General features: G+C 39.1%; 1 protein-coding gene across 1 annotated transcript; it reads left to right on the top strand.

The window, feature by feature from the left end:
* Nucleotides 1–76,481: 76,481 nt before the first annotated feature.
* Nucleotides 76,482–245,571, top strand: LOC118831926 (CREB binding protein). Its single transcript, XM_036739408.1, has 31 exons — nucleotides 76,482–76,654; nucleotides 101,977–102,689; nucleotides 134,461–134,637; nucleotides 155,404–155,653; nucleotides 166,628–166,741; nucleotides 185,216–185,458; nucleotides 186,678–186,777; nucleotides 191,078–191,224; nucleotides 192,187–192,304; nucleotides 192,735–192,927; nucleotides 193,621–193,674; nucleotides 199,406–199,530; nucleotides 200,188–200,376; nucleotides 202,028–202,447; nucleotides 203,047–203,226; nucleotides 203,919–204,105; nucleotides 208,771–208,889; nucleotides 210,128–210,367; nucleotides 211,687–211,775; nucleotides 217,509–217,589; nucleotides 219,322–219,378; nucleotides 222,418–222,495; nucleotides 222,860–222,927; nucleotides 229,989–230,139; nucleotides 230,448–230,594; nucleotides 232,148–232,261; nucleotides 232,746–232,911; nucleotides 233,672–233,839; nucleotides 237,865–238,026; nucleotides 238,559–238,840; nucleotides 240,445–245,571. Exons 1-31 carry the CDS (start codon nucleotides 76,570–76,572, stop codon nucleotides 242,566–242,568), a joined length of 7,341 nt encoding a protein of 2,446 aa, XP_036595303.1. The 5' UTR covers nucleotides 76,482–76,569; the 3' UTR covers nucleotides 242,569–245,571.
* The last annotated feature ends 42,787 nt before the right edge of the window (nucleotides 245,572–288,358 follow it).

The following is a 288,358-nucleotide window of genomic DNA, read 5'->3' as shown; positions in this document are numbered from 1 at the left end:
AATGAATGTATGTCACCTTCTGGCTCAGGCCACAAGATTTCCTTCCCTCTCATACTTATTAGTGAGGGATAGAGATTAAACTTAAGCACCAAAGGGAAGGCATATTGTTGAAGGAGCAGGACTTGGCTGGGAGGTATTAGAAATGGATGGAGCTCCTTTCTACTGCTTCCCCAAAGCTCTGAGGCTATAAATAACCTGGCTGCTACCCCAACAGCTGGCCCAATAAAGAGCCACAAGGAGAATAAAGTGGGAAGGTTATATCATTTGAGGTTGGGAGGAATAGGGAGAAGGCAAAATGAAAGTGATGAGGAATGGGAGCAGAGAATAAACAACTGAGAAGGCTGAGAAGAAAGTACCGTCCCTCGCTTCTATCTTCTTCCCTCACACCTACCCATCTTCTCCTTCCCCTTCTGTTGTGGTCTGTATTGCTGCCATTCGATGAGGCCAGCTATGAAAGGGACAGGGAAGTGGATCTAAATTTTGAAGGCCCAGATGGGTTTGAGTGATAGGGCTTTTGAAGACAGATCGCCTTTGCTTTGGGAAGCACTGCTCTAGCCCTGACCTTCAGTTCTTCTAGCTTGGTTTAGTAGTCTTCAGTACTATACAGAATAAGGCTGCCCTTGGACTGGGTCTGCTTAAGCCCTCCATCCAAAGGCAGCCAGCAAAGTTTCTCCTTGAGCTAGAGCTGGAGAAGACTTTAAAAATGATTTACTCTAATACCTAAGTTTTGTGGACAAGTCAACAGAGGCCCAAAAAAATGAAATTATTTGCCCAAGGTCACAGGGCCAGTAAGTAACAGAACCAAACTTAGCCTGCTTTCCCAAGTTTCCTGACTCCTAGTCCTAGTAGTCTTTTCCATTCTACTGCTCTGCTTCCTATACGGCTCCTTAGCAGGGAACCAACCCAAGTATTTAGGAATGGGCTATGCTAGGCCTAAAAATTAAGTGATTGTGTGGACCGCTCCTATGCGGTCTTAATACTGTTCTCAAATTATTTCATGTATTTCTCCTTTTGTTCCTGGCTAGATTATAATCCCCTTGAGGACAGAAAATGTCTTGTGAAGTAATATCACCTATCTGGAACTTAATCACTCAAGAACTTATCTATCAAGAACACAGTTGAGAACCAGATGAAACCCAGAAAAGGCCTCCTAGCAGCCACAAAGTTGATGTACTCAAAGCTTTGTATGTTTGACTCCTAGAGTTCCTCACTTTGAACTGATTTACTTTTGTGTTATACACAAGTCAAATGAGTTTGGTTATCTGATATATAAATCTCACAGCAGATGAAAGACAGAAAACCATAAGGAATAACAGCAGCTATAAATGGGAACAGCGAGAGCAGCAAGAAAGGACAGTTGATAGCCCAACCATCAACCCACCCATAAGCATTTGTTGAGCACTTCTGTGCCAGGCACTGTGTTAAGTGCTATGGATACAATGGCAAAAGTAAACTAGTCTCTGCCCTCAAGGAGCTTACATTCTAGTAACCTCAGGTGGGTAGACATTAACAATTGAGGGGATGAGGAAAGGTAGAAGGTGGTTCTTGAGCTAATTCTTGAAGGACACCAAGGATTTGTAAAGGCAGAAGTACAGAAAGAAAACATTCCAGACACGGGGAAGAGCCAGTGCAAAGGGAAATAGATGCAGCATCTTATGTAAGGAACAGAAAATACGTTGGTCTGGATGGATCACAGTGAGTGGAAGGAAGCGTTGTATAAAATTAGAAGGATAGAACGAGGTCAAGTTATGAAGAGATTTAAATGACAGAGCTGTTTATATTTAACCCTAGAGGTGATAGCTATTAGAATTTATTGAATGGGGGGAGTTACATGGTCAGACCTGTCTTTTAGGAAAACACAAACTTTGGCATCTGTGTGAAGGATGGGTTTGCCGGGGGAGAGACTTGAGGCAGGTAGATCAGTTAAGAAGCTTTTGTAACCAGCCAAGAAATGTGACGAGGGTCTGAATTAGGGTGGTAGCTCTCTGAGAGATGTGAGAAATATTGTAGGAAGAGAAATGACAAGATAGAACAAACGATTTGGTATGTGGAGTGAGTGAAAGTGAAGAAATTGAAGATGACACTAAGATTGCGGACCAGGGTGACTAGGAGGATTATTACACTCTCAAGAGTAACAAGGAAGTTTGGAAGAGGGTGGATTTTGTGGGAAAGGTAACACATTCTTTTAGTTTGAGATGCCTACTACATGTCACCTAGTTCCAAATGTCCAACAGGCAGTTGGTGACTTGAGACAGGAGTTCAGAAGAGAGATCGGATATACAGATATGAGAATCACCTGCACAGGGGTGCTAAGTATGCGCACTGGAGCTCATGAGGTCACCTAATGAGACAAAAAGGAAGAGAAGGTCCAGGACAGAGCTTTGAGGTATGTTGGTATGACATAGACGATAACTTAGCCAAGGGTACCGAGGAAGCATCAGATAGGGAGTAGAAGAGCCAAGAGAGGGCAGGGTCACAAAAGCCCGCAGAGGAGAGAGCGTCCAGGAAGAGAGGCTAGAAAACAGTGTGAAATGAGGAGTCAAGAAGGATTAAGAAAAGGTCATTCGATTTGACAATTAAGTGACCCCTGGTGATTTTGGAAAGAGCAGTTTCATTTGAGGGACGAAGTTCTTTTTTTAAAATTTATTTATTTTTAGTTTTCAACATTCGTTTCCGTAAGATTTTGAGTTCTAAATTTTCTCCCCCTCCTTCCTTTCCCCCTTCCCAAGACGGCGTGCAATCTGATATAGGCTCTACGTATACATTCATACTGAACATATTTTCGCACTAGTCATGTTGTAAAGACGAATCAGGAGCAATGGGAGGAACCACGAGAAAGAAGAAACAGAGAGAGAGCAAACAGTCCGCTTCGATCTGTGTTCCGATTCTGAAGTTCTTTCTCTGGATGTGGAAGCACTTTCCATCGAGAGCCTTTTGGAGTGACCGATGACATGCTAAGCAGGATTGTAAAGCATTTAGAAGACAGCGTGAGGAAAGCGTGAGGAAAGCGAAGGCATAGAATGTATCTAGATAGAAGACAGATCACTAATGAGGATGAGCACATAGCAGTGGGGGATTTTTGAGGTTAGGGAGAGTTGAACATGGCTGTAGGAAGCAGAGAAGGAAAAAGTAAGTTTATAGAGAGATGTTAAAGATTGACAAGGTAAAAGATGGAAACAAGACCTCAACAAGCACTGCGGCATCAGTGGCAAAGAGCCCTGCCCATCTCAGGAAGGCCCGGCCCCGCAGACGTCTCTGGACGGACCCCGCAATGCCAGCCAGCCCAGTGACTGCGATTCATGATGACAGCCTCGGCTCATCAAGAAAAGATTGAATTAATAGTAGTAGCATTTCTGTCTTATTTATAAGTGCTTTTAAGGTTTGCAAAGCGCTTTGTAAACATTATATTATCCTAATGACCCCAGAAAATAGATGCTATCATTATCCCCACTTTATAGACAAGGAAACAGAAGTGACTAGCCCAGGATCACTAGCAAATGTCTGAGACTGAGTTTGAATTCAGGTCTTCCTGACTCTAGGTCCAGCATTCTATGCACTGTGCCATCTAGCAGCCTCTGTGATCACTATACTCTGTTTAAGGGAGAAGGGAAATGTATTTTAAAAAGATTTCTCTTCAAAATGTCAACAAAAGCATTTTTAAGGTGTTTAAAGAGACAAACCCTAACCTGTCCAAACAGCTCAGCCCTTTAGAATGACTCATTCCCCAGGGGTTCCACACAGCTGAGGTGTTACTAGGGGCTTTTTTAAAAACTCCCACACAGCTGAACATTTATTAAGCACCTGTTATAGGCATTCATATACTTGAATTTAAATGCGCTTCAACTGGGCCAAATAAATCTCTCATAGTGGTTTCATGGTGCTTCAACAAACTCCAGGCAATACATATACTAGATCCAATAAAATGTTATTAAATTGAACAAAAATGGATTAAATCCCATTTTTCAGAAAGATAAACTGAGGCCCAGAGGTCCAATTACTGGCCTAAAGATATGGTCACTTCTGGACAGATCTAAATGAAGATTTCTTATATTCTCATTCAGAGGATGCATCTTGGAATACAAAGCTCTGGACCAGAGCTAAGTCTTCAGTCTTTCCACACACTGCATCCTGCACCCAGCTTTGCGTGAAGGTTTGTTGCTAAATCTTCAGGAAGCAAATAAGTGCTCTTGTTCTGGTTCCTTGGAAGGAGGCCAAAAACAAGCTAGTGGCTTAAATCCTTTCTGTTGGAGCACATTTTTAGCCTGGCTAAGTATATGGTGGTTGGCTCAAGTACTAATGCTCTGAGTTAAGGAACATATTTTGTGGCTTTTTCAGAGGAAAGGAAGAACATACTTGGTCGTCTTCCTGGATGCTGCTCGCTGCTGTTCTCTGTCTCCCATTTTAGTTTTCTCCATTCGTACCTACCGCCAAGCATATTTCTTCTCTGACCAAATATGAATATTGCCCGCCGGTGGAAGAACAGGCAGGTGGATAGAGGGTGTCCTCGAGGGCAGACCAGCCTGCAGGATCCTAAAGCCTTCTTCCCTCCTGTGAAACAAAAGATTCAAAAGGACATCCAAGGGCCAGCACAACCTAGGAGAAAGGTGGCAAACAGAGAGTTCCATTGGACCCATAACACTCCTCAGTGCCACTGAACCAGAGTAAAATGTAGTTGGGAAATATTTAGCAAAACAGATAAAAATACAAAACAGATAATATTACATTTTAAAACTTAAATTAATATGTGGCCTGCAGGGATCCTTATGTGCAGTTTAGTGGCTCCCATTTCTATGATGTCGTGGAAATAGTTCTGGAGTCAGTCTAAAGATCTGGGATCAAATCCTGCCTTGGCCACTTGTTTAGCTGTGTAACCTTGAACTAGTCATGAAACCTCTCTGATCTTCAGCTTCTTCCTCATCATTAAACAAAGGGTGGATACCTTGTCTCATTGGGCATTCCACTGGATTGTGAGTATATATGTAAATACTCTATGTAGGCAAGACACTTCACAGCCTCGAAGCACTCTGTAAACATAAGCTGCCATTAGTGGTGCTGTCTCCCCTGAAGCAACTCATGCCATCACCACCTTTGCCAACTTTTGGCATGAGGTCAGCGATGGCAGATACAGGTAGACAGATGAGTGAACAGAGAGTGGTAGCGTGCAGGCACCCTGATGTTACATCTATATAGGGACCAAAAATACTCTAATAGCAGCATCTTACACTTGGGTGGTATGTTTGCCTTCATTATCTTTGATTCTCATGATAGCTCTGAAAGCAAGATGGCAGGGATCGTTATCAACCATTTGACAGATGAGGAAGCCATGGCTAAGGAACATTAAGAAACTTGTGTGAGGACACACAAAAAGATCGGCAGAGCTGGTAACAAAACCCAGGTCTCTAGATTCGAGGGCTCTTTCCAATATACTGGGGGACTAAACAGGCTAGGGGACAGGACTGTGTTTCTGAGGAAGTAGCATTGTGTAATGGAAGTCTAGTAATCGGGAGACTTGGATCATTGGTCTTGGTCGTTCATGAGCTGTGACCTTGGTAAAGTCATTTATCCCCCTTGGGAACCTTAGCTGCCTCTGTGAACTGAAAGAATTGGATTGAAAAATCTCTAAGGTTCCCTCCAGCTCTATGATTCTAATTAGTGGGTGTCCCCTACTTAGGATAGGGGCACGGGGGAGAGGAAAATGAGTAGGAGCCTTGAGGTACAAGGGTTGGTGTTTGTGTCCTAAGGAAGCAAACGGACATTTCTCTTTGGAGTGGTGTGAGGGCACCTAAGCCTAATACCAGGGTGGGATTTGTCTCATACAAAACCATGTAGGAATCCACGAGACAAGATGGGGCATGGTAGCCAACTCTGAACACCTCCTTGCTTTTCCTCTTTCCTTCTCATCTCCACTGATTTGCCTGGTGGTTTTTGGGAAGACAACAGTGGGTGAGGCATTGTACTCTGGTGCAGGGGTTCTTAATCTTTTGGGGGATCAGGGAGACTTATGGCAGCCTGCTGAAGCCTACTGACTCCTCCAAATGTTTTCAAATGCATAAAATAAAATACATTGGATTATAAAGGAGATGAATTATATTGAAATGAAGTTGTCACATTTTTTCTTAAAAGTTCACGCACTCCAGGGTAAGAACAACAGAATTAGGCAATTACAGTTCTAATGTTGGCTTTGCCAATAACCATGTGACCCCAGTCACTTAACTTCTTTATCTGTCTAAGGACACAGATGACTTACCTACCACTCAGAGCTGTGGCAAGGATGCATTGAGGTTCTCTATGTGAACATCTCTTTCGAAAATAATTAAGAGCATATTCAAACGGAAAGCAATATTGCTGTTTTGAACTGTAGCGACTTAATTCCCATGGCTCTTGAAGGACTTGTCAGAAGCTAGAGAGCCAGCTGCTAAATTGGCGGTCTGTGTAGTTCTGAAAGTTTCTTTTTCAGAGAATCCAAAGACCAAAAGCAAAAAAAAAGAGAAAGTTTGATTTGAACTTAGAAATGTTCTTAGTGTCCTCGCCTGGATTCCAGATAATTGCCTACATTTGGTGAGATCTCCTGAGTAGGAAGAGAGGTGCCCAGAAGGCAAAGAAAGCTAGCCATTGCTGTGGTTCTGACAGCCCCTTCCTTCTCTTTGCCCCCTCCCATCTCTCACTTACTGAAGGCAGCCAGACACGTAGTAAAAAGTCCAGCTTATGTTTATGTGACTGCCCGTGTTCCCCAAGAAGAAGGCCTTGCTTCTTCTTTTTTACTCTCCTGGCAATGCTGATCTCTGCCTATAGGGTTGCTGGAGCCTTGACTAATCATAGAATGTTAGAGCTGGGAAGGATTTTAGGGCTCACTCCTTCAATTTACAGTCCAAGAAGCAGGACAGGAGAGGGGAGTGCCTGGCGCAAGGTCATGCAACTAGGTCATGACGGAGCCATGACCAGAACCCAGGTCTTCTGTATCACAGTCTAGCCATCTTTCTAGGAGTACAGACCACACAAAGAAAACTACCAACTCTTACACCAGCCCCAATTCCATTTAACTCAAGCAGACTTGGAGACAGAGAACATATATTTTCCTTCACAAGATGATATAGATGTAGTAAAGGTCACAGAGTTACCTGCACTGAATTCACAATCTCACTACTGAAGGTCATGTTTGTACCCTTTTGTAAGCACAACCAATGTTGGTGGGTGTGGTATGAGGCTTACACCTGGAATTCTTGCTGGCTGTGGAAACCTGGTCAATTAACCAATGGACAAGCATTTATTAGGCACTCACTATATGCCAGACTAGGCCTATAGAGTCACAACCACTCATTAGGCAAATCTAGTGACTAGAAGTCACGAAGGAGGTGCTGAACTGCATTGGTAGAGAATTTCCTCATCCCGTGTTCCCTACACAGATGAAATTGTAGGCCAGCTTCGCCCCAAAAGTCTGACACAACCAAAATCATTCTTTATTGGAACTATACTCTCCTTAGCTTCTCACCAAAACTTCTGTCTGCTGCCGACACAGTGTTGGTAATACTCTGCTGATGGTTTTTAGGAAAACTAAATCTGACTGGAGATAATATACTTTACTATCAAACTACAAGTGACCTGGGCATGGTGGCACATGCCTTTGACCCAAGGTGCTTGGGAGGCTTGGATAGCTGGAGCTCAGGAGTTCTGAAGTGTGCTAAGCTCTGCGTTGGGTGTCTACACTGTCTAGTACCAATACTGAAGGGGAACGAGGAGAAAGCAGGCTGTGTAAGAAGGGCCAAATCAGTCCAGGTCAGAAGCTTTCATTTCCAAGAAATGGTGGGATGAAGGCTACACTTCTTGCCTGAGACAGGAACAGTTTCCAAACAAACAAACAAAAACTACAAATGAGACTCCTACAATGAACTGGTTTTAAAATAAGATATGGATTAGATAAAGGGACAGTAATGTATGTATTCCTTGTTTCCTGAAATTAGCCCAAATTGGAACTACAGCTCTCTGTCTCTCTCTCTCTCTCTGTCTCTCTCTCTCTCTCTCTCTCTCTCTCTCTCTCTCTCTCAGTCTCTCTCTCTCTCTCTCTCTCTCTCTCTCTCTCTCTCTCTCTCTCTCTCTCTCTCTGTCTCACACACGCTCAAATGTCTCTATCAGTAGTATGAGGTTTGCTGCTGAAGCAAAGTAATTTACTCCGTTGGGAGGGGACCCGTGTGGGACCTGAACATACTCAGCCATCTATTGCCACCTAGTGTTCATCGTTCAGGCTGCCAACCCTGGAAGAGCATCATATGGTAGCTGACGACCCTATTCTCTCCCGGTAGCACGGAGGATGAAGGAGCCTCTACCAACTAAGGAACCAATCACTTGGCAGTCAGATTACCTTAAAATCCCAAGCATCAGCATGGCGTCTGCAGCTTCAATAAAACCAGCCTCGTTAGGGAATACATAGTGGAAGAAACTTGGATTTGAAAGGGAGATCTCTCTGTGCGCCAAGACTGAAATGATAGATTTTTCCTGTGGAAGAAAGATTAGACATAGCGTTAGCCCTAAATACAAAACTAGGGTCAAAGGGCAGAAGTTACAGGGAGGGAGATTTAAATTCATTTTTTTAAGACACAACCACAGAATTGGAATGATCCAGCAACAGAACTTATTCTCCCCCCTGCACCCGCTTTTTTATCAAGAATGTTGTAAAAAGGACTCAGGCTTTATACAGGGGCTAGAATGTGTAATGCACCTCTCAGTTCACTTCTAGAGGGAAGAGGGAAATGGAATAAGTGTTTCTGAAGTGCCTACTATGTTCCAGGAAGTGTACTGAGTGCTTTATAAGTTTCATCTCATTCCATCCTTATAACAGCCCTGAGAGGTAGGTACTATCATTGCCTCAACTTGACAGTGGAGGGAGGTGAAGCAGACAAAGGTTAAGGGTCATACAGGTAATGAGTATCTGAGGCCAGATCTGTACTCGGATCTTTGGGATACCAGCCTCATCACTCTACCCACTGTGCCACTTAGCTGTTTGTAGTCCTTAGAGTGCTTCGGCCTTGTTGTAAGAAGAATCTGAGCCATCCACATAACTACACAAAACAGATGGATGATCCAGCAATGATTGTGTCATTCATTGTATGTTTGTATTCTAAGCAAGAGGACTCTAACGTGAAAATATGAAGGGGAAGGGAGAATACCAACCATACACACCGGCTCTAGCAATGCAGAGGGGTTGAGGGTGTCTTTCTAAAGCTACAACTCATAAGCTCTCTCTGGTGCGCTTCCCACCATGATTATCGGTTGATATCAAATAGCTTTTTTGAAGAACTGGATACTTAAAGTGATGTAGTAATAACAGGTGTTACAAAACACCTCCTCCCACTTCTCCCCTACACCCCCAAAGTCTGTGACATAGTCTCCTGCAGGTACATACAGAGTCCAGAAGAAAGGGAGCTCGAGTTTAGAGAACCCATGTGGCAAAGGAGTGATTCATAGCTCCTGGTTGCTGAAGGTTCTTTCCTTCCCTTGGTGAGGAGGGTGTATTCGTGAAGATCCTCTCAGGCACTTCACAGCCTTTCTGCTGGGCTGATTGTAGAATACTGAAGCTACCGTTCCTCAGTGTCTCCAATTTGTCTTCAGCTACCGATGATACCGTACTGCCAAGCACTATTGTTCTGCCAGCCACTACTGTTCCAGGGACATCACTATGGCACTGACGAAAAATACCAAATCCTTCTGACCTCCAAAGTGGGGTGTAATAGGAGTGAGGTGGGCAGAGAAAACTGAGGTTCTCTCCTCCCCCAAGCAATTCCTTCTTGGCTGAAATATCTCTTTTAACTTCCAGACACTCAAATTCTTGGGTTCCAAATTGGCTCACTATTTTATACAAAGCCCAGAGGATATGACCGATCCAAATATACTACTTGTACGACCAATGGGAATATACTTAACTCTATTTTGTCTCATGGGCTTTCAAAGATTGATCAGTGGATAGAGGACTTGTGGTCCAAGTCTGGAGCCTTTGATTGACCATTGACTTAATAGAAATGTCTGGGCCTTCCTTGCTTGTTCATTCTTCCAGTTGATTGATTGACTCAATGGAGACCACTCTACTTTAAACTAAATATATGTAAGGGTCAGCATCATATCAATTACTTTAAATGGGATTGATTGATTTTATTGATCAACTCAACCAACCCCCAGCCTTAAGAATATAATTGAGACTCGCTTGGGTACGACCCATAACTATAAAAAGGCAATAGAAATGTGGACTTTATTCAAAAGAAATAGATTAAATTTTGTTAAAAGGATGGTAGAGTAGTATTGAGTATCAAAAAAATATAACATTGTACGAAGATACGCAGACAGGACAGGTGAATGTGTTGGAGAACTTCTGGACAGGGATCAACGCATGGGGTAGAACACATTAGCCCAGAGCTAGTTTCTCTCTCAAAGCTCCACAGTTCATGCCCCTGAGATTTATTCTAGAAATATACACATTGGCTTTATGTCTAAAAGGATCCTCAGCTCCCATGCAAGCACTCGATCTAGAAATATGGTGAATATAACCGTGTACTTTGAGTTTGGGGATTGCTTTTGTTTTGTTTTAGGGAAAGGGAAAGTGAATAAGCATTTATATAACGCCCATTACGTGCCAGGCACTGTGCCAAGCACTTTACAAATGTCATCTCATTTGATTCTCCCAACAATCCTGGGAGGTAGGTGCTGTTATTACCCCTGAGGCAAAAAGAGAGTAAGTGACTTGCCCAGAGTCACACGGCTAATAAGTATCTGAGGCCAATTTTGAGGCCAGGTTCTCTTAATTCCAGACCCAGGGCTCTATCTACTGTGCCACCCACTGTGCTTTTAACATGCCCACTAAAGAATTCATGAGCCCATTTATTATTCATACAATTCCCTTTCCCTCTCAGGTGGGCCTGAACCTTCCCTAGGTACCTATGTAGTCCTCCATACTTACACTAGTATGCTGGATATTGGCCCCACCCCCCACAAAGGAGAAAGAACTCAGAGATGCTAGGAAATCAAAGAACACTATAATCTATATGACATGCTGTAGCATAGGTTTGGGTCATCCCTCCACATCCGTTAATTTCTCTTCTGTGTGAATCCTTCCCCCCTTACTATGTCTGGTAATGTCTCCTCTCCTGGAGAGGAGGACGTAACTGTTTTCTTCCTTCCAGTCCCGATATATGTCTCTGACTCTGATTCCCCATTGGCCTATGCCTCCCTGTGGCACAGCTTCTCATCTCTCAGGATAAATGCGGTTCCCTGAAGAGAACATGATAAGAATTCTGTGTGCAGCACTATCTGATTCCTCCCGGTGGGTTTCTATGTTTTCTATTAAAGACCCAGCCCAAGAGTTGAACTTAGTTCTTCCTGATTCCTCTGCGCCACTTGGCCGCCTTTACGGGCAGCCTCATCAGTGCCTGCCAATATCTATTCCTCTACCATGTATTGACTATAGTAAAATTGCTGAAGCTATTTTCCTTTTTTAAAATTTTTTAATTAATTTATTTTTAGTTTACGACATTCAGTTTCATGTGCTTTTAAGTTCCTCATTTTCTCCCCCTCCCTCCCTTCCCCCTCCTCCCCTGTGCAAGACAGCGTGCAATCCTATTTAGGCTCTACATACACATTCACATTAAACATATTTTCACATTAGTCATGTTGCAAAGAAGAATTAGAACCAATGGGAGAAACCACAAGAAAGAAGAAACAAAACAAAAGAGAGAGCAGATAGTTTGCTTCAATCTGCATTCAGACTCCATAGTTCTTCCTCTGGATGTGGACAGCATTTTCATCATGAGTCTTTTGGAGTTGTCTTTGACCCTTGCATTGATGAGAAGAGCTAAGTCTATCAAAGTCAGTCATAGCACAATGTGGCTGTAACTGTGTAGAGTGTTCTCCTGGTTCTGCTCATTTCACTCAGCATCAGTTCATGTAAGTCTTTCCAGGTTTTTTTCTGAAGTCTGACTGCTCATCATTTCTTTTAGCACAGTAGTATTCCATTACATTCATATGCCACGAACTTGTTCAGCCATTCCCCAATTGATGGGCATCACCTCAATTTCCAATTCTCTGCCACCACAAAAAGAGCTGCTATAAATGTTTTTGTACATGAGGGTATGGAGCTATTTTCAACAAAGGTTTAGTTCTAGGTAGGTGAAACCGATTATGAAAATAATGTCCTGCAGTGGAGTGGAATTCTCATCATTTGGTTCACCTAATACTGATACCATCAAAGTTAATGGGATGTTGGAAGCTTGAGATAACTGATGTGAAAATGGTCTGACTTTCACTGAAAAATGGAAAACTAATAACACTCTGGGGATGGAAATTTCAGTTAAAGATTAGATTTGTCAAAGTTTGAAAATGACATCTGATACTATCTTTTCACCAAACACAGGAAAGAAAAACTAGCAAAGTCTCCTTACAAAATGTTGGTCAATGAGACAATCTAAACAAGAAAAAAAATGAACTCAATAACCCAGTGTTCAATACAACTGAAAACATAGCTACTTGGAGGAAGAAATCCCTATTTGACCAGAACTTCTGGGAAAACTGAAAAGTAGTGCAGCAGAAATGATGTCTAGACCAACATCTTATACCATATAACACGATGAATTGAAAATGAATATGTGACCTGAATGTTAAAGATAATACCATAAAAAATTAGAAGAGAACTAGATTATGCCATTTTCACAAACAACAGAGAGGAGGTGAATTCTTAAGCAACCAAGAAATAGAAGAGATTACAGTTATCCCTTCCACATCAGCTTTGCTGTATCTCAGATCAGCATAAGAAATTAAGTGGAAATTTTGGAGGCATTTTGCAGAAGCCACAGACAACACATGAAGGCCAGCAGATAACACAGAGCCTATGACCAAATACTTAACCCAAATTTTACAATAAGGTACTATAAACACCCCATAAAAGAAAAAGAAAAAAATCCAGACTTCTCTGCTATGAAGGGAGGGCCAAAAAATTTGACATGGATTTTCCAGTCCATGGGGGCCCCAGGCCACTAACCTGCATAGTGCGGAAGGGATAACTGCCTAAAACATAAAACAGATAATTTCAGTTGAAGAGCTTTGAATGAACAAAACTAATACAGTTAGGATAAGAAGGGAAGTCTGGGGGAAACCCTTTGTAGCAAATATCTTTATATTGGTCTGATAACTAAGATATATAGACAACTCAAAAATATAAGACCAAAGGCCATTTTCCAATGGAAAAGTAGGCAAAGGATATGAACAAATAACTCTTAAAAGAATTACAACTGTTAACAACCACATGAAAGAATATTCCACCTTAGTAATAAAATAAATGCACAGAGAAACAATTCCGAGGTTTCACCTCACACTCAATAAATTGGCAAAGATGACAAAAGTCAACGTTGAAGAGATTGTGAAAAGACAAGCATGCTAACGCACTATTGGTGGATGGGTGAAACTGAAAATTGTCCAACCATTCTGGAAAGCAATTTAGAATTATGTGAAGAAAGTAGATAAAATATCTTTTGACCCAGAGATTTTACCACCAGACATGTGCCCCCCTTACAGGTCACTGCCAAAAAGAAAGATCACATATTCAAATGTTTGCAAAGACCCAGAAACAAAGTAGATGCTCATCTATTGTAGAATATTTAAATAAGTTGTGGTACATGAATGTGATAGAATATTATTCTGCTCTAAGAAATAATAAACATAATGAACATGAAGAAATATATGTATAGATATATATATGTGTGTGTGTGTATATGTATGTGTACGTATGTGCATATGTGTATGTATATGTATATAATATATGCATATAGGGAAGACTCCTATGAACTGATGCAAAGTAAAATAAACATGACTAGGAAAGCAACATACACAGTAACTCCTTCAATGTAAATGGAAACAATACAACAAAACAGAACACTGTGAAAGCATAATGACCAAAAGTTTAACCTCAAAGATGAACTATCAGACAGTATCTCCCCCTACTCTTTTGCAGAGGTGGAGCATTATATATATAGAACCCTGCTTACAATGTCAGATATCCAATGTGTTGGTTAATTTTGCTGAATTGTCTTTCCCCTCCGCCCCACCCCACCCCGCCTTTGTAAGTAAGGGATTTTTTTCTGGCAGGGGAGGGAGAGAGAAATTCGGAAATGTAGATGTAAAAAAACAAATATAAAAATTTACTGAACAAAAAGTAATGGCTGTACCTTAGACATGGCCCAAAAGTAAACCCATTATCTTTTCCCCAGAACCCACCCCTCTTCTAAGTCCCCAATTTCTCTTAAAGGCATCATCATATTTCTAGTTACCCAGGTTTACAATCTTAATGTCATCAGCTCCTCTTCTCTGACCTCACATATCCAATTAGTTACCAAATCTTCTCATTTCCCCCTTCACAGCATCTCCCACATTCATGCCCTTCTCTCCACTCCTATGGCCACCACCCTAGTGTGGACCTTCATCACCTCTCCCTTGTCTTGTTGCAATAGCACCATAACTAGTCTCCCTGCCGCAAGTTTCTCTCCAGTTCATCCTCCACGCAAGTGCCAAGGTGATCTTTCTTCTTAAAGCTCAAATCTGACTGCTCTTCCTCTACTTAATATATTCCAGTAGTTCCTTAATGCTTCTAGAATAAATCAAGTCCTCTGTGTTTAAAGCCCTCAACAGCTAGACACATTAATCCTCTCCATATACACTATAATCCTACCAAACTGACCTTCTGTTTCTGTTACATAATATGCTATCTCCCACTTCAGTGTCTTTCACTAGGTGCCCTTTATGCCTGAAATAGTATGAGAGATATTTCTCTGCTCACCGTCATCTCTCAGAATCCCTAGTTTCCATTGGGGTTCACCTCAAGCACTACCTTCTACCTGAAGCCTGGTCTGATCCTCCTAGCTATCAATGCCCCCGCCCCAATCCTCTTGTATTTGTTTTGTGTATCTATTATGGCTCCCCTGCTTAAATGGTAAGCTCCTCTAGAGCTGAGTCTGTTTCACCTTTGTCTTTGTATTGCCAACACTTTGCACAGTGGAACACAGTAGACACTTAATAAATACTTATTGGTTGATTGGCTGTACCCCACCATCCATCAATAGAGACCATATACTACATAATTATTGGTTGGAGAAGATGTGGCTGAACAATAGTTCATCAGGTAAAAAAGCAAAAAACAAAACAAAACTCAGAGCTGTTAGTGGACTTCCAGCTCAATATAAGTCAAGAAGGAAGCCAAAAAGCTACTATTTTAGGCTGCATTAATATAGGCATGATGACCAGAACAGGGGATATTTTTCATCCTACAATACTCTGTCTGCTGTGAGTTAGACCAAATCTGAAGCATTCTGTTCATTTGAGGTGGGGGGGGGGCATTTTTGGGGAAAGTCCAGACAAATTGCAATATTTCTAGAAGAGAGTGACCAAGAAGGTCAAAGGATTCAAAGATAGGCCACATGAGAATTGATTGAAGAAACTGATGGATAGCAGGAAAGAAAAAACTTAAAACAGATATAGGTTCATGAGATGTAGAGTTGGGCCATACCTTAGAGATCATCCAGTCCAATGCTATCATTTTGCAGGTGACATCTGTCTTCAAGTATATGACAGGCTTCCTAGGAGGAAGATATAATGGATGTCCTCTACTTGGTCCCAGACAGGAAAACTAGGAGCAATGGATAGAAGCTTCCAAGAGGCAGATTCAAGCTTGATATGAGGAAAATCTTTCTATTAAACAGAGCTGTCTAAAAGTCAGATGGGCTGCCTTGAAAGGTAGTGAGTTTCCTTTCACTAGAAGTCTTCATGTGGATTCTGGGTGACTTCTTGCCAGGGATGTTTACATGGGTCCCTACTGTATCAGGAAGGCGAGATTCATGATATTGATGGTAACCGTAAATATGCCTGTATAGTTTGGAATCACGAAGTATAAGAGACTCTCTTATATAGGAGGCAAAAGAAGTAAAACATTTATTCAGACACCAGAGGATCAAATCCCAAATCCAGTAATTCCAATTTGACATAGCAACAATTGTATTCCAAAACTAGTAAGTCCACCTCAATGTAACAGCAAGAAGCTTAAAACACAGTATCACAGCAAGGAGCCAAGCCATCCTGCAACCTTCCCCTCTGCTGTGGCCCTCCCATAAACACTCACTCATGAATCCTAACTGTCTGTTTGCCTGTGTCCTCTCGCAGTTCTCAGAGCCCTTCCAGTTCTCCGTCTTCTTCACAGCTCTCTCTACTCTGAGCTTAATGACTACCCATAAGGTACATATACCCTGTCTAGGGCCCTGAGGCTTAGCACCTGCTTAGCAAAGGGTGCAGGCCTGGAGCTTAGTACCTAGTAGCAAAAGGGTGTGGGCCTGCCTACAAACAAGCCTCCCCTAATCAAGCTTCCCTTAACTAGCTCCATTTGAGGCCTATTGAATGGGTGGGGGAAGATCTTTGATCACATTAGCACCACACTTGCTCAAGTAAAGGTCAGACTGGTTGACCTCTAAGGTCTCTTGCAAGGCAATTTGATCCAGTAGAAAAGGAACTAAGGTTTAGGAGACCTTGGTAGCGCCTCATCTGCAAAATGATTAGGTTGGATGATGAGTAAAGTTCCTCCTAGCTCAGGTGATCTGTGTCAAGTTGCAGAGAAATCACCCAGCCTGCTAGTTCCCTTAAAAACTTCCAGACCCCTTCTCTGTGCCTGATGGCAGTTCTGAGCTTCTGTGCAACCTTTTCCCTCATCATCAATATGTCAGTGTGGGCTCTAGTCTGGTTGTACTGTTCCAGTCTGGAAAACCACTCATTTGGCTGGGCCTATGGGCACAGAACTCTAAGTCCCTGTGGGGAGATTGTTGGGGAGACTGAGGCTGATGGATCCCTTGAATTTAGGAATTCTGAGTTGCTGTGGGCTAAGGCAATAGGAGGTCCAAATCAGGGCACAGAGATGGTGAACCCCTGGGGAACAGAGAGCTAGTTACTAGGCTGCCTAAGGAGAGGCAAAATGGCCTGGGACAGAAAAACAGCAAAGCTGATCACTATTGGAACCAGTCTAAAAATAAAATTCACTAATTTGTTCCTACCTACAATAACGTCTTCCATGTGTAAAATACTTTCAAATTTTTTGTCTTTCACATTTCCTCTTTAATTTTAGCCTCTCAACACCTCTGTTAAATAGTCTGGGTAGGTTATCTCTACAGTTGAGGAGCAGAGAGATGATCATATTTAGGACCATGGATTTAGAGGCCTTAAAAGGCCACTGAGTCCTTCATTTTTTAGATTAAGAAACTGAGGAAATTTTAATGACTTGTCCAGGATCATACAGCTGGTAAGTATTTGAGGCAGGATTTGAAGTTCTTTCTTCCTGACTTCAAATCCAGCACTATCCACTATGGGCAGCTAGGTGGTACAGTAGATAGAGTACCAGGCCTGCAGTCAGGAAGACTCATCTTTCTGAGTTCAAATCTGGCTTCATACACTTCCTAGCTGTGTGGCCCTGGGAAGGTTCACTTAACCCTGTTTGCCTCAGTTTCCTCATCTGTAAAATGAGCTGGAGAAGGGAATGGTAAACCACTCCAGTAACTTTGCCAAGAAAACCCTAAATGGAGTCACAAAGAGTCAGGTGAGACTAAACCACAAAGCAACAATTCATCCATTATACTATATAATTTGCAGGAGATTACACAAGTATTAAGTGGAAGACCCAGGACCTGAATCAGATCCCCTGACTGCCAGCCCCCCTATAGTGACTTTTTCTCCCCATTAAAACTACAGCTATTCCTCATCTTATGTGTACCTAAGCTTAACTCTAGGACTGAAAAATAATGTTAATGCACTAACTTGTGAGACAGTATTTGTAGTTAAAAAAAGGAGCACTTGTGGGCAGGGCAGTTTGGCTCCTACGACTGTATTAAATTGAGTATGCACTTTTAGAAATCCATCCATGCATAATAAAAACTCATCTCTCATACACAATCCTCTTTTTAGTTCTTCATATACCAAATATGCATATTTGTTGATGACTGTTGAGTTCATAAATAAAAAAGAAAATCTAACTTAAAAAAAATCACTGAATGTGGAATCAGAAGCAACTTGAGGTCAAATCCTGCTTTTAAACCTTACTAGCTATATGACCACCAGGTGGCCCCAACTTCCCTGACCCTTGGTTTTCTCCTCTGTGAGACCAGGACAATTATAACTAGTATTTTCCTCACAGTGTTGGGGTAAATATCAAAGGAGACAATGCACACAAGGCACTTTGTACACCTGAAAGCATGAAAACATTTCTCAATGTCATCTATTATCATAGAAATCTCACTTTGGGGGTCTGCTTCTTAAACCACTTTCCTTCAGTCTTTCTATTCTCCACTTCACAGTGAGAGCTAGCCTCCAATGAAAAGGGGATGCTTGGAAATCATCATTTTTCTTCTTAGATATTTGGGAGACTGGGGGTGGGGTGGAGCCAAGATGGCAGCTGGAAAGCAGGGACTCCCTTAAGCTCTCCCTCAAATCCCTCCAAACACCTGTAAAAAACGGCTCTGAACAAATTCTAGAGTTACAGAACCCATGAAATAGCAGAGGGAAGCAGGTCTCCAGCCCAGGACAGCCTGGATGTTGGCTGGGAAGGGTCTATCACATGGTGTTGGGAGCAGAGCACAGCCCAGTGGGTGCCAGGACCAACCAGTCCGGGAGTCAGGTGGAACAGGGCTTAGGGCCATGAATCATTGAGCTGTGGCAGTTACCAGATTTTTCAACCCACAAATGCCAAAGACCGTGGAGCAGGTTAGTGAGAAAACTGCTAGATGGGGTGAGAGCAGGGTCTGGCCCCAGCCCTGGGGCTGGTGGAAGTCGTGTGGTGTGGTGGCAGCAGCAGTGGGAAGCTCCTGAGGCTGCTTCTGGAGCTCCAGTGTCAGCTGCTTCCAGTGTTCCTGGCTCACACGATGGGAGGAATCAAGCAGCGGATTGGACAGGGAGTACAAGGAGCTCTTTGCTGGTACAGAGGCAGGGTTCTCTTGCTTTGCCTTGCTTGGATCTGGGTCATGGTCCTGGTTGGTGGTTCTTGGGGGAGGAGGAGCGCTGGTGGGGCAGAGCTTGTGGTGACTGTGGAGTAGAAGTACCTCTTAAAATAGCAGCACAGCCCCTAAAGCTTGGGACAAAGTACTCTCTACTCTACAAGCAGTCATACCCTGACAAAAAGCTCAAGGGTCAAGTAGTTGGCTGGGAACATGAACAGGCAGCAAAAAAGGACTCAGATTCAGACTCAGACTCTAGAATCTTTTTTTGGTGACAAAGAAGATCAAAACATACAGCCAGAAGAAGTCAACAAAGTCAAAGAGCCTACATCAGAAGCCTCTAAGAAGTATGAATTGATCTCAGACCGTGGAAGAGCTCAAAAAGGATTTGGAAAAGCAAGTAAGAGGAGTAGAGGAAAAATTGGGAAGAGAAATGAGAGTGATGCAAGAAAACCATGAAAAACAAGTCAACGACTTGCTAAAGGAGATCCAAAAAAATACTGAAGAAAATAACACCTTAAAAAATAGACTAACCCAAATGGCAAAAGAGCTCCGAAAAACCAATGAGGAGAAGAATGCCTTGAAAGGCAGAATTAGCCAAATGGAAAAGGAACTCCAAAAGACCACTGAAGAAAATACTACCTTAAAAATTAGATTGGAGCAAGTGGAAACTAGTGACTTTATGAGAGATCAAGATATTATAAAACAGAACCAAAGGAATGAAAAAATGGAAGAGAATGTGAAATATCTCCTTGGAAAAACCACTGACCTGGAAAATAGATCCAGGAGAGATAATTTAAAAATTATTGGACTACCTGAAAGCCATGATCAAAAAAAGAGCCTAGATATCATCTTTCTAGAAATTATTGAGGATATTTGGGAGACTGAATATAAGGAATGAGGAAGTCCCAGTTCTACTGGGAAATAGCAATGGTGGCTGAGTAGTATAAAAGAACTTCAGTAATAACCAGTAAAAAAAAATACCCTTTGAGAGGAAACTGAGATGAAATAACAGAACTCACATATAAAATCCTGCCTGGTCACGTTCCTCCAAGTAATGGAATTTCCCAGTATCCACTGCCACCACTCCCGAAAGCAGATACATCCTCTAAGGCTCTAATTTAAACTCGTGGTTGATGTGTCTAGGCCTACCTGTACAGACCCAGTTCTTAGGAAAATGCCATTTTCAAGTCAATTCCATTCTACCAACTGAACACCCAACATTTATTAAAAACCTACTAAGGAAAGCTGAGCACCTTTCAAACTGTGGTGCTAGAAAAGACTTGGACAGCAAGGAGATCAAATCAGCCCATACTTAGAGAAACTAATTGACACTATTCACTGAAAGGTCAAATACTGAAAGTGAGGCTTAAATACTTTGGCTACCTAATGAGAACTCATTGAAGAAGACCCTGATTTGGGGGAAGATTGAAGGCAAAAGGAAAAGTGGACAGCAGAAGATGAGATGGACAGATAGTGGCATGGAAGCAATAACCATGAGCTTGGACAGACTTAGAGAGTGAGAGGATAGAAGGGCCTACATATAGGGCTATATATAGTCCATGGGGTCACAAGAGTTGCACATGACTCAACAACAACAACAACATGGACCAGATGCTGTTCTGGGGTGGGCATACAAAGACAAAAATCTCAGGAGTTTATATTCCATTGTGGGGAAAAAACATGTAAATAGAAAATTACAAAATATATATAAAGTAATTACCAAGAGTAAGGTACCAGTTCTAATTAGAAGAGAAATTTGACAATAGAATGAGACTTCTATATTAGGAAGGCAGAATTTATGATTTCAAAGAGAATCTCATGTGTGCCTAAAAGGTCTGGAACCACAGGATATAAGGAATTCTCTAGGCAGAAGGCAGGAGAACTAAAGCATGTATTTACACTCCACAGTAACAAGCCCACAAACCAGCGTCCCCATTTTGATACTTTCATCCAAAGCTTCCAGGCCCAATAAGTCCGCCTCACAAGGGTAACCAGGAGGCCACAGAGAAGTGAGATGGCATAAGGCAAAATCATATACATGCTTCCCCTCTACGGTAAGAAGATTACCCACTAGCCTCCAGTCAGCTCTGCTACCGGCAGCTCAGCTTCGGCTGTAGGCGTCTCTGGCTCCAACCGGAAAAGGAAAGGAGGATCTTCAAGCTGTCCTCTCCCCTCTTATAGAGTTTTTGACATCATCAAGCGCTGCCTGAACAACCAGGGCCGATTAGTTCTTGACTTGGCCCCTCCCTCTAGCGTAGACCAGGTTAACACACCTCCCCTGAGCCAGCCCCATGACTCATCACACAGGAAGTTCTCTGATTCCTGGCATGGTCGCTGGGCTTCCTGCCCCAGAAGAGCAAGCCCCAGTGTCCAGGGAAGCTCCATGAGGTAAGCTGAGTCATTCAAAGAAAACAAAGTCCATTCTGGTTAGAACTTCCCAAAATCACAATTTGTTAGTCAGTGTGCTAAGGGCTGGGGATGCCCTCAAGGAGCTTCCATTCTAACGTATGTAGGACTCACAATGAACCCCTGATTCTGCTTGGTGGTTGAGGCAGGATGTCTGTAGAACTCTGGATGGTTATAGAGGGTTAAGACTTCATGCTGAAGTCCTTCCCCTCCAATCCTCAGCCAAGTCAACTCTGCTCCAGGGCTCACAACGCTGAGTAGATTCATCTCTCTGGGGGAAGGAGCCTTTAGTGGATTATACAGAGAATTAGATGTGACTCAGCAGATCCATGTAACCCAGAGAAGGTTACTTAATTTCCTCACCTTAGTTTCTTCAACATTACAACGGGAGTTTTAGCACCATCTCGTAGGGTTGTGGTGGGAATCACGTGAAACAATCTACGTGAAGCACTTTACAAACTTTAAAACATGATATAAATGTGGTCTGTTGTTACTAATATTCATCCCTAAAGCAAAACATATCAGGGAAATATCTAGAGTTCCTGGCAGTTGCAGAAGGAAATGGAACACAACCGATGTTTAAAATGCATTTAGCATTAGTTTGCAGCCTCCTTAGGCTTCACGTAGCCAGGTTGAATTGCTTCCTCCTTGTACCTCTACTTACCGATTGTTATTTCTGATAGCTATCATTTAAGTTTCGTTAGTGAGTGCTGGCTTTGATGTTCATTCTTTAGTGTGACGATGGTAGGGTGACTCACAAGAGGGAGAAGTGTCCCCAGGCATATGTGTTTAATTGCCCCAGAGTCCATCCTCCTTAGAGAAGACGAGTCTGAGAGTAGACAAGGACGTCAGAAGTCATTATGATCCCATACCTGAACAGGAACCATTTACAACATTCCTGACAGATGATGATCCAGCCTCTGGTGGAAAACAAAGAGTGAGGGGAATGCCATTATCTTCCAAGGCAACCAATCTAATCCTTAGAAAGGTTTTTCCTTACCTGGAGCCTAAATCTGCCTATCCCCAACAGAAATTGTTCCTTGTTCTGCCCTCTGACCCAGCCAGAATAAATCCAGTTTCTGTCTTCCACATGATATCCCTTTAATTACTTAAAAATAGGAGCCATCCTTTTTGTGGCGGCAAAGATTTGGAAACTGAGGGTATGTCAGTCAATTTGGGGGGAATGGGTGAACAAGTTGTGCTATATGATTGTGATGGAATGCTATAAGAAATGATGAGCACCATCAGAGTAGTATGAAAGATTTAGTGAACACTTTTGTTATCAGGTTCATGCTCACTTGGCACTTAATGAGATATGTCATTAATAAATGCAGATTTATTGGTTAAAAAAAAAAGAAATGATGAGCAGGATGGTTTCAGAAAAACCTGGGAAGACTTATATGAACTGATGCAAAGTGAAGTGAGCAGAACTAGGAGAACAGTGTACATAGGAACAGTAATATTGTATGATGAGTAACTGAATGACTTAGCTTTTCTGATCAACACAATGATACAATACGATTCTGAAGGACTTATGACGAAAAATGCTATCCTCCTCCAGACAGAACTGATGGATTCTGAGTGCGGATTGAAGCATAATTGTTTTCACTTTCTTTATCTTGTTTGTTTGTTTTTTCAAAACGGTTAACATGGAAATGTGTTTTGCGTGATTTCACATGTAAAACTGATATCATGTTTCTTGCCTTCTCAATGGAAAGGAGAGGGGCAGGAGGAAGGGAGAGACTGCAGAACTCAAAATTTTTCTAAAAATGAATGTTAAAATAAATAAATAATAAAATTGAAAAATATTAGGAACTATCATACCCTATCTCCTGGATATTGTGTCTTAGACACAGTTTGTTGTCACACCTTGCTTACTTAACATTCAACCAGCCATTGAATAGAAAGAGTTGTACTCGAGAAATGGCAAAGAGAAAGAAATGGACCAGTTGGGAAGGCACTCAGATTGGCTCACCTAAAATGTATACCTCAAGTTCATCACATGCTACGGTCTGTTCCTCAACTTTGCCATTTCAAGAATGTAATTTTATCAGTTTCTCTCCAGGAAGACAGGCTATAGAGCCGAGGTTCCCAAACTTATTTGGCCTATCGCCCCTTTAAAAAAAATTACTCAGCACCCTCCCCCCACCCAATCTACTTTCTTTAACCCTTTAATGTTTTTTTAAATGTGCGTCTTTTCAAAGAAATAGAAAATATATTTATATTTTAAAATGATGCATCTTAAATTTAATAATTTATTGTACATTTGTGGGTTTTTTCCTGCATTGAAATTTTGATGATGCTATATTGTGTAGAGTAACCCTATAGTATATTGTAAACAAGTCGTTACAGGTGCATATTCCTGCCAATGCATGCTGGACTGCCTGACAAAGGGAGACACATTCCCCTGCCAACACTTGCTTATTAAGACCTGTGGCAGACTTGACCACTGATCAGTTATAACTTGCTTTTTGTGTGTTTTTATTTTTTTGGAAAATAACGTAATTACTATGACTTTAACTCTGTTACACAAACATGTAGGAAAGGTTTTTAACTTCTCTTCTTTCCTTATGCTTCTACAGCCTCCTTATTTTTATTCAAAGTCCCACAATTGCACCTAAGGCTACTACGGCCTGGATCATTCTAGCACCCTCCAGGGGGGCAGTATTGTCCAATCTGGGAAGCTCTGCATAGAGAAATGATTCATGATACCCAAATTCTCAGGCTATACTGATTAAACTAAAATATCAATTTGTTCATTTATAATAGGAAATGGACCTTTACAGGGCCTAGATGCTTATATTCGTCCTCCAGAGCACTGCCTTCCTGATATGAAGTTACCAAGAAGACTACTCATGAAAAGTGGCAAAGTGAGCGTGGAATAAAGGCAGAGAGAATAGAATGGCCTCAGGGGAAGCACCTAAAGAATTATTCCCGCCCCATTGGCAAATACATTTTTTCTAGTGACCAGATCTTGCCTTTTATCAGATTTAGTCTTTGTCTTTGACTTTCCTTTTTCCTAAATCTATTCCAACCTCAATCTTTCTATGATGACATTATATAGAATGTATTATAATTAATTAAAGAAATTTATATTATAATTTAGCCTCCAGGCTGAAATTTGGAAAATAAGTCCCTCAAGCATTTATTAAGCGCCTGCAACATACCAAGCATATGCAGATAAAAACAAGACAATCCCTTCCCTGGAATAGCTCACGGTGGAAAGCTGGGTGGGAGTGGGAGAACAAAATACATAAAAACAAAATACAATTCATACTCAACTACTCCAACAATCTATGTCATCAGTTTGCATGTTCCCTCATGCAGATCACCACTCCTCTTTCTGCCCACCCTGTGAGATTCCCATAACTTTCCAAGAATGGGTCCACCTAACATGCTGGAAGCCTTCCTTGATTTCTTCTCCAATGTCGAGTGCCAGTAGAGTACTTTAGCTGCTCCTCAACCTCAACAAATAAGCAGCTTGTTTTATTTTCCTATCATACATTTCCATGGTGATAGGGCCTTCTTACCCCGGAACATCTCACTGCCTCTCTAGTCCCCTTCTTCCATCAGTCAGCTCCTTTTGGGGGCCTCCATTTTTGGAATGGGCCCAGGCTGGCCATGTTTTGCTCTCCTGGCTGTGCTTCTGACTCTGTAGACTTCATCATCATCCCTCATCTTCTCTCCCCACTCCTGCTCTTGAGCACCACTTTGGGGGTTGTCTTCCCTCCCCTCCCCTTTTGTTGGTATTGTTCAGTCATTTCAGTCATGATTGACTCTTCAGAACTCCATTTGAAGTTTTCTTGGCAAAGATACTGGAGTAGTTTGTCATTTCCTTCTCCAGCTTATTTTACAGATGAGGAAACTGAGGCAAATAGGGCTAAGTGACTTGCCCAGGGTCACACAGCTAGTACGTGTCTGAGGCTGGATTTAAACTTGGGAAGAGAGTCTTCCTGACTCCAGGCTATCCACTGTACCAACTAGCTGCCCCACATTTAATAATAATGAAGATGATGATGATAATTCTATCTTCGTCCATTAGAATGTAAATCCTTGGAGGACATGGACTTTTTTGTTGTTTGTATGTGTATCCCCAGCACTTAACACAGTGTCTGGTGTGTAATAAATCGTTGGTGCCTGCCTGCTCCATATCCTTCACTCCTGTTCTTCTCTGCAGTTTGTTTGGTTATATGTTACATATAATTCATACCCACTATGTGCTTCCCCATCGCTTTCTACAGTAGTAATTTTCAATTCTTCAGAGATGTTCTATGTCTTAAAGGTGGGTAGCAATGCAGAAGGGGCTGTATGCTTTCTTTTCCCTCCTCCCAACTAGAAGGGAGAGAGCAGAATTTCACCTAAACCTCGAACCCAAGCCATTCTGCTCTCTTTCATCTCACATCAGAAACTGGAAATCTAAACAGCTACATACTATTACAATAGTGCGTCTGCTTTTATCCTAGAGGTGGTATATTGGTCCTCCTGTTCAAATGGCCCCTTTCTCTACTATTTTATGGTGTTTTATCAGATGAAAAGTCATTTGTAAAATGACAGTAACTCAGAGCCCCCAGTTAGGAAAATAATAACATTCACACAGAGATTAGGCACCTAGGTGGTGCAGTGGTTAGAGTACTAGACCTGAAGTCAAGAAGACCTCAGTTTAAATTCAGCTATAGACTCTTACAAGCTTTGTGATCCTGGACAAGTCACAAAAGCCTCTGTTTGCCTCAGTTTTCCCATCTATACAATGGGGATAAATAACAGCACCTGACTCCCGGTGTCATTGTGAGCTTAGAATGAGGTAGTATTTGTAAATGCCCGGCACAGAGCGGAGTAGATTCGACTCTCTGTCCTAATTTAAAGTTTTGGGTTTCTCTAGCTAATTCCTATCCCTGTCTGCGTTTGAGGAAAAATCAGGATGCGTGATACGTTTGGGTGAAAGAAGTAAGGAGAGAATGTTACACTGTCTGTTACTACCCAGGCATTGGAAGGGAAGCTGGAGATAGAGCAGACTGTCCTAGGAGAGGTGTGAGTAACTGATGAGTGTGTGTGTGTGTGTGTGTATCATCTGAGTCCTCTGTTCCTAGATGCTTACAGGGCCTAATTGTCTGACTCAGTATCTCCCTGCTCTGCTACAGCTTACCTTTCTCTCAGTTGCCCTTTTTGGTTGTTGCTTCTATGCCAGCCACCAGTTCTTTTCATCCCAGCTCCTTAACGCTCAGGTGGTGGTATTGGTAATTAAGATGGGCTTTTAACACTTATTTGATCAAGTGCCCTTGAAGAATTTGGCCTTTGTTTCCTTGATGGAAGGAGTCCTTGGTGACCACCTTGCCTCAAGGGAAAGCCTGGTTTACACGGGTTTGAGCAACATGTTTATGACATCAGAGGCTTTTAGACCCCGTGGGTTTAAGTTGCATTTTTGTGACACTTTTAGGTCATGTGGGTGAGTCACATGTGTGACTCACCTTTGACCCTGAATGAGATATATAAACTCAGAGGCTGGTGTTCTCCCTTGGGGCTCTGAGCCACAGGAGAAGTGGCACGTGACTCTGGGCCAGCTGTTGTTATGAGCTCCCTGGCTCCTGAACTCAGATGTTGGCTTCTTGGTAACTATGAATTGCATTGGTCTGTTTATAATGTATGTTTGTAATTTGCTTGTATTTGCTCTGAAGTTCAGGGTGCTGGCTTTTCCCCCTGAACTAAGTTTGTATGTTGGATGGAAATAGGATTGTTAACCCCCTAATGCTACTTTCCTTAGTAAAGCAGATCAAAGAACCTGTGCTGGCAGCATTCTTGTTGTTGGGCTTGTGTTGGTCTTTCACCTCCCACAGCAGCTACTAGCCAAATTGTCACAACAGGTGGTGCTCAGAATATAATTTCTTCACTGTTGCTGCTGCTACTACTCAGCTCTTACAGTCTCTGATCCTTCCTTCCACCTATCTCTCCCAGACTATGTGTGTCCCTTTAAGAACTTCCAAGTGTAATTAAAGTCCACCTTTGGTTCCAAGATTGAAAGAGTCCCAAATTTCCCTCAAGGTCAAGAGAAAATGCTTTTCCCTCTGAACTACAAATCCTAGGATTCCAGTCAGTTCTCAAAGCCATATTACATTCTTCCCTGGGGTTTGGAATTGTGAAGCCCTTGCAAAATCAGCTGTAATACACTTGATATCTGGAATTATACACTATAGCATTAAATTATATCAGCAATAAACAGAACAAGGAGGACTAATCTGTTGTCCCAGATGGCACCTTAGGGTGCCATTCACAGAAAATACATGTATATATATATATGTGTGTGTGTGTATGCCCCTATAATATATAACAAATTATACATACATACATACATACATACATATATACCAAACATATAATAGACCCAGTACAATGCATAGTATTGCTTGACAGGCTGCTTTGACGACTAAGTTCTAAATTTTATGCAAGATATGTTATATGAAGGTGTCTCTGCAGTACACGCATATCCATATAACAAACAAATATCTGGAACATCAGCAGAAAGTTGAAACAAAAATTACATTGGTAGGCTATCCAAAATAGTCAGATTACCACACACCTGTCAGATTGGCTAATATGACAGAAAAGGAAAATGATCCATATTGGAGGGGATGTGGGAAAATTGAAACACTAATGCATTGGTAGCAAAGCTATATACTAATTTGACCATTCTGTAGAGCGATTTGGTACTATGCCCAAAGGGCTACAAAACCATGTATACCCTCTGACCCAGCAATATCACTATTAGGTCTGTATCCCAAAGAGGCAAAAAATATGTGCAAAATAGATTATGCTGCTAGAAAAACTCAGTATAATTAAGCAACTACACAATATAATGCATGTTACTAATATGAAACAACTTCTGAAACTGAAACTTGTAGGGGGCTAGCAACATTACTGTACTCTGTGGAGAGTATCTGTACTCCAGGTGTCTGTATGGCTGAAGTGCTTGGTATAAAAGGTGCTATCTCTGGGTTCAGTCCATTCACATTGTCAGTTAACAAGCATTTTAAAAATGCTAACCAGACCTTGTGCTAAGCACTGGGGTGGGGATGAGGGAGGTGGGGTTGGTACAAAGAAGGCAAAAAACAGTCCTTGTTCTCAAGCACCTTATAGCCTAGTGGAGGGATGGGGGTGAGAAACAACATAAAAACTATATACAACAAGATGTATACAGGATAAATTGGGGATCCCCTCAAAGGGAAGGCAACAACATTAAGGAGACTTGGGAAAGGCTTCTTGCAGAAGGTTGTTTGAATTAGTTGTGCATTGCAGTGTAGTATGTGAAGTCTTCAATTAACATGACTGCTTCTGAGCCGCTCCCTGAGTCAGGCAGACGCTGCATGTGTGGCAAGCAGTCCCTCTTGCCTAGGTTCCGCTGAGTTGAATGCTCACTGCCAGCACAATTAACTCACCTATTGGCAATAAGTGAATTGTTTTCGCAGTGGCTCTGTTGGCTTCTAGGACTATCTTGCGAATAAGCAAGTGTAGTAATCTGTCCATGACTAAGTAGGAAGTAGCTTTGCATTGAGCTGCTAACTCATGTGTCCCATGAAAACTAAGATTTTCCAGTATAATTGTTTGGTCCTTTGCTTAAGGTCTTGACAATAAACTTAGGCATCCTATCATCATTTATTTCTTTCGAGGTGCTCCAGGCTAAATAGCGTCCAACTTGGCACTGGTTGGAATGTCAGGGGATTATTGTCAGTCCACTATATGCCAATCCATATAGTCTTTGAATTCTCAGCAACTGCCAGTTTATAGCTTATGAACCGGGTAACACCTCTTGCTGCTGCTCAGGTGTTTGCTGGCAAATGAAACTGTTTCATACGACCATCACTTTCTTGATACAGAACTGCTTCCAACTCGTCCAAGATGACATCTAAATAGAGGGCAAAAAGCTTGTTTGGCTCAACACAGATCAGTGCCAATGCACGGGCGAGGTGTTTGATCAGATCTTTGAAAGTGGGTTCACATTTATTTGTCCATCATTCCCCAAAGGGCTTTGTAGCTTTTAAGACGACTTTGTGTTTCTTATCTTTTCTGTTTCTCTACCTTCTGGCTTCTCTTCTTTTCCTTCAAGTCCTAGTCAAAATCCCCCCTCTCCAAGAAGCCTTCCTTTCTTGATCCCCCTTAATGCTAATGCCTTCATTCTGTTAATTACCTCTGAGGTATCCTGGATATGTTTTGTTTGTACTCAGTTGTTTGCTGTAGTCTCCTCCATTAGATTGTGAGCTCCTTGAGATCAGGGGTTTGGTTTGGCTGTTCTGGTTGCTATTTCGTTTTTAAGGGTTTTTTGCCTTTCTTTGTAATCCCAGCACTCATTTAATATTTAATATTAAGTGCCATAGAAAGCACTGAATAAATGCTTGTTTACTTGACTTGTTTTGATGCATTCCCAGTCATAGATGCTGAAGTGAGATCAGTCAGTGGGTTAGTAATAGCAGCCTACTCTTAAACAAATTTTCAATAATAACCACCAAACCCTGGAGAAGTCCTTTGGTCTTGAGGGTTCTTTGGGTGTAGCCAAGTCAGGTATGCTTCTCTCTGCTTTGGGTCAGCAGCACTCATACTGTGTTGAGATGGGACCCACATACTTCACTGAGGCGCTACAAAATTGGGACTCATCAATGGAAATTTTCAAGCCATTTTCCTTGAGCCAATCTAACACTTTCTTCAGTCTTTCCTCATGTTTTCCTAAGGTCTTCCCAAAGACAACGACACCATTAGCAAACATTTGAAGATAGTTCATGTCTCCAATGGCTTTCTTCATTAGTCTTTAGGGAGTAGCAAGGAAGGAAAGCACTCAGACAGGTAAAATCCTTCTGGATAGATGAAAACTATCTTCTCCATTTCTTCCCATAGTGGGGCTCTGAACAGGTCCAATATAGGAAAAGATTGGTGGCCTAATAGGCAACCCAGGGCACTTTGACCTCTTAACATGGCATATTAGCCTACTTGAGTCTTTTGCTCAAAATGCAGTATCAATACAGATATATATCTCTCTATTCTACTAGTATAAGGCTATGTATGGGCTATTAGACACAGGGATTGTGCCATTCAGTAACAGTCCTTGAGATTTTCTCTGAGGTCATTCATTGCAGACAAAGGAATTTTTCTAGATCTTTCCCAGAACAGCTGAGGGTCAGTGGATTGTATCTTACGGTTTATGGCTTCATGTTTGTCCTGTTGCTGAGCTACTACTGGGTCAACCTCTCCTCCATTCCTCTGGTAATGGTGAGCCTTCAAAGTCAAATTTCTCTGGATCCCCTTCAGAAGCCGACAGGTCAGAGGGCACATCATTCAACTCTCTTATGGCTGTAGTCACCATTCTTATGACTTCCCAAACAATATAGCACCCCTATAGGCATAACCTCCCACTATTTAGAATGTAAGCTCTTTGAGTATAGGGACTGTCTCACTCTTATGTTTGTACACCTAGTGCTTTGCATGCGCTTGGGACATAGGACACAATAAAAGGGGTTTTTCCCATTTCTTCCTTATTTTTGCTGTCCATTACCACTTTCATTATTGTTTTGTTTAAATCAGCCAAGATAGAGTTGTTTCAGTTACATTAATAATAATAATATCATTATTATTCACTTTCTTGGCTCTAATAAGCTAATGGTGTGCCTATGCACAGATAGCTGATTCAGGGCTGACTCCTACACCAATCATGAGTCGTTCCCTTTCTGTTAAAATATAATCAATTTCATCGGTCTTTACCAGGTCTAGCACCTACGAGTTCTTTTTTCTAAGAAAGTGTTCAAGATGGAGAGGCATAAGACTTCTGTGAGAACTCTGAGTTTTCGGACTTCTTGATTCCTTCTTCCTAACCTATGCCTTCACTCATCGCAGCCTTTCCACTGAGGTGACTAAATACCAAAGCATATGCTAATTTAATTTAGACAATCTTAAGTAGTTCTTTGAAGAGTTTCTTCATCCTCAGCAACAGATGGGTGCAGGTAGCTGGTGCAGGGGTTAAAACACCAGGCCTGGAGCCAAAAAGACCTGAGTTCAAATGTGGCCTCAGACTCTTCCTACCTGTGTGACCCTGGACAAGTCATTCAACCTCTGTTTGCCTCAGTTTCCCTCTTTGTAAAATGGAGATAATATTGGCACCTGCCTCCCAGGGTTGTTGTGAAGATTAAATGAGAAAATAATTATAAAGTGCTTAGCATAGTACCTGACACAGAGCAAGAGTTCATGGTGATTTTTTGCAAATATTTATTATGAATACTCTAGTAGATGACCAAATGCAAAATATATGGAAAAATAAATACAAAATACTTTAATGAGAGGTAGGGAGAGCAAGTACTACTGAATGGAGAAATCAGAAAAGGCCACTTAGAGGAAACAACATTTGATCTGAACCTTTAAAGGAGGGTGCTAGGGGTTCCAAGAGGTAGAAGTAAAGACAGAAAACCTTCCAGATGTGGGAGACACATCTGTGCCAAGGCACAGAGGAAGAAGATAAACTATTGTGCATAGAGAACAGCTAGAAGTTCAGTTAGTTAAACTGTAAAGGGAAGTAACATAAAATAAAATTGCTTTTCTTATTTAAAAATTAATTTATTATTTATTTTTAACATTAATTTAAAATTTTTTTGATTCTGAATTCTTTCTCTTCCTTCCACCCCTCCCCACCCACTGAGAAGTCAAGAAATGTGATATCAATTATACATATGAAATCATGCAAAAAATAATTCCATATCATCCATGTTGCGAGAAAAGCAAGAAAAATAAAGAAAATTAAAACAATTATGCTTCAATCTGAACTCAGACTCCATTAGTTTTCTCTCTGAAGGTGGGTAACATTTTTCATCATAAGTCCTTCAGAATTGTCTTGGATCAGAATACGTAAGTCTTTCATGGTTGATCATCATACAATGTGGCTGTTACTGTGTCCAGTGGTCTGGTTCTTCTCACTTCACTTTGCATCAGTTCATGTAAGTCTTCCTGAGTTTTTCTGAAACCATTCTTCTCATCATTTCTTATAGCACAATAGTATTCTATTACAATCCTATACTATATCTTGTTCAGCAATTCCCCAAGAGATAGCATTTCCTCAGTTTCCAATTCTTTGCCACCACAGAAAGAGCTACTATAAATATTTTTGTACATATAAGTCCTTTTCCTTTTCCTTTGATCACTTGGAAGTGGTATTACTAGGTCAAAGGGTGTGCAATTGTTTTATAGCCCTTTGGGCATAGTTCCAAATTTATAAAATAGAATTGCAAAGATAAGTGAGAACCAGATTGTGAAGGGCCTAAATGCTAAGGTAAGCATTTTCAATCTTAAGTCTTTGTGTGCTCCTTATCTTCTCCCCAACCAGCCTGAAGCTAAGGGACCAAAGACCTTGCCCTGGACTACTTAATCCTTTTCACTCTGAAACTTATCCTGGGAGACCTGGCTCCCTTGACTGAGGAATGCCTCTCAAAGCCTACTATATCTAGGTTAGCTCTAGCTGTGCTCTGGAACCATAGTGACTCAAGCAATCAACAAACATTATCTAAAACAACTTTGAAAGAACTCTGATCAACACAATGACTGAACACAGTCCTAGAGGACTCAGGATGAAACATGCTACCCAACTCCTGAATAAGAAGCAATGAACTCAAGAGGACAGATTGAGTCGTATAATTTTTTTTTCTTTTTGGACATGGCCAATGTGGGAAGTTTATTTGCTTAAATATACACATTTGTAATGGGTTTTGTTTTTTCTTGCTTTGTCCTTGAGGAAAGGGGTGGGAGGAAATGAGGGAGAGAATGTGGGCCTGAAAATTAAATAAAATTGGATTTAAAAAAAAAGAAAGCTCTTTGAGAGCACAGACTTTTTAATTTTTGTCTGTATTCTGAGTACAGTGCCCAACACATAGTAGGCATTTAATAAAGGATTACTGAGCTGGGAAAAAAACAAGAGGTATCATACTTGAAGCCCTAATACAACCCAAACCAGATTAAAATGTAATTGGGAAGTATTTAGCAAAATTTTTTAAAAATTCAATCTAACATAGATAATGTTAATCTGTGGCTTTATCCGTCAATATACAGCCCTCAGGGATCCATTTCTATTTTTTTTGTCACTACTTCACCCTACCTAGATGTTGGAGGTACTAATATAAGGAATGCAACATTTCCTACTCATAGTGAACCTACATTCTTACAAGGGAGATAGCAATTAGATATATAATTATATACAGAATAAATAGAAAGTAGTTAAATGCAAAGGATGTATCAATCCACTCTCCTATGCCTCCACTCAACATTCTGTTTGTTTTCTATAACCAAAAGACCACTCCCCTATGTATGTTATTCCCCATTAGCATGTAAGCTCCTCGAAGTGAGGGACAGAAAATTTTTGCATATTGTTAGCATTTAATGAGCACTTTTTCATGCATTTGTTTAGTCTCCTAGAGATAACAGAAAAGCACTTTGAAAACCTGCAACTGAAGAAAAGAAAGGGAATGATGACGATTATTAAGCACCTTGTATATGCCAGGCACTGTGCTACGCACTTTACCAGGTAGGTGTTATTACTGTTCATCCCCATTTTACAGTTGAGAAAACTGAGGTGGGCCGAGGTTAAGTGACTTACCCAGGATCACGCAGCTAGGAAGCATCTAAGACCAAATTTGAGCTCAGGTCTTCCTGACTCCAGGCTCTGCAGTCTATCTACTGTACCACCTAACCGTCTCATATACTATATAAATGGCATTATTATCGCTTTATTTTATCATCATTATCTTGTGCCCATTTTTTTAAAAAATGGGATTCAGATAGAAAAGGTCCCAAGTCCCAGGAACCATCCTACTATTCCTCTTGTATATTGTCCAGGTGGATAATAGGACTCTGCTTTTTTCGTAATTAAATAATCATCGAGATACGAGGTTATCTTTTGTAGACTCACCAACAGTGTGTTCAAAATGGCTCCGATATCAGACAAGATGGCGGCTATTATCGTGAATTCTAAAAATAACAATAACGTCTCATTTTCATCTTTTGCAATGGCATTTAAATAGGAATCGTCCTGGAACGAGTTGCTATAATGGCACCATTCCTTTATGTTTAATATGCTGAAGAAGATTGCCCCTTTGAGGAGCTGGATTTCAAATTTCAAATGGTTATAATGATAGATTTTGGCTGCTCTGTGCGTTTTCCCTAGGCATCCACAGACATCCAAAACTATAGAACTCTAAGCATGTAGAAGTTCTGTACAGGATTGGCAAAAATCCTTCTGTCCCTTTAAATGGACTTCCTGTTGCTTGCTGGCCATGTTCAAGTTTTTGTCACTTGTTTGGCAATTCCTTTTCCTTTCTAGAACAGGTGTCCCTTGCCCTGAGGGCGTATTTCCTCTCTATCCTTAGAAGGGCTTCAGAGTCCAGCTTTCGACCCTGCGGGCACTTCTTCCTGGACCCTGCCAGCAAATTCTTTTTCTTTATGTGCCATAGCATGCCACAGCTGAAAGAGTGTAGGATTTTAATCAGAGGAGTTGAGTTCAAGGCCCAACTCAGCCACTTACTACTTTTGCGACCTTGGGCCTGTCACTGAACTTCCTTTGGCTTCAATTTCTTTATCTATCAAAAGTATGGTGGGATAGATGACCTCTCTGGTCCCTTCAATCTTTAAACCTATGATCTTATGAGGCGGCCAGGCAAGGCTTTCAACGCGTATAGGCCTATGCATGCAGAAGGCACATAATCAATGCTTACTGAATAGATGCCAAGTGACAGTAAAGTGGGATCATTTTTTATTTAAATTAACATTTCAGGAGATGTAAAGCTGTTCATGATAATACTTTACATTTGTATAGTAGTTCACCATTTACAAAGTGGTTTCTTGTTTTCACATGTACTTGGGGAAAAGTTTTTAAAAAACCCACAAAATGATTTTTTTTTCAATTTAAATTTATTTATTTAACATATTTGGTTTTCAGCATTGATTTTCACAACAGTTTGAATTACAAATTTTCTCCCCATTTCTACCCTGCCCCCCACTCCAAGATGGCTTATATTCTGGTTGCCCTGTTCCCCAGTCAGCCCTCCCCTCTATCACCCCCCTCCCCTCTCATCCCTTTTTCCCTTCCTTTCTTGTAGGGCAAGATAAATTTCTATGCCCCATTGCCTGTGTATCTTATTTTTTAGTTGCATGCCAAAAACTTTTTTTTTTTGAACATCTGATTTTAAAACTTTGAGTTCCAAATTCTCTCCCCTCTTCCCTTCCCACCCACCCTCCCTAAGAAGTCGAGCAATTCAAACTAGGCCACACATGTATCATTATGTATAACCCTTCCACAATACTCATGTTGTGAAAGGCTAACTACATTTTGCTCCTTCCCAACCCATCCCGCTTTATTGAATTTTCTCCCTTGACCCTGTCCCCTTTCCAAAGTGTTTGTTTTGATTACCTCCACCCCCATCTGCCCTCCCCTCCATCATCCCCTCCTTTTATTTTTTTTTTATCTTCCTCCCTCTTCTTTCCTGTGGGGTAAGATGCCCAACTGAGTATGTATGGTATTCCCCCTCAGGCCAAATCTGATGAGAGCAAGGTTCACTCATTCCCCCCTCACCTGCCCTCTCCCCTCCTCCCACAGAACTGCTTCCTCTTGCCACCTTTATGTGAGATAATCCACCCCATTCTATCTCTCCCTATCTCCCTCTCTCAGTATGTTGCTCTCTCATCCCTTAATTTCATTTTATTTCTTTTAGATATCTTCCCTTCATCTTCAAGTCACCCTGTGTCTGCTCTCTCTCTTTTACATATATATATACATATATATATACAAAAACACATATATATACACACATACATACACATACATACATATACACATAGATATATACATACATACACATTCACTTATATATACATAAACATATATATATATATGCATATTCCCTTCAACTACCCTAATACTGAGGTCTCATGAATCATACACATCATCTTTCCATGTAGGAATGTAAACAAAACAGTTCAACTTTAGTAAGTCCCTTGCAATGTCTGTTTCTTGATTACCTTTTCATCCTTCTCTTGATTCTTGTGTTTGAAAGTCAAATTTTCTATTCAGTTCTGGTCTTTTCACTGAGAAAGCTTGAAAGTCCTCTATTTTATTGAAAATCCATATTTTGCCTTGGAACATGATACTCAGTTTTGCTGGGTAGGTGATTCTAGGTTTTAATCCTAGCTCCATTGACCTCCGGAATATCGCATTCCAAGCCCTTCGATCTCTTAGTGTAGAAGCTGCCAGATCTTGGATTATTCTGATTGTGTTTCCACAATACTCAAATTGTTTCTTTCTGGCTGCTTGCAGTATTTTCTCCTTGATCTGGGAGCTCTGGAATTTGGCGACAATATTCCTAGGAGATTTCTTTTTGGGATCTATTTGAGGAGGCGATCGATGGATTCTTTCAATTTCTATTTTGCCCCGTGGCTCTAGAATATCAGGGCAGTTCTCCTTGATAATTTCTTGAAAGATGGTATCTAGGCTCTTTTTTTGATCATGGCTTTCAGGTAGTCCAATAATTTTTAAATTCTCTCTCCTGGATCTATTTTCCAGGTCAGTGGTTTTTCCAAGGAGATATTTCACATTGTCTTCCATTTTTTCATTCCTTTGGTTCCTTTTTATAATATCTTGGTTTCTCATCAAGTTACTAGCTTCCACTTGCTCCAATCTAATTTTTATTTATTTATTTATTTATTTATTTGACATATTTAGTTTTCAGCATTGATTTTCACAATAGTTTGAATTACAAATTTTCTCCCCATTTCTACCCTCCCCCCCACTCCAAGATGGCTTATATTCTGGTTCCCCTGTTCCCCAGTCAGCCCTCCCCTCTATCAGCCCCCTCCCCTCTCATCCCCTTTTCCCTTTCTTTCTTGTAGGGCAAGATAAATTTCTACTCCCCATTGCCTGTGTATCTTATTTTTTAATTGCATGCAAAAACTTTTTTTTTTGTTTTTGAACATCTGATTTTAAACCTTTGAGTTCCAAATTCTCTCCCCTCTTCCCTTCCCACCCACCCTCCCTAAGAAGTCGAGCAATTCAACCTAGGCCACATGTGTATCATTATGTATAACCCTTCCACAATACTCATGTTGTGAAAGGCTAACTACATTTTGCTCCTTCCCAACCCATCCCGCTTTATTGAATTTTCTCCCTTGACCCTGTCCCCTTTCCAAAGTGTATGTTTTTGATTACCTTCACCCCCATCTGCCCTCCCCTCCATCATCCCCGCCTTTTATTTTTTTTTTTTAACTTCCTCCCTCTTCTTTCCTGTGGGGTAAAATACACAACTGAGTATGTATGGTATTCCCTCCTCAGGCCAAATCTGATGAGCGCAAGGTTCACTCATTCCCCCCTCACCTGCCTTCTCCCCTCCTCCCACAGAACTGCTTCCTCTTGCCACCTTTATGCGAGATAATCCACCCCATTCTATCTCTCCCTATCTCCCTCTCTCAGTATGATGCTCTCTCATCCCTTAATTTCATTTTATTTCTTTTAGATATCTTCCCTTCATCTTCAACTCACCCTGTGTCACACATATATACACATAGATATATACATACATACACATTCACTTATATACATACATAAACATATATATATATATATGTATATATATATATATATATGCATATTCCCTTCAGTTACCCTAATACTGAGGTCTCATGAATCATCCATGTCCTCTTTCCATGTAGGAATGTAATCAAAACAGTTCAACTTTAGTAAGTCCCTTGCAATTTCTGTTTCTTGATTACCTTTTCATCCTTCTCTTGATTCTTATGTTTGAAAGTCAAATTTTCTATTCAGTTCTGGCCTTTTCACTGAGAAAGCTTGAAAGTCTTCTATTTTATTGAAAATCCATATTTTGCCTTGGAGCATGATACTCAGTTTTGCTGGGTAGGTGATTCTAGGTTTTAATCCTAGCTCCATTGACCTCCGGAATATCGCATTCCAAGCCCTTCGATCTCTTAATGTAGAAGCTGCCAGATCCTGGGTTATTCTGATTGTGTTTCCACAATACTCAAATTGTTTCTTTCTGGCTGCTTGCAGTATTTTCTCCTTGATCTGGGAGCTCTGGAATTTGGCGACAATATTCCTAGGAGATTTCTTTTTGGGATCTATTTGAGGAGGCGATCGATGGATTCTTTCAATTTCTATTTTGCCCTGTGGCTCTAGAATATCAGGGCAGTTCTCCTTGATAATTTCTTGAAAGATGGTATCTAGGCTCTTTTTTTGATCATGGCTTTCAGGTAGTCCAATAATTTTTAAATTCTCTCTCCTGGATCTATTTTCCAGGTCAGTGGTTTTTCCAAGGAGATATTTCACATTGTCTTCCATTTTTTCATTCCTTTGGTTCTGTTTTATAATATCCTGATTTCTCATCAAGTCACTAGCTTCCACTTGCTCCAATCTAATTTTTAAAGTAGTATTTTCTTCAGTGGTCTTTTGGAGCTCCTTTTCCATTTGGCTAATTCTGCCTTTCAAGGCATTCTTCTCCTCATTGGCTTTTTGGAGCTCTTTTGCCATTTGAGTTAGTCTGTTTTTTAAGGTGTTGTTTTCTTCAGTGTATTTTTCAGTATTTTTTTGGGTCTCCTTTAGCAAGTCATTGACTTGTTTTTCATGGTTTTCTTGCATCCTTCTCATTTCTCTTCCCAATTTGTCCTCTACTTCTCTAACTTGCTTTTCCAAATCCTTTTTGAGCTCTTCCATGGCCTGGGACGAGTTCATGTTTTTCTTGGAGGTTTCTGTTGTAGGCTCTTTGACTTTATTAATTTCTTCTGTCTGTATGTTGTGGTCTTCTTTGTCAGCAAAGAAAGAATGCAGAGTCTGAGACTGAATCTCGGTGCGTTTTCGCTGCCTGGCCATAATCCCAGCCAACTAACTTGACCTTTGAGTTTTTCAGTGGGGTATGACTGCTTGTAGACTACAGAGTTCTATGTTCCACGTTTGAGGGGGAGGTGCCAGCTCTGCCGCACCAGCACTGCTCCTTCCCCAAGGACCCCCAACCTGAACTGGGCTCAGATCGTCGGCAGGCTGTGCACCCCTGCTGTGATTCGCCACTTAATTCCTCCCACCAGGTGGGCCTGGAGCCGGAAGCAGCAGCAGCTGTAGCTGCCCCACCTCCGCTGCCCCCGGGGCTGGAAGCCGGAACAGCGAACTCCTTCCACTCCCGCAGCTTTTCCCACTAACCTTCTCAGCAGTCTTTGGTGTTCGTGGGTTGAGAAGTCTTGTAACTGCCGCAGCTCACTGAATCAGGGCGCTAGGGCATGCTGTGCCCTGTTGCTGGTCTTGTTGGTCCACGCCGCTCAGGCTGGGCTCTGCTCCACTCCGTTCCCAGCTCCCAGCTCCAGCTCCCAGCTCCCAGCTCCCAGCTCCATGTGGGATAGACCTCACCCAGAGACCATCCAGGCTGTCCTGGGCTGGAGCCCTGCTTCCCTCTGCTGTTCTGTGGGTTCTGCCGTTCTAGAATTGGTTCAGAGCCATTTTTTATAGGTTTTTGGAGAGGCTCGGCAGGGAGCTCAGGCTGGTCCCTGCTTTCCAGCCACCATCTTGGCTCTGCCCCCTCCAATCTAATTTTTAAAGTAGTATTTTCTTCAGTGGTCTTTTGGAGCTCGTTTTCCATTTGGCTAGTTCTGCCTTTCAAGGCATTCTTCTCCTCATTGGCTTTTTGGAGCTCTTTTGCCATTTGAGTTAGTCTGTTTTTTAAGGTGTTGTTTTCTTCAGTGTATTTTTCAGTATTTTTTTGGGTCTCCTTTAGCAAGTCATTGACTTGTTTTTCATGGTTTTCTCGCATCCTTCTCATTTCTCTTCCCAATTTTTCCTCTACTTCTCTAACTTGCTTTTCCAAAATGGAAAATCACAAAGTGATTTCTAATACTTTATCTGACTCTTACAAAAGCCCCGTAAGGAAAATAGGAGCAGATATTGTCTCCAGTTAGGACACTAAGGCTTAATAATTAGCAAGCATTCATTAAGTGGGTACTATGTGCCAGGCACTGGGCTGGATGCTGGAAAATTATATTGATTATAATAGTTGGGAATAAGATTACTGACATGGTAGTCAATCCTGAGTCACCTCTGTGTACAGTCAGACCACTGACTTGTTAGAGGAAAGATCCATTAATCGGAAAGTAGAAGAAGGAATAAAAATGAGAAAAGGCGATGGTTTCCAATTAAAACAACTCCAGCTTGACATTATATGATGCCAATAAAAAGTGGGAAACACATGGAAGAAAGGACATCAGCACTTGTACAAAAATTCTATTGCTGTAAATCAACTGCCATGACGACAAAAACAAAAGTCTAAAAACCACTTCAGTCAGCAAACATTTGACTTAAAGTCAGAGAGCTGCAGCAGCTAAGGGTAACACCAGTTTCAAAACATAAACATATGTAAAATCTCATGGAAAAGGAAGATGGGTATATAACCTCATAAAACATCAAGAAGGTAAAATAAGTTTAAAGAAAGCTTGGCAGGAGACCCACTCTAGTCAAAGTCCTTCCAAGAACATTTAGGAAGGAAGATGCAAAAACCAAAAAACCAAATGAACAGACAAAGGAAGGAAAAGATCTGCAAATAGTTTTTATAATAAACTATTTTTCACTGCCAGAGAGTGAGGAGCCACCACATTTGGACATTAACATGACAGTCATGATATACTTCTTGAGAAAATGCAAAGAATACTGAAAAAAAATAAAGATAGAAAAAGTGGTTTTACTAGACCATAAGTATAGAGGAGTTACCAACTAGAGGTAACACAGTTTTGATGGTGTGGAGAGATTAATTCTCAAGGTAGCAGAAGGAGAAAAAGATTTTCAAAGGGAAGGGGGAATCTTCGATCTTATTACCAAAAATAGATAGATGAATAAATTAATTAATTAATAGATGAATAAATAAAATTAATGATAGGTGAATAAATTAATAAACAAATAAGGTAACTAAGAAAACTGTAATGACTACTGAAAGGTGTTTATTTTCCCATCTATATAAATTTTTTCATAGAAACGATTTATTCACACATCTAAGGCATCCTAGCTAAGGGCATTAGAAGGGAAAACGGAGACTTTTGTAAGCAATATTCCATGATAGACCATATCTTTACCATCACACAATTACCTGAAAGGTGTAGAGCAGAAAGGTCAAACAGTTTGCCTGCTGGAGCACCTCATGGGGCCCACAGCACTGTGAGTGCAGCGCTTGAACCAGATTAAAATGTAATTGGGATATATTTAACAAAACAAAAATACAATAAAACATAGATAATGTTAATATGTAGTTTTCTAAGTTAATATGCAGCCTGCAAATATCATTGTGAATGGCTTAGTAGGCATTTCTCTATCTGTGGCACAGTGAGTAGAGCACCGGCCCTGGTGTCAGGAGGACCTGAGTTCAAATCCGACCTCAGACACTTGACACATTTACTAGCTGTGTGACCTTGGGCAAGTCACTTAACCCTAATTGCCCTGCCTTTCCCCCTCCAAAAAAAAAAGAAATTAAAAAGTTTTTAATTCAGCAGAGCAAAACAATGCTTTGTTGTGATTGGTAAACTCAAGCACAAAATTCTGAACGTGTTCAATTTGTTGGTAAGGCCAATAATTATCAATAAAATGGATCTTTCAGCTCTTTGGTAAGCTAGAGGGCTTACTAGCTTTGAGAACCACAAGAGAACAAAGAACAGAAAGCATCACAGAGGGAAGACAGTATGATTGGATGGAAGACTGGAATCGAAGGCCATCTTGTTGCTAGGGAAAGCTAATTGGTGGTGTCCACCTGCTGGCTAGCTAGTGTCATAGCTGCATCAGACAAGACTTTCTTGAAGGACAGTCAGTGTTGCAGAGATAACTGACCAGACTCCCTGGGATCCATCTGCACCCTTCAAGGATAACAAATTTCTTCTAATTGTAAAGGGCAGCTGGTGGTACAGAAACTACAGTTTTCTTTCAATTAAAGTGATTTATATGGAAATAACTCAGAGAGGAAAACTAAACTTCTGGACTTGTGAACTTCTGAACTTAATTCAGAGACAAAGAAACGTGACTCAGGCAGTTACAGAGTAGAATCAGTTACAGAATGGAATCAAATATAAAATACTAAATCAATATTTGATTTTCTCAGCTTTAAGGGTTTTCGAGCAAAGTGCCTCTCATGCATGTCAAAATAATACAAAATTCTTTGAAAGATGTAACAGCAGAGATAACCATGTTCTATGACCCTCTGATTATTCATTCATATCAAGTAAGGCATAAAATAGAGATGTATTCTCACCAAAGGCATTTGCCACAGTTATAGAGGAGATCTGTTGTAGAGCACAAGTCGTAGACATCACTTTGATTGTATCAAGCCCCTGAACGTTACCAAGCCTTCTAAAGATGTACCATCTCTCAAAAGGATTTGGCCTAACTCTCTACACAGAAAAAAAACCAAGTGAATGAAAAATTTGTGTTGTTCAGACTATGATATAGGGTTGAATTGATGGACAACCTATAGAGTTTATATATGTGTGCATGTATGTGTATATACACACATGTATGAATGTATTGTGTGCTTACGTACATATATGTTGTGTATGTACATATGAGTCATGGAGTACTACTATATGATACATAGAAATACATCATTAGAAGAATATTGATATTAAAAATGTAGGCCTTTGTTTCAAGAAGAAACTTGGCCTCATTAAAATAATTTTGCACTGGCCCAGAGGCAATGCAGCCTTCTTACCTCCTCTTTTTCAATTCTCATTGTCTATTTACATAGTCTTTCACATGTATGTATGTTTTTCACAAATACATATATATACATGCATATATGTGCATATATATTTATTTATGTATACACGCAGGTGTGGAGAGGTATGCTATAAAGGGGACTATATAGGAAAAACAGTATAAAGGAATTAACAAAGAAATGTATTTTCAAAAAAAAGAAAATGGGCTAATCACAAGGCTAGAGTAGGGACCAATGGACTGCCCAAATACTCCATTACTATTCTCTTTAAGTCAAGACAATATAAAAAAGGTCCATATGATGGTCGGGCCCTTTGTAGTGAATGAATGGTAGGACACGGACAAGAATTGTGTGGGATAAGCAGACATAGATGGGTTAAAATCTGCATTGTCGAAGGAATACTAGTATCAGTGAGATCGTAGATCCAACGCAGTATTAGAATAACCCCAATATCAAGCAGTCCTGGGGGACTTTTCCCTGAAGGGAAGCTAAACAGTCAAAAAGACAAATTAGGCATGAAGAGAGGACTCTTGCTAGGCTCCATAAGTGGCCAAAATACTCCCCCAAGAGCTATGAACACAACCTTGTGGAGAAGAAAGAACCCAGAAGCAGCAATCCAAGAGAGAAAGCACGGGTGATGGTAGAAGGGCAGTAACGTGGTGCAACTCATTTCCTAGGAAAATCATTTTGGTTGATGTGTGAGGGATGGATAGAAGAGAGAAAAGACGTGGAGCAGGGAGGCCAATTAGAAAGCTGCCTCCTGTCAAGACAGGAGGCATTAAGTGCGTAAACTAGGCTAGGGACTCTGTGACTGGAGAGAAGGGAATGGACGTAAGGAATGTGGTTGAGATATCGTCTGCAAGACTTAGCAATGGATTGGGTATATAACAATATGAATAACAACAACAACTAATATTTATCTAGTGCTTACTGTGTGCCAGGAGGGCAGCTCCATGCTGGGCTTGGAGGCAGGAAGACCTGAGTTCAAATCTGGTCTCTGACACTCACTAGCCATGTGACCCTGGTCAATTCACTTGACATCTGTTTGCCTAATCTACTGGAGAAGGAAATGGAAAACCATTCCAGTATCTTTGCCAAGGAAACCCCTCTTTCCTCTGGTGAGCCTCACATTCCCAGCACTTCCCAGACACAAGTGATTGATGTATGGCCCTGGGAGTGAAATGCCCCCCATGCAGGGAAAGAATTCAAAGTTGCTTTAGGGATTCAGACAAACCTCAGGGCCTATATAATCCACATAACTTACAGAACCAGTAAAGAAAGAGGGCTTGGCTGCTCTTTCATATTGTGGCTCCTTACTGTTGTGATGCTTCTTGAGCCCTACTGTTTGTGGTTGGTCCTCCTGTCCTTGATATTTATATGTCAAACATCTTTATTAAAAGGCAATCTTAAGGTGGTAGATAAGGTGTGTGATCAGTCAGTGAGGCAAAGAGAAGCCAGGATGTGGAGAATTCTCTCCTTGTCTAGGGAATTCAGTACTCATCAAGGAAACAGAAGAGGAAAGAAAGTCTTATCTCCTATACCAGGGCTGTCCACCTTAGGTTTTTATTGAAACAATAGACAATCTGTTTTGATTTGCCATTTCAGTGAGAGCTTCATTTACTAAAGCATTTCCATAAATTTCTATGCTTGTAGGCGGGCACTGCAGGCCACAGCTGCATTTTGGACAGCCCTGTCCTATAGCGTACTTGCTCATGCCCACGACATATACGTATGCCTATACAGGCACAGACCTATGCCTATGGCTATGCGCATGCACGTGCATATAGACATAGACATACACATACATTTCCAGTTGCTACCAGAGAGATCTTACACCAAATTCTTCTGTACTGGTTTATATATTTTTTTCATACAAATGAATGAAATGTTGGACTCCATTAAGGTCCTTCTCTGATGACTCATCTTGGCATGAAAAGGATTGTATGTTGTAGAAGGTTATAGGAGAGATCTGGACATGTTTGTAGGTGTCAGGGAAATATAAGGAGAGGTTGAAAATTCAGGAGAAAGAGGGGCTAGTCAAAGGGTCCAGCTAAAGGATGAGGTAGGAAACGACACAAGTACATGAGTTGGCATTGGCAAGTAAAGGGCCTACCTCTTCTTCCTGGGCTAGAGCAACTAGTGGGAGGTGATCTGAAGTATGGAATTGAAGAGAAGAGGAAAAAGATGATAGGTAACCTTGAGTGAGATCTTCTGATGAGAAGGTGGTGGGTGAAGGTAGTGGCACATACAAGTGGTTTGAGAAGAGAAGAGGAGAAGCACAGCCAGTAGGGGAAGTACAACAGAAATCAGGCAAGTGTAAAGAAATCGGTGTACAGCATTAAGGGCCCAGGTGAAAACTGACAACACTTATTTCTAGAGGACAACTAAGCCTGTTTGTGGGACTGTCTCCAGTGGCATTCAGAAACATGTGGACAGGATCACTGGAGCAGTAGTGGGAGTAATGGAAAGGGGTGAGTAGCACAAGGACAAGCAGGGAAGGAGGTTCAAAAGTTGAAAACAGAGTAGAGTTCAATTGGTTAACTAAAGGGACCAGATTTGGAAGAAAGAAAAGTGAAGTCAGAACACTGGTGATGGCCCAGGAAAGCAAGGAAGAGGGGCTGGAGAGGAAAGGTTGGAGATTGCAATGGGAATGGGCTTTGTAGGGGTGAGGCATAAGGAGAGCTTAGATGCCCAGAAGGTTATGATCGTGTATGAGAATTTTAAAGTTAATAGATTGTGGGAGTGGAACCTGGGGATCATAACAAGATCAAGGGAAGGCTGAATGAGATTGGAGAGAATGAATAATAGTAATAAATGGCATTTAGATAGCACTTCAAAGCTTACAAAGCACCACACAAATATTATCTCATTAGATCCTTACAACAACCCTGGAGGTAGATTATCTCCATTTTATAATTGAAGAAGCTGAGGGACAAAGATGTTCATTGGCTTGCCCAGGTCTGCACACTGATATTAAATGTCTGAGTTCAAATTTGAGCTGAGGACTTCTTGAAAGTCGAATGCTTTATACTACTGTGCATTCCAGAGGCTTCACTAATTAATGGGTAGGATTTGGATAGATAGTGGGGAAAGTAGAGGAGAAAGTGTATGTTACAACAATTCGGCCGGCAGCTGCCATGGGGGTGAAAGACCACACAAGCCCAACAACAAGGACACTGCTGGTACAGGTTCTTTGATGTGCCTTACTAAGGAAAGCAGCATTAAGAGTTAACAATCTTACTTTAATCCAGCATATGAATATCATTCACTTAGCTCAGGGGGAAAAGCCAGCACCCTGAACTTCAGAGCAAATACAAACAAATTACAAAGATACCTCATAAATAGACCAAATACAATTCATAGTTACCAAGAAGGCATCAACATCCGGTTGAGCCTGGAGAGGGGCTGCCCAGAGTCCCAAGCCTCCAGGAGTGAGAGACTCAAGCAAATAGCTCTGTTTTCTCTTTTTATATACTCTTTAGCCATCATCAACCAGCACTTAGGCTCCTACTATTGGCTGTGGTCTTAGCAACTCCCCTTAGGACCCTGAGGGCTTCACACCCACATAGGCTTAGCACCTAGTAGACAGGGCTTTGGGCCTGGGGCTTTGCACCTAATGAGGCTCAATCAAAGATGCTTAATTAATTTATCATTCTAAAATAGTAAAAAAAAAAAAAAAAGTCCCAACTTAATTGATATTACAACATAACAGAAAAAAAAGTAGGGAAGAAATAGGTGAGTCCAAAGAATGATCAGGGGAAAATGACCACATGAGTTTGATTAGAGCAGACAGCTCATAAAGATGAGTTCTGAGAGAAAAAAAGGGAGAAGGAAATGAAGGACGTTTCTGGATGTGAGTGTCCAGGGAGATCTATTCCTTTCTCCTTGTACCAGCTCCCTGGCCTGATGCCTTATTGGAAACCCTTTTAAAGTTGCTGGGGTTTTTTGGTTTTGTTTTGGGTTTTTTTTTTTGGTGGAGGGAGTGAGAAAGTAAATATTAGGCTACACTGAAACTATACCACTCTGTCCCATCCCCACATTGTGATCCCCGATGTTCTCTTAACTTGTTGGGACTTTCAGCATCCAATTTAGGTAGGTTCACCTTGCCCCCCAAAAAATCAGTTATCGACTCCTTGTCTTCCTCTTTCCTGATCCCCCTTAGAGTTTAGTTTCTAATGATTAGTCTAAGTGAGTTTAGTCTAACCCAGGGATGGGGAACCTGCGGCCTCAAGGCCATATGTAGCCCTCTAGGTCCTCAAGTGCAGCCCTTTGACTGAATCCAAACTTCACTGAACAAATCCCCTTAATAAAAGGATTTGTTCTGTAAAAATGCCAAACCTGAGGACCTAGAAGGCCACATGTGGCCCGAAGGACACGGGTTCCCTACCCCTGGTCTAACCTACTCAAGAAAAAGCCGCCCTTTCCCCTACAGCCCTTTTTTTCCCCACAAGGGGGTAGCTTAGACTAAAAGCCAGTTTTAGAGTTCATAGTCATGTCTTGCATGACTACATATATAACTTAAGTCAAACTGCTTGCCTTCTCAATGAGGAGCAGTGGGAAGGGAGGAAGGGAGAGAATTTGGAACTCAAAAAGTTTTAAAAATGAATGTTGAAAATTGTTTTTAAATGTAACTGGGGGAAAATAAAAATAAAATACAAAATAGAGTTCAGTCATAGATCATCAGAATCTGAAGTGAGCATAGAACATAAAATGCTGGTGCTGAAAGGGAAATCATCTGAGTGCAACCCAAAACTCTGGTCCAGAGAAGTGACTTAAAAAAAGATAGGGGAAGAAGGGAAGAGAAGGCAGCTTCTCTTCTTCAGGCTTTCAATCAGACCATGAAAGATAAATATGGTTTCTCTCTATCTCCCTTAGAGGCTGCAAGAGTGCATAGTACATAGTAGGTGCTTAACAAATTTTGTTGAATGAACCCTGACCTAAGAGTTCAGGATTCCAGTTCTGGTTTTGCCACTGACTGGCTGTGTGACCTTTGGTAAGTCACTTCTTTCTCTGAGGTACTCAGTTAATGTTGATAGATTCTTCTGTTATTGGGATCTAAGGATGGACCTGGTGAAGATTTTTCCTTTGAAAGAGCAAGTGTCTACCTCAATGGAGTCATTCCTCTGCCTTTGTTCAGTACTATAATATAGCTAGGTCCCAATTAGTGTGAATTATTAATAATGACCCTTCTGAAATGGTCCAGTTCTTGGAATTTGCGCCACATGTATCTATCGGGCTGAAACCAATGATCATATTTAACATCATCATAATTTTGAATAGTACAAATTAGAATATATAAGGTAGGTAAAGGAAGTATTATCCCCAAATACAAATAAGGAACCCAAAAGAGGCTCATTGCTGAAGGTCACAGAGGCAGAGTGGGAACTCACACGGAGTTTTTCTGACTTGCTAGGGAGAGTAGCTAGTGCTTAGAGAGCAGGAGAAGGGATCTTGGGTGAAAAGTGAAAGCAGGTCAGCCTAACACAAAGCACGTGAACAGGAACCAAATGGAGGAAATATCAAATAAACCAAAGAAAGCAAGGATAAGCCAAGCAGGAAGAAAACAGAATGACGGCTGAAGGACAGCTCTGAAAAGCTCAGAGCAAGTTCCTGGCAGGGTACCCTAATATGCCACCACCCTTTGCCAGACTGGAGTCTGTGTTACTGGCTGCAAGATAGGGTGGGATGTCCAGAGTCAGGCCAAGGACAGGCTAGGTTTAAGCAGTTGAGGAACAAGTTTGGGCAATTTAAGATTAAAGGTGCTGCCTGGGGGGCCATTGATCCTACAACCTTGATGCTGGGCAGGTCATTAGGATTTTAACGATGTCTTTGACAGTTGTGAATTTGATTCAATTCAATTCAACCAGCATTTAAGTGCCCAATAGGTTCCCAGAGTTGTGCTAGCTTGGGGATTTAAAAGCAAACCAAGAATGAAAACAGGCCCTACCCTTAAGGAGTTTACTAGGTTGGAGGAGGGGTCTGGACCTAAGACAGAGAGGAAACTCCTATTTTCTGCATAGATCTGCCATTCTTTTGTAATTTATAGTCTCAGACAGCTGCTTGGGTCAGAGTCAGAACTTGAACCCAGGTTGTCCTGACTTCCTGGGTGGCATTCTATCCCCCTAAATGTTGCCATCTCCCAAATACTAATGTACACACAGTTAATATGAATCTTTGGTAGGGGAGAAGCAACAACAGTTGTGGGATCAGTAAAGGTCCGTGCAGGAAGCGTGACTTGGACAATCTTGAATGGAGCTGGAGTTCCAAGTGGCACGGGTGTGGAGGATAAGCATTCAAAGTATGGCCTTGCCCTCTGCTCAAAGATGCAGAAGGCACAAAAGCAGGGGAAAAAATGCCATGTATAGGGAATGACGAGATTGGTTTGGCTGGAAGCTAGTGGGGGTTAGGCAGAGAATAATGCGAAACGAGCCTGGCAAGACAGCATCACAGATGTGGAACTTGAAGGGACTTCAGAAGTCATTTAAGTGGCTCTGAGGACAGGAAGACCGGAGTTCAAATGTAACCTCAGACTCTTACCAGCTTGTGACCCTGCGCAAATTACTTACTCCCCATGTTGAAAGGAAAATTCTTCATTCGGGTTTTCACCCTGATTAATGAGGCAAAACTCAAGACAAAGAGAATTAAAAGCATTTTGTTACAAGCACAGTAAGGTTGCTGGGCTGATGGCTGAAGATCAGCAATGGTTTCAAGGTAGGGGACAGCTTTTATAGGTAACTTGAAGATCATCCTGATAGGTCCACCTCAGCAAAAGATGTGGAGCCCTTGAATTTCAGTTCTGCCTCAAGGTAGCAAGAAAAAGACTATTTGCCAGTAGGGATAAGCTAGAAAAAGCAAGTGGTACAAAAACTGCAGACTTGGTGTTTCCTTCCCCACCAACTTCCCAGAGCTAGGAACAATGGTTAACTGAGTCAACGTAACTTTCAGCAGTTGTCTGCCTCGGTTTCCTCATTTGTAAAATATGGATAATAGCGCTTACCTCCCAGGGTTGTGAGGATCAAATGAGACAATCGTAATTTCTATGTGCTGTTGTTACTGTTATTATTATTTCAACTCTCCCATTTTACAGATGAAGAAACAAAGGCACTGAGAAATGAAATAACTTGTCCAGTGTCACCCAGGTAGTAAATAGCAGAGCCAGAATTCGAACCCAAAGCACTAATTTTACAGTTTTATTTTCCTCACTACACTATACTGCTTCCAATAGATTGGAACCCGATTTTGAAGGGCTTTAAATGCCAAACAGAGGAGATTGCACTTTATCCTAGAGATCGAAAGGGGCCAAAATAGCTCCTTGAACTTAGGGTGGACAGGATAATGATAACTGACGAGAGAGAGAAGGCAGAATTGTTCAATTCCTATTTTGCTTCTGCTTTCTCTGCCCGAGGAGAATGACTTTTGCCCCAGAAAGGGCAAAACAAAAATGGCTAACAAGGAGTTGATATCCAAGATAAGAAGAGAGTAATAGAGGAACTAAAAATGAATGCCTGAGAATGAATGAAGCTAAGGCATCTTGCTCAGATGAACCACATCCTCAAGTACTGAAAGACCTGGCAGGTATAATTGCTGGGTTACTCTTACTAGTACTTGAAGGACTGTGGAAAATGGAAGATGTGCCTGGACTGGAGAAGGAATCTGTCCTTCACATTTTGCCAAAATGATATTACAGTACAGGTCTAACCTGTATTCTAGAAATCCCACTGGCACCCTATTGACTCGAAAATCAAATATAAGTTCCTTTCTTTGGGATTTAAAGCCATTTTCAACCTGGTTCCAACCTACTTTCCCTTCTTTCTTATACATCACTTCCCCCATGCACTCTTCAATTCAGCTTAAATGGCCTCAACTATAACTCCAGCTCAACTGTGGCATTCCATCTTTACCATGGGTGTTGTTGTCTAGGCTCTCCCCCATATCTAAAATAGGCTGATCTTCACCTTCACCTCAGAATTCCAGGTTTCCTTCAAAGTTAGTTCAGATGGCACTTCCTACGTGGAACCTCTCCTGATCCCCTTGACTGCTGGTGTCTTCTTCCACCCAAAACTACTTATATGCGCACATGTTATGTCCACTAATTGAATACAGACTTCTTCAGAGCAAGTGCTACTGGGGCATGCTGGAGCCAGCTCCTAGATGATTGTTAAAATTTTCAATGCCAGCATTTATACCTTAGAAATGACAATGGCTAATTATCAGAGTTTGATTTATTGTTGTGTTGATTGTCTAGACTTAAGGGATAGAGAAAATATGAATAATGCAGATTAATTTTTAAAATGTATTGTGTATACTTTTTCCCCCTGGAGAACTAGTAGTTAAACTTTTATCGATGTGCCCCTGAAGGGCTTTTTCATTTTTGTCATTTGATTCCCGACTGTCTCCTCACATTGCATGAAGGCCATTTTAGCTAGATCAAAGGGCGTGTATGAAGAACAATGTATAATAAGGCTAGAACATTAGGTTGGAGCCAGATTGTGAAGGTCTTTAAAGGTCAAACAGAGGAGATTCAATAAGGAGCACAATGCCTTACACAGTGCCTATTACAGGGTAGATACTTAATAAGGGCTTGCTGATTAGTTAATAACGGTCACGTTGCTTGACAATCAGAATCAAAAAAAATCTCCTGAAAGGCTAGAGCATTGGACTGAATCTAACATAAATTGAAGATAGATAAATGTAAAGTCTCACACTTGGGTCCAAAGAATCATAGGTACAAATAGAAGGAAACATAGTTAAGGAAGCATATTGTGGGGGAAAAGATCTAGGAGTTTTACTGGATTGAAAACACAACATGAGTCATCAGTATGACATGGCAGCCAAAAAGCTAATGTGATCTTGTGTTACTTCAAGAGACATAACTTCCAGGAATAAGGGATTTCCTCCATACTGTTCTGGATAGTTACATTTGGAATATAGTACGCAGTTCTGAGCACCACATTTAAGAAGGACATTGATAAGCTGGAGTGTGTCCAGAGAAGGGCAACCAAGATGGTCATAGGATCATACGGTGTCAAATCTATGATATATGACAGTCAGTTAAAGGAACTGTAGATATTGAGTCTGGAGAAAAAACTGTGGTAGGAGAGGAAAAAGGAGAAATGAAATTTAGGGGGAAGAGCATTATAGGTCTAGATTAAGGAGCAGAGCAGATGTGGGTTGTATGGTATAGTGGAAAGTCAACAAGAATTTGTAAAATGCTTACTGTAAGGCATTGTGCTAAACTTTGGGAATATAAATACAAACAGAAAGATGTTCCATATCTTCAAAGGCTTTACATCGTAATGGCAAAAGGTGAAAAGTACGTGCTAGGGACAGCCATGGCATGGCAGAGACAGTCAGGATAGTTAGAAGTGGAGCCTAGAGAGAATAAAGACATAACTGACCTGGGTTTTTTCCTTAAAATGGAGGTTGTGGAAGAAATCAACCAATGAGAGGACAGGGCTGAAGAAGCAGACTATACTTCCAGGGTATGAAGTTAAAGGGCAAAGTGAACATCCAAGGAAAGGAGGCTGCTGTGGTAAGGTAGAGAAAGGCCTGAGGGTTTGGAGAGTTATGAGTGGAACTCAGAAAGGAATGAAGTAAGTACATGTTGGAATTGGAGTTAGGTGAGACCTGGGGTTTAAATCCCCATTTACTACCTGGGTGACTTTGGTCAAATCATTTAATTTCTCTGGGCTCTGTTTTTCTTATCTGTAAAATTGGTTTCCCAGGGTTGTCAAAAAGACCAAATGAGATGATGTATTCTGTGTATTTCGTAAGCCTTAAACCACTATATTAGTGGCTGCTATTATTAGTTTGTAATGTTTAAAAAAAACCCACATATTTGTGAATAGCTAGAAAGAGAGATTAGAAAGGGACCACAAGCAGATGGCGGCTGGTAAGCAGGGACTAGAGTGAGCTCCGTACCCGAGTCCCTCCAAAAACCTATAAAAAATGGCTCTGAACCAATTCTAGAACGGCAGAACCCACAGAACAGTAGAGGGAAGCAGGGCTCCAGCCCAGGACAGCCTGAATGGTCTCTGGGTGAGGTCTATCCCACACGGAGTTGGGAGCTGGGAACGGAGTGGAGCAGAGCCCAGCCTGAGCAGCGTGGACCATCCAGACCAGAAGCCGGGCGGAGGGGGCCCTAGCGCCCTGAATATGTGAGCTGCGGCAGTTACCAGACCCCTCGACCCACAAACACCAAAGACTGCGGAGAAGGTTAGTGGGAAAAGCTGCGGGAGTGGAAGGAGTTCGGGGTTCAGCTTCCAGCCTCGGGGGCAGCGGAGGTGGGGCAGCTACAGCTGCTGCTGCTTCCGGCTCCAGGCCTACCTGGTGGGAGGAATTAAGTGGCGGATCAGAGCAGGAGTGCAACAGCCTGCTGAAGATCTAAGCCCAGTCTGGACTGCGGGTTCTTAGGGAAGGAAGAGTGCGGGTCTGACAGAGCTGGCACCTCCCCCTCAAACGTGGAACATAGAACTCGTTAGTCTACAAGCAGTCATACCCCACTGAAAAACTCAAGGGTCAAGTTAGTTGGTTGGGAATATGGCCAGGCAGCGAAAACGCGCCCAGAATCAGTCTCAGACTTTGGATTCTTTCTTTGGTGACAAAGAAGACCAAACCGTACAGCCTAAAGAAGACAACAAAGTCATAGAGCCTACAACAAAAGCCTCCAAGAAAAACATGAATTGGCCCCAGGCCATAGAAGAACTCAAAAAGGATTTGGAAAAGCAAGTTAGAGAAGTAGAGGAAAAATTGGGAAGAGAAATGAGAAGGATGCGAGAAAACCATGAAAAACAAGTCAATGACTTACTAAAGGAGACCCCAAAAAATACTGAAAAATACACTGAAGAAAACAACACCTTAAAATATAGACTAACTCAAATGGCAAAAGAGCTCCAAAAAGCCAATGAGGAGAAGAATGCCTTGAAAGGCAGAATTAGCCAAATGGAAAAGGAGCTCCAAAAGACCACTGAGGAAAATACTACTTTAAAAATTAGATTGGAGCAAGTGGAAGCTAGTGACTTGATGAGAAATCAGGATATTATAAAACAGAACCAAAGGAATGAAAAAATGGAAGACAATGTGAAATATCTCCTTGGAAAAACCACTGACCTGGAAAATAGATCCAGGAGAGAGAATTTAAAAATTATTGGACTACCTGAAAGCCATGATCAAAAAAAGAGCCTAGATACCATCTTTCAAGAAATTATCAAGGAGAACTGCCCTGATATTCTAGAGCTACAGGGCAAAATAGAAATTGAAAGAATCCATCGATCGCCTCCTCAAATAGATCCCAAAAAGAAATCTCCTAGGAATATTGTCGCCAAATTCCAGAGCTCCCAGATCAAGGAGGAATATACTGCAAGCAGCCAGAAAGAAACAATTTGAGTATTGTGGAAACACAATCAGAATAATCCAAGATCTGGCAGCTTCTACATTAACAGATCGAAGGGCTTGGAATGCGATATTCCGGAGGTCAATGGAGCTAGGATTAAAACCTAAAATCACCTACCCAGCAAAACTGAGTATCATGTTCCAAGGCAAAATATGGATTTTCAATAAAATAGAAGACTTTCAAGCTTTCTCAGTGAAAAGACCAGAACTGAATAGAAAATTTGACTTTCAAACACAAGAATCAAGAGAAGCATGAAAAGGTAAACAAGAAAGAGAAATCATAAGGGACTTACTAAAGTTGAACTGTTTTGTTTACATTCCTACATGGAAAGATGATGTGTATGATTCATGAGACCTCAGTATTAGGGTAGTTGAAGGGAATATGCATATATATATATATATATATATATATATATATACATACATATTATATATATGTTTATGTATATATATAAGTGAATGTGTATGTATGTATATATCTATGTGTATATGTATGTATGTGTATGTATGTGTGTATATATATATGTGTGTTTATATGTGTGTGTGTGTGTGTATATATATATATATATATATATATATATATATATATGTAAAAGAGAGAGAGCAGACACAGGGTGAGTTGAAGATGAAGGGAAGATATCTAAAGAAATAAAATGAAATTAAGGGATGAGAGAGCAACATACTGAGAGAGGGAGATAGGGAGAGATAGAATGGGGTGGATTATCTCGCATAAAGGTGGCAAGAAGAAGCAGTTCTGTGGGAGGAGGGGAGAGGGCAGGTGAGGGGGGAATGAGTGAACCTTGCTCTCATCAGATTTGGCCTGAGGGGGAATACCATACATACTCAGTTGGGTATCTTACCCCACAGGAAAGAAGAGGGAGGAAGATAAAAAAAAATAAAAGGGGGGGGGATGATGGAGGGGAGGGCAGATGGGGGTGGAGGTAATCAGAAAAACACTTTGGAAAGGGGACAGGGTCAAGGGAGAAAATTCAATAAAGTGGGATGGGTTGGGAAGGAGCAAAATGTAGTTAGCCTTTCACAACATGAGTATTGTGGAAGGGTTATACATAATGATACATGTGTGGCCTAGGTTGAATTGCTCGACTTCTTAGGGAGGGTGGGTGGGAAGGGAAGAGGGGACAGAATTTGGAACTCAAAGTTTTAAAATCAGATGTTCAAAAACAAAAAAGTTTTTGCATGCAACTAAAAAATAAGATACACAGGCAATGGGGCGTAGAAATTTATCTTGCCCTACAAGAAAGGAAGGGAAAAGGGGATGAGAGGGGAGGGAGGTAATAGAGGGGAGGGCTGACTGGGGAACAGGGCAACCAGAATATAAGCCATCTTGGAGTGGGGGGGAGGGTAGAAATGGGGAGAAAATTTGTAATTCAAACTGTTGTGAAAATCAATGCTGAAAACCAAATATGTTAAATAAATAAATTTAATTAAAAAAAAAAAGGGACCACAAGAGGGCTTGACTATTAGGCTAAGGAGTTTGGCATCTATTCGTTTAACAAAAGAGAGACACTGAATATTAATAGAAGTTATGTATCGTGTATACTGTATAAAGCCTTCAGCCCTTAGAACTCTTAGAAAACTTTGTACTGCTGTGAAAACATTACTAAGTCTTTCATATATGTTTATTTCTGCCTTCACTAATGTCCTTCTCTGACACATTATTACCATCTATCTCTTGGGCTTGTGGATAAAGTTAGATATTTGCAGTGATCACCATGGTTGGCATGCCCCAATATTTTGGATTCTGTACCAATTTATCAGAAATGAACATCACATAATAATGATAACCAATGACAGTTGATATAGCAAAAACTTCTTAATTTGGAAATGGCTGCATACGCAGAATAAATATTACCATAATGATATTTACAGATATCCAAGAGCAGAGTAAGTGCCTTGGGAAGTAGATTCTTACTAGAGTTCTTCAATTAAAGCCAGCATGAACACTTTGGAAGTATGCTCCCAAAGGACAGGTGAGGCCTTATTAGTCCCTTATTCAGTAAGCTCCAGTAACTCCCCATTACCTCTAGAATAAAATACAGTCTCTTCTCTTGTTATTTAAAGCCCTTCAGGTCTTCAGACCTATCTTTCTTACTATATGTTTGGTTTCTTTCATATACGCCATGATTCAGCAAAATGGACTTCTTGCTTTTCTTCATACATGACATTCCACTCTTGTCTCTATGGCAGGCCAGAGGTGACTAGGTGGCACAGCGGATAGAGCACTGGGCCTAGAGTTAGGAAGACCTGAATTCAAATTCAGTTGTAGATATTTACTAGTGGGGAAGTCACTTAATCTGGATCTGCCTCAGTTTCTTTAACTGTTAAATGGGGATAGTCATCGCAGCTATTTCCAAGGTGGTTGTTAGGATCAAATGAGATAAATTTATAAAGATCTTAGCACAGCACCAGAACCCATAATAGCTGCTTAATAAATGGTTGTTTCTTTCCTTCTTTCTTTTCTTCTTCCCATAGGTTATCATTCCTCCTGGCATGTACTTTGTCCTCTCTTCTCCCCACTCTCAAAATACCAAATTTTCTTGAAAGCTCAGCTCAAACGTCACATGAGGACTTTCCAGATTCCCCCAGTCACTAGTGCTTTATTATTATTTTGAATATACTTATAATATTTGTAAATGTTATCTCCTGATACAATGTAAATGTTGTACTCTAATTGAGGCAAGGGAATGTTTAATTTTTGTCTTTGTCACAGCATCCGGCACAGAATAGGCATTTAATAAATGACTCTTGATTGACAGGGCCTATTGGTACAATCTATGAGAAAGAAAGAAAGAAAAAAAGAAAGAAAAGAAAGAAAGGAAGAAAAAGGAAGGAACGAAGGAAGGAATCTAGGAATCCAGCCTATTCACTGAATGGGCGTTACCTCACTCAAAGTGAGAACCTGAAAAGGCCTTAGCCTAAAAGAGTCAGGGTCTCCCATTGCATCCTGGGCCATCTCCAGTTATCCTGATGAATATCTGGCGACTGGACCCAGATGGCTCTGGAGGAGAAAGTGAGGCTGGTGACCTTGCCCAGCCCTCCCTCACTCAAAGCAAAGTCAACTGCAAATCATGTCATCATTTCCCTGAGGTCGTCTTTGAAAATGAAGGACAAACACAATCTTGATTGACAAATATATTGTAGAGAAGAGTAGTCAAATATATAGCCCATGATGACTGACTTTGATAGACTTAGTTCTTCTCAACGATGCAAGGATCTACATGATACACCATTACAGACACACAGTATCTGTAAGGGCTAACTTTGATAGACTTGGCTCCTCTCATTAATGCAAGGTTCAAAGACAGCTCCAAAAGGCTCATGATGGAAAAAGCCATGCACATCCAGAGAAAGAATTATGGAGTCTGAATGCAGATTGAGGCAAATTACTTGCTCTCTTTTTTCCCTTCTTTTTTGGTTTCGTTTCTCCTTTCTCATGATTCATTCCATTGGCTATAATTCTTCCTTACAACTGGACTGTTATGTAAATAAGTTCAATGTGAAGGTATATGTAGAACCTACATTGGATTACATGCATCTTGGCGGGGAGGAGGGAGGAGAGGGAGGGAGAGAACATTTGGAACCCCAAAACTTGTGGTACTGAGTGTTGTAAATTAAAAATAAAAAATAAGTTTATAATTAAATAAATAAATATAGATAGATGGATAGATAGATAGACAAAAACAATGCAAGGATCTAAGACAACTCCAAAAGACTCACAATGGAAAATGCTATCCACATCCAGAGAAAGAATTTCGGAGTCTGAATGTGGATGGAAGCACACTATTTGCTCTCCTTTTCTTTTGTTGTTTTGTTTTGTTTCTTCCTTCTTGTGGTTCCTCCCATTAGTTCCAATTCTTCTTTACATCATGACTAATGTGAAAATGTGTTTAATATGAATGTGTAAGTAGAGCCTATATCAGATTTCACATTGTCTTGGGGAAGGAGTAGGAGAGGGAGGGGGAGAAATTTTTCTAAAATTTATTTATTTAATTTATTTAATATATTTAGTTTTCAGCATTGATTTTCACAAGAGTTTGAATTGCAAATTTTCTCCCCATTTCTACCCTCCTGCCCACTCCAAGATGGCATATATTCTGGTTGCTCCATTCCCCAGTCAGCCCTCCCCTCTATCACCCCCTCCCCTCTCATCCCCTTTTCCCTTCCTTTCTTGTAGGGCAAGATAAATTTCTACGCCCCATTGACTGTGTATCTTATTTCCTAGTTGCATGCAAAAACTTTTTTTTGTTTGTTTTTGAACATGTTTTCAAAACTTTGAGTTCCAAATTCTCTCCCCTCTTCCCTCCCCACCCACCCTCCCGAAGAAGGCAAGCAATTCAACATAGGCCACATGCGTATCATTATGTAAAATCCTTCCACAATACTCATGTTGTGAAAGACTAACTATATTTTGCTCCTTCCTAACCTATCCCCCTTTATTGAATTTTCTCCCTTGGCCCTGTCCCTTTTCGAAAGTGTTTGTTTTTGATTACCTCCTCCCCCTATCTGCCTTTCCTTCTATCATCCCCCCTTTGTTATCTCATTCCTCCTTCTTTCCTGTGGGGTAAGATACCCAATTGAGTGTGTATGGTATTCCCTCCTCAGGTCAAATCCAATGAGAGCAAGATTCACTCATTCCCCCTCACCTGCCCCCTCTTCCCTTCCTACAGAACTGCTTTTTCTTGCCACTTTCATGTGAGATAATTTACCCCATTCTATCTCTCCCTTTCTCCCTCTCTCAATATATTCCTCTCTCATGCTTTAATTTGATTTTTTTTAGATATCATCCCTTCATATTCAACTCACCCTGTTCACTCTGTCTATATATATATACACATACATACATACATACATACATATATATGTATATGTACATATATATACATATATGAATATTCCCTTCAGCTACCCTAATACTGAGGTCTCAATGATCATACACATCATCTTTCCATGTAGGAATGTAAACAAAACAGTTCAACTTTAGTAAGTTCCGTGTGATTTCTCTTGTTCTTTTTCTTGATTACCTTTTCATGCTTCTCTTGATTCTTGTGTTTGAGTCAGATTTTCTATTCAGCTCTGGTCTTTTCACTGAGAAAGCTTGAAAGTCTTCTATTTTATTGAAAATCCATATTTTGCCTTGGAGCATGATATTCAGTTTTGCTGGGTAGGTGATTCTTGGTTTTAATCCTAGCTCCATTGACCTCTGAAATATGATATTCCAAGCCCTTCAGTTCCCTAACGTAGAAGCTGCTAGATCTTTTGTTATTCTGATTGTGTTTCCACAGTACTCAAGTTGTTTCTTTCTGGCTGCTTGCAGTATTTTCTTCTTGATCTGAGAGTTCTGGAATTTGGTGACAATATTCCCAGGAGTTTTCTTTTGGGGATCTTTCTGAGGAGGCGATCTGTAGATTTTTTCAATTTCTATTTTACCCTCTGGCTCTAGAATATCAGGGCAGTTCTCCTTGATAATTTCTTGAAAGATATCTAGGCTCTTTTGTTGATCACGGCTTTCAGGTAGTCCAATAATTTTTAAATTCTCTCTCCTAGATCTATTTTCCAGGTCAGTGGTTTTTCCAATGAGATATTTCACATTGTCTTCCACTTTTTCATTCCTTTGGTTGTGTTTTATATCTTGATTTCTCATCAAGTCACTAGCTTCCACTTGCTCCAGTCTAATTTTTAAGGTAGTATTTTCTTCATTGGTCTTTTGGAGCTCCTTTTCCATTTGGCTAATTCTGCCTTTCAAGGCATTCTTCTCCTCATTGGCTTTTTGGAGCTCTTTTGCCATTTGAGTTAGTCTATTTTTTAAGGTGTTGTTTTCTTTAGTACTGTTTTGGGTCTCCTTTAGCAAGTCATTGACTTATTTTTCATGGTATTCTCGCATCACTCTCATTTCTCTTCCCAGTTTTTCCTCTACTTCTCTAACTTGCTTTTCCAAATCCTTTTTGAGCTCTTCCATGGCCTGAGACCAGTTCATGTTTTTCTTGGAGGCTTTTGATGTAGGCTCTTTGTCTTTGTTGACTTCTTCTGGCTGTATGTTTTGGTCTTCTTTGTCACCAAAGAAAGATTCCAAAATCTGAGACTGAATTTGAGTCTGTTTTTGCTGCCTGGCCATGTTCCCAGCCAACTAACTTGACCCTTGAGTTTTTCAGCGGGGTATGACTGCTTGTAAAGAGTACTTTGTTCCAAGCTTGAGGGGATGTGCTGTTGTTTTCAGAGCTATTTCTATACAGCCAGCTCTGCCACACCAGCACTCTTCCTCCCCTAAGAACCACCAACCTGGACCTGACTCAGATCTTAAGCAGGCTTTGCACTTCTGCTCTGATCTGCCATTTAATTCCTCCCATCAGATGGACCTGGGGCCAGAAGTAACTGCAACTGTAGTTCTGTAGCTGCACCACCTCTGCTGCTCCTGGGGGTGGTGGCCAAACCACGAACTCCTTTCACTCTGTCCCCCGCAGCTTTTCCCAGTAGCCTTCTCTGTTGTCTTTGGTGTTTGTGGGTTGAGAAGTCTGGTAACTGCCACAGCTCATTGATTCAGGGTGCTAAGGCCTGTTCCGACTGGCTCCTGGTCTGGTTGGTCCTGGTGCTGCCCACGCTGGGCTCCGCTAGCCTCCTCTCCCAGCTCCTTACGTGATAGACCTCATCCAGAGATCATCCAGGCTGTCCTGGGCTGGAGCCCTGCTTCCCTGTGCTATTTTGTGGGTTCTGCAGTTCTATAATTTGTTCAGAGCCGTTTTTATAGGTGTTTGGAGGCACCTGGCAGGGAGCTCATGCAAGTCCCTGCTTTCCAGCCACCATCTTGGCTCTGCTCCCGGGGAGAAAATTTAAAACTCAAAATCTTATGGAAGTGAATGTTGAAAACTAAAAATTAATTAATTAATTAGTTGAAAAATAAAGAAAAAAAGAAAAAACCAAATATATATATAGCCCACAGTACTCCCACATTTGGGGCAGAACTAGATGAAAATATAATTGGGGAGCATTTAACAAAATAATTGAAAAAGACAATAAAATAGATCATATTAATATGTAGATCATATAGTAAATTAACATATGGCTCATAGGGATCCATATGTATGGTTTAGATTACCCACCCACCCCCACTTCTGTATGAATTTGACACCACTGATGTAGGTCAGGTTGGATGAGATAGCTTCCTCTGACTGACTCTACTGAAGACCAAGCTGACAGAACGTTTTTTCTGGTTTGTCCTGCCATGTTCAAAATGCTTTGGGTAAATGCTTGATGTTGGAGGGAGGACTAGCCTACCTAAGTTCAGAGAGGCTCATCACCAGAAACTAAGGTATAAAGTACTGATGAAATTGTAGATCTTTAAAATATTTAAAGAATAGGTTTGTTGCATATTCTCAAGTCTCTTACACATGAGAACCATGTTTTACTTCTTTGGTATCCTCCATTCAACCTCTAAGAACAGCGTTTCAATAATGTAATGCTTGACTCTAGGGAGAAAAAAAAGAGAAAGGATGAAGAAACACAATGTTAGCAAAGAAAGAATATGATTCAAGGAAAAGATGAAATGGAATCTTTGAGAAGACATTTGGAAAAGTCTGTGACAGAGAACAGGGGAGCTTAGACAATGGATGCAGTGGAGAGATCCTAGGATTTAGAGGCAGAAGACCCAGGCTTGAGTCCTAGTGCTGCCACTCAGTAGCAATGTGACCCTGGGTAAATCACTTCTACTCTTTTTGCCTTTGTTTTTCATCTCTCAAATGGAGATTCCTGGATCACTACCTTGTCTTTGTCATCATAGCGGCAGAGGGGCTTGTATAGCTCTATGAAACTATATGAGCTATACAATGTAGGGTTACCCAAGAACAGGTTATGGTGGAGAGTTCTAACAAAAGGTGAGCCACTGGAGAAGGAAGAGGCAAACCACTTCAGTATCTTTGCCAAGAAAACCTCATGGACAGTATTAAAATATTCAAATGGTCTATCTTTAATTAATAAACATTTTACAGCACCTTCTGTTTTCTTTTTTTCTTTTCTTTTTTTTTTGCAGGGGAGAAGGCAGGGCAATTGAGGTTAAGTGACTTGCCCAAGGTCACACAGCTAGTAAGTGTGTCAAGTGTCTGAGGCCGGATTTGAACTCAGGTCCTCCTGACTCCAGGGCCAGTGCTGTACAGCACCTTCTGTTTTTCAGGGGATTTATAGGGTGTCGAGGAAAACTAGCACCTCTAGTGTGAGGGCTTGCTGAACCTTTTTCAGGGCTGGTCATCCACATTTGGTGTCCACCTGCTACTCAACTCTCACCTGCAGCTCCAAGAAACTGTAGCACGCACAGCTTGCACACCCCAGTAAACCATCTAAGTGAACCATCTAAGCCATCTAGACGGACTGGTTAAACTAGGTTGAGGATAACCCATGGGCCTCGAACCCAAGTCGGTGAGTTAAGGGGATGTCTACCCCAAGCATGTGAAGACTTTCCCTTGGGGAATGGGTGGATGAAAACAATGTGTTCCAATGGCAACCAAGGTGGAGGAAGCAGGCACTGTGGAGTGCTTTGAGCTGGGTCAGACATCAAAGACATCAAGATGGCCAGTCATCTTGACTTTTGTCTTGGCACTGGACTGATGACTCTGGAAGAGAGACTGAGGCTGACGACTCTGTGCAACTTTGCTTCACTGAAGTCCAATTCATGACTGAATTACTGGGTGATATCGTTGGTCCTCTTCTAAAATGAAGGACAGAAACAACAGCACTGTATTAAGGTCTGGGAATACAAAAAGAGGCAAAAGACAGTCCCTGCCCTCAAGGAGCTTAAAATCTAATGGGGGGGGGAGAAGACAACTTGCAAATACAACACAAGCTACATACGGGATAAAGAGGGAGTGAAGAGAAGAGACAGGGCACTAGAATAAAGAGGGGTTAGGGAAGGCTTCCAGTAAAAGATGGTGTTTTAGTTGGGACTCAAAGGAAGCCAGGGAGGTTCGTAGTCACAGAGCAAAGGAGGGAGAATATTCCAAGTGTGGAGGACAGCCAGAGCTGAGAGGAGTGTCCTATTTGTGCCATAGCCAGAGGTCAGCGTCACTGGATAACAGAATACATGTTGGAGAGTAAACTATAAGAAAGCTGGAAAGGTAGGAGGAGGCTAGATTATGAAGGGCTTTGAATGCCAAACAGGATTTTGTATTTGATCTTGGAGGCAATAGGGAGCCACTGGAGTTTATTGAATAGGAAGACCTGGGCTTTTAGGAAATCTCATTAGTGGCTGATTGGAGGATGAATTGGAGTGAGGAGATACTTGAGGTAGGTAGACCCACCAGCAACAAATAATAATACAACAGTAATCCAGGCCTGAGGTGATGAAGGCCTGCACTAGAAAGGTGGCTATGTCAGCAGACAGAAGGAAGTGTATTGGAGAAATGTTGCAAAGGTGTAATCAACAGACCTTGGTAACAGATTAGATTTGGTGGGGAGGGGTGGGGTGGTGCTGGTGAGAGATAGTGAGGACTCCAGGATGGCAACAGGATGACTCCAGGATTGTTTATTTTGAATTTTTTATTACTTATTTATTTTTAACATTCTTTTCTTTTTAAATTTTGAATTCCAAATTCTCTACCTCCTCACCCCTCCCCCACATACTGAGAAGACAAGCAATATGATATCAATTATACATGTAAAATCATGGAAAATATATTTCCATATTAGCCATATTTCCAAAAAAAGCAAGAAAAATAAAAGGAGAATATTTCAATTTGCACTGAATTCATTAGTTCTTTCTCTGGAAGTGGATGGTATTTTGTCATCATGAATCCTTTGGAACTGTCTTGGATCACTGTGTTTATCACAGTACCTGGCTCCTAGGTCTAGAGCTCGAGGGACTGGGAGGGTCACATGGCCCTGGAAAGTAATAGAAAAGGTAGAACAGGGGAGGGTTTGGGGGAGAAGATAATCAATTCTATTTTAGACATGCGTTTAAGATGTTTACTGGACATCCAGTTCCAGATGTCCAAAAGGCAGCTTACAGGATGAAAAAAGCACCTTGTGAATTTTAAAGTGTGTATTAATGTAAGGAACTATTACCAGATGTAAGCAATTAATTATCAAGCGATTAGAGATGTTTGATTAAGGATGTCCTAGGGCAGACTTAAACTGTGGGGTTAGGCCTTGAACTTCCTGGCCTGCCTGCTCCTAGGCTTCCAAGTCTAGGTCGGCCAACTGGTAATGAGGAATTGAATGCAAAGAGGGTTGTTGATTTCGCCTTTGCTACATTTGCAACATACACTTCCTTCTCTCTGCAGACTTTGCCACCATTCTAGTGCAGGCTTTCATCACCTCAGGCCTGGATTACTATAATATTATTATTATTTGTTGCTGGTGGGTCTGCCTACCTCGAGTATCTCCTCACTCCAATTCATCCTCCGATGAATTCTTCACCACCTTAGGAACAATAGCTTTAAAAAATCCTTTATCGTTCAGACTTTGCATGAGAATGGGCAAGTGCTGGGAAAAAAAGCTGCTTTATCAAGCAGCTCCTGCAAAAATGGGAGTTTGGTACAGAGCTCTAATTGAGAGAGTATAGGCTGGGCAAGTGGGAGGATTTTGATAGTTATGGAAAAAAAAGGTGGGGGGGGTGGTCACTGAAACAGGTAAAATATTCACAGAAGAGAACAGATGAAAGTTCAGAAAGGCATATAAACAAAGAAGACAGTGCTAGTACTACCATGTTTATAATTCTGGGTGACTTTAATGCTAGAATAGACTCAGACTACCGGACTTGGAAGGGAGTCCTATGGAGGAATAGAGTTGGAAACAGCAACAGCAGTGGTCACTTACTACTGAAGAACTGTGCATCTCATGACTTCATTCCAACACTGTCTTCTGTTTACCTAAATGTAAGGCACCCTCACAGCAAACACTGGCATTGAATAGACTATGCAATTGTAAGAAGAAGAGACAGACAGGATGTGAGAGTGATGAAGACAATGTGTAGCACAGATTGCTGGACTGATCATAGACTTATCCACTCTAAGCTAAATATTCTCATTTGACAAAAGTGACTTTCCCAAGGTAAAATGACTACCAGAAGAATTAATGTCAACAGATTAGAGCTCTTCTCTGAGAGGGAACAGTTTGTTGCTAACTTGGAGGGAAAGTTGAGCCAACACACAGTTGGCAACAGTGGAGCAGAAAAGGAGCTTTCAGAGATTTGCTCATTTGGGTCACACACTTGCAAACACCAAGACTGATTTGATGAAAATGACAGGGAAATTCAGAAGCTGCTAAATGAAAAAATGAGAACTCCACAGGATTTACCAGTAGGGATAGTTCATCCATCTCTAAGAAGGCAGCATTTAACTCCATCAAAAGTAAAGTACAAGCAAAGCTTAGAGAGATACAGGTTCTTAGCTCAGTAAGAAGGCAGATGAAATTCAGTTTTATGCTGATAGTAACAATCCAAAGCACTTTTATGATGCCCTGAAGGTTATTTATGGGCCAAAGACCTAAGGTGCATCTCAACTACTCAGTGCTAATGGAGCCACATTGATTAGTGATAAGGACATGATCCTAGAGAGATGGGCTGAACACTTCCATAGTGTTCTCAACAGACCATCGTTGATCAATGTTGAGGGCACTGACTGTTTACCTCAGGTTGACGTCAATCCCTCTAGCAGCTGAAATTCCAACTGAAGAAGAGGTTTTGAATGCCATTAGGCTCCTTTCATGTGGCAAAGCACCTGGTGCTGATTCTATTCCAGCTAAGATTTACAAGGAAGGGGGTCCATTGCTCATACAAAAGCTGAGTGAAATTTTCCAGGTTATATGGCGAGAGGAGGTTATCCTCTAGGAGTTTGAAGATACCTCCATTGTTCATCTCTATAAAGGTAAAGAAAATTGACTGTCCTGTGACAATCACAAGGGTATCTCTCTTTTAGTCATTGCTGGCAAGATTCTTTTCTTTTTCATTTTGGAGGGGGGAAAGCAGGGCAATTGGGGTTAAGTAACTTGCCCAAGGTGACACAGCTAGTAAGTATGTCAAGTGTCTGAGGCTGGATTTAAACTTAGGTCCTCCTGACTCCAGGGCCAGTGCTCTACTCACTGCGCCACCTAGCTGTTCCTGCTGGCGAGATTCTTGCCAGAGTCCTCCTTAGTAGGCTGATCTTCACCTGGAAGATGGTCATCTACCTGAGAGCCAGTGTGGCTTCAGAAAGAGCTCAGAAATGATTGATATGGTGTTTACTGCCCAACAACTCCAGGAGAAATGCCAGGAACAGAATTGAGGTCTGTAGACAATGTTTGTAGATCTGACCAAGGCCTTCGATATAGTCAGTTGTGAGGGCTTATGGAAAATTATGTGAAAATTTGGTTGCCCGGAGAAGTTCATCAGCATAGTACATCACTTTCATGACGGCACGCTTGCCCAGGTTCTGGATAATGGCCAATGCTCTCGTGCCTTCCCAGTGACCGATGGAGTGAAACAAGGCCGTGTGCTCGCTCCCATGCTTTTTAGCACCATGTTTTCAGCCATGTTGTCAAATGCTTTCAATGAGGATAAACACGGCATCAAGGTCAGCTACCGTGTTGATGGTAAACTCTTCAACCTGTAAAGGTAATAAGCCAAGACCAAAGTGGAGGGAGTGCTGGTGCATGATTTTCTGTTTGCAGATGATTGTGCACTCAATGCAGCCTCTGAAGCTGAGATGCAGCAAAGTAAGGATTGATTCTCTGCTGCTCGTGCTAATTTTGACTTAACAATTAACACCAAGAAAACACTGGTGCTCCATCAGCCAGCACCACACCATCAGTATGTGGAACCTTCGGTTACAGCAAAGGGAGAAGTTTTGAATGCTGTGGATAAGCTTACCTACCTTGGGATGCACACATTGATAACGAGGTTGATGCACGCATTGCCAGAGCTAGCTCAGTGTTTGGGAGGCTCTAAAGGAAAGTGTGAGAGAGAAAAGGTATTAGAATGACTACTAAACTGAAGGTCTATAGAGCTGTTGTGCTGGGCTCATTGTTGCATGCCTCTGAAGCCTGGACAGTATACTAGCGTCATGCCAGGAAACTGAATCACTTCCATTTGAATGGTATTACGAAGATCCTGAAGATTACCTGGCAGGATAAGATATCAGACGCTGAGGTCCTTTCTTAAACTAAACTACCAAGAATTCAAACTGTTTCAGAGAGTGCAATTCTGATGGGCTGGTCACATTATTCAAACGCAAAACATACACTTGCCAAAATGATTATTTTATGGAGAACTCACACAGGGCAAACATACACATGGTGGTAAGTGATACAAGGACACTCTCAAGGTCTCTCTTAAAAACTTTGGAATTGATTGTGTGGCATGGGAGACACTGGCATAGGTATGCTCAGCATGGCGTGCCCACATCAGAGAAGGTGCTGTGCTCTATGAGCAAAGCGGAATCGAAATAGCTCAAAAGAAACAAGATAAGCAAATTTAGAGAATCCACCCCAAATGTTCACACAGACTACTTGTGCCCAACCTGAACTAGAACATTCTGAGTTCATATTGGTGTACCAGTAAGGCGATAATAGCAATGCAGATGGTAGTTGCCAAAATGCCTGTGTAGTTCTCTATCGCAAAGTATACATGACTCTCTACATGGAAGGTAGAAGAAGTATAACATTTATTCAGACCCTAGACAACCACATCCCACAAGCCATCTGCCCAATTCATCACAGCAGTGAAGCATCCAACACATAATATCGCAACATGGAGCTTCACCATCCCAAAACCTCTCCGACCCCCTGCTGGGGTGTTCCCAAAAACAAACTCACAGTATAGCTAAGTCAACCTGTTCAGTTCTATCATGAGGGTGGCCTTTAGCGACCATAACCCCTCACTCACTCGTGCTCTCTCTCTCTCTCTCTCAGCATTCCTGTGACATAACTTCCTTTTCCTGTCAGGAAGCTCCTCCTACCACATATGACTTAGGCTTCCTGTGATGTCAGCGGGTCACATGGCCTATTAATGGATGGGAAAGATCTTCAAATCTAAATTGCTATTACTATTGGTTATTGGTCTGATCAGCCACAGTTGGACACACTGAAACTTGACTCTAGTATAGTAATGTCATTTTGGTCCTCTTCAAGAAGTAAGGACAACAACCAACTGGAAGGATGGTGGTATTGTTTACAGTAATAGGGAAGTTAAGAAGAGGGGAGGGTTTGGAGAAAAAGATAATGAGTTCCATTTTGGACATGTTGAGTTTAAGATGTCTATGAGGCAATTGGGTTCATTTAAGATGAAAGCTAGTTTGTTACCTATGGAGGAGGCATTCCAGAGAGCACAGTGGAAGCGCTAGGTAGCTGGCAAGGATCTTTCTCGTCCTCCAGGTTTACAACCCCAGAATCATCCTGGACTCCACTCTTCCATAGCTGATCATCTGCCCAGTCTGCTTCTACACCCACATCTCCATCAACTACTCTCTTCCGTCTACCTGAACTGCCTTCACCTCGTCAAGTCAAAAAGAATTTATCAAGTGCTTTACCATATGCCAGGCACTGTAGCTTAGGGCTAGGAATAAAAATACAAGCAGAAAGAAACACACTGTCTGCTCTCAAGGAGCTTGTATTCTATTGGTGGGTATTCATAAAAAGAACCTGAAAGGGTTCTTTGTCTTTGTATGCTCAGTGCCCATAACAGTGCCTGACACATTTTTTAACCAGACCAGGCCCTTGATTTCATTGTTATAAGGAACAGGTAAGGAAAATCCCTTACTACAGCCTTGCTTAGGGACTGTATTTGGAAATCTCCAAGTTTAAGTTTAGTCAGGCTCCTAATGGTTACCACTCATTAACTAACCCAGGCAACTGACTTGATCCCTTCACTAGTTGATCCTCTTCTCCGGTAGTTGACAGAATGTAGTTTGATGCTGCAGTAGGATAATCACAGGATCCTGGCTAATGATACTTCCCCCAGCCTATGGCTAGCAAATTCCCACCTCTTCTTTCCATTCTACTCGTAATTGAGTCACTACATATTGAAACCCCACCCCGCTTCCCTAGTCACTTCTCTTCATTCTCTTATCCTTATCCAGCTCACCTATATCTCTCCCCTCCTTGGTCCTTCTCCTGTTCTACCTTCCCCTTCCATTGTAGTCAGTGGAACCCCTCTTCTATGCTTAATAGACATTCCTTCATCCTATGCCTCTTTTTATCACACTATCTTTTTTTTTTGGCAAAGACTTCCTCCCGAAGACACTGACTAGCTGGACACCTTTTCAAGTAGTGAGTACTCTTTCTCTCATGCCCCTTAACACATGGGGCCAAGAGGAGGGACAAGTATGTCTCTAGCTCCTCAGTGACACTTTTAGACTGCTCCTTTGCCACCATCATTCAGCTACTTTTCCTCCCTTCAGTTTCACCCTGTCCAGATCCTTGACCCAGACAGTTTTCAGCCTCTAGAGAATTCTCCCACTTTTTCTCAAGGAGCTCAATACTTGCCTCACAATCTTCCTCCTCACTTCAATCCCTGCCTTTATACTTTGGAACTTCAAAATACAAATAATGTCCCCTCCCATGAATAAAGAAATTCCTCTTTCTGATCAAGATCTCCTTTCCAATTCCATTTCCTCCTTTGCCTCCCTCCTAGGCTTCGTTTTTCCTCACCATAATCCTCAGTCTCTTCGTCTCTTTCTCTCTGTTCTCCCAGTCTATCCCTGATGCTCTGGCCTCCTCCTCTATCCATACCTGACCTTAGGATTGATGAGTTCAACTACAAACTGTTCTCTACCCTTGGGTCCCTTGCCCCTTGTTCTATCAGCACTCATACCTTGCCAAACCCCAATCCTGGGTTACTTCCTGTTGTCTGCTTCCACTACTGGCTCCTACTTTAGTGTTACTGAATTAGACCCATTCAAATCAACAAATATTTATTAAGCGCCTACTAGATGCCAGGCATTGTGCTAGGCACTGGGAATACAAAGACAAAAACAGAAGTCTCTGACCTCAAGGAACTTACATTTTAGGGTGAAGATAGCAGTATGTACACAGACAAGTAAATATAAAACATACAAAGTAATTGGGGCAGGACATGCTAAGGCTTCATATAGGAGACAATACTTAAGCTGTTCCTTGAAGAAAGGTAGGAGTTCTAAGAGTCGGAGGTGAGAGGGAGAGCATTCTAGGCATGGAACACAGCACAAAGCAACAAAAGGGGGAGATGGAATGTCAAGTACAGGGAAGAACAGGTATGCCAGTTTGGCTGGAACACAGAGCTCATAAGGGGGAGTATTGTGTAATCAGACTGGAAAGGTAGGTTGGAGCTAGATGTTGGGAAAGGGCTTTAAATGCCAAACAGAGTTTATATTTTATCCTAGAATCAAGAGATAGCCACCAAAGCTTCTTGAGGCATGACAAGGGCAGATCTATGCTTTAGGAATACCAATTTACCAGCTACATTGAGGATGGTTTGGAGATGTGAGAGGCTGGATGCAGGGACATTAATTATGAGGCAAGTGCAATATTCCAGGCAAAAAGTGTTGAGGCCTGAAATTAGGGTGATGGCCGTGTGAGAGAGAGGGACTGATGTGACACAGGTATTCTCTGCTATACAGTCTATAGTTTATCAATTCTATATCTTGTTTCCCTTTCTTTACTGTGAGATCCTCAACATCAAAGGCTGGAATTGAATTTGAAGGCTTTCTTTTGTCTCTGCCTACTGTAGGATTGGACATATATTGAAAATACCTGTTGGCCCAATGGCTTCTTTTTTCTTAGCAAGGTGAAAAAAAATCATTGTAGCACATCATTGATCGTGGGATGTTGTGAGAGAATCTTCAGTTGATATGGCTTGATTCCACTGTTATTTGGGCCTAAGAGAAGACAGTTTCCACAATTATTCCCCTGCTTTTCAAAGGCCAAGAATCTTTTAAGCCAGAGATGCAGAATGACTCAAAAATCGACAGAATCAATCCCCTGGCTTCATTCACAGTAGTTCTATAGGCCTTACCATTTACAAAGCACCTTCCTTAGGACAACCATGCCTGAGGTGGAGATAGTGGAATAGTATCTTTGTGTGTGTATAGTGATTGTAAGGTTTACAAAATACTTTCCTTACAACCTCCAAGGTAGAGAGAAGCAAATATTATTATCCCCATTTTAAAGAGAAGCATGGATTAGTGAATTGAGTAAAGGCCTTGGAGCCAGGAAGTTCCCCATGTGACACATACTGTCTGTGTGACCTTAGGAGAGCTGTCTAACCTCACAGTCTTCTAGACAACTCTCTTAAGTTGTAGAAAAGGTGTAGACTTCATTGTTCTTATCTGAAAATTCTCTAAAGAAATTATAGGTGTAGGCCCTATCCCTACAGTGAAAGGAACAAAAATTCAGAGGTGTAGTGACTTGGTCTCTCACATTCTCACTGGACACTAAGTGATACTTAGGTCTTCGGCTTCAATGCTCTTTCCACAAATCAATCAATGACTCAACAAACGATTTTTGAGTACTTACTGGTGCCAGGCACTTTGCTGAGCCTCTACTTTCTCAGCTTCCATTCACTTAACCCATTTCAATGAATGAATGAATTGATGAATGGAAAAAAAATTATCAAGTACTTACTATGTATCAGACACTGGCCATGCAAAAATAAGTGAGACAGACCTTGCCCTCAGAGAACTTACATTCTAAGAGGTTAGTAGGACAACAATTAAGGGGAGCTAGAATTGGAAAGTGGGGGTGAAGGGTATGGGCACAGTGGTATGATTAGGAAATGGCCAAGAAATATCATGAAGACCTAGTTTCCAGGTCAAATAAGTGAAATTACATCACTTGTCTCATAGGTCTATTAGAGGGTACCATTTGAAGGAAAATGTTCTTTCCAAAAGCCACTATTGATCTATTTCTAAACCCAATGGCTTTTTCTCAGTCTTCATACTGTCAGCTACCCTCTCCTTCTACACAAACTCTCTTCCTTGGGTTTTTGTGACCCTGATCTATCACAGTATATCAATGTTGCTAGCAGCTGTTGTGGAGTTGTAAGGCCAATGACACCAGCACAAAGGAAGGCTGCTAGCACAAGTTCTTTGATCTGCTTTTCTAAGGAAAGCAACTTTAAGGGGTTAACAATTTCACTTTAATCAAACATACATATATCATTCACTTAGTTTAGGGGGAAAAACCGGCACCCTGAACTTCAGAGCAACAGAAATTACAAACAAAGACAATATAAACAGAGCAAACACACACCATCATCAACAGACAGGCCTCTAGCTGTCTGACCAAAGAATTACATAGTGACCATAGAGAGGCACCAACATTTGGGTTTTCAAATCTGGGGGCTCCAGTGGCTGCCCAGAGTCTCCTCTGGTCAAATCGCAAGATACCCTTCCAGTGAGCAAGCCCCAAGACACTCTTCCAGTGATGAGAGCCCGAAAGCAAAATGCTAAATTCCGAGTATATGTACTCTTCCTAGGGCCCCAAGGCTTCACACCTAATCAGCAAAAGGGTGTAGGCCCCGGCTTAGCACCTAGCAAGACTTAATCAAAGGCACTTAACTGCACTAGTGCTAAAAGGTACTCCAAAACAAGTCCACTTTGCTTGCCATTATATTTGAAAGGCAAGACTCATTAAAGGTACTTGATTACCTAAGCATTCTAAAAGAGAAAACAAAAAAGTCCCACCTTAATTGCCATTACACATGGTTCTCTTCCATGATTTGACTTTTGACTGCTCCTCTTAGTCTCCTTTGTATGTGCCAGGCACTGAGGGTACAAAGAAATACAAAAGACAATCCTGGCTCTCCAGGTGCTCACAATCTGATGGGGGTGGGGGGGGAACAACAAGCAAATGAATATGTACAAACAAGTATACACAGGATAAAAGGAAACAATCAATAGACAGAACAAACTAGAATTAAAGAGGGATTGGGAAAGGCTTCCAGTAGAAGCCAGGATTAGCTGTCAGAAGGAGGAGATGAGGTTCCTGATCTATTTCCCATCCTATGTGCCTGGGTACACCCTGGTGCATAGTAAGCAGTTAGGAAAAGCTTGCTGACTGACTTGCTGATGTTTCACAAGCATATTAAACCCAATATGTCCAAAACTTACTTAACTTCCTCCTTTCCTCTCAATTTCTCTATCAAGGGTACCACCATTCTTCTAGTTACCCAGTTTTTCAAAGGCCAAGCCTTTTTCAATCTAGAAAAGCAGTACAACAAAACAGCCTCAAACCAGGTTTGAAACCCAGGAATCATTTTCTCTGATTCCTTCTCTCTTACTACTCCCCCACCCCACCACATCTAATCACTTACCAAGCCTTGTTTATTTTTCCTTTAAAATACCTCTGCCATCTCTATCTCTCTCTCCTGCTTACCCCAACTACTCTATTTCAGGCCCTCACTGATGTTCCTAAAACTTTGATTTGCTAAAGAAGCTCCGGTGGCTAACCTGTTTCCTCTAGGATAGTATACAAACTTCTCTGTTTGGCATCGAAGTGCTCCAAACCTGGGTCCAGCCTAACTTTCCAGGGTGATTTCACATGACTCTGCACCCTAAGTTCTAGGCCAACTGGACAACTTGCTAATTCCTCTTACATGACATTCTATCTTCTGTCTCTGTCTTTGAGAAGGCTGTACTTCATACTTAGAAAGCTCTCCTTCCTCACCTCTGCCTTTTGGATCCCCCGGCATTGGTCACTTTGTATCTATTTCATGTATCCTCTCTTTACTTCTCTGTGGACAAGATGTATCTCCCTAGCGGATTGTAAAGTCCTTGGTCTTACTCTTTTCTTTGTATCCCCAGCACCACCACACTGCCTGGCACATAGTAATCACTTAATAAACGTTTGTTGAATTGAATTTTTGTTTATGTACCAGCCCCCCGGAGAGAGAAAAGTATCATGTACTTGGGCCATAAAGCCAACAGAGAAGCAGGGGAGGCTTCTCACAAGTCTGGGAGAAAACATTGACAGGGAAGAGCAACTGACCTAGACTCGGCCCTCCTCTATTATGATAAATTAGGCCTAGTGGATAGAGATGGAGCACAGCATAGTGGATCGAAAGCCAATTTGAGTCAGAAAAACCTTGGGTTCAAGTCCAGCCTGTGACATTTATTGTCTGTTTAACCCTGGGAAGTCACTATCTGAGTACCCCAGGCACACTTAAGTTACAGATGAGATCTGCATTTGTTGGAAGGAGATTTTTAATTGAGAGTTCCCAACATGGATAACATATCAGGCCCCAACCCCCCCTCACCCCACCTCCGAATATTCAGAAGCAAAGTGTGGCTGCAGTTTCAAACTTAGAGTGCTTCGGGAACCCTGGCTCTACAGTCCTGATTGGAGGAAAGTTGGCTCCCTGGGAAGACATGTAAGGATGTGAGATAAGAAAACCCAGTCTGGGCAGCTGATGGCCAGAGAAGCCAGACACGGACGATGGCTACCTGTCCCACAATTCACCTATAACCCAAAACGTCAAAGTTTCTTTTCTTCTTTTCCGCTCCCTTGACAACTTTGTCCGAACAAAAGTCCTCACAGACCACGGGCAGGGCACGACTTCCCCCTTCCTGGTCCACACCACTGAAAAAAAAAGAGAAAAAGCCCGAACCCTACCAAACTCAGCCAAATTAATGGGGGGGGGAGTAATAGGAGGCGATCTCGTCGGTCACTGCGGCCGGCCGCGTTAGAGCCCGAGGCTTAGCCCGGGTCACACACAGCGCGAGCATTAACACTTTGATAGACTAGCCGAGGGCTGCCCCCATCACCACCACCCTGCCACCCCAGGGTCCCACTTAGGGACCTACGGAAAAACCAGAGAAAAATGGATCTCGCAAACGCCCACGGCCCTTCACGTCTCTCCTTCGGCCCAAGGGCGGCGCTGTCCGCCACAACACGGCAGCGTGGCGCACTCCAGGCCGGTCGCTCGGCCCTTTCCGCCTGGGCGCGTTCGTATCTTTCCGGCCGCTCCCGGGTGCAGGTGGAGGGGGGCGGGGCGGGGGCCGTGCGTGGTGACGCTGCGGGGGGGTGGCGGTGGTGGTGGTGACGCACCAGCGTGCCCCGCCCCCTCCCCCTCCCGTTCAGGCTCTGGAAAAGAGAAGAAAAAAAACTTTCTTTTTTTTTTTTAATTGAGGAATCAACAGCCGCCATCTTGTCGCGGATCCGATCGGGGCTTCGAGCGCGATCCACTCGGCCCCGCCGGTTCCGGGCCCCACAACCGCCCGCGCACCCCACTCCGCCCGCCCGGCCCGCTCCGCCCGGCCCTCGGCGCCAGCTCCGGCGGCCCTGCACGGCTCTCGGCTCGGCTTCCCGGAGCCGCGGCGGCGGCGGCGGCGGCGGCGGAACGGGGGTGGGGGGGGCAGCAGCGGCGGCGGCGGCAGCGGCGGCGGAGGCTCCGCTTCGCGCATTGTTTTTCCTCAAGGCGGCGGCGGCGGCGGCGGCTCCGGCTCCTCAAACCGAGTAGGGGAGCGAACCCCGAAGCCCCCCTCCCACCGGGCGGGGAGAGAATTAATTAATTAAGTGGGGCGAGAAGGGGGGGGAGGGAGGAGGACGAGGAGGAGGAGGAGGAGGAGGCAGGCGGGCGGGAGGCACCATGTTCCCCGGGACTGACTGAGCCGCCCCAGCCGGGCACCGTCGCTGCCAGCTGGGCCCCGGGGGGGCAGCTGGGCCGCCTCGGCCCCCCCCTCCTTGGAGTGTCGCGCTCGGGAGGGCGGGGGGGAGTCCCGGGCCGCCGCCGCCGCCGCGGCGGGGAGGGGATGAGGGAGCCGCGGCCGGTAGCAGCAGCAGCAGCAGCGGCGGCCGCGGCCGGGGGCGGGCGGTGAGCGCTGCGGGGCGCTGTTGCCGTGGCTGTGATTTCTCCACCGGCCCCCCCAGCTCACTGGCCTCCCTCCCCCCCCTCCGACCCCCCATCTCGCACTCGCTCAGACACACTCGGACAGCACCCCCCACCTCCCCTCCCTCTCGGTGCCGGCCCGGCCGGGGCTGCTCTCCGAACCCTCCCCAACCCCCCGCTCCGGATTGTCCCCTGATTGCCCCGGACCCTTCGCAGCTCCTACCCCCAGCCGCGGGGCTGTTTTCGAGAGCCGGCTAAAATGGCTGAGAACTTGCTGGACGGACCGCCCAACCCCAAACGAGCCAAACTCAACTCGCCTGGGTTCTCAGCCAGTGACAATACAGGTGAGGACAGGGGGCCTTTGGGGGGGGGGCAGGGGGAGTTGGTCTTAATAAGGGGAGGAGGAGGATGGTCGAGAGTGCCGGAGGGGAAGGGGAGAGAAGTCAATCTGATGGAAGCCAAGCGTCCTGGGAGGCTCAGAGGGTCGAGATGTAGTGTAGGTTTCTGGGACCCGGGAGAAGGCCCAGCCTGCAGTGAGGGCAGTAGGCTTAGTGTCCGTGGACCCTGTTCTGAATTACTTGTCACTTTCCACGCCAAAGGTGAGTAGCCATTTCAGATCACAGATGAACAGGGGAGGGGGCTTGTGCCTGGAAAGGCTTTGGGATCTTATCCAGGATGAGTGGGACGTGAGCGATGGCCGAGGTGGTGGTGGGCTTCCGAAGAGAAGAGAACCTTCTCTGGTTAGGCATTGCAAAGGGATTCCACGTAAAACTGCTCTCATCTCCCCACTAACTCTTCACTCACCCTCGTTCCACCCTTACCTTGATTACCTAAAAAATTCTTCCAAGTTTGAAGGAAGGGAGTCAAACGATCGGAAGGCAGTGAAAGAGGGACTCCGATTCAGATTGATTTGCTAGGGCACAGCCTTGCACGGCTCTCTCGAAGCTAAATGACTTTTCCAAGGAGGAAAAAAAAAAGTAAGGTGCAGTGTGTTTATTTTGTGTGGTGATATCGGATGAGTGTATCTGCTGCGGAGTGTTGAAACGTGTGTGTGGCAGGATTGCATCTTGGTAAGGGAAAGAAACATCCAGGCTGAAAGATTGGTGACTAGAGATATTTTCTGAATCTGCAAGACAGCAACACCATAGTTTTTAACTGATAGTAATAAACTTTTAAGTAATGAAATCCAGAAACTTTTTATGCGATGTACTTTATAATGATAACTTAATCTTTAAAAATTCAAGTCTGTTTCTGGGGATAATACTAAGTTACTTTGGAAACTCTGTCTTACTTAAATCTTTCCACTCTCCTAAACCCGAAGCTTTACTAGTAATATAAAAGTTACTATGTATTTAATTTTATATTTCTCACTATTAGGGATCGTTTTAAATAAACGTATGCAAGCCAAGTGTCCCATTAAAAATTAAGCTCCACCTCTGAACTTAATTTAGGTTATTTTAAAAACAAAGTGGTCATCTGCTTTTAAAACTTAAAATTCTTAGCATTTGGTAGAAAATTTCATTGTCATTCAGAATATGTCTTATTGTAAAACCATGTTTATATTCATTAGGACAACTTCTTTGAAGGCTTCTTTATGTAATAGCATCAGCAAACTTTTTTTCATGTCACTAATTTTTTTTTTAATGTGCTCATTACTTTATTCCCTATTATAGCTTTGAGAAGGCTTCATATTTCCTCTTTTTGAAAATGTCTTTGTACCGCAAGTTTGTCTTGTAGTTACTAGTTTAAGGACATTCTTTCTCAAATGAAACCTTTTCATCTCAGTAACATTTGAAAATCACTTTATAATGAATGAATCTAAATTGACATATGTTGCTGCTGCAATGCCTTTAGATGTGCACTCTGAAGTGAAACAGTTTGTGAGAACACTTGTATCTGATGTAACTTAACACAACAAAAAAAAATTGCGTACTATTTGCAACAGAAACTTTAGCTTGCCTTTGTTTTTAAATAGTACCCCATCTCCCAACCAGTTTTTTTTTTATTAAACAGCATGTAATATTTACTATTACTAATACTGAGAATGACAAATGCTCTTTTGCACAGGTTCTTGAACAGTTAAAGTAAAAACTTAAACCAGTGGGAGAAATGGTGCTTGTAATTAGCTAATAAAAAATTTTAGTTGATTGACTTGGAGTTTATTTATATGATACTAAATCTTTATTTCTTTTGTTTTTTTTCCTAAGAAATATGGAAACCATAATTTAATCATTTCTTTTCAGCAAAGCACAGCGTAGGTGACTTTGAAATTGTTTTATGAACATTGTTAAGATAGAATCTTTTCCCCTTTTCCTTTTAATTTTGGCATGTGAATGTGAAGTCTTTAAGTAGAAAACAAAGGACCTGGACTTTAGAAATTTGTGCCCTCAAACTGACTAACCTTAATGAAGACTGTTAGTAGTAGCAGATTTTTGCTTTGTAGCACATTAGTTTGTTTTAAGCTTTGATTGTATAAAGGGACATAAACTTTTAGTTATACAGCTGCCATAAAGAGTTTTCCAGATATAAACACCCAACTATTTCCAGCTATATACTGCTAATCCCAGCAAAGTTCCTTAGAAAAAGATTTTCACTTTTGTCAATTTTTCTTCCTTTTTATGCCCAACTCTAGGAGCAAATGAGGGAGATTTTATGGTTTCTGAGGATGAAAAAAGAAAATTCAGAACTCTTAATAATTGTATTTGTTGATAGGTAATGCAAATAACCAAAATTTAATTCTACAGACAAACTTCTCATCCTTGATTTAAACCTTAATCAACATCACTAATATTATTTGTATGGGGTCCTTTGTAAGGTATTATTACAAAGGAACTTAAACAGCCTTGTTGTCTAGTAGCTAATAATTTGTGACAGGTCCTAATGATATGGATAAAGATGTTAGGGATATATATTAAGCAGATAAACAGCTATTTAATACATGAAATACATCAGCAAAAGGGTGGATGTGTTTCCTGAGAAAGAGAAGTGAAGTAAGACCTAGAGAGTATGGAATTGGAGAAAACCACTTACAATTGGAGAAAGCTTCTAGTAGCAGTCCCAGGGAGAATTTGGAAATAACTTGGAGTTAGGAGTGTTTAATAAGCTGTATGTGTAGTTTTAGAGGTTGAACATTTGGATTTGGGAGAATAGTGGGAATATTGAGTAAATTGAGTCTGTAAAGAATCTGAAAACATGGGAGTGAGAGGACTGTTACCGGAAAGATCACTAAGCTTGGAGTCGAAAGACCTGAATTTGAGTCCTGGCTCTGATTCTTGTATTTACTAGTTATGTGAGAGTAGACACATCACTTCACCTCTGAGGCCTATGAGATCTTGAAGGTTGATTCCTGCTCTGACATTTTATGATTTTAGAGTAGAAGGAAACAAACTAGTCTAGAGAACTTTTACCGTGACTGAATGTAGGAGGATGATCTTGGCCCTCTCCCACTTTAATACCCCTCTAATGTCGTATCTAACATTTGAGTAGCATGCTGGCATCTGCTAGCATTTATTAAAGGCCTACTACATGCAAAGCATTGCACCAGGTTCTATAGCCACAAAGAAGCTTAAGATACTCTTTTCCCACAAACAGTTTGCTTTGTTTACAAATGTGGATTGGGGGCATACATAAAGGTAATACTAGGAGACAGTATCTGGTGAGGGCCAAATGAAAAGTGTGCTCATTTGTTAAAAAAAAAAAAAAGACAAGTATTTACAGTATGCACGTATTTTTTCATAGGTAGAAGGTGATTAAAAAAAAAGTTTAGATCCAATTGCCCTTGGTCTTATAGAGCTTACAGTCTAGGAAGGGGTAAAAGATATGCAGTATTACACAAGTGCATTAGAAAGTTGTAAAACAAAGTACTATCTTATAGGCAGTGCTATAGGAGGGTTAGTTTGGGTTGGGTAGAGAAGAGGGAGTAGAGCACTCTGGTCATCCACCTGTTATCCCTGCTGTAGCCCCATAATCAAGGAGTTGGTAATGAAGGCTTCCTGGAGGAAGTAGGACTGGAACTAAGTTTTGAAGGTAGAAGTTCTAATTAATCAGGAAGTGACAAAAGGAGGGGGAGTTGCAGGAAATACATGAAGCATCCAAATTACACGTTGAAGAACTACTTAAGGAGGCAACGTGGTACAATGTAAAGGGTGCTGGATTTGGTACCAGAAGACCTGTATTTGTATCCTGGTTCTGACATTTACTACCTGTGGGACTTGGGCAAACGATTTAATTCGTGGACCTTAGTTTCCTATCTGTAAAATGAAATAGTTGGACAAGATGGCCTTTAAGATCCTTTTCAGCTCTAAATTTATGATCTTATCATCTATTTGTTTTGTAGTGTATTTTGTCAGGCATTCAATTTTCATTCTCCATAAACTTTGGCCCACTGTTAAAGGAGTATGGAACTTATTTAGACCAACTTATAACATGGTATTGTGAAAGCTAATGTCTTTTCAGAAGTAGATACTGGGAGAAGAGGTCGAAGAAAAAAGGATTAATGTGGTAGTAGTAGACTGTTTTAAATAGTTTTTCTCCTAGTTCCCAAAGTGCCACACAGGAGTATTGGACTTTCTGCCATAGATTTGTTTTTGTAAAGTTGTGTGTAAATAGAATTTTTATATACTGTTGACAGGTGGAGGTAGGGCATTTCCAAAAAGGGAAGAACATGGTATGAAGGGAAAGACATAGAGGTTTGAGGAGAGGGGGCATATTTGACTCGATCAGAGGTTCTTAACTTTTCTTGTTCCTCTTTGGTGGTCTGGTAAAGCCTATAGACTCCTCAGAATAATACTTTTCAATGTGTAAAGTAAAACAAATAGGATTGCAAAGGAAGCCAATAGGAAATAGTTAACAAAATACATTAAAAGAAAAAAAGCAAAACTTTTTTCACTTACCCCAGATTAAGAATCCTTGGACTAGACAATGTAGGTGGATGGTAATAATATGAGAAAATTAGGGTAGAGCTGAATTTTAAGGAAGACCTTGAATGCCAGGTAATGAAGTTAGAACTCTTATGTAGGGAGCCAGGGAAGATTTTGATTTTGTAGGTAGATTGGCCATTTTATTTTTCTCTGAAGAGTTCACAGTGTTGATGGGGCAGACAGCACCAGTTTTAGAATAGATCCAAGTTTGGAAGGGGGTGCCCATGTTTCACAGGATTATGTCCATCCTCTGGATTCTGTAGCTCACACATTAATCTAGTTTAACATACAGCTTGGGAAGCACATTGGAGTGGAAGATGCTGACTTTCCAGATGACAGCCGTGGCATTCACACTATTGCCAGCAATGAACTCCTTGATGGCCTTTACCTTGGGTTAAACATAGTTGAGGCTCCTCATTGAAGATGTTCAATTGGGGAGTCACATGACCATAACTGTCCATAAAAGAAAGATTAGTGTGATAGCAATATGAAATTCAAAGGAGAGATTGATCATGGGAATACCTGTTAGGTTATTTCAGCTGTCTGGGATGGTGGTAATGAAATGAGGAATAGTAAGGTGAGGTGGCAGTGGGGATAGAAAGGAAATGGTGACAGATTTCTGAGGTGGAATCAATAGGATTTGGTAATTAAGTGAATGTTAGAAGAGAGGGAACACTTAAGAATAATCCCAGAGTTAAAAACATGGGAAACCTAAGACGGTGTGGTACTACAGAGAAAATGTAAGTTGGAGGGAGGAACAGGTAGAATGGCAAAGATAATCAGGATTTTGGGACATAATTGATTTTGAGGTACTGATGGGTCATCTAGATAGAGAGTTTCTGAAGGTAGGACAAGATGGAGGAAACAGGGATGAAAAGTTCATGGGATTTAAAAAAAAAGGGACCTGAGGGTTTTTCTGGAAAGCACTGTCAACATGAGTTAAAAGTATATAGTTCTCTTCAAGTATTTGAAGGACTGTCACATGGAAGAGGAATTAGATTTGTTTTATTTGGACCTGGGTCAGAACTAGAAACAAGCAGTAGAAATTTTGTAGAGGTAGGTTAAGGTTTAGTATAAGAGAATACCTCAAAAGGAGCACCTTTTCCTGTCACTAGAGGTCTTTAAATGGAATGGCACTTGGCAGAGGTGTTGCAAAGTGTTTCCTGGTCAGGTATGAGTTGAATCAGTGTTGACTGTTTCTCACCTCAAGATTCTGAGACACATTATCCAAGAAGACCTGTCGTAAACACGATAGTCTTTTGTAAATCTCTTTTTTCATATGTATTCAACAAACATTTGTCAAACACTTGGTCAGGTACAAAGAAAAACTGTGATCTCAAGAAACTTACATATATTGATTTTTCTTAAAGTGAAGTATACAGATGTTACTGTACTCAAATATATTTGTGACTGTAATTGATTTGAGAGTTCCCTCCAGTGATTGCTAACCATCTGTCCCTGGATCTCCTATATGACTCATTGTTCTCCCAGAAGTTTACTGTAGGTGATCTGCCCAATTTGCAACAAGATGGTATAGGTGGAGAACTGTGGTCTTCTATCTGGCAACCCTCATTCTTTGTTTTATTTTTACTAAAGGGATTTCCCATTCCCATCTTTAATGGAATTCTGTGATTATATCCTTTAATCTTGTTCTTTGAGTTATATGTTGCATCTTGCTCACTCATGCCTATCATTGTGCCTGGCCATTTCCCTCTCTGTGAAGCTTATTTTTAGCTATTTGGCATACCTGGTATTCTAGGTTGATGCCATAAGGCCACCCTAGTAAATTGTTTGTATTGAAAAGATGGGCCTTTGCTATCATAAGAAGTTTGGAGTCAGTATATGTAAACCTAAAACAATATAGTACTTGGCAGATGTTGAGATGTAACTATCACAAGTCAATGAAGTGATGACTATGGAGGACTTACCGACCTGGATTTTAGAATCTTTGTGTGTTTTTATGTTTGCTTTTCATATGTATCACAGGGATGGGGCAGGGTCATGGGCCATTTTCTTACAGCCTTGACCCAGTTGTTTGGATTATCTGATTTTCACAGTTATTCAAATATTCTCTTCATAGAGGTGTATATAATTGAGATGTGGTAGAATTTTTTTTCACAAATTACCAAATAGGCTTCTCTTAAAATTTAGAATTCGTTTTTATCTAGAATATTGTTAGTTTACCTTCTAAAAAGACGGTTTTTGATTTCATAGACTAAATAGGGGCCTGAAGCAGTCAAACTTAAATGTATAAGGTACAATGTGGTTGGAGCATACTTCTTGTACTTAAATTATTTTGATTTGTTTATATATTTCTTAAACATAATTGAAACATAATCAAAAAACTATTTTTCAAATGCAAAAATACAGCATACATGTACCATGAATTTTTGTGCAGACTTGTCAAAGGTAATGGTAATTTTTTTGTGTAATATGTTTGAAAAAATAAGTAGTTAAAATAGTTTGACCAAATTATAACCATCCTGTTAAGTTGAAATAGTTATGTTGGAAAAATTATGGAACCATATCTTCCATCAGGGCTTACTTAATTCTACACTACTACTCGCCCAGGGTTTAATTCTACCTAGTGATGCATTCTGGGAGACCTCACTGAAGTTTAAAGATGAAGAGTTTTAAAAAGTGGTTAGTCAGCTAGTACAGATTTCTTTGGGTCTCTGGCAGCATTCTGAAGTCCCCACTTGAACAGTATAACATGAGTAGTGTCGAGAATCGTACAGTTTCTGAGTTGGGAAGGAACTTAGAGATTTATTCTAGTTCCTTTATTTTACAAATAATAAACTGACACCTGAAGACGAGATTTGCCCAGGATCACCAAGCTAGTTAATAGTAGTGGAACTAATTCAATAGCTGAGTCTTTTGAGTTCCAGGCCTTAGGTCTACCATGTTCTTCCCGTTGCATCAGGATGCCAGACTACACTTTAGAAACTGTAAAAAAGCATTTTCTTTTTGAAATGTTGGCTTTCTTTTCCCTCTCTCTCTCTCCCCCTCTCTCCCTCCCTCCCTCCCTCTCTCTTTCCATATCTCTCTACCACTATAAAACCCTCATTTGTAACAAATGAATACAGTTAAGGAAATAAAATAAATGAATTGGACAGATTTGCAAATGTACACTTATTTCTGTCTGCCAAGAAGCAAGGTTCACTCTCAGTCTTCTGCAGTCACATTTAGGTACTGCATTGGTCAATTTTGAATCCTTATTGTGATTGTAGTAGAAATTGTTCTGTTAGCTCTGCGTGAATTATTCAGACGTCAGATTTCTCCAAGTTCTTTGTATTTGTCATTTTTTCCTGTCACAGTGTTCTGGAGAGTAATACCATTTGCACACACACTACCCATTTAACAGTGGGTATGGTAGTGGATCATGGAAGGTTTTATGGCGGAGATGACACCTGTTGAGCTTTGGAGAATGATAATGGTTCTGAGAGGCAAGAAGGGAGAACCACTTCCCACTCGTGGGGTAGGAAGGGACATGTACAGTAAATGGTTTGCCAAGGTTGAGGAACAACTAGTAGTTTGGTTTAGTGGGAGCCAAAATGGAGGTAATATAAAAATAAACCTGGAAAAGTGGGTAGGAGACATTGTTGAGGGTCTTGAATGCCAGAATGAGGATTTGGATTTGTCCTAGAGTCAGTTGGGGAGCCATTGAAGATTTTTGAGCTGTGAAGTGTTATAGACCTTTGCTTTAGGAAGATCATTTTGGCAGTTTTGTGGAAGATGGATTAGAGAAGACAGAGACAAAGCAGGGAGACCAATTTTAGAAGGCTTTTGGAAATAGTTGAGACAAGGGCTGTTAAATACCTGAGCTAGGGTAGTTCTTATGAGAGTACAAAGGAGGACATGGTTGAAGAGGTTATAGAGGTAGAATCTGCAAAACTTGGCCTTGAATTGACTTTGAGGAGTGACAGAGAAAGAGAAGGGAGCCCTTTAAGTCCGTGGGGTTATCAAAGGAAAGAAGAAATACGGAGTAATGGTGGATTTAGTGGGGAAAGGTATTTTTTAACATTTTTAGTTCAATTTTTCTCCAATTTGCTTTGATTAGTTCATCCTATCTTTTCAACATCTGAGTGTTTTCCTTAGTTTTTATACCCTGAAATGCTCTCCTTATACCAGCTTGCCATTTTTTCTCTCAGCATTGAAACAACTCCTGACATCTTGAGTTTTCTGGGAGAGGAAATATGACAATTTCCTTTGATAACCTAATCTAGTTTAAAGATTGTCACTTGTAAAAAATTCCTAAATCACTTATGCAGCAATTTAAATTAGCCTTTTAGTTTATCTCCAGTGGACAGAGATAATGAGTAGCTGCATATGTAATACCATATATAATTATTATTAACTCTAAATTTGAAAAAGCAAAATTATTTTTGACTCCAAGATTAAAGCAAAAGTTGCACTGCTTTCCTCTCTAACGTTATCTGATAGAGGGACTTAGATATTAGATGTGGCTGCTTTTCAGTTATGTTTGACTATATGTAGAAGAAGGAGTATTGAATTTAGGGTCAGAAGACCTTTATCATATCAGAAGACTAGGCTTTTAGTATCAGTATTATGCACTTTTTCTGGGATCGTAGGCAAGTCACCTCAGCTCTTTGGTCTGTATTTTCCTCGTTTGTAAAATGAAAGTTTTGGATTAGATAATCATTAAGGTTTCCTATAGCTCTAAATGGAAAATTCTGTGATGCCATGAGAGGTTTGAGAGGGATATTTCCCTTCAGAGGCAACTGTTTTCATATTTGGACATATCTAATTGTTAGAAAGCATTTCTTGTATCAATGCAAAATCTGCCTCTCAAGCAGTATGTTTAGTTTTGTCACCTGGGGGAGAAAAAGAAACAAATCTGATTCACATTTTTACATGACAACCCTTCAGGTACTTTCAGGTAGGGGGAAGGGAAGGGTAATGTTTCCCCCAACATAGTTCTCTTTTCTTCAGACCAGATCCCCTAGATAAGCTTCTGTAACATGATTTTTAAGCCCTTCTCTCCCATTCTCTAGGATTCTGGATGTAGTCCATATGCTCTCTGTCCTTTTTTTTTTTAATTTTTTTATTACGATTTTTTTATTTTTAGTTTACAACACTCAGTTCCGCATGATTTTGAGTTCCAGATTTTCTTCCCCTTTTCCCCCTCTCCCTCCCCAAAACAACATGGAATCCAATATATCTTCTACATATAACTTTGCATTGAACTTATTCACACAATAGTCAGGTTGTAAAGAAGAATTACAATCAGTGGAGTGAATCATGAGAAAGAAGAAACAAAACCAAAAAAAAAACACCCCAAAACAAAAGCACATGAGGAAAAAAAGGAAAAAAAAAGGAGAGCAAACAGTTTGCCTCAGTCTGCATTCAGTCTCCATAGTTCTTTCTCTGGATGTAGATAGCTCTCCCCTTCATGAGTCCTTTGGAGTTGCCTTTGAACCTTGGATTGCTGAGAAGAGCGAGGTCTATCAAGGTTAGTCATCACAGAATCCATATATCTGTGGTTGTGTATAATGTTCTCCTAGTTCTCCTCCGCTCACTCAGCATTATATCGTGTAGGTTTTTCCAGGTTGTTGTGAAGTCCGTATCTTCCCCATTTCTTATAGCACAGTAGTATTCCATTACATTTATATACCACAACTTGTTCAGCCATTCCCCAATTGATGGGCATCCCCTTGATTTCCAATTCTTTGCTACTACAAAAAGAGCACTATAAATATTTTTGTACATATGGGTCCTTTTCCCACTTGTGTGATCTCTTTGGGACACTACCCTAGAAGTGGTATTGCTGGGTCAAAGGGTATGAACATTTTTATAGCCCTTTGGGCATAGTTCCACATTGCTCTCCAGAATGGCTGGATCAGTTCACAGCTACACCGGTGATGTAACAATGTTCCAATTTTCCCACATCCTCTCCAGCATTTATTATTTTCCTGTTTTGTCATGTTAGCCAATCTGACAGGAGACATGTGGTACCTAAGAGTTGTTTTTGATTTGCATTACTCTAATCAGTTCTCTGTCCTTCTTAAATGCAGCTTCCACAGTTAGACACACTATCCAGATCTGAATGCTGTGAGACTTTAATCTCCTTTGATTGCTCAGTCAGTAAAAATTTATTAGCAATTACTATGTGCCTGGCACTATGCTAGATTCTGGGGTTAAAAGACAAAAAAGGAAACAGTGTCTGCCCTCAAGGAGCTTACATTCTTTATGGGAAGAAAGCATTATACACTCTAGGTAAATATGTGTCTAAAATAAATTCAAGATAATTTTGGTGGAGTGAGGGACAGGTAATAACAGCTGGGGAAATCCAGAAAGATCTCATATAGGGAGATGGCATTTGAGTTGAGCTTTGAAAGAAAGTGGGGGTTCTAAGAAGCTGAGATGAAGAGGCAGTGCATTCCGGACATGAGGAAAAGCCTGCAGAGAGGTAGGAGATGGATTGTTGTTTGTAAGAAATGTCAAGAGGACCAAATTAGCTACATGGAAAGAGTGTGTGAGTGAGAGTAATGCAAAAGAAGTTTGGGATTCTGTGTGGTTACTAAAGGCAATGGGGAGGCACTAAGTAAAGCTAATTGAGTAGGTGAGTGACATGTTCGGAGCTATGGTTTGGGAATAGACTATTGCGTTAATTCACCTTGCAGGGGATAAGGTGGTCTAAACTAGAGGGGTGGCCACTGTGAATGGAAGAAGAGGACAGAAGGCAAAGAGTGTGAGAGACGGGAAGATGTCTAAAAGGATAGTGGTGTAAGAAGAGCTTATTAGGATTTTCGATTGCCATGTTTGGTTTTCTTTGAAATTAATATTGAACTTTTAGTCAAAAATCTGAGGTCTTTTAATGTGCAGTGTTGTTTTAGCCATGGATCCCCTCATTCTCTGTGTTTTACCTTTTGTGATCTCTCTCGTGTTAAGAATTCTCTCCCTAGCCATAGTTGTGTAAGGCGCCTCTTTTCTTTCTATGAATTTGTTTTTTAGTGATTATACTTTTATGTTTAGATTTTATACCCATTTGTGGCTTAAAGTGGTATTTGGGCTAAACCTAATTTCTTCCAAACCACTTTCCTATATTCCTATTAGTTTTTGTCAAATAGAGAGTCCTTCACCTGAAAGTTGGTATCCTTGGATTTATTGAATGCTAGATTGCTGTAGCCAGTCCCTTCTGGATCTAGTCTGTTCCACTCTTTCTTAACCAATATCAAACTCTGATAATGCTGTGACTTATTGTTCCTGTTCATTATTTCTCTTTAAGTTTTTTACCTTTTGATCTTCTAAATGCGTTTTTGTTATCCAGTTCAATAGAATAGCCTTTTAGTTTAGTTAGATGGCAATACATATTTAAACTTAAGTAGTACCACCAATCACAAATAATGAATCTCTCTTTAGTTGTTTAGATTTATTTCTATAAAGAGTATTTTCTAGTTGTATTTACATAAATCCTGCCTTTGATTTATGTTTTGTAAATTTGGGTTTTTTTTCTTGCAGTCGAATGATCATACCCATATGTTTGTCTTGTAAGCTTTGTGAAACCCTAGTTAAGCATAGTTTTAACTTTAATTAACAAGGCTATGTGACTGTTGCATGTGTAAAAAAAATAGCAGAATACCAAATAGATTTGGTTTAAGCTTTTTAGTAACATTTAATCAAACTGAATGGTGATAAGCAACCAGCATAAAAGTTTGAAATAGTTAGGATTTTTCACAAATATGGAGTCGGGTGTAATTTTGGGGGGAGAGAGTATTCTGAATATGTGCCATTGGAAGCTCTCCTTTAAAGGAGTCTTTTGGAGTAGTCGTCTAATGTCATATAAACACAAACCACTTTATGTAGTGGTTTGCAAATTTGAAAGTTCATATTTTTTGAAAATATATTTATTGGATAGAGGAGTGTCATCTCTTTTCTCCCAATAGTTTCATCAGTATTTTATCACTTGATTAAAAGTAGCAACTTATAGTTCCTGAAATTCAGGGAGACTTTTCTAAACACTTGAATGCTGTACTAATACTTTAGCTTTGTAGCTCATAGAAGAAATGAGATTGTAAAAGTGAATATAGGAAATTAGTACAGAGTGCCTCAATTCAGTATAAGAATCCAATGAGGGGGAAGAAATTGGACTGTCATATCTTCTGTTTTGATATATTCTAATGTGAATCATTTTTACGAGTGCAGTCTATATTCAAATTCATTTCTACTTGTTCAGCTACAAATGACCAGAAAAAGTTATCCATTCAAGTCTCTGTTAAGAACACAAATATTATGAGGATATTCTTTTATTTCTGTATACATCCTAGCAGCACTTTAAGCTTTCTTGAGAGTTACTATTTGAACCACTTGGGGAGAAAGTAAGACAGTATCATGTGAGGTAAATAGTTAAACGAAAGGTAAGCCAGATTCCTTTATGTAAAGTATGTTATGTAATTAATATAAGACCTAATTTGTTGCACTTGAATAAGTTATATATATGTGTATATACACAAATTTCAGTTTATGTAATAGTCCTGTGAATTCATTTTTGTATTCAAGCTGTTCTTCTCTTGGCCATAAATTCTAACACTAGTTTCCTTCTCTTTCCTTAACCCTTTCTTCAAAGTCTCGATTACTTAATGATTCATCAGTGAACTTACAATTCCTGTTTAAAAGTCTCTGTATGACTTCTATCATAATATAGATGGCTAAATTTGGATCTTCATATATCAGCGTTTCTTAAAACCCAGCACATTTATTTCTTTCCTTGTTAAAAGACAGATGTATGCATCTGGTTGGCACAGTGGACAGAGCACTGGGATCTGGAGTCAGGAAGACCAAGATTCAAATTCTGCCCCAGACACTTAATAGTGACTATGGGCAAATAATTTAATCTCTTCCTCAGTTTCTTCTTTTGTAAAATGGGAATAATAGTAGCACTTACCTTCCAAGGTTGTTGTAAGGATTAGATGAGATGGTATTTATAAAGTGCTTTGCAAACCTTATAGTATTGTATAAGTGGTAGCTATTATCAGCCAATGGATATTGGCATCAAAAGATTTGAATAATGATGACTAATAATTACCAAAAAATTATTTATGTGGTCATATGAAGTTAATTTATATAAATTTCCCATCCAGAAAACTTTTAAAAGCCTTTTATTACATACCAAATTCACATAAATGTTTGTTGAGTTGAAAATCCTTTATATGAGCTTCTAGGCCCTCCACCATTATAGAAACTTAATTTCATGTAATCATCTACTTCAAACAACACTACCTGCTCTTACTCATGCTTAATTTGCTTGTTCCCATTTCTGTAGTTTTGCCCATGACATGCCTCATTTTCTTTCTCCTTGATAATCTATGCCTTTTCTCTCAAAAACAGTTGTCACCTTTCATGAGCTTCCTTTACTACCCCTTCTATGATGATTGTACCTTTCCATAGCATTTCTATATTATGCTGATTTAAATTTGTTTCTGTATTTCTTTTCTGTGTTTTAAAATACATCCCTGTCCTTTTTTCTTCATTTGCATCTATTTCCCTTATTCCCATTAATATCATAGGTCCCAAAATTGTTGATGGACAGATAGTGCTGTCAGTGTAACAGATATTGTGTAGTGAATTTGATGAAGTCCTTCCCCTTACTTGGTCTAAGTGTATTGTATAGCTTAAGACAAAAGGGTGAATGAAAGCCTTAGTTAAAAGTTCTGTTATCTCTGACAAACAGAAGTATAAAGTTGAACCAATCTCTGAATGATGGTTGTGGATATAATGTAATGTCTTATAGATAGAGGAAAACTTCATTAATTTGCAGTAATTGGGATCAGCCCAATCTAAATTGGTGAAAAAGCGTAAATCATAGAATTTTAAAAAAAAGTTTTATTTTTCTAATACTGATCCATTCAAATCAATATATTGGATAAATGCTCTTTGATATGGTTAAAATGAATGGAGATTTATTAGTAAAGTGTCATAAAGTCATCAAGTATTAGAGGGAGATTCTCTCTAGTGCAAGCCTTTAATAAATAAACAGGCTTGCAGAGAGGTGCCTAGGCTCATAGAGCTGAATAAGTTATTAGTGACAGAGTTGAGAATAGAGCCGAGGTCTCCTGATCGACTCCTGGAAGCAGATCATTTATGATTTTATAGAGTTTCTTGGGCCCTTGAGAGGTTAAGTTGTTTTACAAAGTGCGTTTCTTAAGATGACTCTGTGAGTAAGTGTAACATGGTTATTTCCATCTGACAGAGCAGGAGACAGTAATTGTCATCATAAACTTCCATGTAGAACTTGAAGCACTTTGCTCATGTACATTTTAATGTACATTCTAATGTATATTTTCTCGTTTGAGCCCTGTAGCAGTGCTGTGAGGTAGGTACTCTTAATATCACACTCGTTTTACAGATGAGCAGACTGAGGGATTTCACTTGAGACTTAACTGAGTTTTAAGTGACTTGCCCACAGATTGTAAGTGTTAGAGGCGAGATTTGAATTCAGGTTTATTTTGACAGAAGGTCTAGGAACACATGCTCTCCACTATGCTGTACTGCACAGAGGTGAAGTGATTTTTTCTTAGTAGAATCTTTTAGAGAGGGATTGTTTCATTCCTTGTACTTGTATCCTTAGTCCCTACACAATGCCAGGCACAAAGTAGTTGATTAATAAATGTCGATTGATTACCTGTAGGCACAAATCTAGTAAGTGTCAGAGCCGGGAACTGAACTTAGTTTCTTTGACACAAAGTCCAGTACTCTTACATTCTTTTTTTTTCCCCTGAAATATCAAAATGTTAAGCTTAAAAAATTAAACACCAAAAAGGAGCATCTTTACACACATGGCAGAAGAATCCCTGTTTCAGACTTTCTGCTTTTTAAAAAAATAGTAGATAATTAATTCTAAATTCTATGTTACTTTAAAAAATTGTACTTGTCTGTGTTTTCTCTTCAACTTCCTTCTATGATACGTGTTACAGTGGCCCTTTTTCCCCATTGCTGAGGCCACATCTTACTTTCCCCAGTCAAAAACGAGGGGAAAAAAGAGAAAACCCTTGTTAACAAATAAGTGTAGTTAAGGACAATGAATCCGCACAGTGTAGAAGTGACTACATCCAGAAATGAATGTCTTTGCACCTTGTTTCCATCACCTCTTTGTCAGGGGGTAGGTAACATGAGTAATCTGGAGAAATAGTTAGTCAGTGCTTTGATCAGAGTTTTCATAGTTGTTTTTCTCTACAGGGTTTTTGTCCTTGTATGAATTGTTCTAGTTCTGCTCACTTCACTTTGCCTGCTAGGATTTTCTGAAATCATCTCTTTCAGCATCGCAAGCAAGATAATATTCTGCAGCATTCGTATATAACAATTTGTTGAGCCATCCTTCATTTGTCCAAGAAGCCACCTCAGACGTTTCCTCTCCCTTTTAATGCCAGCTTCAGGATCAGAAAGTTCATTTTGCTCATGACTGTTCCCTCCTCCTCATTGTCCTCTTTGTCAGCCCTCCACTTATCTCCCCCCACCTGTTGAGATCATGTCTGTACGTTCAGTTTTCCTTTGTCCATTTCGGATAAGGCTGAAGTTCATCCAGTGCCGATTTCTCTCACCTCTCACCCCAGTTATGATAGATGTCAAGTTCCTCAGTGCCTTCTTTCTCTTTTCTACTCTGTTGTGTTCCTCTTCTTACCCTTTCTTTTCTTTTTTAAAACTTAGAACAGAGCCAATCCAGCTCTAGAATCTGTTTTTCTTAATAGCTCCCTCGGTGCCCTTTGAAGACTTAGGTTCTGAAGGAACCTTTATTTTTTCTCCTCTCCCTTGCCTCCTCCCCTCCCCCATTAGAATGTTATTACTCCATTATCATATAGCCCTTCCAATTGCTTCAGTAAATTAAATTTAGCTCTCCAGGTTTCTCTGGACTTGGCATTTGTGTTTCAGCGCTCCTACTCAGCTCTGCTTGAGAGTCCTCTGTTCCATTAAAGATCTGTTATTTTATAGTATAACTCCATCCTTTGCCTTTTGAAATATTGTATTTTAAAGTCTCCTCTGTTGTTTTGTCTTTAAGGAAACTAGATGATAAAGAGCTGGACCTACAGGAAGACCCGAGTTCAAATCCTGCCTCAGATAGTAGCTGTGTAGCTCTGAACAGATCATTAACCTGTTTGCTGCTTCAGTTTCCTTAGTTGTAAAATGAAGGTCATAGCACTTGCCTTTCAGGGTTTTTGTGGTGGTCCAGTGAGATCCCATATAAATGCCATTTTTATTATGCTTATGATTATTTTAGTAGAAGTTGCCAAGTCTTGTGTGATCCTGATTGTAGTTGCTTGAGACTGCTTTTTCTAGATGCTTACAGTACTTTTTCTTTCATATAGGAGCTCTGTATTTTGGCCATGGCATTCCTAGGAATTTTCCCTTTAGGGTACTTTTCAGGAGATCGTTGGTGGAGTTTCTTCTGCCTTCACCTTGCCCCCTGGTTCTACTAGATTCCTGAATTTTACATTTATGATTTCTTGAGAAAGAAAGTATCTGGGATTTTTAAAAAATCATAGCTTTGGGGGAGTGTAGCGATTCTTAAATTTATCTCTCAACTCACTTTCCAAGTTTGTTGTTTCTGATATCATATATCTCATTTTGTATTTTGTCAGTTTTTTTATTTTGTTCCAGTATTTCTTCCATGTCAGAGAGTCATTGATTTCTGTTCAATCCATTTTAATTTTCCAGGGAGTCCATTTCTTGGGTAAGGTTTACCCCTTTCTCTTCTAAGCAGCTTATTTTTCTTCTGATTCTTTCTTCAAGGGATTTAATTTCATATTTCATCTAGGTACATATAGTTCTTGTGGAAAGCCCATTTTCCCCTTGAGTTTCTACTTACATTTGTAATGGAGTTAGATTGGGAGTATTTTTTGATATTAGTTGGTGTTTTATTTGATTCACTAATTTCTCTAGTTTTAGTGCCTGAACTGGGGCTTTGTGCTAGGGCCAGTCTCTACCCTCTGGTGTGCTTTTTTCTGCATGTGAGTGTGAGTGAGTGTATGTGAGTGACACCTCTTTGATCTCTCCTTGTACCCGTTGTATTCTTTCACTTTTAGGGGTTAGGCCCCCACGTTACAGCTTTGGGCTTTCAAGGTGCCGGATCTCCTGGGACCTCTCTGGGACCTTTTTGGTCACTCTGAGAACTAGAAACCCCTGGGCTTAGACTGGTTGTTCTGGTCTGAGTATTCAACCTTCCCCCTTACTCCTTTCTCACTACCCTAGGACTTTTTCAGAGGGTCTTCTGCTTTTGCTGCCTCAGGACACAAAGCCTTGCAGACTACAGGTTTTTATCTCCAGGTGCTCTCTTTTTAAAGTACTTGAGGATTCTTGAAATGTTAGTTCACAAATTTGTTCCTTAAAACACATTTTATGGATGCTTTTTGTTTTTATATCGTTAAGTTACCTCTCTATCCCTTGTAACCAAAAAAAGTAAAAGCAATCAATGCAGTGATTTCATCTGACAGTTTTATGCAGCATTTCTGACAGGATGATTTTTTTCCCCTCCCCTAGAGGGAGGTGTGTTTAATTTCTTTTTTTGGATTGGCTTTTTAGTTACCCAGTTTGACTTCCCTTTAATGATCTTTTCATTTAGGTTATAGTCATTGTTCAGATATATTTTTAACACTTTTTCTTGTTATATCAATTAGAGAAAAGATACATTTTGGCCTTCTGTAGTTCAAGGTTTTGTAATTTCGTTATTGCGGTTATTTCCTCTACCAGCACAAGATTACAGCCCCTCTTAGTATAGATGGCTTCTAAAAGTTGCTTTAGTAGAAAAATTTATTATACAGTGGCTTTCCATCATAGCTAGGCTGGGCCTTAGGCAATATGCCAGAAGTTGTAATCTGTTACCATAACCTTCAAACTAGGGTTACTTCTAGTTATTGGAGGTGGGACATTAGTGGAGTTTTTAATTGTTAAAAAGAAAATTATGAGAATTTTGTTTAATGAGGTTTTTACTCTTATTTTGTTTAGTCAGTCAATCAGTAAGCATTTATTGATCACCTATTTTGTGCCAGGCTCAATAAAAATGAAAATTTTCTATTCCTTAAAGGAGCGAAAACGTGCTAAGTTGATCTATGTAAAATGCAGGTCTGACTCTATGTTTCCACCCTATTTAAATAAATTTGAGTTGCTATTACCTCTAGGATTAAATATAAAATCCTTGATTTGGCTTTTAATGTCCTATGTAACCTGGCTCCTTCCTACCTTTCTAGCCTTCTCATTCTTCTCCATGTACTGTGTAAGTCCAGTGACCCTGGCCTCTTTTCTATTCCTTGCATTCCATTTCCAGACTTAGGGTTTATACTGTTTGTTCTCCCAAGTCTAGAATGCAAGTATCAGTTTATGTCTCCCTTCTGCAAGAAGGCCTTCTTAGTCTTCCTTAATCTTTCCCTCTGAGATTATCTCCAATTTATTCCGCATATAACTTGTTTGTACACAGTTATTTTCGTGTTGTCTCCCTGGTTAGGCTAAGAACTCCTTGAGAGTAGGGACTGGTTTTTTTGCCTTTTTGTTCTCTGTGCTTGGCACATAGTAGGCACTTAATAAATGCTTGTTGACTGACTGACATGTTATATATAGGTATATGCAAAATAGATACCACATAGTTTTCAGGAGTAGGCATAGAGAAGATGTTGCTTAGGCTTTAGGCTTTAAGGAAATTCCTCACTATCCCTCTTCTGAGAGGTGGAGATTGATGGAGTTCATTTCAAACATGAGAGATAGGCTGTGATAAGGTATAGAGATGAGGGATAGAGTGCCACCTATTAAGAGCAGCAGCAAGACCGATTTGACTGGATTTCAGTGTCCATGGACGGGAAGTAATATGCAGTAAGATTGGAAAAGTAGGTTGAGGCCAGATTGTGAAGGACTTTATTTTTTAAAAAATAGATTTATATTGATAATCATTGTTTTTCCCTCATATCCTTTCTCTTCCCCCTCTTTGAGAGCCATCCCTTAAAAATAAAGAATATTTTTTTAAGTTAGAAGAGGAAAAAGTAAGCAAAATCAGTTTTAAAAAAAACTGACCACACTATGAACCACTACTTCTGCACAGGGGAGATGGCTTTTGAAGGATTTTAAATGCCAAGTCAGAGGAGTTTGTATTTGTTCCTGGAGGTAAAAGGGAACCACTGGAGCTTTTTGAACAAAGGAGTGCTGTCGTTACAATGCATAGGCTCTATCTAGTTCATTTACAAATAACCCATTGACAATGTAAACTTTTATTGATGTAACCACTTTAATGTTAACTGTTGCAAGGAACAATTTTGGACTTAGCTGAGGCATGTCTTACCATTTAGGCACACTGTTGAAAAGGAAGTTTTGCTAACTGAAGTAAACACTGTATACTTAATCTTCAACTTTTTAGCTACATTTTACTAAGGAATCAGAATTTCTTTTAGCTTTCTCAGGACAGATAAAGATACTTTTCAGAATTACTTAAGAGAAATACTTAGTAGTCAGGTGCAGTGGAAGTAACATTTTGCTGCTTTGATCAGAACTGTGAACCAAAGAAAAAGGAAAATAGGGAATGGCAAGAACGAATAGTGAGAACACTTCAGTAAAGAATCACACCGGAGGAGAAGAAACATCAGAGAATCTGTGATGAAAATGCAGGTGCGTCCCGCCTAATGTTAACTGACTGTATCAAACAGCGTGTTAGCCACAACTGTGTTTGCAGAAGGCAGCGAGTTTAATAGTAAAAATAATAGTAGTAGTAATGAGTGCTGGCGTTGATGTAGGGCTCTTTGCATCGTTCGCATTTGAACCTGACAGCAACCTTGTAGGTTAGGTACTGTAGATACAGATATTTTCTCCATTTTGCTGATAGAAATGATTGTTATAGCAAAGTTCTGTGATACGTGGTTGATAACGTGCGGTACTCTGAAATGACCTTGGTTTGGCCACATTGTTTTAGGTTTATTAAAAATTCATGTATCTATAATGTTTGTTTTGATCTCTATCTGTGAAACTCCATCTGTTGGAGAAACTTCCTCTGTCAATGAAGATTTCTACTATTCTGCAATTTATGATATCAGGGAGTTGCCTGGGGTCCTGAGATGTTAAATTACTTGCCTAGGATCATAGCCTTGTCACAAATGGAACTTGAACCCATGTCATTCTAGATCTCTGATCCACTACCCAGGGCTTCCCTCTATAATTTGTAAAGCACTCCTTCCACAACAGACAGCATTGTGAGTTACATAGTGTGAGAATGTCAGTATAATCACCCCCATTTTGTAGAAGAAGATCCTGAAGAACAGAGGAAGGAAGCTACTTGTCCAAGGCCACACAGCTAGTATGTGTCAGAGTGTAGATTCAAATCCAGGTCTCCTCTACTCTCCAGTCTTGATTATCATAAAATACCTCTCCCTACCTCCACTCACTACTCCTGCTTACCACTTACCCCTTTTTAATAACAAAAAAAGTTTTATTAATGCTTTTTTTCTCCCTCATCATAATCATTTCTGGAAATAACTCCCATCCCTCCAAATTGAACACTCTCAAAAAAGAAAAGCACTTGATAAAGTTTTGTATAACAGTAACATGTATAACAGTATATATAATATTCTACCCTAGTAGTCCCTTACCACTATGCAGAGAAGAGGGAATTTGTTTCACTGTTTGTTTTCGTTGACCATTAGCTGGTTAGTCACCCAGGCTTCACCTAGGTTTCACTCATTTCAGTTCATTGCTTCCTCTTCAAGTCAGGTACTTCCTTAACATCTCTGGCATAGGCCCCCTTCTGTCCTCTGATACTGCCACTACTCTGGGACAGGCTCTTATTATCTTCATGCCTGGGCTTCTGTAATACTTTTATGATTGGACTTCTTCTCTCAATTCTTTGCCTACTCTGTCCTTTTCTCAGCAGTCAGATTTATCTTCCTAAAGTGCAAGGTGGTAACTATGTTATCACTCTATTTGATAAACTTCAGTGGCTTCCGAATCAAATACGAAATCCTTGTTTCAGCTTTTAAAGCTCTTCATAACCTGGCCACTTTCTTCCTTTCCAGCCTCTTACACCTTACTCCATTTCATCTCTCAACTACTGGGCTTTTTCATTAGCTAGCTTGCATGCCTGAAACTCTCCCTCCTCATTTCCCTTGTCTCCTGGCTTCTAGTTAGTCTCAATTAAAAGCCCACCTTCTGCAAGAAGTCTTTTCCAGTCCTCTTTATTCTTAGTGCCTTCCCTTTGAGATCATCTTCAATTTATCCTGTATACAGCATGTTTGTACATAGCTGATTGCGTGTTGTCTTCCCTATCAGACCATGAGCTTCTTGAGAGTAAGGACTATTTTTGCTTTACTTTGTATTCTTGTTGTATTCTTGTATGCTTAGCATAGTGCATGGCACATAGTAAGTGTTTAATAAATACTTGTTGATTTGTTAGTTTTTAAATTGCCCCAAGTTTGGTTTAGAATTAGAGTATAATAAGCTACTTGAGGATAGGCACTATTTTTTTCTCTTTATATCTCTAAGACCTACCACTAAATAAGGGCAGCTGGCAACTACAGTAGGTCTTATTTTATGGCTGATTGTTATATCAGTCTTTAATGAAGAAGGCTGGTGTAAATAATACAAAGGAAAACAAAATTGAAAGATTTCAGAGCTCTCACTAATGCAGTTACTTTTTTTCTTTGGAGCACTGATGGTGAAGCATACCTACCTCTTCTTGGTAGAGAAGCTTGACTATGTTTATGTGTTGCAAGGGGAAGATTCTATGCCTAGGGGGGATTGTTGGGAGGTAACATTGATACAAAAAAAATTATCGATAAAACAGTAAAGGAGGGAGGGAAAGTCCAACACACACACACACACACACACACACATATAAAGAACATGATTCAAGGTGAGTAGAGGTTAGTTGTTATTAATTGTGAAGGGAAAACATTTGACTTGTAACTCTCTTTCAATCATCTATTTTTTGTCCCCCTGTAGTTTTTACATTGGTTCCTTGGATGCTTTTGAGTATCATGCAAATCACCGCAAAGTTAGGAAAACTTTGTATTTCTATAGCAACATCTTCTACCTTTCAGTTCCTGTGTTAAGAGAAAAAAGTAGTAATTAGCCTCCGAGAAGAATAGTTCACACCTCTGACTAGAGAAGCAGCTCGACTAATACTAGTGGCTTTCTAAATTATCTGGTAGTCACAGGCAGTATTTCCTATTGAGTCCAAGCAAGTCAAGTCAGTATTACTGCTTTGCTCCTGAAATTGTTCTTAGAACTTTGAGAATTGTTTTGACTAGTAGACAATATGATAACCAGGAAACTAACTAATTACACAGTTTGTGTTTATTTGTATGCTTTTGCCAAAAGAACTAATTCTGCCAAATGCTCACGCATGAAGAAAACAGAATTCTCTCTTTAACCAAAGACTGCCCAAATCTGAACTTTCGGACCGCCTTAAGGGAGTATTTACTTCTCACAGAATGAAAAATCTCTTCTGGGAAATGAGTTTTAGAGCTGTTTTTTTCAAGCTCATTCACTTGGATTAGACACATTTGCAGAATGTGTCTGCTTAATGTGCAACCTGTGCTTGCTTGGAGAGTGGTTAATGCCTGGCACGTAGTAGGTGCTTAATAAATCCTTCCTCTACTTCCGTCATTTGAAATTGTCTTTGTAGAGTGATTAAAATTGGGTTTTTCTAGCTGTAAATAATGGATTTATTGATTTGTTAGAATTTACTTTGAATGTAGTCATAGCTTTAAAAATAGCTTTTACCTTTAGTATTATGGAGGTAAACCTCCCTTTGATATTAGGTCTCCCGGTATCTGTGGGCTGTTGATTTGTCCCCCAGGCTAAAAATGAGGTCTCATTTTATGTCTGTTCATGAAAGACTTTTTTCCTTGTGCATAATAGGAATTTCAGTGGTCAAGCTGTGATTCCTGGTCCTAGTGCTCATTTTCCTCTCCTTACCTCTCTGCAAGTCCTTGAAGACTGAGTACTTTCCCACCTTTATGTATAAAGTTGGGAAGGACATGCTGTCTGTCATTTTTTACTTTCCTTCTAACTACCTCGTCAGAACTCCAACTTTGCTGCTGTCAAGGTCAAAAGATGGAGAAATTTCCTGTTCAATGTGGAGATATGGCTCACTTGCTGAGAGGGCCAAATGATGTCTTCATATGAAATTTCAGAAAATATTTAAATCCAAGCTTTACCAGAAAAAACAAAAGCTCCATGATGGTTTTTAAAAGGTCACTGTTGACTCTAAATTTCAACTTGTTTTTAATGAGGTTTTGTAGGAATGAAAAAAAAATTTAGAACCTTTGTTCTAGATATTAAAGCTGGCTGTTAGGCACTTGGATATAGCAACATCAAATTGAATATTACCCTGGGATTTCAAGGGCTAACTTTCAGTCCTGAATCTTGAATCCTGGAAACTTTCTGCTTTCTATGATTTCAAGCCATACTTTCTCATTGAATGCATTGGACTAACTAATGTTTGGAAAAAATTGTCATTATCATGTTGTATCCTTACCTCACTATTTCTGGTAAAGAGTAGAGGTGAAAAAAATATGTTGGGTGTGTTTTTTAGATCCGAATGGACTTTGGAATAATAGCATTAGTATCTCTAAGATAAAACATGAATTAAAAAGTAAAAACAGTTATGGCATTGTTTGAGAAATATGCTTTGGGAATATATATTTACCTTTGCTTCTGTTAATCACAGATTTCTAGGAAGAAATGACTCTTCAGACATTTCTCCCTTAGCAAGAAAAAGTTTAGGTATCAGTAACTACTGGGGAGTATCTGCAAATTCTTAAAGAAGAATAAAACAAAAATTTCAAATATTTGAAAGTTTTGTTTCCTTGTCATTACTGTTTTTGGCCTGTGCTTTCCAGGTAAGAGGAGGTATAAAGCTAAGTAGAAATTTTGGCCTTAGGAAATGATGGGGGTAGGGAGCAATCTTTGGAGTAATATAGTAATAAGTTAGGGAGCTAGGATGCTGAAAAAAACCTTTATTATTCATTGATGGGGTTCCCAGTGTATTATTGCTATGTAGTATTTTGGGCAAGAAAGCATTTTAAATATTAGCATTTTTAGTAATAACATTTAATGTTGCCATATACAGGTCTAAACACTTGGAATGCGTAATCTTTTTTTTATTATAGTTATTTTAAAATATGGTAGCTATCTTCATATCTAAAAAGATTTAGGACAAGGCTTAGTAACTTCTTGGTTTTGGTGACTTGTGTGTGTGATCTGTTGTATGTATGTATGTATACATGTAACAAAACTCAAATAGTTGAGATTATGTCAAGATAGTGGGAAAATTCCCTTTGAATCTTTTAATCAGTCTGTCTGATCCCTGTGAAAGGAGAATTAGGATCACCTGTGGGTGGGTGACACGGGATAGGATCAGGGCGGTTTCAGGACAAACCTCCTTGTTATAACTAAGATTATTGATGTAACAAATGAAATGACTCTTTGGTACTTTCTAATGTTTGTTTTGGGGATTATCAGTTTCCTGAGTAGGTAAATTTTGCTTGGAGGGAGGGTACCATCTCTGAAGTGTCTAAAAACAGTTGAAGAAACATAATATGTTTAAATACGACTAAGCAATATAAATATCTTTAAGTGTATTTTTTTTAATGGTGGTGTGTGTGCCTGGAAAGTATAAAACACTATTCAAAACTTTTTAGAAATATTCCATCAGTCCAACATGCAAACTATAGTAAAAGATTCCATGGTAAAAACATATAATGATTATATGAAATTTTTTGTTGCTTAGTGTTTGATATGTATTTCTGTTTAATTTCTAGATTTTGGGTCACTGTTTGACTTAGAAAATGATCTTCCTGATGAGCTGATCCCCAATGGTGGAGAATTAAGCCTTTTAAACAGTGGGAACCTTGTTCCAGATGCAGCTTCCAAACACAAACAACTCTCAGAGCTTCTGAGAGGAGGCAGTGGCTCTAGTCTAAACCCAGGAATAGGAAATGTGAACTCCAGTAGCCCTGTCCAGCAAGGAATTGGTAGCCAGGCCCAAGGGCAGCCGAACAGTGCTAATATTGCTAATCTAGGTGCCATGGGCAAGAGCCCTCTGAATCAGGGAGACTCTTCAGCATCAAGCCTGCCAAAGCAGGCCACTAACACCTCTGGACCTACACCCCCTGCTTCACAAGCACTGAACTCTCAAGCACAAAAACAAGTAGGGCTGGTGACTAGCAGCCCTGCTACATCACAGACTGGACCCGGGATCTGCATGAATGCTAATTTTAATCAGACACACCAAGGCCTTCTCAATAGTAACTCTGGCCATAGTTTAATGAATCAGCCCCAGCAAGGCCAGGGGCAGGTAATGAATGGATCTCTCGGTGCAGCTGGAAGAGGAAGAGGAGCTGGGCTGCAGTATTCTGCTCCTGCCATGCCAGGGAATGCAGGCAGTGTGCTGGCAGAGACGCTGACCCAGGTTTCACCACAAATGGCCAGTCATGCAGGATTGAACACGGCACAGGCAGGGGCCATGACAAAGGTAAGCGTATGCCGTTACATATTTTTTAATTCTTTCTACTTGATGGCATGGTTTATTCACAAGTAGCCCTTCAGCATGGAGCACTGCCTAATCTTTTAATTAGTTGGTTTCTTAAAAAAAAATTTTTTTCCCTGAAATTTTTTTGGAGACTGTTTCATAGGAATAGTGCATATGCATTTATCAATAGGACTAAACACTAAGAAGATTCAACTAAAATTGCTAGGGCTCAAGTAGCAATTCAGATTATTTTTTACCATATGACATGGCATAAGCAGTTGGCCAATTGGTATTATACTAGGGGTTTTGCAGTGTTACAGTGGGTTTTGAATTTGACTATATTAACGTTGTTCTTGCACAATGACTAATGGGGGCACCCAAATGTAGGGTATACGTCATACTTGAAATTTTCTTGTTAATTAAGTATTCAGCATGCAATAAAGATTTATTTAGAATCTGCTCTGTGCAGAACACCACATAGGTGCAGGGGAAGTTAACAAAATATAGGTAAGACATAGATAGGATCATAGATTTAGATCTGGAAGGAACTTTGAAGGCCATGGTTCCTGCTCTCCTGGAACTTTATGGTGGAGAGATAAGGTACAAACAAAGGTAACTTTAATAGACTAGTACCTAAGTGATTTAGAAAGTTTTGAAACTGAAGAGATTAGGGATAAGAGTAGGGATAGAATCCAGATCTGTAATTTCATTGATGAGTAATGCAGAAATTCCCTCTATCAAATTTGTGGTTAGAGAGTTGCCTAGAGCAGAGTTGTCAAATTTGGTGAAAAATTTTGGACTGTGACCCAAACAACTCCCAAATGTAACCTGAATCAGATTAAAATGCAATTGGGAAATATTTAACAAGATAAATAAAAATACATACAACATATGGATGATGTTAATTTGTGACTTTCTAAGTCCATATGCTTCTTTCTAAGTCAATAACTTTCTGTTTGAGTTAGACATCCCTGGCCTAGCGCATGAAGAAGTTAAGTGATTTGTCCAGGAACACAGCCAAGTATATATTAGAGGCAGAACTTGAACCCAGATCTTCCTGGATCTCAAGCCAGCTCTCTCTCTCTCTACTGTGCTTCAGTACATTTACGCTTCTGTGAGAGATTTGGAGGATGTCGCTGATGTGGGGGGGATTCCAGAAGACTTCATGAAGAATCAAGAAAGACGTATTTTCTAGAATTTCAAGCTATTGAATATTCAAGCTATTTTCAAATCATCTAGTCTTAATTCTCTCATTTTACAGATGAGGAAATTAAGGAACCTTTTGATCTATCCAGTGTCACATTTCAGTTGGACTTGAAAGGATAGGTAGGAATTTAGCCAGAGAGAAGGGAGGACCTTCCAGACATAAAGGAACACTGAGTAAAGGTGAGAAGATGCCAACGTATAGTACAGAAGGTAGTTACATTTAGAGTATAGTTTGTCTGGTGAGAAGTAACATGAGATGGAGCTGCAAGTGGAGGGCGGTACCATACTGTGGAGAACTGTGTGAAGTTTGAACCTTTCCTTGGTGTCCATTAAGAAGCCACCAAACATTTTTGAGCAGAGGATTAACCCAGGAGGACTTGTACCTAAGGAAGATTAGTCTGGCCATACAATGATGGGGCAGGAAGACTCTTAGGAAGCTTTTAAGTATATCAGATGGATGGTAGGGGGAAGAGAAGGAGATGTAGAGGTAGGTTCCAATGTAAATTGGTAATTAATTGGACTGAAAGATGATCAGAGAGAGATGAAGACAAAAGCAAAATTGGAAGTTTGGAACACTGGGTGAATGGTTATGCTGGTAAATAGTGAAGTTAGGAAGAGCAAGTTTAGGAGGGAAAATAGGGAAGGTTTTGAACATGTTAAATTTTAAATACTGGTGGGATATCCAGGTGGAGGTGGTGAATGTAGAGCCCAAGAGAGGTCAGGTTTAGAGCTGGATCACATATGGGAGTCATCTGCTTAGCTTTGGGATTGAATGACATTGCTAAGGGTTATGGTGTAGGAAGAGAAGAGAAGTATAAAGAGTGATCACTTACTTTAAGGAGTGGGGAAGAGTCTGCAAATGAGACAGAAGTGGTTAAAAGGAGAATCGAGACAGTGTGGCCTCCCTGTAGGCCAGAGAAGAAAGAGTATTTAGTAGGAAAGGATCCTCTACAGTAGCAGGTGTAAGGATAAAGAAAGATTTTTTTTAAAAAGGTATTTAATTTGGCAAAGCAGTTTTAGTACAGTGGTGGGGGCTGAAGTCAAATTGCAAAAGGAGGTGTCTAAACCTGATGGGAAACCTTTTTAATACGCTATGATCACTTGGGGGAGAGAGATTTATTCTTCCTGGGAAATAAGTTTTTAATCCTTCTGGAAAGCTAGGGAATTCTGAATGGAGCAATTAAAAATAGTATATGTTAGATGCTGCATTAAATGTTGTTAAAATAGCATGTTTGATTTACAAAATATGCTCTTTAAAGATACTTAATTTTTTCTGTTGTGGAAAATGTGTGGAAATGGCCCTTTTGGTGTAGGAAGAAGTTTCTGGCCTTCCAAAAGCAATGAATGAAGAGTTAAAAACAGACCCTTTAAAATAGTCATTCCATTTTTATTGACAGTTTTGTTTTATGTTACCTTGATCTCCAAATACATGTGTTCCCACTTCTCCTTCCTGTTTTCTTTCTTAAAAAAACCTGAAATTCTAACAAAGAATAAGAACACTTAAGCAGTTCAGCAAAACTAACACCCAGATCTTCCTGGATGTTAGTGATGGTTCTAGATTCTTTTAAACTTTAGGCACGGTGGGAGAAGACAAAGGAAAACCCATTTGGGGACAGCTGGCTGACATTGTGGATAGAGCGCTGGGCCCTGGAGTCAGGAAGACCTGAGTTCAGATCCAGCCTTAGACACTTACTAGATATGTGATCCTGGGCAAGGCACTTAATCTGCTGACCTCACTGTTTTCATCTTTTAAATGGGATAATAATAGCTCCCGCCTTCTAGGGTTGTTGTGAGGATCACATGAGAGAATAGTTGTAAGCATGGAAGCACCATTTCAATGGCAGCCATTATGATGTTGTTGCTAATGTAACTAACCCCTTTAACTATCGATATCCCAGTCATACAGGCGGTTGTAATAATCTGATACAATCTCATAGATTCTTATGGAGAATGAAGGTTGTAGGTGAGTAATCCCAGTGTCTGAGTAATAGAACTATTCTTATATAGGGTATCCCAAAAATCTATTAAACAACTAAATTATTTAGTAAAATAATAAACATTAAAACTGTCAAAGCTTAAAACTGCACTTCATCTTTTGTGACACCTTATATATTTAAAAAGAGTGAAGATGACATTGAAATTATTTGTAGAATGTTCTATTCTGGGTGCCATTAAAAATATAGTAGCAATTTTTGTTCTTATATAGTTGAAGAAGTAGAGTTTATTATGGTACCTCTTAAGCATTATTATTACTGTGTTGGAAGAATTCATTTTTAAATTTTAAAAGCTTTCTTTTCTGTTGCAGATATTTTTTACCTCCTTTGGGTGCTAGGGAAGGCATTTAAATATGTTCAAAAATTGACCAGCCTTTGACCTCTGCTTTTAGAGTTTCATATATTGTAGGATTAAAGATTTAGAGGTGTAATCAATCAACAGGCATTTATTAGGGTTCAAGTCACCCTGCCCAGATGAACGGGTCCTGAAAGAACTTGGCAGGTGGGATCTCTGAGCCACTGTCAGTGATATCTGAAAGATTGTGGAAAACAGAATTAGCACAAGATTGAGAAAGGGCAAAAAAAGAAAGAAAATAGTCTTTATGCTTACAGGCCAGTGATTTTAACTTTTATTCCTGGGAAAATTCTAGAAGGATTCATTTAAAGGGATGTTAAGTGAACATCTAGAAAAAGAAGGAATGATTGGAAAGATCCTTCGTAGCTTTATGAACAACAAATAGGTCATGACAGACAAACTTCATTTCTTTTTTTATCGGGTTACTTAAACTAATAGATAAGGGAAATGCTGTGCATATAGTTAACTTAGATTTTGGCAAAGCTTTTGATGAAGTATATGATACACTTCTTGTGGAGATGGAGAGATAAGGATTCTAGAAGAATACCATCAGGTGGCATCAAAACTGGTTGGATAGGCAAACTCAGAAATAGTACTTGGGTTTTTTTTTCCCCCTCTGTGGCTTTTTAATGATATTTTTGTTTTCACATTGCCTGTTTCCCCCCTGCATTCTCTGTCTGTCTCTGTTCCCCCTCCCCCCCAGCCCTCTCTTTTAACAAAGAATTTTTTTAAAAAAGAAAGGAAGAGGAAAAGAGGTTCGGTTAAACCAGTTGAAAAGATCGATAAACATTGAAAGAGTTGTGACAGAACAGCTAGGTCCAGTGGTATAGTGGTTGCATGCGTTAAAATTTTCACTATTCGAAGTTTAAGTGATTTAAAGTATGATTATTGCTTACCATTATTGGCAGCCATTGGAAACATGCAGTGTTGGAAATTGGGATTCGTTATTTATACTAATTGGTACCTAGCTTTTTGTGTGTTCAATGACTCATGGATCCAAATCTCTGCAAAGGAGCTGGAGAAAGTGTCTTCTTATGTCTTCTCTGTGGCTAAGCTTTTTCTTTATAATTTTGATTGTTTTGTTGTGGTTGTTCTTCACATTTACATTATCGTAGTCCTTGTATATATTGTTTTCCTGACTTTGCTTACTTCCCTTAAATTCATGTACCACAATTTTCATTGACAGTGTTTTAAGTTTAGTCCTGTATTGTTGAAAATCTTTTTGAAAAAGCCAAAAACCTAAAAATGGTTGAAAATGGTGAGTTCTCTAAGGCAGCAGTTTTCAAACTTTTTTAATCACTCCTACCTGTAAAGAATTTTTGAGCATCCACTCCCAATATGTATTTATTTACTTATATGCATATACTACTGTACTAATAATTATATGTGCTTGTTGAACTTATATATGTTATAAAACAAAAGTAAAAATTAAGAAGGATGATAAAGATAAATTAATATCTGATCCTAGAGTCATTAGAGATCCAGTCACTGGAGTGTAAGTAGAGTAGTGACTACATGGTAAAACCTATGCTTGAGGAAATTCACTGTGCCACCTGTGCAGAGGATAAGAGACTTGAGTCAGGATGTCGTTGTAATACTTCAGCGAGAGGTGATGAGGAACTGAACCAAGATGGGGATTGTTGAATGGAGAGAAGGTGATCTTTATGATTAATATTGTGGAGGTAGAATCAAAACTTAACAATTGCATGTGTGTATGGGATAATAAATTGAGGGTAATACCAAGGTTGTGAAGAAAGTGAGTAACTAGAAGGATGGTGGTACCCTCTGTAGAAACAGGGGAGTTCAGAAGAGGAGTTTTAGTGGAAAGATACTGTTATGAGATCTGATGCAGATTGAAATCCATATGTGCTTGCTTATCCTTTTCTATCCACTGTGTCCCATCCTCTGTCTCCCCCTTCCCCCCCCCCAAAAAAAAGACATTGTATCAGCTCTTAGTCATTTACCATTTCCAAGGATGGGGCAGGAGGGGAGGGAGGCTTGCTGGTAATGGGCCGTTGGGGGTGGAGGAAAGGAGGGAATTTTAAATGTGCAGCCTGAATTGTGGTTAAGTTTTAACTGCTCAGTGAATATTGGAGTATCCTCTATGGAAGGAGACAAATAGGGGTCCAATTGAGCAGTAGTGGTTGTATTGGAAACAGGCCCTTAATTGGCTATTGCCATCTTACCATTCATACATCAGCCTTGACATTGGAGACCACTGCTATATAGACAAAAGATCGGGTTCACATGATCACAGATATAGAGCTATAAAGGACCATAAGTATGTTTAGTACAGGGATTCTTAACCTTTTTTTAGGAGGTCATGGACCCCTTAGCTTAGGCAGTTTAGTAAAGCCTGTAGATCTGCCTTCTCAGAACAATTATTTTTAAATAATTGGAAAAAATGCTAAATTTTAGTTATAGGTTAGTAAATATAAAGATGTAATTTTTCCCCCATCCATATTTGCAGATCCCAGATTAAAAATTCATGTCTGGTCCAGCCTCTTCATTTTACAGAGAAGGAAATTGAGGCCCAACAGGGGTGTGATGACTTGCCCAAGGTAACACATAGGCAAGTGGCAAAGCCAGGATTAAAATCTTAAGTTCTTAAACACCCCTTTTTGTAGCATTTTTTTCCCTTTGCAGTCTTTCCATCGTGTGTGTTCAGCCTGAACAGGGCTTTCTAGGCCAGCCCCATTCTTAACATACACTGCTGTTAGGATTATCCATGTGACTTCCAGGTTTGAGAGCAGACCATTCTTCCTATAGGCCTAACTTTGGATCATCCCTAAACTCTGCACTCAATTTGGCAAGCACAACTTGTTAAACCTGTCAGGATATTCTGCACAACTTGTGGGAAGCGGTTGGCTGAAATTAAATGATTTGAAATTCATCAGTTCTCTATCTGGAGGTACATAGCACTTTTCATCACAGGTCCTTTGGAATTGTCTCAGATCATTGTATTGATTAGAATAGTTAAGTCTTTCATGGTTGATCATCAGACAGTATTGCTGTTATAGTGGGCAGTGTTCTGGTTCTGCTCATGTCAGTCTACATGAGTTCAGGTAAGTTTTCTCAGACCATCCTGCTCATTACATATAGAACAGTGGCATTCCAATCACAATCATATACCACAGCCGTTCTTTAGTTGATGATCATCCCCTCAATTTCCAATTCTTTGCCACTACTTTAACATCCTTGGGATATGGACCTAGTGGTAGTATTGCTGGGTCAAAGAGTATGCATGGTTTTATAGCCCTTTGCATGTAGTTCCAAAGTGTTTTCCAGAATGATTGGGTCAGCCCACAGCTCAACCAACACTGCGTTAATGCACCTATTTTTCCGCATCTCTTCCAGCATTTTGTTTTTCTGTTGTCAGTTTGATATGGGTGAGGTGATAACTTCAGAGTTGTTTTATTTTGCATTTCTCTAATTCTCTAATAGTGATTTAGAAGATTTTTTCATATGACTACTGATAGGTTTAATTTCTTCTGGAAACTGCGTATTCATATCCTTTGACTGTTTATCAATTGGGGAATGGCTCTTATTTTTTATAAATTTGGTTCAGTTCTCTATGTATTTGAGAAATGAAGCCTTTTTCAGAGAAAAATTTCTGTAAATCCCCCCGCCCCCAGGTTTCTTGCTTTCTTTCTTATTTTGGCTACATCGATATTGTTTGTGCAAAATTATCCATTTTACTTTCTGTGATCCTCTATCTCTTGTTTGGTTATAAGCTCATATAGATCTGACAGTTAAATTTTTCTATGCTCTCTCAGTTTACTTATATCACCCTTTATGTCTAAATCATTTACCTTTTTTTATCTTATATTGGTATGTGGTGTGAAATAGTGTGAAATGGTCTAAGTTTCTTCCAAACTGTTTTCCAGTTTTTCTAGCAGTTTTTGTTAGATAGTGAGTTCTTGTCCCAAAAGCTTGGATCTTTAAGTTTATCAAATACTAGATTACTTTGGGAATATACTACTGTTTATTGTGTACGTAATCATTTCCACTGATCTACCATTCCATTTCTTAGCCAGTACCAGAATATTTTGATGATAACCACTTTATAATAATATTTTGAGATCTGGTATTGCTGGGCTATATTCCTTGACCTTTTGTTCTTCCCAGATTATTATTTTTTCTAGCTCCATGGAATAATTCTTTGGTAGTTTGAGTGGTATGGCATTGAATAAGTAAATTAATTTAGATAGAATTATTGTTTTTGTTATATTGGCTTGAGCAATTTATATCTCTCTAGTGCTTTAGATCTATCTTTATTTGTGTGAAATGTGTTTTGTAATTTCGCTCCTAGAGATCTTGAGTTTGTCTTGTTAGGTAGTTTCCCAAGTATTTTTTACTTAATTCAGTTATTTTAAATGGAATTCTCTTTCTCTCTCTTCCTACTGGGTCATGTTGCTAATATACAAAAATACTAATGATATATATGGGTTTATTTTATATCCTGAAACTTTGCTAAAGTTGTTAATTATTTCAACTAGTTGTTTGATTGATTCTTTAGGGATCTCTACCCGTATCATCTGCAAAGAGTGATACTTTTGTTTCCTCATTGCCTATTTTTCTTCAATTCCTTTTTATCTTATTGTTATAGATTGCATTTTTTTCCAGTCATCTACTTTTATTTTTTTTTAAATTTATTTAATATATTTAATTTTCAGCATTGATTTTCACAAAAGTTTAAATTACAAATTTTTTCCCCATTTTGACCCTCCCCCCACTCCAACCTGGCATATATTCTTGTTGCCCCGTTCCCCAGTCAGTCCTCCCATCTGTCACCTCACTCCCCTCCCATCCCCCTTTCCCTTCTTCTCTTGTAGGGCAAGATAAATTTCCATGCCCCATTGCCTGTGTATCTTATTTCCTAGTTGCATGCAAAAACTTTTTTTTGTTGTTGTTGTTTTTGAACGTCTGTTTTTAAAACTTTGAGTTCCAAATTCTCTTCCCCTCTTCCCTCCCCACCCACCCTCCCTAAGAAGGCAAGCAATTCAACATAGGCCACATGCGTATCATTATGTAAAGCCCTGCCACAATACTCTTGTTGTGAAAGATTAACTATGTTTTGCTCATTCCTAACCTATCCCTCTTTATTGAATCCTCTCCCTTGACCCTGTTCCTTTTCGAAAGCACTTGTTTTTGATTACCTCCTCCCCCCCCCCCCCCCGTCTGCCCTCCCTTCTGTCATCCCCCCTTTTTTATCTTCTTCCTCGTTTTTTCCTGTGGGGTAAGATACCCAATTGAGTGTGTATGGTATTCCCTCCTCAGGTCAAATCCAATGAGAGCAAGATTTACTCATTCCCCCTCACCTGCCCCGTCTTCCCTTCCTACAGAACCACTTTTTCTTGCCACTTTTATGTGAGATAATTTACCCCATTCTATCTCTCCCTTTCTCCCTCTCTCAATATATTCCTCTCTTATCCCTTAAATTGATTTTATTTTTTTAGATATCATCCCTTCATATTCAGCTCACCCTGTGCCCTTTGTGTGTATACCTACATATATACATACATAGACACACATATGTGTGTGTATGTATATATACACACACACACATATGCATATTCCTTTCAGCTACTATGATACTGAGGTCTTATGAATCACACACATCATCTTTCTATGTAGGAATGTAAACAAAACAGTTCAACTTTAGTAAGTCCCTTATGATTTCTCTTTCTTGTTTACCTTTTCATGCTTCTCTTGATTCTTGTGTTTGAAAGTCAAATTTTCTATTCAGCTCTGGTCTTTTCACTGAGAAAGCTTGAAAGTCCTCTGTTTTATTGAAAGTCCATATTTTGCCTTGGAGCATGATACTCACTTTTGCTGGGTATGTGATTCTTGGTTTTAATCCTAGCTCCATTGACCTCCGGAATATCGTATTCCAAGCCCTTCGGTCCCTTAATGTGGAAGCTGCCAGATCCTGTGTTATCCTGATTGTTTTTCCACAATATTCAAATTGTTTCTTTCTGGCTGCTTGCAGTATTTTCTCCTTGACCTGGGAGCTCTGGAATTTGGTGACAATATTGCTAGGAGTTTTCTTTTTGGGATCTATTTGAGGAGGAGATCTGTGGATTCTTTCAATTTCTGTTTTACCAACTCTGGCTCTAGAATATCAGGGCAGTTCTCCTTGATAATTCTTAAAAGATGATATCTAGGCTCTTTTTTTGATCATGGCTTTCAGGTAGTCCAATAATTTTTAAATTATCTCTCCTGGATCTATTTTCTAGGTCAGTGGTTTTTCCAATGAGATATTTGACATTGTCTTCCATTTTTTCATTCCTTTGGTTCTGTTTTATAATATCTTAATTTCTCATCAAGTCACTAGCTTCCACTTGCTCCAGTCTCATTTTTAAGGTAGTATTTTCTTCAGCAGTCTTTTGGAGCTCCTTTTCCATTTGGCTAATTCTGCCTTTCCAGGCATTCTTCTCCTCATTGGCTTTTTGGAGCTTTTTTGCCATGTGAGTTAGTTTATTTTTTAAAGTGTTGTTTTCTTCAATATTTTTTTCAGTATATTTTTGGGTCTCCTTTAGCAAGTCATTGACTTGTTTATCATGGTTTTCTTGCATCATTCTCATTTCTCGTCCCAACTTTTCCTCTACTTCTCTAATTTGCTTTTCCAAATCCTTTTTGAGCTCTTCCATGGCCTGAGACCAGTTCGTGTTTTTCTTGGAGCCTTTTGGTGTAGGCTCTTGCACTTTGTTGACTTCTTCAGGCCATATATTTTGGTCTTCTTTATCACCAAAGAAAGATTCCACAGTCTGAGACTGAATCTAGGTGTGTTTTTGCTGCCTGGCCATGTTCCCAGCCAACTTACTTGGCCCTTGAGTTTTTCGTCAGGGTATGACTGTAGAGCAAAGAGTACTTTGTTCCAAGCTTGAGAGGATGCGCGTTGATTTCAGAGCTATTTCTATATAGCCAGCTCTGCCACCCCAGCACTTCTCCTTCCTCAAGAACCACCAACCCGGACCTGATGCAAATCTTCAGCAGGCTCTTCACTCCTGCTCTGATCCACCACTTAATTTCTCCCACCACGTGGGCCTGGGGCCAAAAGTAACTTCAGCTGTAGTTCTGTAGCTGCACCTCCCCTGCTGCCCCTGGGGTGGTGGCTGAACCACGAACTCTGTCCCCTGCAGCTTTTTCTACTAACCTTCTCAGTTGTCTTTGGTGTTTGTGGGTTGAGAAGTCTGGTAACTGCCACAGCTCAGTGATTCAGGGTGCTAGGGCCTGCTCCGCCCGGCTCCTGGTCTGGCTGGTCTTGCTGCCTCCCATGCTGAGCTTCGCTCTCCTCCATTCCGTGCACGATAGACCTCATCCAATGATCATCCTGGGCTGGATTCCTGCTTCCCTCTGCTATTTTGTGGGTTCTGCAGTTCTAGAATTTGTTCAGAGCCATTTTTTATAGGTTTTAGGAGGGATGTGGTGGGGAGCTCACGCAAGTCCCTGCTTTCCAGCCGCCATCTTGGCTCCACCCCCGGAAGTCTAGATTGCATTTCTAATGTAATATTGAATAATAGTGGTGATAATGGACATCCTTGCTTCACCCCTGAGGTTATTGAGAAGGCTTCTAGATTATCCCCATTGTAGATATTTGTCTTTCATTAGGAACATTTGAAAGTCTTCTGTTTCATTGAATGTACATTCCCCCCCCCCCCCCCCCCCCCCAGGATTATATTCTGTTTTGGTAGGTAAGATGATTCTTGGTTATAATCCTAGCTCTTTTACCTTCTGAAATATCATGATCCAAGCCCTTCACTCCTTTAATATGGTAACTGATAATTCTTACGTGATTCTGACTCTGAATCCACAATATCTGAATGTAATATTCTTGGGAGTTTTCATTTTGGAATCTTTTCAGGAAGGGATCAGTAGATTTTTAAATTTCTCTTTTACTCTCTGTTTCCAGGATAGTAGAGCAGTTTTCCCTTATAATTTTTTGAAATATAATGTCTTTTTTTTTTATTGTTCATGGTTTTCATGTATTCCATTAATTCTTGAGTGATTTCTCCTGGATCTAGTTTCCAGCTCAGTTCTTTTTTTCCAGTAATATAGTTTATGCTTTCTTCCATTTCCCTCCCTTTCTTTTGACTTTGCTTTATTGCTTCTTGAAGTCTTGTGGAGTTGCCCAATTCTAATTTTTAAGGAATTAATTTTCCCAGTGAGATTTTATACCTCTTTTTTCACTTGCCCAGTTCTGCTTTTTAAGGAGTTCCTTTGTTCTCTTTTACCGTTTAGCCAGTTCTGTTTAAGGTATTTTTGGTGCCTCTTTTGCCAAGCTGTTTATTGTCTTTTCATAATTGTGTTGCATCACCCTAATCTCTTTTCCCAATTTTTCCTCCATCACTCTTATTTGATTTCTAAAATCATTTTTAGCTCTTCTAGGAATTTTTGTTGGGTTTGAATTCAATTTACATTTTCCCCCTTTGAGGTTTTGCTTGTAGCTGTTTTGACTTAGTTGTCTTTTGAGTTTGTTTCTTGATCTTTGTGTCTCCATGGTAGCTTTCTATGGTCAGGTTCTTTTTTTGTTGTTTGCTCATTTTTTTCAGCCTTTTTTTTTTTTAACTTTGAACTTAGTGTTAAAGTTGGGTTTTCTTCTTGGTATGTGGGTTGGGGAGTGTCCCAAGCTTCAGGCTTTTTTGTACTGCTTTTTTCAGAGCTAATTCTGGGGTTTTGAAGTTTTCAGTGCTTCCGCTGATATGATGTGAAGAGATATGTGTTCCCTGTTCTCTTGGTCTGAACTTTGGTTCTTATCCACAAAGGGGCCCTGATCCCTTGCAGTTTTAAGCAATATTTCTCCTCAGGGCCTCTGATCCTTGTGTGACAGCAGGTTGTACCTTTCCTCAGAGATCATGCTTCCTTGTGACTGCAAACATAACTCTTTACCCTGCAACTGTGACCCATAAGTGGGTATAGGCAATTGAATTTCTGAATAGCACTTTGCACCCAGGGCTACCACTGGGATCCCTTGTAGTCACTTTCTGACTAGTGTACCAGTCTCTTTACTGCCTCTGGCTTGAGAGCTCTCAAAGCTGCTGTTGCCATCTCCATGGCGCTAGCTGGTGTTGCTACCATGTGGGCTCCAGGCCAGTCTCCATCCCAGCATCATAGACTTCTCCTCTGTGCTTTCTAAGTCGTCTTTGTCTGGAAAAATGCTCAGCGTTTGTTGGCTGTTCCCCTTCAGAATTTGATTTGAGATGTTATTTTAATGTTGTTTGGAGGAGAACATTGGGAGAGCTGGGCTGCTTCTACTCTGCCATCTTGGCTCCACGCCCCAGAGAGTTTCAGAGATGGTTTTGTAGCTAGTTCTTCCTGACTGCAATTCTGAGCTCTATCCACTATATCATGTTTGTCTCTTTGATAAGGCTTCCTAAAGTTTTGTCCTTGACATTGTCCTGCCTCTTTCTGCTTATCTGGATCCTTCTACAAAGATAGACAATGGAAGGATATAATGGGAAGCCTGGGATATATCACTGAACAATTTGAACTTCATCTTTTTATTGCTGTATATCACAATATGATAAACAAATACGTTGACTAAAAAGAAGAAAAGACTGGACAAGATAAATGGGATAAAGATTAAGGGAGGAAGGGGGAATTTAATAGGGTTAAATCTGATGAATTATTTGGAAGTTCAGAAAATTATTTCTTTTTACTTGAGAAACAAAACAAGTCATTGGTAGCTGAAGATGTACTATTACCACATACTTTCATGGATTGGTTTTTGGCGATTTTTTTTTTTAATTTTTTTGGCGGGGCAATTCTTGAACTATAATTTGCCAAGTCAATTAAGGAGGGAATGATACTCTCTTTTCCCTGTCACTTAGTGAGATACTAGAATTGAGATGCTATACTGAGGTCAGGCTTATTTAGACATTTTTTAAAATTAAAATTGAAAAAAAAATTTCAGTATCACACATTTCCCCCCATCCCCACCCCCTGGAAAGAAAAGCAAAATGCTCAGGCATAGTCAAGCAAAACAAATTCTCATGTTGGCAGTGTCCAGAAAGGTGTCTCCTTCTGCATATGTTAGTTTGTCTCTATGTCAAGAGATGGGTTGAAGCTTGGTTTCTTAGGGCTTTGCTTTTGTATTTATAACCAACTCAGTCTGAAGACAGGCAAATTTAACAACAGGTCAACTTAAAAGCAATCCTAATATTTGCCTGGAGAAAGAAAAACCGATGAGGATTCTAAAGTGATTTATTACTTTTTTTCCCCACACCTACATATATATATCAGGAACAAAAGACCTAGAATCTGAAGGAGAATGATGGGGAAAAAAAAGAATTAAGTGAGAATAAAATGGACATGAAATTATATTATAAAATAGTAATAATCAAATGTGGCGTTCGTTAAAATAAAACAAACGTTTGTTATTTTTAAATATATTTATATTGATAGCTTTTGTATTTTTATCATCTTGACTTTTTCATGAATTCTTCCTCTTTGATAGAACTATCCCATGTAACAAAGAACTAAAAAAAATTAAAGAGAAAAAATTCATGATAACCAGTCATTACATCAAGCAAAAAAACTGACCCTTTAGTCCTTTCATGTCAATACGAACTTATTGGCCTCTACTATGTGCCAGGAACTGTACTAAATATTTAATATAAAAACTAATAAAGATAAAAAAAAACCAAACCCAGAAGAGTTGATCAGTGGAAGAGATATAAGAAAGAAGAAAAACAATTGAACTTAATAGCCCAGTGTTTGAAAAATCAGAGAACATATGTTACTTAGGGAAGAACTCCATATTAGAGAAGAACTTTTGTAACTTTGGAAGTTATTTTATCAGATACCAGGTTTTGGCCAACATTTTGTTTCATGTGGCTAAATTATTTCAGATAAGCCCAAATATTATAAGTCAGATGGTGAAAACAATTAGAATAAGACCAGGTTAAGTACCTTTCACAGCTATGACCCTGGTAATTCTTAATCATACGGATTGTATGATCAAAAATGACAGAATAGATCATTTTCATTGTATGAAATGGAAAAGTAAAAATTAACCATTAAATTAAAGGAAATGGTCAATTTTAGAAGGATTTTCTTTGTATCAACTAGCTTTGATGGGGGTTTACTGTATCCAAGATATATAGAGAACTAATACAAAAATTTTAAGTCCAAAAGCCATTTCTGGTTTGGCTAAGCACTCATATGATATGGGGGGAAAACAATTCTCAAAAGAATTGCAAACTATTGACATCTATGAATGGGTGTTCCAAATCACTCATAAGAGAAATGCAAATGAGAGAAGCATTTTGAGATTTCTTCTTATACAGACAGCAAAATGGCAAAGATTACAAAAGTTGGGAATAATCTGTGTTGAAGGGATTGTAGAAAGATAGTCACATCCATTGTTGGGAGAGTTGTGAATTGACTCAGCTGTTCTGGGATGCATTTTGTAATTAATTATATTTACATCTAAATGTATTTGTTTCGATATTTTAAGAAGTCACCTTTTCTCTTTCCCTCAGTCTATCAGGATTCTTTGGCCATACATTTCCATTCATACTTTTCCTCTTATGGTCAAATAATACTCCCACAAAAAAAAATTTTTTTTTAAAACAACATTCTTAGGGTGTGTCCCCAACAACAGAATGAATGGGTTAAAGAGTGTGAAAGTCTAAAACATATATTGAGGGCATCCTCAATGAACATGAGATAGGAACAGGTTTACTTTAACACATTATATTCTCTAAGAGTCCACACTATTACAGTTATGCAGTTAACCGAAAGATGCAAAGAATACAAGATCCCTTTGTGCTTATTCCTTGACTATAAAAAGTATAGTCTTACAGAAAAAATGCCTCTTTAAAGGTTCTCCAACAAGGTGTTTCTGATGTATGTATTAAAACAATATAAGAAACCTTGAAACATCTAACAGTGGCGTTGACTTTGTTCAGCCTTCTGTTATGAATATCAAGTAAGGCATAAAGCGGAGAGACTTGTTTGCCAAAGATGCCTGCCATTGTCATGGAGGGTAGTCAGGGCAGACTGCATAAAAGGTGTGTTCCCTATAGATGGTGAATCAAATTCAGAACATTGTGAAATTTTTAAACTGAAATCATTAAAAACTTTCAGCCAGTCTGCATAGAATAAAGACAGTGGATGAAGAATTCCTGTTGTCTAAATCAGGAGATGTAGTTGAATAAGCAATCCATAGAGCTGCTCCATCAGTATATATCATAGGTCTTGAACTGACACTGCAGATGAACAGTGAGCCAGGGCCAGAACTGAATAGGAGAGTGGACTGCAGTGCTTTTGGTGATGCTAAGCTTCTGCCTAAAACAAAGAGTAACATTATTCTTCTAGATACCATATGGTTATGAAGCATTGAATATCACATTCTCTGAAGAATTATAATTGCATATCACTTAAATGACAGTGGAGAGACTCATGGTGGTTATGTGGATCCAGCTAGTGAAAACTTGCACAGGAGAAGAGGTATAAAAGATAAATGATTGGAATAAATGATTGGAAAAGGAGCTGATTCAGTAATGTAGTAAGAGTGAAAAATAACTTGATGGATAGCTGATGTGCTTTGTTGTTAGCCACAGTATTGTGATTTAATTGACAGCCCCTGGTATGTTTGATTGGACTGCATATGGAAGATTTTTGAGAGACTAGGGACAAGAGTCACACAGGATAAGTTGTTATGGATGAGTTTCAGTTTGTATCATTGAAGAGAGTACCCACATTAACGAGGTCACAAATCTATCAAGTGTCAGAGACATTTTATCATTTTGTAACGTGCTGAATGCTTCTGAAATGCACAGCTCAGACAGATTCATAGGTGAATTTATAAAAATCTTCCAAGGACAAATAATTATTCTAGAATCCTTGAGTGTATGTAATCTCTTCTGTTTGTCTATTTCCCACAGTGGCTTGCCCGTGATCCATCAACCTTAAAATGTGTGCAATAAATGAATAATTTGATTTTGTTTTATTTTGGCTTGTGGGCTTTTTTTACATTTATGATATAAAGTGCTACTTTTATTCACACCATATACATCCAGTTTTGGATCATCCTATTTGAATATAGACCAAGTCTCCAGAGAACAATTCTTGGAATCAAAGAATAAAAAAGAGAAGAAAAGTACTTGCATTAAACTGACCAAGATGACAGCTGACTATAACAGCATACAGAGTCTTCCACAACCCTAGTCTCTAACCCAGGTCTGCGCACCCTGCAGCCTGCCAAAGGATTTCAGGTGGCCAGTGAAAAGAGTAGAGGAAAACATCTCTACATTCTTCACTGGCTGCCCGAAATCTTTTGGTGTGCCACAAGTAGCTTGTTGGCAGATTGTGCAGACCTGCTCTAATCTCTCCAAAGAACGGGGGGGCAGTCGTTAAGTTTTTTGTTGTCTCCTGCGGTGCCAGCATTGTTTGTCATGATTACATAGCATTCGCTATCAGGTCTTTTCCTCCTTTCGGTTGACACTGTTGAAGTTCTTGCTTACATTATTTTCTTTTCACTTTGCATCACTTCAATAAGTCTTGCCGCGTGTCTTCGGATTCTTCAGAGACACAATTTCTTACTGACCAGTAACTCTGTCATACAACCATTTGTTTAGCCATCCTCCATTCCACTGCATCTACTTTCGTTTCTAGTTCTTTGCCACCACAAGAAAAGTGCTGCTATAAATATTTTGGTATATATGGGAACCTTTATAAAAAGAATTTAAAATTCTTATTCCATCAATGATGTAGCTGAAATTTAATTTCTGTGTGTTTTTAAATTTTTATTTACAAAATTAATTTTGGGGTAAATACTACTTGAAGCCACTGGTTGTCATCTTTAAAGCTTTTCTCCTACTTATCTGCTACTCCCCAATATGCTTTTTCATTTTCTGTTGCTTCATTTCAGCTACCCACCTGGATCTTGTTTAGTCTTCCTTGGGACATTCTCTATTAGAGATTAAAGTGGAATATAGAAATTAGCTTCTAAAGTTAGCACATCAGACTGAAATTGGTTATAGTCAAGTTGACCCTTGAGAATGGCATAATTACATGGGGATAGTAAGCACTATATAAATATAAGCTTTCATTATGATAACCTTGACCTTGTCATTACCCACAAATGCTCCACTCTCATGTTCATGAACTTCAAAATTCCCTTTTCTGATCATTAGCTTTTCTTATTTCATCTTTCTATGTACCTTACTACTTCTCTTCATGAACTTCAGTGGCACCTAATCAATCCTTTGAATCACCCTTCCACTAGAGGTATTCTCCTGCCTCCTTGTTGAACCAGTTTAGCTTTACAGTGTCCTATACATTCATCCCTTGTGTCCTTGCCATGTTACCCATTGCTCCGTGCCTAACCCCACCTTTGAATTACTACCACTATCCTTCACATGCTACTGCAACCAAATTGAGGAAAATCACAAAACCCATGTATAAAGGAGGGTAGATCAGGGAAGACTTAATAGAAGTAGCATATGAGTTGGGCTCAAAGAATGGTTAGGAATTTAGCAAGCAAAGAAAAGGAAAGAAATCCTAGGTCTCAAAAAATAATATGAATAAAGGTAAGAAAAGCAAGGCATGAGGAGGCAAGGGAAGGTTGGTAGGAACAATGCTAGTTTGCCTTAAACATAAACATATGTGGAAGGGTGAAATAATAAAGATATTTATATGTATGTCATAGCTTTCGTTTTTTTATATTTCTTTTAGTTTTTAATATTTTTAGTTTTCAGCATTGATTTCCACAAGAGTTTGAATTACAAATTTTCTCCCCATTTCTACCCTCCCCCCTACTCCAAGATGGCATGTGTTCTGATTGCCCCATTCCCTAGTCAGCCTTCCTTTCTGTCACCCCACTCCCCCCCACCCCTTCCCCTTTTCCCTCACTTTCTTGTAGGGCAGGATAGATTTCTGTGCCCCATTGCCTGTATATCTTATTTCCTAGTTGCATGCAAAAACTTTTTTTTTGAACATCTGCTTTTGAAACTTTGAGTTCCAAATTCTCTCCCCTCTTCCCTCCCCACCTACCCTCCCTAAGAAGGCAAGCAGTTCAACATAGGCCACATGTGTATCATTATGCAAAACCCTTCCACAATACTCATGTTGTGAAAGACTAACCATATTTTGCTCCTTCCTACCCTATCTGCCTTTATTCAGTTTTCTCCCTTGACCCTGTCCCTTTTCAAAAGTGTTTGCTTTTGATTACCTCTTCCCCCTATCTGCCCTCCCTTCTATCGTGCCCCCTTTTTTATCTCCTTCCTCCTTCTTTCCTGTGGGGTAAGATACCCCATTGAGTGTGTATGTATGTTATTCCCTCCTCAGGTCAAATCCGATGAGAACAAGATTCACTCATTTCCCCTCACCTGCCTCCTCTTCCCTTCCAGCAAACTGCTTTTTCTTGCCACTTTTATGTGAGATAATTTACCCCATTCTGTCTCTCCCTTTTTCCCTCTCTCAGTATATTCCTCTCTCATTCCTTAATTTGATTTTTTTAAAGATATCATCCCTTCATATTCAACTCACCCTGTGCTCTTTGTGTGTGTGTGTGTTGTGTGTGTGTGTGTGTGTGTGTGTATTCCCTTAAACTACCCTAATACTGAGGTCTCATGAATTATACACATCATCTTTCCATGTAGGAATGTAAACAAAACAGTTCAACATTAGTAAGTCCCTTATGATTTCTCTTCCTTGTTTGCCTTTTCATGCTTCTCTTGATTCTTGTGTTTGAAAGTCAGATTTTCTACTCAGCTCTGGTCTTTTCACTGAGAAAGCTTGAAAGTCCTCTATTTTATTGAAAGTCTGTGTTTTGCCTTGGAGCATGATACCCAGTTTTGCTGGGTAGGTGAGTTTTAATCCTAGCTCCATTGACCTCTGAAATATGATATTCCAAGCCCTTCAATCTCTTAATGTAGAAGCTGTTATTCTGATTGTGTTTCCACAATACTGAAATTGTTTCTTTTTGGCTGCTTGCAGTATTTTCTCCTTGATCTGGGAGTTCTGGAATTTGGTGACAATATTCCTAGGAGTTTTCTTTGGGGGATCTTTTTCAGGAGGCAATCAGTAGATTCTTTCAATTTCTGTTTTACCCTTTGGCTCTAGAATATGAGGGCAGTTCTCCTTGATAATTTCTTGAAAGATGATGTCTAGGCTCTTTTTTTTTGATCATGGCTTTCAGGTAGTCCAATAATTTTTAAATTATCTCTCCTGGATCTGTTCTCCAGGTCAGTGGTTTTTCCAACGAGATATTTCACATTGTCTTCCATTTTTTCATTTTGTTGGTTCTGTTTAATAATTTCTTGATTTTTCAAAGTCACTAGCCTATACTTGCTCCAATCTAATTTTTAAGGTAGTATTTTCTTCATTGGCTTTTTGGAGCTCTTTTGCCATTTGGGTTAGTCTATTTTTTAAGGTGTTATTTTCTTCAGTATTTTTTTGGGTCTCCTTTAGCAAGCCATTGACTTCTTTTTAATGATTTTCTTGCATCACTCTCATTTCTCTTCCCAATTTTTCCTCTGCTTCTCTTAGTTGCTTTTCCAAATCCTTTTTGAGCTCTTCCATGGCCTGAGACCAGTTTGTGTTTTTCTTAGAGGCTTTCGATGTAGGCTCTTTGGCTTTGTTGACTTCTTCTGGCTGTATGTTTTGGTGTTCTTTCTCAATGGAAGATTCCAAAGTCTGAGTCTGAATCTGAGTCCGTTTTTGCTGCCTGTTCGTGTTCCCAGCCAACTACTTGACCCTTGAGCTTTTTGTCAGGTTGTGACTGCTTGTAGAGTAGAGAGTACTTTGTCCCAAGTTTGAGGGGCTGTGCTGTTGTTTTCAGAGCTACTTCTACACAGCAAGCTCTGCCACAGCAGCACTCCTCCTCCCCCAAGAGCCGCCAACCCAGACCGAGACTCAGACCTAAGCAGGCTCTGCCCTCCTGCTCTGATCTGCCACTTAATTCCTCCCACCGTGTGAGCCAGGGACACTGGAAGCAGCTGATGCTGTAGCTCTGGAAGCAGCCTCAGAGCTGTACCACCTCCGTCTGGTAACTGCTATAGCTCACTGATTCAGGGCGCTAAAGCCTGTTCCGCCCGGCTCCTGGGTCTGGTTGGTCCAGGCTTGGCCCACTCTGGGCTCTGCTCCGCTCCACTCCCAGAATGGTGTGATAGACCTTACCCAGCGACCATCCAGGCTGACCTGGGCTGGAGCCCTGCTTCCTCTGCTATTTTGTGGGTTCTGCAGTTCTAGAATTTGTTCAGAGCCATTTTTTATAGGTGTTTGGAGGGTCCTGGGGGAGAGCTTTAGGCAAGTCCCAGCTTTCCAGCTGCCATCTTGGCTCTGCCCCCTGTGTCGTATCTTTCTACTAAACTTTATCTTTCATGAGGGCAGGGACTCTATACCTAACAATTGGCATTTTGTTTTGTCTTTTTTTTTTTAAGTGCTTTAAATTTTTTGTTTGGATTTTAATGGGGTAGAAGAGGGGAAAATTTTCAGTCAAATGTGACAAAGGCAGAGAAACATAGCAGTTGTTTAAAGGAAGGTGAGTAGTCCCATTTGGCAGAGGAATAGCTACTGCCTATTCAAGAAACCCATTACAGACATCAGGTAGGTGGGACTACTTACCTAGGCTTCAGAAGCTTAAAGCATTGTGGTAAGGAAGTTGCCACAAAATTCTTTGGACAGATTGAGGGTGCTCATCAAGAACTGGAGGTTGACCTTCTACTTTTCGCTAAAAGGTTTTCTTCTTTCGTTTTCCTTTTTTGCATACATGGACATGACCCTTTTCACCTTTGCCTCTTGGCTTTTTATGGACCTATAGGAGAATGAGGCAGATTTTGGCTTAGTATAAAGAAAACTTTGTAAGAATTAGAGTTATCTACAAGTCGAATGGGCAGCCTTGGGAAGTAATTTTTGCCCTTGGAAGTTTTCACATAAAATCTTTATGACCATTTGTGTAGGAGAAGAGGTTTTTCTTGTTTGATTATGAGTTTGACTTCTGAGTGATTTCTGAGACCTCTTCACTTCTAGGTGACTTCCAGGGCCCCTTCCAACTCAGATTCTATAATTCTCTTTTGCATTTCTTATGTTAGTCCCCAATAGGAGATAGTATTCCAGGCTTGTTATATTACTTCTGGAGGTCTGGAGTCCCTCAGAACCATGGTGCCTTCGATGGATGGAAGGGGGTCTTTCAGTACCAAATCTCAAATGGTACTACAAAGCAAGAATCCTTAGTCATTTGGGACTAGTTAAAAGAAAGAGTCTAATCAGTTAAGTACACAGTATACGGAAAGAAACAAACACAGTAGCATAGTGTTTGATAAGCCCAAAGACCCAAATTATTGAGGGAAGGGCTTACTATTTGACAAAAACTGCCGGATAAACTAGACAGCCATCTGGCAGAAATTAGGTTTATATCAAAACATCAAACCATGTACCAAGATAAAGTTCAAATAGACACATGAACCAGATGTAAAAAATTACATCATAAATAAATTAGAAGAGAAAGAAAGAAATTATCTTTCAGATCTATGGATGGAGAAGATTTTATAACTAAGCAAATGACAGAGAGGGTGACCCAAGATAAAATGAATAACTTTGATTACATAAAATTTAAAAGTTTTTGTACATATAAATGTGATTTAGTTAAAATTAAAAGGGAATGTGGTAACTGGGAAAAATTTCTAAGTTTCTCTGATGACGATCTTATTTTTAAGATATACAAGGTGATGATTTAAATTTATAAGACTTAAGTGGCATTCCTCAATAGATAGTCAAAGAATATGAACAGACAGGTTGCAAAGGAAGAAATCCAAGCTAAAAAAATGCCCTAAATCACTAATTAGAGAAATATAAAGTAAAGCAAATTTCTGTTTCACACCTATCAGACTGGCAAAGATGATAAAAACATGGCAGATGAAGGAAGAGCTGTGGGAAGACAAGTACACTAATGGCCTGTTGGTGGAGCTGTGAATTGATGCAGTCATTCTGACAAGCAGTTTGGAGCTGTGCCTAGAAAGTTACCAAACTAAATTCCTTTTGACCTAGTTGTGCCACTAGTAAGCCTCTGTCCCCAAAGGAAGAGGAAAAGGATCTATAATATATCAACATATTTATAGCAAATCTTTAAGTGATAGTCCAAAATTAGTAACCAGGGGAATGTCTTGCTGTTGGATAATGGCTAAACAAATTATAGTATATTAATATAACAGATTATTATTATGATGCCATACATGATAAAATTGGCAATTTGAGAGGATACCAGGAAGTCCCTTCATGAACTGATGTGGAGTGAAGTGAGAACTAGAACGATTTATATAGTAATAACACTGACAGAAACAAGTTTGAAAGACTTAGAACTTTGATCAACACATTGAGAAACAATGAATCCCAAGGAAAGATGAAATATGTAATTTACCCCCTGACCAGAGACATGATGAACTTAAAGTTCAAAAAGAGACATACCTTTCCATCTCCTTTTTGGTCTTACCTGACCCTATCAATACCACCTCAAATAGTTCCTTGTTGATAGAATATTGTAGCCTGTTTATGCCCCCATACATCTTTGTGCTGCCATTTACATGTTCGTAATTATTTTTCTCCCGAGACTGTGCAGTTTAATTATTTGCAGTCATATAATTTTACCAGGAAAATAACCATGTTAAAATGATCTTTTGTAGTAGGGAACAATTTAAGGTCACAGAATCTCATAATTGGAAAAAACATTTAGTTCAAACACTATGCAGTTTACTGAGTATAGTCCATCTTGATCCTCCCATCTCTTCCCTCCCATTAAAGTATCTCCCTGAAGTCTGAAACAAGATTTGTTGATAAATTGTTTTGACATATACATATCTTGTGTTCTATCACCAATACAATCCCCCACCATGAGTAGTCCCATCCAATAAAGTAAAGCAACAACATAAGAATGGTTTATGGTGCATGCGATTTTACACTTTAGTAATTTTCTTTTGGTTTATTAGAGCAGGTGTATGCATTGTAAACGAGTTCCAATATTGTCCATAGTTTTTTCTTTGTATTTTGTTTGTTGTTCTTAAACATTATTTTCATTCGCTTAGTTTTAGTAATTATATGTGTTATTTTGTTGGTTCTGCTTTGTTGACTGAATTACTTTCCACAAATCTTCCCATGTTCCTTTGAATTTTTCATATTTGTTTCCTGAGATACAGTAATATTCCAGTCAAGAAGTCAAGTCAATGAGCATTTACTAAGCATCCATGTACCATGATGTGCTGTGCTGTGCTATGTTAAGTGCCTGTGATATAAAGAAAGGCAAAACCAGTCCCTGCTCTCTAGGAACTCACAATCAAGTTGGGGGGGCGGAGGACAATATGCAAAAAACTACATACAAACAAGTTACAAACCAGGTAAATTGGAGATGACCTCAGAAGGAAGGCACTCTCATTAGAAAGGACTGGGAAAAAATTCTTCTACAGGATAGGATTTTAGCTGAGTCTTGGAGGAAGTCAGGAGGGTAGAGGTGAAGAGGGAGAGAATTCTAGGCATATGAGACAGCCAGTGAAAATGACACTTTTGAATTGATCCAGCCATTCTGTTCTGGAGAGCAATTTGGAACTATGCTCAAAGGGCTATAAAAATGTGCATACCCTTTGACCCAGCAGTACCACTTCTAGGGCTGTATCCCAAAGAGATCACGCAAGTGGGAAATAGACCTGTATGTACAAAAATATTTATAGTGGCTCTTTTTGTGGTGGCAAAGAATTAGAAATCAAGGGGATGCCCATCAATTGGGGAATGGCTAAACAAATTGTGGTATATGAATGTAATGGAATACTATTGTGCTATAAGAAATGAGGAGCAGATGGACTCCATTACAACCTGGAAAGACCTATATGAACTGATGCTGAGTGAGGCGAGCAGAACCAGGAGATCATTATACACGATTACAGACATAGAGTATCTGTAAGGGCTAACTTTGACAGACTTGTCTCCTCTCATCAATGCAAGGTTCAAAGACAGCTCCAAAAGGCTCATGATGGAAAAAGCCATGCACATCCAGAGAAAGAATTGTGGAGTCTGAGTGCAGATTGAGGCAAACTATTTGCTCTCTTTTTTTCCTTCTTTTTTGGTTTCGTTTCTTCTTTCTCATGATTCATTCCATTGGTTAGAATTCTTCTTTGCAACTGGACTACTATGTAAAAAGTTCAGTATGAAGGTACATGTAGAACCCACATTGGATTACATGCCATCTTGGGTGGGGTGGGGGGTGGGTGGAGGAAAGGGTGGGAGAGAAAATTTGGAACCCAAAAGCTTGTGGAACTGAGTATTGTAAACTAAAAAAAAAATAAATTTATTAAAAACAAAGAAAGAAAATGACACGTTTGGGAGATAGAGTGTGAACAATAACAATGAGGCCAGAGTCTCTAGATTATAGAATATGTAGAGGAGAGTCAGGTATAAGAAGACTAGAAAGGTAGAAAGGGGCCAGGTAATAAAAGTTTGTTGAAGCTGAATAGGATTTTGTGGGAGTTTTTTTGGAGTGGGGGGAAGGGAGGGCAGCTGGGGTTAAGTGACTTGCTCAAGGTCACACAGCTAGTAAGTGTGTCAAGTGTCTGAGGCCACATTTGAACTCAGGTCCTCCTGACTCCAGGGCCGATGCTCTGCTCACTGCACCACCTAGCCAAACAGGATTTTATACTTAATTATATCCTAGAGGCAATAGGGAGCCCCTTGTGTTTATTGAATGGGAGAGCGATAGAGTCAGACCTCATCACAATTTGTTTCCTGTTCCACAACACTGGTTTCTGCTTTTTCACTCTTGTAAATAGTGTTGGTGTACGTATTTTCATACAGAAATCTTCTTTTCAAATCTCCTTGGGGTATAAATTGTAGTGGGATTGACAGTTCATAGTTTCATAGCTTCTCTTACATAATGCCCAGTTGTTTTTCAAAATGGTTGAGTTAACCCATAGGTCTGTCAGCATTTATTATCGTGCGTAATTTCCCATATTTCTACCAACATTAAATTTTTCCCTTTTTTTTTTTTTTTGGAGGAGGGAAGGCAGGGCAATTGAGGTTACACCGCCCAAGGTTACACCGCTAATGTTTCCAGTGTCTGATGCTGCATTTGAACTCAGGTCCTCCTGACTCCAGGGCCCCTGCTCTACTCACTGCACCGCTTAGCTGCCTCTTTCCTTTTTTTAACCACTGTTGCCAATTTTATTGATATGAGGGGATACCTCATTGTTTTAATTTGTATTTATCATATTAATAATTTTGAACACTTTCTGAAAGGATACTGTTTCTTTTGAAACATGTTTGTTCATATTCTTTGCTCACATCAATTGGAGAATTTCTCATAATTTTTCAGATTTATATCAATTCCCTGTTGATTGTTGTTCCCAGACTTTTTATCAGAGATGTTTTGAGCAGAGATTTTCCCATATTCGTTTCTTCCAATTACTTTTTTTTTGTGCAAGTATTCTTCATAAAATGAAAGTAAGAGTGTGTTGTAGAAGATAGAGAGCTGGTTGAAGTCAGCAAGACTGGGATTCAGGGCTAGCCTGTCAGTCTGTCTGTCTCTGTCTCTCTCTTTGTCTCTCTCTCTGTCTCTCTTTTTTTCCTCTCTCCGTCTGTCTCTGTCTCTGTCTCTCTCTCTCTCTCTCTCTCTCTCTCTCTCTCTCTCTCTCTCTCACACACACACACGCACACGCACACGCACGCACTCAGGCACGCATGCACAAAAACGTATACTTGCTATGTGATGTTGGATAATCCACTTAAGTTCTGAGTCAGATGTCTGAGACGAGTCGAAAAAGTATTCACCTGTATTCAGAAAGGGAGCTTATTTACTTGGCAGATTCCTTATACCGTTGAACTCATAGACTTAGATCCTATCCTTATAACCTAAGTTGTCTATTTTGCTTTTTTTTTTTAGTAAGTATTAAACCTGGTTATAGATTCCTCAAACTATAACCTTCCCATTCCCTCTAAGCTTTTAAATTCTGAGATCATTTATCCATTTGTAATTTATTGTACATATGGTATGTCACTCCAGATCTACTGTCCTTTAAACATCCATCCAGTTTTCCCATCAAATCTTTTTGAACATAAAATTGTTTCTCCCTTACTTTGTGTTCTTTACTGTTCCAGATTGAGCTCATCTAATATACACACATGAACAATGAACTAACTTAAGACCCTGCCCATCCTGCATCATGTCAGAATTTGGGCAGTATTTATTGCCCAACTTTCTGCCTAATATTTTCCCTCTAAGGGACATTTCCAGTCATTCTAGGTTGACATATTTCTCTAATTAATCATTCCATTTATTATATGGTAGATTAGTATTAGTAGCAACAGCAGCAGCAGCAGCAGCAGTTTTGGGCTTCCTAAGTACATCTAGCAGTATCTACATCTTTTCCTCCAGTTTTTCAATTCCAAATGTTTACCTATTTTCATATTTAACACAAATGTTTTCTTGATGGCCACAGCAATATCTGTGGCTTTCTAACAAGTTGGTATTTCAGTTCTTTATTTGTCCGAGATGTGTAACTGGGAGGATTCCAAGAGCCCATGTGATAAAGAACAACTGAATGCAGTATGTCTTTTCATGAAAACTGTTTTCTTTGGCCTCCATCCAGCCTGTGGTAGAGTGCCAAACAACAACAACAACACCCCACCACTTTTGGCTTTTCAGGAAAATATGGCCATAGCCATTGGTTAACTCTGGTTCTTAATGCTAATTAAAAGAAGTTAACACCCTTAAATCTTTGGAATTATGTTAGATAAGTTTATGCTTCTAGCCTTTTTCCTTTAAATTTTTTTAACATATCTTATCCATTTTATTTGTGTTTGTAAATAGTGAGGTGTGAAGAAGTCAGATGAAAAATCCTACCTTAGACAAAACATTTTTTGCATAGTTATAGCTGTGTCAAAGGAAATACGTTTCTTCAGTCATAGATGGTTTACAAATTATATCATTTAATCAAATCATTTTATTAGATTTTCTTTTATTTCAAAATGTCACATTTCTATGCTTCATTATGATATGATGATAACTCAACTTCTTAAAGACTGTGCTAGCAGAATGTATTTATAAGCTAGAAAGTTTTTAAATATATGCCCAGTGAATGGATTTTATTAGGTACCTAGGTGCTGATGTAGTCCCTACTAGTTAGTTCTACTATCATCAGGGATAAAAATAAATTGTTTTTTGAAAGTTCATAAATCTATTCCATTTTCCATCTATTTGTTTATTCTTTGCCCTCCCTGCCCCACCTTTATAAATGCTCTTGGGATGATCTGCCTAACTGGAATATTCTTACTAAGCTTTCTACACGTTCCTTTTTCTTTCTACTATCTTTCTGGGCATTCTGAAGTCATGTAATCAGTCTTCGACTATGCTCATATCTAGAGTTTTACAGTTGAGTCCATTTTCTAAACCAGTGTTGTACTTGGCTTCTACTTCTGTCCACTTAAAAATGAAAGAAAAGCCATTTTGCCGTGTGAGGTGCTCTTCTTCTGGTCACTGGCTTCCTCATTGTAGGAGAAGTAAAACATTTTAAAGAAAGGGAGATAGTAAAAATGAATGTCTTTCATTTGGTGGCCCAGTGAATAGAGTGCTGAGCCTCAAGGCAGGAAGACCTGAGTTCAAATGTGACCTCAGATATACTTGCTAGGGGTTGGATTCCAGGCAAGTCATGTAACCTGAAGCTGTCTGCTTCATTTCTTCAACTGTAAAATGAGGCTTTTAGTAGGTAATAGCACCTACCTCCCAGGATTGTTGTGAGGAGCAAATTAGATAATAGGGAAGCACTTAGCAGCACTGTCTTGCACGTAGTAAGCTGTGAGCAATTACTGTTTTATCTATTTACTTTGTGTGTGTGAATAGAGTTCTTGAGTAGACCAACTTGAAATTCATATAAATTTATGAAGTACCTTTCATCTTTAGTCTGATTTGTTGATTTGGACTTGACCTCTAACTAGTACATGGTCTGACCACAGGCAGATAACTGATTTAGAAAAATCATTAGCCAGTTATTTCTTGGCTTTTAAGACATAGGCAAGTTCATATGTCATTCTGATTCTCTTTTACTCAATTTGTATCACTTTGTGTGTCTTTTGAGCTTTTATATTTATCATTTTTATGTAATATTTCATTACATCACTATCTTAGAATTTATACTTCTTTTCTGGCTATGTCCATTCTGTTATTTAGTTTTTTACAATTACAAGTAAAACTACTTTAAGATAATAAAGGAGGCAGATCACTTGAAAAAATATTTGCATCAGGTTTCTCTGAATCAGGTTTGATTTCCAAAATAAAGGAACTGATCCAAATGTATAAGAATAAGAGCCCTTTGCCAGTTAATAAATGGTCAAAGTTTATGAATAGGTAAGTTTCAAAGGAAGAAATCCAAACTATCTAGAATCATATGGAAATAACTAGTGATTAGAGGATTACAAATTAAAGAAACTCTGAGATTCTTCCTTATGCCCAAAAAATTGTCAAAAGTTGGTTAAAAAAAAAAGAAAAAGGACAAAAGTTGGAGCAGTAATAGAAAAACAGTTATGTGGATGTGTTGCATCACTGTGACTTTTTCTCGGATTTCTTGATACAGATTTGGTCTGCTGCATTCCTCATATTATATTGCCATTTTGGCTTTGTATCTAGGAGTACCAGTCTTATTTATGGGTTCTAGTTTTCTCTGATGCTTAATGAATGGTTGCATGACTTGGAACAAGTCACTTATCTCAATGAACCAGCAACTTTCCAGGCCTATCTCAGTGTTATACCAGTAAAATCACAGGTTTGGACCAGAGGAAATAAATTTGCTCTCATACCACAACTTCCCAATGAATTAATTGAATCATAGGATTTAGACCTTGGGACCACAGTGTGATCCTATTTTCCCTACCTCTCTTTCATGGTGAATCATCAAAGTGAAGCATAACAATCTTTTGTCTGTTTAAAGTAGGAAGCCTATTTTATTATTTAGGGTGTGAACAATTTGGGAATGGGGGTGGAGATATTTACATTATATAGATAGAAAAATGACAGGCATTTTTGTTACAGTCGTTGTAGCTATCGTTTTTGTTTCCTTAAACTGAAGGCCTGTTCCATAAGCAACTCTTGCCAGTGCCTTTTTGAGTCCCTTTTTCCTCAAGTACTTTTCATTACTTATCTGTCTTCTACTGGTCACTGCTCTTTAGTTTCCTGTTGCCAGTCTTTCTTCTTAATTGTACAGCCCTACTGAATTGGAAAATTTTATTTCTCTTCCCCCTGCCCCCCACCCCTTTCCACCAGGTAGTATAAAGTGACTTTTCTTCAACAGTAGAAAGGAGGTAGAATTACAATATGTGTAAATGATGACCACTGCTCCTCTGATCACAGGTTTTATATTTATGCGAGACCACCTTTATCATTCTTCTGTAGTAACTTACTCTCGGCCATTTGGAGCAGAACAACTGGAAGTATTTACTTTGGGTTATAATCTAGTGCTGATCCTAAACATATTCAATTCCCTGCCACCTGGTGAGCAAGTGTAGGTACAAAATGGTATTTGGGAAGACTGGGGATGTCATAGCTACCCTTGACTTTGTAGTTATCTAGTATGGAAGGTTTCAGGAAAGAACTTTTCCTCACTTTTATATGTCCTGAATTCTTCATCGTTATTCACTTTCTTGGCTCCTCACCATATACTATTGTACAAGAGGCTGTGAAGGACCATGAAAGAAGTAAATGACAAACTGTTTGAAGGGAAGTTTCCCTACGGCAATCAAATATGAAGAATTATGCTTCCTGGGTGCTGTCATGTTGATGGTTTTAAGGAGAGGGTTGGATAGTAGAGATTAAAAGCAGTATTATTTTGATGTAGCCATTGTACATATTTAGACCTTTGACAGGTTCCAGACACAACCCATGATGAGCCCAAGGTTCTTTTCTAGGCCTCCTTCTCCTCTAAGTCTGTACTTTCTTGATTACCTCATCAGTTTACGTCAGTTTAACCAATGTAGGTAACTCCCAAATCTACATATCCAGTCCCAAACTCTCCCTCTCCTCCAGCCCTTCTCCTCAACTTCAGTGCTATACTTTGCATTGCCTATTTATTGGATATTTCAGATTGGATGTCCTTGAGACATTTTAAACTCAAGATGTCTAAAATAGAAGCCATCTTTTCCCCCAAACCCTACTGTTCGTCCAAGCATCCTGATCTCTGTCAGAGGCACCTTCTCTTGGCTCAAGTTTGTAATCCTGGCATTGTCATATATTTAGTTTCCTACTCTCCCTCATTCCTCTTATCCATTCCATTGGTGAATCTTGCCTTTTCTTCCTTTACAACATGTATTCAATCTAGCCACTTATACCTACCCTTATCAGGCCCTTATCAACTTTTGCTTTTATTATTGTAGCACTTACAAACATGTCTCCCTGCCTGTATTCTCTCACCGTTCTAATCCTTTTTACTACATTGCTACCAGAGCATTTTTTCTTAAGCACAGATCTTACAATATGACTTCTATTCAGCTGACTCCAGTGACTTCCTGTTGACCCTAGAATAAAATATAAACTCTTCCATTTAGCTTTTAAAGGCCTACACAACCTGGCCCAAGTCTGCCTTTCCAGCTTCATTAGATATCACTTTCTCTTTCCTATTCTTCAGTCTAGCTAAACTGGTCTTCTCTTTGATCCTCTTTCATTACATTCTGTCTCCGGCTTCTCTGCCTTTTCCTTGTGCCTGGAATGTGCTCTTTCCTTACCTTTGCCCCATAGAGAACCGTGCTTCCTTTAAGATGAGTTTGAGGCCCCGTCTTCTACATGAAACTTTTCTGATCTTTCCAACTGCTGGTGCTGTCCTTCACAAACTACCTTCTATTTAACAACTTTGGGTGTGTGTGTGTGTGTGTGTGTGTGTGTGTGTATTCATGTAAGTGCACATGTATGTACCTATATATTTGTCCTGCGTGTGTTTTTATATATACATATGTATTTGTGTGTGTGTATAAGCATTATACACACACACACACACACACGTACGTGTGTGTGAATGAATAAATCCTTGTTATCTCCTTGATTAGAATGTAAGTTCACTGCCCATTCTTTGTGCTTGTATGGAAATTGCCTTGTACTGTGCCTGGTGCATGCTTGTTGATTGATTGATGCTATTTACAATTCAGATGGAGGTTAAATAGGAAATGACTCTTTTGACCACAAAATGTTCAAGGCCTTTTCTTTTGGTTTTAATCAGTTCCTAATAACTGATACTCTCTATTTTTGTTCTAGATGGGAATGACTGGTAACACAAGTCCATTTGGTCAACCCTTTAGTCAAACTGGAGGGCAACAGATGGGAGCTACTGGAGTGAACCCCCAATTACCAAGCAAACCAGGCATGGTGAACAGTTTGCCGCCCTTTCCTACTGACATCAAAAATACTCCAGTTACCAATGTGCCAAATATGGTGAGTTTTTATTAACTCTTAGTACTTAATTTAGTTATTTGTTTTTTAATGAGAAAGCATTATTTTTTTTTCTGAATTTCTATAAGGAAATCTATTTATTATATGATTAATCTTATCTTTTTGCAATAATGAAATTTGAAGAGGGACAACAAGAGAAGTTACTGGTCCCTTGGCCGGACCATCCAGGTCACTGCTTGAAGTTTTTTGCCATTCTGAAATGTGAGAGAGAAACAAGGGTGGCCAGACTGCTTTTCCTGTGTTCCCATTGGTGCTTTATTTCTGTGCAGAAAGTTAATGTCTTTGAAAATGTTTTCTAAGCTTCAACATCTTTTTTTTGTTTATTTGTTTATCAAACCAGTTTAATTATTGTGAGGCTAAAATCCAGTTCAATTCAGCAAGCATTTATCTTGAGTATTTTAATGATTACTGAAAGTAAGACTCCATCAGTCCCCATCCGAACTTTTTCAGTACGTTTTGATTTTCAACTTGACACAGATTCATTCAGTTCAGTTGAATTCACTTCATAAAATTAGGAATCACAGAATTTGAGATTAGGAAGAGATCTTGTGGTTCATCTATTTTAATTTATACATAAAAGGAATTTCTTTTTTTGAAAAAATTTATTTTTAGTTTTTAACATTCACTTTCATAAAATTTTGAGTTTTAAATTTTGTCTCCCTGCTCTCCTCCCCCCTCCCCAAGACGGCTTGCAGTCTGATACAGGCTCTACTTATACATTCATATTAAACATTTTCACATTAGTCCTGATGTAAAGAATTAGAACTAATGGGAGGAACCACGAGAAAGAAGAAACAACAAAACACCGAAAGAAAAGGAGAGCAAATAGTGTGCTTCCATCTGCATTCATACTCTAAAGTTCTTTCTCTGGATGTGGAGAGCATTTTCTATCGTGAGTCTTTTGGAGTTGTTTTAGATCCTGGCATTGCTGAGAAGAGCTAAGTCTATCAAAGTCAGTCATTGCACAGTGTGGCTGTAACTGTGGAGTTTTCTCTTGGTTCTGCTCATTTCACTCAGCATCGGTTCATAGAAATCTTTGCAGGTTTTTCTGAAATCCACTTGCTCATCATCTCTTATAGCACAATAGTATTCCATTGCATTCATATACCACGAACTTGTTCAGCCACTGCCCAATTGATGGACATCCCCTCAATTTCCAATTCGTGGCCATCACAAAAAGAGCTGCTATAGATGTTTTTGTACATGTGGGTCCTTTTCCTGTTTTTATGGTCTCTTTGGGATACAGCCCTAGAAGTGGTATTGCTGGGTCAAAGGATATGCACAGTTTTATAGCCCTTTGGTCATAGTTCCAAATTGCTGTCTAGAATGGTTAGATCGGTTCACAAGTCCACCAGTAATGCATTAATGTTCCAGTTTTCCCACATCTTCTCTTAACACTTATCATTTTCATGTTTTGTCATGTTGGCCAATCTGATGGGTGTGATGTGATACCTCAGAGTTGTTTTGATTTGCATTTCTTTAATCAATATCGATTTAGACCATTTTTTCATAGGACTGTAGATATAAGCTTCAGCATCTTGCTCAGCAATCAGACCCTGAGATGTGATAGGCAAAAGTCTCAACATTTATGTTATTGCCAATTGATTGTGAATATACCTGACCTGGGACAGGTATAAACACATACACACAGAAGTTATCTTAAGAGGATTATAGATTTCAGCTGTTTAACCTGATTTTCTCTATTATTTTAGTTATAATTTTAGTTAATTTTTCCATCTTCAAACAAGAAGATTGTACTTTTCACACTTAATGGCATAGAAACACTCTATCAGTTTGAAATATTATCCTTTAAAAAAATTAAACCTCTGAATTGGACTATAGTCTACAGTAGTTAGACTTATTGGATATCTTGATTACGTGGGAAATTTGAAATTTCAAGACATTTAAGGTTTAGCCAGCTTTTACTCATACCTTTTATTGGGTTGTACAAGTACTATATAACTCCATTCAACTTGTACATTTCTTATAGCTATCGAACTCCTACCGACACTGCTTGCCTAGTCTGTATGTTCTCAAATTGCTGCCTTCTAAGACATAAACCTCTTCCCCTCTTTTTTTTTAATAGCATTTTTTTTTATTTTTAGTTTACAACACTCAGTTCTACATAATTTTGAGTTCCCAGGTTTTCTTCCCTCCCTCTTCCTCTCCCTCCCCAAGACGGCATGGAATCCCATATAGCTTCTACGTATAACTTCACATTGAATTAATTTACACACTAGTCAAGTTATGGAGAAGAACTGTGATCAATGAAATGAATCATGCAAAAGAAGAAGCAGGACCAAAAAAAAAAACCAAAAACAAACCAACCCAAAAACAAAAACAAAAGAGAGAAAAAGAAAAAAAAGGGGGAGGGGGCCGGAAAGGCTAGCATGAAGTGTTCCTCAATCTGCATTCATACTTCATAGTTGTTTCTCTGGATGTAGATATCATTCTCCATCATGAGTCCTTTGGAGTTGTCTTTGTACTTTGTGTTGCTGAGAAGAGCAAAGTCTGTCAGGGTTGGTCTTCACGGAGTCCATCTATCTGTGGTTGTGTACAATGTTCTCCTGGCTCTGCTCCGCTCACTCAGCATTATGTCGTGTAGGTTTTTCCAGGTTGTTATGAAGTCCCTATCATCCCCATTTCTTATAGCACAATAGTATTCCATTACCTTCATATGCCACAGCTTGTTCAGCCATTCCCCAATTGATGGGCATCCTTTTGATTTCCAATTCTTAGCTACCACAAAAAGAGCTGCTATAAATATTTTTGTACATATGGGTCCTTTTCCCGCTTGTTTGATTTCTTTGGGATACAACCCTAGAAGTGGTATTGCTGGGTCAGAGGGTATGAACATTTTTATAGCCCTTTGGGCATAGTTCCAAATTGCTCTCCAAAATGGCTGGATCAGTTCACAACTCCACCAGCAATGTAACAATGTTCCAATTTTCCCACATCCTCTCCAGCATTTATCATTTTCCTGTTCTGTTATTTTAGCCAATCCGACAGGAGAAATGTGGTATCTAAGAGTTGTTTTGATTTGCATTTCTCTAATCAGTAGTGATTTCGAGCATTTTTTCATATGCCTATAGATATCTTTAATTTCTTCCTCTGAAAACTCCCTGTTCATATCCTTTGACCATTTCTCAATTGGGGAATGACTTATATTCCTATATATTTGGCTTAGTTCCCTGTGTATTTTAGAAATGAGGCCTTTATTAGAGACACTAGTTGCAAAGATTTTCTCCCGATTTTCTACTTCCCTCCTAATCTTTGTTGCATTGGCTTTTTTTTTGTACAAAAACATTTCAATTTAACATAATCAAAATTATCCATTTTGCATTTTGTAATGCTCTCTATCTCTTGTTGTGTCATGAATTCTTTTCTTTTCCATAAATCTGATAAGTAAACTATTCCTTGCTCTCCCAAATTACTTATAGTATCAGCCTTTACTCCTAAATCATGAATCCATTTTGACTTTATTTTGGTATATGGTGTAATATATTGGTCTATGCCCAGTTTCTGCCCTACCATTTTCCAATTTTCCCAACAGTTTTTGTGAAATAGTGAATTATTAGCCCAGAAGCTGGCCTCTTTGGGTTTATCAAAGAGTAGATTGCTATAGTTGTTGACTTCTCCATCTTGTGTTCCTATCCTATTCCACTGATCCACAACTCTGTTTCTTAGCCAGTACCAAGTAGTTTTGATGACTGCTGCTCTATAGTACAGTTTAATATCTGGTATGGCTAGGCCACCTTCTCTAGCATTTCTTTTCATCAATCCTTTAGATATTCTAGACCTCTTGTTCTTTCAGATGAATTTTGTTATTATTTTATCCAGCTTTGTAAAATAATTTTTTGGTAGTTCAATTGGTATGGCACAGAATTGATAGATTACTTTAGGTAAAATTGTCATTTTTATTATATTAGCTTGGCCTAACCATGAGCAACTGATATTTTTCCATTTATTTAGATCTGACTTTATTCGTGTGAAAAGTGTTTCATAATTATGTTCATATAGGCCCTGGGTTTGTCTTGGCAGATAGACTCCCAAATATTTTATAGTGCCTACAGTAACTTTGGATGGAATTTCTGTTTCTATCTCTTGCTGTTGGGCTTTGTTAGTAATGTATAGGAATGCTGAGGATTTATATGGGTTTATTTTATATCCTGCAACTTTGCTAAAGTTGTTTATTATTTCAAGTGGTTTTTTACTTGATTCTCTAGGATTCCCTAAGTAATCATCATATCATCTGCAAAAAGTGATAATTTAGCTTCTTCTTTGCCTATTCTAATTCCTTCAGTTTCTTTTTCTTCTCTTATTGCTACAGCTAACTCTTCTAGTACCAAATTGAATAGTAGGGATGATAATGGACATCCTTGTTTCACCCCTGATCATTTTGGGAATGCATCTAGCTTATCCGCATTACAAATAATGTTGATGGATTTATGTAGATGCTATTTATAATATTAAGGAAGGCTCCATTTATTCCTATGCTTTTTAGTGTTTTTAATAGGAATGGGTGTTGTATTTTGTCAAAGGCTTTTTCTGCATCTATTGAGATGATCATATGGTTTCTGCAAGTTTTGTTGTTGATATGGTCAATTATGCTAATCGTTTTCCTAATATTGAACCAGCCTTGCATTCCTGGAATAAATCCTACCTGGTCATAGTGTATTATGATCAGTTGCTGCAGTCTTTTTGCTAATATTTTATTTAAAATTTTTGCATCAATATTCATTAGGGAAATTGGCCTATAATTTTGTTTCTCTGTTTTCACTCTACTTGGTTTGGGTATTAGTACTATATTCGTGTCATAAAAAGAATTTGGTAAGACTCCTTCTTCACTTATTTTCCCAAATAGTCTACAAAGTATAGGAATTAGTTGTTCTTTAAATGTTTGATAGAATTCACATGTAAAACCATCTGGCCCTGGAGATTTTTTCCTAGGGAGTTCATTGATGGGTTGCTCAGTTTCTTTTACTGGGATGGGGTTATTTAGAAATTTTACTTCCTTTTCTGTTAACCTGGGCAATTTATGTTTTTGTAGATATTCATCCATATCTCTAAGGCTGTCAAATTTATGGGCATACAATTGGGCAAAATAATTCCCAGTTATTGTTTTGATTTCCTCTTCATTAGAGGTGAACTCACCCTTTTCATTTTTGATACTGGTAATTTGATTTTCTTCTTTTTTTAACCAAATTGACCAAAGGTTTATCAATTTTATTAGTTTTTTCGTAAAACCAGCTCTTTTTTTTATTTATTAATTCAATAGTTTTCTTGGTTTCAATTTTATTAATCTCTCCTTTGATTTTCAGTATTTCTAATTTGGTATTTAATTGGGGATTTTCAATTTCTTCTTTTTCTCGCCTTTTCAGCTGTATGCCCAGATCATTGATCTCCTTTTTCCCTATTTTATTCATGTAAGCATTTAGGGATATAAAACTTCCCCTAAGAACTGCTTTTGCTGCATCCCATAAGTTTTGGTATGTTATTTCCTTATTGTTATTCTCTTGAATGAAGTTATTAATTGTTTCTCTGATTTGTTCTTTGGCTCACTCATTCTTTAGAATTAGATTATTTAGTTTCCAATTAATTTTTAGCTTATTTTTCCATGGTTCTTTGTTACAAATAATTCTTATTGCATGATGATCTGAAAAATAAGCTTTGACTACTTCTGCCTTTCTGCACTGGATTGTGAGGTTTTTATGCCCTAGTACATGGTCAGTTTTTGAGTATGTGCCATGTACTGCTGAGAAGAAAGTATATTCCTTTTTATCCCCATTCAGTTTTCTCCAGAGGTCTATCATATCTGCCTTTTCTAAAATTCTGTTTACCTCCTTAACTTCTTTCTTATTTATTTTGAGATTAGATTTATCAAGTTCAGAAAGGGGGAGGTTGAGGTCTCCCAATATTATAGTTTTGCTGTCTATTTCTTCTTGCAACTCCCTTAACCTCTCCTCTAAGAATTTGTATGCCGTACCACTTGGTGCATACATGTTAAACAATGATATTGCTTCATTGTTTATGGTTCCTTTTAGCAGGATGTAATATCCTTCCTTATCTCTTTTAGTTAAATCTATCATTACTTTTGCTTTGTCTGAGATTAGGATTGCTACATCTGCTTTTTTTACTTTAGCTGAGGCACAACATATCTTACTCCAGCCTTTTACCTTTACCCTGTTTGTATCCCCCTGTTTCAAATGTGTTTCTTGTAAACAGCACATTGTCGGATTATGGTTTTTAATCCATTCTGCTATGTGCTTCTGTTTTATGGGAGAGTTCATCCCATTCACGTTTACAGTTATGATTTCTATCTGTGTCTTTTTCTCCATCCTATTTCCCCCTGTTTATGCTTTTATTTCTCCCTTTCCCCTTCCCCCTCCTCAACAAAGTTTTGCTTTTGACCACCGCCTTCCTCAGTTTACCCTCCCTCTTTATTCCCCTCCCTTATCTTACCATTTCCCACTTGCTACTTCTCCCCTCCCTTCTGACCACCCCCCTCCCTTTTTCCCCCCTTCCCCTCCTACTTCCCGTAGGACAAGTTAGATTTCTATACTTATCAGGGTATGTTATTCCCTTCTTGAACCAGATCAGATGACAGTAAAGCTCAAATACTGCTCTTCTCCCTCCCTTCTTTCCTCTACTATAATATGTTTTTGTGCCTCTTCATTGGGTGTAATTTACCCTTTTCTACTACCTCCTTACCTCTTCTCTCATAGCCCTCCCTTTATATCTCTTGCTTATATTTTTTAGCCTTATATCAGTTATTTAACACAGGCATTCACAATCTATCTGTATCCCTTTCAGTTGTCATAATAGCTGTATTATTCTCAAGACTGACGTATATATGTATATATATAAAACATACGTATGATAATATAATCCTATATAAAGATGCAAATAATTTGCACTTATTGATTGATAAGGTTTGTGGGGGTTTTTCCCCCTGTTTACCTTTTTATGTCTCTCTTGAGTTTTGTATTTGGAGATCAAATTTTCCATTGAGTTCTGACCTTTTCATCCGGAAGGTCTGGAATTCCCTTATTTCGTTGAACGTCCATCTCCTTGCCTGAAAAATTATGCTTAGTTTTGCTGGGTAGTTGATCCTTGGTTGTAGTCCCAGCTCCTTTGCCCTTTGGAAAATCATATTCCAATTTCTCCTGTCTTTTAATTTCTCCTGACTGTAGTTCCACGATATTTGAATTGTTTCTTTTTGGATGCTTGCAGTCTTTTCTCCTTGACTTTGTAGTTCTGAAATTTGGCTATAATATTTATTGGTGTTTTCAGTTTGGGATTTCTTTCAGGGGGTGATCAGTGAATTCTTTCAATGACTATTTTGCCCTCTGGTTCTAGGACCTCTGGGCAGTTGTCTTTGATAATTTCTTCGAAGATACCATCAAGGCTCTTTTATTCATCATGAATTTCCGGTAGACCAATAACTCTTAAATTGTCTCTCCTGGATCTATTTTCCAGGTCAGTTATTTTCCCAATCAGATATGTCACATTTTTTTCTATTTTTTCATTCTTTACATTTTGTTTTACTACTTCTTGGTGCCTCATAGATTCATTAGCTTCCACTTGCTCAACTCAAATTTTTAATGAGTTAGTGTTTTCATTTTGCTTTTGAGTCTCCTTTTCCAATTGGTTGATTTTACCTTTCAGGGTGTCATTTTTTCTATTTAGATTCTGAATCTCTGTAGCCATTTCACCAATCTTAGTCTTTAGGGACTTGATTTCACCAGTGGATTTTTTTTCCATTTTTTCTTTTACCTCCCTAATTTAGTTTTTCAAATCCTCTTTTAGCTCTTTCAGCAATGCTTTTTGGGCTGGAGACCAGTTCTCATTACCTTTTGAGGTATCAGATGTAGCTATAGCATCATTGCTGTCCTCTTCCAAATTAGTGTTTTGATCATGCCTGTCTCCATAAAAGGAATCAATGGTCCTCAGTTTTGTGTTCTTCTTCATGTTGGTTAGCCTTTTCCTGGCTTTACAAGAAATTTCTGCCTTTGGGGCTCAGGGCTCTCTGTCCCAACTTTGTTACTCTGGGGATTGAGAGTCTAGTTGTTGTCTTTGTGAATTATAGCCTTCAGTTTCCTGAAGTGTGGGGGAGGGGTCTGGCTCCCTGATGTCTCTTTCCCTAGGGTTGCTCTCCAGCACTGTTGCTCTTCAGCAGTGGTCTCAGCTCTTTATTGTTTTAGCTGATGTCTGGCACTTCCCCTGGGGGAGCAAGAGTATATCTGGGCTCCTGGTGTTGACCCCTGCCGGCTCTGCCCCTCTGGGACTAATGAACTTCTACTATGTGGCCACTGAAGCCCCACTTCTATCTCCTCTGTTCCAGCATTCTTTTTTTTTTTTTTGTCAAGGAATTCTCTGGGTGAGGGGGGTAGGGATTAGAGCCGTTTACCTGGCCATTATGTCTCCCGGAATTTCAAGAAGCCCAAGAAGCCGAGTTTCATACCTTTGGGCTGCAAGCCTCAAGAGTTGGTGTTTCACAGCTGGTGGCTTTACGCTGCCTGCCGCTTCCGCAGACTGCCATCTTGTGTTGGGAGGCCTGGGGATCTCCGTGGGTTTCTGGCGCCCAGCTTTCTCCCAGCCTGTCTCCCATGTGGGTTTCCCAGCCAGCCTCTTCTGCTTTGGTCTGGAGCAGCTCGCAGGCTGAGCAGTCTCCAAGCCTACAGATTCATGCCTTCGGCCTTTCAGACTCTCCTGGCTTGGAAATTTGCCCCACTCAGACTGCTCGGGGTTTCTAACTCTCTCAAATCTGCTCAAGTTCACTTTTTTATAGGAGTCTGACAGACCTTGTGAGAGAGCTCCGGTAAGATGCTGTTTTCATGTGGCCATCTTGGCTCCGCCCCCAACATTAACTTTCTTAAAAGTTTGAATCCTCTCTATAAAGTTCCTTCCTTCCTTCCCTCCCTCCTTCCTTCCTTCCTTCCTTCCACCCTCCCTCCCTCCCTCCCTCCCACCTGTTCCCCTCTTACCTCTTACTGTGTAATACTTCTCCAGCTCATATTATCTAGGTTTAAAGCATTGGATGTTTTCCATGATTTTTCACTTTCATTCAGCCCACATAGCAAAAAAAGGTTCACAAATATTGCCAATTCATAGCACTTTTCTTTCTTTTTTTTATTTTTAGTTTACAACACTCAGTTCTACATAATTTTGAGTTCCAGATTTTCTTCCATCCCTCCCCCCACTGCCTCCCCAAGACAGCATGGAATCCCATATATCTTCCGTGTATAACTTCGCGTTGAATTAATTTACACATTAGTCAAGTTGTGGAGAAGAATTATGACCAGTGGAATGAATCATGAGAAAGAAGGAACAGAACCAAGAAAAAACCAACCCAAAAACAAAAACAAAAGAGAGAAAAAAAAGGGGGGGATAAAAAGGCAAGCATAAAGTGTGCCTCAATCTGCATTCATACTTCATAGTTCTTTCTCTGTGTAGATAGTATTCTCCATTGTGAGTCCTTTGTAGTTGTCCTTTGTACCTTGTGTTGCTGAGAAGAGCAAAGTCTGTCAGGGTTGGTCCTCACAGAATCCATATCTCTGTTGTTGTGTATAATGTTCTCCTGGCTCTGCTCCGCTTGCTCAGCATTATGTCGTGTAGGTTTTTCCAGGTTGTTATGAAGTCCCTATCATCCCCATTTCTTATGGCATAAGTATAGTATTTCATTACCTTCATATACCACAGCTTGTTCAGCCATTCCCCAATTGATGGGCATCCCCTTGATTTCCAATTCTTAGCTACTACAAAAAGAGCCGCTATAAATATTTTTGTACATATGGGTCCTTTTCCCACTTGTGTGATCTCTGTGGGATACAACCCTAGAAGTGGTATTGCTGGGTCAAAGGGTATGAACATTTTTCTAGCCCTTTGGGCATAGTTCCAAATTGCTCTCCAGAATGGCTGGATCAGTTCACAACTCCACCAGCAATGTAACAATGTTCCAATTTTCCCACATCCTCTCCAGCATTTATCATTTTCCTGTTTTTTTATTTTAGCCAATCTGACAGGAGAAATGTGGTATCTAAGAGTTGTTTTGATTTGCATTTCTCTAATCAGTAGTGATTTCGAGCATTTTTTCATATGCCTATAGATATCTTTAATTTCTCTTTCTGAAAACTCCCTGTTCATATCCTATCATAATAGCATCTGTATGCACTTGAAAAATGGCGATACATCTGTGAAGCATATAATTCAGTTTACAAAAGGTAGGTTTGTATATTTATTGGATCATGCTGTATATTTTGCTGGAGTTAAAGAGAGTCCCAGCTGACAAAAGTTAGTGTGTCTTCTGATTCTGTGACTCCCTTGCAAGAACTATCTGGACTTCTGGTCCAGCTTACTGAATTAAATAAATGATTTCTAAGTTCTCTTCCATCTTGTCAAGTATTCTTTGTTTTGAGGTTCCTTCAGGCTCCTCTGGTTCTACTATTCTGTTGCAAATAGCAAGAATATATTAAGCTGAGGAAGAGTAATTAATTAGGGTACTTGACTGTGGATAATCACTGAATAAAGTTCCTAAAGAATTTTTATTGTGGATTTTCTTAACTGTTCTACAAATGAGATTGCTACTTAAGTGGACCAGTGCCCCAATTCTCTCTAAAGAGAAACCTTTATGAAGCACCTAACCCTATGCACATCACTAGATGATGAGTTTACAAAGACAGAAGATAGCTTCTGCACCTCACAGACCTTTCATGAATGGAGGGGAAACAGCATGAAAAAAGGAAGTAAATAAAAGTAGAGAATTTAAAGGCAAGGTTGGGGAGGCTAAAAAATCAAGGAAGATTTCTTGGAAAAGGCGGCAGTTTAGTTAAGCCAAAAAATTGACCCTATGCGTGGTATGAGCAAGATAATATGTCTCTTTCTGAGAAATGAATTCCAGATTGCATGGACTTAGTAAATAGCAAATTTAAGGGATCTACATGGAAAGGTATGAACTATAGTATAAATAAAGTGGCTCATTTCATTTCACTTTCAATCTAGGAATATCTATAAATTATATCTAAGGTTTATTGCTTTGGAGATGATTATGCTTTGGAGAGAATCATTTATTTTGGGGTGGAACCTGTGATTTCACCAGTAGGGTGAGGAACTTCTACCAGAGTAGATGGCATCTTCTCCAGAATTTATAGATAATTGCCTTGGGCATTGAGAAGGTCAGTGATCTGCCTGGGATTGCATAACCACTGTGCGTCAGGCAGAGGCAGGATTTGAAACCAGCACTTACTCTGCTACTCCTCTTTGCCTCTGTTTCTTGAAAATGGGCTACTATGAATTCAGTTTGAAGACCTGTTAATCGTGATATCTGATCCGTTGTGTTATGTTACCCATTCACTGTCTGGGAGATAGTTTATTCTTGAGGTAATGATTTAGCCTCCAATTGATTTGTCATTTCAGAGTGATCATTGAAATAATAATTCAGGTTTATGTGAAAGCACTTTGCAAACTGTAAAGGGTGTAAAAATGTAAGGTGGTCATTACTGTGACTAACATTTGATAGCTATAGCCATGCACTCATTTCTTTGGCTTCTTTTACTAGCTTACTATGAGAAAGGTCAATGCGTAGAGTGTATAAGCCTTACTTATACCTGCTTTTCTCTGGACAAGGTACTCCATAAAGTTTCAGACAGTTTAAATTTTTGACAGTTGATGTTAAGTATTATTTTGGCATAAGTTCATCTCACCTCAGCAAACTTTACAGTACAAGCTGCTGGGGATACAAAGACAAAGTGAAAACAAAATTTTTTTTGGATAAGTGTCCATTGGTTTAATGAGACCACCAAATGAGATTCATGACACAAAGATCCAGCCCCTGAACTTGAGACATACAATTTCAGTCAGGGCCATTGTATGGATTTGTTTTGCTTAACTCTTCTTATTGGGAGGGGGATGTTGTAGGAGGAGTGTAGGTGGTTAGTGATAGTAATGCAAAAAAAGTGGAACTGCGATGAAATATTCATAAAATAAGCAACAAAAAGAAGAAAGGTCTGATGCTATGTCAGAAAAGTAAAATATTTTGTCACTTTTTTCATATACATTAAAGAAAATAGTGAGGTTTATGTAAGAAGTACTCAGTTTCATATGTTCTTTTTCCATTTTTTTCTGTATTGCAATGTTCATGTTTATTAAATTCAACATGAAAATAAAATTTAAATCTTATCCATTACATTTTAATTGCCACAAATGAGAAAGTAGAACACAGACCTCCAGATAAAGAAAACCACTCTTACAGGAGGTGTATGGGAAGGAAGTGCTCAAGAAGTACTAGTTTGATTTGGCTGGAGATACCACAGTGTAGTATAAAATATGTTGGATTGGGAGGCACAGGACCTGCTTTGGAATCTTGGCCCTCTTACTACCAGTGCAACCCTAGACAACTGTCCGGACCTCATCTATAAAATGAGGGAATTTGATTAGAGCACTTTAAGGGGGCCCCTTCCTATTTAGAATCTATGATGTAGAAAACTTGAAAGGAAATAAGGGAAGATGAGGTTAGAAAAGTATGTTGGGACAAAGGAGCTTGAACTTTATTCAATAGGCAGGCAGTGGGAATTGAATAAAGGTTTCTGAGACAGGAAATGAAGTGAACAGAGCTGCATGTTAAGAATAAATCTTTTGTATGGATGATGGAAAGGAATAGCTAGATATGAGGAGATTGGTTAGAAGGCTTTTGCATTTGTAGTTTCCAAACCTTTTTGATCATGCACCCTTTAGGAAAAATTGTGTGAGCACCCTCAGTATGAGTATGTTTAATTAAAATTATATACATGTACTATTATTAATAATTGTGTATATTATAAAATGTAGATGAAGAGATAGAAACTTTTAAAAGGATGAGATAAATATTTGATCCTAAATTCAATAGGGAACCAATGGAGTTGATTGAATACGGAAGTGGCGTGGTCAGTGTTGCACTTTAGAATACTCTTAGGCAGTGATGTGGAGGATAGATGGGAGAATGGACAGACCTGAGCCAGAGAACAGTTTATACGCCATTGAAATACTTCCAGCAATTGGTGATGGCAACTTTGTGAGTGGAAAGAGGGGGACAGATGGGAAAGATGTTGTGGACTGTATTTGGTAAGTGATGTGATATGTGGAGTGAGGAGGAATGAAGAGTGCAAGGTGACACAGAGGTCATGAAATCTGGGTACTTAAAAGTATGGTATTCTTACCAATAATAAGGAAATTTTGAAGAGTGGTAGGGTTAGGGGCGAAGGTATAACATAACAGATCTGGGGTGACAGGTTATAACTTAGAGGAACTACTTTATCCCATCCTGAACAAAAGGATGAAGGGGATGACTTATATTTTCTGAGATAGATATGTTGAGAGGAAAGGAAGGGGCAATTTTATCAATGGCAGCTGCTGCTCTCTGTGGAGTGAACAGATGCCAAAGTCTTAAGTGGGGAGGTTAGGAGCCCATACAATGAAAGGAAGGCAGAGTGGGAGAATGTTAGAGGATAAAGTAGAACATGATCGAGTCTGAGAGAAGCCCCAGGATGGGCTGTTGCTGAGAAGGTAAGATGTGACGCATCTTCCCCCGTACTGATTGCTTGATTCTTTTGCAACCCCCCAAGCCTCTGGTCTAAGAAACAGGTAACAAAGTCTTTAGCTCCGGCTAGGTAGTGAGAATAGAAAGAAGGTGGAGTGGATGAGAGTGAGAATTTGGGAAAAAATTTGGTGAGGGCATGTGATATATGAGGAAAAGGGAAGGATTCAAAGATGACTTCTAGGTGGAGCAATGAATGGAGCAGATAGCCTGGAGTCAGGAAGGCTCTTCTTCCTGAGTTCAAATTTGGCCTCAGACTCTTACTAGCTTTGTGACCCTGGACAAGTCACTTAACCCTGTTTGCATCAGTTCCTCATCTGGAGGATGAGGAACGATCTGGAGAAGGAAATGGCAAAACTACTCCAGTAACTTTCCAAGAAAATCCCAAATGGAGTCACGAAGAGTGGGACATGACTGAAAAATGAAACATCAAACAGTTTTTTAATCTGTTTATCAGAGATAATGATGATATATTATTAATAGAAATAGTATGGTCAAAAGAAGGAGCCAATAAATTTGTTTTTGGTGCTGAAGAGGGGAGGGTAAAATTGTACACTGAATGTTAAGTTGGAACATGAAGGCAAGGCAGCCTCATGGAAAATAACCATATTGAAAAGGTTTAGGGATTCTCCCCCTTGCTCTGTTAACAATATGTGACGGGGACATTGGGAGTACTGTGCTTCATTTTAATTGTTTAACGTGACGACTTTGAGAAAATATTTTTGAATAATGTTATTGATACTAGGACTGTTTTTTGTTTGTTTGTTTGTTTGTTTGTTTGTTTTGGCTATATCATTTGACCAGTTTGGGTTTGGTTTTTTTTTGTTTTTTGTTTGGTTTTTTTTTTTTTTTTTTTTGTTATGCTATATTCCATACAGGTACTAAAGTTAGTTCTTTTGGGTTTTTTTTTTCCCTCCAAGTACAACTTATCTTTCATTTTATCATGGAGTATAGTGGTAAAATGGAACTTTGTTAATAGAGGTTTAATGGTAAACTTGATTAGACCTTTTGCTAAGCAGTAGACCTAGAAAGTTGATTCCTAGCCCTAATTTTATAACACCACAATGTTGTTGTTAGTGTTCTCAACGGACGTAGAGTGACTTTGATGTAACTTTATAGGCATAGAATCTTAGTATTCAAAAGGGACCTTTTAGAATTTATTGAGTCTGTTTTCCTACTCAGTATAGGAACTCTTTCTACAACATTTCCTGATAGTTATCATGATCACCGTAGACAGAATTGTTGTTTCGTGTTTGACCACAGCACACCAGGCCATTTTGTCCTCCACTATCTCTCAGAGTCTGTTTCTGTGACACTATTCATCTCATCTTCTGTTGTCACCTTTTCCTTTTGCCTTCAATCTTTCCGAACATCAGAGTTCTCAATATATGGCTAAATATTTAAGCTTCAGTAATTGACATTCCAGTTGTGAGAAATGGTGGAAGCAGTTTTGTTTCCACAGAGTTGAAAGTATCTTCTCCCCCCGCCCCTCCCCCCAACCCTGCCAGCTTTAGCAAAATGTAAGTCAGGTAACTGGTTCTAATCAGAGCTGTGATCTAGGCGGCTTCTGGTTGTGTGAAATGTTAGGCCTGTGTGCATGCCTCTTGAGAAGGGCATGATGAGGGCAGTCGGGGGTTGCATCTGGTCCATGAAGGGCCAGGCAGGAGATTCAAATTAGGATTCAATAAAAGGACTGCTAGTCTGAGTCCTTGTACTTTCTCCTGTACTCTGTTCAGGGTGATGTACTAACTTATTCAGGAGGAATAAATGTACGATATAATTAAAACCTTCCTGGCCTTCCAATGAGTATTGTTTATTCCTAGACTAAGTATGTTTCTAACACAGTGAATAACCTGAATTGATTTCTTTAATTACTGACTGATTTGATCTCTATTCTGTTCAAGAGACTCTTAAAACATCATCATTGTTTTTTTTTAAGCTTCAAGCCAGCTTTTACACTATTTTCTTAATTTCTCTTCACTTTCTGCCATCAAATTGGTATCATCTGCATATCTGAGAGTCTTGATATTTCTTCAAGCAACCTCAATTCCAGCTTTCAGTTCATCCAGGTTGGCATTTAATAAATAAGGTGACAATATGTAGCATTGTCTGTACTCCTTTTCCAATCTTAAAGTAATCAGTTGTTTCATGTTTGATTCTACCAGTTGCTTCTTGGCCCACATACAGGGTCCTCAGGAGATAAATTAGGTGATCTAGTACTCCCATCTTTTGAAGAACTTGCCACATTTTGTTGTGACCCACATAGTCAAAGGCCATTAGTCAGTGAAACAGAAGTTGATGTTTTTTCTGGAACTCCCTTGCTTCCTCCATAATCCAGCAAATGTTGGCAATTTGGTCGCTAGTTCCTCTGCCTCTTTGAAAAACCAACCTGCTCTTCTTCTGGTTGTTTTCATTGCACATATTGATGGAACCTAGTTTCTCGAATCTTTTTTTTTATTCATAAAATTTTTATTCCACTTACAACAAACTTAATACACATGTTCTTAACAACTATGCTTGGATTGTTCATGAAAATTTCATAATACATTAAAGCTAGACATCATCTCATAGCTTGTAGAATCTTAAGCATAACCTTGCTGCTGTGTTAAGTGAGCACAGTTGTTTGGTAATTTGAATATTTTTTGGTATGGCACTTCTTCAGGATTGAGACAGAGACTGATCTACTGGCTTCTGTTGAGTTTTCCAAATTTGCTGGTATATTGAGTGCAGCACTTTAACAGCATCGTCTTTTAGGATTTTAAATAGCTCAGCTGGAATTCCATCATCTCCACCAGCCTTCTTGTTAGCAGCGCTTCCAGAGACCCACTTGACTTCATTCTGTAGGATTGTGGTTATCACTGATATCATTATCTCCCTTGTATAATTCTTGCCACCTTTTCTTAATCTCTTCTGCTTCTGTTAAGTCCCTACTATTTTTGTCTTTTTCAGTCCCATTTTTGCATGAAACTTTCCCTTGTGCCTCTAACTTACTTGAAGAGATTTTTCATCTTTTCTATTCTGTTGTCTTTCCTAGTTTGAAATGCAGCCTATTTCATTGTTTGGGTTGTTCTTTTTTGTTTTGTTGTAACTTCTACTCATTGGATTTGACAGTTTAGGCCATATGATAGGCTTATTATTCCTTGTCATGACAGCTTTTCAAATATTTGAAGACTGAGATGTCTCTGGTTTTCTCTTCTCCAAAGTAAACCAGTACTAACTTCCCTATAACCCGTGGTGTGCCAAATCATTACCGTCCTGTTTGTTCCTCTCTTCTTTGTAGAAGCTCATTTTGCTTGAATATTCAGCACTCTAGAGGACTGTTAAGTATTGGAAGTAATTTGCTTACAATTAGGGTGCAGAGCCACAAAGTGGAAGGTTGGTGCCTTGTGGTCTAAATAGCCAGTTTTCTCTTAGGTATTTTAAAAAGAGATATTAGCATATCTCTTTTTTTTTAAGCCAACATTTATTTTAATTGTCGTTAATTTTTAATGAGTGTCAACTTTCTTGAATTTCCACTGAGAAGTTGGACTAAAACAGGCCTGCCAAAGCGGGTGGGATGGAGTGGAAGGAAATGTAGGATTGCCACTGAGCCCTGTCCTATTTGTCACTCTCCTGTTTGTCACATGACCCACCGCAACCAACCATCCTCAGTCTGTCTCTAACCTATCTGTGAGCTGAAGAAGTTTATAAGTTCTTCAGATCTGGAAGAGATGATCACTCAGGTTCCTTACATCTGTAAATTTGAAAATTTGAGGTAGGCTTTTAGGAAGTATGAGATATCTTTTGGTTCAGTATAGTAAAATACTGCCATTTAAAATATTGGAGGGGGCAGGGCCAAGATGATGGCTGAAAAGTAGGGGCTTGCCTAAAGCTCTCCCCCAGGACCCTCCAAACACCTATAAAAAATGGCTCTGAACAAATTCTAGAACTGCCAAACCCATGAAATAGCACAGGGAAGCAGGGCTCCAGCCCAGGACAGCCTGGATGGTCGCTGGTAAGGTCTATCCCACGGAGCTGGGAGCAGAGTGGAGCATAGCCCAGCGTGGGCTGCACCAGAACCAACCAGACCCAGGAGCCTGGTGGAACAGGCCGTAGCGCCCTGAATCAGTGAGCTGTGACAGTTACCAGACATCTCAACCCACAAACACCAAAGACAACAGAGACGGTCAGTGGAAAAAAACTTCAGGGACAGAGTGAAAGGAGTTCACAGTCGGCTACCACCCCCAGGGGCAGCTCTGAGGCTGCTTCCAGAGCTACAGCTGAAGTTGCTTCTGGCCCAGGCCATCTGGTGGGAGGAATTAAGTGGCAAATCAGAGCAGGAGTGCAGAGCCTGATTAGATCTGAGTTGTGGTCTGGGTTGGCGGTTCTTGGGGGAGGAGGAGTGCTGCTGTGGCAGAGCTTGCTGTGTAGAAGTAACTCTGAACACAACAGCACAGCCCCTCAAGCTTGGGACAGAATACTCTCTACAAGCAGTCATACCCTGACAAAAAGCTGAAGGGTCAAGTAGTTGGCTGGGAACATGAACAGGCAGTGAAAACAGACTCAGATTCAGACTCAGACTTTGGAATCTTCCTTTGGTGATAAAGAAGACCAAAACATACAGCCAGAAGAAGTCAGGAAAGCCAAAGAGCCTACATCAAAAGCCTCCAAGAAAAACATTAACTGGTCTCAGGCCATGGAAGAGCTCAAAAAGGATTTGGAAAAGCAAATTAGAGAAGTAGAGGAAAAACTGGGAAGAGAAATGAGAAGGATGCGAGAAAACCATGAAAAACAAGTCAATGACATGCTAATGGAGACCCAAAAAAATACTGAAGAAAATAACACTTTAAAAAATAGACTAATTCAAATGGCAGAAGAGCTCCAAAAAGCCAATGAGGAGAAGAATACCTTGAAAGGCAGATTTAGCCCAATGGAAAAAGAGCTCCAAAAGACCAATGAAGAAAATACTACCTTAAAAATTAGATTGGAGCAAGTACAGGCTAGTGACTTTGAAAAATCAAGAAATTATAAAACAGAACCAAAAAAAAATGAAAAAATGGAAGACAATGTGAAATATCTCACTGGAAAAACCACTGACCTGGAGAATAGATCCAGGAGAGATAATTTAAAAATTATTGGACTACCTGAAAGCCATGATCAAAAAAAAAGAGCCTAGACCTCATCTTTCAAGAAATTATCAAGGAGAACTGCCCTGATATTCTAGAGCCAAAGGGTAAAATAGAAATTGAAAGAATCCACTGATTGCCTCCTGAAAAAGATCCCCCAAAGAAAACTCCTAGAAATATTGTCACCAAATTCCAGAGCTCCCAGATCAAGGAGAAAATACTGCAAAGCAGCCAGAAAGAAACAATTTCAGTATTGTGGAAACACAAACAGGATAACACAAGATTTAGGCAGCTTCTACATTAAGGGATTGAGGGACTTGGAATATGATATTCCAGAGGTCAAAGGAGCTAGGATTAAAACCAAGAATCACCTACCCAGCAAAACTGAGTATCATGCTCCAAGGCAAAATAAGGATTTTCAATAAAATAGAGGACTTTCAAGCTTTCTCAGTGAAAAGACCAGAGCTGAATACAAAATCTGACTTTCAAACACAAGAATCAAGAGAAGCATGAAAAGGTAAACAAGAAAGAGAAATCACAAGGGACTTAGTAAAGTCGAACTGTTTTGTTTACATTCCTACATGGAAAGATGGTGTGTATAATTCATCAGACCTCAGTATTAGGGTAGCTGAAGGGAATATACATACATACATACATACATACATACATACATACATACATACATACGTGTATATATATATATACAGACAGAGGACACGGTGATTTGAATATGAAGGAAGGATATCTAAAAAAATAAAATCAGATTAAGGGATGAGAGAGGAATATATTTATTGAGAGAGGGAGAAAGAGAGAGATAGAATGGGGTAAATTGTCTCACATAAAAATGGCAAGAAAAAGCAGTTTGTTGGAAGAGAAGAGGGGGCAGGTGAGGGGGAATGAGTGAATCTTGCTCTCATTGGATTTGACCTGAGGAGGAAATAACATGCACACTGAATTGGGTATTTTACCCCACAGGAAAGAAGGAGGAAAGAGATAAAAAAGGGGGCACGACAGAAAGGAGGGCAGATAGGGGGAGGAGGTAATCCAAAGCAAACATTTTTGAAAAGGGACATTGTCAAGGGAGAAAATTGAATAAAGGTGGATAGGATAGGAAGGAGCAAAATATAGTTAGTCTTTCATAACATGAGTATTGTGGAAGGATTTTGCATGATGATACACGTGTGGCATTTGTTGAATTGCTTGCCCTCTTAGGGAGGGTGGGTGGGGAGGGAAGAGGGGAGAGAATTTGGAACTCAAAATTTTAAAAGCAGATGTTCAAAAAAAAAGTTTTTGCATGCAACTAGCAGATAAGATATACAGGCAGTGGGGCATAGAAATCTATCTTGCCCTACAAGAAAGTGAGGGAAAGGGGGATGGGGTGAGTGGGTTGACAGCAGGGAGGGCTGACTGGGGAATGGTGCAATCAGAATATATGACATCTGTGGGGTGAGGGTAGAAATGGGGAGAAAATTTGTAATTCAAACTCTTGTGGAAATCAGTGCTGAAAACTAAAAGTAATAAGTAAATACTGACTAAAAAATATTGGAAATTCCTTTCATGGAAATTTAAATTCCCTTCATCTCAATCACTGTAATCATTTTTCAGAAGATAATGATATTTGGTAGTACTTTGATAAAAATTGAAAAGACTGATAAATTATCTCATTTAAACCTTTTATGAGCAGAAAACATTTGTGATACATTTTTTTTTACAGATAATTGTTAAAATGCTTCCGTTTATTTTATTTTAGCAGTTTGTGTTTTTTTAATTATGTATTGTTGTATGACTAAGTAAAAAGTTTTTATTTTTATATCATTTTGTGTATTTTATCAGAAAAGAGACATATACCCATTTATCTATCCAATATTAGGTGTTAATGCAGACAAAAACAGCAGCCTAAACAGTCTCTCCTTTTATACCTGTTAGCAAACTGAATATGACAAGTAGTCAAGTTTTTTAAAGCCACTTGTGAAGAAAGGTTATGATGTAATCAATTTGACCTCAATACTTGGTGATTATACCTTTTTAAATCAATTTTAACCTTTACTCATTAATTTTTTTCTTTTTTTTAAGTCTCAGATTCAAACACAGGTACAGCCGGTAGGAATTGTACAAACACAAGCGATGGCAACCGGACCTACTGCGGATCCCGAGAAACGCAAACTGATACAACAGCAGCTGGTTCTCCTGCTTCATGCTCATAAATGTCAGCGACGAGAACAAGCAAACGGAGAGGTTCGGGCCTGTTCTCTCCCACACTGTCGAACCATGAAAAATGTTTTAAATCACATGACGCATTGTCAGGCTGGGAAAGCCTGTCAGGGTAAGTGCATTCTTCTAAAATCCCACTTGCAAGAAAGTTGCCGTGAATTGTTTTTCCTTATGTGAAGTAGCCCAGGCAGATGTTTTTGCAATACAGATGTTTCTGTATTCTTGACAGTAGGTAGCAGATACCATTATAATAATTAGCTGCTGGGTAGGAGAATGAGACATAGTTTCTGAGGGTCATCATGGGAAGTTCCTATAGGACATTGTATTTTAAGTACCTGCCTTCTGGAATACTATTTCAGTAGCCTCCTATTTTTATATAATTAACATGAGGACACAGGGCATGTGTATGTTGTTAGCTTCTTTATCACAAATTTTGTTTGTTATCTTTGCAACATTGTGTTTATCAGGGTGTAGAGGTCATGAATTTTCTATTGAATGATTGACCTTAATCCAAATTGTGAACATTTGATCTTTAAATATCTTGAATATATAAACCCAGCTGCCCTTATGTATCTTGTCCTAGATTGGCCCCCCTCCCCTCTTCAGACAACCATCAAACATCCTGGTAAGCTAATTTTGCTAAGTATTAAATAACAAGTTGTGTTGGTAAGCAAAGTGGACTCCTTAGCACTTAGTTCAACAAGTGATTGAAGTGTTTGGCTTTTGTTTTGAGTAATTCAGTGTATTTCATTGAGCCTTACTAGGTGCTAAGCCCCAGACCCAAACCCCTATTAGGTGTGGAACCTATGTGGGTGTGTATTGGTGACTGGGGTGGGGCCCAAGGTGGGGCTTGCTAAGGGGAGGTGCTAACTCCAGAGCCATGCCCTATTAGGTGTTAACCTAATCTGTGGATGTGAACCTCCCAGGGTCTTAAGGGGAGGGGCCAACTCAAGAACCAATAAGCTCTGGTCATTCAGACGCCGTTTGATGACATCTGAAGCCCTGTAAGAAGGGAGGATAGAGCCATTTGTGCAGGGCTCTGGAGATGGTGTTGATGAGGAGACTCTGGGCAGCTGTAGCTAAGGAGCCCTCCAGCTTCTAAACCCGGATGCTGAGACTTTGTTGGACTCTGGTAACTATGTATTGGGATTTGAATCAGACATGGTCTGTCTGTTGATGTTTGTAATTTGTTTGTATTTTGTTCTGAAGTTCAGGGTGCTGGCTTTTTCCTCTGAACTAAGTGAAAGATATTTGTATGCTGAATTAAAGTGACCTTGCCAACCCCTTAATTTTGCTTTCCTTAGTTAAGCACATCAAAGAACCTATGCTGTTGGCAGCTTTCTGGGTGCTGGCTGTGGGTGGATCTTATACCTGTCTTTCTCACCCAGTTTTTTTTTTCCTTTTTAAGGGGACCTTCTTAGTTTCACTCCCTCAATTTTCCTGTCATCATTAGACCTCACAGCTCACATTTATATACAACCTATTATTTGCCAGGTACTGTGCTAAGCACTTTAGAAATATTGTCTCATTTGATCCTCACAACAATCCTAGAGTAGTTGCTATCTTTATCCCTAGTTTGCAGAGGAGGAAACTGAGGCAAACAGGTTAAATGACTTGCTCAGGGTCACATAGCTAGGAAGTGTCTAAGGCTGAATTTAAACTAAACTCTTCCTACGTCCAGCTTCAGTGTTCTATCTGCTGTGCCAGCTAGCTGCATTTTTCTTTTTAAAGTTCAGTCAGTTTTACATGAAGTAGTTATCTCACATGTACACAAATATTTACCTTCCTTTCTGTCTTAACTCTTGAGCAGTTGATTTGAGAAAATTTCTTCTCCCTCACTGCCCATTTTTTAATTTCCCCTTCCTCCCTTGCTCCTTCTCTATCCCTTTCTATCGTTTCTGTTTGTGATCTAATCATGTTTGTCAGGCATATGAGCAATGCTCAGAATTTACCTATAATTCTTTACTTCATTCTGCATTTCCTTAAATCCCGCCACTCAAGATCAATTTTTAAAGATTTCTTCAGAATGATGTTTTTTCACTATGTTTTATTTGATAGCAGTGTGATGGTGTTGTTTGGTGCTGTTCTTCATTGGAGATGCTCAACGTCTCAGTTATTTATTTAACAATAGAAATTGGGTTTTGTTGGGCTGAACCCAAGTGCTGTTTGTAATGTTTTCATGGGAAATTAAGTGCTTGGTTTCAGACACCTGGCTTATAAACTCTTGTAGTACATTCTTTGTGTCAGTTGAGGTTTACCTGGTTTTTCTTAATTAGAAATTTCATTGCTATTGTATCTTTATGGAAACTTAGATTTGTGGTCTTATTTGTTTGGGTATTCACTTCACTAGTGGCAGCTAGGTGGCCCAATGGATAGAGCACTGGGCTTGGAATCAGGAAGACTCATCTTCCTCAGTTGAAATCTAGCCCCAGATACTTAATAACTTTGTGACCCTGGGCAGGTCGCTTAGCCCTCTTTGCCTCGGTTCCTCATCTATAAAACTGAGCTGGAGAAGGAAATGGCAAACCATGCCAGTGTCTGCCAAGAAAACTCCAAATGGAGTCACTAGGAGTCAAACACAACTGAATGATTCACCAATAATATCAATACAATATTTAAGTGGTCCATGTATTATTCCTTACTTCTGCCACAAACAAGCACAGTAAGCTGATCTTGTTTGTCCTTTATCTTTTACAGTGTAGATAATCACGATAGCATTCATATACCTACTATCTATATTTTTGTCCTGTTTTTGATCACCTATAATTTTTATTATTGTAGGGGATGATGATCCATGCTTTTCAATCATATATCAGAATTGTGAATATAGATGTACTTTTTGAGACAGTAAACAGCATCTTACTCTCACTGGATATATAGTTTTCCTAATGCAATCTGACCCAACCTCCCCCTTTCTTTTCTGGATCTAGTTCATTATCCATTTGTAGCATCTAAGATATATGTATAAGATATATGTATAAATTCAGTACTTTCCATCAGATTGCGTGTGCTAATCCAGACAATTTGAATCCATCAACCACTTTGTTTTGCCTGGTATAGATGACCAGGCTAGTCTTAAAAAATGGCAAGTTACCTAAATTACATGGGTTTCATTGAAGAAGTGCTATGTTTTTCCAGGGCTTGTTGTAATCAGTACAATAAGACCAATAGAATCTCTCCATCAGTAGGGACACCTCCTATTTTTTTTTTGTGCAATACGTTTTCTTTTGACACTGGCCAGCCAGAACCATTTTTTGGTGAATGTGTTTCCTCTTTTTTTAATGGCTCAGTTAATATTGATAATCTATGGATTGCGAAACTTGAAGGTTAACATATAGGAGACATTTAATAAGAATTTTTAAAGACTTATTCTACTGAGTCTTGGGTTGGTGGGGCAGTTAACAGATATGCCTGGCAGGTTCTTCAATTGTCCCTGCCTCTGTTCCTTGTGTGACTATGAATATGTGATCTATTGTGGAAAGTCATTTGTGAAATAAGACACCTCCTTTCATGTTTGTGTAAAGGTTACTCTTGACATTTTGGATCCTTTTCACTATGTACTGTGTTAGTGAACTTAAGAGTTCCTGTGGGTTTAGTTATCAACTCCATTCAGATGTCTCTCAAGTCTTTTCCTCTAACCTTGCTTTCTGTAGAGCTCCAGTTGTTCAACTTTCTATTGGATGTTTCACTTGAATGATCCATAGCCATCTGAAATTCTGTATGTCAAAAACAGAGCCCTTAACTTCTGCCCTCGACCCACCCCCAAATCCAAACTTCCTTATTTTTGCCCAGGATACCACCATCTTTTTAGGCTCTAGTTTTTCCCTGTCAACTCGTATTGCTAAAGACAAAGGTCTGACTCCCTGTCCCACGAAGCTTCAGTGGCTCTCCATTACTTCTAGGATAACATGAGGGGCAGCTAGGTGGTATAATGAATAGAGCACTGGCCCTGGAGTCAGGAAGACCTGAGTTCAAATACGGCCTCAGAGACCTGTCACTTTACTACTGTGACCTTGGGCAACTCACTTAATCCTAACTGCCTTGCCTTCCCCCCTGCAGAAAAAAAGGTAGGATTACATAACAAATATTTCTTTCTGCCTTTGGAAGCCCTTTACCATCAGGCTGTGACCTGCCTTTGCAAATTAAATGCCTATGACTCCTGGATTACTTATTGGTTTCCATATGTGGCATTCACCTTTATGCCTTTGCATAGTATACTGTGTCCCTCATGTCTGAACTACTTTCCTTCTTTATCTCCACTTTGTAGACTCTTCCAACTTCTTCAAAACACAACCCAGGAAACCTTTCAAAATCCACTAAATTATTACTGTTTTCTCTCCTTCTATGTACCACACCCCTAATAAAAAACCTGCTTTGTATGTATTCAATATATACCTTTAGTATACACCTACTTTTATGTGTAGCGTTTTCCCTGTGGTAGAATGTAAGTACTTGAGGAAGGTGACTGTTAACTATATTCCTAGCACATAGTAGACCCTTACTTGTTGAATTGAATGTATTATATATATATGTATGTGTGTGTGTGTGTGTGTATACACATATATATATTTGTGCATAAAGGGATTGGTTAAATTTTTTAAATTAATTTTTTTTCAATAAGAAGTGATTGTTTTCTTTCCCACAACCACTTCCCATTCAACAAAAGAAAACCAAAACCCTTGTGATAAATATGCATAGATAAGCAAAATAAATTCCCATGACCATGTCTAAAAATGTATCTTATTTTGCTTTTTGAGTTTATCATTGATCCTTTGGAAGAGTGATTGGTCACTTATTGATTGTAGTTCTTCAGTCTTTTCAAAGTTTTTTTTTTTGTCTTTATAATGTAAATACTGTTTAGCTCTCCCCCTGGCTCTTACTCCACTCTATATTCCTTTTTTAAAAATATTTTTCATTTTTAATTTATGGAATAAACAAGCATTTCCATAACATAGAAGAGTAAAAAAGCTGATTGCCTGTGAAACTGCAAATCTCCTGTGTACAACTCGCCATTCCTTTCAAATGTACCACAAAATGATCATTTTTCTTTTTTTGTTTTCCTTTTTTCTTCTTTCTCCCCCTGGCCCTGGCCACCATTAGACATAATTAGGTTTATATGTGTAAAATTATTCTGTACATACTTCTGTTTTTCACTTCTTTCTCTGAATGCAGACAGCATCTTTCTTCATATGTCCTTTAGAGTTTATTTGGGTATTTATAATAGTCAAAATAATTTTTTTACTCAGTCGTTCTTAAAACAGTATTGCTATTATTATGTACAGTATTCTCTTGGTTCTGCTCATTTCACTCTTCATTATTTTGTGTAAGACTTTCCATGCTTTTCTAAGATCATTGAGCTAATTTCTTTTTTAATAATTCATTTTAAGTTTTCAACATTTACTTCAATAAGGTTTTGAGTTTCAAATTTTCTTCCTTTCCGGCATGCAATCTCATTTAGGCTCTACATATACATTCATATTAAACATTTTCACATTAGTCATGACGTAAAGAAGAATTAGAACTAATGGGAGAAATCACGAGAAAGTAGAAACAACAAAACACCAAAAGAAAAGGAGAGCAAATAGTGTGCTTCCATCTACATTCATACTCTAAAGTTCTTTCTCTGGATGTGGAGAGCATTTTCTATCATGAGTCTTTTGGAGTTGTTTTAGATCCTGGCATTGCTGAGAAGAGCTAAGTCTATCAAAGTCAGTCATTGCACAGTGTGGCTGTAACTGTGGAGTGTTCTCTTGGTTCTGCTCATTTCACTCAGCATCGGTTCATAGAAATCTTTGCAGGTTTTTCTGAAGTCCACTTGCTCATCATCTCTTATAGCACAGTAGTATTCCATTGCATTCATATACCACGAACTTGTTCAGCCATTGCCCAATTGATGGACATCCCCTCAATTTCCAATTCGTGGCCATCACAAAAAGAGCTGCTATAGATGTTTTTGTACATGTGGGTCCTTTTCCTGTTTTTATGGTCTCTTTGGGATACAGCCCTAGAAGTGGTATTGCTGGGTCAAAGGGTATGCACAGTTTTATAGCCCTTTGGTCATAGTTCCAAATTGCTGTCTAGAATGGTTAGATCAGTTCACAAGTCCACCAACAATGCATTAATGTTCCAGTTTTCCCACATCTTCTCCAACATTTATCATTTTCATGTTTTGTCATGTTGACCAATCTGATAGGTATAATGTGGAACATCAGAGTTGTTTTGATTTGCATTTCTCTAATCAGTAGTAATTTAGGAGCTCGTTATTTCTTATAGCACAGTAGTATTCCATCACAATTATATATCACAACTTGTCTAGCCATTCCCCAGTGGATAGGAAGCCCTGAAATACTCAGTTGTTTGTTACCACAAAGAGAGCTGCTATAAATGTGGTAGAATATAGAGGTTCTTTTCCTTTTTCCCTAATCATCTTTGGAAATAGATGTAGTCGTAGTATTGCTGGGTCAAAGGTATAGGTAGTTTAATAACTCTTTGGGCATAATTCCAGTTTGCTCTGCAAAATGATGGCATCATTTCACAATTCCACCAATAATGAATTAGTGTCCCAATTTTTCCATATCCCCTTCAGCATTTGTCACTTTCCTCTTCTATCATTTTAGCCAGTTTGGTAGGTGTAAAATGGTATCTCAAGTTTGTTTTAATTTGCATTTCTCTAATCAATAATGATTTAGAGCATTTTTTCATATAACTATAAATTGTTTTGATATCTTAATGGAAAAATTGCCTGTTCATATCCTTTGACCATTTGTCAGTTGGGGAATGGCTAGTATTCTTATAGATTTGACAAAGTTCTTTATATATTTTACATATTAGACCTTTATCTGATAAGTTGTCTATGAAATTTTTCCCACTTTTGATGTTGCCTACATTTGTTTCATTTGTACAAGAACTTTTTAATTTAATGTAATCGAAATTATCAATTTTATACCTAACTTTGCTTTATATCTCTTGTTCGTAAATTGTTCACTTATCCCTAAGTATGATAAGTACTATGTTCCATGTTCCTCTAATTTTCTTGTAATCTCTCTTTATATCTAGGTCGTGTATCCATTTTGACCTCATCTTGGTAAATGGTATAAGATACTGATCTATGCCCAGTTTCTGCCATATTGCTTTACAGTTTTCCCAACAATTTTTTACCAAATAATGAATTCTTATCCCAAAATCTTAAGTCTTCACACTTGTCAAATACAGGGTTATTATGTTTATTTGCTGCTGTAAATTGTGTGTGTACTCTATTCTGTTAATCTATTCATTGATCCTTCCTGTCTTTTCACTCTTTTACATACTCTTCTCCATGCTTTCTGTGGTGTTGCCAGAGAGGCCTACTTCTGCTCCTCACACACACTATGCCTTCTTCTTTCACTGTGCTTTTACACTGTCTGTCTCCTATGCTTGGAATGCTTTCCCTGCTTACCTCTGCTTCATAAAATCTCTGGCGTTCTTCAAGATGCAACCAAAAATGAAATTTTTGCTATATTTTCGCTATCTCCCTCATGTTTCTGATTGCTTGCTCTCTCCGTATGTGTCTTTTATGTATGTATTTATGTTCATGTTGTCTCCCCCATTTGAAGTTGTGCTCTTTGAGGACACTGACTTTTTATTTATATCTTTAGTTGGCACATAGTGAGCACTTAATAAATACATGTTGTTTAGTTGTTTTCTCTTTAGCTGCTTTTTACTATTTGGGAAAATGATGTAATATTCCATCAGTTCTCTGTCATAAAATTTTGCTAAACAAAACTAGTGTTGCTTTGGCTACCACGTCTTTCCTCATATTTCTGTTGGTCTGAGGAGTTTCTTGCATCTTTTAGCCTCTGTTTTGCATTGTTTACATTTCTCTCAGAGATTGTGGCAGCAGTGTCTTTGCATTGGCCCATTTCCCATTTTTTCCAAGTTGACAGCTTTTAAAAATAGGTCTAGCTGGAACTGATATAATCTCCTATAGTGTCTTCTAGTTTGGTATTGATGCTGGCGTTTACACTGAGTCTGACTTGACTATACACAGCTGATTCTGATATACGCAGTAATCATTTGTTTCTTGCCTATTATAAAGATAGTGAATTTAATATTTATAGCTGTTCTTTTTATCTTCCAGCACTTTGAAACTGTATTCTTTTTTTCATATTTTTGCATATTTTATTAGTTGATATTTTTCGCTTTCAACATTGATTTCCACAAGATTTCAAGTTACAAATTTTCTCCCCATTTCTACCCTTCCCCCAACTCCAAGATGGCATATATTCTGATTGCTATTCCCCAGTCATCCCTCCCTTCTGTCACCCCACTCTCCCCCCACTCCATCCCCTTTCCCCTTATTTTCTTATAGGGCAAGATAGATTTCTATACCCCATTGCCTGTATATCTTATTTCCCAGTTGCATGCAAAAACAACTTTTTTTTTTGAGCATCCGCTTTTAGAACTTTGAGTTCCAAATTCTCTCCCCTCTTCCCTCCTCACCCCCCCTCCCTAAGAAGGCAAGCAATTCAACTAAGTCACACATGTATCAGTATGCAAAACACTTCCACAATAATCATGTTGTGAAAGACTAACTATATTTCCCTCCTTCCTATCCTGTCCCCCTTTATTCAGTTTTCTCCCTTGAACCTGCCCCTTTTCAAAAGTGTTGGCTTTTGATTACCTCCTCCCCTGATCTGCCCTCCATTCTAACACCCCTCCTTCCCCCCTGTTTTCCTGTAGGGTAAGATACCCAATTGAGTGTGTATGTTATTTGTTCCTTAGGTCAAATCCAATGAGAGCAAGATTCACTCATTTTCCCTTATCTGCTCCCTCTTCCATTCCAACAGCACTGTTTTTTCTTGCCACTTTTATGTGAGATAAATTTACTCAATTCTATCTCTCCCTTTCTCTCTCTCAATATATTCCTCTCTCACCCCTTAATTTTATATTTTTTATATATTATCCCTTCATATTCAACTGACCTCAGTCTATATATATGTATATTCCCTTTAACTACCTTAATACTGAGAAAGGTCTCATGAATTGCAAACATCATCTTTCCTTGTAGGAATGTACACAAAACAGTTCAACTTTACTAAGTCCCTTGTGATTTCTCTTTCTTGTTTACCTTTTCATGCTTCTCTTGATTCTTGTGTTTGAAAGTCAAATTTTCTATTCAGCTCTGGTCTTTTCACTGAGAAAGCTTGAAAGTCCTCTATTTTATTGAAAATCCTTATTTTGCCTTGGAGTATTATACTCAGTTTTGCTGGGTAGGTGATTCTTGGTTTTAATCCTAGCTCCTTTGACCTCTGGAATATCATATTCCAAGTCCTTCAATCCCTTAATGTAGAAGCTGCCTAAATCTTGTGTTATCCTGTTTGTGTTTCCACAATACTGAAATTGTTTCTTTCTGGCTGCTTTGCAGTATTTTCTCCTTGATCTGGGAGCTCTGGAATTTGGTGACAATATTTCTAGGAGTTTTCTTTGGGGGATCTTTTTCAGGAGGCAATCAGTGGATTCTTTCAATTTCTATTTTACCCTTTGGCTCTAGAATATCAGGGCAGTTCTCCTTGATAATTTCTTGATAGATGAGGTCTAGGCTCTTTTTTTTGATCATGGCTTTCAGGTAGTCCAATAATTTTTAAATTATCTCTCCTGGATCTATTCTCCAGGTCAGTGGTTTTTCCAGTGAGATATTTCACATTGTCTTCCATTTTTTCATTTTTTTTTTGGTTCTGTTTTATAATTTCTTGATTTTTCAAAGTCACTAAGCCTGTACTTGCTCCAATCTAATTTTTAAGGTAGTATTTTCTTCAGTGGTCTTTTGGAGCTCCTTTTCCATTGGGCTAATTCTGCCTTTCAAGGCATTCTTCTCCTCATTGGCTTTTTGGAGCTTTTTTGCCATTTGGGTTAGTCTATTTTTTAAGGTGTTATTTTCTTCAGTATTTTTTTTGGGTCTCCTTTAGCAAGCCATTGACTTGTTTGTCATGATTTTCTTGCATCACTCTCATTTCTCTTCCCAGTTTTTCCTCTACTTCTCCTAGTTGCTTTTCCAAATCCTTTTTGAGCTCTTCCATGGACTGAGACCAATTCACATTTTTCTTGGAGGCTTTTGATACAGGCTCTATGACTTTGTTGTTGACTTCTTCTGTATGTTTTAATCTTCTTTGTCACCAAAAAAAAGTTTCTATAGTCTGAGTCCGTTCCAAATCTATTCTTAAAGAAAATATTTATGATTTACAGATGCAACTTTTCTGAGCAATATACAAATCTTTTTTTATTTTTTGTTCCTGAGCCATATTTTACAATATTTTTTCTTCCCCTGGACTCACCTTTACCTTGAAATTATTGAATATCAGGCTATGCTGGCTTAAGTCAGAGGGTCTTTGCAAATTATTTGTAACTTTTCTACCTTTTCATCTGCTACATTATATGTTGGGTTAAAAGCTGCAAATATCTTCATGGTAGCCTGTTAATTTTGAACTATTTTATTAAATGCCGAGTAGATCCCATGCATTCCATGAAATAGTGTCTTTGGATGCAAATGAAACCAGTAATATTAACTTGCCTCTCTGAAGAGAAGCTTTTAGCTGACCTTTTATTCAATGTCAACTTCTTTGTCTTCTGGTTTAATTCACAGACATCTGAATCTAGTACTTTTAGTGATTTGGAGGTGTGCCTCTAAGTATGGGCTTGGTAATTAGACTGTGTGTGTCTATTGTCTAAGGACCCAGTTAGCTCATTCCCATGTGCCTCATCACCAGAAGGCTGACCACTAATTTATACATTTTTTGTGTGTGGCAACCCATGTAACAGATATAAAAAGTACAAAATGACCCTCAGTACTCTGTGGACTGCCTTCTGCTTCAGCATTGATAGTGGCAGAGTTTGGTGGCAAAGGGGGTAGAAGGTACTAAGAATCAATAAATGCTCATTAACTTTTGATAGTTTTAATGTGGAATCTTTGTCTAGTGATTGGTGAGTGCAGTGCTGCAAGAACTGAAACATATCCATATTTACATTTTTGTTGAAACCTTTGCAATTAAATATAAAGTAAAGGTTAAAATTTGAGTTGTAAAATAACATTTCATTGTTTTTCTTGTCATAGTTGCCCACTGTGCATCTTCTCGACAAATCATCTCCCATTGGAAGAATTGCACAAGGCATGACTGTCCTGTGTGCCTCCCTTTGAAAAATGCCAGTGACAAGCGAAATCAACAACGTAAGTGATCATTGTGGAAGATGAATATAAAACTTAGAACACAACCTGTTTTTCATGGGAGAAAAAAACAGATATAAAGGAAGAGGAGAGTGATACTGCTGGCCCTGGAGTATAATGCAGATGCAAGATCAAGAATCAGTATTATTACTACAGAGCAGATTTAGTTTTATGCAGTATACTTGCACAGCATATTTTCCTAAAATGGCATTTTGGAATTTCATGTGTTCTTATGTTAGGATTTGGGCTTATTAAAAAGAGGAAAGTTAGTCAGTTACCTTTGTACCTGACCTGAGGTTCTCCACTGTACCTCTTTGGGGAGGCAAATCAACTTCAGATTTGGTGTATCTAAGAATTTGAGTAACCAGTTTAGAACGAAATAACATCATTCCATGTGGGCATGATCATTCCCATGCTAATTTGAAATGAGAAAAAGTCTTCATCTTTGTCACTTTTGTGAGAAATATATTCATTTTTGTATCCATCTTAGAAGTCAAATACACATGTGCTTCTGTAGCAGTTTCAGTAACACATTTACACTCAAGTAGTTCCTTTGTCATTACATATGTTGGGGCATGATTAGACCTATGATTTATATATTTTGACCCAGTTGACATCGGTGATTCACTACTTAACAAGAAGTCCAAAATAACTGCCTCTTCTGTGCTCTGGTATAGATCTGGCCCTATGTAGTTGAGCACCTTAGTGTGTAGTCTGACTGTATAGTCTTGGGAGGGAGTAATAAAGTATAAAATTATCTCCCTCTTGCCTTTTTTCCTGCCTTTTCAAAGGAGTCCCTGTGTCGTTTTGTCATCTTCACTTGGGTCCCTCCATTTTGAGTAACGAGACATACGTGAATCTAATCTTTTTCTCCTTTAAAATTTTCATTTCTCATGCCAGTAAATATCTCACCATTTTTACAAGCGCAAATCAGCTTCTTTTATTTTTTCAAAGTTAATATTTTGCGTTTGAATATTATCTCTTATTCTTCCTGATCATCCTTCTGAAGTCTTCACTTTTCCCTAGAGTATATCTGCTGCTTTTATTTCAGTCTTTCTTGGTGTGGCAATGAAGAGTTTTCAGGCACCTTTGTTCTTGCAAAGTATTATGGATTATTTGTGCTAAAGATGTTTTCTTGTACTGAGTTTTGTTATCATTCCCTCTATATCACTACCTGGGTATTAACAGTAGGTAAGAAGGTGTTATACATTTATCTCACTTACAGTAGCTATGGTGAATATCTGGATTTGCTCAACAGATAAATTGGCACAGTGGAAAGAGAATTCTTTACTATGAACTTTTCACATAAAAAACAAGATAATTTTCCTTTAAGGAGCAAACTCTTCATTTAGGTTAATTACAGATTTCAGCGTATACATATTTCGGAAGCATTTGAACTGTGTAAGTGATGTGTATCTTTTATCTGAATTTTTCTAGTAGAACGGATATTGGTTGCTTCTCCAAAAATACTGTTATTAGCTATTTCCACCAACAATAGTGGTGTAGAACTGCATAGATTGCGTATGGGTGTGGGTGGATGTTTTAAAGGATTCTTGTCTGCTCCACCTCACCCCCAATTTGTATATAAATATAATGTGTGATATTTAACAACCTCATTGTATAAGGTCCATTGACTCTGGAAATCAATATTTTTTGAGCAGTGACTTCCTATTGATAGTATACGGTATGGCAAACAGCATTTTTAAGCCATATAGACATTTTACTCTCAACTTTAGATTTGGGGGTGTGGTTTTCTGAACAATTTTTATCTTTCTGAATATGCACTGCCACAGTCATTACAAACTTGTGTTTTTTTTTTTCTGACAGTCTTATGTGGTTTTTATGAAAAAAAAAAATTTCATGTGGTTTAAGAAAACAACCAGCGTGCTAGTAACTATGACTCTTGTGAAAATTGATTCAGTATAGTTGCTCTCAAGTGGTGAACCACAGCTTTTCTACTAGTCATAATATGGGGTGTTACAAGAGTGATTTTATAATTTGAAGTCATTGAAGAAGACAGGGATTATCATCATTCTAGGGTTCACTCTTTTGATACTTCTTTGATTCATAAGACAAATGAATGAACCTTACTTTAAAATACATTTTCCATTTTAAAGTACGTTTCAGATTTCAGTAGAATATATTTGATTTCAACAAATGTTTTTATAATGTGTTTTTATAGTTGAGTTGAACACACAGACTGAATGGCAAAGAAAGAATTCTTTTAGCTTGAAATAAGTGTGTGAACCACTTTTGTTACCTCTGTGTTTTATTCATGGTTTTTGTTGCTTTGCCTGTCTAAAAAAATTCCAATTGAATAAAGATAAACTTTTCTTTCTCTTTTACTACCTTAAAAACTACCAACAAACAAATACAGCTTTCCTTTGTTATGCAATTACTTTTTTTTTTAAGAATCAAAAACTGTCATGGGCCAGTTTATGTACAGGTATTTTCACTTGAAGTTATCTAACCTTGACATAGTCTACAATACAGTATTTTTTTAAATGTATTCTAGCTTTTATTTTTTTGCCTTCACACTTTGTTGGTACTTGAGTAGATTGCCCACATCTTTTTACAAAGTCTGTAGGTCAAATAATATAATTCAAGACAGATAGTACTTTAGTAAACTGAATGTGTGCATATTACAAAGAACATTCTCTTGGCTCTAAATTGGTTTCTTCCACCTATTTTTGAATGTTTATTTCAGATAGGTGTAACTTGATAATCCCTTTAGAGATTTCTTTATTATGTTAGATATATTGAAATTGCTATCAAATTCAGAAACTAAAATAAATTTCAAGATAGAGAAGGGACAGGTTAACAGATTTTTTGCTTATCATTTATTTGTGCAAATCTGTGGTTTGGGTTATTTTAGAGCTGGAAGAGAGATTCTTAACCTTTTTATGTGTCAGAGTCCTTTGGAAGTTTGGTGAAGCTTGTGAAGCCCTTCTCAGAATAATGTTTTTAAATAATTGAATGTATTCTGTACTCTGTGTGTATGCATCTATGCATCTATTTATGTATGTATTCTTCCTTCCTCTCACCAGTCCAGATGAGAGTGAAATTCGTAAGCCATTCCCATCTACACCCTCTCCCCCCTTCCTTGTTGTTTATATAGACTTATGGGGGCCATCTCCATTCATCCCGATGGGTTATCTTGCCACTGGACCCAGAGGGCTCCATAGGAGGAGGTGAGGCTGGTAACTTGGCACAGCCTTCCCTCACTTAACTTGCAAGTCATGACATCACCTTCCTGATTACATGATCCTCTTCTAGAATGAAAGACAAACCACAACAGCAACAATTGACAGTTACTATTTATTGAATTACCTGATGCATATAAGCTCTTGACACATAGAGTGATGTAAGACATGTTCATTTCATTGAGGGAACTTAGGATCTCTCTGGGGAGCTGGAGTACACACACACACACACACACACACACACTTATGATATAAAGTAGCATGTGCTTCAATAAGTAGATGACAGTCACTGTGGGTAGGTATTATTGGAGAAAAAAACTTCACTGAGAAGATGAGGCAAACGCTTCAGGGAGAATGCAGTACTTAAAATTTTGTTTAAAATGGCAGGTAGGCAGCACAGAGGATGGAGGGCCAGGCCTAGGGTCAGCCTTTTATGATTTGTGATTTTGAATTTTCTCTAGTAAACTTTGTCTAATACAAATAATTCTTCCCTTTCAATTTGTTGACAGCCTGTGTTGGGCCATCTTATAGTTAGTTGAGTAAGTATACGTACATTTTTGTAGTCTATAATTTGAGAAAACCTGGACAACCCAATGAAGTGAAGATCGAGCATATCTGTTTCTGTATTGAGTTAAGAAGTTTTATTTTTGGTATTGCCCTGGTCTTACCAAGGACCAGTGAAAATATCTAAAAATATACTGGTTTGATGATTCCCAAAGCAACCCTGGGAAGTAATGTTTGTTGGTTAGTAGTATTGCTTAGTCCTTATTTCTAAAGGTTAAAGATCCCTTCAGCATTCCGGGTCATTTCTAGAATTGTTCTTAAGAGACTCAGATCTTTCTCAAGACACATTTGGGAGTTTTGGATTTAGCTAGACCCCATGGAAAATGTCCTGAACAAAGTACATTCTTGAGACACTTTCCAGCATTCACCTGGACCCCTCGATTGACACAGGCTACCTGTCTAGAGAGGGAGGTTAGTGAAAGAGTTTCTAAACCTGGTTTGTGTTTGAAATAGCATTCCAAACCCGTCTGTGGTTTGATGTAATCATGGCTCCCAAAGAACCTATTGTGTATGAGGGCTGAAGCAGAGTCTGGATTGAATATAGTGGGTTTGATAGCTAACAGATTCAGCTTGGTGCACTCTTGTTTCAGATCCTTTGCCTTGCCTGGTGTGGTAGGTGAGCTTCAGTGTCATGCTTGCTGTTTGGTAACTTACAAATGTGAAATGCTCATCGACGCCATCCATGATTACTGCAGAGTAACAGGCTTGTTTTGTTTTTGTTTTGTCAGGGAAACTTGTCAGTGCTGAGAATGGTGTTTCATAAAAATGTGTAGTACAAAGCGGCAGAAGAATGTTTAAGGCCATTTCAGAAATTGTTGTAAATTCTATCCTAATCCCAAGCCAAAATTCATTTAATGATTTTTTAGGAAACTCAAGTTTTAAGCCTGTGTCACTTGATAACTCGGCAAATTCTTCTTGAACTTTCAATGGCAGAAGACTGACGTTTTTTATTTCAATTTGGTATGGTTTATGAACCCAACTTAATTTTTTAGAAGCAAAATTTGAAAGGAAGTATTTCTGAAACTGTGTCTCCAGGTAATGCAGATGAAAATTTATAACTCTTAAAAGAAGGCTATTTTCAATTGTAAAATCATCTGTACCTGTGAACGTTTCTAAAGAACCATTTTCTACCCTATTCTTCCATATGTTAACTTTTTTGGTAAAACTTTCAATTTCATCTTTAAACATAAATATTTTATATTTTTTTCTTTAAGTGATATGTTTAAATCACTGAGTTTTTCAAAAATATCTGACAAATAACAGTTTTGAAAGCCATAAGTTATTAAAAAAGTGAACAAAATCAGATTTCTACTCAGTCAGAAATACAGCAACTTCGTCTTTCAATTTCTGTTGAATTCCATAATCTGTTTATTTTGCCATTACCTCAGCATGTAGTGATAAGCTTTTGTAATCAGAGTCCATGTCTTTCCAAAGCTTTGAAAACAAACAATTGTTAAGGGCATGGCTTTTAATGAAGTTAATGATTTTGATAGTATCACGTAGCACATCTAACTCTGGTGATGTTCTTTGGCTACAAGTGTCTCCCCACGGATCATTGCCACCAGCTTCAACTTTTGCTGCAAATGCAACATTCCTGCCCCTCATTGCTCCAGCACCATCTGTACAGACTCCAATGCAGTTTTTCCTCTGTAAACTTTCATTTGTGAAAAATTCGTCAGCTTTAAGATATATATCTTGCCCTCTTTGTATGCCCTTCAAAGGGTGACAAAACAATAATTCCTCATACATGCTTCCTTTATAAATACATCTTACGTAAAGTAACTGTGCCGAGTTAGAAATATCATTTGTTTCATGTAACTGAATTGCAAACTTTGGGTTGCCCTTCAGCCTGGTAATAAGCTGCCAGAATTGGTCTTTACAAATTTCATCCCCATACTTTTTCCCATGAACTGTTACTGACATTTTAATAGTGGCAGGTGACACAAGACCTTCTCTATTGGGTAGGGCTTTTTAGTTTCTGCAATTAAATAAGTTTCATAAGATGCAAGTAAATATTTTCCATTGACAGTAACAAATTTCTCAAAACATTGTTTTTTCTTTATTTGAAGATTTTAAAAATCATTCAAAATAGTCCTTGGATTTAGAGGCTTTTCCCACGCCATCATCATCATTAGAAGTAAATCTATATTGCAGAAGTGATTCAACTTATCTTCTTTTCAATTTAGGTGTCCCACAACCTGGTAGTGAAGACTCTACCGCATTGTCATCCATATTTTTACCTCTTATGTCTAAATTTAGCCACTTACCCATACCTGAAAAATTTTTTGTCCTAAAATATAAATATTGCTAACAACTTCTCAAATAAATACTAGCTTTAGTGTATGAAATTACATTTGTGCTTAATTTTAAAATTTGATATTCCCACTTGCATACACGTACAGAGGTAATGGTGGAGAAATATTATTAAAGGGTTTTTGTCTCTACTTGCTGCCATTAAACACTTATGTTTCTATAGCAGAAGGAGATAGCAGTTTTAAAAATCAAACATTCTAACACAATGCGATCCAAAGATATACTAATTTGATACATGCTTGGGAATGATAGTAGGACAATATTAAAAGTTTATGTTTCAGTAAGAGCAGAAAACTTTTTATGTACAGTGAAAACACTGCAATTCATAACATACAGTAATCTCGAATGTGTTTCTGGCAGCATTTGTCGGCATTGTGTGGTGTGATGGCATGGGCTACGCAAGTGTGCATGTTGTGTGTTCAGAGCCAAGGCTGTAGTGCAACATGAGCAAACTGCCGGAAACACCTCGGATTCGTTACACATTTGATTTTGAATTCATTTTTGGTGGTTGCATTTTCAGAAACCTTTTGCTGTTGCCAAATCTTTTGCAATCCACAGTTTAAGAAGGCCTGTTCTAGAGGAGGGCTGTAGCCACTGTTGAGCTCATCTCTACCTTTATGCAGTGTATATAATGAATGCTCCCGTTTGGAGCATTCAGAACACTTCCGTACCTGGTCCATTCCCACTTTTTCAGCCTTTTTACACATAACTGCACTTCTGGGCTCTCTTCAGTCCAGCTAAACTAGTCATCTTATTCCTTTGGCACAAAATTCCTTTCTTCATTTCTTTGAGTTTGCACTAACTTTCTTCATGTTTGTAATATATCTTCTCACATCAGTTTCTTGGAATCCTTTGAGACTTTGTCAAGTACCACCTGAAAGCCTAAGGCATTTTCTCCCCACCTGCTCTTCTGCCTTCCTCCCCCATTCCTGTTCTTCCCTCCCCTCGCAATACTGCCATCCTCTTCAAAGTTACCTTGTTTGTGGTTTATATACACTTATATATGGGCATGTGTGTCATCTTATACAATGTGAGCTGCTTGAGGATTGTTTTGCTTTTAACCTTATATAGCTAGCTCCCAGCACATAGTAGGTACTTAATAAATATTTGTTGATAATAATAATTTACTAATAATTTACAAATAATTTTTAACAGTCCTATTTAAACTGATTTCTCAGACCACAGCAGATTAGAAGGGTGATATTGAAAAGATATCACAAGTATTGACAGTAAGACAAGAACCTCTTGTTGCACATATGTTCTGTGGCAATGTTGGCCTTCGTGAAAGAGTAAATCATGAATTAAAAAAAAAAGCAATGAAGAATGCAATACCTTTTAGTAATACTTTCAGCAAAAGTGTTTGAAATTTTAAGTAATTACTTACCTGGAAAATTAATTTGTATAATGGATCAGTTAATCTACTGGCATTTATTAAGTGACTGATCTATGCCACACTAGGGACGTATGAAGACTCTCAGGTCCGCATAGTCCAATCACAGTAGCTCAGAGCCCTAGTTAAGAATATTAATAACTTTTGGGCAGAGTTCTGTCACTCCTAATTTAAAATTATATTTATCTTTACTTAACCCCTGGCTTTTTTTAGTGTTCAAAGCAGAAATCTGAAGCATCCCAATTTTAAGTAAAAGAAAGAAGGAAAAGTTGGGGAAAAGATCAGATTTTTTTTTTAAATGCCTTCAGTTTTTAAAAGAGTGGGTATTAAGGTAACTTTCTTTCGTCAAAGATCTGTTTAGAGAACCAGGAGGAGGAGCTCAGCCTTCCTTTCACATTCTTCTTTCACTCTTTGTTTTGCCTGTTGCCCTGTGCTACCCTTTCCACTTATCCTATGTGCCTGAAGATATTCTTTCCCATTCCAGCTGCTCAGTTCTTGAAGTCCCCAGTCTTCATTTCTCCATACATAGTATCCTTACCTTCATAGACTGCATACCTCTTTATAATGGTACCTTTTTATGTGCAAGTCTGATTTGGATTTTACATTGGTACATTTTAAGTATCATAGGAACTTTGTGATTTAGCTGGTTCCCTTCGAACATGTCTTCTCTAAATAGGGACGTGTTAAAAATGCTTAACATGTTAATATTTTAGTAGCTACATTGTTGAGATATCAGGGCATGTTAAAATTAGAGTGATAATTTTAAAAGAATTGTGCATGACCTATTTGTGATCTGTATATTTGTCATAAAATAAGAATTAGGGCTTTTGCTTTAATTCTTTTTTATTAATTTGGGGGAGGCAGGTATTTTTGTGTTGGTTGTAGATTTTACTTGTGATTAGTCTGCTTGGTGAGAATGCTAATGATCTCTTAATTGTCACAGTAGACTAAAAGTACATTTTAAAGGATGGTTTTAAACTATGTCTTAGGTATCCTCCTACACTAATTTGTTTATTGCCTATTAAGTTTAAAAGTTGATTGTAAAAGGAAACTTAAGAATAAACATTAGGAGGTAAAGGGATAAAAAGGATTCATTGACTGCTTTCCACTTTCTAAGCAGGAAAATGGTGAGAAGAAGTGAGGCAGGGACCAAATCTTTACGGGATTGAAGAGAAATTATTGGGGGAACATTAAATTTAAGGAATTGTAGAAATAAAGTTGATAAAGAAGTAGTTGATTACTTTTAATCTATATTATGTCTGCCCTTTGTGTATATCTAATTATTTACATGTCACCCTCTTTTAGAATGTGAACTTCTTAAGGGACTATTTAGGACATAGTGTTAATGAATATTACCAACAGTCATTTGAAAGAATTTTTAGGTGATGAGCTTCTTTCTAGAGTTACTTTTTCCCTGCTTACAATTTCAACCTTTTTTGTGGTATTTTACCATATACAGATATATATCTTCTTTTTAGATGCAAAGAACTTAAAATCGATGAGATTAAGAGGAGTTGAATGATGGAATTTTCATAGTACTATGGGCTACCGTAAATATTTCAGATCTAATAATTTTGTAAAACAGGAACAAATGTGTAGTTTTAGCTAACAGTTCATAATTTTACAATTTTATTCTCCATTGGAGATGCTTGGAGTACAGGCGAGTACTATTTTTGCATGTTGTTTTCATGAAACTTATTGCTTATCTTTTTCTTTTTTAAAATTTAAATTTGGGCATGATTGCCTCACCAGATTATGATTTCTTTCAACAAATTCAGCTAAAATTTGTTGTGTGTTTATGGACAGAGACCTTGTGTTGTCGTCTTTGAATCCTTCTGAGTATCAGTGTAAAGCTTAATATGCCTCTAAGTAAAATTTATGGAATGAATGAATGGAATGGAATTTAAGTTTCAGCAAGGAAAGCATCTATATTGTCATATCTCAAAATCTTTTATTGAGATTGTAAAGTATCGAGCACAGGTAATACCTGTTGATTTTGTTTCTTATCCCTTGGCAGTGCTGTTTAGCAAGAGCTACAATGGGGATGAGATTGCCATTGTAGTACAGCTAACTAATAATTATGTCCACTAAATGGATCAAATTGATAAATGAAATCAACAAATATATTATCAAACTTCATTTTAACATTCAGTTCACATAAGATCAATGCACCTGTAAGTATTTCAGGGGCACCAAACTCCCCCCACTCCGCAACCACAAATTTAGTAAAAGACAGTCTTTGCCCTTATATATGAGATATACTCTAACCCAAGAAAAAAGAGCAGTCATGAAACAGTGCCTGTTTCTAGCAGCTGGCAACAATACTCTGATCTCATTTAACATACTGTTATCTATAACATTCATTTGGCACTTAAGCGTAAGCTCTCATAGAGAAGAAGCTGATGTAAAATGTAAGTATTCCCTTATGTTTATTCTTCATATATTCCTCATCTATATATGTAGTCTCTCCTTGAGAGTACAGATTTAAAATTTTAAAGACATTTTAAACATTTTGTATCTGTAGTACATTGCACAGGACCTGGCACATAGTAGGTACTTAACAAATGCTAATTGATTTCATTAGTAAATATTTGCTAATTTTAACTAGGCTGGAATAGAGAATTTGTAGTCTTCTGATCCATCAAGTTGCTTACCAGGTTTGCTGAAAAACTGACTAATGTAGGTTTCATCTCCATTCATCTTATTGCTGGTGATCAATAAAACATCTAGAATACAGGCAGCTGAAGGGAACAGCTGCTTGGACAATCTGTATGATTTCAAATAACCTATGATTAATTAATAGTTTTCTGTATGGATACTTTTGCCACGTCACTGGCACTGAATCCCTATAATTCTAAAGACTATCTGTTTGCTGATACTGGGCTTCCAGTGCCATCATCCCTGCTCAAACATCCTCTCTCTCTCCAGTCTTGATACCATGGGTGACCTCTTCAAATGTGCATTGTTGTTCACTTTAAAAAACTCTTACTGAGTTTTCTACGATACTTTACTAAGCCCACCCTTGTGTTGACCCTCACTGTCTAGTTTCTTCCCTCTTAAGTATTAGAGAATTGTTACACAGTTCTGCAGACTTAAGTCCACCATAAATTGATGTCCCTCTATTGTCAGTTAGACTATCATTACAGGATGGCATTCCTTTGTTTCCTTGACTGACTCTTAATATGCTGCCCACAGTATCTAATCTAAAGCATATCCTTTTTTCCTCAAATCCTAGTCACATCTGTTCTCAGTAGATGAACTCATCTCACATGTTGAATAAACCAAATCAGTTTGTTGTAAACTCCTCCATCTTTTCTGTTCCACAGTTCAAAGACTTCTATAGTTTTACCTGTTCTCTCATTTGCCCCAGTCTTCAAAGGGTAATGACCTCTTCATCAAAATTAGGTCCTCTATTAATTCCCTGGAACCTAGCCCGTCTCATTTCTTTTTGCAGGTGCTTACCCCATTCATCATCCCCCTTCCATCTCAACTAGCTTCCATCTCCCCCTTTCTAGTGGTTTCTTAAACTCTGTAGCCTATAAACATTCTCTTGACCCTAACATACCCTTAGAATACCATACTGTGTGTCCCTTCCCTTTTACTATGAAACTTCTTGAAATAATAGTTTACTCTTAATTTGGCACTCAAAATTTTAAAAGCAGGTGTTAGGAAAAAAGTTTTTGCATGCAACTGGGAAATAAGATACACAGGCAATGGGGCACAGAAATCTATCCTGCCCTACAAGAAAGTGAGGGAAAAGGGGAAGGGGTGGGGGGGGAGTGGGGTGAGAGAAGGGAGAGCTGACCGGGGAATAGGGCAACCAGAATACACGCCATCTTGGAGTGGGGGGGAGGGTAGAAATGGGGAGAAAATTTGTAATTTGAACTCTTGTGAAAATCAATGCTGAAAACTAAAAATATTAAATAAAAAACAAAAAAAATAATAGTCTATTCTTGATTCTTCCACTTCACCTAGTACCTATTCCTGCCTCTACTCCCTGCAGTCCGTCTTTTTATATTCCATAACCTCCACTGAGCTCTCGTTGCTGCTAGGCAATTTTACTGTACCTACCTTATCAGCTCATTATCTCATTCTTCACAATGGCTTTTCCAGCCTCCCTTACGTCTCTCATGGCTCTCCCCCCATCCCCTTAGCTGAGAGCCTTGCCTCATACTTTACCAAATAAAATTGAGACCACTCTTTCTCCTTCCCTTTTCCTCATCTCCTGTCACTCAGGTGCCTTCTGCAACTTTCTCCTACACTCATGTTTCACATGATGAAATGGCCTTACTCCTTACCTAGGCTAATCCCTCTATTTGTTCCAGTGATCCAGTTCCATCCAGATTCCTCTTACAGATGACCCCCTCTTGTCATCCTCAACTCTTCCACTTATTTTCAGTCTCCCTTCTTTACTGGCTCATTTCCTACTGCCTACAAACAAGCCCATGTCTCCCCTACCTTGAAGAATATCATAACTAGATTCTTCCATCTGGACCCTCCTGGCCATGTACAATAGGTGCCTCTACTTTCTCTCCTTTCATTCTCTTCTTAAACCTTTAGTCTGACCTCATCACTTCACTGAAAACTTCTCTCTCCAAAGTTACTAATGATTTTCTAGTTGACAAATCCAATGACCTTTTTCCCAATCCTCATTCTCCTTAACCTCTTTGCAGCCTTTGACACAGAAGACCACTCTTTCCTCATATACTCTTCTCCTTAGATTTTTAGGTCTACATTCTTTCCCTGTTGTCTTCCTACCTATCTGACTTCTACTTCTTTCTCCTTTTCTTGGATCCTCCTCCAGATTACCCCCTCTAACCGCTGGTGTCCCGCATTGTTGTGCAGAAATGTTTTGGGTCCTCTTCTCTTCTCTCTCTGTATTGCTACACTTGGTGATCTCATCAGCTCCCATGGATTTATGACTCTAAAAATCTACCTTTCCTGCCAATTCTTTCCTCCAAATCTCTCTGATTACCTTCAGTGTCTAATTTCCAACTGCCTTTCAGGCATCTCACACTGGTTGTCTAGTAGACACCTTAAACTCAATGTCTAAAACAGAACACATTATCTTTCTCCCTAAACCCTCCCCTCTTCTACCTTCCCTTTAACTGTAGAAGGCAATGTCACCCTTTCAGTCTCTTCAGCTTACAATCTTAAGAGTCATCCTGGATTCCTCACTATTCCTCCCCCCGCCCCCCATTTTCAAGTTGTTGACAAAGCCTACGGATTTCACCTCTGCAACATCTCTCAAATACACCCCCTTCTGTCTGACACTGCTAAAGGCACTCTAGGCCTTTATCATCTCATGCCTGTATTACTGCAGTAGTCTGCTGGTGGGTCTGCCAGTCTCAAGTCTCTCCCTACTACAATCCATCTTCCATTCAGCCACTAAAGTGATTTTCCTAAAACAGGTCGGATCATGTCACTTCCCTACTTGATAAACTCCAGTGGCTTCTGTTGTCTCCAGGAGCAGATACAAAATGCTGTTTGGCATTCAGTTATTCATAGTTTATTTCCTCCTTCCTCTGCAGTCTTCTTACACCTTACTCCCCAACATGTACTCTTTGATCCAGTGACACTGGTCACCTGACTGTTCCATGAGTAAGACTCCGTCTCTTAGCCCTGGGTATTTTCTCTCACTGTCCCCTATGCCTAGAATGTTTTCCTTTTGCTCCAGATACTGACCTCCCTGGCTTCCTTTAAGTCCCTGTTAAAATCCCACATTTTACCAGAAGCCTTCCCTAATCCCTATTAATTCCCATGCTTTTCTTTTAATTATTTCTTACCCTACATATAGCTTCTGTGTGTATATTTGTTCGTACCATTAGATTGTAAGGTCATTGAGATCAGGGTCTGTCTTTGCCTCTTTGTATTCTCAGTTCCAGCACAGTGCCTGGCACATAGTAGGTGCTTTGAAAATGTTTTTTGATTGAATGATCTCACCACTTAAACTGAGGCTTCTGTCTCTCTCTCTCTCTCTCTCTCTCCCCCCCCCCCACCCCGCCCCCTCTCCACTTTTTCTTTGGGCAGGGGAGGGGGGGAAGGCCAGGCAATTTGGGTTTAGTGACTTGCCCAAAGTCACACAGCTAGTAAGTGTGTCAGGTGTCTGAGATTGGATTGAACTCAGGTGCTCCTGACTCCAGGACCGTACTCTATTCACTGGGCCACCTAGCTGTCCTAAGGCTACTCTCTCAAAACTTTTTTCAGTATTCATCTTGACCTCTTAGAGTTTTAAACACTGAACCATTCCTTGCTTATGGAAATTTCTCTCATGAATTCTCAGTTGAAAACCTTGCCTCATATTTCACTGCAAAAATTGAGATCTCTGTTTTCTCTCCTTACCTCACATCACTGACACCATCTATCTCTTTTTCCTCTTATACCCTTGTCTTATGAAGAGATGGCCCTTCTCCTTGCCAGGCCAGACCCCTCTACATGTACAGGTGGTCTCATTCCATCCACTTTTTTCCAGCAGATTGTCCCCTTTATTATTCCAACTCTTTCACTTATCTTAATCTCTCCCAGTCTACAGGCTACTTTCTTCCTGCCTGCAAACGTAAACATTCCTCAATGATCTGTCCCTGCTAGCCGGTGTCTTGTATCCTCCCCCCTCCCCCTCAGTTTCATCCATCCCTTCCTACACTATCACTATCCTTCCTCAAAAGTGTTTTGCTTCTGACCATTACCTCCTGGGATCTGCCTTCCCTTCTATACATTTCCCCTCCCTCCTTTTTCCTATCCCCTTTCACAGTTACTTCCCTCTAGGGTAAGATAGATTTCTATACCCAACTGAGTGTATGTTATTCCTTCTTTGAGTCAGTTTTGATAAGAGTAAGGTTTAAGCATTGTCTATCACCCCTCATCTTCCCTTCCACTGTAAAAACTCTTTCACACCTCTTTTATATAATTTACCCAATTCTTCCTCTCTATTCCTTTCTCCTTAATTTTATTTTTTTAGATATCATCCCATCATAGTCAACTCATATCCATCTCTTCTATGTATACTCCTTCATACTTCCCTAATAAAGATTAAGTTCTTAGGAGGTACAAGTACTAACTTTCCATGTAAGAATGTAAATAGTATAACCTTATTGAATCCCTTATGATTTCTCTTTTCTGTTTACCTTTTTAAGCTTCTTTTGAATCTTATATTTGTTTTTCATGGTTTTCTTTAATCACTGTCACTTCTTGTCCCAATTTTTCTTCTACTTCTCTTACTTGCTTTTCCAGATCCTTTTTTTAAATTATTTTTTTCTCCTTTTTCAGATTTGGGGCGGGGACAGGGCAATTGGGGTTAAGTGTCTTGCCCAAAGTCACACAACTAGTAAGTGTGTCAAGTGTCTGAGATTGGATTTGAACTCAGGTCCTCCTGACTCCAGGGCCAGTGCTCTACTCATTGCGCCACCTAGCTGTCCTATTATGTCTTTTAAAGTGTTATTTTCTTCAGTGTTTTTTATTTTTTTGTGTGTCTCCTTTACCAAGCTGTTGACTCTTTTTTTCATGATTTTTTGGCAACACTCTAATTTATTTTCCCAACTTTTTTCTCTATTTTTCTTAATTGATTTTTAAAATCCCTTTTGAGTTCTTCCAGGAATTCTTTTTGGGCAGGAAACCAATTCACATTTTTCTTTGAGGCTTTGTATATGGCTGTTTTGACTTTGTTGTCTTCTTCTGAGTTTGTGTTTTGATCTTCCTTGTCAACATAGTACCTTTTTTATCGTCCAGTTCATTTTTCCAGCATATTTCTTGACTTTTAACTTTATGTTAGAATTGGGCTCTGCTCCTAAGGGGATGTGGAAGGATCGAAGTGGTGAACATGGAGTGGAGGGGGTGTGTCCCAAGCTTCAGATTTTTTGTGTTGCTGTTTTCAGAGCTAGTTCTGGCATTTCGTAAGTTTTTAGTCCTTCTGACATTATATGATCTAAGCAGAGGTGTAGTCCCTGATCTCCCGGTCTAAATTCTGGTCTGTGAATGTCCAGAAATACTCTTTTGCCCTGGAAGTCTGATAAGGGACTTCCCTCCTCCTATTAATTTTTATCATCCCAGGACTTTGACAATGTACAGGCAGTGCAATTGAGTCCTATAACTGGTGCCAGGAAAGGTTCTCCATAACCCCCTTGTGACTAGTTGTCTGACCCCCCTTACTGTCTGAGAGCTGAGAGCTCCAGAAGCTGCCACTGTTGTTGCTCATTCAGTCACCCCCAGGGCCTGCTTGCTCCTCCTGGCTTGTGGGGGCATGGTGGTCTGGCCAGGGCTTCATTCTCACCCCATTTTGACAGACCTTTCTTACTGACCTAAATTGTTTTGGGTAGGAAATTCTTTCATTCTGTGTTTTTGTTGGTTCTGCTGCTTCAGAGTTTGTTTTGAGGCATCATTTTAAAATTGCTTTAAATGGGCAGCATTCTTTATCAGTAGTTAGTCTGTTATGTTTTTCATAATTGTTGGTTTTTCCAATATTGATGTTGTAATATAAATTATATTCTTAATTTTTTCATTTCATTGCATCTGCTTTCACAAGTCTTCCCAAATTTCTCTGAAATTATCTTTTTGAATAAAACAATAGTGTTCTGTTACATACGTGTGCCGTTATATGTTCAGCCATTCCCCATTTGATGGGCTTTCCCTTTAGTTTCCAGTTCTTTGTAACTACAAGTGTTACTATAAACATTTTTTGTGCAAATAGAAGCTTTCCCCATTTCTTTGACATCTTTGAAGAATTAGCTGAATAGTGATGTCACTGGGTTAAAAGGCATGCACATTTTAGTAGTTGTCCAAATTGCTTTCCAGAATGGGCTGACCAACTGACAGCTACACCAGTAATACATTAATGTGCCTATTTTCCCACAAAACCTCTTTTTCACTTTTGTTTTTTCGTCAGTTTTGCCAGTCTTATAGATGTGAGGTATTATCTCTGAGCTGGTTTTCAATGTGAAAATTTAAAGGTTTTTTTCAAAGCTTTCTTTAAATTCTGAATTTTAAGGAATTTTTCATTCATTCGTAGTTGTTGTTCTTTATAATGTTGCCACATAAATTGATCTCTTGATTCTATGTATTTCGTTCTGCATGAGTTTGTACCAAGTGTCTCTGTTCTCTCTGCTACCATCTTCCATCATTCTTACAGAGTAATAATATGCATTATATTTATATACCGTGACTTGTTTAGCTGTACCCCCATTTGATGATGGATACCCTCTTAGTTTCCAATTCTATACTACAACAGCAAAAAAGCTACTATAAATATTTTTATAAATATGGGTCATTTCCCTCTTTCTTTAATCTCTTTAGGCTATTGACCTAATCATGATATTGGTGGGTTAAAGAGTATGCACTTTAGTTACTTTTTGGACATAGTCCAAATTGCTTTTTTGAATAGCTAGAACATTTCAAAGAAATTTGAGTTTTCTTAGCTTGCTTGCTTAGGTGTTGTCCTGCAAGGCTGAAATTTATCAATGTATTTGATTCACACATGTATATGTGTATGCATGCAACATCCATTGTGTATACATGCCACTGTACACATTATATATACATGCTATGTATTGTGTCTATACGTGTGCATTATACATGCACACACATCTTCTTAGCCCCTCACCCCATCATATCTTCTTTTTTAAAAAATAACAACATCAGAAAACCTCGGTGCCTTTTGTCTTTATATCACAGTCATTTCACTGCCCAGACCAGACCCCCTTGTGACGAAGAAAAACAAGTAGGCAGAAAGTTTGATGCTATGACTGTATCTGTCAACATGTATAATATTCTCCAGTAGTTGTCTCTGGAGAAGTATGCTTTGTTATCTGGACCCTTCAGTGCATAAATTTAAGCTTTCTTATAATCTTTTTATTTACATTGTGATCGTTCTCTTGGTTCTGCTCACTATGCATCTGTTTGTATGGGTCTTTCCAAAGTTTCTCCGCATTCCTTCCATTTGTCATTTCTCAGTGCACAGTGATATTGCTTTACATTATATGCCATAGGTTATTTCCTCCCAGCTGTTTCCCACTTGATGGGCATCAGCTTTGTTTTCATTTCTTTTCTGTCACGTAGAATGTTGCTACGAATATTTTGACATATGGCATAATTTCATTTCCTTATGTTCTTGCCCTCTTAAGCATATGTGTGCAGTCTTATTTCTGGGTCAAGAGTTATAAAAGTTTTTTTTTAACATTTAAATTTTCTTTTTTACAAAATTCCGGATTCAACAGAAGTTAGTCTCACTTCCCATCTCTTAACAATAGTATATCAGTGTGCCTATTTTTTTGTAATCCCACTGACTATTTTCTTTATTTTTCCCTTTTTGCCAATTTACTTCTCAGTTGTTTTTGTCTGTACTTTTATTATTAGTGATTTGAAACATTTTATTGTAAGTTAGAGTTTTCAGTCTTCTTTTGAAAACTATTCATATCCTTTGACCAACTCTTTCAAGGAGTACCTTATATTAATTTCCTGTTTATTTTGGACATCATATTTCTGTCAGCTCTATTTGGTACAAATATTTTTCCCCATTATACTATTTCTTTTCATTGATTTCATTCACATGTAAGCTTTATATTTTATGTATTGAAAATTGCTTATTTTATGTGTCAGTCTGTTTTCCAATTTTACCAGAAGTTCTTGTTGAATGACCATCTAATAACTTTTAAGCTTATCCTGATGATATATGCTCTTAATAATTTTTCTAAAACTGGACCACTATTTTCATTTGCTTTAATTTCTTGCTTATGTAGTTTCTTCTACTGATTGACTTTTCTTTTTTTACTGATTTTAAAATCAGTACTAACTGATTTTGGTGATTAATGTTACATAATATAATTTGAGGTCTGGTAATGCTCTTCCCATAGGGGTTTTTTTTTCCTTGATAGTTATGTTTTAGTATTATGTAATTTGTTTTTGTGTTCTTAGTAAAATTATATTTGTATTTTTATTAAGAATTAATGATATTTGTGCCCTTTTAAAATTGTTTTGGCCTTTTACCCTCTCTTTGCTTTTCCCCCCCCCAAAAAATAGCCATCCTGGGATCTCCAGCAAGTGGAATTCAGAATACCATCGGTTCTGTTGGTTCTGGTCAACAGAATACTTCTACTTTAAGTAACCCCAATCCAATTGATCCCAGCTCCATGCAACGGGCTTATGCTGCTCTTGGACTACCCTATGGCAACCAGCCACAGACACAGTTGCAGCCTCAAGTATCTGGCCAGCAACCAGCACAACCTCAAACTCACCAGCAGATGAGGACTCTGAATGCATTGGGTAGGTGAAGAAACCAGAAATATACTCTTTGTCCAGTTGCAGTAAACTGAATTACAACCTAAACTCAAATCTAGCCCCTCTCCATGCCCTCTCTCTTTTTGATGGAATTTTGGTGTTTTTATTCACGAATGATAACATGCCTTTAAAAAGATAGACTGAATAAGTACATTGAAAGTTTTTATTTACCTTGGCTGTTTCAGTTTGGATATTGCTAATGAACTTCATTGCTTATGTTATCGAATCTAATATTATATGATTCACATAACTGCATGTGGAGGTGGAGTAAAGATAAATTTATTAACAGACACTGAGCACTAATCTGTTTGCTGTTGAAATTGTTTGTGGTCTGCCAGTCTTAGGAATGCTGGTTATGATATGTATAGTCAATAAAAATCATTAGTTTGGAAACACTGATCTGGAAACTAACAGAAGATGTCTTCTTGTTCTAACTTCAATTAATTACATGATAGTGAAAACCACTTCTCTTTTTGTGGCAACATGGCATAGTGGAAATAACATTGCATTAAAGAGAGAGACATGGGTTTGAACTTGGAATCTGATACTTGCTAGCTATATGTCCATGAAAAAGTTAGTTATCTTTACTAAGCCACAATCTCTCTCTTAAATTTGAAATAATAGTAACTGTAATATCTAACTTAGAGGGCTGCTATAAGGCTGAAGTGATACGATGTTATGTATGTTGGTTTGAAAACTTTAAATAATATGTACATAAAAATGATATGTACATAATCAGCTGTTATCCTTTCTGTTCTCAATTTGTAACATGAAAAATTTAGGCTAAATGTTTTTCTATGACCCTTTCTATATTAAAAATTCCTTGATTCTGTATATTCACATGAAACACATAACATGCATGCCTCGGTCTTGCTACTCCAGTTTGTTCAAACATAATCCCGATGAAGCTAGTTGGACTGATCAAGTTTATTGCATTTCATGGCTTTGGCCAACACCAGTTACAGTGTTGGTCACCAGGTTGGAGTAGAGGAAAATCTATGCATCAGTAAGCAGAAATCTATCACCATTACTGCTAGAAGTACAGTTCGGAGCTGTTTTTTAATGTTTTTCTAATATGCAAAAGACATTACTTAGCAGATTTTGGAAATTATTTGTCAAATGTGGTTGTTTAATCTTTTCAATTTCTCACTGAATTTGTAAAAATGTAATTGTACCTTATTCACCTAATTTTTCTTTCTCACAGGTAATAATCCGATGACCATTCCAGCTGGAGGGATCGCAACAGACCAACAACCAAATCTGATTTCAGAAACTGCTCTTCCAACTTCCCTTGGAGCAACAAAGTAAGTCTCATTATTCATTTGATTCTTATTTTCAAAACTAACTGTATGTAATATGAATAATGTAAACTTGTATTACGTAATATAAATCTGTAAGTTTAGAACCAGGAAGAAATTCGCTTATGTATAAGTAGCAATAAGAAAGGAAGAAATGTTTGTTGTTGTTTTATAAATGAGAATGGGAACAGAATACTACTAGAGCACTAGCAATTCAGAATCTTCACTTCTGTCCATCGTTATGACATTTCACTGCAGGAGGTGCTGGAGAATATTCTGCAGTTTTGGGGCTTTTCTGAAACTGATTGGATATTTGGTATTTGAAGAAACATGCTTTTCATTTGAAAACATTATACATGATTTCTATGGATGATTGCTATTAGTTATATTTGATAGAATTTTAAAATTTCAAAACAAATTTAATTCAGTAACAATTTAAAACATTTATGGACAATTTAGATCTTTTATTTTTCTTCCTAAGGGATAACAGAGGGAAAAGGGGGACATTTATTAGATTGTGTGCTTCGAGGGCACGTTTTATAAGTATTTATGTCCATTAGTGGACATGGAGATATAGATATAGATATATAGATACATAAAAATGAGGAGAGGAATATCAAACAAAAGGGTTTTGGAGATAGCTCTTTGTTGAGATTGGGCTCTTTGCTGTAATTTTAACAAAGAGGTATCTATTTTCAAGAGGCGAATTTGAATTCTTGAGGTAAGAATGTTTAAAGGTACCAAAGCTCCTTGTATGTAGGGATTATTTGTCTCATTGTGTTTGTGTCCCTAGCACAGTGCTTGGCACCTGTCTATTAGGTGCTTAGCCAATACTCATTGATTGAAATAATGGATCAAGGAGAAATAGACACTGTGAGAGAGGTGTGATCTATGATGTATACAAAGAAAAATAATTTCTATTTCATTCTCTCTGCCCGCATACCAACATTTTTCATTTTTATTTTATCTCTCTAAAATGAAGTGGGAAGACTAGATTCTTCCCTACATATGTTTATTTCTTTGTTAAAATAACCCATGATTATTTCATATTTAATCATTATAGAGAGATATCGTTTAGTATTGAATTATTTTGTCATATATTTTCTTTTAAACTAACATAATTCTCTCTGGTGCTGGATTGTCCTTTCTGTTTGGTTATCTATTAGCAGTGCCATTTAATAACTTGACCATTAAATTTCTCTGTCTTCAATTCAGTTCATTAAGCATTTATTAAGTGTCTACTATGAGCTAGGTTCTGAGTAGACACAGTCAAAAACTACAAATGTCACTTCCCCTCATGGAAGTTGCTTTCTACTGGGGGACTAAATTAAGCAAACAGATAAATAATCTTAAGTTAGTAGGAGTAAGATATTACTAAAATTAGGAGCATCTAGAGAAGCTTCCTAAAGGGAGCAAAGAATTCTGAGAGATATAAGTGAGAAGGGAATGGACTCATCTAAAGTGTATGAAATAATTCTCAGAAGGCAGATTATTTAGGGCTTTACATGCTAAACTAAAGGGTTTGTATTTTATTGCCCAGGCAATAAGGAGGCATTGAAGATTTTTGAGTCAGAGAATGACATGATTATACCTATAATTTAGGAAGACTTATGGCAGCTTTGTGGAAAATAAATGGGAGAGTGAAGTGAATGGATGCAGGGAGGCTAGGTAGGAGGCGTTTGTTATAATCTTAGCCATGTGAGTAGAGAGAATGGGAAAGATATGACCTAACAACTGGTTGAATATAGGTAGTAAATAGGAAAGATAGAAATTGAGGATAATTTCCATTGTTTGCTTGGCTGAGTGAAAGGATGGTGATGCCTTCAACAGAAGCAGGTGAGTATAGAGGAGGGTCAGATCTCAGCAGAAGATAATGAGTTCAGTCAGGTTTGAAGTTCCTAAAAGGATATCAAGGTGAGAATGTCTGTTAGTCAGTTGGTGATATATGGAACTAGATTTGAGAAGAACGGTGAAGATGATAGATAGATTTATTGATTTGGGAGCTGTCTACATAGAGATGATAAAAAGACTTACATAAGCTGGTGAAATCACCACCAAGTGGTGAAATCCACGAAGTATTTATTAATTACTGTGTGCTAGGTACTGTACTAGGCGCATAAGATAGAAGTACAAAGAATGAAATTCTGAAGGAAAGAAAAGTAGCATAGGTCAGAGTTTTGGGGAGCACTTTTCATTTATCAGGTGAAAGATAAATTATGATCAGCAGCGGAGACTGAGAAGTGGTCACAGACAGAGGAAAAGAACTAATATAGAGCAGTAGGGGCAGGCATGAAGGGACTGTAGGCCATGGTGGGGACAAAGAATAGTGTTAGGTGGCCAAGAGAGAAGGAGTAGGAGGAAGTAATAGATGAATTTTGGTGTTTTGAATCGTGGAGATTAAATAGTTGTGGATGATGGTGAGGTCAAGGTAGAATTCAAAGCCATAGGTGCTATGGGAATTTTGATGAATTTGGATTCCTGGGTATTCTAAGGGACAGGCATGTATATTTTGAAATCCTCAAATGTGAGAGGTTGTGTTGGTCAGGAAAACTTTATGAAGTACTGGATTACTTGAGAACAGGGGTAAATAATCTGGAGGGTAGATGTTCTGGATAGAGTGAAATAGCCAGATGGAGTAGAGGCTGCTAGATGTTGAAGGGGAATGCTGAATCTGGAGTCACAAAAACCTGAGTTCAAATTCAGCCTCAAATATACACACTGTATATATCACGCTGGGCAAATCACTTAACTTCTATCTGCCTCAGTTAAGAAACGTCTGTAAAATGAACATCATAATACCTCCTACCTCCCAGGGTTGCGAAATGACTTAAAGCACTGAAAATGCTGATAATAACTACAACAACAAAGACATCTACAGCTTGAGGGGAGGGTTTGAAGGTAGCCACAGAGAGCAAAGCATGCACCTTACTCCTGGCTCAGGGATTCAGGGGTTATGAGAGAGAAGGTATGTCTAATACTGTAAACGTAGAAGTCACAACTTACAGTGCAGAAATTGGAATGGGAATAGCCATGAGAGGATAAGAAGTAGAGTTTGGTGGGATGGATGCCAGGTTTCTCTAAGTGCATTAAGAGCAAATGTGAGGTCACAAAAGTTTAAGATGAAGGGAAGATTGTAAAGGCATTGAAAGAGTAGAGAATGGTAGAAATGGTAGAAAGACCATTCTTCCCTTAGGCAGCTAGAGATTTATTCACTCAGGGTAGGAACTTTGTTGGCTTCCACCTGTCCCGACGCTAATTGGTAAACTAGAGTCTGTGGCATTGTTTTGCTGACACAGGGAAAGATAGGTACAGCTTTTGAGCAGGACAGTAGATTGGGAACAGAAAATTTTGAGACTAGGAGGAGGCCTTGAAGATTTCCTTTAAACCCAGTCCCTGAATAGCACTAGAAAAAGACCTCCTCAGTCTGACCTGGAACTCAAGGACTGACCCTCCTGAGTTCAGTGAAGGAAGGGTACTCAGGCAGGACCCTTGGTATAAGTGGAGGCCTAGGTGCTTAGGACTATGCTTTTGTTGTGATGACTCAGGAGAATCTAGACAGCAGGTTTCTGTGGTGGGCAGGGGGCCTCCAAATCTTCTCCTTGTGCTGGGAATAGGAGATAGGTACTTGGGCACCAGCTCTTACCATTCAAGCAGAGGCAGCTCGCCTTGGTCCCAGCTTGGTTATAAAAAAAGGATGTATTGTTGCCTCTTTGTTTTTTGGCAGATATTTAGTGATTTGATTTAAGATGCAAATGCTTTTGTAATTGTGTCCCCCTCTATGTGTAAAAAACAGTTTTCATTAACTCAGGTGTGCCCTTCTAATGTATTACTTGGCTCTGATTCAACAATACAGTTTATTATTTAATCCAAGTAATGCTTAAATAAAACTAGAATTATAATAGACCATTCAGCTAAGTATTATTGTATTTTATTTTGTTCATGAAGATACATCATATTCTTTTGTTTTTGCTTTCTCCCACACCATTTCTTCCATTCTTTTTATCTTCTCATTTGTTAGCAGCTTCTCTTTCTTTGTTCATTTGTTTTAGTTTCTTATTCTACTGAGGCATTCAGGCAGGAAACATGTTTTATAAAAATGTGACATAAAATGGTTTCAACTTTTTCATTGACATAGGGTGGCCATAATGCCTTAAGAGGTTTACTAGTTTAGTTCAAAATACTCATCTAAGAATAATATTGGATATGATACAAGAAATTAAATGGGTTGAGGATAACATTCTGAAAGGAAATCTGTGCTAGTGTTTGCAGTAACTTGATGAAGGATCTTTTTTTTTTCTCGTTTTAGCCCATTAATGAGTGATGGTACCAATTCTGGCAATATTGGAAGCCTCAGCACCATGCCTACAGCTGCACCTCCTTCTAGCACTGGAGTTAGGAAAGGCTGGCATGAACATGTCACCCAGGACCTGCGGAACCATTTAGTACATAAACTGTAAGTAGAAGCTACAGTTTTCCTCCTTTAGTTGTGAATCTTTCATAGAACATGATGCAATTCCAGGACAAATTAGTCATAGACATCACAGCGATTCATATCAGTTAACAAACTCTCAAACTACATTCTCAACGCTATTGTACCCCACATTATGGCACTCTTAACACCTACAGAGTACTTACCTCCTGTTTCAGGAGACTAAAAAGGATCATTGGAGTTATTGATGAAACTCTTAACCCTAAAATTAATTGGATAACACTTAGTTCAGTGTCTCTTGTGGGACCTACAAGTAATCTCTACTAGAAGCAATTGATTTTCTTTATGGGGGAGAAGTACAATACATAAATAGGGCATTTTAGTTATCTGCAAATGTCTATAATGTAAATAGCTAATGGCATCAATATCATTTTTAATAGAAAGATGTATTGGAGGTATGAAAATTGGTTTCTTTTCCACCTACGATGGAATAAAGATTTTTTTAGTTTGTTGCCATAATCTCCTTATGCTCATTCCAAAGCTCTAGGGTACGATGGTCAGTGCCTAATTATTTCTCACCAGTAAAATTTAAGACATACCCCTCAAAAAACGGTCTTTAAGATCACTTTTAACAAATTATTCTTGGTAAAGCAGTTATCTTGGAATTAATTAGTCTAAACTGGGTGAAGTGTTATGATAATTTTCAGCATAGTTCTTAAAAAACAGATACTTGCAGAATATATTCATATTTTCTCTCTCTCTCTCTCTCTCTCTCTCTCTCTCTCTCTCTCTCTCTCCCTTTCCCCCTCTCCCCCCTCTCTTCCCCATTCCCTCCCTTCTCCCAAGCAATAGATCTGTAAAATCTGACTGTAATACTCTAGGTAGTCCTCTGATACTTGTCATTTGTAGAAATTATGTGAGATTACTTAGTTATAGGATTAGAAAATCATTTTCAAAGTGTATTGTTAAATATTTTATCCTTTTAGCGTCCAAGCCATCTTTCCAACACCTGACCCAGCAGCCCTGAAGGATCGCCGCATGGAGAATCTTGTAGCCTATGCTAGGAAAGTGGAAGGGGACATGTATGAGTCTGCTAATAGCAGGGTAGGTTTAATTCTGGAGGGATTTGAAGACCCTGATATCTAACTATCCAAGCAGTCTGGAATGTCTTGAAATCTTTTTTTCTACAGAGTTGCTGGAGAGCAAAGCAGTCTGGGTAATTAATTGTTTTAGTGGAGTACCTTGTTATAATTATGGAATATATAAAAATATCTCATCTTTTATTGTGAGATATTAGTGAGTCACTATTTTGTCATTCTGATTATATTTCAATTATTGAATTGGTAAGAGAATCAACAAAAATTCATGCTTTTGTTTGAAATTAAATATATGTGAATTCATCTTTTTTATGTATAATGCGCAGTTGTCTCTGCAAGGGTTTCCTTGTTCATTTCTCTGTTAAAACATCTAGAAAAGATGAATTGTTTTATATGGAATGATATCTAAGTACTTTATTGATTTTTTTTTTTAATAGGATGAATACTATCATTTATTAGCAGAGAAAATCTACAAAATACAAAAGGAATTAGAAGAAAAACGAAGGTCTCGTTTACATAAACAAGGGATCTTGGTTAATCAGCCAGCTTTACAGACGCCAGGGGCTCAACCCCCAGGTATTGCACAGGTTGCTGCTGGCATGGGCCAGGCACAGTCCGTGAGACCTCCAAGTAAGTATTTAAGGTTTTTTCATCCTTCATTCCGTTTGTTTGTTTTTTTGTTTTTTTTTTTAAATTTACTGATACATATGGTTTTTACACAGCTTTAATTTCGCATTATAGTCCTCTCTGCTCACCCACCCTAAAAACATCTCTTATAACAAAGGGTTTTAAAGTGGGTGGGAGATGAGGAGGGAGCAGTTCAGCAACCCTTCATTTTAGTGTAATATATGTACAGTGTTCTATACCAATAACCTATCTGTGCAAAGACAGGAGAGAGGTATATTCTTATTTCTCTTCTTGGGGACCAGTAGTCTGTGCATTTCATGTTTTCTGTGCTCTCAGGAAACCTCACATTTCGGGTTTAATTTTCTTCAATGCAAAATAGATTTAATAATCCATTTTGTCCTGCCTACCTCAGAGTTGTGAAGTTCAAACAAGATGGTATATATAAAATTGTATTGTAACCATAAAGTGTCATTATCTGTTTTTGTCACCACCAGCAGAAGCAACCATCATTTTTTCTATGTATTTGAATATTCCAACTTCTTTATAGACTCTTTAAAACATGCTAAGTATGGTTGTTGTATAGTATACGTACCATCAGACCAGCCGACTCTTAAAAAAAATTTTAGCCTTTCCTTTCTCATGAATAATGTTCTCTATCCTACATTTTTAAAACTGGTTCTTTCGTTATCATTACAGATGGGCCCATGGCCATGCCAAGTGTGCCTATGAATCGTATGCAGGTTTCTCCAGGTTTGTAGTTGTTCTTATGCATCTTTATTTTAAGCTACTTGATTCTGGTTTTCCTTTTTTCATTTTCCAGTTATTCATATAATTATTTTTTCTTCTTTTCACTTTTCCTCTGTAAAACTTACCAACTATGATTCAGTTTATTGAAAATTTTTTGTATGTGCAGAATGATTTATAAGACAATATTGAAAGAAAATTGAAGTAGTAGATATGATCCTTTTTGCCTTTGGGATTCTTACAATCTTATGGGGAAGACAGAATAGTTAGTACATAATCGATGAACATTTATTAAGTGCTTGCTTTGTGCCAAGAACTCTGCTCGCTATTTGGGAGATAAATAAAATGAATGAAATAATCCCTACTCACAAGAGGTTTACCTTATAATGAGGGAAATAACAAATGGAAATATATTGTATACAGTATAAATATAAAGCTGGTAAATACAAATAAATATAAAATAGTTAAATACACAGTAGCTTGGGTCAGAGAGCATGAACAGTTGAGAGGAATCTGGAAAGGATTCATGCAAAATGTTGCTTAGTTTGAATCTTAAAAGATGAGACAGACTCTCTAAGGCAGAGGTAAGGAAGGATTCCATTTCAGGCATGTATAAAGGCATGGGAATGAGAAATGGAGTGTCAGGTATGAAGACTAGAGGGCAGGCCAGTTTGGCTGGATAACTAGATTGTGGGAGGGGGAGTATTGTCCAGTAAGCCTTGGAAAGACAGGTTGGGGCCAGATTGTGAAGTGCTTTAAAAGCTAAACAGAGGAGTTCATGTTTTGTCCTAGCAACCGTAGGAAGCCATTGGAGTTGATCGAAGAAAGAAGTCATATGGTTAGGTTTGCCCTTCAGTTTGGTAGCAGTATATAGAATGAATTGGAATATTGAGAGACATGAGGCAGGACAATTAATTAAGAAGTTTTACAATAATCTAAGCAAGAGATGATGATGATGGCCTGAAATAAGGTCAATAGCTCTGTCAATGGAGAGAAGAGGTAAGATTCTAGAGATGTTGTGAAGGTAGAAATGGCCAGATTTGGCAAGTGAGGGGTTTTGTGAGGATATATATATGTGGTAAGGCATCAAGGGTAAAGCCAAGGTCATGACCCTGTGAGATCAGAATGATGGTATGGTGACTTTGGCAAAAATAGGCAAGTTTGGAAGAGAGATGGGTTTGTTGGGGAAGAAAATTCATTTAATTTTGAATGTATTGAGTTTGAGAGTCTTTGGGACATAAATTTAAAATGTCTCCTAAGCAGTTGGTTTTGTGATAATGTGAGAGACTAGGGCTATGTATATACATATATACATACATACATATATATATATATATATATATATATATATATATATATATATATATATATATATATATATATATATATATATATATATATATATATTTATGTGTGTGTGTGTGTGTGTTATCATCTGCAAAAAGATAATTGAGCCCGTAGGAGATGATACGGGCTCGATGAGGTCACTGAGCGAGAGAGAAGAGGGCTTTGCATGGTACCTTGGGATATCCATCATGCAGGTTCCCCACTTCTGCTTTAGTGTATAATATGAATGATGGATGAGTGAGCAAAAGAAAGTGAGGAGGAGCAAGCCGATGGGTAGGAGAATCAAAGATAGGAGCAGAGAATAGTCCACAATATGAAATGCAGCAGGTAAATCTAAAAGGAACCATATAAACAATAACTACTAAGCTCTACAAATCTGTTTGTTAGAAAGTCAGAGAAGATGAATTTTTATATGATTTTTGGAAGACGGGAATAAGGACATTATTTGAAGGAAGAGGTGGAGGAAATGACAAATACCAAAGCAATTTTGTGAGGAGGAAAGGCAAGCAGATTTGTTCAGTTGCCTCCACAAGTCCTGGCCAGTTTATTTACATTGTCTGTAGATTAGTTGGGGAAGGGAAAGAGATCGGCCATCTAGGTAGCTTTGCTAGGTGAATGTGAATGTTATGAATGTGGAAATGGTGAACAATGGAGGAATTGCCCGTACTGGAAACAGTAGAGTTGGATATGAGAGTTGAAGGAAATAGACATTCATGTGGTAATAACAACAACATTTACTAAGAGGCTCTCATTTCGTAAGGAAGAAATTTCAGTTTTTGACATGTTAGGTATAGGGACTTGGCTACGGAGTTGTTTTTCTAGATAACTGATACTTACCTTGCTGTTGTGTAAATGGTTTTATATGTTTGAAGGATTTGACAATAATAGTTCTTAGTTAAGTTTATCTATTTCTTTAAGTTGTAAAATTCTGCAAAACCGATAAACAGATCTTTTTCTCATGTGAGAGAACCTTCCCGTCAGGAGGTACTCTTTAGGAACTTAGCGTGTGATGGTGAAACTTGAACAGTAGTAAGTGGTTTGTGACGTAAATCATTATTGTATATGTCTTAAGATATAGTGGGCCCCAGTATTATGGGAATCCCTTCTAGAACTTTTCTACAGAGGGCCTTCAGCTATGAATTTTAAAGGAATTCTAGTTTTGTTATCAGGTTGTGTGTTAGTCTTATTACTTAACTGGATCGTAGCCTTTATAGCAGAAGAAATCTCAGTCCTCAGTCAAGTTAAACATCGTCACTTCCTTAATTTAAATGTCACACAGGTATGGGCTTGATGCCCTTTCGCCATCCTAGTCAACTTCCTTTGAATTACCCTTTTTCTCATCACTATTTTTCCCAAAATGTAGCACCTAGAACTGAGTACAGAACTGCAGATGTGGAATTACCAGGATAGGCTACAATAGGACTGTCACCTGAATATTTCAGGACACTGTTTTGTTGATGCAGCCTAAAATAGCATGAGCTTCTTAGCCTGTCGTGTTACATATTTGATTCATTGATCTTTTATTCTGCTAATTAATAAAACCCTCTATATCTTTTTTCATTTAGACTTTACGCATTTCCCATACAGTTTACTTCAGTCTTAGAAATGTTAAGTACCAGTCTCTCCCATGAAGATATTTTTTTGAGAGGGAGGGGGTAGGATCTTGATTTAGGATAACATTCCAACATGTTAGTTTTCCTTCCCAGCTTTATGTTCTTGGCAAGATAGTGAGGCATATCATGTATTCGTTCATCCAAAACATTGAATAAATCAAGAAGAGAGCATTCCACTGAGAGCTCTCTACAGGTTGATGTTGATGCTTGAGACACTTTGGGGATCAAAACCATTTAATGAGTTCTGAATTTCCATTAATGTTCCGTGTATAGTCTGGTGCCATCTTTGGGAATAATACTAGATTTCTCATTCTGAGGACCTGATTTTGAGTTCTGATTCAGTCATTTTTTACCTATGCGGTCTTCATCGGGTTACTTCACCTCTCTTACCTACAACTTTCCATCTTTTTCATAAGAATATTGTGAGACCATTAAATTCCTTGGGAAAACATGGGCATACTATATTCATGAAATGAAATCAGTCTGGCATGCCATGTTCTCAATAAAGTTGGCTCTTAGTGATCTCCCTTTGTTTTTCTGAGTGCATATAACACCATTCCTTTAATAATACTTTTTGGAATTTTGTCAAGAAACAACATCAGACACGCCAGCTTATAGTTTGCAAATTCTTTTCTCTTTTTTGAAAATCACGGCATTACCTCTTTTCTCAGTCTTGTCATACCTCTCCCATTTTCCTCATTTTTTTTTTTTTGTGAATAACAGCTCCACCATTATATCTAGCAGTCTTTTGGTTCTAACATGTAGTTTGTCCAGGTTTGCTAACTTCAACTCATAAATGGCAGTAAAGTATTCTCTTATGGACTCTAGATTTATCTTGATAATTATTTTAGTGTATCCTTTTGAGTCTGAAAACTTTTCATTTTGTAGACAAAACAGAAGCAAAATAAGTGAAGTAATTGTACTTTCTCTCCATTTGCAGAAATAAATCCATAGGCTCCAGGCACTGGATCTGTCTCTTTATTTCTCTTCATTTTCCTCACAATACAGCTTCAAAAGCCCTCGTGTTCTGTGCATTCACTGTCAGCCTCATTTCGTTGTGACCTTTAGTAATACCTAAAATATTTTTAGAGGCCCCATACCACTGTTTTCATTTATCCTCTGTTAGCTGCTGTTGGTGTTCATATACTTCAATGGATAAGAGATCTCATCAATTTGAGTACTTCCTTCATTGAAGCAAAACGTAATTTTTTTTTTTAAAAATCAGAGCTGCTACTTTGACCTGCACCCTTAGGCTACCTCTGTAACTCCATCCCCTTCTTTAGCTCCCTCATGAGAAATGTTTTTTTTCCTCCATGTCAGAATTCAGACTCATTCAGACTTGTCTGTTTTTGTTCAAGACACCATCATTCTTGCAGTTATCCTTGGTGGGTCCTTATCTCTTTCCTCTCATTCTTTCTCTCTCATCCGCTTCTTTTCCTCCATCCCATGTATCCGGTCAGTTGATAAATATTGTTATTTTTACGTCCACAGTATCGCTCAGATGTGGCCCCTTCTCTTGACTCATAATCTTCGTCCTCAGCATCTCACCTGTTGTGTTGCGCTAGCTCCCTAATTGTTCTTTTACCATTCTCCCACCTTTCCAATTTATCCTCTGCACATTTGCAAAATTGATAATCCATAAGCAGAGATTTAACCGTGTCATTCCACTACTCAAAATTCCCAATTGTTGGTAGGTTAAAATTCAAATTCCTTGGGCTGACCTTTAACACCCTCCAAAGTTTTGCTCCCACCTATCTTACAATCTTACTCATACTTTAATTCCCTTAGCTCAGTTCATAATACATAAGTAGGCACTTCCTAAATACTTCTTGACTTGCCTTCTTGTTTTAGTCAAACTTGCCCACATAAAAACTGATTTTCTATCCCCACCGCTTCCTGTAACTTTGCATAGGCTGTCTCCATTGTGTAAATCACTGTGCTTTCTTCACCTTCACTTCTTAGAATCTCTGGCTTCTTCAAAGCACAATACAGTTGCTTTACCAACCCTTTACTAATTCACAACCCCTAGCTTTCTCTTCTTCTTGAAATTGGATTATATTACTCAAGTATACTTTATGTTTACTTAACTAGTACATGTTCTTCACCACCCTAGTTTAATGTAAACTTCTAAAGGTCGGAGATTTTTGTTTTTGTGTCCTGAACACATGCACGGTACCTTGCATCTAGTCAGGTGCAAATGTGTCACCTGTTTTTGAAGACCTAATTATAGTAGATGGGATTTAGGTTTCAGAGGTTTTTGACGTAGATTTGATCCCCAGCTATCCCCAAACCATTCAGATATTGTTCTGTCAGATTATGTTCCTTTTCCACTAGTGTTTCCTCTCTTTTCCATTACTTCCCATCTAATGCCTTTCCCTTTCTTTCCTAGTACTTCTTTCCCCACAGGAGGTTTATTCTGTTTTTTTCACCGGCTGCTCTAATTTTTCACTGTTCTCCCTGCTTTTCTTGTCCCTCCCTGCCCATTCCTCTGTGATTTAAGATCATATCCCACAGTTCTTGTACTTTCTTCATTTTGGAAGCTTTGAAAAATCAGGTACAGCTCTCCATCACCACCTTCTCTTCTCCCCATCTTTTTTTTTTTAAGCATAAATTTGTAGTTCCCAGTATTCTTGGACAACAAGGGAAATTTAGGTTGAGTGATGACCATTTCATGCTTTATTTTGCTTATCTATTGAGTTTATTCCTAGAAGGAAATATACAGGAGATTATTTTCATATTGATGTATTTCCTAATCTGTTTTTGGTGCATCTTTACAGGAATGAATCAATTTAATCCATTGTCCATAGGAAATGTTCAGATGTCACAAGCACCCATGGGACCTCGGGCAGCTTCCCCAATGAATCACCCTGTCCAGATGAACAACATGGGCTCTGTTCCAGCGGTTTGTATCAGAATTCTTTAACGTTCCTACTTTTTCACCATATTGATTAAATAAACTTTGAATTTCCTTAATTTTTTTTTAAAAAGTATTTGAAAAGTTTAGGTACTATTTAAGGAACATATGACTCCTATTCCTTTGAATTTAAGACAGTTTAAACTTCCCTAAAGCCAGCTCTTTGATTGTCTTGGTCCTAGTAAGATCTCTTACTAAAATATTTTCACTATTATTAAAGAATCAAGTGAACTTTGAACCTCATGGGAATATAAGAGGTGGATGTAGAAATGAGAATCTTTTCATATATAACTAGAATAAATGAATATGTAGAAAATGTTAGCACTGAAAAGTTTAAATTCCTCTGATGCTTTCTAAATATTATAACTCAGAATGAGTTACAACAGTGTTTGTAATTTTAAATCACAGTTTGATGTTCATCTCTAGTTCCAGCACCGTCACCAACTCCAATTAACTTTGGACCAGTCCCTTTTCATCACTGGCCTCAGTTTCCTCATTGATATAATGAGTATTCATTTCAAGACTCCAGCTCTGACATTCCAGGATTCTAATGAATTTGATCAAAAGAGAAATTTTAATCTGTTAAGAATGTGTTTTGGAATTTTTCTTATAAGCTGTTGTAATGTGTTATTTGTTTACTTCTAGATGGCAATGTCTCCTTCCCGGATGCCTCAACCACAGAACATGATGGGAGCTCATTCCAATAACATGATGGGTCAGGCTCCTGCTCAGAGCCAGTTCTTGCCACAAAATCAGTTTCCATCCTCTGGTGGGGCTATGAATGTCAACAGCGTAGGAATGGGTCAGTCAACAGCACAAGCAGGTGTAGCACAGGTAAAATGAATTACAACCTGTGGGTTTTTAAGTACATTCAGATGAAGGTCCTGTTGAGTTTTATTTCCTTCAATCTCATTTCTTTTTTTGGAGATTGTATCATTAAAACATATGTTTGTTAGCTTTCTTTTTCCCACTTTTCTATCTGTTTTACTTAGTTGTTTATTCAATATTAAATTGAACAAACTTTCAATGAATAATTTTGTTACTTATCTTGAATTGTTAAAAACCTGTTTATGGGTCAACTTCATATAATACTGTTTTAGGGAAACTTTATGTGAAAGCAGCCTATGTTTAGGCTGTTGTTGTTATTCAGTTGTGTCTGGTTCTTTGTGACCCTCTGGACCATATTGTACATGGTGTTTTCTCAGCAAAGCTATTGGAATGGTTTGCCATTTCCTTCTCCAGTAGATTAAGACGGGCAGAGGTTAATTGGGAATATAGGAGAAGCTTAAAAGCAAAATGTAATCTTTGTCAGGTGCTCAGTTCTGATCTTGGCAAATTTTTAGTTAATGAACAGTTGTGAAGAAGAGACCCTTAATTCCACACAGAGTGGATCTGTTTTTTGTTTTTTTTGTGTGTGTGTCTATTCCACTTCAGTCTAGGCTCTGTGGGAGACAGGTTAAATAAGGGATGTTTATGGCCCTCATTGAGCATGTTCTAGCAAGGGATTTGCAGGATACATAGACACATGCATAGCTCTAAAACAAAATGGAATATAAAAGTGCAAACAGAGTGCTTTGGGAACCCTAGGAGAGGGAAGTGACATTTTGAACTGGATATAGAAAGATGCATAGGATTTTAAAGGGCAGACATGGAGCACATGGATGTTCTAGGTAGAGAGAATTCTGAATAATGATGCAGGTTGGAAAGTATGAGATGGGTACAGGGTAAAGCAAGTAGTTCACTTTGGCCAAAGCCAAGAAAACAAAGTGTGAAATAGGTTGAGGTAAGTCTGGATAGATAGAAAGGAGCCAGATTATTAAAAGTTTTTACTGCTAAGGGAAGAAGTTTCTGATACAGACAGCACTTCTTTATGTAATATTTTAAATTAGTGATAACTGGTTTATTCTGGTGCAATACATTGAGTTAAAAGTAGTTTTAGTCGTGCCACTTTTCCTTTTTCTCTATTTACTATTGTTTAAGACAAATATAATTGTATTTTTTGAGACATGAACTTCTATCTTTCCAGAGTTTAATTCCTTTTTGTTTCCATATATAGTATCATAGCAGGAAGCACATTGAGCTAGAAGTCAGAGACCAGGATTATAATCCCAGGGATTTGCCACCCATGCACTAGGTGTCTTTAGAAGAAAAGTAATAATTCCTCACATTTACATAGCACTTTAACGTTTGCAAAACATTTGTATCCCATATCCCTTGAGGTTGGTAAAGTAATATATCCTCTCATCTATATGTGAAGAAGATTAATTTGTGAGGGGCGTTAAGTAGGTTAGCCCTGATGACAGCTATTCAATTTTTTAGATATCATCAAACCTGGCTCTCCCGACTCTTGAGTACAGTCCATTGTGCCTGCTTCATCTAAAATCACTTAACTTCTCTAGTCTTCAATTTCTTCCTGTGTAAAATGATTTCATCTGTAAAGTCCCTTTGGAAGACAAAAGGTATTAACATCTTCTACTTTCTTTAGCAGGGACAAGTACCCAACACTGCTCTTCCCAACACCATGAATATCCTGGGTCCACAGGGTGGTCAGTTACCTTGTACACCAGTAACCCAGTCCCCTTTGCATCAGACTCCACCTCCAGTTTCTACAACAGCTGGCATGCCACCTATCCAGCATCAGACACCTCCTGGAATGACTCCTCCTCAGCCTGCAGCCCCTACACAACCTTCAACACCAGTTTCTTCTTCAGGACAGACACCTACCCCAACTCCTGGCTCAGTACCTAATGCTACCCAAACACAAAGTACTCCTACAGTTCAGGCAGCAGCTCAGGTCCAAGTCACACCTCAGCCTCAGACACCTGTACAGCCTCAGTCTGTGCCCACCCCACAGCCATCTCAACAGCAGCCAACATCTGTGCATGCCCAACCTCCTGGCACTCCGGTGAGTACCATATGCTTTGAAATCACCCAAATATAGAAAGACTAAAGAAACAAATTTTCTATATAAAGAGTAATCTTCACTAATAAAGAGAATCATTCCATATTGATTTGTTGGATGAAATTCATTTTGAGGTAGCTAGTTCTGTGGTTGACAATGTCACAAAATTTTTATAACTTTAAAGGTGTTTTTATATTGTTGAATTTTGTTTTGACACAACTGCCACTTCTCAACACTTCACCCCTATACCCCACAGTACCTTCCCTTTAATATGATTGCACAGAACCATGTAATATAGTGTGTCTGCCAGACGGAAGCTTTACATTTGGCTCTGTGTTCATATCTGAGCCTCAGTCAGGAATACTAGACTTTTCTTGACTCTTGATAACTTTTACTGACTTAAAATTCTCTTTCTCAGCTTTTTAATCTGAAAAGTTGGTGATTGGTAAAAATAGCTGTTTTGCTGTATCTGCTATCATTAAGAGGATATACAATGTGTACCTTGCTCAATTTGGAGCCACCTTTATCTCCATTTTGTTCTCCAAGGATAAGTGAATATTATATTTATTTTCTGATTTTAGTTTATATATTTTGTGTCAAAGCTTTCCCAGGCAGCCGCTAGCATTGAAAATAGAGTTCCCACTCCAGCCTCTGTGGCTAGTGCTGAAACCAATTCCCAACAGCCTGGGCCTGATGCACCAATGCTGGAAATTAAAACAGAAAGCAAACCTGAAGAAACTGAGCCTGATCCTAGTGAAACAAAGGGGGAATCTAGAACTGAGGTGTGTATAGCTTCTTTGCAATTAAATTAGTAGGTATAATGTGGTATCAGAATTTATAATAAACTCATTAAAATGTCCAGTAAAAGCTTATTAACTGAAGCTACATAATTAATTTAGTTCACTTAATTTATGTAAAAATAAGGATTTAAAAATAATATAGAATTTAAAATTTTACTACATGGCTACTATATTTTCCAGTTTGAAGTCTAAGCCAGGCTCTAACTTAAAGTAATTCATTATTCCTCTTTTTTTTTATTTTCAACCCTTTCAATTTAGACTTTGGAGTGTATATTCTGTTATTATCCTGAACTAGCAGACAATGTCACCATGTGTCTGTTAATAAAATATATTTTTGTTCCACATTAAAAATGCCTGAATAGCAGCAATTGAGTAGCATATATTCATTTTAAATAATTTAGTACCAGGTCTTGAGAGAAATTAGAGAGTATCATAAATTTTAGGAGTTGACCCACGTAATTGCTTAAGACCTCTAGGACCAGGTAAGATATCACATTATAACGAATGTAATGCATTATATCCTCACCACAAAATACATTTTACCTATGATTATGGGGACATAGGACTTGAGGAAAAATTTTTATTTGGATAAAAGTTTTTACAAGTATGTAAGTTTTGGAAAATCTGTTTCAAATTCAGTTTTCGTTTTCACAATTCAATTTTTTTTTTTCAAGATGGAGGAAGATTTGCAAGGGTCTTCCCAGGTAAAAGAAGAAACTGATGTAACAGAACCTAAACAGGAACCGATGGAGGTAGAAGAAAAGAAAGCAGAAGTAAAAGTGGAACCTAAGGAAGAAGAGGAGAATAGTAACAGTGGCACAACTGCCCAGTCCACATCGCCTTCTCAGCCTCGTAAAAAGAGTAGGTAGATTCACATATGGTGCGCTGAATCGCATTTCCACACTGTTCTGTAAGCTAGGAAAATGAAATCTGTCCAAGCCCTCGCCTCCCATTCCCCACCCCTCTTTCTTGATAACTTTGTTTGTCTAGAAGGTTGTTATTAATGAAAATAGGTAATACACTAAAGTAAAGAACTAAATTGTACCCTGTTAATGAAAATATACATGGTAGAGAAGTGAAATCAGTTGTTTTCTTTATTTTTATTACCATTTTCCACATGGAAAACACATCTTGACATCTGCTAATCTCAACCAGTTGTTCTCCTCATGAGAGAAATACCTTTTCATTTACCACAGATTATCTGTGGTTCATTGACTGCCTGCAAGCAACGAGCACCTCTCATTGAATTCGGTGGAGTTCCTTTTCTTCCATATACTGCCATTTGCATTTATTTGTTTATTATGTATTTATTTAACGTGTTATTTTTAAATCACTGTGCTAGTCACTAAGAGTTTACAAAAATAATACAGTCACTCCCTTCAGGGTATTTATAATCCAGCTGGGGAGATAAGATATACAGACATTAAAAAATTGTCAGGTAGTAATATAAAAGATGTCATAAGGGATGATATGATACCAAAAAATAAGTGCTATAGGAAATCAGAAAAGGGAGAAATCACGTTTGGCTAGATTTGTCAGGGAGTGTTTCATGAAGGAGTTAACTTTTTAGCTTTCTTTTCAGAATAGGTAATCTTTGAAACAGAGGAGAAGAGGAAAAGTTAGAGTGGTTAGAATGGAACAGAGTATTCACGGAGTAGTGGGGAGGAGGTTTAAAAAAGGATGTCCTGAATGTTGATTCTTAAGTTCTAGACTAAACATTTGAATTCCATCATTTACATAGTGGAGACCCTTTAATACCCTGATCAAAGTTAAATTTCAGAACATTAATCTGGCAGTAACATGTATTTGACTTGGAAGAAAGCAAAAAAAAACAAAAACAAAACTAGAGATAGGAAGACCATTTCAGAACCTGTGGGAACAACCTGTCCATGTGGTGAGTGATCAAAGCTGGGGTGACCCTAGAAAGGATTGGGTAGATAGAATGTTCATTTCAAAGAAAAAATTTAGAGGACTTGGTGGCTAAGTAAGAGAGACAAGGAAATTAAGGAATTACATAACTCTGGGGTAATTAATTCTTAATGGCTAGGAGATAATGATACCATTGACTAAAATAGTTAAATCAGGAGAGGGTTTGAGGGAATGACTGTGAGGGTCATTTTGGATATAATGAGTTTGAATTACGAGAACTAGTGGGAATGTCAGTGAGCAGTTGTAATGACTTCAGTTCATCCAGACATTCATTAAACCTGGCACCATGCTAAGCCCCGTTAATACAAATAGTCCCTGTCCTTAAGGAACTTTCCGTCTAATGGGGGAAGACAAAACACAAAAGAAGGCAGAAAAAGGGCTGGAAAGATGGTGCAGAAAGGCAGCAAGCTGCTGAAGGAAAATAGAGATTTTCCTGCAAAGTTCTGAGCCTCCTCGATAAAGGAAGACTTTGGGAGGAGTTTATTGCTCCCCTCTCCAGCCCTCAGATGGGAAAGAGCAGCTGAGAAAATTGAGAAGGTGTTGAATTTAAAAACTGAATCAGTCAACATAGCAGTGAAATTTCAGGTGATCTGCTGAATGGATGAATGAGCATCTATTAAGGGCCAACCAATCAACTGGAGTTTGGAAGTGAGGGCTATATTTAGAGACGTTTGTGACATATTATTAGAAGTTTCTTTTTCTCCCTTTCCTAGGGAGAAAACAAAATCTCATGCTTACTGTCTAGAACTTTATATAGTAGTGTCATGTATACCACACATATAGCACCTCATCATTAGCTAATATAACATCCAAACCTTTCTTTCTCCTCATTTCTTCATTATTTTTTAGTCTCTCCGTTCAGAGGAAGTTAGGTAGTAGAGTAGATAGAACCCTGGGCTAGGAATCAGGAAGTCCTACCAAACAGAATTGGCTTGAGGAATGAACTTGATAAATAAATAAATAAATAAATAAAGTTAGAAATTATATGGCAAGAAAGTATTTGAATTACCCATGACACATAGAAGATAATTCACGAGGAAGTATGAGGGAGTGTGTATGCATATTTTGTGCTCCCTCCTCCTTATTCCCTCGATTGGAGGCACCTTGAGGGTAGGGATTATTTTATTTTGTTTTTTCTTTGCATCCTCCGTATCTGTCACAGGGCCTCGTATGCAATAGGTGTTTTAAAAATACCTACTGAATTGAGAAGTGACAGCTCTCATACAAATATGATTTTACATGAAGTCTTTTGTATTTGATCCCTCTGTACATCAGTGAATTAACATTAGGCTAGGTTTTATACCTCATGTTCATGGTGATTAGAAACTGTATTGTTTCAAACATAGATAATCTTTGAATGGAAAAGAATATATTTTAATACACTAAAAAAAATAAACTTCTTATACAAGTCCATTTTTGGGCAGGATCGATAGGGAAAGGGAAAGCACAGTCTATATTTGATCTGTATGGTACAGGAAAAGTCCTTAAGCTTAATTTCAATCAAATTTAATTTTGTTCGTATTTCAAATAGAAGCATTCTGGATTATATTTGGGTAATAACTATGTTCTAATAGGAAGAAAAAGTTAATAAGTGACTGGGTATCTGCCTTCAGATTTTTAAGGTTACTAGATGCTTCATTATTTCCATCCAGGAAAAGTTAGTGATGTGTAGTTCAAAACTTAAATGTTTAGATTGAATCAAGAATGTGTTTGATAGGACATAAGGTATCACACCTTCACTATCAGGTAATGTAAGCATTTGAATAAATGCTTCCCCCTCCTGCGTGGCTGAAGTCGGGGGGTTGTTTGAGCTGAGAAGTTCTGAGCTGTCATCACTTAAGTTTCTTGAGGGTGTCCTCAGAAGTTTGCCCCCAGTATGGTGTTGCCCCCAGATTGCCTTAAAGGAGAGGCAAAGCAGCCTGGTTCAGACATTCGGCAGGTCACATGTCCTGATTGGCACTTGAGCAGCTGCCACACTTCAAGCAAGATAGAGTGATCCAGTCTCAGCAAACAAGTAAGAGGTGCTACTTTATGGGCAAGGAGTGTAGACCTTTGATTTCCAGTCTTGCTGAGCAAACTCCATACAAAGAGACATACCTGTTCTGCAATATATAATCTAGATTTCTAGGAGCACTTAAAGATTAAGTGGCTTGTCCAGGGTCACATAGCCAGAATTTGTCAGATGCAGATCTTAACCCATGTCTTCATCATATGGTTCCATTTCCACTACTTCGCATAATCCTACCAAAGATAGTGTGATGAACCTTTTGGATTATCTTCGATTACTGACTTATGTCATATAAACACTGACCCCCACATAATGGTTACCAAAGGTCAAAGAAAAGATCAAGATAACCCTTTTGGGACTAAGGCAAATGGGCCTGCCTTCCTGTGCAATATGCCAACAGATGTAATATGCCCTCCTTCTGGTATCTTGGTTTACTTTTTCAAGAATCTGAATTTTTAAGCGATTCACATCCAGAGAAAGAATTACGGAGTCTGAATGCAGATTGAGGAAACTATTTGCTCTCTTTTTTTGTTTCTGTTTTTGTTTCTTCTTTCTCATGGTTGATTCCATGGGTTATAGTTCTTTGCAACTTAACCATTTTAGTGTGAAGGTATATGTGGAACTTATGTCGGTTTGCATGCTGTCTTGGGTGGGGAAAAAATTTGAAACTCAAAAACTTGAGGAACTGAGTGTTGTAAACTAAAACTGATAATAAATTGATAAATTAAAAAAAAGAACCCGAATTTTTAAACCAGCTTTGCCTGCATTTTGTGCAGGCAGGTGTTTATATTCTTAGTTATGTGGGGAAGAGTCATAGAAAATAGAAAAACCTCGGGGTAGTGAGGTGGTGCAGTGAGTAGAGCACCAGCCCTGGAGTCAGGAGGACCTGAGTTCAAGTTCAGCCTCAGACACTCGACACATTTACTAGCTTTGTGACCTTGGGCAAGTCACTTAACCCCAATTGCCCTGCCCTCCCCCTCCAAATAAAAAAAAGAGAGAAAAAGAAAATAGAAAAACTCAGTATGACAGAAATTACCAGTAACAACAGGTAAAACTATAAAAATCTTTACTGGCCAAATTTTTTTTGTAGCTTTAGTGTTTTTCAAATTCTCCTAGAATTAAAAGTTATCTGTATATGGTAGTTTAGGTTAAACAACTCCTAGAGACAGGAAAGCCTTCTCAGTGAAGCTTTTAAGGACCCATCCAGATCTCTGATTAATTGAAGTTTGTTTAATTATCACCCATTTTGGTCCAGAATGTTGTCTTAGCAGATGTTCTCTTTACTTCAGTAAACAATGAACGGTGAGAATCTTTTATTGAGTTGCTAAACTTGTGCTGCCTTTGACATCATGACGTAGGTACAATTTTTAAAGATCAGAAGTAGTTATAAGAAGGTTGAATTGAAGCTCCAGAATGGAATTTATAGTTTTTATATCATCACTATTTCATTATATAATCATTTCATTAAACCATTTAAGTATCTGAAAATATTGTTTAATTGAGTGGCTTTATCACAATATGATTTAATCTTAAGGTTCTAAGCAAAACTTTTTTCAACATTTACTTTTTCTGTCATTTTTTTCTACCAGTCTTTAAACCAGAAGAGTTGCGACAGGCTCTCATGCCTACATTAGAAGCATTATATAGACAAGATCCAGAGTCCTTACCCTTTAGGCAGCCTGTGGATCCTCAGCTCCTAGGAATTCCAGTGAGTTGACACTAAAAATGCATTTTCACTTTTAAGAATTTTTTTCAAGTAGATATTAAGAAGTAGCCTTCCTTTTAATTTTTAATGTATGGAATTTATGATTGGTTCTATTTACGGTGATCTAAAATTGCTAAGAAGTTTAAAAATGAAATCTTTACCCTCTACTTTTTTCAACTAATTCCTAATGTTATTAGAAAGTTTTTCAGTGGAGTATTTCTAAACTTTGATATTCGTTTGAGTCAAAATACACTGGCATCTCCTTGAAATGTTCTCTTCCTTTTTCATGGAGTGGAATCGTACCTCCTTAAAAGGGTGATGACTTTGAGAGACTTTTAGTATTTAGTAGTAAATTCTCTGCAGTGAATCAAGTTTTTCTAAAGAGTGACTAGTGTGGTATTGACATTCCAATTTGTCTTTTATTACCACAGCATCCTGTTATGCTATGCTAAGACTCTTGGCAAATGTCTCATTTGTGATAAAATGTGAAAAGGAGATTTTATATTACTTTGACTATTTTGTTTACTTGATGAAATGTTTAGAATTAAAGGCTTATTAATTTTATTTAAATCTTCCATTTTCAGTCTAATTTTTACTTTCAAGTGATTACTAAAATGAAAGTGTTACACTCTAATGTCTGGTAGATATTTCACTTTTACGGTAAAAGTTAACGTTGTTTTCTTCGTTCTTTTTTTCATGACACAGTTTTCCCTCTCTACCAGAAGTACAATTGTTTTTTTCTTACTGCATTGTTGACAGCTAAGTATGAAAATGTCTAGAACAAAATCCAGTCTTGGACACTTAATAGCTGGGCAAGTCATTTAACCTCTGTCTGCCGCAGCTCAATTGTAAAATGGAGATGCTAGCTGCTACTTCTTCTTTGGATTGTTGTGAAGATGAAATGAAATGATGTTTGTAATATTATCTTTGTGATTAGCACAGTGCCTGCAACATAATAGCTGCTCAATAAATGCTTGTTTCCTCCTTCTTTCCCTCGGTGGGGAAATAGACATTTGGAACTGTTCTAGAACTACGGACAAGTGTCTCTCAGACATCGAAATACCCAAATCTGCTGAAAGGTTTTGGGGGAACTCCACCAACGATGGCTATTTTATTCAAAGTCCCATTTAATACAGTCTAGTTTTTCATTGTTGCCTTCCATGTTAGGGATATTAATGTGCATGCTGGAGTCATGCCATATGATAACAATAAGAGGGGATTATTTTTCTTGTGTTTTAAAGGATTATTTTGACATTGTGAAGAACCCTATGGATCTTTCCACCATTAAGAGGAAATTGGATACAGGGCAGTACCAAGAGCCTTGGCAATATGTGGATGATGTTTGGTTAATGTTTAACAATGCCTGGCTCTACAATCGTAAGACTTCCAGAGTCTATAAGTTTTGTACTAAACTTGCAGAGGTCTTCGAACAAGAAATTGACCCTGTCATGCAGTCCCTTGGATACTGCTGTGGACGCAAGGTACAGTTTTTATTTATTGCTACAAAAATAACTTTTCCTGGTTAATCAAGTTAAAAGTCAATCTTATGCATATGGGTAAAAATTTATAAAAAATTAACTAGATTGGCTCAGAAAATTTATGGAACCCCATCATACCTCAGAGAATTGGAAAATATCCACAAGCATTCTTCTTACCTGCAACCTGAATATCATCCGGGAAATAAGACTTTTCTCTCCAAGGCTCTCTGGCGGAGTTTCTGTTTATAAAGTGGGGGCATTGGACTGTTGGACAAATCCTCCCAGATCCTAAAGTTTAAGTTCCTTAGATATTTCAGGGAGTCTCTGATGCCATCAGTGTGGTAACAGCTTCCAACCATTCTCAGCTCATCCATGACTTCCCGTCCTATGTGATTCTTACCCATGTGCTCCTGAGAATATCTGACAAACGTATCTTCCTCTGAGCCTTTTTGCACTTCTTATAAACTATGGCTGTCCACCTAGTATCATTTGTTTTTCCTTCCATTCTTCATCATATATTTTCTTGATTATGTCTTTTGTGTGTTTTCTTTGGCACAGGTCATCTCAGTATTTTAGCTTGATTAATTTTCTTATTTTCCATCAGAGTATTTTTACAGTGAATGATTAGAGCAAAATCATTTGGACAATCACTTGTTAAAAGATGAGTTTGCTTGAAGTCATCAAGGCAAAAAATCTGAGAAAATGTAATCTTAAAATTTGACTGCCCAGTTCTGTTTCTTTGAAACTGGTGAAGCATTGAGCAACTAATTGTTATTCACTGGGTTAGAGGGTGGTACCATAGATAGCGCACTGGGTCTATCATCAGGAAGACCTGAGTTCAAATCTTACCTTCACACACTTCCTAGCTGTGTGACCCTGGACAAATTCCCTAACCTCTGTTTGAGTCAGTTTTACTCATCTGTAAAATAGAGATAACAGCATCTCCCTCCAAGGGTTGGTGTGAGGATCAGATGAAAAAATAAACTGGAAAGTGCTGAGCACAGCATGTGTTACTTCAGTGCTACGTCAATGCTTGTTCCCCCTCACCCTGTTCCCTATTTCACCTGTTTGCAGTTAATAACTTAGATCAGGGCTTCTTAAACTTCTCCTACTCTTGATCCCCTTCGGAACTTCTTAAACTGAGGGTTGTGACGCACGGTTTAAGAAGTACTGATTAAATCAGTCCACTTCCATAAAGTTCCTCAGCAGTGTGCACAATTTTAACAGGTGTGCTTGGCTACATCTCAGTCTTTAAAGTCAGTTTAGAAATGTGATGAAGGTAAATGTGGTAAAGTTTTAGTTCTCTCTCCTTTGTTTTGCAGTATGAGTTCTCTCCACAGACCTTGTGCTGCTATGGTAAGCAGCTCTGTACAATTCCTCGTGATGCTGCCTACTACAGTTATCAGAATAGGTAAGCACCCAGCAGTTTTCCTGCATATTTTGAGGAAATAAGATCCTGTGACAAAGCATGCTCATCTCTTTGTAGCCTAACAGATAACATTTGACAAAAACACTTCAAAATTTGATTTACTGTCATTCATTCAAGCTCATGTCCTCTGTAGCCTTTAACATATTGTTTTCTCTTACGAAAGTTATTAAGTGTGGAACTGTATGACACTACTTTAAAATCATGTTCATTTTTAAGGCACATGTCTTTCTGAAATGCAGTAGTTTAAGAAGAAAAAAGACAAAAAATCTAAAGTTTGTAGTGTGTGATTCTTGTTAGTATTTGAGGTATATGTTAAAGAACAAGCTTATTGTGAAGGTCAAGTTCATTTTATATTTCTTAGATAAAATTCGAAGCAAAAATGCGAAGCCTTGCTTTGTCTTTCAGTGAGAAATCTGTATGTTTTATTATTACATTTTTAATAAGTACCACTGACAAAACATCTAAATATTGTATTGTTTTTCAACAGTAACTTTTAATGTTATTGTTTTGGTTGTTTGAGATATTTGAGAAGCATTTATGATTTTCTTAATATAATGGTTTTAGAGAAAATTGTCTTAAAAATCTTGAGGGAAATTTTAAAATACACACACACATACACACACACACTTTTACTTTTCTTGTTACCCAACCATCACAACATGCAAACACTTAATTTTAGATGTTTAGGTCATTTCCCAGTGTGTTTTAATTATTATTGTAGTGTGTGATAGTCCATAATGAAAATCAGATCCAGCCCGTTAGTTTTTTAACCTCCATTATTGAAACTAGAACTGGATTATTTTTGAGAGATGAGTAGGTCTCTGCTATCCATTTCTACAATATTGTTTTGCATTGACTTTGGCATTAAAGGGTTTTTTCAATAATTTTTAATATCAAATGGCATTAATAACAAAAAATTTCTCAAAAAAAGATAGCAAATATCTTAGTTGGAGAATTGGACCTTTTCCTATCCTATTTAGAGCAGTGTATTTAGGCTAAATAATCCTTTGCTGGGATTTTGATTTACTCTTTTTGTCAATTTGATTTCATTCCAAGTTTCATAAACATTTTTTTTTCAGATAAAATAACAGCTTACTATGTGCTGTATGTCAAATTCACATTAAACACTTTTATTACAAGAATGTCTCTAATAAATATTTCTCAGCCCTGTTGGACTACTTATTTCAAATATTATGCACTAAAATGAAATTATAGCAGATTGAAAAAGCCTAAGTATGTCATCAAAGGATACTGTAATTGAAATTTGACTCATGCAGCTATGTTTGTTAATATTCTGACCCATTTTTGGAGTTCAGAATGTATATTTTATCTTTTTTATCAATAAAAGTCAAATGTTAAAGCTTGGAACTATATCGGTTCCATTTAGATGTGAAAAGCAGCATGGAATAATGGAAAAGATACTACTAGGAAATCACAAGATGAGGATTCCAGTACCAGTTTTCTGGTACCACTTTGTTCCATTAAGCTTCAAGTTTTTTTCTTTTGTAAAAAGAGAACAATAACTTATAAGGATCAAATGTACTTTGAAATAAACATAAGGTGTTAATGGCAAGATGTTGAGGAAATTGTAAGAATAGCAGTTAAGTTAAACCAAAGCAAATTTAAAAGAAACCAAGCAGGTAATGTTTCAGCTGCTCCTGGTTTGATTGACCCCCATACATAAAGGCATCTCCCGAAGCCATTTACACAATGGTTTAAGTTCTTTTTTAAATTAATCTTTGTTAAACAAGTTAAAACTGTTCCCAAGTCACTTTGAATATTCCCTCGTCACAGTTATTTTGGACCACTTGTTCAGTTTTCATAGACTGGCCTTATTTAGATTCAGGATCCCCTCCCCTTTTGTAGAACTGATAGTGAAGAAATAGAATATTTCTATTAGTAATTTGTTGACAGCACCTAGCTCAGGGCCTGGCACATAGGCTCTTATAAATGTTTATTAATTGATTGATTAAGATTACTAGCACAGGATTATTAAGAATTTCTCTAGCTTTAGTTTAATGGCAAGAACACTTGATTTGGCTTCAGAGAATTATTAGTTTGGATCCTTTTACTGCTCCTTACTCCTCCTTTTGACCATGGGCAAGTATTTCACTTCTCTCTAGGCTTCAGTTGTCTTCTTTCTAAAAGCCACAGGATCTCTAAAGTCTCCTTCACCTTCAAATTCACAATCTTATGAAAGGCCCAGTTATATTTTTTCAATAGGACCTGCATTTAATATACTTTTATCTTATTCAGTTCTTTAGAAGAGTCTTTCCAACAAAATTTTGGGATATGCTAATTTACGGAAAAGCCATCTTTAACACTATGCATTTTTGGAATATAGAATTTATTTCTTTTAATTAGGTTGACATTTTAGTCATCAGCATGTCCTTTAGTAGGTCTAATACTTTTTCAGAAAATGATGTCCTTGTTAGACAATGAAGATTTATCTATGTTTACATTTTTTATTCTCAACTTGGATTACTTCTAGATACTTGTGATATTATTCCTCACAATTCTGAGTTCTCTGAATCCTAAGCTTTTGTGTACTAAGAATTAAAAGAGAGGATCTTGATTTAAATAATCAAGTGATACCCTTAATATATTAACTAATATGGAAATGTGCACTTTCATTTTTTCATAGACATTTTTTAAAAAGTCTAATAGTAATTCAGATTGGTACTGCCATATGTGTAGATGATGCATAACAATGACACACAAATTCCACTTTGCAGTTTTGTGATTCCTAGCTTCATCAGTACCTTTATTCAACTTTAAGGTAGAAAATACAAATAAGATACAAGTACATAGAACAATCTGCATTTGAAAACTTGTATTCAATTAAATTTCCCTTATACCAAGGTTGCCACCAAGCAATTGCATTGTTCAAATGCCAACATATATATTCTATACTTTTATGTGCTTATATACACACATACATTACAGTAGATTGTGTTAAGTTGTATTTTTCTTGTACATATTCATTAGGCTTTTCATAAAATAATGTATTGTGTCATTCAGGCTCTTCATTTATAAATTGACTCTGAGCCTTTGTGTGCTTGCTGGGCAGCTTCCCTTTAGGACTTTAAAAGATGAGAGATTATAAAATTTTTGAGATGTCTTTGTTGTACCTGAAACCAGCAGGCAGATTTCTTAGTCCTTCTAGGTTTCAGCTTCTGTCACTCTGTCCGTTTCTTCAGTTTTTTGCCATCTTAATTTTTTCTGGGCAAGTTCAAAAGTAGAAAACTCAAGAAGGCCAGCGAACAATTCAGTACCTAGCGTTCCACTGGCCACTCTATTTTTTTTTTTTTTTTACTGTGCATCAACTTGACCATTTGGTAAATGAAATTGATGATAGTTATGTCCCTCAGTTGTTTAGCTGAATTAAGTTCTTTTAGTGTGCTCTCAATGCAAACATAAAACATGTCTGTTAATTAAATGCATCTTGAAATCACTCAGACTTACATGTAATTACAATTTTGTTTTAAGCAATATAGTTTTGGTGGCTGTTCAGTTCTCACTTTCATTAGCCCTCCACTGCTGTGTGCTTGATCAAAAAACGGATTAGAATGCCCAATTCCATTTACTCTTTTGTGAAGGAGGGGGAACATGTGATGACACAGAGCTCTGGATTAACATAGTGTACTGGCTTCGGTGAGTCAGTCTGTAGTTTCAGTACTGTTAAATTCTTGCCTAGTGGTGGTGATGCCATTCTCTACGTGAAAGTTGCGTTAAAGGAATCAAGTCTCTTTCCAGTATGGTTCTATTTCCATGATATGTAAGCACGTTCACAAAGGAGTCACTAGGCAGGGTATTGCTATAGATGATTGATAAAAATGAAGACAGCATTTTTTTTTTTTTGCAGTAAAGTTAATCTCTTTTTTTCCTGGCCAGAGTTCATGTTCTTGGCAGAATTTAAAATCTGAGTTAGTATAAGTAGGAGATGCCTTTTGAAGAAAGATCTCACTTGTAATCTTCACTAATGCTAACGTTGTCTGCAGCGCCTCTGTCTCACTCCTTCCTCATCAAACAAGTGTGAAAAGTATGAATCATTTTGCATGTTTTAAAAATTCTACATTTCATTTATTGGCTACATTTGATTAGCTTGACAGTGAATAAAAAGAATGTTGCTGCTTTCATTGAGAATAGAATCAGAATCCACAAACGACATCTCCACAAAAATAAGCATAAGAAAGCAGTTTGACCACAATAGTTTGTAGCTATGTGTATGTGAGTGAGTGAATGGGGACCTCTAAGCTGCCGTTTTTTCATCCTGCAAATTGTTGGTTCAGTGTGGCACTCTGAGTCTTGTTACAGTGTCATTAATACTAATCGTTCTTAGCATCTTTTAGATGTAGCATTTGAACACTAAAACTGCATTTGATTGTGCTGCCGTCGCTGCCTTATCCTCATTCTTTGCTCATAAAATTCACCTTCATTAAGCCTATTTATTTTGACAGTATTCTTGTGAACCCGCCCTGCTTTATTGCAGCACTGACCTGCATTTTTGTTTAGTTTTTTCATTCATGTTTTAAATCATGTCCTTTCCAAACATTTAGTAGTTTACTTTTTTTTAATCGTCCTTATTTGACAACTTGGGCCCAAGCTCCAGATCATCTTAAGGAAAAAAAAATACTGTGTAATAGATAATTTTTTCAAATGCAGATTGTAACTTTACAATTATACTCTAAATTTGCTTAATTTGGATTGCCACCAAGTTAACATCAGTAGATTGCTGAGTATCTCAGATTGGCTACTGATTGGTCATGGGACCAAAATTCGTAAAAGTTCAGAATTGAATTTTAAGTCCTGAGAGATTGTTCATGTACTTACATATATTGTATTGCCTGTACAATATATTAATATTTTTCACATATACTTTTTTATAAATGGCTGGAAAGTCTCTGACCCTCTCAGTTGCATTTCTGTTAAATGTTTGTCTAGAATATGGATTTGGTTTCATTTGTATTGTAATCCAATGAGCTAAGCAGTTATATTAATTGTTTATACCAAATTAATGAAATTAATAAAAGCAAAAACCAGTTCTGGGTATTGAACATTTTCGTACATTTTAAATTATTAAAATTCTGGCTTAAGATTGAGACTAAAACTATAGAATGCTTGGTTTTCAAGCATAAATTTCATTTTTTTGTTAAAAAAAAACCCAAAAGCTGTTTTTAATCTTTACTTTTTTAGTCCCTTTATCAGAATATTCTAAGCAGAATATTCTGTTCAAAGCAAATTTGTTGAATCTCAAAGCCTGGAGTCATTTAAATTTTTCTAAATAATAACAAACTTCAAATTCCTAAATTTAGGATACACACAGCTTTAGTATTAACCAGCATCCTGCAAATCATTCCAAGTCTTTGAATCTGATTGACAATCTATCATTTGTTAGTGATGATGGCCTGTAATGTATGAAATGAGACCGAATGCTAATCAATGCTTTGCCTTGGCTTTCTGCTATGTGTTGTCTTGGTGTTTGCGTCTTACCTTTATGTCTGTGCTATTTGTTCCCTTCCCTGTTCTCTAATCCTGCCCTTCCCCACCTGCCCCCTCTGTTCCTTTTCATTGTCCTCACTGACCCATCAATCAACCAACAACGCCCCCCCTTCGTCGTGGTGATCTGCCCTGCTCTGATTGGTGGCTTCGTTGCTTGGGTGGCTGTGTGTTATGATGGACCAGTTCACCCAAGTATGGCCTTCTCGCTGACAGGTATCATTTCTGTGAGAAGTGTTTCACAGAGATCCAGGGGGAGAATGTTACCCTGGGTGACGACCCTTCTCAGCCCCAGACGTAAGTACTATCGTGATTTTCCTGTGGTTTTGAATGGTGTGATATCTCATATCTAGAGAGCTTTGTCAAGTATTCTCTTCTGGTTCTGGCTTGATTCGTTGCTATTTGTAAAATAAAAGGGAGTTCCCATTAAAATATGTTGCTGTGTGTATGTAAGAGAGTAAACGTCTCTTCCCAGTTCCTTAACTACAACATTTTCTACCATGAGGTCTATCTTCCCATAGCTTCTCTGGATATGGTGCTGCTTACTGTGCCTTTGAGACGATCCAGAAGAAACTGATATTCAATAAGTAGTACCTTAGAGAACCACGTAAATAACCTTTTCTGGATTGGAATACCATAGACTGGGGGGGCGGGTAGGAGAAAATGAACGGTGTTTTCTTTATCAACTCCCTCTTTGATTTAAAGTAGTAATTGGGGGTGAAGGGAAAATGTCCACATAGAGTTTGCGTCTCATAACACCGCTGCCATTCCTTAGATCTTTGCGCTACTAGGAAAGCGCGTAATGAACAGATAAACCTCAGGCTTCATTTTGAAGGCTCTGTAAATGTTTTTCTTACAACAGAGAGTTTAGTATCAATCACCAGTCTCTGCTCTTTCTCCCTTGGCCTTAGAGATAAAAAGATTTGCATTCAAATCCCACTCGTGATGAGTAGCTTTGTGGCCATGAACAAGTTACCTGTTGCTTGGGAGCCTCAGGCCCCTTTGTGAGACTGCTTTACTCCACTGTGGAGGGGTTTTGATGTTTGGGGGAGGGCATTCCCACACCAAGATCCTTGACAGGCTGATAATAAGAAGTCTGCCTACTGGAGGGAAATAAGGCATTTTAAAAGTAGTATAGCCCCTGCTATTTTTAATCCAATTTATCTTAGCTAGGTATGCACAAACAGTGGCAAAATGAGAACAAGAATTGTTTTAATCAGAGACATATTGGTTATTGTGATAGATACCTCATGTAACAGATTGTATAGGAAGATCTGACCGAAAATTCATGGAAGAAATGATCCTCAAATCCACTGCGTCATACTCTGCCTTAGTTGTGTAGTGGATAGAGTGTTGGGCCTGGAGTCGGAGAACTGAGTTCAGTTCCGGCCTTGGATACTTGATAGCTGTGTGACCCTTGGCAAGTTCCCTAACCCTCTTTGCCTCAGTTTCCTCATTTGTAAAATGATCTGGAGAAGGAAATGGCACAGCACTTCAGTATCTTTATCAAGAAAACCCCAAAAGGGGTCACAGAGAGTCAGTCATAATTGAAACAACTGAACAACAGCAATTTCATTTTGGTTGTATAAAAGCCGATGGGCCCTCTTGGTGGGATGGACTGGTTGGCTGATGACATGGTCTCTTTTCGTTTAGATTTCAGTTTCTCTACAGCTGCTTAAGAGTTTTAGGGGCCAGCCAGAGTGATACGGCACGTTAAGGGAAGTGGATAGGGTATAATAACTGAAAGAGTCCCAGTCTTGAAGGAAGGAGACCGTGCCTTTTACTGTTCATTATACCCTCAGTAAGCTACATAAATATACTTATCTGAGCTTCACTTTGCTCTTCTGTAAAATGGTTTCACTACTTGCCTCAAAGGATTTTTGTGAAGAAAGTGATTTATATAGGGTAATGTACTGTATAAATATTAGCTATTACTTTTATTGGTTTGTTACTCCCTAACTAATAGAAACTTGGCTTCAGGTAGCATTTCATGATAATGACTTGTCTTTCTTTGATGGGTTTTTTAAAGGACTATTTCAAAGGATCAGTTTGAAAAGAAGAAAAATGATACACTAGATCCTGAGCCGTGAGTATACAGCCATTTCTTTATGTTTAGGTGTTTCATTTTAAAATTGAGAGAAGACTGTTCATGATATTGGAGAAGTGTGAAAGTGTGAAATATATCATCATTGTGGTTGAGATTTCTTTAAGGTTTTTTCTTACACTAACATGAAGCTACAGTGAAATTATTTCTTAAGTATAAGCATTGCTCTATTGTTCCCAAAGAATGTATTTTTCAATACTATAGAGCATCTTTTAAATAGCAACTGGCTAATACTAGCCCCTCGCCATTAAGAAACCATTTTGTGTTGACCTTTTGGAGGCAATAATTTATGTAGCTTAAAGATATTGCTTCTATTTGAATGTAAGTTTTTACTTCAAGTAGTTCTGGGTCGCACATGTATTTGACAGGGCATTCTAATTGATGGTTAAGAAAGACTTACAAAAGTATCTGGTTGGGAAAGCAAAATTTTCCAAGAGAATAAGAAACAGGTTAGTTAACTTGGCCTTCTGTCATTGCACTTTCTCAAAGCCTCCTGCCTTGTTTTCTGTGTGTGCAGTGGCAATTGGGTGTAGTCAGTAAAGGAGCTCTTTGGCCTGGGAGTTTAAATGCCTGACTTCTAGTTCTTGTCCTGCCCCTGCCTTGTTTGACCTTGGCAGTCCCTTTCCTTCACTTCTCTGGATCTCATTTTACTCACATGAAATTTTGACTGATGAACTCTAAGACTTTTTGCACTTACAATTGTCTGTGATTCTAGGCTCCTTTTCAATAAAATCACAGCCATATATTAGTTAAGTTGCTTTAAAAGTACTTTCATAAAGCATTGCAGAACGTGGCAGCATTACGATCTGTTTGTTAGTAGTTGGTTGCTTATTTGGGAAAAGTGCTGCACACTGGCCCTCTCTACGAATGGTTTTATATTAGAAGGTGCCAGGTTCCTACATGGCAATTCCATTTTCTCTCTGGGGAAAATTCTGGTTTCCACATCTCTACCTCCTTTCCACGTTATGTGATTTGTATAGACTTCAAATCGGCATGTATGTTTTTTAAGATGATTCTTTTTTCTACCAGCCCCTCCCAGATTACTTGGATATTTTCTTTTACATACAAATGTAGGTTTTCACATATACGTAGAGAAGATATCCTGAAAGCCAGAGTCAACCTGGTTATAATTGAAACAATTTTTGTTAAGATATCATTATTAATATGAAAGATTATATAGCCTTTTCACAGAAAAGACTGCAAAAGTGACTCTAGCATAGGCAATTTAAAAACTTTAAATCTATAAAGTCTTATTTTTAAAAATATTACACAGCAGAATTTTCAGAATTAAAGTGCAGCTTTTCAAAACTGGACATTTCAAAATTTCGAAAGGGATTCATTCTTAATTCTAAATAGATTGTGCTAACATTATGAAAACTGTAATACAAAGCCATGTGTAGTTATATACTTACTAAATGTCTTTTGATAAACAGTGATAGTATTTTCTAGTAAGTAAATTATAAAATTTCTTTAAGAAAGGAACTTGACCTTTCTAACAATTCCCAAAGTGTTATAGTATCTCCTGGTAGCAATAAAATTTGCCTTATGTAAAAGTATGTGCAAGGCATGTGCAAAGAGTGTGTGTGTGTGTGTGTGTGTGTGTGTGTGTGTGTGTGTGTGTGTACATATATATATATAAACACCTTCTTAGATGAGATAGTATTATTTAGGAAAGGTTTTTGTTATTGTTAGTTTCTTCCTTAGAAGAATAAATGCCACATGTATTTTTGGTGTCACAAAAGTTTATTTTTACTTTTAAATCCTCAACTGAGGGTCCTTAATTGAGAATAGTGTGGCTTAATGGAAGTAACACTAAATTTGAAGTTAAGAGAATCTGATTTGAATCTTAGCTTCTCCACTTTACTGCTATTTGTAGTTGTGGGTAATTCACTTTTAATTTCTCTGAACCTCCCTCAATTACTTATTTTCAAAATGGAATTGAAAATTATACATATTAATTTATATATACACATACATACACACACATAGTTTTTCTCAAAGGGTGGTAATGAGAATAAAAAATGCTTGCTAACCATGAATTTCTTTAGAAATATGTGTTAGTCATAAAAATAGCTCATCTTGGTAGGTCCCTCTTTTGGGGCAGCTTGGTGGCACAGTGGAAAGAGTGGTGGGCCTAGAATTAGGAACACTCATCTTCCTGAGTACAGATCTGGTCTTAGATACTTATTAGTTAAGTGACCCTGGGCAAGTCACTTAACTCTGTTTGCCTCAGTTCTTCATCTGTAAAGTGAGGTGGAGAAGGAAATGGCAAACCATCTTGGTATCTTTGCCAAGAAAACCCCAAGAGTCAGACCCAGCTGAAAAAGTGACCAGACAACAATAACAGCTCCTGACGTTGCTTCTTCCCCTTTCTTTTTCCTCTATGCTCCCATCGTATGCCAAGAAGTTGACAATTCTTTGACCTGTTTAAATACCTCAAGTAGACCTTTTCCTTTTCTCTTTGTGGTATGGTTTCTCCTATAGTATGACTTGTGGCTGCCCCTTTCTCCTTCTTTAGAACTTTTTTTTACCCGTTTTCTGGACTCCTTTATCTATAATCCTTGAATTTGGGACTTTTTGCTTATATATAACCTTAAGGTACAATTCCCTTGTAGCGTTTTATTAATCTGTAGAAACTACTTATATATAAATGCTATTGGTCTTGAAAACATTATACTAAATCCTGAAAACCACACTCATTCTCATGTTCTTTTTTGGTAACTTTTTTTCTTTCCACGTGTGTGTTGCTTTGCCAAAGAAAAAGAAACTAAACTTAATATTTCCACTCATTTTTTAACCCATGAATTATTAGGAGAATAGAAAGTATTGGAAGGGCCTGGTCCGCAATATGTCACCTCATTGATAAATATTGATTATGTAAGATGTATGAAAAGTACATAAATGATTACAGGGTTTTATGAGTAAATAAGAGAATGAGTATAAAATCAATATTAAGGACATTAAAATATCTACAGTTGCGTGGTTCTGCTTGCAAGAATATTTGCTTTCTCTTTCTTCTAGCTTTGTCGATTGTAAGGAATGTGGCCGGAAGATGCATCAGATTTGTGTTCTGCATTATGATATTATTTGGCCTTCAGGGTAAGTCATTCTCTTCTCAGACTTAGATTCTGATAGGAAAGTTAATGAGGGGCTTTTCAAACTAAAAGTAGAACCTGTTTCTGATGTTGTCAGTGACTATATAACTTGTTCTAAATTTTATTTTCTTAGAATCCCATGTAGAATTTGTTAAAGGTGCAAAGCCCTCAGAATTTTAGTGCAACTTACTTTTATAGTAACCCCAAGACTTAACTTGGAAGAGTTTTTAATGTTGATTTTCAATGGTCAAGAAATATTCATACATCTGCGTAGATGAGGAAATGCTTTGTTGTTTGTTGCTTGAACAAACACATGCTGCACTGTATAAGGTTCTGCTAATTGTACCTGTCATTGATTTTATTTACAGCTTTGTCTGTGACAATTGCTTAAAGAAAACTGGTAGAACTCGCAAAGAAAACAAGTTCAGTGCTAAGAGTAAGTTTGTGGAAATGTTTTTTTTCTCTTCTGATTTATGCCTATTAAAAATTGTTTAGACACATGTTATTGCTGCCTAGTTTTCCCAGTGTTCTTTTATACACCTTCTTGAATACTTTTTTTTTATTCTGAGCATAACTAAAGTTAGTTCTCTCTTAAAAGGTTACAGCACTCTTTCTAGTTATGCATTTTTATTACTGTGCTTTTCTATAGTTATACTTTACCTTGCCTTTTTAGGTTGATCTTTGTTACATCTTTACATGACAACAGATATGACTTCTAGTAAGCTTTGAGTGAGATTGAATTTTTGACATAGGAGGGCTATTAGGAAGATCCCATTAAGGTAGCCAAAAAAGCAGATAACCAAATCCTGATGTTCCTCAGTCATCATCATCCTTTTATGAGACCAAATACCATATGTGTTCATGCTGTTTGGGATCAAAGTCATTCAGAGTGATTGCTAAGGTCCATTCCAAATCTGCGTCTAGACGCATCTACGTGTGAGTCCAAAACAAAGCCTCCACATTAAATTGTGTACAATCTGAAGCAGTTGGTAAGGTTCTTTTTGAATAGCTTACATATAGAACCTGGGTCTGGATCACCTGGCCTTTTTTCTTTTATCTTCTCGGTTCAGATTGCTTGCAGCTCTTAATGGCCAGCACCTTCAAATCAGCAGTTGGACTTGGAACATTGAATCTTTTGTATGGCTGTTATTTAACCATCAGTTGGAGAAAGGTTTTATTTGATTGTAACTACATGTAGCCATTCAGTTTCAATTTGTAGCATCCTTTTTGTTTTAGCATATTGGGAGTCTTTTCTCTTCTATCGTCACTTCATGGAGCTGGTGTTTATTATACGTCTTTCAGTAATTCCTTTAGTTTCACCATTTATTTTAATAACGTTGTTGTCAGCACCAAAAGGGCATCAGGTATCATTTATGTAGCTGAAAAATAGCTTAGTATTTCCTTTAGATTTTGATGACGTTGAATCCGTGTGTGTTCAGTTATCGCCACGTTTTTAATCTCCAACTGAGTTTGCTTTGTGAACTGCTAACACACGCTTTAGCGTGCACTCAAGAAATGAACGTGATTTTAGTATCAGTCTGAGCAAAAAAGAAATAGAGTAAGTCTCAGAAGAGATGGGGTAAGATTATGTTCTAAAACTAAATGCAGAGTCCCAAAACCCTTGACGCAGTTTTGCTAACTTAGTAAAGCTTCGAGCTCTACCAGGACTTTCAGGGCATGTTCTATAAATGAGTTTTTCACTACCCACTATGTTGAGTTATGTATAAAACTGCTTCTTTCTGATCATGAAAATAACTAGAACTTGAGATCAAGACAGACTAAAGCTAAACACATATGAAAGCACTTAATTATGTTTCACCAGGATCTTGGGATCAGAGATTTCAAATTAGAAGCCACATGGTCCAACTATTTCGATTTGCAGATAAGATAACAACAGACCTAGAGAGATGAAACAACTTGCTCAGGACCACAAAAGTGACGACCATAACGTTTGAGCCCAGGTCCCTGATTCCAAACTCAGGCTTTGTTTTGTTTTTACATTGCCCCTCACTGCCTCTGAAGTGTTTTTGTTGACGGGTCATATATCAGAACTAAACAAATTTGTTTTTTATACAGAAAGAAATAGAAAATATTCAGTTAGCTCCCTTTTTAAAAAACGAAGAACATAAAATAGCTCAGTAACCGTGATAAGTACTATTGTGGCTAGTTAAAGTTTAAGGGACAGGAATAGGATTAGAAAAAGAAGGGAGGGAAAAGAGGGGCTATTTGATTTTTCTTTTTTCGGTGAATATTCAGCCTTACTATTACTTTAGCTTATTTGGAACATTGTTAAAACCCATTGAAATGTTGGTAGACCACTGTTCGTGGTTCTTTAACTGCTTTAGTCCCTAACTTTAAAGGCTCTACTTTTAGTTCATTTAAACAATCATTAAGTGCCTCCCATTCCAATTACTTTTCCAGGAACTAAAGATGCAACAGGATAAACAAATGATTTCTGTCCTCAGAGAACCTATTAGAGCATGGAGATTTGTAAATACAAAATAATTTTATTCTAGGAGTTGGCACACCAATATCTAGCAGGATTGAGAACAATGGTACTTGATCTGAATCCAGAGGCTAAAAATTTTAAGTCAGAAGAGAGTGTGTGCTAGGTGTGGGAAATAGCCTGTGCCAGCTCACGGATGTAAGAGATGTAATGCTCTGTTCTGGAATAGTCACAGAGGCTAGTTTGGTGCAGTAGAGAGGGTTAAGTGAATGATATCATGAAATAAGCCTGAAAAGGTAGACTGGAGCCCGATTGTTCAAGGCTTTGAGTTCCAAACAATGGAGTATGTAGCAAACCTGTATAAGATGATTTTGGGCAGTTGTGTAAATGATAGATTGGAAAAAAGCTGAAAATTCTGAAAGCAGAAACACCAATTAGAAGGCAAGTGCTGCCATCTAACCAAGAGGTCATTTGAGACTAAACCAGGGTTGTGGCCATGTAAGTGTGGGGAATGGATGGAAAAAAACGTTATGAAGTTAGAATCCACTCAACTTGATAACTGATTGGAGATTGATGCAGGGGAGAGAAGTAAATCATGGATAACTCCAAGGTGTGATTAGATGGATAGTGATTTCCTTAACAAAAATAAAAATTTGAAGGAAGAAGTAGCTATAGGGAGATAACTACTAGTGTTTTAGAAATAACAAATCTACTATGCCATTTGACATCCACCCAGCCGATTATTAGGGACAGCCACATGGCAGATGGTAAAAAAGGATAGTAGCTCAGAAGAGAGAAATTAGGGATAAAGGTACAGTTGGGGGGTGTGGCATCTGCATAGAGATCATTATTAAATGTATGGAAGCCAGTGAGAACACATATAGAGAAGAATATGGCAAAAATATGGGCCAGGGTCAAACCTAACTCACATTTAAAAGGATTATGACTAGAAAAAGAGACTGAGAAGTAGTCAGAGAGGTAAAAGGAGAATTAGAACAGAGCAGTGTCATGAAAGCTGAATAAGGAGGTATTCATAATGTTCATAATGTCACAAGCCTGAGAGAGGTCAGAAATAATGAAGACTAAGAAAACGCTTAAACTAGACTTAGTAAATGGAAGGATATTGGTGATTTCAAGAAAGCATTTTCATCCTAGTGATCAGAAGGGTTTCATGGGACTGAGAAGTAAGTGGGAAGTATGGCAATTAGCGTAAACTGCTTTCTTGAGGTTTGGCAAGGGTGGCAGTTTGAGGGAATGATGTGGTCGAAATGAAGAGGTTTTTGTTTTTTTTTTAAGAATGTGGTAATATTGAGTGTTTGTAGGCAACAGAAAAGGAGCTAGTAAGAAGAGATTCTTTTATGAAGCACTTTACAATCAATATGCTTTAATTTGATGTTTGCAGTACTCCTAGGAGGTGAACATGCAAGTCCAGTTGTCTTTATCTAAAGATTATGAAAAGGAAATACCCAGAAGTCAAGAGACATGATCTATCCAGCGTCCCACTTCTGGTACCTGTTGGAGCCATGGTTCATTCTGACAGCCTACCTTGTAAACTTCTGACCAAGCCTACCATTTTCAGGCAGACTAATTCTGAAACAGTAGCTGTATATCAGCAGACAGTCTTGGATTTTGGTTGTATAAGTCGAGTTACTCTTATGTGCTATTCAGAAAATGCATTTGGCTTGGTATGGTGGACAGCATCACCCACCTCTGACTCTAATTGATAATGCTTCTTGAGTAACTCGATAAGTTTAAAAGAGACTTTTTGGTATACTAAAAATGTCTATTTGACTACAGCCTAATTTTTTGCACTACCAGTCTGGTCCCAGTAGCTAAAAGTAGAACTAGTTAGGAAAATTAATTATTGCTTAGTCCAGTTTCTGATTAGAGAAATAGTGAGTCATGTTTATGCAAATGTCTCAGCTTACATTTTGGCCTAGTGTTTGTATGGTTCTCCTACCTGCCCACTCCCACTTCTCATTGGCTTTTTGTGAGCATAGGATAATTATATACATGAAAAATAAAATTTTTAACTTTATTCAGATATGGATAATTTAGGAAGGGGAACTCTAGTCTCGCCAAGGGTCACTTGGCGCCTACAGTGTGGTACTTACTATATTTAGACAAAGTTGTTATAAAAAAATCCTGCTTTTTTGTTGCAAAATTCAAGCAATTGAAGTGATAAAAGTAAAGATCTAATTGTAAAATCTCTTGACTACGTTAAATTAAGCTACAGAAGGTAGTCTTTATTTTTCTTAATAATTTACATCGTACAGTAGAGACTCCTGGAGAGAAGAAGCTCTCCATTTAGCACTTGAAAGTAGGTACAGGTATATGGTGTAGAGTATTCACAAGAATATCATCAATACTGAGCGTAGCAAAGTCCCACCAGAGTAATACAGAGCTTTGCAGTAACTTGCAAAATCTACAGTCAGAGGGGCAGCAGTTACCCAAGCCAGCGCGTTACTATTGTTTTCCCTGAGCTTCATCACGCTTCCCATTGCCATCCTGGATTTGCACAGTTAACCTTGTTGTTAAAGTACCTGACCCCAGTAATGTTTTTCTGCTCAATATTGTGGGCGAAGAACTAATTAATAACATTAGGCTTGATACACTTATATATGGTCTTATTTTCACAAGGGAAAACATTTGCTTATGCCATGTTCCCAGGATCCCTTGTTAAGCATTTATTCATCTCTTGGTAGTAGAATTTATACAACTGGTGTCTAAAATTCATGTAGCTTTGGCTTAATGCCAAGATAGAATAGATGGCATTTCAAGGCCTTGTTCAGCCTATGGTGGATCTATAGTGATGCATATATTACATAAAGGTGTAGAAAGTAGGAAATGCTAAATGTGAGAGATATGTGACATGTGGTAACACTAAATTATACTCCTTGTATAATTGTAATATTGGACATGAATTCTGGTTTCTCTGTTACAGATTTAAGAATAGGTTAAAATTAAGAATTAATTTTTATTTCTTAAAATACTACCATCTGACCTGCTTATTTCCTTAATTTTTTTATTGCTGAAATAAAGTGAAGAAATTTTATCCTAAGTTTATCAGAAGTTTCTTGATCTCTGTGAGTTTTTCTGTTTGTGTTTCTTAAAATTCTTGTCACAATAATACAACACTGATGGAAAGACAAAATTTCCAAGAAAAAAGCTCTTCCTTAAAACTGCTGAAGTTATATTAATTTGTCTTTTAGTTCAAGGTATTAAAAAAAACATACATTGAAATAACGTGACTTTGGAGCCAGATTTTGTATGCTGATGTCATTTCTGTTAACCAAATGAGTGTATGTTATTTTCTAATAATAACGTTCAGAAACTAATAAATTTCTCCCCGATTGTCCTATAAGATTTCCTTGGTCAGCTCGTTTCCTTTGTATCTAATATACACTGGTTTTCTTTAGAATTCTTTATGCTGTGGTGGAAGCATAGGTGACGAGTTAGTGTTCGATGGGCTTCTTGGCATACGTAAGAGAACCCTGGCCTTAGAGTCAGAAGATCCGAGTTTGAGTTCTGGCCCTGGCTCTTAATAAACGTTTGATCACGGGCCAGTCCTTGTGCTTCTCAGACCCTTACTCATGTAGGATAGTTCTTAATAAACAGTTAAAATAATCCCATTTGTGCACGAGCATCAGTTATCATTACTCCCTCAAAGAGAGCTGTTACCATTGTGTAGCGCAGTTTTCTGCTCCCTCTTGTTGGATGCGTCTGACACCTCACGAGCCTCTCTGGGGTTTTCTTGGCACAGAGATCCTGGGGTGGTTTGCTGTGTCTTTCTCCTGCTCATTTTGCAGACGAAGAGGCTGAAGTCAAGGGGGATAAGTGACCTGCTGAAGGTCACAAGGCTAGTAAATGTCTGAGGCTAGATTTGAACTCAGAACATGAGTGTTCCTGATTCCAGGCCTGGCACTATTCACTCAGCCGCTTAGCTGGGGCTACAGTCAAGTGATTCTGCCCACACCTTTATTTCAAATCCTTGGAGTCGTATCAGATACACACATGGGCTCTTTCAAGTGCTTAGTGCAGTACCTGGCTTAGAGTGGCGGTGGTGGTTGTGTCGAGTTCTTCCTTTGTGAGCACCTCTATCCTCCACTAATCTCTCAAAGTCTGTCCGGGTTCATGTTGTTTCCATGATACTGTCTGTCCTCTCATCCTTTGCTCTTCCCTTTTTCCCTTCAATCTTTGCCAACATCATGGTCTTTTCCAATGAGTCCCATCTATTATCCCCTCTGTTTCCTAAAAAAGTGGTATCTTAAGAACTAATTCTGAGTATAGGGAGTTGGCCTAGTAACTGAATTCACATCTGCTTAATACTTTGACCACAACCCTATTCCTTTACAGCCAAAGCAACATTCTAAATTTTCCAGAACAAAAATTGAAAATTTTTCAGAGCTCTGTATAACAGCTTCACAACATAGACCTGGCTTCAGGAATCTACATAAGCTGTTTGTTCTTGTGGACCCAACTTTGTAATCTACAAACTTCAAAGTTGTGTCTTCAACTCTAGGGGAGTTATAGAAACAGGTCTTTGGTAGCCAGTCACATACTTACCTAGGAATAGCTAAAAAGCCATGTTCTTTACTTCGATCTTAGGAATGGAATCGTATTAGCAGCAAGAATAAGTGTAACACCAAACTTCTTCTTTTACCCCAAAGTCCCCTAAGGGATAGAGAGCCCAAAGTTTATTTTCTGTCTCCCACTCCCCCCTACCCCTGCTCTCCTTTTTTAAAATAACTTTTTGGTCAATACTTTACAACCAAAATTCCCTGTGAATGGTAATAAACTAGTGACAAACAGGAATCCATTTTCCAGTATACTGTATCATGTCAAACATCTGTTGTATCAGGGAGATGAAAGTAGTCTTCTAATCAAACTCATTCATGGAGAAGATTAATTAGGTCTTAGGCCTTGAGAGGTTTTTGTTTGCTGCTTTCAAGGAACAGCTTGGAGTGACATTCTTTTAAAAAAACAGAAATATTTTGCTTAGCCCTTCATAATTAATCTCTCTTACCTGGTTATTTTTTTTTTCCCTCTAGGACTACAAACTACCCGATTAGGAAACCATCTGGAAGACAGAGTTAACAAATTTTTGCGACGTCAGAATCATCCTGAAGCTGGCGAAGTTTTTGTCAGAGTGGTGGCCAGTTCAGATAAAACAGTAGAAGTCAAGCCTGGAATGAAATCAAGGTTTGTTTGGTTTGCACAGACTGGAACTATTGGGGGTGGGGCGGGGTGGGGGGTAGGTGGGAAGGGACCGGGGAGGGGGAAGACAGACAGGGAAAAAACAACCCTCAATTTTCTTGTGTTTTTGGTCATTTTTCTTCATGTACTGTTTTTGGGAAAGCTTTTCAATTTTGTTATGTAAGATTTTAAGTTGTTCAGCCCGAAATTCTTATACCTCAATATTTTAATTAAATTTTAAAATTTATTGTGAAGTTTTAAATGTAGGCAATCACATGCAATGTTAGAATTCTAAAGTTAGATGTAATTTACAGGTTTGTGGATTCTGGTGAAATGTCTGAATCTTTTCCTTATCGAACCAAAGCACTCTTTGCTTTTGAAGAAATTGATGGCGTGGACGTATGCTTCTTTGGAATGCACGTACAGGAATATGGCTCTGATTGCCCCCCTCCCAACACAAGGTAGGCTTTCATTTCCATTCTTGGCGTTTCTTTTTTTTACGCTCTGACAGACTAATGTAGTAACCAATGTAATAAACAAATGCATATCAGAACAGAGTTGGAAGAAATGGAACCACAGTTTAATGAAATCAGAGAATTGTAAGGGGAAGTTTTAAACATAGCTTATGACTCTAATAATATTTGTGCCTACTGCCATCGCCATTTTAAGTATTTTCATCATGGCAGTCGTAAATGTAGGAAGGAGTATTAAAAAACAGTAAGTGCCACCTTTGTTTTACCTCTTTAAGAGTGAGGTTCAGTTAGTAATAGGTACTAGAATGTTACTCATTTTTTTAAAATATAAATAAAACACCTGTATATGTACTAGTTAAAAAAAAAAACCTGATGGGCAGAGAAAGCATAAGTTACATCCCTTTTCTCCAGTACAAAGATTGTTCACTGCAATTAATCTAAGTTTAGCTACCTTTTAGTGTTATTTTTTTAGGACTATTTATGTTGTTGTTCTGATTCTGCTTTCTGCGCTCTGCATCACTTCATGCAAGTCTTCCCATGGTCTGAATAAGTGTCATCTTTTATGGCACAGTGATATTTTTTTTTCTATTTTGAACATTTTATTTTTTTCTCAATTAGATGTCAAAACAGTTTTTAACATTCCATTTTTTAAAAATTTTGAGTTCCAAATTCTCTCCCTCCATCCCCTCAGTGGTAAGCAGTTTGATGAAGGTTATACATGCAATCATGCAAAATATATTTCTATATTAGTCATGTTGTGAAAGAAAACACAAACCAAAAATAAATTTTAAAAAATTAAGTAAAAAAACTGTCTGCTTCAGTCTGCATTCGGGTTTCATCATTTTATCTGTCTGGAGGTGGGTAGTACTTTTCATAAGCAGAGAAAAGTTTCAGTGTTCATATACCATGATTTGCTGTGCTGCTTCTCACTGGTGATTGCCCATTTTTGGTGCTGGTTTTTGTTATCCCAAAAAATGTTGTTCTGAATATCTCATTCCTGTTACTGATTTCCTGGAGGTAGTGTATGTCACTGCATCAGAGGACATGAGCAGTTTAGTGACAGTTCTCACATACTTATGATTTGCTTTCTAGAATAACTGGACTAGCTTACAGCACTTCTGACGTGTGTGTGTGTGTGTGTATGTATTTTTATGTATCCCTTAACCCCTCTAATATTTACTAATTTTGTTTTTCCATATTTTTGCTAATTCGATGGGTGTGAATTAAACTTCAGATTCGCTGTTATTTGTATTTCTCTTTTCACCGATGTGAAACGCTTTTTCATTTGGTTGTTTACACTTCTTCTGAAAACTTTGTCCTTGTCCTTTGACCACGCATCTGTTGGAAAAATTGCATAATTTTTTGCTTCTTTTAATTTAGCTACACTCAATGATGTTGCTCCTTGTTTTTTATTAGCAAATAATGACAACTGTATACAGTAACAAGAATTTCAGCATTTCCCACTTTGGCCCAGGGTGGATGCTGATGCTGACAAAAATGTTGAGGCAAACCTTGAATTTAAGTTAATCACTTTCTCCCAGGCGTGTGTACATATCATATCTGGATAGTATTCATTTCTTCCGGCCCCGTTGCCTTCGGACAGCTGTTTATCACGAAATCCTAATTGGATATCTGGAATATGTGAAGAAATTGGGGTGAGTTTCATTTGAAAGAAGTATAGAAAAGGAAGCAGTCTTCATTTTCATTTTTCCTTAATTTCCATTATACTTATTTTTTATAATATTGGGGGTAATTTGTTTCTTATTTGGAGTCTAAATGCTAATTCTTCTCTCCAGAGTATGTCCTCTATCCTCCTTTGAACCATTTTTACTGAATACTTAAATCCTATGCATTTTATTTAGCATTTTCAAGTTCTATCTTTTAGCAATCTCTTCCCCTGTTTCCCTCTTATTTTTATACTTTTTTATGCAATAATACCTCACTCCTCTAAACCTAGGATTGATATACCCAGTTATAAATTAAGAGCTGGGAATTTCATGACCAGAACTGATTATAAGCTTACTCTTATTTCTTCCCCCTTGAGGGAAGCTATGAACTCACTTGATATGCTCAGGAGATAATTTTTTTAGTACTAAGTGGATAACTTCAGGTCTTTTGATGAGTCTGTATGTCCTACAGGTATGTTACAGGACATATCTGGGCCTGTCCCCCAAGTGAAGGAGATGATTACATCTTTCATTGCCACCCTCCTGATCAAAAAATCCCTAAACCTAAACGACTACAGGAATGGTACAAAAAGATGCTGGACAAGGCCTTCGCTGAGCGCATCATTCATGACTACAAGGTACTTGGTGTTAAGTTACAGCACTTTTATGGAGCTTATTCTCATGTATTATATGTACTGTCCTCGTTTTTATATTTTCATTCATTTAGGAAATCTTATATAATGTCTATTATGTAGGTGAATCCAATATACATAATACACTGTGCTAGATAAAATAACCACCACAACCACAACGGCATACATTTGTATGGTTCTTTTTAGCATAAAAAGCTAATGCTCAGTGAGGCCAAAGGGGCTTGCCTTGGAGTCACTTACCGAGTAGCGAGTGGTTGATGCTGGAATTCCACCTGTGGTATTTTGACTCACAGCAGTGGGACTTTTTAGCACTACATCGCAGTGCCTTCATGTCATGGGTCTATTTCCTTCAAAGAGGTTACGATCTTAACGAGTGATAAGAAATATGTGCAGATAAGTATAATATAAATTTGAATATAAATTCAAAGAGAAGCATAAGTGTGTTTCATTTAGAGTAAGTTATTAAGCATTTTATAAATATAATTTATTCAGATTTTCATTTGCTTTTACAAGAAAATATATCATAGATTGAAAATTTTGATTAACTTCTCATTGTACAATTTCTGTAGTTTGTACACCATTGGTGTGTGCGCCAGCAATTACGTTGTTAGTATAAAATTGCTTATCTCATTAAAACATTGTTTATGATCCGTCAGTAAGTACTATCTGAATATTGGTCACTGCATTGCAAATAGAATAGTTTTATAGTGGAGACCATATCATTATCTTATTCTTCACTCATTAGGACATTTTCAAACAAGCAACAGAGGATAGACTTACAAGTGCCAAGGAGCTACCATATTTTGAAGGTGATTTTTGGCCTAATGTTTTGGAAGAGAGCATTAAGGAACTTGAACAGGAAGAAGAAGAAAGAAAAAAAGAAGAGAGTACTGCGGCTAGTGAAACTACAGAGGTAAGTATCCTGTGATCTTAATGTTAACTAGATTGTGATTGGCCTTATTCAACGTTGAGCTAAGTTAAGCATTATAGTAGGTACTCGCTGAAGTTTTTTGAGCAAGAGAATGACACAGTCAAAACTGCTTTAAATGTGACTCTGTCAGCTGCTTGGAGGGTAAAGAGGGGAATGAAGAGAGACTGGAAGTAGAAAGCTCTGTTACGGTAATCAGGCAGAAGGTGCTGAAGGTCTGAGCTACTGTAGGAGAGAAGCAAATAGATATAATGGGCATAGAGTCATCACAGCCTGTTGACTGTTGTTTGCAAATAATTCCTGTGGGTGAATAGTCTGGATTATTGAAGTACTTAAATAGTAGCCTGCCCTCCTTTCATTTGGACCTAGATCATTATTCTGCTTATGATTACAGTCCTTAAGTGCCCATTCATTGTTAGTGGTCACCTGCTATTCTTGTTAGCCATACAACCTCCTAGTGTTTTTTAAACTCGTGTTATATGCAAATGCCTCATGGGATATACTGTTGCACAGGATACGCTTCCTGCTCTTCAGGTTAGATCTAATGGGAAAGATGAGACATACAAATACAATGCAATATATGTTGTGTCATATGAGTGGTACACATTAAGAGTGTACTATTAGAGTGTACAGATGAACCATGTACCAGGATGAACATATCACTACATTTAAGGTAAATCTTGAGATATGGGTATTATTTTGTTAACCAGCTATGTGTGAGTGACTGTTTCAGGTATAGAGAGTGATTTGAGCAAAGGTTCAGAGGTAGTTAAGCTTGCTGCGTGCTTAGAGAATGGCCAGTGGAGCAGAGTTCAGTGATAATAGGGCTGGAAGGATAGTTTAGGACCAGACCATGGACTTCTTGAACATGACATTGACTTTACACACACCTTATTCTGTAGGCATTTTAGGAACCATCGAAAGTTTTTGAATAGGGTAATTTTTAGGAAGATTATATGATGGTATTGTTTGGAAGCTATCAGAAGACCCTTTGAGTCTTTGGGACACCACTCTCTCCTGCTTCTCCTCCTACTCATCTGCCTGTTCCTTCTCTGTCTCCTTTGTTGAATCCTCTTCTAAAACATGCCCTCTAATGGTAGGCATCCTTCAGAGTTCTGTCCTTCCCCCTCTTCTCCTGTCCCCCTATACAACTTAACTTCGTGACCTCATCAGCTCCCATGGATTTAGTTACCATCCCTATGCTGATGGTATTCAGATCCGCCTCTCCTTCCCCACTATTTCTGCTGACCTCCAGTCTCACATTTCCAGCTGCCTTTCTGGCATCTCAGAATGAATTTACAGTTGACATCTTATGCTCAACATGTCCAAAATGGAACTTGTTATTATTTCCCTAGAACCTCCCCACTGCTAACTTGCCTATTACTATTCAGAATGACATTATCCTCCTTGGTCCCTAGCAATCATCCTTGATTCCTCACTACCTCTCACCCCCAACCCCATTTCCAATCTATTGCCAAAACCTCATGATTTCACCTTTGCAACTTCTCTTGCATGTTGTTCCCTTTTCCCCTCTAACACTGTCACCACTCTAGTGTAGGTTCTCACCATCTTCCTCCTTGACTACTGCAGTACTCTGCTAATGGGTGGGTCTGCCTGCCTCAAGTATTCCAATCTAGCCTCCCATTTTTCCACCACCTGCCACATAAAGGGCAGGTCCCACCATGTGTCACCCTTATTCAATAAATTCCTTGTCACCTCCAAAGTCAAATACAAAATCCCCTATTGAGCATTCAGAGCCCTTTATAACCTAGCCCCCTCAATTACATTTATTAAGCACTTATTTTCCAGACACTGTGCTGTGCACTGGGGAAACACACACACACACACACACACACACACACACACACACACACACACGGCGGGGGGGTTGGGCAGACCCTACCCTCAGGGAGTTTACAATCTAACAGGGAAAGACAGAACACAAAAGTAAGAGGACCAGTGAGGAAGGGGCAGGAGGGTAGTAGTGGAGAAGAGGAAAAGATACCAAAGGCTGCAGCGTAGTGAAGCCCCAAAGAAGGTGTCAGTAGGTGACAAATGAAGAGATGTTTGAGCTGTACTCTTTCTTTAAATGGAGGTTTGGTGTACATGGCCCCACCCTCCAGTCAGAGAGTCAAAAGGTGGTGTTGAATTAGAGAATCAAGCTGATGAGATCTTAGAGAATGATGACGTTATCCCCAAAATGAACTCCCCCAGGACACAGTGGAGAAGTCCCAAAGTACTGTGCCAGTTGAGACTTTTCCAGTCTTCTTATACCTCAATCTCTGCCACATACTCTTTGATCCAGAGACATTGGCCTCCTTGCTGTTCCATGAACAAGACACTCCATCTCTAGCCCCAAGTATTTTTTTCCATCCCTGGAATATTGTCTTTCATCTCCTGGTACTGGCTTCTTGGTTTCCTTTTAAGGCCCAGCAAAAATCTCATCCTGTACACCAAGCCTTTGACTCTGACTTCCGGTGCCTTTCCTCCTGTACATAACTTGTTTGTACACAATCATTTGTTTGCTGTCTTCCCTATTAAATTATAATCTCCTGGAGCACAGAGAATGTCCTTTGCTTTCTTTTGTATCACCAGGGCTTAGCACAGTGCCTGACACATAGTGGGTATTTAATAAATGTTTATTGACTGACTGAACTGGGGTAGCAATTAAGGAAACTCTTAAGAAAGGGACCATGTCCACACGGCCAGACTTGAATAAGATCACTCAGACTGCAGTTTTACAGGATCACAGAATTTTAGGGTGGGAAGAATTTGAGGAATCTAATCTACCTCTCTCACTTTATAGATGAGGAGTCTGAGGCTTTGAGGTCCAAAGTCATAAAACTAGTTAGTAACACAGCCACAGGTCTGCTAGTACCAGTGTTCTTTCTATTCATACCGTATATTTAGACCTTATTTTACAAATGAGGAACTGTGGGCCAAAGTCATCTATCAGTTAACCTCACTTAACTAAGTGGCAGAACCAGGATTCAAATCCAGGTCCTCTGAATGCAGATTCAACACTCTACGTGGTCATACTTATCATGCCAGTTTATTGAATGGCCAGCTGTATCTGGTTCATCAAAAACAAAAGAATAGAAACTCAATGTTTTATGTTCTAAAACTAATGGTTCACTTATAAGAAATGTTCAAATGTATTTAAAGTAGCCTTGTAAAGTTAACTGTTTCACAAATTTTTTTTAGTTGATTAATCCCTTTCCAGAAGGATATACAAGTAAGCAAAGGGTATACACAGCACAATTTGTTAAATATGATGGGTTTATGGAAGGAGAAAGATGTATGTACAACATACTTTTGAAACTATTTTTTAGTAATTTAGACAGAGGATAGAACTGGAGTTAGATAAAGAAAAGGTGAAAATGTCATTAACTATTTGGCAGTGATGGTATTTAAAAAGAGGCAATATCCTCCCTTGACAAACCATAGGAAAAAAGCTCTGTGTATAAGTTCATTCTGAGTAAGCAGTGCAGGGACGGTGTTCCAGGGGCCTGGAAATAAAGGGGGAAGCTCCTACTCTGTAGCTGGCGGCTCTTGGTGACCTATGTCTAGTAGCAAGTTCAGACTGACTCCCAACTACACAACAGTTCATAGAAGGAGCCACAAGAAATAAATTGGGAAAATGTCTCCAATTTTGTATTTTCTAACTCTTACCTTCATTATCTTGTATCAGCTATTACTGTGGTGGATGGTTTAGGGATAAATTATTAAAACAATATAGCTGTCATCTCCAAAGTTTAGTGGGAAAATTCCTAAATAGCCATTATGTTTGGGGGGGGAAAGTAAATGAATAAAACTGGAAAATTTTGCCCCTGAGTATTTTACTGCTCTGTTCAAACTCTTAAGTACCCATTTTTTGCTTTCTTTCCAATTTTACATTCGTCGCCATCAGAATAGAGGGGGTTTTATGCACGTGTAGTACCTGACAGTGCCCAGCTCTGCTAGGCAGGCCAGGGAGGGACTGCTTTAACTGCTTTGCAATGTCATCCTAGGGCAGCCAGGGCGACAGCAAGAACGCCAAGAAAAAGAACAACAAGAAAACCAACAAGAACAAAAGCAGCCTCAGCAGAGCCAACAAGAAGAAGCCCAGCATGCCCAACGTGTCCAATGACTTGTCTCAGAAGCTCTACGCCACCATGGAGAAACACAAAGAGGTGAAGTTGCAAGCTCAGCTTTGAAAGCCTGGCATGCTGCTGATCCTGGAGATCCCATTTATCTGGGTGTCACTGGCAATAGGGAGAACCCGCCTCATGCGGGCTACCCCATAGCAAGCACGGAATGTTGCAAGGCTTTGTTCCCCACTGATCCTGAAACTTGTGGTGTGATGAGAATGCGTTACACACCAGCATTACAGACCGAAAGTATCCATTCACACTGGACAAGTTCCAGCAGTGTGCAGTGTATCGTGGATAAAGTAATTTCTCCCCAGAATTAACTGAGTCAAATGAAAACTTGATCTTCCCTTGGTCACCTATAAAGATGAATGTCAGATTAGTCCTGTTCTCTAGCGCTGCCTTCTTTTCAAATGAAGACACTGGAGTACAGAACATTTAAGTAATGTTCTCTCTAGTAGAGTATTGATTAAAGCTCTGTGGCATTTCCAGTCTGGAATTTCACCCCCTTCACTCTTGTGTCCTGTTTAATACGGGTGTTTAACTGACATTACTGTTCTCATTTAAACTGTAGGTCTTCTTTGTGATTCACCTCCATGCTGGGCCTGTAATAAACACTCTGCATCCCATCGTGGACCCTGATCCGTTACTCAGCTGTGATCTAATGGACGGACGTGATGCCTTCCTGACCCTAGCCAGAGACAAGCATTGGGAGTTCTCCTCATTACGTCGATCCAAGTGGTCAACGTTGTGTATGTTGGTGGAGCTCCACACTCAAGGGCAAGATCGTTTTGTCTACACTTGCAATGAGTGTAAGCACCATGTAGAAACCAGGTGGCACTGTACAGTCTGTGAGGTAAGCATTAGACCTTTTTTTCCCTCTCATCTGCACAGTGGTTCTTTACTCAGTGGGTTGCCTTTTTTGGTTCCATGCTTCTTCCTTTCTAAACAGAACATACTTTGCTTTTGGCGGTAGTTACCTATACAACATTGGATCAAAGAGTTCAAGTCTGTGTCCAGCCACACCAGCTAAGTTTATTAAATCTATATAATTAGGTCACTGAACTTTTGTCCAGATCAGTGTTCCAAAGTTGTCTTCTCTAAAGACATCTCATGAAGTGTATTTTAAATTTGTCAGGCGATAGAGTTCCTTAGGAACGCTATTATAAGGAAGACTTTGAATATAGACACAATTTAGATTCATCCAAGAGGAGAAGATGGGCCTGCTGTCTTGTGTTAGGTGATGTTCTTGAGCGTATTTCTTGTCCTAAGTTAGAGAACACAAAAAGCTATTTCTCAGTTAAATACTGGCCCTTTCACTTTTGAGGACTGATAATAATTTACTTAAAGGACTACTTTTTTCCCAGTCACATCATACTTATTATAGTTGGTAAAATTGGCACATAGACACACTATCCTTGAGACAATTATTTAGAAGCTAGAAGGGAAAAGCTTCACCCTTTGCTCACCACCTCTGCCCTGGATTCATAAACCACTTTTATCTTGTTCTGTAGCTTTCTGATGGCTTGGGGGAGCTAGCTACATTAGTGCTAATATCACTCAAGCAAATCTTACATTAGATCACTGTGGGCTCTTCAAAATAAAATAATAGCACAGGGCCAAGAGCCTATAGGGCACCTTAAACTTACCAGCTTCATTTTTGAGAAATATAAAGCAGGGGGTAGTCTCTAGGAAGATTGAAATAGTCATTAATACCTCGTTAACTCATCAATTCTCTGTAGCTATAATGCTTTTTCACATGATTTGAGTTTTTTTATTTAGAGTTATTTGTAATTTTTGAGAGGACATAATAGTAATGTCTTAATAGTGAGACAGTAGTTCTCAGTCTTTTTTTTTTTAACCTGGTAGTCCTTTCTTCCCATCCTCCCACATTTCTGCATCATTCCCTTAGGAAAAATGAATCCTAGGAATGTGCTTTGCGGGGGGCAGGAGGGGGGGCACGCATGTGAACAATTGTGCAATGAGTTTAACTTCTCTTAGTGTAAAATTTTCCTCTGTGTAAAAAGTAAGAGGTGAACTTAGATGACTTTATAGGCTACCACCAAGTTAATGGGACAGAGTTAGGGTAAGTGTGTGGTGATGAATTGATTATGCCCTACTGAAGATCCCCAAGCTGTTTGAGGACCACGGGATCAAGGTGATGAGGTAATGCTAACATGTAAAGTGTGTTACTCCTAAATTTAAACTAGCCTGTCATGCTTGAGGTGTTGAATCACTTTAGTTAAATTAGAATAACCAAAAGATAGTAGAAATCTTTGACTCATAATTGTAAGAATTGGAATATGTTGTGAGACAATCATATTTGAGAAGGGGGGGAGAAGATAATAAATGTTGGCCATATTTTTCAGTAGTGTAGTGATATGCCTTATTTTCTTGTCTTAATGTGTTATACCACATTATGAGGCTGATTTTTTTTTTGGTCCTTTTCTTCATTTAAAGGATTATGACCTCTGCATTAACTGCTACAACACTAAGAGTCATGACCACAAAATGGTTAAATGGGGTTTGGGCTTGGATGATGAGAGCAACAGCCAAGGAGAGCAGCAGTCTAAGAGCCCCCAGGAGTCCCGGCGTCTGAGCATCCAGCGTTGCATCCAGTCCTTGGTCCACGCCTGCCAGTGTCGGAATGCAAACTGCTCTTTGCCGTCTTGTCAGAAGATGAAACGCGTTGTTCAGCATACCAAGGGCTGCAAGCGCAAGACCAACGGAGGCTGCCCAGTGTGCAAACAGCTCATTGCCCTTTGTTGCTACCATGCCAAACACTGCCAAGAGAACAAATGCCCTGTGCCATTCTGTCTGAACATCAAACACAAGCTTCGACAGCAGCAGATTCAGCACCGTCTGCAGCAGGCTCAACTCATGCGTCGACGAATGGCCACCATGAACACCCGCAACGTGCCTCAGCAAAGTTTGCCTTCTCCTACCTCAGCGACACCTGGTACCCCTACGCAGCAGCCAAGCACCCCCCAGACACCTCAGCCTCCCCCCCAGCCTCAGCCTTCACCTGTAAGCATGTCACCAGCTGGCTTCCCCAGTGTGGCCAGAACACAACCCCCAACCACAGTCTCCACTGGAAAACCTACCAACCAGGTGGCAGCACCACCTCCTCCTGCCCAACCACCTCCAGCTGCTGTGGAAGCAGCTCGCCAGATTGAGCGAGAAGCTCAGCAGCAGCAACATCTGTATAGAGTCAACAACATCAACAGCGGCCTGCCTCCGGGGCGTACGGGCATGGTGAGTCAAGCCGTGGGGCCGGTGAATCAGATGCCTCAAGTTAGCATGAACGTTCCCCGGCCAAACCCGGTGACCGGGCCAGCGATGTCTAATATGCAGCCGGGCCAGTGGCCGCCAGCTCCGATTCCCCAGCAGCAGCCGATGGCAGGAATTCAGAGACCTGTCATGCCCATGCCAGCGCAGCAGACGGTCGCTGGGCCACGGATGCCGGGGGTGCAGCCCCCACGGAGTATCCCACCCAATGCCTTGCAAGATCTGTTACGGACACTGAAATCCCCCAGTTCACCACAGCAACAGCAACAAGTGCTGAATATCCTCAAAGCAAATCCTCAACTCATGGCAGCTTTCATAAAGCAGCGCACAGCTAAGTATGTGGCTAACCAGCCCGGAATGCAGCCTCAAACCAGCATCCAGCAGCAAACCGGAATGCAGCAGCCCATCATCCATGCACAGCCTGCTTTACAAAACATGAGTGCAATGCAAGCAGGAGTTCAGAGGCCTAACGTCCCCCCTCAGCAGCAAGGAATGGGAGGCATGAATCCCCAGGGACAGGCGATAAACATCATGAGCACCGGGCACAACCCCAGCATGGCAAGTATGAATCCACAGTACAGAGAGATGATCAGGAGGCAGCTGCTGCAGCAGCAGCAGCAAGGAGGTGCCGGGATGGCCGGTGCAATGGCAGGACACGGCCAGTTCCAGCAGCCTCAAGGACCCGGGGGCTATCCCCAAGCCATGCAGCAACAGAGGATGCAGCAGCATCTATCCATACAGGGCGGCTCCATGGGCCAGATGGCTCAAATGGGACAACTGAGCCAGATGGGCCAGCCTGGCCTTGGGGCAGACGGCACCTCCAATATTCAGCAAGCGCTGCAGCAGCGGATTCTGCAGCAACAGCAGATGAAGCAGCAGATAGGGTCCCCGGGGCAGCCTAATCCTATGAGCCCGCAGCAGCATATGCTCTCAGGACAACCACAGGCATCTCATCTCCCTGGCCAACAGATAGCCACCTCCCTCAGTAACCAGGTGCGGTCTCCAGCCCCTGTCCAGTCTCCACGTCCCCAGTCCCAGCCACCACATTCCAGCCCGTCGCCAAGGATACAGCCCCAGCCTTCACCACATCACGTCTCACCCCAGACTGGCTCCCCCCACCCAGGACTCTCAGTTACCATGGCTAGCTCCATGGATCAGGGACATTTGGGTAACCCCGAACAGAGCGCAATGCTTCCGCAACTAAACACCCCAAACAGGAGTGCGTTGTCCAGTGAATTATCCCTGGTTGGTGATACCACAGGAGACACGCTAGAAAAATTTGTGGAGGGTTTGTAGCATTATGGGAGCATCACCTTTTTTTTTCCTTTTCATGTTCTTGGACATTTTGTACTGAAAATCCAGGCATCTAGGTTGTTTTTGATCCTAGGTGGAACTGCTACTTCCAAGCCATGGAAGGACGAATTGCTGTTTAAAGAAACAATACAAAGAATATATTTTTTGTTAAAAACCAGTTGATTAAATATCTGGTCTCTTTTTGGTTTTGTTTTTTTTTTTGTTTTGTTTTTTTTTGTTTTGTTTTGTTTTTGGGGGGGTGGGGGATGTGGGGGGGTGGTTTTGTTTGGATTCTTTTTTTTTGTCATTGATGGTGACTCATGTCTTTTTTTTAAATGGGGAAAACAAGTTCATTATATTCATATTTTTTATTTGTATTTTCAAGACTTTAAACATTTGTGTTTAAAAGTGAGAAGAAAAAATAATATTCAGAACTGATTCCTGAAATAATGCAAGCTTATAATGTGTCCCGGTAACTTTCTGATACGTTCCGGGAAGATTTTTTTCTATAGTGAACTCTGCGGGCGTTCCAAGTATTACCCCTGGAAGATAGGAATTGACTCTTGCGTGCGCACACACACACACACACACACACACACACACACACGCACACACGCACACACACACGCACACACGTACACGTACACACACACGTACACATACACATACACCCCTATACATACCGGCTTACGCCAAAATCCTTGTCTTGCAGATGTAGAAATTGTCGCTTTGTTTCTCTGATAAAACTGGTTTTAGACGATAAAATAGGGATGATCACTCTTAGACCGTGCTGATTTTAATAGAGAAGAAACATTCTTTTCTTTCTTCTATGTGAAACTTGAAATGAGGAAAAGCAATTCTAGTGTAAATCATGCAAGCTCTATAATTACTATAAATAAGAAACTCCGAGAAGATTCAATCACTGTATAGAACGGTAAAGTACCGACTCATTTCTTACTTATTATATCCTATTGTTAAATAAACTGTGTGCAACAGACAAAAGGGTGGTCCTTCTTGAGTTCATGTACATGGTATTAACACTTAGTGTTTGGGCTTTTTTTGTTATGAAAATGCTGTTTTCGACATTGTATTTGGACTATGCATGTCTTTTTTTCCCATTGTATATAAAGTACTGCTTAAAATTGATATAAATTACTGAAGTTTTTAACATGTATTCTGTTCTTTAAGATCCATGTAAGAATGTGTAAGGTTTTTATTTATTTATATATTTTTTTGGATTCTGTTCTTTGTAAGACATGATTCTGGTTATTCACTCACAGAAGCAGCCTGGGGCATTGGTAGTGGTGGCCTGATTTACGGCATATTTAGGTGACATATCCACTGAAGAGCAGCCTTTTTAGAGTATCTCCTTGGGAATGAGTGAAGCAAGGTCAGTCTGTATCCCATACAGTTAACGCTTACAGGTATTCATAAGTTATGTAATAGATGAATAACTATTTCTTTAAAAGGGCCTTGGATAAAACTTTCTTTTCTTTTTTTTTTTTAACCCATCCTGCCTACTTGCCCTTAGCCCTTAGGAAATGCTGGCTGAAGAGCCTCATCCAGTTGCTTAGTATGGGTGGCAGTTATTGTTCCTGAATAGAAGATCCAGGCCTGGTTTCATGAACAACCACAAAGCTGGAGGAAGGTTTACTTTAGGTGTTGTCCTTGGTTCCCAACTGTTCTATCTGACCATTTGGCTCAAAATAGTACTTACTACTTGCATTGAAGGTGGTAATTATAGACTCTTCTGCCTCCAGAGCTTACCCTGATCCTTTTCTTACATTTGGCTCTTGCTTATCTGACCCAGGCTAAATCCCATATTCTTGTGGAGGTGTTTAGTATCTGTTAGGAACTGAGCCAAAGGAGTAAGGTTCTCTAGTCAGGGAATTTGTTAATGCAAGTTCACCTTTCTTCCTCCTAATAATTCTGTAACTGGCCCCAGGCCAATGATATGATTAAATACGGCCATTCTGGTACTGTGGGGACACCCTGTTGATCCCCCTTAGGTCCAATTTTCAGACGCTCATAATGAGCGGGTTGATCATTTTAATTCCATGATTACTGTAAAAATTGCATACGCTTCAGAGAAGGATCACCAACGGAGAGATTTCAAGTTAGACTAATCTTGTTTAGTCTGCTGCACCATAGGTTGCTAATGACTTGAATTCTGTTTCTCCTAGTATCCCCAGTCCCTAAATGAAATGGGAATTCTAGATCAAGTGAGTTTTCTGTGGAATAAAAATCATGGCCCAAATATACTCCTTTTGGCCCTCTTGTTTCTGGAGATATTTTCAAAATGCTTTGTTTCAGAATCTAAATCTGAGGAAACTTTCCCAGTAGCTTAAACCTTGCAATCCACTTTTGCACAGTGTTCCATGATTTGAGTTTTAATAATGTAGATTAGTTAAACTAGACTTGCATCAGAAAAGAATGCAAGACACCCTCCCCCCAATACCCCAGGTCCCCACTGATATAAACAATGCATATTAGCAGTGCTTAGCTTGCTTAATTTTTACATATATTAGCCCCTGCCAGTATTACCTTTATACTAGTGGGACAGTATCGGACAGTATGTTAAAACAACAAAGATAATTGTAGCTGGTGATTTGTGAAACTGGAGAGCTATTGGCCCCATACTGTGAATATGGCATACTCCCACCTTGTTTAGTCTTTCTAACCTGTTAAATGAAGAGCATTTCTGTTAAAGGTTTTTCTGCAATTCGAAACTCTTTGTACCAACTTCAACATCTTTGGATTCCTCATCCCATGCAACTGTCTTAAGCAATCAAGATGTCAAAAGATGGGGCTGAGGGTGTGGTCAGTGGACACTAACCCTGAGCTTGTCAGAAGGAAATTGCTGTAAGAAAGATGGAAAGCCCCAATGCTGTGTCTCATGCTGTATACTTAAAGTGGGGAGGGGGGGAGGGGGAAAGTCCTATATTTGTGATCAAAAAGAGGAAACTTGAAATGTGCTGGTGTTTATAATAAAAGCTGGTAAAACTGCTTGGATTCAAGGATGGTTCCAATTGGCTAGTGACCTTTAGAATTAGTTTAGCCATTGAGTCAAAAGATTGAAGCAACTCAGTTCTCAGTTTCTCCAGTGTACCTATTGGTGGGGTATTTTGTTTCTTTTGGTGGCTATGGGTTTTTGTTTCGTTTATAAGTAGTTTAGAATTTTTGGAGTTGACTATAGGATGAAGAATTTGCCTGAGAAACATTAGTTGGAAGGGCTTAGATTACTACTGAAATCTAAATTAGAAAAACACGTGTCTGTAGAAGAGTTTGTGATATGACCGGAGCCAAAGCTTGCCTTTCTTGTATCTCAAGATCAGTCGTTACAGAGAACAGTCTGTCTGAGGAGGTTCCATGAAAAACACTTATACTCCTTCTGGATGGAACCAGAGAGAATCCATTGAAAACATTTTAACTTAGTAAATAGAAACAAGCAGCAGTATTTTTAAAGGAAACAACATTCAGTTTGGATCAAGTGCAGGTATGTATGAAATATGCAAAAGGATGCTTATATATTATTTGTAGAGGCAAGATGATAAAATACCATGAAGAAAAGAAGGCAAGTCTAAATTTCAGAATTTTTAAGAGACTGTTAGAACTCCTTACATGTGCAATACTTGGGCTATTGTTTGTAAAGCTTGTTAGTGAATCCTGTCAATGTGTGGATGAGGATTTGTAAAGTTAATCCGTTTGTGCAAACGATGCTCCTAATATTTAGTTTCGAGTAGTTTAAATATTTCTCTTTGCTTAGCAAATTTTTCCATAGCTAGTACAAAAGTAACATTTTGTCCAGTTCTTTAGCTATTACAGCAGATTAATTGGATTGGAATTAATAAGGTGTTGTTAAATTTTTAAAGAAATATTTTCTTATAGTTTCTGAATGTCATAAGCATTTTAAAGATTTTTAAAAGATAATCTTTTTACATGACATTCATTTGTTAATTTATCTTTCATTTACCTGATAATTCCTTGTAACAGATTTTTAATAAGAGAAAGTATTTCAGGTTTTACAGAATTTTAACAAAAAGAAATGTAGCTATTTAAGATGTAGTGCTGCTTTATAAAGTTACTTATTGACCAACTAGACTCAAATCCAAGGATAGGCTACAGCTCTTTAAGATGAAACAGTTTGGGTTTGAAGTCTAAATGTTAGCATTGAGAGACTTTCTATGGGAAGGGTGCAATTCAGTTTTTCCACATTATAAATATGGGTATGTCTTTAAAAGGAAAAGGAAAACCTGTAGAAATTTAACTAGAATTATTATGGGTTTTCCAGAAGTTTTAGTGCAATTTTAATCTACTAAAGCTTGAAACTGGACCTACGACTTTTGGAGTATCTTGTGTGATAGCCGTCAATACACATACATCTAGTTCTAGACCTACTATTGACAAATCATAATGTGAGTAGGTTACTTACCTGGACTTCCAATTTCCTTATCTGTGAAGTGGAAAGTTGGACTAAAGTATACCTCCCTTCATATACCATCTATGGTCCTTTGGTTATCCGTATTGCTTGGTATGTCCCCCTTTTCTGGGTTTTTCTATCATTTTTTTCTTCTCATTTCTCTCCATCACTCCCTTCAGGAGTTCTTAAACTTTTTTGTTACGAATCTCCTTTAACAGTCTGGTGAAGCTGATGGACCCCTTCTCACAATAACGTTTTTAAGTGCAGAAAATAAAATACATAGGCTTAGCAAAAGGAAATCAATTATATTGAAATGCAGTTTCATTTATTAAAATGATTTTTCTCAAGTACACATGTCTCAGGCTAAGAATCCCTAAGTAGCAATTGAGCCAAAAGACAATTTTTTTAATTGTTAAAGGAAAGGGAACTTCTTTCCTCTTCAGTCTGTAAGTTAAAAACGTTGCAGGTGCCTTTGTAACAGACTTTGAAGCAGAAAAACAAAGAAACCGTCTGGTCAACTGTAACAAATAATCTCTACTGACAAACATACACAGTGTCATTCTCTGAACAAGGTAACTTTTTGTGTTGTGGTTCTTAGTGGGAAAGAAGGTGCATGCACGATGGTGCTAAAATAAAGGATGAAGAATAAATGGACTTAAAATTTGCAGCAGAAAAATGTACAAGGTAAAATTTTGGAAGAACTTAATTGCAGTGTGAGCACCATCAGGAAGTCATCTTTCTGGAATGTATTACAAGTATACCTAAATTAACTAACATGAAAATCTAGTCTTCTAAAAACAGTCTTCACTTTTAACGTAGATTATTTGCTTTATGATAATCTGAATAACAGTGCCTTAGAGTATTTAACTTAGTTAATTTGCCCCTAACTAGAGGCATGACCCTGGTGTAAAAGGTACTTTGGTGCAGAGAAATTGACCAGTTGACTTTTAAACATCTTTCCTTACCCTGGGATGAGAAAGCCTGTGATTCAGGATTCAAGGCATAAAGAGCTTTGCAAAAGCCAAATAATCTAAGCAAGAAGTATTTCAGCTCTGTTGATTGGAGCCTAAGGAAATGAGGATGCCCTACAGCAGGTGTTCTTGACCTTTTTTGTGGGCTGGGCCCTTTTGCACTCTAGTGAAACCTATGCACCCCTTCTGAGAGTGATGTTTTTTAAATATATAAAATTGTATAAAGGGAGTCAATTATATTGAAATGGAATGACCAAAATAGTGGGGAGGGGAGCAGAAGGGTCATAGACGCTAGGTTAAGAACTGCTGTCCAAGAAGTTCTTAAGAAGATGCCTAGCATAAAGTACAATGAGGGATTCAATCCAGAGCACTGATAAGGGTGTAGGAGGATGCTCATAAAACACATAGCTGATCTGTAGCAAAGCAAAACAAAACAAACCCCATAGTCCCCATGCTAAAGTATTCGTAGGTACTGAATTTGGGCTGAATGGAATGAAAACCATTTCCTCAGACTGAACTTAGCAGAATCTGGCAGAGTTTACCAAGTTGCACAGGGTAATTGTCGAGGATGGCAATCAGAACTTAGAACACTTTTAGGTTTCCAAAGCGTTAGACTTACCACAAGTACATGGTCAGTGGCACAAATACTGTTCATCCCCAATTAGCAAATGTGGAGTTGTGACCACCCCCTAGCTGCACGATTCAGTAAATGTTCGAAGTAGGACTCGGACCGGAGTATGATGCTCTGCATTCTCTCTGTTGGCCCACACTGTACATAAGTTCATAGATTTCATATGCTAGTTATTGAGATGATCCAAGAAACTTGAAGTTGAGAAATAAGCAATTTTATGTACCACAACAAAGCGGTTTTTTTTTTTTTTTTTAGGAAAGTAGGATATTAAAGGCAAGAAAACAACATGGTATGAGTGGGATGGTGGGGGGGGAGGGCACACTGAGAATATGTGGATGCTCACGAGAGGCATAGAAAATCATCTGTTGGATGGCTCCTTCAGAAGCCAGCAATGATGTTCAATGGGAAGAACACTGAAGTTTCAAACTGTCTAGATGGTGGCAACTCCCAGGCTACTTCAGTATTAAAAAGTGCTTTCTTTACAACCCTGAGGTAGGTGTGTGTGTGTTTGTTTTATCACCATTTTATGATGAGGAAAGGTCTCAGAAGGGAAATGTCCTGCCCATAGGACTTCAAGTCCTAAATACAATAAACAGCACCTATGAAGTACTGGAGCATGGGATGCAAGAGCCAAAATGAAACAATCTCTGCTCTCAAGGAGTTCAGGGTCCTTTGGAAAGAACACAACATGCACGCACATATGAGCGTTGGGGGAGCGCTAATGACTAGAATGGCAAGGCTTCACAGAGAAAGCAGACCTTGAAGAAAAAAGTTCTGAAGGACAAAAGTAAGAAAGAGAATATAAGTATGGAGAATGGCTTGTGTGAATGTATGAAGTAGCAGTTGGCACATTTGAGTTCAGGGAGCAACTGATGGTTCAGTTGGAATGCAGTATACGTGAGAAGGGAATATTAAATAAATCTGAGCAGGTAGGTTGGGACCAGAATGTGCTGAGCCTTAAATGCAAAGCTAAGTTTGTAATTTACCCTAAAAGGAATGAAGAAAGCAGGTTTTTGAGCAGAGGAGTGGCATAACTATTAGCCGTCTGTTGGTCTCAGATGAGTCCCTAAGGGATGCTGAAAGACAGCAGATCCCTTGGGTAAAACTCAGGAAAAGAGATGTGTGTGTGCATGTGCTCTCCAGCTGGGAGTAGAAGGAAAATCCCTTGGAGGGAGACCGTGTATAATGGTTATAAGATGCTATGTCTCCAGGCTGATAGTCTAGCAATAGCTGAGGAGACAACTTGGTTTACCACCCAAGAAGAAAGGAAGAATAAATAATGATGTCCCTCTTTGAGGGACAGAAGCTACCATCTGCTTGAGTATGGCTACCTACCTTTAACGAGAGAACAATGTTCCTAGGAAATGTAAACTTTATTTCCCAGATGTAGAGAAGAAAATATATGAATCAGAAAAAAGTCTGTTAATACAACATCAATTCTAATCACCTGTTACACAGATCCCAGACTGTCATATCACTCTAACTTCTTTTTGGAAGTGAGAGGCTTTATGGGGAGCAATAGGTATTGTCATGTATAAAAAGTGCATGAGACATAATTTCTGGGTAATTAATCATTTTATTAATTATGCCTCACAAAAGGATGGTCATTTGGCTTCTCATACACCAAGCACCACCACCCCTCCTTTGGAAGAGTGGGTGTTCCCAACAGGCAGTAATCAACTCTGAAAGGTTAATAAGAGAATGAATATTATAAAAAGAGGTGGGCTTATTCTAATGGACTGAGGGAATTGACCGATCACTCAGTCTTGGACATAGAGACATCTCTACCCATACCACCCCACAGGGCAATCTAGACAAAAGGGGTCCACTTTCACTCAGACCTCAGAGTAGAGCACAATGGGCTGGAATTCGCTTAAGACTAGAATCCTTTTACCTTTAGATCAGATCTAAGCTTTCCCGGTTGGGTAAGCCTCATCCAAGATTTTTGTCTCATCCTCGGCCCTTCCCTTCAGAGAACTAAGCTTTGACCTAATCTTCAAATGAGAAAACAGGAAGGGAAAAATCCCAGATCTCCCCAATATTAACACTTGCTTATGTAATAATCATTTTTTTTGGTATGATCTTCCCATTTCTGTCCCATGTGTGACAATTTCATAACCAGCTGGAAAAAGTGATTCAGGCCATCCCACTATGGAAATCACATACAACTAGGCTGTCATGCACACCCGCCCCCCCCCCCCCCCCCGCCAAAAAAAGACCTTATCCAAAGGCTGCATCATCTAAAGAACATTTAGAAATTGTAGATTAAGAAGTTACCTCGTTTATGCAGAAGCCAAACAGAAAATTCAAATAATTTCATTAGAGATTAAATGTGTTGGTTTGGTTTAACCCCATAATTTTCACTGATTGATTGTAGGAGGGAGTCCTGCCAAGTAATTTCAGAGGATGTTAAGAGGATTGGTACAATTTCAGCCCAGCCTGCATCTGTAGTCCTCAGCAGTGAAGATACATGGGTCTGCTCGCCTTACCTCCTGAAAACTTGATTTGGAAAAAGTGTTGAGAAAACACACCTTTCTGCCTTTGCAGATTAAATATCACATGTACTATTACAGCTGAAATGTTGGCTGCTTTGCTGAACTTTGGTGGTGTGGGTTTTTTTCTTTTTCAACTTATTACACAGGATAAAGGACAATTTTTTCCAGAAATGGAAGTGACTGCAAAAAACCAAAGATATAAATAAAAGTAAGAGTAAGGGGTGAGGTGCAGGGGAGAAGAAAACGTGTGCAGGAGAACTACTGTAAGGTGCTGAGGTGCATTCTGAGTCACTAAAGAAAAGATTCATCTGTGTTTATGTGGTTTGGATTTTCAAACTTTTTGTATCCTAATCTTTTAAATTTAGCAATTCCGATAACATGGTAACTAAATTAACAAAATACTTTCTTCTCTTTGTTTAGGGCCTATAGAACTTTCATATCCATTGTTACATTTGTCTTTACAAAGAAGTAAGGAAAATTGTCTCTGTTATACAGATAGAAACTAGGGCTCAGGGAGGTTGCGGCTTGTGTAGTCCTACAGTTAATCACCGGCAGGGCTCATACCAGAACATGAGTTCCATGGCACCAAACCCCATCTTTCCTCAAGCAGAACAGCCTTGTTCCTCAACCATTATGATTAAATGAGCGTTTCTGGACAGTGGACTGGATGCTTTCCAGGTCTAGGATTGTATTATGCCATCATAGACAACGTGCTGTAAGTGTACAAATAAAGCCAAGTTAGGAGAGATCGCTAGAGCCTGAAAAAGTTGAAATAGTCCAAGACAATATTTATAGCTAAAAAAATATGACGGAAAGTCAAATTAAGTTGACTAGATGCTGGCTTAGCCTCTGTCTCCAAACAGATTGCCTCTTACATCGCCTCTTACCTCTTCTCAAATGGATTTGCAATCTCATCTATTTGGATCTACAATGATGAAAACTCCAAACCATCCATGTCTACCCGTCCTCTGTAATTTTTGTTCATATCCTACTAGATGTTCACCAGAAGAAATCCACCCAAAGTGCTGAGGGCCATCCCCGCTTTGTCCTGACCTCTCAAGGATATCAGTGGGTTCAGACTATTCATCCATTCTTCGGTCTTGCTGTGTGACCAAACCAACTTGTAAAATCATACGTTTCCTCTATGATAACCTTTATTCTGCTCCTTCTGTGTAGTTCCTTGTTTGTTATAAGTTGCATTCTGCTTGTAAATGTCACATCTCCATTTCCATGTAATACTAATATTTTATTCCTCAGAGACTATTGAATTCACAATTTGTGGCTATACAGAAGGAAGAAAGGCAGGCAGGGAGAGAGAGAGACAGAGACACAGAGAGAGAGGAGAGAGACAGAGACAGAGAGGTCATTAAAAGTTAACATTCCAGCTTACTCTCCTCCTGTTTTTATTCTGGGCACAACTTGTCCATTTCTATTCTCTATCCATAATACATATATTGATGGACAAGATCTATAGGTTGTTCATTTAGCTGCATGTCATAATTTGAACAGTTAGATGTTATTTATCTACTTGAGTTTTTTTGTGTGTGAGTGGTTCATCCAAATATATTTGAGCCATTAAGTCCATCAATAAAAATTTATTAAGTACTTACAATATACCAGGATCTGTGCTAAGCTAATGAAATGCAAAGAAAGGTTTAAAAAAAACCCAGTCCTTGTCCTCAAAGAGCTCATTAAATATTTGTTAAGTACTTTCTATGTGCCACACACTGTACTAAGTATGGGGTTTACAAAGAAAGACCAAAGACAGTCTCTGCTCTCAAGGAGCTTAGTCTAATGTGTAAATAACTAGGACCATGCAAGGTATATACAGTAGATGAACTTAATCTAGAAGGGGAAGGCATCAGCAGCTGGGTGGGCCAGGAAAGGTCCTGTGCAGTAGTACAGATTTGAACTGAGAATTGAAGGAATCCAAGGAACCTTAGGAGGTGGAAGTGAGGGGGCAGTGCACTCCAGGAATTGGGTACAGACAGCGTTGTGTTTGAGTAAGTTCAAGAAGACCAGGGCAGTTGCATTACAGCATAAGTGTAGCAATGTAAGGTGTAGGAAATGGCCAGGTTATGAAGAATTTTAAACGCCCAACAGAAGATTTTATGTTTTATCCTGGAGGTAATAGGGAGTCATCGAGACTAAGTGAGTTGGGTAGAGGTGGGGGCTGATATGATCAGACCTACATGTTAGGAAAAACCACCATGGCAGCTAAGTGAAGGATTGATTGGACTGGAGAAGTATGAGACAGATCAGTTATAAGACTGTGGTGGTGGTGATGGGGGACGATGAGGGCCTAAAGTAGGGTTGGGGCTCTAGGTGACAAGAAAAAGACCTATATGAGATATCATATAAAGGTAGAAAGAACAAGATTTGACAACAGATTGGAGATATGAGATGAATGAGTGAGTGGCCAAGGATGACATTGAGGTTGTGAATCTGGGAAACTAGGAGGATAGTAGTGGTGCCTTAGTAGTGATAGAGGAGAAATGGTTGGGTGGTAAGATAATGAGTTCTGCTTTGGACATGTGTTTGAGATGTCTAATAAGCCGTTAAAGATATGTGACTACTTCAGCAAAGATTAGGGCTGGATGTGTAGCTAAAGGGCAAGAACTATGGGATAGGGTGGACCAACAGCTGTGTCTCTCATCCCAGAGTGGGGTCACAGATTCAACTCCTGGGCTCAGAGCAGGGATGATCCTGCAGTTTTGTTGCTCTGATGCCAGAGCAGATTTGGATCACAGATTCAGCCCACCAGCATAGACAAAGGGTGCATTGGCAGTTTTGTTATTCTGGCCCTGGAGCTGTATCCTAGGATGCCGTTAGGTAGGGGTTATAGGATCAAGGGCCAACCTACATCTCTGTTGTTCTGAATCTGCAGAGCCTTCTAGTTAGTTGATGACCCAGAGTCAACAACTGTCTACTAGAATGGTACCCAGGAGCAAGCCTTCAGTTGTGTTACTTAGACCCAAACTGGGGTCTAGAAAGCTCAGTTCAGTAAGGCAACAATCAGACCGTGCCCTAAATCAGATGGCTAAGAGCCCTGCTAAGGTCCCTGTGGCCTGAGACTGAAGTGACAGTCAGATAAGATGGATCAGGATCATACAGGGACCCAACATTACCACCAGAAGTTCATAGAGCTGGATCTTAATACAAAACCCCAGTCTGGGAAGTGATGCTAGAAAAATGAGTAATCAAAATAAATAAATAGTTACTCTAATGCCAGGAATGTTTAAGAAACAAACTGAGATGAGAATAATTCCAAAATACCTACAAGCAAAGTCTCAAAGAAAAACGCAGATTAGTCACAAGGCCATCTAGAATTCCTAGAAGAAATGAAAAGTTTTTTAAAGAGTTAAAATGATATTAATGAAATGAGGGTGATAAATGAAACAAAATATTTTTAAATGAGAGCTTTGGAGGAAAAATTGGAAAGAATTTTAAAATTAGCACAAGAAGGGCTTGCAAAACCTTACCCAAGTAAGAGTCCTTGAAAATTAGAGTGGCTCAAACATAAATTAATGACTGAGACAAAAAGAAATATCAAAAACAAAGTCAAAAGAGTGAAAAAAAAGTGAAGGAAATGTAGAGTAAGCCATCTAAGAGCAAAAACAATTGAAGTGGGGAAAAAATCAAGGAGAGGGAATTTAAGAATCAGTGGAGTGTCTTAAAGCTATGATCAAAAAAAGAACCTGGATATCATATTTCAAGTACCCAGACCTATGAGAACTTGAGGATAACATGAAATTAGAAAGAATAAACCAGCCACCCCCTGAAAAAAACCCCCAAACAAAAACTCCCAGGAACATCATAGCCAAAATCCAAAACTTCCAGTTTAAAGAAAAACTACTGCAAGCAGGCCAGAAAGAGTTCAAGTAGTGATGAGCCACAGTCAGGATCAAATAAGATTTAGCAGGTACTGCTTTAAACAAATGGAGAACTAGGAATGTGATACCCAAAATGTCCAAAGATAGAGGATTTCAATCAACAATAACTTGCCCAGTAAAATTGAGTATAATCCTACAAGAGAAGAAATAGATCTTTAATGAAATAGAGGACTTCCTATTTATAGCAGCTTTTTTGTAGTGGCAAAGAATTGGAAATTGAGGGGATGCCCATCAATTGGGGAATAGCTGAGCAAGTTGTTGTATATGAATGTGATGGAATACTATTGTTCTACAAGAAATGATGAGCAGGCAAATTTCAGAAAAACATGGAAAGACTTACATGAACTGATGCTGAGTGAAGTGAGCAGAACCAGGAAAACACGGTACAGAGTAAGAGCAACATCGTGTGATGACCGATTTTGATAGACTTAGCTCTGCTCAGCAATGCAATGATCTAAGACAATTCCAAAAGACTTATGATGGAAAATGCTATCGACATCCAGAGAAAGAGCTCCGGAGTCTGGATGCAGATCGAAGCAGACTGTTTTCTCTCTTTTTTTTCTTGTGGTTTTTCCCTTTTGTTCTGATTCCTCTTTCACAACATGACTAATGCAGAAATATGTTTAATATGATTGTACATGTGTAGCCTATATCAGATTACATGCCATCTTGGGGAGGGGAGAGGGAGTGGAGGGGGAAAATTTAGAACTCACAGTCTTACAAAAGTGAATGTTGAAAACTAAAAACTAATTAATTGGAAAATAAAAAGAAATAGAGGGTTTCCAAGAATTCATGATGAAAGATCAGAGCTGAAGAGAAACTCTGAAATACAAACACAGGAGTCAAGAGAAAAATTAAAATACAAGTGAATAATCAGAAAGGACTAAACAAGGATTAAATTACTACATTTTAATGGGAGAAAATGCAACAAACCTCTCCTCAGGACCCTACTGTCATTAGGGTTTATGGAGGAAGTTCACGTAGAAGTATGAGTAATAAAGATTTGTATATAATTTTAGAAAAGCTGGATATGTTTGATCTCTTCCAATTAGTAACTTTTTTAAAAAAGTAGATAAATCATGGGCTAATTTGATTTTTAACAAGAGGAAAGCCAAATTACCAATGTCACGAATGAAAAAGAATTCACAACAAATGAAGAGGAAAGAAAGTTATTAGAAAATTTTGTACGACATGACAATAAAACCAACAAATGATGTGGATGACTAGATATGCAAATAAAATACTCAGATTAACAGAACAAGAAATAGAGCGTAAATAACACAATCTCAGAAAAATAAAAGCCATAAGCAAACTCCTAAAGAAAAAAATATGGATTTCTGGATTTAGTGGAGAAACGCATTTGGACTATATGAATTCTATCAAAGGTTCAAAGAATAATTCCAATATTATACAAACTGTAAAAATAGAAAAAGAAGGATCCTAAATTGGAAAAGTAATAGAAAGATCTTCCATTAGCTCTGCCTCCTTATAAGAAACATGTCAAACAAACAGAGACATATGCAGAAGAAAAAAAAAGGGACTGGAAAAAAATTACTATGTATCTGGTAAATCCAAGTAAGCAGGAGTTGCAATCATGCTATCCAACAAAGCAAAGACATTCACAACATTATTTGTTGTTTGGTCATTTTTTTCAGTTGTGCAGCTCTTCATGACTCCATTTAGGCTTTTCTTCACAAAGATACTTGGATGGTTTGACATTTCCTTCTCCAATTCATTTTACAGATAATGAAACTGAGGTAAATAGGGTTAACGGACATGCCTAGGGTCACACGGCTAGTAAGTGTCTGAGGAAGGATTTCAGTTCAGAAAGAGTGGTCTTCCTGACTCCAAGCCCAGAACTCTCTCCTCTGTGTTACCTACCTGCCCTAAACACGAAAATGACATTATTCTAAAAGGAGCCATGGACAACAAATCAATAACAATCGATATGATTCAAATGCCTTAGCATTTAAATTAATAAAGGAAAAATTAACTAAACTATAAGGAGATATAGAGAGTAATACAATAGTGGCCGGTCTCAGTTTTAGATAAATCTATAAGAAAGATTAATTTTTTAAAAAAAAAAAAGGTAGAACATCTCAACACATTTCTGGAGAAATCAGAGGTAAAAGACTTATGGTAACTTTTAAATGGGAGAACTAAAGAATATGCATATTAGCACCATATACAACTTTTACAAAAATTGACCATAAATTAGGGCACAGAGATATTGCAAACATGGCAAAAGACAGATAGAGTAAACACATTCTTACAAACAATAACACCATAAAAACAGTAATCAGCTCAACAATCACAAGGAAAAGGCAGAGCTCCAAATGGAGACATAACAATAAAAACTTAAGTAATGAGTGGGTCAAAGAAGTCATAGAAAAAATAATTATGTGAGAGAAGATGAAAATGATTAAACAACATTCCAAAATTTCTGGGATGCAGCTAAAGCAGTCTCCAGAGAAAAAATATATTCCTACAAAATAAAAGAGGGGATTAACTGAATATGAATTTTTAAAAATTAGAAAGCCAATAAATATATCTAAAATGAGCATAAGAGAGCACATATTTTTTAAAATTAGAAGAGAAATGGTAAAATTAAAAAAAACTATACAAATGAGAAAACTAAAACGTGATTATTTTAAAAGACTAATAAAATCAATAAACCTTTAATCAATCTGATTAAAAAGAGGAAGGGGAAAAATCAAATCAGCAAAGTTACAAATTCAAAAATGAAATCACAAAACCAGAAGAAATTTTTAAAAATTATCAGAACTTACTATGCAGTTATATGCCAGCAAAACTGAGGACACAAAGAAGAGGAATACTCTCAAAAATATAAAATATCCATACTAACAGAAGCCCAAATAGAGATCATAAATAATTCAATCTCAGAAAAAGAAATGTAAAACTATAAAGGAACTGCCAAAGGAGCGAGAAAAAAAACTTCAGGTCCTGATGGATACACAGGAAATTATTTTAAAATTTGTGGGGTTTTTTGGGGGGGAGGGAGGGTAGGCCAAGTGACAGAGCCAAAATGGTTGAGTTGAAAGAAGCTATGCAGCTGAGGTTCCATACACTCCTCCAAACTGATCCATAAAATATACCAGAACCAAATCTTGATGGAGAAATCCAGAAAGTCAAAGTGAGTCCTCTGTCCAGCCCAGGTTAGCGTAGAGAAACAGACAAAGAGGTCTGAAGACACAGGTGACAGGGTTGGAGCAAGAATACATAGTGTGTGGAGCCCTCTAGCACCCAGGGAGGAGCTGTGCACCAGCCCCAAAGGATGGCTTAGACCCATACTGGGGCACTAATGGGAACAGATGCCAACTGGCAGACTTGTTACCCACTACCCAGTCCTGGGTCATGAAAGAAGGGGAGCTGCACACAGCTGTGATGGTCCTAGGTAGGTAGGTCCTGTGCAGTATACAGAGAAAGAAAGAAGCTAAGAAGCCAGTAATAGCAATGGTGTGGCCCAGACCCCAAACTCAGAGCAGAGTCTCATTTCCTAGCATCTAGTTCAACCTTCAAAGGAATAGCAAAGGCTGAAAACTCAGCCCAAAGGGGAGCCTACAGTTCTGACACTTTGAACCAACAGCAGCTGATAGTGAAATACAGGGAAAATGAGGAACCCCTGAGAAACCCCTAGCTACTGATAAGCACCCCCAGAAAGAATGGACTCAGATATCTTTGGCATTTAGCAAACCCCCTGGGACTCTGTGGCTCCACCAAGGAATCTCAATAGATAGGACCATCCCACTGAAGGATAACCTGGCAGACCCTTTCTAGCAGATATCCCTGGGGCTCCGTGACTCCACCAAGGAATGTAAATGAGATTATCCCACTAGTAAAATAACCTGACTGAATCTTTGATCAGCCAGGACCTTTGTTCCTGTTCCACCCCCCCCCCCCCCCGCCCTGTACCCCCATATCCTATATAAGCCAAGCCATCACCCCAACACATAGCCATTGATTTATGGTGCAGTACCCCAATGGCCGCCGGCTAATAAATTCTCCACTTAAAACTTATACTCTGTGGTGTGTCTCGCTCGCTTCTGGTACAACATTTTGGAGGCCCTTGTGGTTCTATGCGTGGTCAACCTGGAATCACAACGGAAAAAGGGTTAAAATTTTGGCAAATTCTGGGTTTTAAATTGTTAAAAAGTTTGGAAATTGGTTAGTTGAATTTGGGAAGAAAGAACTCCTGAAATTGTAAATCCATTCCAGGAGCTCAGTCTTGCTGAAACATCTCCTCCCAAGGAATGCCTTCTGGCTAAAACCTCAGTTATAGTCTTCAGCGGGACTCTCGCATTTGTCTTAATCCCTGATTCCCTTAGATTCAAGGACAAAAGAGGTTTTTGGGAGTGAGCAAGGGAGTGAAGTTTACTTGAATTACAATCATTGAGATCCTTTCACTAGGGCTGCAGTAAAAGTTAGAGCAGTTAAATCAAACTCCTCTCCTCCCGGATCAGATTAGAAGAGAATGCAGGAGAACTGTAGGGAAAAACTTAAATCGCCCTCCCCACCGGGCAATGAGGAGAGGGACAGAAATTCACAGACGGACAGTCAGTCCTGTGCCCCTGGGTACCTTTGTAGCCCGTCCTTGTGGTAAAGTTTAAAGGTAAAATTTGTGAAACAGAGAGATAGAAAACCCGTATAAGGAATTTAGGAGGGTTGTAGAATAGCAGCTTGAGATTACCTGTCTAGTCAGGAGTCCATGTGCTCCTCTTGGCCTCACCCTTCCCCCACCCTCCACATTGAAAGGTTATCAGAGCTGAAGCTAAAGGAAACTTGTAAAGAAACAGGGCTGGTTAGTTAGTGCTTGGGAGGGTAGGCTCCTTGCCCTCAAGGGGCTGCCAGGCCCCACCTAGGGAGGAGCCCTTAGAAAGCTAAAAGGGATTTTTTCCTGCTCTTAAGGACTCTGTCTTCCTTGGGAGTCCGAAAAAATCCTTTTAGGCATTTTTGTATAAGATGAAGCTTGGAAAAAGTGGGTGCAAAAAAAATTAAGTTTCTCTTTCTTTCATAAGTTCATTCATGACCAGGCAAAAGTTCCTAATACCTGGGCCAGAGGTAGTGGTGCTGAAGAATCTACAGCTAAATAAAGTGTATTTAAGATGTTAATGTATTAATATATGTGATACATGTATTTATATATTAATGTATTAATATATAATACCAGAAGTAATAGGACCAACAATTCCTATATTGTATCTGGAAATGCAATTGATGTCATCTGAAATTTATTGTTTCTGTATTTCTAAAATTATACTGTATTTTAATTTGAGTTTGATATATGTGAATTGGATGCTTTTAAAGGATGTGAGGAAAAGTTGGTAATTTTAAACTGTCATATTTGGTTTAGAAATGTATCTACCTAGACTGAAATGAGTAGTTCAAATTTTACATACGTAATAATGTTTAGGGTATCGTTACATTTCTATAATATAAAAATATTTTGTTAGAGTTGCATTAGGTTAAGAAGTTGGACAATTGCTGTAACCTAAGAAATTATTACCTCCAAGTTTTGTCTGGAAGTTCAGTTGAAATTGTTCTTGTAACCTTTTCTTTTTCAATGCAGAGAGTATTGGGCCTTAGAAATTAAAATGTTACCACTAGTGGTTATGAATCAGATTTGATTTGCTTATCCAACTCAGTTATGATCACTAGATTGGTAATTAATTGGAATCTGTTTCAAGTTTTAAATACATGATAATTGCTTGTGGTATACTTATTTCTAAGTTTGTTATTATATACAAATTGGTTAACATCACATTACCTGTGCTGTTAGAGAATAATTTCTCTTATAATCTGGATGTTGTTAGATTAAGAATTGTACTTAATTAAGAAATTGAGGTGTTAAAAGAACCAAGGACGTTTAGATATTCAATCTTGTGAAAGTTTTCAGGGTAGAGGGATTCCTATAGTCAAAGCTTTTGAAAGTCCTGGTAAACTTTGTCATTGTAATAAAAGCTAATTTAATTGGGTCCATTATAACATCTTTTTGACTAAAGGATTTTGTGTTATCTAGAAATTCTGTAATAACAAAGAATTGAGTTATTATAATACCTTGAAAAATATAGGGGTATGATTTTCAAGCCTGTATCATCTAAAGATGTATTTATGTACGTTAATCTGGAGGTTAATGGACTAATTTGTTAATGAATCCAAATGTTTAAAGGTTATTTTGCTTTAAGAAGGGAAAATACTCCCCAATTGAGAAATGGTCAAAGGATATGAACAGGCAGTTTTCAGAGGAAGAAATTAAAACTATCTATAGGCATATGAAAAAATGCTCTGGATCACTACTGATTAGAGAAATGCAAATCAAAACAACTCTTAGATACCACATCTCTCCTGTCAGATTGGCTAAAATAACAAAACAAGAGGATAACAAATGCTGGAGAGGATGTGGGAAAATTGGAACATTGCTACATTGCTGGTGGAGTTGTGAGCTGATCCAGCCATTTTGGAGGGCAATTTGGAACTATGCCCAAAGGGCTGTAGATATGTTCATACCCTTTGACCCAGCAATACCACTTCTAGGGTTGTATCCCAAAGAAATCACACAAGCGGGAAAAGGACCCATATGTACAAGGATATTTATAGCAGCTCTTTTTGTGATAGCCAAGAAATGGAAATCAAAGGGATGCCCATCAATTGGGGAATGGCTGAACAAGCTGTGGTATATGAAGGTAATGGAATACTATTGTGCCATAAGAAATGGGGATGATACGGACTTTGTAACACCTGGAAAAACCTACACGATATAATGCTGAGTGAGCGGAGCAGAGCCAGGAGAACATTGTACACAACCACAGATATATGGATTCCGTGAGGACCAACCCTGACATACTTCGCTCTTCTCAGCAACGAAAGATGCAAGGACAACTCCAGGGGACTCACGCTGGAGAATGCTATCTTCATCCAGAGAAAGAACTGTGAAGTTTGAATGCAGATTGAGACACACTTCATGCTCGCCTTTTTTCTTCTCTTTTGTTTTTGTTTTTTGGGTTTTTTTTTTTTTTGGTTCTGTCTCTTTTTTCTCATGATTCACCCCATTGGTCATAATTCTTTTCCACAACTTGACTAGTGTATAAATTAATTCAATGTGAAGTTATACATGGTAGTTATATGAGATTCCATGCCATCTTGGGGAGGGAGGGGGGAGGGAGGGGAGAAAATCTGGATCTCAAAATTATGTAGAACTGTGTGTTGTAAACTAAAAATAAAAAAAAATTAATAAAAAAAAGAAGGGAAAATACTTTTGAAAAATGTTCTGTAAAATTTTTTTGTATAATTTTAGAAGGCCTGCTGAATTTCCACCTGTAAGCCAATTGGTTGCAGTTCAAACCTATTGTGAGTTCTCGGAGTTTCTGGGTGAGAAACTTATTAGAATTATTAGAATTAATGCTTATCTATAGAAGCCTTGGGAGGGAGGTTGAAGGCCCATTCAAAGTCTTATTCAAGGTTTTTTTGAGTAAGGAGGTTCGAAAGGACAGTCTGAATTCCTTACTCCTCCCTGCCCTTAGTTTAGATAAGAAGAAAAGAATTTCACCTTAGCCCACCTGTCAGAAGGGAAGGAAAGGGGAGGGGCAGCTATAAGAGGATGGTAGGGGTCAAGAAGCCTCCAACCTGGCTTCTTAAAAAAACTGATAAGATTAGACTAAGACTTGAGATGGGTTTGGCCTGGTAGTTTAATTAGTGAAGTCTGCCATCTGATGGAGAAGAACCCACCCTCAGGGGGAGATGAGATGGCAGATCTTTTTAATAAGTGTTCCCTTCTTTTAGAATGAGTTATCACGAAAAACAAATCCCCTTTTTTGTGTCTTTGTGCGTTTAAGAAGCTGGAATGGGATTCCAGTATACACAGTTTTGACAATGAAAGTACTAACTTATGAGTTGTTTTGTCTTATGGTTGAAATGTAAAGGAAGACTGAGTAATGGGTTTGAAAGATTTGGAAAGGTAAATTAAGGTTGAGGGAAAATAGGAAAGGCAGATAAGAAAGTTTGGGGACAAATGGGAGTTAGCTAAGCCTCTCCTGTCCCGAGAATGATAGTTTCAGATGATCAAAGTAAGTTGGAGATGAATGTGAGGAAGTATTTAGAAGAGGGAAAAGTTATGTAGCTTGATTTGATAATTATTAGCTCAATAAAATTTGGGCAGTCTTATCTGAAGGATATTTATTTGCTATTTAAGATTTTATGGGACTACAATTTAATATTGTCTTAAGCCCTGATTATAGGAAGGTCATGTGAAGCCAGTAATAGCATGGCAGGCATCACAAGCTGAGAACTTTTAAGGTGGATGTCTGCCTGGGAAACAGTTGTGAAGATGACCTTGGACTTGGCCTAGGTAGGATCTTCCTGACTCTATTTCCCAGTGCTGCTATTTCCTTTCTGAAAAGGAAAGTCCCCACCTGCTTACTCCTAAGCCCTGCTTTCAGCACCTGGTGACTATAAGATTGGCTATCAGATATGACTCATGCCTGGAATCAAACAGAGCTAAGGAAGTTCTTTCCTTCCGTTAAGATATATGACATAGTCCCTCGTTTCTTTCATTGCAAATTTATATTAACAAGAAGTTTTGTAAGCACTATGCTAAATCTGTTAGGTAATAGATGAATATTGAAATATCTCTGAGTTATTATAATAGGATACAGGTATGAATAGCTTACAATTTTAACTTATGTTCATGACCAAATAAAACATTGAAATAATATAGGGATAACATCCTCCAAAAGGGGAAAACGATTAGGCAAAGCAAATAAGGCAAAGATGTAATGTGATCAATGTCTAATAGAAGGAAGGGATAGCAAATTTTGAAAAAGGCAATAGGATCAGATTGATTCCCCTAAGAATTATGTACAGATGTGTATGATTGGCTCCAAAATTTATCAATTCTGGAAATTCGAGCTGATAAGTGTGTTTTGGTAATAAGATCTTAAATTTGGATGCTAGCACAAGAAAATTGTATAGGATAGTGGTACAAGTGAAAATATATCTCCTTGGTAAAGTATCTGTAAGTTATATTAAGTTAAAATTGTCTGAGAATTTCTAGATCTGAACTAGAGAAGCAGAATTCTCTTTTCCTGTCAAGGGACCAGATAACTACAACCAGGCATCTGGGATTTTAAAATACTGCTTTAAATGAACATTGTGAGGAGTGGACATCTGGGCCTATAGAAGACCCTCGCCCTGCGGTTCCAAGAGCCTGGGAGGGATAGCACCGGACACGGATGGCTTTCTCACGGGATCCGGAACCTGAGCAAAGACCTGCTTTTTTCCCTTCTGCATCCTTGTGTTCCCAAGACTGTTTTTCCTGAATTTTTATTATGTTCCCTCTGCTTACTTACAATTAGTTTACAATTTCTGCCCATCCCTGGGGATGTCCAAATACAGAAAAGGGAAAACCTAACTTCACCTAGATAGGGATTTTAGAACTTCACCCTGTAGAAGATAGTTTTTTCCATACCTTTAATTGGTCTTTAGGTGAAACTTTCAGTTTGCCTTTGACCAAAAAGGGGGAAATGTGGAATGTTTTATACCATTTTTTAAAATTTCTGGAGTGCAGTACCAGGGGAGGCTCCTTGGACTCTCCTTGAGTCTTCCAACTAGGTCTGGCCTTCCCCTGGGGCAACGACCTAGCGTTCCTTTTACTGTCACCCCTGCTTAGTGTTTTGGTTGGCCTCCTAATTTTTATTGCTATGCCCCATCAGGTCATTCCTTTTTCAAGGATTTGAAACCCCCCATGAAAAAAAAGTGGGGAATGTAATACAGGGAAAATTAGGAACCCCTAGCTACTGACAAGCACCCCCAGAAAGAATGGACTCAGATATCTTTGGCATTTAGCAAACCCCCTGGGACTCCATGACTCCACCAAGGAATGTCAATAGATAGGACCATCCCACTGAAGGATAACCTGGCAGATCCTTTCTAGCAGATATCCCTGGGGCTCTGTGACTCCACCAAGGAATGTAAATGAGATTATCCCACTAGTAAGATAACCTGACTGAATCTTTTGATCAGCCAGGACCTTTGTTCCTGTTTCCCTGCCCTGTACCCCCACATATCCTATATAAGCCAAGCCATCACCCCAACACATGGCCATTGATTTGTGGTGCAGTACCCCAATGGCCGCCGGCTAATAAATTCTCCACTTAAAACTTATACTCTGTAGTGTGTCTCGCTTGCTTCTGGTACAGCAATAGAAGTAGAGTCTTGCAGCACTCTGCTCTTGCACAGACCCAAACCAAAGTCAAGAAAATGCAGAGCTCAGGCTAAGGGAGCAGCAATCAGACTTTGCCTTGGATCAGACCCCTTTGGGAGTACTGAAAGCTTCTCTGTCCCTGAGATACAACATGTAATACTCCAAGAAAGCAGCAACAGGACTAACCCAGACCTTCCCTACAGAAGTGCTACAGAGCCCAGTCCTAACATCAAGTCTGAAGTCAGGAGGTAGGCTGGAAGAATGAGCAAACAGAAAAAGAACCCCACCATAACAAGTTCTTGTGGTCACCGGGATGCTCAAGACACAAATGCAGACGAGAATGACTTCAAAACATTGATAAGAATTGCCTCAGAGAAAAACACAGCTTGGGCACAAAATCAACTGGAATTTCTAGAAGAGATGAAAGAAGAATTTTTAAAAAGTTTTTATGAATACAATGAAGGTGCTTGACAAAACCATTGTAAAAGAAATGAGAGTCATGGAAACAAAAATTGGAAATGGAAGTAACAGCTTAGCACAAGATGTACAAAAGCTTGCCCGATCAGCAAACTCTATGAAAATTCAAATGCACCAAATAGAAGTCGATGATTTTGTGAGACAAGAAAAATTCAAACTCAAATGGCTGAAAAAATGGAAGAAAATGGAAAGTATCTTATAGCAAAAATAACTAACCTAGAAAACCAATTGAAGATAAAATATTGAAGATTCACTGGACTATCTGAAAACAAGGACTCAATAAAGAAGCTGCTATCATATTTCAAGAAATCTTAAAAGAAAACTTCCCAGAGCTCTTAAAACCAAAAGTTAAAGTAGAAGTAGAAAGAATCCTACAGTTACCTCCTGAAAGAAACCCCAAAATGAAAATTCTTGGGAACATCATAGCCAAAGTCTAGAGATTCCAGGTCAAATTAAAAATATTGCAAGTTGCCAGGAAGAAAGAATTCAGGTACCAAAGAGTCAGTCAAGATCCCATGTGATTTAGTAGCCACCTCTATAAAATAGCAGAGAAACTGGAAGACAGTATTCTAGCATCAAAGATATGAACTAACAGCCCAGAATAACTTGGCCAGTAAAACGGAGTGCAATACTACAGGGGAGAAAAGGGATTTCTAATAACAATAGACTTCCAAGCATTCTTGGTGAAAAGATCTGAGCTGGGGAGAAATTTCAAAGTTCAAACAGAGGAATGAAGAGAAACATAAAAAGGTAATTATCATTACTGTGGCTATCATTGTTAGTGCTTACTATGTACCAAGCACTGTTCTAAGGGCTGGGTATACAAAAAGAGACAAAAGATAGTCCCTGCCCTCAAGGAACTCACAATCTTGTGGAGGAGACAATATGCAAACACATATATACAAAGCAAGCTGCATACTGGATAAATAGGAAATAATTAAAAGAGGGAAAACACTGGACTTAAGTGGGGTTGGGGAAGACTTCTTGTAGGAGGTGGGATTTTAGTTGGGACTTAAAGGGAGCCAGAGAGGTCAGTAGCCAGAGTGGAAGAGGGAGAGCATTCTAGGCATGGAAGACAGCCAGAGAAAATACCTGGAGGCAAGAAATGAATGCCTTCTTTGTGGAACAGCCAGGAGGCTGGTGTCATTGGATGGAAGAGTGTTTAGAGAAATGAGGAAGCTCAGAAGCCCCAAACTGTGATGGTGTGACTTAGACCTCAGGAACATAGCAGGATCTCTTCCAACATCTACCTCAGCCTCCAGAGAAATAATCAGGGCAAGAATCGCAATCCAAAGAAGGACCTACAATTTTGATGTTCTGAGCCAACAGAGCCTTCCAGTTGGTTAAGGTGGCAGAAACCAGCAGCGGTGTACTCATACTCAGATCCAAACCCAGTTTAGGAACTTACAAAGCTCGGGTCAGGGGGCAGTCATCAAACTTTGCCCTGGATCAGACCCCTTTGGGAGCACCGAAAACTTGTATGTCTCTAGCCTGTCCTCGAGATACTAGAATAACACAACACTCAATACCCCAAGAAAGCGGCAACAGGACCAATGCAGACCTTCTTCCAGAAGTACCACAGAGACCATCCATAACATCAAGTCCCTGGAAAAATGGGTAAACAAAAAGAGACCATCACCGTAGTGAGTTATCATGATGACAGGGACACTCAAACCACAAATGCAGAAGAGAATGACTCCAAAGCATCTACCAAATTGCCTCAGAGAAAAACACAGCTTGGGCATTAACTAGAATTCTTGAAACAGAAGAAGCAAGAGTTTATTTTTTTTAAAAAAGAGTATAAGATTTTTTTTAATAAATTGAATAAGAGTGAGAAAAAAATTGGAAAAGAAAGGAGAGCCATGTGTAAGAAATGGGAGGAGGAGTTTTGTTTCCACAGAACTAAAGGTGTACTTCCCTCCCCTCCCCCACCCCAGTTTTAGCAGAAACCAGGCCTCAAGGTTGGTCAGGTGAGGTCAGAGGCTTGTACGCATGTGCATGCTTTTTGAGAATGCAGTCAGGGGAATTAGAGAGGCCAAACCGCTTGAACCAGTTCAAGCTTATCTAGGGTCTGGTCTTGGTCAAGAATCCAGGCCTACTGATTTGCATCATTTGCATATGTTAAAGAGGGACCCGTAGTGGAGTAAAAGAATATAGATTAATCCTAAACTAAGACAAGGAAAATCTAATTAACTTCACTTTTGCTTCTGTATCCTTATTATCCTATCTATATAAACTGTATAACCTAGGAAAACTATGTAAAAAATAAAGATTGTAAACTAACCATAACTCTAGTAGGAGTGGAGGGAATGGTTACCCCTGCTCCTGCAGCTATATTGGTGTGAGTGTTTCCATGAGCACTACACCTGCTGTCTCAAGGAGCTTAATAAAATGCCTTCTTCTGCCCACTCTGGTCCTGAGTTCTTTGGGTGAGAATGGGCAAATCACATGGATCTTCCTAAGGTCAAGTGAAGGGAAGCAATGAATAGTGGAAGCTCATCCCGGGTTTACTCCTGGATCTTGCTTGGGGTGCCCTGTGATGCTCACTACAGCGTGAAGAGGGCTACCATTCCAGATTCCCTTGGGTTTGGGCTACCATTCCAGATTCCCTTGGGGAACCCTGTGGTCTGCACAGCCTTCTTAAGGCGACATCACTTGGGACTTCCGGCCCTGTCTCTGGAGCCTTGTGATCTTACCACCATCCTAAGGGGCCATCACTTGGGTCCTCCTTAGGGTCTGACCCCTAGGAGGCCCTGTGATCCCCACAGATTAAGGTGGGGCTACCACTTGGGAGTCCTGTGGTCTGTACATCCTTCCCTAGGGATTATCACAGGGTTCTTCCTCAGGACTTTGGCCCTGCCTAGGAAGTCCAGTGATCCCCAAAATTGTGTTTTCTCACAATTTGGGGAAGTCCAGCGATCCCCAAAACCATGTTTCTCACACATAGAAGAAAGAATTAGAAAGGAAATTACTGGTTTGGCACAAGAGGTACAAAACCTTGCCCAAGCACTAAACTCCCTGAAAATTCAAATGGATCCTATAGAAACCAACGGCTCCATGAAGCAACAAGAAATATTAAAACAAGGACAAAAGGCTGGGGGAAAAAAGAATGAAATGTCAAGTATCTCACAGCAAAAACAACTCACCTAAAAACAGATAATGATTAGAAAAAAATTATGAATCACTGGACTATCTGAACACTGTGACCAAAAATAAGTGTGACATATTTCTTAAAAGAAAATTGCTTAGTTCTTTTAGAACCAGAGAGTAAAGTGGAAATAGAAGAACTCTTCCACTCATCTCCTAAAAGAAAATCCAAAATGAAAAATCCTAGGAGCATCCTAGCCAAAATCCAGAGCTTCCAGGTCAAAAGACAAATACTTTAATTGGCCAGAAAGAAAGAAAAGAGTCCAAGGACCGAGGAGCCGCCATAGGGGTCGCACTTGATTTAGCAGACTCAGAACGCAGGTAAGATAATTTTTGTAAAGACACAACCAATGTGGAAATTGGCTTTGATCGACTGTACGTGTGTATAATGTGTCTTGGGTTCTTGTGTTCATCGTTGGTGAATTATTTCAGTCATGCGAGAAATACAGCATCATTTAGTGGGAGGGAAATGCTTAAATGTAGAGATACATCCCAGAGGGTGCTCCCTACAGCCACAACCATTTCCCTTCTCTCCTGGTCTGTTCGTTTGTTTTTGAGGCAGCTATGGTGCAGTAGATAGCATACTGGACCTGGAGTTAGGAAGACCTGAGTTCAAATCTGGCCTCAGACACTTCCTAGATGTGTGACCCTGGGCAAGTCCCTTACCCCTGTTTGCCTCAGTTCCCTCATCTATAAAATGAATGGGAGAAGACAATGGCAAACTGCTCCAGTGTCTTTGCCAAGAAAAGTCCAAATGGGCCACAGAGTTGGACGCGACTGAAACATGAGCGACATGTCTCAATGCACAAAGTACAGAAAGGAGGCTTGGGTGTGAAACTCAACTGCAACGTACAGTAATGTTTCAAAAAGTACAGATCGTTTAGCACAATAGTACCAATGATGCCCAGAGAGTCTCTTTCCCCTTGGCTGAACTTCCTTCTGCTCTTTTCTATATATTTAAAAATATTCCTTCTTTATTTTGGGCATCACTTTTACTATTCGCCTGTTCCTCCTCTCACAACTCTCTCCTCCAATAAAATGAAAACCCTCCATGGTGACAGCTAAGTATAAAGGGGCAGCTAGGGGGCACACCAGCCCTGGAGTCAGGAGGATCTGAGTTCAAATGTGACCTCAGACACTTGACACTTACTAGTTGTGTGACCCTGTGCAAGTCACTTAATCCCGATTGGCTGGCCAAAAACAAACCAAAACCAAAAAAAAACAAACCCCAAGACAATGAAGTATAATTGCGCAAAACAAATCCACACATTTGGTGCCTCACTTGTGCCCCTTCCATTCGTATTTCTTACTTCTTGCTCTCCCTAAGCTTACATGCCACTTGCTACACTTTTTGATTCAGTACCTCACACTCTTCAGAGTTACACCCTCATGGGAAGTCAGCTGAGTTGTATGAACTTGGCGGGGTCTTAGAAAATAGGATATCAGATAGGGATGAACTCTTAGAAGATTTCTATTCCCAAGTCCCCTTTTTCCAGAAGTGTGGAAGGAGGAAATTTGAAATGTCCTAGCTCTAAATGTAGATTTTTTTTTTTCTGTTTTTGGAGGGAAGGGGTGGCGATCGGGGTCAAGTGATTTGTCCAGGGTCACACAGCTAGTGTCTAAGTTCAAATTTGAACTCAGGTCCTCCTGAATCCAAGGGCAGTGCTCTGTCTACTACAGCACCAAGCTGCCCCCTCTAAATGTTTATACATACCCTTCAGGAAACGGGAGTAAATGAAGTGGGAAACTTACAGCTGAGACACTTGTAGGGTTTGTATAACTTGAAAGATTCATTGTTATGTCACAAGAACCTGTGAGACTGAGATAGATGACCTGCATATAGGATATTTCGTTCTATTTGTCATCGATTGGTTTGTTATTGCATGGTATTGACATCGTATTGTTCCTGCTGGGTGGTCACACACACATGAAGGGAGAAGTGAACAGAGAATAAGGAGGAAGAGACAAGGAAAAAGGGAAAGGGAATAGAGAGGCATCCTATGAAGGAGAGATGACTGGGGGTGATTTTGATAGAACAACTTTAAGTCTGCAGAGACTTGTTGTAAGGAAGCCAGTGATCTCTGTGTTCAAGTAAAACACCCCTCCTCCTCCTCCCAGCCCCAACCCCACCCAGTGTGCTGAGTCAGCATTCCAGTCTAGCACAGCCGAAGGTTGGGGCAGGCCTCCTTCACAGGTGTGCTGGTAAACATTCAACAACCGGCTCGGCTCAGGATAGGGGTGTGGGGGAAAATGTGACAGGGGAATACTTCTAACTTTGATTTGCATTATTAGCATTCACTTTCTTAAGTCTATACAACCAATAAAACAATAAATCAAGTCCTGATTTGTAGCATTAGAAAATTTTTAAGGTGACAATGTTCACAATGAAAATTTAACAATCATCTCTCAAGATCCAATAGGACCTGACTCCAGCATACTCACACCAGGATTCCAAGCTTGTGCGAAGAGGGTGGTGGGGCGGTTCCTTGGTCTTTTCTGCCCTCTCCCATACACAAGGGCCTGGTGTAGGCATGGCAGTGCACACACATGAAGACACACACACACACACACACACACACACACACACGACAACAGGCTCTAATATCCCCCGGCTGCTTCCTGTCAGTCATGTTAACTCGGGGCTTCGTACTGTGTGATGACAAAAAGTCCTTTCATCGACCGCTGAGTCAGAACTCTGTAGGTATACTAACACGGTTCCCTTCAGGCCTCTTTTTTTTCTTACTGGTCTGGATGACCCTCTGAGCCTCTGGAGCGTTGGGTGCGGGGTATGCTTCATGGCCTCCTTAAGGAGAATGCACCTGATCCACATCCAGAGAAAGAGCTATGGAGTCAGAATGCAGAGCGAAGCAAACTCTTTTCTCTTTGTTTTGTTTTGTTTTCTTTCTCATGGCCTCTCCCATTTGTTATAGTTCTTTTATGAAACATGACTCATGTGAAAATGCGTTTAATAGGAATGTATGTGGGGCCCATATCGAATTGCGTGCTGTCTTGGGGAGAGAGGGGGAGGGAAAGGGAGAAAATTTAAAACTTATGGAAATGAATGTTGAAAGCTGAAAACCAATAAATGAATTATTTTTTTAAATAGAAGAATGTACCTGGAATGGGTTCACCTGTGGTTTGTGAGATCTCAGGTGGTATCTTCCCCATTCTGGGTGCTGTAAAGGGACAGAGTGGCTGTTGTCAGAGCAATCACAGCCAGACTGCAAAGACGGACTGATCAAAAGAAAGGGAATCACCTGCAGAGAAAGACCATAAGAAAGAAAGAACCCATTTGGGATTGATCAGGCCATACTCAGGTGGAGGGGAGAGGTAAGAGGCTAATTGGCAGCCCTTGCACAGAAAATATTTGCTAATGTTCCAACAAAGTTTGAATATTAACCTCAACCAATTATACTAGTATGAAGTTACTAGATGTGATTTTAATTATCCTATGACTCTGGATCGTTGTGCTTTTTTCTGTAGGGTAATCAAATTACCTTTTCCAAATCTGATTCATGTTTGTACTCTGGGTACCATTTGCCTTTCCCCCTTTTCTGGGGAGAACAATTTGACTGGAGCCAAAAATAGAATTGTTCCTTAGGAATCCAAGGTAGGAGTGGAATTGTACTGGGGAATCTAACTGTCTTAGTGAGAGGAAAGGCACCGCCAGAGCAATGAGCCCAGGGCAGACTGCTAAGGCACTAGGGACTCAGCCAGTCAGTGCCAGGCTAGTCCCTGCCATGGAACCCTGAGGGTCTTCCCTTCCCAGTTTGATTTTTTTTTTTTAGTTTTTGATTAAAGGGGCCATCCCTTAATTAACTTCTTAAAGAGGCCTAGTCACTGAATAGACGTTACCTCACTCAAAGTGAGAACCTGAAAAGACCTTACCTGAAAGGGCAAGGTCTCCCATTGCATCCTGGGCCATCTCCAGTCGTCCTGGTGAATGTCTGGCCATTAGACTCAGATGGCTCTGGAGGAGAAAGTGAGGCTGGTGACCTTGCACAGCCCTCCCTCACTCAAATCAGTCAACTGCAAGTCATGTCATCATTTCTCTGATGTCATGGTCCTCTTCAAGAACAAAAGACAAACACAAGAAGTCCCTGCCATGCTAAACATGGTGAGCAGTGCAAAAGCAAATGGATGTGAACAGAAACAGAAGAAATTTAAACTGAAGAACTGTAAAATATTTGTGCTTATAAATTACATGATCTGCTTCATCAAACCGATGAGAAAACTGAAGTACAGAGAGATAAACAGAAGCAGAATTTCATGAGAGTAAAAGTTGTCAAACAAGCAACAAAGCCTCAGAATTTACTCGTAGAGTCTCGGAGTCGAAAGGGATCTTGGCTTACAGGACATCTGATCCAGATAGCCACTCAGTGTAGGAAGCACGTGTGCTTACCCAGGGTAGTCTTTAATGCATTGTTCTCCAAACTATTTCAGACTAAAAGAGGCAGCCATCCACTGCAGGTGACTAACAGAATCCTGCAAGGACCCCTTTGAGAGCATGTTTCTCTGAAAGTGAAAGATTTTTCTGGAGTCTTTTTTAACAGGCAGGCCACACCAACCCACTGGATCCATGATAGTGAAATTGCCCTGGGTGGGGGAAAAGAATCTTAGGAATTTTTGTTGGATGCAGAGTATTGTTTTGTGACATTCCCAAAGCTCTGAGTATAAGGTTTGAATTAAAAGTGAAAAGCTGCTGACATAGTAGAAGAAAACCATTTGGCGAAAAGAGGCCCCCAGGTCTTCCAGTGAAATCTAAACTGCTCCATTGAGACCAAGGCTGTGATTTTGCCCTATTAAAAACCTCCTTATGGGCCCATGATTCTGCTCCCTCCTAAAGAAGAGCATTGATCCCTGCCAAGTACAGACCAGTGCCAGAGAGGATCTCCATCCCCATCTCCTTCTCTGGCTCTCTATATTTCTGAAGTCATTTTTGAGTTTTTGGAATGTTTCACAGGCTGTAATGGTGTGGAGGAAGGAGAACCAGGCTGAGGATCTGAGCCTTTTGTTCTGGACCTAGCTCCAAGAGCAAGATTAAAGATGGAGGAGGAGGAGGAGGAGGAGGAGAAGAAGAAGAAGAGAGGAAACTTGGTGTAAGAAAAGGGAAAGCAAGTTGGACACGTCTGTCTACAAGTTAATGATGTGAGGAGAATGACAGCTTTTTATTATATTTTTCTTCAGTGCATTTGAGGATTTAAAAAAATATTTTGTTGATATCTGTCTAGTCACTTCCTATTCATCCCTTGATCAAACTTTCCCTTTGGAGAGAAACAATTGAGCAAAAATGTCCTATACAAAAGCCTGATCTGACGATGTGCACTGTATTATCTCTGCTCTAAGACTTACATTGGCCTCTCCATTCCTCAGAGGTCGCCTTCCTTTGGGTTAGCTTTTCATTTATGTTGTTGTAATCACTGCATAGGTCTAGCACATATGGAGAGTCGCTCCAACTGCATCTACCTTTGTGAAGAGGTCAAAGAGTCCACTCCTAGGAGCTTCGTGATGTTGCGTAATCAAAGTGTCTTGGAGAGACCAAGGAGCATGTGTAGACCATTCTATAACTACATCTGGTCATCTAACCACTTTGGTGAATGGGGTACTCTTTGGCTGTGGAGGCATTCCCAAAGCCCCGAGTCAGCCTCAGCCTGGCCTCTTTGGCAGTCTTTTCATTGGATATAGTCTTGGTGTATCTGTTAGATTCCTTTAATGATGGCATCTAGTGAGAGACAATTCTGTGAGGAAAAAGGCCTTGGTCCTCCCTGCTGAGGCCACTGCCTGGCCCTGCAAATACAGGCCTGAGCTCCTTGCTTACCCTGGCATTTGTTCCTTTATTTTAAATGAGGAAAGAGCAGTATTCCAGTATCTCAGTATCCAGCTTTTGCAGCCAGCTCAGCATTTATACTTCAAGGAACAAGGAGTAATCTTTGATAGTGGCAGCGGGGATGCATTTAGAAGGGAATTTGATGGGGCTAATGCTGGGAACTGAGCGAAGTTTGAGCCCACTGTCCCCAAAGACTTAAGTTGGACCCCAAACTGTTGGGGGGAAATGTCTGTACCTTTGTTTGTGCTATATCTTCAAAATCAACATCTCTTTCTAGAAACTAATTGCTGTTTAATGATTAAATGGAACTCTGACATTGGTCACTGACACCCAAGAGTATGGGGACACAATGGCAAGAGGAGGGAGCTTGAGCTAAGGCAGTAGAGAGGGAAAAACCCCAATTTATTAGGGTACCCCTGAATCCCTGAGGCCTAGCTCTAGGAGAGTGAGTCAGAGCATACTCACTACAGGTCACCAAAGAGAAAGATCTAGGCTCACACAAACCCAGGTTCATCCTGGGATGATCCTACTGGAGTTCTGGTTTCTCTCTCTGTCCCAGCCCCCAATTGGATTCCTCCTAGAAAATCCTTTTTAAAAGCTTAGGTAGATTCCTTCTAGAGTCTATCTACTCCCTCAAACATGCTTAGAATACAACATGTGGGGGGGGGGGGGGCGAAGCCAAGATGGCAGCTGGAAAGCAGGGATTAGTGTGAGCTCCCCACCCAGTCCCTCCAAAAACCTATAAAAAATGGCTCTGAACCAATTCTAGAACTGCAGAACCCAAAAAATAGCAGAGGGAAGCAGGGCTCCAGCCCAGGACAGCCTGGATGGTCTCTGGGTAAGGTCTATCCCGCACTGAGCTGGGAACGGAAGGGAGCAGAGCCCAGTGTGGGCGGCGGCAGGACCAACCAGACCAGGAGCCGGGCAGAGCATTCCCTAGCACCCTGAATCAGTGAGCTGCAGCAGTTACCAGACTTCTCAACCCACAAACACCAAAGACAACAGAGAAGGTTAGTGGGAAAAGCTGCTGGGGACAGGGGGATAGAGTTTAGGGTTCAGCCACTGCCCCGGGGGCACCAGAGGTGCAGCAGCTACAGAACTACAGCTGCAGTTGCTTCTGGCCCCAGGCCCACCTGGTGGGAGGAATTAAGTGGTGGATCAGAGCAGGAGTGCAGAGCCTGCTGAAGATCTAAGTCCAGTCCGGGTTGGGGGTTCTTGGGGAAGGAGGAGTGCTGGTGTGGCAGAGCTGGCACATCCCCCCAAGCTTGGAACAAAGAACTCTTTACAAGCAGTCATAGCCCACTGAAAAACTGAAAAAGGGTCAAGTAAGTTGGCTGGGAACATGGCCAGGCAGCGAAAACGCACACAGATTCAGTCTCAGACTTTGGAATCTTTCTTTGGTGACAAAGAAGACCAAAACATACAGCCTAAAGAAGTCAACAAAGTCGAAGAGCCTACAACAAAAGCCTCCAGGAAAAACATGAACTGGTCTCAGGCCATGGAAGAGCTCAAAAAGGATTTGGAAAAGCAAGTTAGAGAAGTAGAGGAAAAATTGGGAAGAGAAATGAGAAGGATGCAAGAAAACCATGAAAAACAAGTCAATGACTTGCTAAAGGAGACCCAAAACAGTACTAAAGAAAACAACACCTTAAAAAATAGACTAACTCAAATGGCAAAAGAGCTCCAAAAAGCCAATGAGGAGAAGAATGCCTTGAAAGGCAGAATTAGCCAAATGGAAAAGGAAGTCCAAAAGACCACTGAAGAAAATACTACCTTAAAAATTAGATTGGAGCAAGTGGAAGCTAGTGACTTTGTGAGAAATCAAGATATTATAAAACAGAACCAAAGGAATGAAAAAGTGGAAGACAATGTGAAATATCTCATTGGAAAAACCACTGACCTGGAAAATAGATCCAGGAGAGATAATATAAAAATTATTGGACTACCTGAAAGCCATGATCAACAAAAGAGCCTAGATATCATCTTTCAAGAAATTATCAAGGAGAACTGCCCTGATATTCTAGAGCCACAGGGCAAAATAGAAATTGAAAGAATCCACTGATCGCCTCCTTAAATAGATCCCAAAAAGAAAACTCCTAGGAATATTGTCGCCAAATTCCAGAGCTCCCAGATCAAGGAGAAAATATTGCAAGCAGCCAGAAAGAAACAATTTCAGTATTGTGGAAACACAAAATATGGATTTTCAATAAAATAGAGGACTTTCAAGCTTTCTCAGTGAAAAGACCAGAGCTGAATACAAAATCTGACTTTCAAACACAAGAATCAAGAGAAGCATGAAAAGGTAAACAAGAAAGAGAAATCATAAGGGACTTACTAAAGTTGAACTGTTTTGTTTACATTCCTACATGGAAAGATGATGTATATGATTCATGAGACCTCAGTATTAGGGTAGCTGAAGGGAATATGCATATATATATATATATATGTGTGTGTGTGTATGTATAAATATATGTATGTGTGTGTATGTAGGTATATATGTATGTGTATGTGTATATATATGTATATACGTATACATATATATATATATATATATATATAGAGAGAGAGAGAGAGAGAGAGAGAGAGAGAGAGAGAGAGAGGGCACAGGGTGAGTTGAAGATGAAGGGATGATATCTAAAAGAAATAAAATCAAATTAAGGGAAGAGAGAGGAATATATTGAGAGAGGGAGAAAGGGAGAGATAGAATGGGGTAAATTATCTCGCATAAAAGTGGCAAGAAAAAGCAGTTCTGTAGGAAGAGAAGAGAAGGCAGGAAGAGAGAGGAATATATTGAGAGAGGGAGAAAGGGAGAGATAGAATGGGGTAAATTATCTCGCATAAAAGTGGCAAGAAAAAGCAGTTCTGTAGGAAGAGAAGAGAAGGCAGGAAGAGAGAGGAATATATTGAGAGAGGGAGAAAGGGAGAGATAGAATGGGGTAAATTATCTCGCATAAAAGTGGCAAGAAAAAGCAGTTCTGTAGGAAGAGAAGAGAAGGCAGGTGAGGGGGGAATGAGTGAATCTTGCTCTCATCAGATTTGACCTGAGGAGGGAATACCATACACACTTAAGTGGGTATCTTACCCCACAGGAAAGAAGGAGGAAGAAGATAAAAAAGGGGGGATGATAGAAGGGAGGGCAGATGGGGGAGGAGGTAATCAAAAACAGACACTTTCGAAAAGGGACAGGGCCAAGGGAGAAAATTCAATAAAGGGGGATAGGTTAGGAAGGAGCAAAATATAGTTAGTCTTTCACAACATGAGTATTGTGGAAGGGTTATACACAATGATACACGTGTGGCCTATGTTGAATTGCTTGGCTTCTTAGGGAGGGTGGGTGGGAAGGGAAGAGGGGAGAGAATTTGGAACTCAAAGTTTTAAAAACAGATGTTCAAAAACAACAACAAAAAAAAGTTTTTGCATACAACTAGAAAATAAGATACACAGGCAGTGGGGCGTAGAAATTTATCTTGCCCTACAAGAAAGGAAGGGAAAAGGGGATGGGAGGGGAGTGGGATGACAGAAGGAAGGGCTGACTGGGGAACAGGGCAGCCAGAATATACGCCATCTTGGAGTGGGGGGAGGGTAGAAATGGGGAGAAAACTTGTAATTCAAACTCTTATAAAAATCAATGCTGAAAACTAAAGAGATTAAATAAATTAAATTTAAAAAAGAGAATACAACATGTGGGTATTATTCCCCCATATATTTATGCAAGATTCAAAAGTACACGTGAGCAAATACAGAAAACTTAAAATACTCAAATCGCCAATCAGACTCATTATATTCCAACACTTCCCCTCCAGGAAGTAAAACTCTTTTGTGGTCTTACTGGGCCTGCACTATCTGAGTGACCCAGCAAATATAATGGACGGTTTGCAACGTCCAGATCTCCTGGCCACTCAATGCAGGACTTTCTTGAGTCCTTCAAGTGTGGAATGGCTTTCATGGTGGTCCTCTTTTCCTCCCATTGTGTTGAATGACGTGAAGATATCTTCTTTCTAGTCAATTTATGTCTGAATCCTGAATTCCAGAACTCTTGACCCCCAAGATAACCACAAAGGTTAAAAACACCCATTTTTTAGGATTGTCAGCTACTGAGCTATGCTAAGAAAAGGACCTGAGAAAAGTAGAACAGAGCAGCAAGAAATTTGAAGTCCAATCTCAAACTCTCTTAAGCAAGCATATGTCTCCCACTACCATGTTCTTCTTTTGCAAACAACCGCTGCTGGAAAGTAGACTAGAGCTATCTCATCTTCCCCCCAACTTCCTGGAATTACAAAGAAGAGAAAGAGCTGGAAAAGAATTACAAAACAAAATGGCCCACTTCTCCTTAGCTCTTCTCATAGGCTGCAAAAGGTGGAAGCTCCTCTAACAAGAGCCTGTCCTCCCCAACTTCCAGTCACCCTCAGTCACACGGGGTTGTAGACCAGCAGAACGTGTGACCCTCACATAGGGACCAGAACAAATTCCATGATATTGGATATTCCACCCCCAGTTCAGCAAAGTAGGGCTTTTTTTGTTACTTGCTGCATGTGTAGTGTTCTCTTGATTCTACTTTTTTTTTCCTGTGGCCCTTCATTGAAGCCTTCCCAGATGACTCTGAAGTTATCATTTTTTATTGCACAATAATATTCCAAGACATCTATATGTCACATTTCTTTCTGCCATTTCCTAATCTATGGAAACCAGTTCTGTTTCCACTTCTTTGCTGCTGCAAAAAGGGCTGCTATGAAGGTTTTGGTACATAGCGAACCTGTGTTTCTGTCTTAGACTTCAAAGTAAGGAAATTACAGAGTGAAGAACTCCTTTTTCCAAGAGTTAGCCAAGAGAGAACAACAGAGGAATGAAGAGAGCTACTAAAAAAAGTGACAAAGGGCTGTGGAGCTTCACTGAAGAAAGTATGGAAAGAAGAGGGAGTTGGTCAGTGTCAAGTCAACAAGCATTTATTAAGCTCTTACTGTAAACACTGGCACTGTTAAGTGCCAGTGACACAAAGAAAGAGGAGAAAATATACTCCTATCGCTTCAAGGTACTCACATTTTAATGCGACATGCAATATACAAATAATTATATGCAGACAAGATATACACAAGGGAAATTGGAAGCAATCTCAGAGGAAAGGCCCCGGATATAGGATGCACAGTATTTTGTCCCACAGCCAGGTAACTGTTGAATAACCCTCAAAATGCAGTCTGGTCTGCCTCTTAGAAGAGAAGGTAAAGGAGCACAATAAACACTTCTCCACTTTCAAAGTTAAAGTGTTTCCTTTAAAATGGCAGAAGGGCTTCAACGTAAAAAGAAAAAATAAAGGAGATTGAAAGGAGGCTGGAAAATAGAACAACATGACATTGAGAAGAAAGGGAGTAAGGAAATCGATCTGAGGCCCTTTCCAAGGAGAAGGGAGCTGGACCCTTCGAGGAGGCAGCGGCTCCTTGTACTCGAGGGAATAATGATGTCGATCCACAGGTGCCATGAAGGAGGGAAACAAGCATTCCTTAAGCACCTCCCATGTGTCGAGCATTGTAAGTGCTTTCCAAATCATATCTCATTCAATCCTCACAACAACCTGGGAGGTAGGTGATATGATTATCCCTGTTTTATAGTTGAGGAAAATAGAAATTGAGTGACTCACCCAAGTGCCTAAAGCTGAATTTGAACTCAGGTCTCCCTGACTCCATGCCCAATACTCTATACATGGTGTCCCATAACTGCCTCTACCATGATGTAAAAGACCATCCATTGATGGGCAGAGTGGGATGTGAATAGGGTGGGCTGTAACTCTGTACTAAGGAGTACTAAGGCAGCTATATATTGACTTGATAATAAAAACAGAGTGCGCTGCCGTCTTCTCAGGGAATGTATGCAGCATGATAGGAAACCTCCTAGTCCAGGGCTGGGGAACCTGTGGCCTCGAGGCCTTTACAAAGGGCCAAACTTGAGGATCTAGAGGGCCACGTATAGTCTCGAGGCTGCAGGTTCCCTACCCTTGTGACCCAGTCAAAACTTGTGACTTTCGATTGGCAGTATGGCCAGAAGACATTCAGGAAGCATTGCTGAGAATTATGAAATTTTGGGCAAGAAAATAAAGCGTTTAGTGTTTTCAACCCTGTTGTCAATGAAAGGCAAGGGTTTTAGACAAAACAGGCAGAATTCCTTCTGGGTAAAAAAGTTGGTGTCTAAGGGAGGATTGAGAATTCTGGGCCTCAACTGAGAGTGTAATGATGGACTCCAGGCTAAGGGTAGAGTGTGTCTCACAAGGCACTAGTAAAAATGTATTTGCTTGGAGTCCAGCAAGTGAAATCAAAGGGCTCTTTTCAACTAAAAACTAAGAAGGAGAACAAAAATGCCCTTCGATACGATATCTACCGAGTTAGAAAGTAAACTAGAATGCAAGAAGAAGGTTTAGCTGTGGAGCCTGCAAGTTAGCAAGAGAAGGGGAAAAATAAACAAAATGTAGTCACACCTTCTCATCTGACAGGAGAAAGCAGAGGGGTGACCACTAGTGTTCCATGGCACCCATAACAGGCTCACATTGCATTAAAAAGAGCATGGCGTTCAGAAAGAACAAGGTCCTGTTTTATTCTGCCCTGGTCAGACTGCACTACAGGAAAGTGACAGAGGCTGTCATGGCATGTCAATGGAAGGATTGAGCCTAGGGACTGAACTGGGAGGTCTCTCTCAACATAATAGTGGGTGTGAGGTCCTCCTGGAGATCTGGGGAACTCAAGATGAGTTTAATTTGGGGGAAAATGGTGCATTGATGTAATGGCAAGCAAAGTGGACTTTTTGCTATTTTTTCTTTTGGAATGCTTCTCAGTGCTAAGGCAATCAAGTGCCTTTGATGGAGTCTTTGATTGTATCAAGAGTCTTTGATGACTTGTTTAAGTCACAAGAAAGCCTAAGTCACATGAGTTTGAGTCACACGGTTGTGATGCCCTCTGACCCTGTATATATACTTGGATGTTAGCATTTTGCTTTGGGGGCTCACTCATTGGAAAAGTATTCCTGTGATTTCACCAGATGAGACTCTAGGTAGCCACTAAAGAGCCCCCCGGCTATGAAAACCCAGATGCTGGCATTTCTCTCTCTGGTAACTATGTATATGTTGCTATGGACAGACAGAAGCCCTGTCTGCTGATTTGTGTTATTTGCTCTGTTTATATAATTTCTGCTTGTAATTAGTGTTTGTGTTTGCTCTGAAATTCAGGGTGCTGAATTTTCTCCCTGAACTAAGTGAATGATATATGTATGTTTAATTAAAGTGAGATTGTAAACCCCTTAAAGTTGCTTTCCTTAGAAAAGTTAGATCAAAGAATCTGTGCTAGTGAGCCTCCTGTGTGCTGGTATTATTGGCCTTACCCATGTACAACAGCTGGTAGTAACTTTGTTGTTACAATTGGGAGACTGCCTTCTCCAAGAGAATATTGTACCTCAAAAGATAGCCCAAGAGAAGGGATGTGTGAGATCTTAGGGGTAGCTGACACCCAGAAAAGTGGAAGTAGATATAAGGATGGGCCCAGACAGAATGACCAGGGGTAGAATAAGACTCTACAGTCTGGGATACTAAGAAATTTCTGCTACACAGGGCTTCCTCTACAAAACACTGGGGGGCAGGGGGAGAAAGCAATGATGGGGTAAGAACAATAAAGACAGTGACATAAAAATTGATTAGAAAAAGGAGCTCAGACCTGTTAATTCCAAAATGTAATCCCATGAGCAAGAGAGAGAGGTTAAAGAAGCAATAAATAAGGGTCTAGCCAATGGATCATAGAAAAAAAATTCAGAATAGATGAAAAAAAGTGAATTCAGGAAGAGAACAAAACAAAACCTGTTAGGAAAGGTCATGGCAAAAAGAAAACTAAGAAACATAGGAAGCTGGAGAGAAAAGGGGAAGATTTTGAAAGGAGAGGTGAAAAAGAAGGGATGAAAGAGAGGAAAAAACAAATAACTAAAGAAATGCGTATGAAAAAGTAAAAGGGGATATGAAAAAGATTATTATGAATGCCTGTGCGAAGTGAGGAGGGGGGTGATAGAAGGGAGGGCAGACTGGGGAAAGGGGCAACCAGAATATATGCCACCTTGGGGTGGGGGGGGGGGGAGAGATGGGGAGAAAATTTGTAATTCAGAATCCTGTGGGAATGAATGTGGAAAACTAAAAATAAATAAATGAATCTTTTAAAAAAAGAAAGAAGTCCAGGTATGCCTCGGAGATATTGTAGGTTTGGTTCCAGCTCACCACAATAAAGCAAATATTGCAATAAAGTGAGTCACATGATGTTTTTTGTTTCCCAGGGCATATCAAAGTTATATTTATACCACACTACAGTCTGCTGAATGTGAAGAGTATTAGGTCTAAAAAAATGTACATACCTTAATTAACAAATACTTCATTGCTAAAAAATGCTAGCTATCATCTAAGCCTTCAGCTAGTTATAATCTTTTTGCTGGAGGGTCTTGCCTCAATGTCGATTTCTGCTGACTGATCAGGGTGGGAATCGCTCAAGTTTGGGGCTGGCTGTGGCAATTTCTTCAAATAATACAACGATGAAATTTGCCCCATCAGTTGACTCTTCCTTTCACTTGAACACGCAGAGGCCACTGTAGGGTTATTAATTGGCCCAATTTCAATATTGTTGTATCTCAGGGAATAGGGAGGCCTGAGGAGAGGGAGAGAGAGAGGAATGCTAGTCCAACATGTATCATTTAAGTTGGCTGACCTCTACAGGCGACGTTAGTGGCATCTCCAAACAATTACAGTAGTAACATAAAGATCACTGTTCGCAGATCGCCATGACAGATACGACAATAAAGAAAAAATTCAGAATATTGTGGGAATTACCAAAATGTGACGCAGACGTGACGTAAGCACAGGCCGCTGGGAAAACAAATCAAAGATGCGGCATCTGTGAAGTGCGATAGAGCGAAGAACAATAAAATGAGGTATGCCTGTAAAAAATTAAGTAAACTCCTAAACTAGAGAAAGGGGCGGCAAATGGGGCGGAGGAGAAAGAACCCGTGGCAATGCATTGCATCAAAAGGAGTTTAAGCACAACCAAATGCAAGGACAAAGTGTAACAGGGCCTAGCCTGTGGGTCCAGTCTGATGAGCATGAATAGGCTGCTCGACTGACGCTGCATTCACGGACTTTGCAGCAGGTACAGTATAGTACATGACTGGATCTTGTCTGCTAACATAGGATGCAGAGGCAGACCGTGAATTGGTTATACAGTCTGAACTGGAGTGTGTTCAAAAGGTACCATCGAGCCAGACCTAGCCCCATGCTCTGACTCCTTCCTGTCCTGCATTTTGGTAAAAAGACAGGCACCATCTGAAGCCAAATGGGGCTTATAAATACAGGTCTCTATTCTTTTCCCCTTTGGCTTAATTCTTTCCTGTTTTAAGTAGAGAGATTGAATATGACTATGATTTGGTAGCTCTGAAAGCTCAGGAGAGCAACCTATCAGATCTCTCTCTCTCTCTCTGTCTCTCTGTCTCTCTGTCTCTCTGTCTCTCTCTCTCTCTCTCTCTCTTTCTCTCTCTCCTCTAAAAAACTCCTTAAAATCAAAGAGAAGAGCTGAAAAGGAGCTGGGAAATTTGTCTTTCAAATAAAAAATCTCAGAGAGAGAGAGAGAGAGAGGGAAAGAGGGAAAAGGAGAAAGAGAGAAGCTTTGCTCCAGCTCCAAACCCTATGCCTCACCCAACCTCCAGTCTTGCCTTCCTGTAGGCCAGAATAGTACATCAGCCATTCTATCCTGGATCCCCACATGTCCTCCTAGCTTACACACATCTGTCCTTGACCCCAGAATATTTCTCCCCACCCCCCCATGTATTTTTGTTCTGCCAGTCCTCAGCCACCACGTGTCCTCCAGCCTTCTCTAGCTCCCCTCATGTCTGTGAACCCTACCCTTGCTCAATGAGATCACTGCTCTCCCACTAGGCTTCTTCCTCCATGAACTGCCTATTTTTGGTGTTATTTTAGCTTCCTCACTCCAGGTTTTTATTTATGGAAAAAGGACTCATTGAACGAGGGACTATTAGTCGAAAAGTTTTGTTGGGGGCAGGGCATTTAGTCTGAGACTCAAGGTCCAACTTGAGATTAATTAATATTTAGGGGAGAAATGGAAATTCCATTTAGAGATAGAAATTTCAACTAGAAAGATTGAAAATTGGGTATTACCCAGAAAAATTCACATTTTTTTGTCTTGAGTTTTTGTTTGGCTTAACTTTTTCCAGCAATACTGTGATCCAAGACAATTCCAAAAGACTCGTGATGGAAAATACTATCCACTTCCAGAGAAAGAACTATGGAGTCTGAATGCAGACCAAGCAGACTATTTTCACTTTTGGGGTTTTTTTTGTTTTTCCCCTTTGTTCTATTTCTTCTTTCACAACATGACTGATGTGGAAACATTTTTTAAAAATTAATTGAAAAGTAAATACCAACTAGCTTCATTTACCATCATCTGCTGTGCTTAGTTTCATCTGTAAGAGCACCACAGTCCTATACGAGGGATTCTCTGGTACTCCCCTCCCCCTCTTTGGGCTTCTTTTTGCATATTGTCTTCCCCTAAGAGTTTACTGTCTGAGGACAGGAACCTTCTTTTTCTTATGTCACCAGTACTTGGCATAGTGTCTCATACATAGTAGGTACTTAGTAAGCATTTATTGACTGCTGACCATACAGCAAAAACAAAATCTATGATAGAGTGAAAGAAAGTGAAGCCCCATTCGATACAATTTACACTACGAACTCAATAACAGCACTCAATAAACCCAGAGCCAAATTATCTAGGAAGGAATCCCTTATTTGATATATTTGACATTTTCTGGAAAACTAGAAAGCAGTCTGAAAGAAATTGGGCTGGGAAAAATGTTCTAAATCACTACTGAAAACAGAAATGCAAATTAAAACAACTCTGAGGTACTACCTCACACCTATCAAATTGGCTAATATGACAGAAAAGGAAAATGACAAATGTTGAAGGAGATATAGGAAAATTGGGACAGTAATTCATTGTTGGTAGAGTTGCAGACTGATGCAACAACTCTAGAGAACAATTTGGAACTGTGCCCAAAGGGCTATAAAACTGTGCATACCCTTTGGTCTAGCAATACCACCTCTAGGTCTGTACCCCAAAGAGATGTATGGGGTACTCAGGGAGGACTATCACCTCTGGTGAGAGGACTGCTCACCCACCTTTGGTGTTCACCTGTTACCCAACTCTCACCTGTGACTCCGAGAAGCTGTAGCATGCACAGTAGCCACATCCCGGTAAATTGTCACCAGATGAGCCAAACCAGGTTAAGGGTAACTAACAGGCTTCGAACCTGCTGGCGAGTTGGGGGATGCCTACCCCAAACATACGAAGACTTCTCCTGGCAGAATGGACAGACATGAACAATTTGTTCCAACAGCCATGAAGGCAGCTAAAGTGCTGTGCAGTGTGTAGAGCTTGGTAAAACAGGGAATATGCCAAGGTTGTCCACTGCATCCCAAGCCATCTTCAGTCATCCTGACTTGTGTCTTACCACTGGACTTTAACAACTCTGAAAGAGAGCGAGATTGACAATTTTGCAAGAGTCTGCCTCACAAGGGAGGGAGAGAGGGAGGAAAATTTGGAACTCAAAATCTTACAAAAATGAACACTGAAAACTCTTTACATGTAATTGGGGGGAAAAGTACCATTAAGTGGAAAAACTCTCTGCCTCACTTAAATCCAAGTCACGTGAAAGTCAAGGTATCACTCATGTAACATTGTTAGTCATGTTCAAAAACGAAGGATGAGGAACAACAACAATCCCAAAGAGATTGAAAAAAAAAAAGAAAAAGGAGCCACACGTACCGAAAATAATAATCTTTTTGTGGGGGCAAAGAATTGGAAACTGAGGAGACGCCCATCCATTGGGGAATGGCTGAACAAGTTGTGATATATGATCGTGATGGAATACTACTGTGTGATAAGAAATGACAAGCAGGATGCTTTCAGGAAAACCTGGAAAGACTTTCATGAACTGATGCAAGGTGAAATGAGCAGAACCAGAATGTTGGAATAGCAATATTTTAAGGACGATCAACTGGGAATGACTTATCTATTCTCAGCAATACAAAAATCCAAGGCAATTCTGAAGGACCTATGTTGAAAAATACTATCCACCTCCAAAGAAAGAACTGATGGAGTCTGAACACACACCAAAGCATGCTATTTTAACTTTTTTTTTCATTTATCTGTGTTTTCTTTCACAACATGACTGATACGGAAATACATTTTGCATGATTGCACATACATAAAACCTGTATTAAATTGCTTGCCTTCTCAATGAAGGGGGAAGGGAAAGATGGAAAGAGAGAATTTGGAACTCAGAATTTAAAAAAAAAAAGAAAATTGTTTTTTACAAGTAATTGTTAAAAAATAAAACACTAAAAAAAAAAAAAAAAGAAATTAGGCTCGGACCAACATCTTGCACCATATTTTACCACATTAAAAATGGATGTGACAAAAACATAATAAAATTTATTTAAAGGAACAAAAGATCTAGAAGATTAAGGAAAATAATTTTTAAAAGTAGGAATAAAGACAAATCCCACTTCCACATTGCAAATTTTATTACAAAACATTAATAATCAAAATTATTTGGTACTACTTAAAAATACAAATTTAATCAATGGAACAGATTAGACAAGGAAGAATCAGAAATATCTGAACTCAGTAACCTTAGTGCTTGACAAGCCTGAAAACGTAATTTACCAAGGAAAGAACTCCCTATTTGACTGTAATTGCTGGGAAAAACAGGCAGTTTTCAGAAGAAGAAATCCATGCTATCAATAGCCATATGAAAAAAATGCACTATATCTCTAGTAATAAGATAAATGAAAATTGAAACACCCCTGAGGTTGCACTTCAAACCATTACATTGGTAAAGATGCCAAAAAGGGAAAATGACAAATGATGGAAAGGCTTTGGGAAAACAGGCACATTAATGCACTGTTGATGGAGCTGTGAATTGGTTCATCCATTCTACAAAATAATTTAGAACTATGCCCCCAAAGTCACTAAAATGTGCATATTCTTTGGCTTAGAGATACCACTGCCAGCCTATACTATAAAGAGATCAAAGAAAGAGGAAAAGGACCCAAATGTATGAAAAGAAAGAAAGAAAGAGAGAGAGAGAGAGAGAGAGAGAGAGAGAGAGAGAGAGAGAGAGAGGGAGAGAAAGAGAAAAAAGAATAGAAAAGAAAAAAGGCAGCTCTGTGCAATGGCAAAGAATTGGAAATTAAGAAGTTGCGATCAATTGAGGAGTGGCTGAACAACTTAGAGCATATGAATGAAGTAGAATATTAATGTGTCATAAGGAATGATGAAAATGACAGTTTCAGAAAAACCTAGGAAGTTATTTGAAAAACCAAAAGCCAAACCCCATTAAAAAACTGGTCAAAGAATATGAACAAACATTTCTCAAGAATAATTGCAAACTAGTAACAACCATGTGAAGTATTGTTCCCGATCACTAGTTATAACAGAAATGCAAAGCAAAACAACTCTGTGATTTTCCCTCATACACAACAAACTGACAAAGATGCCAAAAGAAGTGGGGAAAATATGGATTTATATGGTGCCTATTATGTAGGTGCTATATAATATGATACAAATGTATTTACATTGTTATAAATTTAATATATTATACATTTATTTATACTAAGAATGTAAATTTATATAA

Source organism: Trichosurus vulpecula, chromosome 9 (genome assembly GCF_011100635.1).
Source record: "Trichosurus vulpecula isolate mTriVul1 chromosome 9, mTriVul1.pri, whole genome shotgun sequence".
Classification (NCBI taxonomy): Eukaryota; Metazoa; Chordata; class Mammalia; order Diprotodontia; family Phalangeridae; genus Trichosurus; species Trichosurus vulpecula.
Note: the sequence above shows the minus strand (reverse complement) of the source record. Positions and strands in the feature narration are given on the sequence as shown.

Excerpts from the sequence above, each read along its gene's own strand:
- LOC118831926 (XM_036739408.1), top strand. The coding sequence starts at position 76,570 with ATGGCTGAGAACTTGCTGGACGGACCGCCCAACCCCAAACGAGCCAAA. Across the intron at positions 185,459-186,677 it reads GAGGACTCTGAATGCATTGG|GTAATAATCCGATGACCATT; the intron begins GTAGGTGAAGAA and ends TCTTTCTCACAG. Across the intron at positions 230,140-230,447 it reads AAGCCTGGAATGAAATCAAG|GTTTGTGGATTCTGGTGAAA; the intron begins GTTTGTTTGGTT and ends TGTAATTTACAG.